Source organism: Hyperolius riggenbachi, chromosome 8 (genome assembly GCF_040937935.1).
Source record: "Hyperolius riggenbachi isolate aHypRig1 chromosome 8, aHypRig1.pri, whole genome shotgun sequence".
Classification (NCBI taxonomy): domain Eukaryota; kingdom Metazoa; phylum Chordata; class Amphibia; order Anura; family Hyperoliidae; genus Hyperolius; species Hyperolius riggenbachi.
Window position 1 is genome coordinate 49,778,500 of NC_090653.1, and position 288,358 is coordinate 50,066,857.

General features: G+C 45.4%; 1 protein-coding gene across 1 annotated transcript; it reads right to left on the bottom strand.

Annotated features, from left to right (window-relative positions):
- Positions 1–94,340: 94,340 nt before the first annotated feature.
- Positions 94,341–94,742, bottom strand: LOC137527295 (sialic acid-binding lectin-like). The gene has a single exon (XM_068247803.1). It carries the CDS (start codon positions 94,740–94,742, stop codon positions 94,341–94,343), a length of 402 nt encoding a protein of 133 aa, XP_068103904.1.
- Between the last annotated feature and the right edge of the window lie 193,616 nt (positions 94,743–288,358).

The window sequence follows — 288,358 nt, forward strand, 5'->3', positions numbered from 1 at the left end:
AAAAATTGCCTTCAACTGCATTTGACCCTTGCATGCCCGCAGGAGGTATCCATACTGCAGCAGGTGAAGCAGTCTGAGCAGGAACAGGCATTCTCTCTACCACCTGTTGCATACAATTTAACAGTACATTCATGCGACTAATCAAACCCTCCCCAAGATTCCCAAGGTTCTCACCCGGTCTGGGAGCAGGGATTCCTTGCATCGGTTCCTCCGCTTCCCCTCCGGATAAATCCGAGTCTGGATTCGCAGCGAAGGCCCCTGCAATCCTTGGATGTCCTTGGAGTGAAGGCTGGCTCGGAAGAGGAGGATGTCCCAGAGGTGGAGGCTGGCACAGAAGGGTAGGCAGGCCTGGCAGCGGAGGCAGGCTCGTGGAGGGCAGATGGGCAGGAGAGATGCTGCTCAGAGGAGAAGGTTCTTGGCAGGAAGGTCCAGAGGGGGACAAGGTGGAAGGTGAAGGGACATCTGGGACTGGAGGAGGGGACAAGAAAGAAGGCCCCGGAAAGTTCATGGCAGCCGGAGGGAGAAAGGGTGAAGCGGAGGTAGAGGGGGATGGAGCCGCACTAGCGGCAGCGGTGGCAGAAGAGTTCTGGGTGGCTGGACTGCTAGGCCGCCCTGGAATGCAGATAGGCCCCGAGGCTCCGGCAAGATGGCCGCCGGACCTACTTCCGGTCACGCAACCGTGACTACTTACGGCCAAGCGCCCGTCTGCCCTCACCTCGCCGCTTCCTGTGGGCTGAGAATGCTGTCCCCGGGAGTCAGGAGAATAGGGGCGCCTAGGTTTTTTGGTCCTCTTCGCAGGCGGTGCCATCGAACCATCCACCCCCGGTCCGGCAGACACAGCAGGGGGATCCGGGTACTTGACTTTCTTCGTGCGGCTCCTGGACCCCTGGTAGATTAGCTGGGACAGAAGAAGAGGGGGAGATAGAGTCCAGCATCCTCCAGGGAATGTCTTCTCCCCTTCAGTCCCAGCAATAGCTGAAAATCTAAGCCACATTTGGTCCATGAGAGAGAGAAAAGGAGATAAAAAAGGAAAGAAAGAAAGAAAATTTTAAAAGAAAGAAGAAATAAAGAAATACATAAAGAAATAAATAAGAAATACGTAAGACTGAAAAAGAAAGAAAAACAAATCAGAAAATTAATAAAATGAATGCAAAAGTCAGTCAGAACTGCTAGTGACAGGACACAGGTACAGCAGCTCCTGCTCCCAGCTCGCTTTACTGGAAACTGAGGAGTTGGGCAGAGTACCAGATATGTCTTGACAGGACCCCTTCTGTGATTGGCCGGACGAATCTTGGCTCCAAAAGACAGCTGCCAATCACAGAGAACTCCTTTGAACATCTGCACAGCAACTGTATCACTTCGCAGGCTTTCTAGAGACAGCCCATAACCTGAAAGAAAAGAAAGGCACAGCAGCATCAAGCAGAAAAAACAATTTAACCCTATGAGTACCCCAAGTCCTGAATAAGGTGTATACATAGCTATATCTGTATAACCATCTATTAGCTATATATTATTCCTACCAAACATAACCTAACTAACCCATCCTTTGAAAACCTACAGGGACCCTTAACTGTCTGCCCACCAAATTCCCAAGAGGCCTGCATTCTATACTGTCACTATGGCCTCCCATTTTGGCTGCATAGATTATTGGTGAAATTTGATGGAATGTATGACAACAAAATGAAAATTGCATTTTTTTATTGAGCTATGTCAGTTCTTCTGCTTTTTCACAGACATACATTGGAGTGTAGTAGAAATTCACCCCAGACATGATTCAGAAACGCCTTCCGAATAAAACGATATCAGATATGTGGGGCTACATTGTTTTTATAGTTAAAAGCAGTATCCAGAAAGCGTTGTCTATAATTGAGCTTTCAAGGAGCATAAATCACATGCTTGTATTTACCAGCATAAGCCGCTCACAATGAAATCTGAGGTAAAAAGTCTTTGAAATTCCCTCCAAAATGACTTCATTCAGTAAACTAAACCCCCTGAGGTATCATTCGATGGGTGCATTGAACATTTTGGCTGCATAGATTATTGGTGAAATTTGATGAAATGTATGACAACAAAATGAAAAATGCATTTTTTTAATTGAGATATGTCAGTTCTTCTGCGTTTTCACAGACATACTTTGGAGTGTAGTAGAAATTCACCCCAGAAATGATTCAGTAACTCCTTCCGAATAAAACGATATCAGATATGTGGGGCTACATTGTTTTTATAGTTAAAAGCAGTATCCAGAAAACGCTGTCTATAATTGAGCTTTCAGAGACCATAAATCACATGCTTGTATTTACCAGCATGGGAATGCATTCGGCATTATTAAACCATAACACCATTAATAACCACTTATTTCTAATAAATACGACACAATACCACCATTGGCGTTTAACAGGCCGCGGCCATTGTTTATTGGGGGATAGGGGTATAAACAAATAACTTTATTGGATAAAATCTCATAAACCTTGTAACTTTATTTCAACTTGAACACACACAATACTTAAGCAACCTCGATCGATGGTCTGTGGACCCAACACGATCGCCACCGCCAGTGAGTTTTCTTTGACTGTCCAAAAAACCATACCCCACCAGGCAGGCCTACAGCCTGGCACCCCCCAACCCCACGGCCTGTTCAATCATTTCTTGAAGATTTACATTAAAAATATCTAGACCAATTTCGGAAAGGTGTACTCCGTCAGCCCGATAAAGTCCTTCGATACCGCCTTCTAAATCATGGTGTCTGTAGGCAAAACCATAAATTGTTACCATAAATTTATGTATACGCCGGGCTCACTTTTTTCCAAGTGTGAAAGCTCTCGACTCCTAAGCCAGCACAACCTGGAAACAATTTCAGAAAAAAACAGAACCGTCTCTGGTAACAATTCCCGAAGCGCATCAAAATCACTTTTTATGTCATGAATCAGCTGTAAAGTATGAATCTTTCCCACATCGTTGACTCCTAAATGTACTACCAACACATCTGGAGGGGGCTCTGACCGGAGGGCTTCTTTAGCCATGGGCAATAAACCCTGCCATAGAAGGCCACGAACTCCTTTCCACAAAACTTGAACAGAATGTCTAGATAAGTCCAAATGCTCACCATAAGGTCTACTTAACGCTCTCCTCCCTGCCCAATAAATAAATGAGTGACCGCAAAGCCACACAGTCACCCCTTGCCTACCTGTAAGTAAAACAAGAAAATTTAGAACACACACAAACGAGGACGAACATATAACATGAAACGACTGGACTCCCACCTACCCAATTTTTTGATAACTTCTGCACTAAGCCCCATTCTAGCTGCTTCGGTGGCAGCCCCTATCCTGAAAGAATGAGTTGAAAAGCATTCCTGACCTAAGCCCAACATACCCAAACAACGTTTCAAAATTGCTGAAAATTGGTATTTAGTCAGAGGAGTCCCATCAGCATGACACAAAAAAGAAATTGCGGGAAATCGAAAAGATAAAAAAAGAACCAATAACACGGACCGGACACAATAACGACCCCGGTAACGCGAACAAGGATAGCCAAATACCACACGATGCTTGATCCGTTTTTGACGGACATACAAAAATTTCAACCTTATCCTCAAAAACCCGGACATGGTGCTCCTCCAACTGAGACTGTGTAGACTTAGAATGAGCAACAAGTTCCAATATCCTTAGCGCTGCGAAAAAGGCGAGACAAAACGCTGTCTGAAAGAGCTGAAACTCGTACTCGGAGACGCAAACATTCTTTAAAACTACCGATATGCCCACCAGTAAATTAAAACTGATCGGTTGTCGCTCATCCAAAATCTTAGAACTAGATTTGTAACCTTTTAAGAACTGCTTCACTGCAAAATAACTGTTAACTGCAGGCGCATTCATAAGTTTTCCAGCCTAGCTGTACGCCATAACATAAAAATCTCAACACTACATCACAATCGTCCTGTAAAGCAGAGACTGAGGTCTCCTGACAATACATACACCATTTACCCCACGCAGCTAAATAATCGTTCCAAGTCTTTTTTGACAGGGATTTTCTCACCACCGATGAAATAAATTCCAGATTACTGTCAACAAATGATCTGGACATTTATCTCCAGTCAATTCCACGTCCGGTACATGCTGTCGAAATTCCTGACATTTTTTTCGTGACAAACAGTCAGCCACAACATTTTGCTTCCTGGGTAGGTGACAAGCTTTTAACCATATATTATATTTTAAAGAATAAAACACAATCTGCCGTAAAACTTTTAAAACAAAGATGGATCTGGATGTTAAGCAATTCACCGCAAATAAAACTCCCTTATTATCTGTATGTCACAATATGCGCTTATTCCTAAAACTCTCACCCCATAGCACTAGGGATACTAGTACTGGAAACCACTCTAGTAGCGCCACACTCCACCCATGAGAGAGGCCAAGAATCAGCACACCATTTACCGGTCCAAAATGCACCGAAACCAATCAAGCCCGCAGCATCGGTAAACAATTGGAGTGCATCTGCCGATCGGAAATCATCTTGCCATAACGTCCTACCGTTGTATTCCTCCAAAAACGTATCCCATACCAAAAGATCGTGTTTCACCTCAGAAGTCAATCTCACATGAAGAGAGGGGGATTTCAAACCTTAAATAGATAAAGCCAGACGGCGGAAGAAAACCCTGCCCATAGGCATAACTCTCGTAGCGAATGCTAATAAACCTAAAACTGTTTGCACCTCTTTCACAACAGTCTTTTTCTTCTTAATCAACAAACGAATTCTAGCACTCAGCAAAGCTGCTTTCTCTTCAGGCAACCTATATTCTTGCCTAACAGTGTCAATGCAAATACCCAAAAAAACAGATTTCTGTGCATGGCATTACCGTTTTTTCTGGCGCCAGAGGGTCGCCAAAAAATCCCATAATCTCCATGAAACAAGCCAATAGGGACAAACATAAATCACTATCTTTAAAACCAACAAAAAGGAAATCGTCTAAATAATGAGTTATCCCCCCCCCCCCCCCCCCTTTAACATGCTCAAAAGAAACCACCCATTCCAAAAAAGATGAAAAACACTCAAAATACATGCATGACAGGGAGCATCCCATAGGCAAACACTGGTCAAAGAAATAACAGCCCCCAAACTGAAAACCTAAAGATGAAAAGCCAATTGGAGAAATAGGGAGCAACCCGAAGGCCGATTTAATGTCGGTCTTAGCCATAAGGGCTCCTGGACCAAAAGATCTAACCAATTCCACCGCCTGGTCAAACGTAGCATATTTCACTGATGACCATTCTTCCGGAATGCTTTCATTTATAGAACCCCCTTTTGGAAAAGACAAGTGATGAATAATACGAAATTCACCCGGATCTTTTTTAGGAACAACTCCGAGAGGGAACAACCTAAAATTAACAAAAGGGGGTTCTGAAAACGGACCAGCAATCCTGCCTGCCTCTAATTCTTTTTTTGAGCTTTGCACTGACCACCTCAGGAAACTGAATAACCGATTTGAGATTATCAACCCACTCACAACCAGAACCCTCAAAAGCAGGGATATAAAACCCATCACGGAAACCATAAAACAAAAACTTAGCTATCTCCTGTTCGGGATACCTCTCTAACCACAGAATTAGGGCCCGTTACCACTATCGCGAATTCGCATAGCCAATACAAGTGGATGGGACTGTTTCCACTTGTCAGGATTTATGAGTGTTTTCGTCCGCGTGAAAAATTCGCATGGCAGAGCCATCAGAATTCGCATATGCGGGTGTATGCGAATTTTCATGTGAATTTGCACGTGAAATTTGCATGGAATCAATGGAAAAGCACACAGGCACTGCCATGGTTAAATTTGCATACAGCGTCATGCATGCGAATTTGCATGAACATTTGCATACACCCGCGTGCGAAATTCGCATCCGCATGCGAATTTTTACTGCGCCGATTCGCACCGCACAAGTGGAAACGGGCCCTGAATCTTGGCAACTGAATTGGACTCGGACCCTTTAAGAAATGGCTCCGTTTGGGTACACATGTTGCGGGCCGGAAGATTTCTTTAAGCATTTGCTTAAGGAGTGAGATCCCGCACAAAATGAACATTCATGCTTGAACCTGCAATTAGGGAACTTACATTGTCCTTCATTGAAGGAGAAGCAAACACCTTTCCGTAAAGTAACACCCCCAGCCAAGGGTGCCTGTCGCGGAGACTGAGACCTCTGGGGTAACATCAGGCCAACATCCTTCTGACCCCACTTCAAGTTGTCATGAATTGTAATTTTTTGCCTATATGTCTCGTCATATAAAAACCAGCTCAAAGAACCACATTTTTGATATGCCTCCAAAATTATATCAACATGACGGAAAAGGTCCACACTCTGGGAAGGGAATTTTTCACATAAAATACTGGCATATATACAAAATGCCTGAAGCCAGTTTGAAAATGTGCGAGCAATAGGCCTTCTCCGCTCCCCTTCCAAATCCTTCTTATCCCCTTTTGGTACAAATTCCTTGTTGGCAGGCAAAAGAGACAACAAATCCACATATTCCAATTGCCATATCTTTTCCTTAACAGATAATGGAAGGTGAAACCCCAGGGGGGGGATCTTCACATGCCAACGCTTCTTTATAACAAGGTTCCGCAACCCCCGTGGCCCTAAATTCAGAGGCCCCTGATGCAGCGGAAGGAGTAACCTGGGCAACCTGACCAATCTGAGAGGAAGCATGAGGAAACAATACAGGCACATTATTAACTGGAGACACATTATTACCAGGAGGAACAGGAACCGGGCTAGGAGACATAACAGGCCCAGGTAACCCACACCACACATTAGCAGGAGACATAGTAGGTACTGGGGGAGAAGACAAAACCCACACCCCCAGAGAACCTAATGGTGAGGGGGCTGCATGTCCCTCTGTCTGCACATTCTGCTGCTGAGGCCCAAAAGCAGAACCCCCTTTCTGAAGAATAGACATTAAAGACTGCATCTAAATAAACATTTCATCCAGCCTATTAGGCTGGGATTGTTAAATGAAACCCAGGTACTCCCATCAGCTGGTCCCTTTGTGCTGCTCCATCAGCATGCTGAGGCTCAGCTGGAATCTCCTGCAGCATTGGATGTACGCTGACACACCCAGCAGGCATCGGAGGGTTGGCTCCTGCAGGCAGAGATGTCTTATTTGCAGCAGGCTGGGTTCCGAGTCCCTTGGCAGGCCGAGATCCTTTCCCCTTGGAAGGCTGCAATGATTTGGTAGAGCGGCGAGGGGGCGGAGTGTAAGGCCTGGTCTTCTTCTTGGTCCGACCCAGGGACCTCCCACTGCCAGGCTTCCCGTCAAGTACTGGCAAGCTGGAGCCGGAAGTAGCATCTAAGGGCAGATGACGCACTTCCGGTCCAGCAAAATCCATCCTGGAGGCTGCACCCGACGAGCCGCTGGGACCTGCGGCAACTTGCAGCTGGGCAGAGATGGGGGCCAAACCTCCTCCGCCCTGGACAATCCCTGATGGCTGAAGCTGCAGGCCGTTGTGGAAGGACAGATCCGGCGCCCGATGCGGTGGAACAGGGGAAGGAGCTGGAAACACTGCCGGCCATAAGTTAAAACCGCTCGGGCCAGGAACCTCAGACGCCCGGAGTGGAGGAATCCCATCCACAGAAGGCAGTGTCACTGGCATACCCGGCGGAGCAGCAGGACCAGACAATCCAGCAGGCTGAGCAGGTAAGACTGGGGCAGTGGCAGCAGGTTGAAAAGCCAATCCAGCATTAATCAGTCCAGCAGGATCTCTAGGCACCGGGGGAAAGGCAGCTAGCAACGCTCTGATAATCTGTTCTCCATCCGCTGCCTGAGCTCGTATCAAAAGTTCCCTTAACCACTTCACCACTGAGGGGTTTTACCCCCTGAGCACCAGAGCAATTTTCACCTTTCAGCGCTCCTTCCATTCATTCGTCTATAACTTTATCATTACTTATCGCAATGAAATGAACTATATCTTGTTTTTTCCGCCACCAATTAGGCTTTCTTTAAATGGGACATTATGCCAAGAATTATTTTTTTCTAAATGTGTTTTAATGGGAAAATAGGAAAAATGTGGGGAAAAAAATAATTATTTTTCAGTTTTCGGCCATTATAGTTTTTAAATAATGCATGCTACTGTAATTAAAACCCATGAAATGTATTTGCCCTTTTGTCCCGGTTATAAAACCATTTAAATTATGTCCCTATCACAATGTTTGGCGCCAATATTTTATTTGGAAATAAAGGTGCATTTTTTTCAGTTTTGCGTCCATCCCTAATTACAAGCCCATAGTTTATAAAGTAACAGTGTTATACCCTCTTGACATAAATATTTAAAAAGTTCAGTCCCTAAGGTAACTATTTATGTATTTTTGTTAATTGTACATTTTTGAATTTTTTTTTAATTACAAAAAAAAAAAAAATGGGGAGTGTGGGAGGTAATGGGTTAATTTTTTGTGTAAAAGTCATTTATTTGTATGTGAAAAAATGTGTAGGGTGTAGTTTACTATTTGGCCACAAGATGGCCACAGTAACTTTTTGTTTTAATGCAACCTCCAAGCGTCCTTCCGGAAGCTTGGAGGAAGAATAAGGAGGCTGGACACGTGAGTTTTTTCTCACAATGATCGCGCTGCCCATAGGAGAGCAGCGGATCATTGTGGGGCTTAGATCAACGAACGGGAATGGATTTTCCCGTTCATTGATCTCCGGGCGAGCGGGCGGCGGCGTGTTTACTAGTGGCGGGCGGCGTGTTTACGAGCGGGAGCGCGGACAGCGTCGGGAACGCGGAAAGTACGGATTTCTCCGTCCCTGGGGGTTAAAGGATGGAAAAAGGGACGGAGAAATCCGTACGGGCGGGGGTAAAGTGGTTAAAGGATGCTCCATAGTTAATTCAAAATAATAAAGACATAAACAAAACAAAAACTAAGGTAACTCCAAAAGAGGAGAAAGCCAGAAAACAGCAGCTATCAAGGCAGCACAGTTCTGTCTCCAGAGCTCGCCTCAAATGACAGTGACTGCTCTGACAAGACTGCTTTTGTTTCACCTTAGCCAATCCTCTGATTGGCTAAGGCCTTCTGGAGGGAAGAGTCTCTTGTCCAATCAACTTCAAGCTGCGCCTGATTAACTTGCTCATAACTTGCTTAAAGAGGAACTCCAGTAAAAACAATGTAATAAAAAAAGGGGTTCATTTTTTACAATAATTATGTATACATGATTTAGTCAGTGTTTGCCCATTGTGAAATATTTTAAATCCCTTATCTGTTAGCCGGGCGCATCCGGCAGGTGGCGCTGTTGTAGCTAATTTCATTCATACTTAGTTCACGTAGTACTGTGTGAATGGAACCGCCGCAGGTGGCGCTAATTACATTTATACGGAATGTAACAATACAGTGTTAATGGCAACTAATACATTGTATTTGAAATGGCCGGAACTGTCACTTAATGGAATTAAAATGAAGGCAGCGGCAATGTAACAGATGAAGCCGCCGCCTTCGTCTGTTGTTCTTCTTCTCCCCCTTTGCCCTCTCGCTTCTATACAATGCTGGCAGCCTGCGGGGACATGCGTGTCCCCCCAGAGTCGTTCGTCGCATCGGGGAATCCTTGCGACGAACGACTGTGAGGGGACACGCGTGTCCCCCCCAGCTGCCAGTGTTGTATAGTTGAGAGAGGGCAGAGAAGGGACAGTTGTAGGATGAGAAAAAAAATAAAAATAAATACATAAAAAAAACTCCACACATTAGTCTCATTGTAAGTAATGTAATTTAACGTAATAGGCACGTTGCAATGCACTACTCAGGGTTAGCCAGAAGCAACTAATAGGCAATTTAAAGACACAGTCACTGAAAAGGTTTATTATGGCTTATTCCACGATATGCTGATGTCGTGCAGTATTTGCGCAAATGGATCGTGCACTCCTCTTCTCCACATAAATTCTGCCAGGTACGATTCCAAATGTCGCACAGTTCCACGATGTTTTATATTTCGCCATTTGGCACTGCCCCAAAGGCGTTCTATTTTCTGCGTGTTGACACCACTCTCGGGATCCACAAAATTGTATCTGTGATTCACTTAAAAGTGGTGCAGACCACTTTCTTCAAGTGCAGTTGTGCAGTAGCCCTTCCAGGAATCTGAATAGATAGTAGACCCTTGCTCAATGTGATTGGTGATTTCGTGTAAGAGAACGGGCAGTGAACGGTTCGGCACTTGCACTAAAAAGCATTCATCCGTTTCACGGCAAAGGCCACCAAATATTCACTGCGGTGGAAGAACTCGCCCGGCATTGCTCTTGCGCTTAGTAAATAAGCTTTCGTCTATCTCGACGATTTTGTCAGGACCACCGATATTTTTCACATTACGGCGCAGTAACATTTCCACACAAACCTCTCGTAAGTAGTTATTCCAATCGACAATTGTATTGTGATTGAGATCGAGCTGCTTTTCACACCATTTGTGTGACATCATCTCTTCACTCCAGCCATAAATGAATCGTACCGCCGTTAGAAAAGGTAGTCATGACAGTTCAAACCAGGTAGCAGTACGAACACTTTTTTTCTTGCGACATGTAGAACGATTGCAACGCCAACGAACTCCATCACAAAATGACAGCTTCATGGGACTGCATTCAACATTTCATTAAATAACATAACTTAATATCAACATATAAATTAAATAATAACACGTACTCCAGTAGGCGTTTAACAGGCCGCAACCTCTTTATTTGTTAACGGGGAGGGATTTGTTTACTTTAAAACTTGGGAAGTTTATTTCCTTTATTAACAACCCAAACCAGACAACTTATTAAACCACCAATTACCAAAACACCAAAACATAAACCAGTAAAAACCGGGTTTGATGGTCTGTGGACCCAACTCAATCCCCCCACAAAGTCCTTTTAAAGTCCATAACCTCCCCCACCAGGCAGGCCTAAGGCCTGGCACCTCCCACCCCCACGGCCTGTTCAACCATCTCCTGCATATTCACATTAAATATGTCCATACCAATTTCAGAGAGATGCACCCCATCCGATCGGTATAATCCTCTGACACCACCCTCCAGCTCTCTATGGCGGTAAGCGAAACCTCCTATGGTAGGCATAAACTTGCTTATCCGCTGGTTGACTTTTTTCTTCATTTTCTCCAAGAAGATTGACCCAGGATCAGATACCCATACTAATCGAGACACGATTTCCGAGAAAACCAGGACCGTCCCTGGTAACATTACTCTCAAAGTCTGCAGATCTGTTTTGATGTCATGTATCAATTGCAGTGTCCGCAGCTTTCCTATGTCGTTTCCGCCCAGGTGTATCACCAAAACCGCAGGCGGTTGTTCAGCCCGGAGTGCCTCCGAAATGAGTGGAAGGAGACCCTTCCACTGCAGGCCCCTAATTCCCTTCCAGGAAACTGACATGCCAATGTGTTGCAAATCCAAATGCTCACCGTAAGGCCTGCAAACAGCTCTCCTACCAGCCCAAAAAACGTAGGAATGCCCGCAAAGCCGCACGGTTCGTCTATCCCTGCCTGAAACAGAACGAAAAATTAATACAAACGAGGACGAACGTATAACATAAAACGCCTGGAGTCCCATCTGCCTAAACGTTTGATCGACTCAGCACTCATACCCAACCTCGCAGCTTCAGTGGCTGCCCCAATCCTAAACGAGTGTGTAGAAAAACGCTCGTTCTGCAACCCCAGCACACACAGACAACGTTTTAAAATGGAGGAAAATTGAAATTTAGTAACCGGCAACCCGTCAGCATGACATAAAAAAGAAACAGAAGATGGACGACAAGACAGAAAGGACTGGACAACAGGAACCGGACATAACAGAGATCCTGGTAAGGCATATAGAGATAACCATACCCCCCTAGCTGCTCTATCCATCTTTGACCGGCACACAAACAGCTCAACACGGTCGGGGAAAACCCGAACATGCTGCCCTTCTAACTGAGACTGTTTAGATTTTGAAGGGGCGACAAATTCTGACACTCGCAGCGCAGCAAAAAAGGCTAAACAAAAGGCTGTTGTAAAAAGTGAAACTTCATACGGATCCGCGCAGACCAAGCGCAGGACTGTGGTAATGCCAACCAACAGATTAAAACTGATAGGGCGCCTGTCATCAATAGTCTTAGAATTGGACCCCTTCAAAAACTGACGTACTACAAAATAAGCATTCACTGGAGGAGCATTAAATATTTTCCTGAAAAAGGATATACCCGCTAACGTTTTGTACATATGACTGTACGACCAGCGTGCATGTAAACCTTCACACAAAAAGGCTAACACCACATCTGCATCATCTTGGAGAGCAGAGACAGAAATCTCTTGGCAAAACTGACACCATCCGGACCACGCTGATGAATATGCCTCCCATGTCTTCTGCGCTACAGACTGCGACACTAAGGAAGAGACTAATCCCAGATCACCTCCCATAAGTGCTCTGGACATATGTCCCCCTGCAGTGCTGCATCCGGCACTAAGTGCCTGAAGTCCTGCAAACGCTGCCGGGATAAGCAATCGGCGATTACATTTTCTCTCCCTGGCAAATACTCTGCTTTCAACCAAATATTGTAATGTAAAGAATAAACTAGTTTTCTGAGCACCTTCAAAACAAAAACGGACTTAGAGGTTAAGCAGTTTATGGCAGACATTACCCCTTTATTGTCTGTATGTAACAGAATTCTTTTGTTTCGGAAATGTTCACCCCACAGGACCAAAGCTACCAGCACTGGAAACAGCTCGAGGAGCACAATAGATCTCGTAACACCACCTGCCAAGGATCTCCAGGATACCGGCCAAGTAGCAGCACACCACCTTCCATTCCAAAATGCACCCAAACCTACGGATCAAAATGTGTTTGACAGAGTTGGTAACTGAACCCTAGAAAGCACACATGGGAGTCTGGTACCTTAAGTCTTGAGCCACTTTAAGACCACAAAAACGCTCAAAATATAAACAAGATAATGAACACCCCATAGGGAGACAACGATCAAAATAAAACAAATCTTTAAATTTAAAACCTAATGAGGAAAACCCGGTAGGACAGATGGGCAAAAGCCGTAAGGCAGATTTAATATCCGTTTTGGCCATAAGGGCCCCCGGACCAAAAGATTTTACCACCATATCAAGTGCCTGATCAAAAGTGGTATAACATACAGAAGACAAATCCTCCGGGATTGAGTAGTTCAAAGAACCCCCCTTTGGGAAAGACAGGTGGTGAATAATACGGAATTCCCCTGGGTCCTTTCTTGGCACCACACCCAGGGTAGAGAGACGAAAATTCACAAAGGGGGGGGGGGGGGGGGTCCCTGAAAGGACCGGCAATCCTGCCGGCCTCCAATTCTTTAACAATTTTTTCCTGCACTACCTCTGGGAACTGCTCAACAGATTTCAAGTTTTTTGCTTCCTCACAACCACTACCCTCAAAAGGCGGTATGAAAAAACCGTCCCGAAAACCACACCAAATAAAATTAGCCATCTCCTGGTCTGGGGTGAGCCTTTCCAGCCGCACCGGACTCGGTCCCTTTAAGAAAGGGCTCCTTTTGTGGGTAAACATTCTGAGTCCCGGATTGTTTTTTAACAAATTTAGCTAGAGAGTGACTCCCAGCGCAGAACGAGCATTCGTGCTTAAATTTGCAATTCGCAAACTTACACTGACCTTCATTAAACGCAAAGCAAACACCTTTGCGCAGTGTGACATTCCCTTGAACTGTCGGCTTCCCAGGCTGCCCTCTATGCGGAAGCATCAGAGAAAGCCACAGTTCGACATCCTTAGTCCCCCACTGCAGATCAGAATGTATTGCCATCTTTTGTCTAAAGATCTCATCATAGAGAAACCAGCTAAGGGGGCCATACTTTTTATACGCTTCCAGAATAGTGTCAATGTGCTGTACAATCCCCACTCCTTGTTCTGGATGGTTCTCCAAAAGGATACCTGCATAGATGCAGAAAGCCTGCAACCAATTGGAGAAAGTGCGTGCTACCGGACGCCTCCGATCAGCTTCAGCATCAGCATCTTTCCCTTAAGTCTGGATGAATTCCTTATGCAGCGGCAACAAAGATAACACATCTACATACTCCAGGCGCCAAATCTTTTCGCGTACAGCGATCGGCAAATGATAACCCAGAGGTGATTTTTTACAAGGGAGCGCTGTTCTGTAACAGGACTCCGCCACTCCCGGCACCAAAGCCGGTGTATGACTAACAGTAGGTGCCATCTCCAGAGATGACCCCTGGCTAACAGACGCCAGCGCAACCTGAGATAGACCTTGAACCTGAGGACCTAACCACACTGCGGAACTACTAATGGCCGAGGGAACCTGTGGAGGCAAAGCAGGGGTTAAAACATCAACAGCTGTTGTACCCTGAATCACTGCCCCCTCTCTACCCTGAGCCAATAAACCTAGCACAGACTGCAATATACCTAACATTGTGTCCAGCCTATCCGGCTGGGAGCTTTGAAAAAGCCCCAAACACTCACCCGGCTGCTGAGGAGCTGGTGCCTGGGCAGGTTGGGCCTGTCCTCCATGCTGACCCCCAGGGATGGCTGAAGCTGGATGTGGATGGAAATCCGCGTCTGGCGCCTGGTACTCCACTGCCGGTGCGCCCAAGGAGATGCCTGGAGGTGGGGGCGGAGGTGCAGGAGCCGGCGCCGCGAAGTTGCTGGCTGGAGAAGGAGCCGGGCGGGCCGCCACCACCGCCTGTGGCGCGGCACTCCGCTCGGAAGGTCCGCTTGCTGCTGTGCTGGATCCCCCTCGCTTGGAACGCGCAGGGGGAGGCGAGTAGGGCTGCTTCTGCTTCCTTTTGCGGCCCGCGGAAGTGCGGCCGCCATCTAGCCGGATGCCATCCGGGTGCGCAGGACCGGAAGACGCTCCGCGGAGCGCATGACGCACATCCGGTCCTGCGCAGAAGCTCGCAGGAACGTCCTCTTCCGCCCGGAGAAGGCCGCTGGGTCCGGGCCTACCTCCGACATCCGGGCTGGCTGCATTAAAGGGACACTTAAGTCAAACAAAAAAAATGAGTTTTACTCACCTAGGGCTTGCAATAGCCTCCTGCAGCTGTCCGGTGCCCTCGCCGTCTCCCCCCGATCCTCCTGGCCCCGCCGGCAGCCACTTCCTGTTTCGGTGACAGGAGCTGACAGGCTGGTGATTCGAGTGATTCTTCGCGTTCCCAGACACATTAGCACCCTCTATGCTGCTATATGGTATATGATATATGCTATAGCAGCATAGATGGCGCTATTGTGGCCAGGAACGCGAAGAATCACTCGCGTCCCCAGCCTGTCAGCTCCTGTCACCGAAACAGGAAGTGGCTGCCGGCGGGGCCAGGAGGATCGGAGGGAGACGGCGAGGGCACCGGAAAGCTGCAGGGGGCTATTGGAAGCCCCAGGTGAGTAAAACTCATTTTTTTTTTGACTTAAGTGTCCCTTTAACCGCTAACGAGCGGGTAGAGAGAGCGGGCGACGGTCCAGAGAGTCCGCTGGGGCCAGGGATCGCCAGGTCGGGGCAATCCGCCCCCCGCTGTGCCAAACCCAGGATCTGCAAATCCCTAGGCAATGGAGCTGCCATCTGGGCTGGTGGTGCTGCAACCATCAATTGCTGGGCCACTTAGGGTACGATCCGCTGGGCCATCTGGGGGGCGACCAAAACTTCAGCTGGGCCAGCTAAGGGCGGCAGCGCTGCAAGAAGGGCAGCCAGGATCCGATCACCATCTGGGGACTGAGCTCTTAGCAATAGCTCCCTCAGGGTATGCTCAGAAGCCATAGTAAATCCAAGAAAGCAGAAACACTGAGCTACACACACAGCTGCTCAGCTTGCTCCATGACTGTGACAGCTGTCTGACAGGAACGGTTTTTATTGACTGATATCCTTCTTCTGATTGGCTCCTTCATTCCTGGAGGGAAAGCGCTGCAACCAATCAACTTCCAGCTGCAGCTGATAGGCTCACAGCTCCACACCTGCTTGACGACAGCTCCCTAAGGTGAGGTAAGCTGACACTTGCATCTGTAAATAGAAAAAAGAGCTGCCAGTACACAATCCTTGTTAACCCTTTCACTCAGTCTCAGCATTCCCATGCTCACAGCAGCCTTATGCAGGCTGCTGTTCTTTCATGAGATGATTCCTGTTGCATGTCATGTTTGTTGGTAATAGACCTTTCATTTGAAAAAAAAATAAACTGCTTCTTCCTCAGTGCGTGGTAAATCCCACAATTTCATCATGTCATTCATTTACAGGACACTGTCATGTACAGAACACCGTGTCTTGACTGCTTGACAGGACAGCGTGTGGTCACTGATTGACAGGACAGCGTGTGGTGATTAATCTACATTACACTGTGTGGGGGCGTGTTTTACTACTGCTGACAGGACAGCGTGTGGTGAATTATGTACATAACACTGTGTGGGGGGAGTGTTTCACAACTGACTTGCCGGATTTTCCTGCCTATTTCCTACTACTTTCAGTTTTCTGCCCTCTCTCAACTATACAACACTGCCAGCTGGGGGGGACACGCGTGTACCCCCACAGTCGTTCGTCACAAGCAAACAAGCAGGATTCCCCGATGCGACGAACGACTCTGGGGGGACACGCATGTCCCCGCAGGCTGCCAGCATTGTATAGAAGCGAGAGGGCAAAGGGGGTGGCTTCATCTGTTACATTGCCGCCGCCTTCATTTTAATTCCATTAAGTGACAGCTGCGGCCACTTCAAATACAATGTATTAGTTGCCATTAACACTGTATTGTTACGTTCCGTATAAATGTAATTAGCGCCACCTGCGGCTGTTCCATTCACACAGTACTACGTGAACTAAGTATGAATGAAATTAGCTACAACAGCGCCACCTGCCGGATGCGCCAGGCTAACGGATAAGTACCCCTGATTTACTTACTGACATTTATTACATGGTGACAATTTTACTGTTGGCAGGTGATGTAGCTGCTGCATGTTTTTTTGGCAGTTGGAAACAGCTGTAAGCAGCTATTTCCCACAATGCAGCAAGGTTCCCAGACAGGAAACAGCCAGGAGTACGTACTCAAAAGTTTCTTGTGGGAGGGGTTTAACCACAATATCAGCCATACAGAGCCCCCTGATGATCCTTTTGTGAAAAGGAATAGATTTCTCATGTAAAAGGGGGCATCAGCTACTGATTGGGATAAAGTTCAATTCTTGGTCGGAATTTCTCTTTAACAACAGCAGCTCTTAACATTACCTCATGGTATCTGTAAGACAGAAAAGGCTGACAGTACCACATCTTATATATAATCACATACTAATACATTTGTTCAATAGTCTCAGCATACACATGTTCGCTGCATCACTATTTTGTAATGCAACTCATTCATAAGCCGCTCACAATGAAGTCTGAGGTAAAAAGTCTGTCAAATTCCCGCCAAAATGACTTTATTTAGTAAACTAAACCCCCTGAGGTATCATTTGATGGGCGCATTGATCATTTTGGCTGCAGAGATTATTGGTGAAATTTGATGGAATGTATAACAAAATGAAAAATGCATTTTTTTTATTGAGATATGTCAGTTCTTCTGCTTTTTCACAGACATACTTTGGAGTGTAGTAGAAATCCACCCAATAAATTATTCAGTAACTCCTTCCGAATAAAACGATATCAGATATGTGGGGCTACATTGTTTTCATAGTTAAAAGCAGTATCCAGAAAACGTTGTCTATAATTGAGCTTTCAGAGAGCATAAATCACATGCTTGTATTTTCCAGCATGGGAGGGCAAATGCACACAGAGGGAAAGATTAACCAACAGATAAAACGTTAAACCAAAATAATTAGACACTCACACCAAATGGAATTTTATTGGGCCGCAGGCACTTTTTATTGGTGAATAAATTACTTTATAGATAAACCTTTATCTTTATTCAAACTTTAATAACATAAATAACTTCATATCAAAACATATATCAAACTTGAATAAAAAAGTCCCAATATATGAGTCCATAACAAAATGAGCACCTTAGTGGGTGACTTTACCCATCAGCCGGGCGTAGCACGGCCCCACCCCCACCTGCGGCAAGTTTAACCAAATCCTGCAACACCATATTAAAAATATCTAACCCTATCTCTGATAAGTGGACTAAATCATTGCAGTAAAGAGATCTCAAACCCCTTTCAATTCAAAATGCCGATATGAGACACCACTAATTGCCGGCATAAATTTTGAAATTGCAAAATTTACTCTCTCCCTGATCCGCTCCAGAAAAAATAGCTCCTGGTGGGATAGCCACACCAAGCGTGGTACAATTTCCGAAAAGGCGAATATAGTAAACCACAGAGCCTTAACAGATTCTCTTTCATCTGCCATAACAGTAGTCTGGTGTTCGACTTCCCTAGGTCATTACCCCCTAACTGCAAAACCACTACATCCAAAACTGGCCATACTTTCAGCCATTGTGTGATGCTACTCATTAGACTCCTCCACCTCATACCCTGCTGACTGAACCATAAAACTAAAAAGTCTTCTTCACTTAAACCTAAATTCAACGAGTAAGGTCTGATGGACGCTCTCTTTTTTGCCCAGTAAATGAATGAATGGCCAACCAACCAGACAATCCTCTTCTGACCTAGAAAATTCAGAATACAAAATTAATAAACATGCAAGTCAGGACGGACATAGAGCTTAAAACGGCCCGACTCCCCGGTACGAGAATACTGGCCGCAGTTATAAATGGACGCGTGTGTTGCCGCAAAGCTCATGTCTAACGGCAACGTTCAATGGTTGATAGCCGGATACTAAATGTCTTTCATATTTTGTTACGCGTACCCACAAAGCCCCGGGCCCCCCTGCAAAAAAAATTACGCCCCCCCCCCCCCCAGGGCCCGCTCGGGGACTTTTTGGGGGCAGGAGGGGTCGCAGCATAAGAGGAGAGCTGTGGCCGCAGGTCGGTGGGGAGGGGGGAAATCCCCCCCCCTCCCTCACCTCGAGCTCTCCTCTTAACGCTCCCCTCCTGCAATCAATCATTGGTGGTGCTCGTGGCAGCCGAGGCGGCGGCAGGCAAGCTGAGCACATACCTCCTTCTGGCCAGAGGTCACCTATCACTAAGTGCTTTATGGAACTTCCTGTGTAAACAGGAAGTTCTATGAAGCTGTAACGATCCGCTCAGCTGCCTGCGCAGGCAGGCAGCCTTTTGATCATTATTCAGGTCTGCATGCTGCAGGACTCTGGAAAGAAGTCCTTCTGTCAGTTTTGCAGCTTGTGCTTGCTGAGGAATTTGCATACGTTGTCATGCAAATTGCCTGGCCACATTCATTGGAGGCATGTACTATAAGTACTATGTGTGTCCCACAATGCTTCGCTGCTCATAGAGGTTTGTTCCTGCTGGACTCACCTGGAGTGTCAGCCACTGCTATCTTAGTATAGTTAATTCTTGGGGAGTGCTCCTTGCATTCCTAGTTAGTGCAGTCAGTTTGTGTATAATTTGTACTGCCTATTCTGTCTTGTCTTGTCTGTCGCGATTGCGCTGTCACCAGCGGCGGTTGATAGCGAATCGCTCTGTCTTGTTTGGATCTCACTAGCCTCTAGCGGTAGCGGCTGTGGATCCTTCTGATCTGAGTTCCTGGAGTGTAAGCTGGAGCAGCGGTTGCTACCGGCTACCTCATCTGATCTGTCTTGTTTAGATCGCACTAGCCGCTAGCGTTAGCGGCTGTGGATCTTTCTGATCTGTGTTCCTGCTTGGATCACACTTGCTCTGGCGGAAGAGCGGTGGATCCTTTCTGCCTAGTTCCTGTTTCTCGTTTGTCTGTCTTGTCTGATACGGGCGCTTGCTGTAGGCTCGATGAGGTAACCGTTAAGCAAGCGTTCACGTTCTTTGTTTCGTGTTTGTCTGTTGATGGTTAGTTAGGCGTGCTTGTCTCTATTGTGCTTATCACGTGGAGACCGCGCATAACCGCGTGCACTGTTGCGAATGAGTGCGGTGTTCGCGGTTAGCTAGCGTTTATTATTTTCCGTATATTCTCATTGTATTATTTGCTGTGCCTTTGCTAACCTCGTATTCTGTTCTGATCTGCCTTGTGTCACGTCTGGCGATCGCACCTCTCGCGATCGCGTTCCTATTTCATATCTGCTGTTGTGTATGCGTGGTCGCGGGGTGGCGACTAGATTGGCGCACACACATACAATCTGTCCCTTTGCTCATTCTCATTCGCAATCGCCTCTCTTGCGATTGCGTTCTGCGCTTCGTACAAATTCCTGTCTGGCATTTGTGGAGGTACAGAGGATTGGTTCCTCTGCACTCCCCAGCGCCATCTGCCGACAGGAATTTTCCCTCTACTGGTGCTTGCACCAAAAGCTGGGTTCTAGTATCTTGACACGCTTGTGGAGGACCTCCGCAGTGTCAGCGCACATCTTTGTGCGCTGAACACGGAGATATCCCACAATCGTTACATTATGAGCAGCCCAACCCAAAACCCCAGTGTAGAGGGAATTTCTGATTTGTACGATTTTGCTGAGTATGGTTCCTGTGTCTTTAAGAGTTTCAAAATATTAAATTCAGAGACGAAAGAGGATTTTCTCTCCGAATGCGTAAAATTTTGTCTGAATCCTACTTTTCAAATTACTGATCCGTCCACGTCTGCTCTCCAATTAGCTTATGTGCTTTTGAAAGATGATCTGTTTGTATGGGCTCATGAAATCTTGCAAGACAATTCTTGGAATGATAATCTATATCAGTTTCTTACATTTACATTCTCCTACTGGTTTGAGTTGCCTTGCTTGCCACCTGCCCTGTATGAGTGTGTAGTTGCTAATGAGTCAGCTGCTCTACCTACTTCATGCAAAACCATTCAGTTTGAAAATGAATGCAGTAACTATTCCCCTGTGTCTAAACAGCAGCCACCTAAAACAGCAAGGACTAAAAGCAGGAAAAAAAGGAAGACTTCTCAGCTGAAAAATCCGTTGCCCATAGCAACTACAAATATAAAAATTGTTTCTGTAAAGTCTGAAATTTCTCAGTCTCAGGTTTCATTACCCCAAGAAAGGGCATTTGTGGATCCTTTGATAGGCAGAATTATTTTCTATATTAAAGGAGTGAGAAAGTCTTTGCATGTTCCTGACCCCAACCCTTATGAGGGTTTCTTGGAAACCGAGTTGTTTGAACCCCCATTTGCTCCATGGGATATTGGAGCATTAATTGAGGAGTTCGAGATTGATTGGAAGGCGTTTTGCGATTTTTACATCGCAAAAAGCGCAGAGATTCTTTATGCTTGTCTTGATTCGGTGTACGCTTTGATTGACTCTGATGAGTGTGACGAATGTTTTGTGAATCCGGTGACTTATGTGTGGCAGACGATTTTGGATGAATTGCACACACACCAATCAATTGACTTCAATAAAGAGACATCGTTATCGGATGATTGTTCCTGCCTTTCTGGGGTAAAGCATGTGAGTCTAGATATTGTGCGACCTGACATGAATGGGTGCACTACTGTGGTTGATTCTTGTGCGAATCTTGAAAGATTCTCTCCTGATTGCGTGAAGTTTGAATCTATGCGATGTAATGCCTGTTTCTCAGATGTTCCTGCAGATTGTGATCAACATGAATGTGCCAGTTTTCTCAAAGATATGTGGGATCCCTTGTCATCTAAGAACAGATCTTTAAGATCTTCCATCTATGATCCTGCTATGGGAAAAATTCCTAAACTATGCAGCATCAAAAGTGAAATTAATATGCCTAATAAAGTTTATTCTGTTGATGTCGCTATTTCTTCTGCAGATGAGTCTCTGTCTCACCCTGTTCACACCTGTAAGGGCCCGTTGCCTGGGGACAATTGCTCCAGTGTTTCGACCCTAGATGCCTTGCAGTCTGCTCCGCAGATCGCGGAGATTTGCGCTATGGAAGCGTCAGTTTCACAACCTAAAGCGATCTTGGATTCGCAGGTTTTGCGTTCTGGCTCCTCGGATTTGACATTGTTAGCCGAATCTAAGAGTGAGACAGCGCTTCGGTTTTGCGAATCTGACTCTGAAACATCTTTGCTGGGTCCAGAGAAAGTTTCTCTGAGCCTGCCCTGTACCATGAATAACAATATGATGTCCAATCCCACTGACATTTGTGAGTCCCTTTCTTGTTCTGAGGAAAGTGCTGATTCTGCACCCTGTACTCTGGATGAGTTAAGATGGCCTTGTTTAGAGTCTCCTGCAGTGTCCCTAGAGGCTCGTCTAGGTATTGCCACTATACTCACCTGTTTTTCTGCAGTTTTGGAGTTACAAGCTAGTTTGACTGCCACACAGAATTCTGGGTACAGTGAGAATGAAGTTAGGGAGTCAGTGTGTGTTCCAGTAAATATACCTGTACATTCCCCTCATGATGATGAGATCCAGTCTCAGGTTATGGTGGAACCATTCCTGGGACATCTGCCCTGTCCACAAAATAAACTTCCAGTTTTGCCCTGTAACATGGATAGTTCAGAATCCTTCCGAGAAAACTTGAAAAATGATGTTCCTGAGGTCTTGTTTGATGTTCTGGAGGTCTCAGAGTTCCTCCCAAAGGGTGCAGAACTTGTAGGAGATGTCTCCTGCCCCCCAAGTCCTTCTGAGGTGTTACCCTCTTCCGTAGGCATTGCTGCCTTGCTGGCTACCTTTTCAGCTCTGATGGAGCTTCACTCATATGTAGTCAATGATGATATTATTGTCACAGAAATTTCTGAATTTGTATCCGAGTCTTCTTGTGAAAGTACAGTGCCTGTGACCTCCACTCATGATGATTCTCTGTCCGGTACTGGTTTTGGTCTTGTCGTGCCGGACTCTGAGGTTGGCAGTTCCCCGACATGTACTGAGGTTTCTCCTGTGCTGGTGTACCCCAGTGTGCTCTGTGACCCAGAAAGCCCAAGTGTGCCTCGGTTACCAGCGTACTCAGATGCTTCCTCGGTGGAGACATGCTCTGATTTAGCCTGCCTGCTTGCATGCCCAGAAGTGGTCCCTGAAAGTCTTGATCTTGATGGGTGTCCTCGTAATTCTGAATCCGGAATTGTCATTGGTTCCATGGGGGTTCTTGGTAATTCTCCATGTGAGCCTGGTGATTGTTCTGCCCTCTTGGGATCTCTGTGGAGCTTCAAAAGGTTCTGGGAGATTCCGGGAGAGATTTTGCTTGGTCCCCTGGATAAGATCAACGGTGGCTTTTGTGTTGTAAGGGACACTTCGAACAGGTATTGTGGCAGGTTTGGTATTTTCGGACGCTCGTTGGAAGGTGGTGGGTATTGTCTGGAGGGTGTCGATGGCTTTTTCTCTGGTATCCACAGTCCTGATGGGTGTTACGCTAAGACTGGTAGTACTGATGGGCATGTTTCGGTGGCTTCTGTTTCCGATGAGGTCGGTTTCGGGTGGACTGACTCTGGAATTGGACCTTGTCGGGCTGCCCCGACCTTCATGAGTCTTCAGTTAGAGTTTTTTGGTAACGCCAGTTTTGAAAGACGTCTGGAATTCGTCCCTAGAGGGGGGGGTACTGTAACGATCCGCTCAGCTGCCTGCGCAGGCAGGCAGCCTTTTGATCATTATTCAGGTCTGCATGCTGCAGGACTCTGGAAAGAAGTCCTTCTGTCAGTTTTGCAGCTTGTGCTTGCTGAGGAATTTGCATACGTTGTCATGCAAATTGCCTGGCCACATTCATTGGAGGCATGTACTATAAGTACTATGTGTGTCCCACAATGCTTCGCTGCTCATAGAGGTTTGTTCCTGCTGGACTCACCTGGAGTGTCAGCCACTGCTATCTTAGTATAGTTAATTCTTGGGGAGTGCTCCTTGCATTCCTAGTTAGTGCAGTCAGTTTGTGTATAATTTGTACTGCCTATTCTGTCTTGTCTTGTCTGTCGCGATTGCGCTGTCACCAGCGGCGGTTGATAGCGAATCGCTCTGTCTTGTTTGGATCTCACTAGCCTCTAGCGGTAGCGGCTGTGGATCCTTCTGATCTGAGTTCCTGGAGTGTAAGCTGGAGCAGCGGTTGCTACCGGCTACCTCATCTGATCTGTCTTGTTTAGATCGCACTAGCCGCTAGCGTTAGCGGCTGTGGATCTTTCTGATCTGTGTTCCTGCTTGGATCACACTTGCTCTGGCGGAAGAGCGGTGGATCCTTTCTGCCTAGTTCCTGTTTCTCGTTTGTCTGTCTTGTCTGATACGGGCGCTTGCTGTAGGCTCGATGAGGTAACCGTTAAGCAAGCGTTCACGTTCTTTGTTTCGTGTTTGTCTGTTGATGGTTAGTTAGGCGTGCTTGTCTCTATTGTGCTTATCACGTGGAGACCGCGCATAACCGCGTGCACTGTTGCGAATGAGTGCGGTGTTCGCGGTTAGCTAGCATTTATTATTTTCCGTATATTCTCATTGTATTATTTGCTGTGCCTTTGCTAACCTCGTATTCTGTTCTGATCTGCCTTGTGTCACGTCTGGCGATCGCACCTCTCGCGATCGCGTTCCTATTTCATATCTGCTGTTGTGTATGCGTGGTCGCGGGGTGGCGACTAGATTGGCGCACACACATACAATCTGTCCCTTTGCTCATTCTCATTCGCAATTGCCTCTCTTGCGATTGCGTTCTGCGCTTCGTACAAATTCCTGTCTGGCATTTGTGGAGGTACAGAGGATTGGTTCCTCTGCACTCCCCAGCGCCATCTGCCGACAGGAATTTTCCCTCTACTGGTGCTTGCACCAAAAGCTGGGTTCTAGTATCTTGACACGCTTGTGGAGGACCTCCGCAGTGTCAGCGCACATCTTTGTGCGCTGAACACGGAGATATCCCACAATCGTTACAGAAGCTCTTAGTGATCGGAGGCCAGAAGGAGGTATGTGCTCAGCTTGCCTGCCGCCACCGCCGCGGCTGCTACGAGCACCACCAATGATTGCAGGAGGGGGAGCGCTAAGAGGAGAGCCCGAGGTGGCCACCGATCTGCAGCCACAGCTCTCCTCTTATGCTGCGACCCCTCCCGATACAACTTGAGCAGGTACATCAGCGGCTAAAACATTCATTTCATCTTTCGGCTTGGAAATTTACAAAACTGACTTTGCCGAATCATAGTTGTTATAAAAACCGATAAATTCAGGCACGGCGCCGATTTGGAAGGTTAATCATAACGGTAACCAAGCTACAATGGGATGAACCTGCGCGTCCATTTCATCTTGCGGCTAAATAGCCGTTTTCGCGACTTCCATCTCCCAATACGCTTGATAATATCCTGAGAAAGGCCTAAATGCGCTGCCTCCATCGCCGCACCAATTCTGTATGAGTGGGGAGTAATCTTGTGCCCAACCAAACCCAATTTACCTAGACACAGCTTCAAAACCGCCCTAAACTAGACCAGCTCCAAGAGGACTATGTTCTTTGTCAGACCATTAATTCTTCAAGACTCAGGCCACACACCGGCACACCACTGACCTTGAAAATATGTGCCAAAACCGATAAAACCTGCTGCATCAGTAAATAAATGAAGATCGTCCGATAAAATAAAATCCGACTGCCAAAGAGATCTGCCATTATAAATTTGTAAAAAACGATGCTAAACCAACAGGTCCTCCCGAACATCACGAGTGAGGCGCACATGCAAAAAAGGGGACTTGAGACTGGAAATTATCATGGCAATTCTCCTCAAAAAAATTCTCCCCATTGGCATGACTCTACCTGCAAATGCAAGGAGACCCAAGAGGAATTGAATCTCTTTGACCGTAGCCTTTGGCTTGCGTAAAAGACGGATCAATGATGCTCTTAATCGATCAATTTTGTCAGCAGGTAACCGAAACTCCATCGCCACGGAGTCGATCTCAATACCTAAAAAGGTCAGTGTTGTGCACGGATAGACTGTCTTCTCAACAGCCAGGGAAACTCCAAAATGCGACATCAGCTGAACAAAAGAATCCAAGGAAGTGCAACAATCGTTCGAATCTGATGGGCCCACAAATAAGAAATCATCTAAGTATGACCAATAAGCCCGGCGCTACATATTGACCGAACTGACCACTCCAAAAAAGATTAAAACGTTTCAAAATAATAGCAGGATAAGGCAAAGCCCATGGGCAAAGCCTTATCAAAGTAAAAGCAACCATTAAATTGAAAGCCTAAGGAGTTAAAACCAATAGGGTTAATCAGCAAGAGGCAAAAGGCAGATTTGATATCGGCCTTAGCCATCAGTGCCCCAGGGCCACATGCACGAACCATTCCCAAAGCCTGATCAAAAGTCAAGTACTTCACTGAACATAATTCAGCGTCTATGGCGTCGTTTAGTGAATCTCCTTTTGGGAATGATAAGTGATGTATGAGCCGGAATTCTCCCGGCTCCTTTTTGGGAACCACCCCCAGGGGTGACAAATGAAAATTGGTAAATGGCGGCTGCTGAAAAGGACCCTCAACCCTACCGGCTTGCACTTCTTTGAGAATGTTTTGCTCAGCTATAGCAGGATAAAGATCAACTGATTTTAGGTTGCGCACCCAAGTGCACCCTTTTCCAGAAAAAGGGGAACTAAAAATTACTCAGTAAAACCCTTAATTGGTAAGTCCCGGATCTCCGGGTTTGGCAGCAGCTCTAGCCAGGGGCACATGCTTTCCAACTTCATTGGCGTCAGTGCTTTTGTGAAAAACTTCCCTTGTGGCTGACTGTACAAGGGCGCCTGCCTTTTTAAAACATTTGCTCGCTGGGTGGGTTCCTGTACAAAAGGAACACTTGTGTCTATACTTGCAATTAGTAAGGAACCTGCAACTGGATTCATTATAACAAAAACAGACTCCCTTCTTAAAGGGCACAGATGCTGAGGAGGTAGCTGGTGCAGGCCTAGACTGGACCTTTTGTGGAAGCATAAGGGATAGCCAGAGCTCCACATCCTTACAACCCCATTTTAACGACGGGTAAATAGACATCTTCTGGCGAAACACATCGTCGTATAAAAACCACGAAAAACCACCATACTTGTGATGAGCCTCCAAAACAATATCCTGGTGGCGAAAAAGACCGGAACATAGTTCTGGATGTTTCTCCCCCATAACACTTGCAAATATGCAGTACGCTTGCAACCAATTATTGAGCGTCCTAGGTACTGGCCTGCGCCTCTCCTCCTCAGCATCTTTATCCTTTTTTTTCTTTAGCTAGATATTCTTTATTCACAGGCAACAGTGAGAGCAGATCAACATAATCACCTCACCAAATCTTTTCTTTTACCGCCGGCGCAAGGTGATAGCCTAGCGGTGAAACCTCACAAGGCATTGCTTCTTTGTATGAACTGCAGAGTATGGGAGGGGAAGCAACAGCTGCCGATAATGAAGATTCAACAGATGAGGCAGCTGTACTACACAAAACTGGGGCACTGATTCCCCTATCACCAGTAACAGAGACAGGAGGAGACCAAACAGCAGGTGATAAACAAACATCAGAAACAACACCCCTAACACTAACCGCATGTGCAGGGGGGGGGGGGGGGATACTACAGCAGCAGGAATGACAGGAGAAGGGGCAGCAGAAGGAACATCACATACATTAGATGCAGGTTACCTAACTGACGAACCCTGCATACAGTCAAAAAGCATAGACATTTTCTGCAGTAACAATTCATTCCCCCCCCTTCCCTGTTCTCACCCACTGGAACGCTGGCTGGATTCCTTGGCCCTTGACCCCTGGCTCCCTGGTCGCCTGGATTGGCATCACTGCCCCCCGGCAGCCATCCGAGCTCCTCTCCTGCACCTCCGGCTGGTTGAGAAGGACCCGCTGGGCTGAAATCACCGCCGCCGCTCCTACGGTCATCCTGGAAGATCCCTGGGACACTCCTGGCTTCCACTGCCGGGTCGGTTATATCCTGGAGGGGTGCGTCTACTTCAGCCCTAACTCCGGGCCTCCAATTGGGCGAAGCATCGATGGGCGGAGAGTAAGGCCTCTTCTGTTTCCGGAGCCTATTCGCCGGCAATCTTCCACCCAATCCGACATCTTCTGCTGCCCTCAGTGGCCGCTCCATGGAGGGATACCGGGGAGAACCAGCTCCGATCCGCCCGCTGGGGACCCGCGGCAAGAGGGGGGCTGCTCCACATCCAGCACTGGCCGGCAAGGTCACAGAGGGCTCAGACTTGCGAGCTCCTCACTCCTGAACGACGATCCTCCTTTTTTTTCTGGGAGGCCTGCTTCCCTGCGGTCTCGCGCGACCCCGCCACCATAGCCAGGCATTCAGCGATGAGTTCAGGGCCACCCTCAGTGGCAGCAAGGCCCATGATGTCCTGCACTAAAGTATCCATCATCAAGCCAGAGGAAAGAAGTAAGTTCAAGCCAAGGAGAAGAACAGCAGCTCGCTCAGAAGAAACAGTTCCAGCAGCTCCTCAGGCAGAATGACAGGCTCGTGGCAGGGGGGGGCTATATTTATCCTGGCAGTCATCCAGCATCTATTGGCCAGCTGACCTCCCGCACTTTCAGACAGCTGCCAATCACAGGTGAGATGATCTGTTGCTGGCCAGCAACACTCTTCCTGCTCTCTCTTTTTTCCTTCTTTTTTTTTACCTGAAAGAGAAAATGACAGCATCAGTCTCTGCACAATAAAAGCATTAACACCTCACATGCCAGATCTACCTCCACAGAAACTCCCTGCCTAAATTAACCTACCATTCGATGGGTGCATTCATCATTTTGGCTGCATAGATTATTGGTGAAATGTGATGGAATGTATGACAACAAAATGAAAAATGCATTTTTTTATTGAGATATGTCAGTTCTTCTGCTTTTTCACAGACATACTTTGGAGTGTAGTAGAAATTCACTCCAGAAATGATTCAGTAACTCCTTCCGAATAAAACGATATCAGATATGTGGGGCTACATTGTTTTTATAGTTAAAAGCAGGATCCAGAAACATTGTCTATATGAAAATTACTTATTAAGGATATGTGTGTAGAGGTGAGTAGTGAGAACCCCTGGGGGGGAGGGGGGGGTGGAGAATGGGAAATCCTTAATAAGTAATTTTCATTAATGACACAGCAGCTCATGCATTCCTATTTATATATGTCATTTGTACTGTCTTACTTAGTAATTGTTACTCTGTAGTAATTGTGTAGCCCTCTTCATTGTTGTCATTGTTGTTTTTGTTCACAGTTGTCCCCAATTTTTGCCTGATGAAGCGGGCTTGACCTGCGAAACGCGTTGCACTGTTGTTTGGGGTACTGTATAATAAATGTATTGATTTATATGAAGACAGGATCTCTTGTCTGCTTTTGGGAGGCAAGTCCACCACTTCCTCCAAACTCCAAGCACTTTTAAAGATTTTACCAACTTTTATCCTGCTGGTGCCTCTGTTCCACATCTAAACATACTGTGTCCACTCCTGGTGGAGGGGAGTGCTACCCCCTTTCTTGATTCTTTACTACAGAGAGTGACTTCTTAGTCCTGAGTAAAGACAGGCCTTATCTCCTCACCTGCCTTTATAGTGGTTGCCTGAATGGTAACCCATGTTTGTGAGTATAATTCTCTCACTTAACTATTTAACCAGCAATCTGTAACATATTACACCATATTGGGCTCTCGGTTTTCTCTTTTTTTATATCATTCTTTTATAGGGTCAGATTTGAATGGTTTTAATCATGATCTGCAACTACTACTATTTTGCTAGTGACCTGAGAACCACATTGTATTGTTTTGCATGAAACATCGCTTGTCACCATCTTAGACATAACCATTTGTTTAGTGCCTACTACATCTACTTCTGGATAACCTTCTTTCGATCCTGTAACTTCTGTTTTGTCATTCCCTTTTTTCCCAGGTACTTCGTTGTATTGATCTTCTTTGGTGGATTGACATGCGATTTCATCGGCTACTTCATCAGTTCTACCTGCAAAAAAAAAAAAAAATTATATATATATATATATATATATATATATTAATATATTGTGTACTATTTGTAAATCAATTGCAATGGTTTGAAAAGGAATAACTGTAAGTGCAGTCATAAATTGCTGCTGTGAATCAAAATAATTGTTAAAATGATAAATAGACTTTATAAAAAATGTTTCCTCTGTTTTCAAATGTTTACATTGAAGCAAAATTTGAATTTAACTGTTATTAAAGGTTCTGCCAGTGTAGTCTATTTTCTTTTTTACTATTGTAATTAATCTATTTATCTATCTATCTTTGTCTGTTTAAGGGAACCAGAGAGAAAGCACCCTTATGTACTTAACCATATATATATCAGCAGGAACATGACATTAAACACATACCATGCTTAATGTATTACTTTGTACAGTGCCACGGAATATGTTGGCGCTTTATAAATCAATAATAAATCAAACCTCTCATCTAAATCTGTAGTTTTTGACCCATGATAACGATCCCTGAATGAAAATTCAATCGACATTTTGCAGGAAAGATTGTTGCTGAATCAGTGTACTTAAATGTTTTTCCCAGAGCTTTTCTGCCCCCTTTTGGATTGCCTTCTCTTCGAAGATAAATACCATAAAATGACATCCACTAAGGGGGCTAACCCACTTTTGAAAGTACATTTCAGTACACATGCTAATGTATTGTCCTTTCAGGAATAGAAAGACAAAATGCTCAGTGTGGTAATCTTAAAATGGTTGATAAGCAGTAGATTCAAATGAGAAGAATGAAACAGAGATCAGGGTAGGTGTCATGTTCCTATTGACATATAGGATTAAATACATGACGGTGCTTCGTTTCTGGTTATCTGAAATGTATGTTTGCATTTGAAATAACGATAGTATTTACATCAATTTTACCCAATATGCAAATCCATGAACACAAATTACTATTGAAAGAAATACATTTTGGGCAGGAAATTTGATTCAACTCGCTTAGTTGGTAACTAGGGTGTTGATGGAAAAGCAAGATCAGCGTACTAAGGATTTCTAATCGGCGGTACAGTTATCGTCCGTAGTTAAGTTGAGGAGCATTTCACGTAGCTGTTGCTTTCCAATCAAATACCATTAATACAAAAATTGTATCAAACAGTCTTGGAAAATATCGGCTACATTGAAAGGCAACGTACATTTCTTACAGTTTCAGGATTAAAGACAACAATTTTTTTTTTAATGAATAATATTCGCACACAGGGCAGTATTATCAACTCATTACTTTAGTTACTCACATATATGACTTATACATGTTTCGCGGCTAGGTATATTAAGGCACTAATTAGTAGACATAAAACATGTATAATTTATAAGTATTAATAATTGAAGTGATGAGTTTGCAACGATAACACAGATGCTGGGTATGCTTACACAGGCCAGCATATGTTGCCATGCAGTGAACTTGCGGTGCTCTTCCCCCATTAACCTCATTGGCGGTAATGATGAGCTCAGCTCGTCCATTACCACCGGAGGGCGCACTTTGCTTGATGCATCTTTACACCGCTCGCTGCCGATGCGCCGCTACCCGCCGCGTTATAGACCCCCCCCTCGCCCCCCCCCCCCCCGAGACCCCGTGCGCAGTCTGGCCAATCAGTTTCCTCTTGTAAACTGTAATACAAAATTAATATACCATAAATGTTAATAAATTAGAAATATATGATATCTACACATTTTGTTAAACGTGCTACAGTGAAAAATTACATAGTTACATCGTTATTTTGGTTGAAAAAAGACATACGTCCATCGAGTTCAACCAGTATAAAGTACAACACCAGCCTGCTCCCTCACATATCCCTGTTGATCCAGAGGAAGGCGAAAAAACCCTTACAAGGCATGGTCCAATTAGCCCCTAAAGGGAAAAATTCCTTCCCGACTCCAGATGGCAATCAGATAAAATCCCTGGATCAACATCATTAGGCATTACCTAGTAATTGTAGCCATGGATGTCTTTCAACGCAAGGAAAGAATCTAAGCCCCTTTTAAATGCAGGTATAGAGTTTGCCATAACGACTTCCTGTGGCAATGCATTCCACATCTTAATCACTCTTACTGTAAAGAACCCTTTCCTAAATAAATGGCTAAAACGTTTTTCCTCCATGCGCAGATCATGTTCTCTAGTCCTTTGAGAAGGCCTAGGGACAAAAAGCTCATCCACCAAGCTATTATATTGCCCTCTGATGTATTTATACATGTTAATTAGATCCCCTCTAAGGCGTCTTTTCTCTAGACTAAATAAACCCAGTTTATCTAACCTTTCTTGATAAGTGAGACCTTCCATCCCACGTATCAATTTTGTTGCTCGTCTCTGCACCTGCTCTAAAACTGCAATATCTTTTTTGTAATGTGGTGCCCAGAACTGAATTCCATATTCCAGATGTGGCCTTACTAGAGAGTTAAACAGGGGCAATATTATGCTCGCATCTCGAGTTTTTATTTCCCTTTTAATGCATCCCAAAATTTTGTTAGCTTTAGCTGCAGCTGCTTGGCATTGAGTACGATTATTTAACTTGTCGTCAATGAGTACTCCTAAGTCCTTCTCCAAGTTTGAAGTCCCCAACTGTATCCCATTTATTTTGTATTGTGCTAGTCCATTAGTACGTACAAAATGCATGTCTTTACATTTGTCAATGTTGAATTTCATCTGCCATGTATGTGCCCATATAGCCATCCTATCCAGATCCTGTTGCAATATGACACTATCTTCCTGAGAGTTGATGATTCTGCACAATTTTGTATCATCTGCAAAAATAGCAACATTGCTCACTACTGCATCTACTAGGTCATTAATAAATAAATTGAAGAGCACTGGACCCAGAACAGACCCCTGTGGGACCCCACTGCCAACAGTCTCCCATTTTGAGTACGATCCATTGACCACAACTCTTTGTTTTCTGTCCATTAGCCAGTTCCCTATCCATGAACACAGACTCTTCCCCAGTCCTTGCATCCTCAACTTTTGCGCCAGACTTTTGTGGGGAACAGTGTCGAAGGCCTTTGCAAAGTCCAAGTACAGTGGTGTGAAAAACTATTTGCCCCCTTCCTGATTTCTTGTTCTTTTGCATGTTTGTCACACTTAAATGTTTTTGCTCATCAAAAACCGTTAACTATTAGTCAAAGATAACATAATTGAACACAAAATGCAGTTTTAAATGATGGTTTTTATTATTTAGTAAGAAAAAAAACTCCAAATCTACATGGCCCTGTGTGAAAAAGTGATTGCCCCCCTTGTTAAAAAATAATGTAACGGTGGTTTATCACACCTGAGTTCAATTTCTGTAGTCACCCCCAGGCCTGATTACTGCCACACCTGTTTCAATCAAGAAATCACTTAAATAGGAGCTATCTGACACAGAGAAGTAGACCAAAAGCACCTCAAAAGCTAGACATCATGCCAAGATCCTAAGAAATTCAGGAACAAATGAGAACAAAAGTACTGTAATTGAGATCTATCAGTCTGGTAAAGGTTCTAAAGCCATTTCTAAAGCTTTGGGACTCCAGCGAACCACAGTGAGAGCCATTATCCACAAATGGCAAAAACATGGAACAGTGATGAACCTTCCCAGGAGTGGCCGACCGACCAACATTACCCCAAGAGCGCAGAGAAAACTCATCCGAGAGGCCACAAAACACCCAAGGACAACATCTAAAAAACTGCAGGCCTTACTTGCCTCAATTAAGGTCAGTGTTCACGACTCCACCATAAGAAAGAGACTGGGCAAAAACGGTCTGCATGGCAGATATCCAAGGCGCAAACCACTTTTAAGCAAAAAGAACATTAAGGCTCGTCTCAATTTTGCTAAAAAAACATCTCAATGATTGCCTAGACTTTGGGGAAAATACCTTGTGGACCGACGAGACAAAAGTTGAACTTTTTGGAAGGTGCGTGTCCCGTTACATCTGCCGTAGAAGTAACACAGCATTTCAGCAAAAGAACATCATACCAACAGTAAAATATGGTGGTGGTAGTGTGATGGTCTGGGGTTGTTTTGCTGCTTCAAGACCTGGAAGGCTTGCTGTGATAGAGGGAACCATGAATTCTACTGTCTACCAAAAAATCCTGAAGGAGAATGTCTGGCCATCTGTTCGTCAACTCAAGCTGAAGCGATCTTGGGTGCTGCAGCAGGACAATGACCCAAAACACACCAGCAAATCCACCTCTGAATGGCTGAAGAAAAACACAATGAAGACTTTGGAGTGGCCTAGTCAAAGTCCTGACCTGAATCCTATTGAGATGTTGTGGCATGACCTTAAAAAGGCGGCTCATGCTAGAAAACCCTCAAATAAAGCTGAATTACAACAATTCTGCAAAGATGAGTGGGCCAAAATTCCTCCAGAGCGCTGTAAAAGACTCGTTGCAAGTTATCGCAAATGTTTGATTGCCGTTATTGCTGCTAAGGGTGGCCCAACCAGTTATTAGGTTCAGGGGGCAATTTCTTTTTCACACAGGGCTATGTAGGTTTTGAGGTTTTTTTTTCTTACTAAATAATACAAACCATCATTTAAAACTGCATTTTGTGTTCAATTATGTTATCTTTGACTAATAGTTAACGGTTTTTGATGAGCAGAAACATTTAAGTGTGACAAACATGCAAAAGAATAAGAAATCAGGAAGGGGGCAAATAGTTTTTCACACCACTGTATATCACATCTACAGCATTCCCAATATCCATATTAGCATTCACTACCTCATAAAAGCTGAGCATGTTAGTCAAACAGGACCTGTCTTTAGTAAACCCATGTTGATGCTGAGAAATAAGATTATTTTCTACTATGAAGTCATGTATAGTATCTCTTAGTAACCCCTCAAATAGTTTGCATACAACTGATGTTAAGCTTACAGGTCTATAATTTCCTGGATCTGATTTTTTGCCCTTCCTAAATAATGGGAAAACGTGGGCTGTACGCCAATCCACTGGGACTCTGCCAGTTGCAAGAGAGTCACAAAAGATAAGATAAAGGGGTTTAGCTATAACTGAACTTAATTCCCTTAGGACCCGAGGATGCATGCCATCCGGGCCAGGTGCCTTGTCTATTTTTAATTTATTTAGTCTTGCCTTCACTTCTTCCTGCGTTAAGTATTTAATATTACAGTTAGAAGATTAAGACTCTTCCGCCTCTGTAGTTTGCAACAGTGCTGTTTCTTTTGTGAAGACAGAAGCAAAGAAAGCATTTAATAACTCTGCCTTACCTTGGTCATCCACCATTGAGTTCCCCCCCTCATCCTTTAGGAGTCCTATACAGTCAACCTTTCTTTTTTTAGAGTTAATGTACTTGTAAAACTTTTTTGGGTTAGATTTGATATCCTTAGCGATTTGTTTTTCAGCTTCAATCTTTGCCTGCCTAATTTCTTTTTTACAATTTTTATTGCACTCCTTATAATTGCTTAGTGCAGCCTCGGTCGCCTCCTGTTTTAAGACCTTATGGGCATTCTTTTTCCTCTTCATTTTATCTTTAACCTTTCTATTCATCCATAGAGGCCTTTTTTTATTCCTAGATATTTTGTTTCCATATGGGATATACATACTACAATATTGATTGAGTATAAGTTTAAAAGCTTGTTATTTCCCTTCAGTGTCTTCCCCTTGTAGTACATTATCCCAGTTCACCAAACTTAGTGCCTGCCTAACTTGATTGAACTTTGCTTTTCTAAAATTCATAGTTTTAGTGGTCCCGCTGCCCCGTGGCCTTTCAGTCACCAGATCAAACGTTATCATGTTGTGATCACTATTTCCCAAATGTTCTTGAACCTGCACATTTGATACATTATCTGGTCCATTAGAAATGATCAGATCCAGTAATGCATTCCCCCTAGTTGGTTCAGTTACCATTTGAGTCAAGTAATTGTCCTGTAGTGCTGCCAGAAATCTGCTGCTTTTACCAGAATGGGTAGCCTCAATACTCCAGTCAATGTCTGGAAAGTTGAAGTCGCCCATAATTATGACCTCATTTTTACTTGCTGCTTTTTCAATCTGCTGTAGTAATCGCAGTTCTGCAGCTTCATTAATATGAGGTGGTCTGTAGCATACCCCAATAAGCAATTGGCAACTTTTATTTCCACCATGAATATTTACCCAAACGGACTCCACATCTTCGCAATCTTCCTCCATCTCATTGTTGAGGACAGCTGTAAGAGAATTCTTAACAAAGAGACAAACCCCTCCACCTTTTTTCCCTGTTCTATCCCTCCTAAACACATTGTATCCTTTTAAATTAGCTATCCAGTCATGGCTTTCATCCATCCATGTCTCGGTTATTCCCACAATGTCATAGCCTTTGTCATTCAGAATGAACTCTAGTTCGTCTATTTTATTTGCAAGGCTCCGAGCATTGGTTACCATGCACTTTATATTTTTACCGCCACATTTACCAATTTTGTTTACATGAAATGGGCTACTTGAATTTTTACCAACCTCCTTAATCTTTACACTGTCCCCACCCCCCTCTCCACCCTCCATAATGATAGGTTCCCACTGTCTTTTTACCTCATCTTGTCTACGTATTGAGACTTTATCCTCCCGCCTCCCCCCAGTGTGACGAACATTACGGAAGGTCGTGCGCGTAAACGCCAACGATTTTCGTATGGCCCCACACAGTTACTGTCAGCCCTGGGTAGAATAAAAAATGCCTTTCTTTGCTCTTCTTCTGAGAGCATGGCAGGAGTACAGCCCTCCCCCACATCCTGTTCAGGTCAGGAAAGAATTCACAAGTGGCCAGACCACCTGGGGAGCAGCCATTTGGTCACACAGCTCATGTTCCACCAAACCAGCTCAAACTGGTTGAACTTCAAATTTCCCTCCAAGCTTATAGCTTCACACAATGGGAACATTTACTTTATTAATAATTCAAGATGGGTTGGGCACAGAAAGACAACAAACACATTTCCTGATACCCAGAAATCAGTTCTATCACTCACATGATTTATAATTTTCTGGCTATCAGGAATCCATAGAGAGACCACTTTATCCGGCCTGCGTAGAGCAAATTCGACAGACTAGGCGTGTATAGTCTCATTTAATGCAGAGTCGCATGCTGCTTATGAATATGGTCTCGGATTTGCGATGCACCCATCTGGGGCGGAATTACACAAATTATTAATAATTGGTACATTCCTTGCTCCAAGTCTGTGGGTGGCAACCTGACTGCCAGGAGGTAACCCTGCCTCAAACACACCTACTTTCCAGGTAGTGACCGCCCCAAAACTCTGGTCAGTAAAAAGCGTTTGCAAGGAACTCCACCCAGTTCTCCAAATTCCATCGACTAAGGAACGTCTATGCAGGCGCTAAGGAGAGCCAGCGCCTGCAGTGTACAAAGGACTTTTAAACTGAATGCCTACTTTTAAACTGGACTATTTTCTTCATGCTTCAAATGGACTGCTCAGCTAACTAAGTAAGAACTTTCTGATTTTATTCCTTTTATTTTTAAGCTCTGTGTTTTATATGTTAATAGGTGTATATAACTGTATGTAATGCATTTGTGTTATTAAACGTTTAAAAATCGTTTAGCGGTTATGACCTGTTGCTGAACATACACAACCGTACCTATTCTCCTGAACTCGCTACCCTGTGTTTAATAGAAGTACACCTTTATAACCCGTATGCGAGAACCCGGCCCAGATATAACCATCTGACCCAGATTCTTGCATACTGCTAAGGGTTAATAGAACGTTCTCGAAGTCCTAGTAAAATTACATTAGCGGGCTGTGTAACTCGCTTGGAGGCAGATCTTTGAATTGTATATGTGTGTGGTGAGTCGGTGGGTATCAGAACGCTCCCTTCGCGAGTCAGTTCATCAAATTGCGAACGCGGGTTACCCTTCGTGATGAACAAATGACCGTGTAAGAGGATTCCTGACGCTGATCGACTGACCCACCCACAGACCGGCCTTGCGGTCTGTGACATTGTTTGGCAGCTTTTTGGGATTTGTGTATGTTCAGAACATCAACGGCAACGTTATTTGATTAACCTGCCAGAACAGATCAAAAATCTGTGGTCGATAACCGGTGCATTACCATTTATATAGACTAAACGTGTAGCACAGAGTTCCCCCCCAATCTCTTTTGCTATCCTATCTTTTATTTGGCAAAAATGGCTGCAGCAAGATACAAGAAAATGTCAGTGGCAGACCTAGCAAACTTGTGTGAGGAAAAAGGCATTATGACGTATAGAAAAAAGAAATCGCAATTGATTGAGGACTTGTTGCGACTGAATACCCAGCCGGAGCAGATGCTGAGGGAGCACACTCCTAGTTCAGACGGTGCTGTAACTGGGGCAGAGGAAAGTGAGCGGTTGGAGCAAAGCAACCCATTTCCAGACCCAGAGGAAAACGGGACCGCGTCTGAACCGGTCGCTGTAACTGCTGAGGAGCATGGTGGCCGGCAGGAGCCCGCCCATGCCAACCGTTCCTGTGTTCCTGATGCTGGAATGCAACATGGATTACAAAGGCTGTTGGAGACAAATCCTGAGCTGTACATGCAGATTGTCAGAGAAAACGCTGACAGAGCAGAACGAGACGCTGACCGCTTAGAACGCCAGGCTGAACGAGAATCTTCAGAACGCCGGTGGCGGGCTGAGCAAGTAGCAGAAAGAGAGGAGAGAGAAGCCGCACACAGACATGACCTTGAAATGGCCAAACTGCGAGCGCAAGGCCAAAATCCCTCGCAAAGTGCTCCGGAACCCCGGCCCACAGCAGGCCCGTTTGGGACTTCAAAGTTTAAGTTCCCAGAAATGGAGAAGGGAACCGACCCGGACACTTATTTACACTCCTTTGAAAAGACTTGTCGTCAGCATCATCTGCCCCAGGAGCAGTGGGCGAGATATCTGACACCCAACTTGCGGGACAAAGCGCTTGAGGCGTTTGTGGACTTACCCGCTGAGAAAGACAATGACTATGAGGCGATAAAAGCTGCAATTATCGCCAACTACCAGTTGACCCCAGAGGTCTATCGCAAAAAGTTTCGCTCCCTGCAGAAAGGCCACACCGACTCTTACACAGACCTGGAGAGTCGCCTGCTGACCGTGTTCAGGCAGTGGTCACAGGGCCTCAAAAAAGACTCTCACCAAGGTCTGGAGGACCTCATCGTACAGGAGCAGTTGCTGAACTGCTGCACTCCAGATGTCCGGCAGTTTGTCTTGGAGCGGAAGCCTGAATCCGCCAAAGCTGCCGCAGAACTTGCAGACACTTTTGTGGCCACCCGTGTGCCGGACAGCCGCAAACCTCCAGTCCCGAGCTGGAGAGGGGGGAGACCTATGCAACCCAGCTCCCCTCCCCCTGCGAACCGTGGGAATCGGGTCCCACAGCCACAGAGGCCGGGAGCTGCACCTGCTGCTCATTCGTCGGATGCGACATATGTTCCCAAGTGCTACCAGTGTGGCGATCGAGGACACCTCAAGTCCGCCTGTCCAAAGGCAAAGATGACAGCGCCAGGGCCCAGTCAGAGGCTGCCTAGCAACCCCTTTTCCTCCCCATCGGCTCTGGTTGTCGGCCAGGAGGGCACCCATCGCAGCTCCGATAACCATCAGCTTGTACGGGTGAACGACCAGATTGTCACTGGCCTCCGAGATTCCGGCGCCGACATCACCTTGATTCGTTCCCACCTTGTTGCGGAAAAGGACATTATCCCTGACAAGCACCTCACCCTCACAGGAGTGGGGGGCACCCTTTCCCACATTGCCCAGGCTCGTGTGGAGATCGACTGGGGTGTAGGCCCCCAAGAGAAAGTAGTCGGCATCTGGGATAATATCCCTGTTCCCGTGTTCCTGGGAACTGACCTGGGCAGGTTAGTGTCGTATTATGAGCCTGCCGCCAGCCAACGGGAAACCCCTGCCAACCCTCAGGTACTGTGCACCCTTGGGACTGAACAGGAGAGGGGAGGGGATGTGGTAGTACCTTCTACAGAGGTACTGGGTTTGAATGTACAGCCATCCAATCCTGGCTTTTCTGCTACAGAACGTGACAATGATGCTCTCAAAATATGTGTAACTAATGTAAATGATGACAATGATGGTGATGATGTTATACCTGTGTTAGCAGTGACTCGCAGCAGCACTGCTAAGCGCCTGAGCTCGGAGCAAGCAGGAGGCGCTGCCGCCCCCCCTCCTTGCTCCAACCCCAGGGATAGCACCCCTCCACAGCTGGTCACCTATACCACAGGCCAGCTGGCTGAGACTAACGGTTTTGTTCAGGCACTGAGGGACGATCCCAGTCTGGAGTCGCTCAGAAGGCAGGCCTCTGAGCCACTCGCAGACGGTGCCAGTTTTAAAGTGTACTGGGAAGGTGGGAAGCTGTATAGTGAACCGATACAGCCCACCACAGAGGAGACAGGCCTGGATGCCAAGTGGCTTGTGGTACCAAGGGCCTACCGAGGGCATGTGCTGAAAGCTGCACATGACATTCCCCTGGCAGGACACTTAGGGATCCACAAAACATTTGATCGCATTCAACGGCATTTCTACTGGCCTGGAGTTCGGTCAGATGTGACTAATTATTGCCGGTCATGTGCGGTGTGCCAGAAGGTTAAGAAGGGAAGAACCTGCAGGGCTCCTCTTTGTCCGCTGCCAGTCATTGGTGAACCATTCCAGAGGGTGGCAGTTGACATAATAGGACCCCTGCCCATTCCAAGCAGCTCTGGGAAAAAATACATCTTGACGGTGGTGGATTATGCCACCCGCTATCCAGAGGCTGCCGCACTCTCCTCCCTAAGGGCAGACAAAGTGGCAGATGCGCTACTTGGCATTTTTTCATGAGTAGGCTTCCCTGCTGAGATGCTCTCAGACCAGGGACCACAATTCATGTCTGACCCTATGGGGGCTCTCTGCACGAAAATCCAAATGACGCACATCGTCTCCAGCCCCTACCATCCGCAGACCAACGGCCTCTGCGAGCGATTCAACGGGACGCTGAAGCAGATGCTTTCAACGTTCGTCGAGTCGCAAGGGGGGGACTGGGAGCGATATTTGCCTCACCTGTTATTTGCGTACCGAGAGGTGCCACAGGAGTCCACAGGGTTCTCACCCTTTGAACTCCTGTATGGAAAGAATGTCAGAGGTCCCTTGAAACTGATCCGGGAGACGTGGGAAGGAAAAGGTGACCCCACCGACTCGTCCGTGATTGATTATGTCCTTAAATTCAGGGACAAAATGGAATCACTCATGGAGGTGGTAACGGAAAACATGGCGTGGGCACAGGCCAATCAAAAAATGTGGTATGACCGCAATGCCAGAGACCGAGCATATGAGGTAAATGACAAAGTGTATGCGTTACTCCCGGTAAAGCATATTAAGCTGCACGCCGCATGGGAGGGACCGTACACTGTAATGAAGCGGGTGACCCCTGTTACCTATCTAGTGAACATGGGAGGTAGAAGGCAAAAAAGCTTCCACGTGAACATGTTGAAGGCCCACAGAGACAGAACGCAGTATGCTTTGCCAGTGTGTAGCCAGCTGGAACCAGGAGAGACAGATCCCCTTTTAGATTTACTGGCCGACACACGGGGGTTCGAAGGTGGGGTCAATGTCAACCCCCAACTCACCCCCTCACAGAAAGCGCAGCTGCAAGAGGTGTTAGGAAGGCACGGCCAGACGTTCACCAGTACCCCCGGGCGAACCAATCTCGCTGTTCACAGAGTAGACACAGGAGCCCATCCGCCCCTCCGGCAATCTGCCTATCGCATCTCTCCTGAGGTAAAGGCAGATATGAAGAGAGAGATAGAGGAGATGTTAGAGTTAGGGGTGATTCAGAAATCCTGCAGTGCATGGGCTGCCCCAGTTGTCCTCGTCCCCAAAAAGGACAAGACAACTCGGTTCTGCGTGGATTACCGAAGGCTGAACGCCATCACCACCAATGACGCCTACCCCATGCCTCGCATCGATGAATTGTTGGATAAGCTGGCTGCTGCAAGCTATCTAACGATCATGGACTTGAGCCGGGGGTATTGGCAAATTCCTCTTGCACCCGACGCGCGGGAAAAATCTGCATTTGTCACGCCATTCAGCCTCTTCGAGTTCACGGTGATGCCGTTTGGCATGAAAAATGCGCCTGCCACGTTTCAGCGGGCTGTAAACGACCTGCTGGCAGGGATGCAAGACTTTGCCGTAGCCTACCTGGACGATATTGCCGTGTTCAGTACCACCTGGGATGAACATCTCAATCACTTGTCGCAGGTTCTAGAGAGGCTGTCCTCTGCCAATTTGACAGTTAAACCCAGTAAGTGCCAAGTTGGCATGACAGAGGTACAGTATTTAGGACACCGGGTGGGAGGCAACACCCTGAGACCTGACATTGGGAAGGTTGATGCCATCCTAGCATGGCCTCGGCCTATCACCAAGAAGCAGGTCCAGGCCTTTCTAGGCACAGCAGGCTACTATAGGAAGTTTGTCCCAGCCTATAGTACCCTGGCCAAGCCCCTGACCGATGCCACTAGTAAAAAGCACCCCAAGATAGTCAGTTGGACCCTAGGCCTTGAAGCAGGCGCTAGTCAGCGCTCCTGTGCTCCAAGCCCCGGACTTCAGACGTCGGTTCCTGGTGCAAACCGACGCCTCTGACTACGGACTCGGGGCAGTTCTCAGCCAGGTAGACGAGAAGGGCGGGGAACACCCTATCCTCTACCTGAGCAGGAAGCTGCTTCCCCGAGAGGTAGCATATTCAACCACCGAGAAAGAATGCTTGGCGATTGTATGGGCCCTTCAAAAACTGCAATCGTACCTGTACGGTCGCTCTTTCACGATCATCACGGATCACAACCCCCTTACCTGGCTGAATCGTGCTGCTGGAACCAATGGCAAACTCATGAGTTGGAGTCTGTCCCTGCAGCAGTATGACTTCACAATCCAGCATAAGGCGGGGAGTCGGCACCAGAATGCCGACGGTCTGTCGCGCTGCGGAGAACCCGTTCAGTAGCTACGCGGCGCGTAGAGCGGGTCTGGCAGACCCACTCTGTGCGTCCGTCTGGGAGGGGAGAGATGTGACGAACATTACGGAAGGTCGTGCGCGTAACCGCCAACGATTTTCGTATGGCCCCACACAGTTACTGTCAGCCCTGGGTAGAATAAAAAATGCCTTTCTTTGCTCTTCTTCTGAGAGCATGGCAGGAGTACAGTCCTCCCCCACATCCTGTTCAGGTCAGGAAAGAATTCACAAGTGGCCAGACCACCTGGGGAGCAGCCATTTGGTCACACAGCTCATGTTCCACCAAACCAGCTCAAACTGGTTGAACTTCAAATTTCCCTCCAAGCTTATAGCTTCACACAATGGGAACATTTACTTTATTAATAATTCAAGATGGGTTGGGCACAGAAAGACAACAAACACATTTCCTGATACCCAGAAATCAGTTCTATCACTCACATGATTTATAATTTTCTGGCTATCAGGAATCCATAGAGAGACCACTTTATCCGGCCTGCGTAGAGCAAATTCGACAGACTAGGCGTGTATAGTCTCATTTAATGCAGAGTCGCATGCTGCTTATGAATATGGTCTCGGATTTGCGATGCACCCATCTGGGGCGGAATTACACAAATTATTAATAATTGGTACATTCCTTGCTCCAAGTCTGTGGGTGGCAACCTGACTGCCAGGAGGTAACCCTGCCTCAAACACACCTACTTTCCAGGTAGTGACCGCCCCAAAACTCTGGTCAGTAAAAAGCGTTTGCAAGGAACTCCACCCAGTTCTCCAAATTCCATCGACTAAGGAACGTCTATGCAGGCGCTAAGGAGAGCCAGCGCCTGCAGTGTACAAAGGACTTTTAAACTGAATGCCTACTTTTAAACTGGACTATTTTCTTCATGCTTCAAATGGACTGCTCAGCTAACTAAGTAAGAACTTTCTGATTTTATTCCTTTTATTTTTAAGCTCTGTGTTTTATATGTTAATAGGTGTATATAACTGTATGTAATGCATTTGTGTTATTAAACGTTTAAAAATCGTTTAGCGGTTATGACCTGTTGCTGAACATACACAACCGTACCTATTCTCCTGAACTCGCTACCCTGTGTTTAATAGAAGTACACCTTTATAACCCGTATGCGAGAACCCGGCCCAGATATAACCATCTGACCCAGATTCTTGCATACTGCTAAGGGTTAATAGAACGTTCTCGAAGTCCTAGTAAAATTACAGTGGCGGGCTGTGTAACTCGCTTGGAGGCAGATCTTTGAATTGTATATGTGTGTGGTGAGTTGGTGGGTATCAGAACGCTCCCTTCGCGAGTCAGTTCATCAAATTGCGAACGCGGGTTACCCTTCGTGATGAACAAATGACCGTGTAAGAGGATTTCTGACGCTGATCGATTTACCCCATCCGCAGACCGGCCTAGCGGTCTGTGACACCCAGATCCTAGTTTAAAATCTCCTCCAACCGTTTATTTTGTAAAATAACAAATTACCCTTTCTTTCTGCATATTTAGGATTGCGTTTGATTGCTTTTCGAACTAACTTTTCCCAACCATGGTATTCAACCTCACATATTTTTCCAGGGCGATTTTTTTTCCCTGGATTTTTCTTTTACAGTCTTGAAAACGCCTTTTGCAGCTGTAGGTAGATCGAGTAATGTTCGAAATCGATGAGATCTGTGTGAAAACCAACCAATAGTAAACCACTTAGATAATAAAAATAACTTTGGAAAACTTATTGTTCTAACAGAATTACCTGAGATAGACCAAAATTACTTACGGTACTGTCTTTTCCAGGAGTCGGAAAGACAGCCACCCTGAGACTTGTCTCCCTTCTCTTATCACTGGACAGGAAGCTAGAATTAAACAATTGCGTATGCATGAGGCAGGCAGCCTATATATACACATAAAACACCAACCTCCTGAGTAATAAATAAGATTAGACCACACAAAATGATGCTGGCAAATACATTTTATTAATATACAAAGGGTGGGTATAATAGGGTGCTGTCCTTCCGACTCCTGGAAAAGACATTACCGTAAGTAATTTTGGTCTTTCCCAGGACGTCTTCAGGACAGCATCCCTGAGACGATAAACAAGATTTAAATTAGGGAGGGACAACTGCCTGCAATACTTTCCTTCCAAAAATTAAGTCAGAGTGTGAGAATCTGCTTAGTTTAGGTTTGCATGCTGCAGGACTCTGGAAAGGAGGCCTTCTGTCAGTTTTGCAGCTTGTGCTTGCTGAGGAATTTGCATACGTTGTAATACAAATTGCCTGGCCACATTCATTGGAGGCGTGTACTATAAATACTATGGGCTTGATTCACAAAGCGGTGCTAACCTACTTAGCACGTCTAAAGTCTTTAGACGCGCTAACCAGGGTGCTAAGTAGGTTAGCACCGGATTTCTCAATCAGATCGTGCGCTAACTTTGCGTCCCATAGGATTTAATGGGCACTTCACGCGGTGCGCCCTGCGCTCTGTGCAGTACGCGCATAAAGTTTTGTGCGCGTAAAGTTTTATGCGCGAAAAGCTTGTTTAGACGTGCTTAGGGGGTTTTCACAGGCGTGCTAACAGTTAGCACCGCTTTGTGAATCAAGCCCTATGTGTTTCCCACAATGCTTGGCTGGTCATAAGGAGTCTTCCTGTGAAACACTCCTGGAGGAGTGTCAGCCTTGCTCTTTGTTTGAAGATCAGCTTAGAGTAATTCCTGGAAACTGCGCTAGGCAGGTTTCTCTAGTGCAGTTAGGATTGCTTATCTGTTTTGTTTGTCTGTTGCGATTGTCCTGTCCTAGCGGTGGTCGACAGGAAATCATTCTGATCTCTGTTCTTGGAGTATAGCTGTAGCAGCGGTTGCTACCAGCTATCTCTTCTGTTCTACCTCCCTGGATCGTACTAGCATCCTGCGCTAGTGCTGTGGATCCTTCTGTTCTGCTACTCTGTACCTGGATCGCACTGGCATCCTGCGCTAGTGCTGTGGATCCTTCTGTTCTGTCTTCCTGGATCGCACTAGTCACTTTTCGCTAGTGCTGTGGATCCTATCTCTCGTTTGTTCATGTTTTCGTGTGTCTGTCTTGTCCGCTACGAACGCTTGCTGGAGGCTCGGTGAGGTAACCGTTAAGCAAGCGCTCGCGTCCTCTGTTTCATGTTTGTCTGTCGGTGGTTAGTTAGGCATGCTTGTCCCTGTTGTGCTTATCACATGGGGACCGCGCACGAACGCGTGCACTGTTGCGAATGAGTGCGGTGTTCGCGTTCAGTTAGCGTTTGTTATTTTCCTTGTCTTTCTCATTATATGATTTGCTGTGCCTTTGCTACTCTCGTGCTCTGCCTTGCTGTAGCCTTGTGTCACGTCTGGCGATCGCACCTCTCGCGATCGTGTTCCTATTTCTTATCTGCTGTTGTGTGTGCACTGTCGCGGGTTGGCAACTAGTTTGGTGCACACACATACAATCTGTCCCTGTGCTCATTCTCAATCGCCTCTCTTGCGATTGCGTTTCTGCCCTTCGTGCAATTCCTGTCTGGCGTCTGTGGTAGGGCAGAGGATCTGTTCCTCTGCACTCCACAGCTCCACCTGCCGACAGGAATTTCCCTCTACAGGTGCATTGCACCCTTTGCTGGGTTCCCGCAAATTATACGCTTGTGGAGGATTTCCGCAGTGTCAGCGCGCGTCTTGCGCGCTGATCACGGAGAGAATCCCACAATCGTTACACTGATCTAGCGAGAACATCTAGTCTGTAGTGCTTGACAAAGGTATTATGGCTAGACCAAGTGGCTGCTTTGCAAATTTGTTCTATGGAAGCTCTTTCTGCCCAAGACGTTGAAATGGCCCTAGTGGAGTGAGCTCTTATGGGACCCGAAACCTGTTTGCCCTGATGTAAATAGGCAAGAGCTATAGCCTGTCTGATCCACCTGGCTATGGTAGCTTTGGTAGCCTGTTTCCCTCTATTTGCTCCTGCAAAAAGAACAAGTAAGGCACCTTTTGCTGGGTTCCCGCAAATTATACGCTTGTGGAGGATTTCCGCAGTGTCAGCGCGCGTCTTGCGCGCTAATCACGGAGAGAATCCCACAATCGTTACAGTATGACCAGCCCAACCCAAAACCCCAGTGGAGACGGAATTTCCGATTTGTACGATTTTGTTGAGTATGCATTTGCTGATCAGTTTCCAGGTTTTTTGCCCCAATCCAAAGCTTATGTGGATCCTACTATAGGTAGGATCACACACTATATTAAAGCAGTTAAAAAATCTGTTCTTGTTCCTGAACTCCACCCATATGGAGATTATCTGGATACTGGCCTGTTTGAACCCCCATTTGCTTCCTGGGATGTTGGGGCCTTGCTGGAGGAATTTGATTTTGATTGGAAAGCCTTTTGCGATTTTTACATCGCAAAAAGCGAGGATGTCTTGAATGATTGACTCGATTCTATGTACCTTTTGATTGATTCCGATGAAAGTGACGAGGGTGATGTGGATCTGGTGATTTATGTGTGGCAGACGATTTTGGATGAGTTGCACACACACCAACCAATTGATTCCAATAAAGAGACATCGTTGTCGGATGATTGTTCCTGCCTTTCTGGGGTAAAGCATGTGAATCTTGACATTGTGCGATTTGAAATGAATGAGTGTGCCGCTGTGGTTGATTCCTGTGCGAATCCTGAAGGATTCTCTCCTGACAGTGTGCAGTTTGAATCTGTGCGATCTGATGCCTGTTTCTCGGATGTTCCTGCAGATTGTGATCGGCATGAGTCTGCCGGTTTCCTCAAGGATGTGTGGGATCCTTTGTCATTTAGAAACAGATCTTTGAGTTCTTCCGTCTGTGACCCTGCTATGGGGAAAATTTCTCGACTATGCAGCTTCAAAAGTAAAATTAATATGCCTAATAAAGTTTATCCTGTTGATGTCGCTATTTCTTCTGCAAATGAGTCTCTGTCTCACCCGGTTCCCACCTGTAGGGGCCCGTTGCCTGATGACAGTTGCTCCAGTGTTTCGGTCCTAGATGCCTTGCAGTCTGCTCCGCAGATCGCGGAGGTTTGCGCTATGGAAGCGTCAGTTTCACAACCTAAAGTGATTTTTGATTCGCAGGTTTTGCGTTCTGACTCCTCGGATTCGACATTGTTAGCCGCATCTAAGAGTGAGACAGCGCTTCGGTTTTACGAATCTGATGCTGAACCTTCTTTGCCTTGTTCAGAGACGCTTTCTCTGAACCTGCCCTGTACCATGAATGAAAACATGTTTTCCTTTCGCACTGACGTTTGTGAGCCCCTTTCTTGCTCTGAGGGAAGTGCTGATTCTGCACCCTGTACTCTGGATGAGTCAATGTGGCCTTGCTTAGAATCCCCTGCAGTGTCCCTAGAGGCTCGTCTAGGTATTGCCACTATACTCACCTGTTTTTCTGCAGTTTTGGAGTTACAAGCTAGTTTGACTGCCACACAGAATTCTGGGTACAGTGAGAATGAAGTTAGGGAGTCAGTGTGTGTTCCAGTAAATATTCCTGTACATCCCGCTAATTATGATGAAGTTCAGTCTCAGGTTATGGTGGAACCATTCCTGGGACATCTGCTCTGCCTGCAGGAGGTATTTAATGTTCAGCCCTGTAACATGGATAGTTCAGAATCCTTCTTAGAAAATTTGGAAAATGATGTTCCTGAGGTTCTGTCTGATCTCCTGGAGATCTCCGAGTTCCTCCCAAAGGGTGCAGAACTTGTAGACTACGTCTTCTGCCCTCCAAGTCCTTCTGAGGTGTTGCCCTCTTCCGTAGGCATTGCTGCCTTGCTGGCTACCTTTTCAGCTCTGGTGGAGCTTCAGTCATGTGTAGTCAATGATGAATTTCTGTCAGATACCATTGCAGTCATTGAGATTTCTAAGCCTGAGACCGAGTCTTCTTTTGAAAGACCAGTACCTGTGACCTCTACTCGTGATGATTTTCTGCCCGGTCCTGGTTTTGGTCTTGTCGTGCCGGACTCTGAGGTTGGCAGTTCCCCGACACGTCCTGAGGTTTCTCCTGTGCTGGTGTACCCCAGTGTGCTCTGTGACCCAGAAAGCCCAAGTGTGCCTCGGTTACCAGCGTACTCAGATACTTCCTCGGTGGAGACATGTTCTGATTTAGCCTACCTGCTTGCATGCCCAGAAGTGGTCCCTGAAAGTCCTGATCTTTATGGGTGTCCTGCTAATTCTGAATCTGGAACTGTCATAGGTTCCATGGGGGTGCTTGATAGCTCTCCATGTGAGCCTGGTGAGCGTTCTGGCTTCTTGGAATCTCTGCGGAGCTTCAAGGCGTTCTGGGAGATTCCGAGAGAAGTTTTGCTTGGTACCCTGAATACGATCAACAGCGGCTTTTGTTTTGAAAGAGACACTTCGAACAGGTTTTGTGGCAGATTTGGTATTTTCGGACGCTCCTTGGAAGGTGGTGGGTATTGTCTGGAGGGTGTCGATGGCTTCTTCTCTGGTATCCACAGTCCTGATGGGTGTTACACTGAGACTTGTAGTGCCGATGGGCATGTTTCTGTGGCTTCTGTTTCCGATGAGGTCGGTTTCGGGTGGACTGACTCTGGAATTGGACCTTGTCGGGCTGTCCCGACCTTCATGAGTCTTCTGTTAAAGTTGTTTGTAGATATCAGTTTTGAGGGTCGTCTGGAATTTGACCCTAGAAGGGGGGGGGGTACTGTGAGAATCTGCTTAGCTGCCTGCGCAGGCAGGCAGCCTTTTGACCATTGTTTAGGTTTGCATGCTGCAGGACTCTGGAAAGGAGGCCTTCTGTCAGTTTTGCAGCTTGTGCTTGCTGAGGAATTTGCATACGTTGTCATGCAAATTGCCTAGCCACATTCATTGGAGGCGTGTACTATAAGTACTATGTGTTTCCCACAATGCTTGGCTGGTCATAAGGAGTCTTCCTGTGAAACTCTCCTGGAGGAGTGTCAGCCTTGCTCTTTGTTTGAAGATCAGCTTAGAGTAATTCCTGGAAACTGCGCTAGGCAGGTTTCCCTAGTGCAGTTAGGATTGCTTATCTGTTTTGTTTGTCTGTTGCGATTGTCCTGTCCCAGCGGTGGTCGACAGGAAATCGTTCTGATCTCTGTTCTTGGAGTATAGCTGTAGCAGCGGTTGCTACCAGCTATCTCTTCTGTTCTATCTCCCTGGATCGTACTAGCATCCTGCGCTAGTGCTGTGGATCCTTCTGTTCTGCTACTCTGTACCTGGATCGCACTGGCATCCTGCGCTAGTGCTGTGGATCCTTCTGTTCTGTCTTCCTGGATCGCACTAGCCACTTTTCGCTAGTGCTGTGGATCCTATCTCTCGCTTGTTCATGTTTTCGTGTGTCTGTCTTGTCCGCTACGAACGCTTGCTGGAGGCTCGGTGAGGTAACCGTTAAGCAAGCGCTCGCGTCCTCTGTTTCATGTTTGTCTGTCGGTGGTTAGTTAGGCATGCTTGTCCCTGTTGTGCTTATCACATGGGGACCGCGCACGAACGCGTGCACTGTTGCGAATGAGTGCGGTGTTCGCGTTCAGTTAGCGTTTGTTATTTTCCTTGTCTTTCTCATTATATGATTTGCTGTGCCTTTGCTACTCTCGTGCTCTGCCTTGCTGTAGCCTTGTGTCACGTCTGGCGATCGCACCTCTCGCGATCGTGTTCCTATTTCTTATCTGCTGTTGTGTGTGCACTGTCGCGAGTTGGCAACTAGTTTGGTGCACACACATACAATCTGTCCCTGTGCTCATTCTCAATCGCCTCTCTTGCGATTGCGTTTCTGCCCTTCGTGCAATTCCTGTCTGGCGTCTGTGGTAGGGCAGAGGATCTGTTCCTCTGCACTCCACAGCTCCACCTGCCGACAGGAATTTCCCTCTACAGGTGCATTGCACCTTTTGCTGGGTTCCCGCAAATTATACGCTTGTGGAGGATTTCCGCAGTGTCAGCGCGCGTCTTGCGCGCTGATCACGGAGAGAATCCCACAATCGTTACACTGATCTAGCGAGAACATCTAGTCTGTAGTGCTTGACAAAGGTATTATGGCTAGACCAAGTGGCTGCTTTGCAAATTTGTTCTATGGAAGCTCTTTCTGCCCAAGACGTGGAAATGGCCCTAGTGGAGTGAGCTCTTATGGGACCCGAAACCTGTTTGCCCTGATGTAAATAGGCAAGAGCTATAGCCTGTCTGATCCACCTGGCTATGGTAGCTTTGGTAGCCTGTTTCCCTCTATTTGCTCCTGCAAAAAGAACAAGTAAGGCATTTGATTTTCTTCAGTCTTTAGTACAATCCAGATACTGAAGTAAACATCTTCTAACGTCTAGACAATGAAGTCGAGATTCCTTCTCATTGGCTGGGTTATTACAGAAGGAGGGCAATATGATTTCCTGAGATCAGTGGAAACTGGACACCACTTTAGGAAGAAAAGAAATGTCCAATTTGAGAGTAACCCTGTCATCATTGATTATGCAGTATGGCTCCCTACAGGAAAAAGCCTGAAGTTCACAAACTCATCTGGCTGATGTAATCGCTAGTAGAAAGGCAGTCTTTAAGTAAAGTAGTTTTTCAGAAATTTCCTGGATGGGCTCAAAGGGGGGATCACATAATGACTAAAGTGCAGTGTTAAGATCCCATGCTGGAATTTTTGATCGGATGACCGGTTTGAGTCTTTTAACCTCCCTGGCGGTAAGCCCGTGCTGAGCATGGGCTATGCCGCCGGGAGGCACCGCTCAGGCCCCGCTGGGCCGATTTGCATAATTTTTTTTTGCTACACGCAGCTAGCACTTTGCTAGCTGCGTGTAGCATCCGATCTCCGCCGCTACCCGCCGATCCGCCGCTATCCGTCGCGCCGCAGCTGCCCCTCCCCAGACCCCGTGCGCTGCCTGGCCAATCAGTGCCAGGCAGCGCCATGGGGTGGATCAGAGTCCCCTTTGACGTCACGATGTCGGTGACGTCATCCCGCCCGTCGCCATGGCGACGGGGGAAGCCCTCCAGGAGATCCCGTTCTTTGAACGGGATCTCCTATCGCCGGCGATCGGAGGGGCTGGGGGGATGCCGCTCAGCAGCGGCTATTCGCTACATGAAAAAAAAAAAAAAACAACCCACTACTTTGCTGCCCCCTGGCGGATTTTTTTAAACCGCCAGGAGGGTTAAGGGCCCTAAAGAACCTGATGAAATCTTCCTCTTCAGCCAACCTCTTTTACAGAAAAACGCTGAGAGCTGAAGTATGAACTTTAAGTGTACTAGTACTGAGACCCTTTTGGTAACCACTCTGAAGGAATTCAAGTACTGAAAGATAGCAGTATTTGTCACAGGAATTACTTGAACAACAGTCATTATAAATCTTCCAGATCTTGGAATACATTTGCCTAGTCACTTTCTTTCTACATTGTATGAGAGTTTCTGAAAGTCTATTTGAAAACCCCTTCCTTTTCAACAATCTCCACTCAGGTTCCAAGCTGAAAGTCGAAGGAGGCTCGGGTTTGGATGTAGCACTAGACCCTGGGTTAACAGATCCGGACGAGCTGGCAGCATAATTAGTTCTGATACCGCTAAATTCCGTAGAAGTGAAAACCACGGCCTCTTGGGCCAGAAAGGAACTATCAATATTCCCTGAGCCTTGTCCCTTCTGATCTTTGCTAGTACTCGGGGAATCAGATTCAGAGGAGGAAACAGATATATACGTAGAGTACCCCAGTCCATTGCAAATGCATCCACCATCAAGGGTTTCTCCTGAGGGCAAAGGGAACAGAATTGAAAACATTTTGCATTGTTCCTGCGAGCAAAAAGATCCACTTGGGGCGATCCCAGACTGATATGATCTGTTGAAAGACTGCTGTGTTTAGAGACCACTCGTCCTGTTGAATCTGAGTTCTGCTGAGATAATCGGCCAAATGGTTTAACTCTCCCTTCAGATGTACTGCCTTCAATGCCTTCAGATTTCTTTCCGACCAGGTCAGGATCTTCTCTGTCTGAGACCAAAGAGAAGCACTTTTTGTTCCTCCCTGTCTGTTTAAGTAAGCTACCACAGTGCTGTTGTCCGTGCGGATGAGAACGTTGCAATGAAGAATGTGAGGAGCAAAAAACTGAAGGGCTTTCCAAACTGCCTGTAATTCTCTGCTGTTTGACGATTTTTACTCCATCGCATGGACCACTGTCCCTGAGCAGGAGAATTGTCCAGATGTGCTCCCCAACCCCAAGAGCTTGCGTCCGTCGTGACTATCTTCTGAGGAGGATAGTCCCATAGCCGGCCTTTTGTGAGATGACTTTCGCTTAACCACCAATCTAGAGACTGTTTTCCGCTCCAAGGTATCAATAGTTTTTTGTCCAGGGAGGAAAAATTTCTGTCCCAACTTCTTAATATCCAGTTTTGAAGAATCATTGAGTGAAATTGTCCCCATAGAACTGCAGGAAATGCTGAAGTTAGGATTCCTAACAATTTCATTGCATCCCTTAGAGACACGGTCTTTAATTTCTGAAAGAAAAGGATAAATTTGGTTATTGATGCACATTTCCTTTCAGGAAGGTAGACAGCTTTAGACACCGTGCATATTTGAAACCCCAGAAATTCCATAGACTGAGCAGGGTGCAAAGAAGATTTTTCCCAATTGATCAGCCAACCCAGGGACTGAAGAAATTCTAAAGAAGCCTCCACCTGGTAAGAAACTGCAGAGAAAGAAGGACCCCAGATAAGCAGATCATACAGATATGCAAAAACCTGGACCGATCTTAGTCTCAACACTGATAATACTTCTGCTATAACCTTTCTGAACAACCATGGAGCAGAAGACAAACCAAATGGAAGAGCAGTAAATTGGTAATGTATTACTTCTCCTTGAATTTGTACAGCGAACCTTAGAAACTGTTGGGAGTCCAGGTGAATAGGCAGATGTAAGTAGGCATCCTTTAGGTCTAGTGATGCTAGGTAGCAGTTCATTTCCAGAAGGTTGATTACCGTGGGAATATTGTCCATTCTGAACTTTTGGTATGTCACAGATCTGTTTAGTCTTTTTAAGTTTAGTATGAACCTGAAATCTCCCTGAGGTTTCTAGACCAGAAACACTGGAGAATAATGTCCCAGACCTCTCTGGCATTTTGGCACTTGTCTTATTACTTTCTTTAGCAGATGGGATATGACTTCTTTAAAGCCAGAACTTGAACCTGACCTCTTGGGGGGGGGGGGGGGGGGGGGGGAGAAGAGACAAGAAACTGGACCGGAGGCTGATTTGAAAACTCTATTCTATAACCCTCCAGGATTATCTTTAACAACCACTTGTTTTGAAAAATGTCCTGCCAACTTTCGAAAAAATGGGACAGCCACTCTCCCACCGGAATGCTGGCGTCATTGCTTGGAGGACTGGGTTGCTGGAATCTGAAAGTTCTGCTTAGATCTTTGCTGTCGGTTGGGAACCCACCTTTAGCTTCTGTCTCGGCTTTACCTGAGTCACGAAAGGGCCGCTTGTATCTAAAGGTTTTTCTCTTTACTGGGAAATTCTTTTTATTATCAGAGGAGCGTTCTAATGTTTCCGTAAGTTTGTAACCAAAAAGAAACTCACCCTCACAGGGAACCCCACAGAGTTTAGACTTAGATGGAGTATCCCCCTGCCAAGTCTTTACCCAGATTCCCCTTCTGGCTGTATTCACTAAAGCTGTAGTCCTTGCCATCAGACGAACTGAATCGTCTGCTGCATCTGACAAATAGAGGCCTGAAATATTTTATGAAATGATTTTAGAATTTCTTCTAAACCCCTGTTTCAATTTGGGACTGGACCTCAGTTAACCACAGATTTAAAGACCTTGACACAGCTGTGGAGGCTACTGCCGGCTTAAAATTCAAAGAAGAAGCCTCCCTAGCTCTTCTTAGAATATTGTCCATCTTTTTGTCTAAAGGGACTTTAAGATTTCCGAAATCTTCAAACTGTAAATCTGATTTCCTGGAAACTTTAGAGATGGCAGGATCAATCTTTGGAGAGATACCCCAAAACTTTTGATCTTCTGGTTTAAAAGGGTAACGTTTGTTTAAAGATTTTGGCCAGAAAGCTCTCCTTTCTGGAAGGTCCCACTCTTTCCTAATCATACCCTTAAGGCTGTCGTGTACCGGAATAAAGGAATAGGAAGGCTCAGACAAACTTTCATACATTTGATCAAGAGGGGTTAAAGTCTTATTCTCTATTGTGATCCCCATCGATAAATGCATTTCCTGCAACAATTATTTCATTTGATCAGTGGAAAAAGCAAATCTCTGTGACTTGTCCTTCTTTACATCCGTCTTGGAAGGAGGAATTTCCTCAAGGGAAGAAATTTCCACCTCTCCTTCTGATAACTCAGAATCATCAGAATTCTCATCTCGTTTACGTTTTTGAATCCCTGATTGATTGGAGGGCAATACATCTGTATCATTCGGGCAAAGGCCTGATGGTCCCTGATCCCTGTCTTCAGAGCGAGACGGCCCACTGGGAGTCATTGCAATATCTTTAATAGCTTTAATTGCTGCTGACATATCCGATTGTACTTTTTCCATTAAAGGGACACCTAGCAGTGCAGAAACTATGGAAAGATACATATCATTTTAAAGCTCTCTTTCTCCTCTTTCCAATGATATATGAACCGCCGCCCTATGCCTTTTAGTTTTCGCTATTTTCGCAATTGAAATTGCCATGGCCGCGATTTCGATCGCAAAAATATAGAAAACTAAAAGGCCGCGTTAAAGGTGTCGCCAGAAAGAGGAGAAAGAGAGCTTTAAAATGATATCCATCTTTCCATAGTTACATTGTATTACACAGGGTGACTTTTTTTGCTGAATGGAGCTGCTGACTTTGAGAAATCGACATAGATAGACGCAATAAAGTTAATGATTAAGATGACCATTGACATATTAAATCCACAACTTAATCTCTTTCAATTTTCATCTGTCTGTAAACCGTTCTGTTCATTGTTTGGATTGTACACAATTCATTGAATTGATTAAAAAAATATTGTCTGATTGAGGATCGGAAAACTATATTTGTACAATACAGTAAATTGAAACTTTCAACAGATCTGTGCCAATTCATACATGATAATGAATATTTTCTTGGAAGGAATCATACACTGTACATGATGCATTTGATAAGTTAGATTGTCTAAAAACAAAAGAAAGAACAATACCTTTCAAATTTGTTACTTATTATCTCACACAAGATCTTTAAAAAAAGAAAAAAAATTGTTTCCCATATTTGGTCTTTTACCTTTAAGCACCATTCTGATTATGGTAAAAAATTATTAAATACCAGATCTATACTAAACCGTTTGAATCAACAATAGTTCACAGTCCGTGTGTAATTTTCACCTATTGCGATGTAGAGAAATTTGGTAAATGATTGGATGTAGCTACATTCAACAGTACATGGTCTCTCCTTCTGTATCAACGTTTCTATTATCTCAGGGGTGTCAAAGTCAAAGAGAAGGAGGTCCAACATCTAAAATAGTTAGCAGATTGCGTGTCAACAGTATAATTTATCACCACTCCGCCATTCTGAATGATCGTACCACACCTGAAAATTGGCTAAAAGCACTGTAGGCACTGTGGAGCTAAAATAATTGTATAGGAAGACAGATATACAGATTTATGTCACCTTTGCTTAGGAAGCCTAACATAGATGACCACAGTATACGTAGCAAGTCATAGCTGCACCAAGTTTAGGTTAGCTAGGAACGTTTTCCTGTGTAGGTGGACAGGTAAAGGTGAACACACAGTATAGGTTCGCCAGGTAAGTGCCACCGTTGTAGGTTAGCTAGGCATAGGTCCACCCAGTTTAGTTTGAGTAGCTAGGTGCCTACAGAATCGTTTACTCAGGCGAAAGGTGCAATCACTATTGGTAAGCCACAGAGAAACGTCCAGTATAGCTTGTCATTACTGTTGCCATCAGAATAGGTTACGAAAGTAGGTGCCCCCAATGTAGGTTATTCATGCATCGGTGTCACCAGCATTGTTTAGTTAGGTAACTGGCCACAATTTAGATTAGCTAGTTGGGTGCCCATATTATAGTTTAGATACGTTAGTGGTGCCAGTATAGGTTACCTAGGTAAGTGTTAACTGTTCATGTTAGTTGTACAGGTGGCCACAGTATAGTTTTGCTAGGTAGGTGGCCCCACTATAGTTTGGCTAGGTAAGTGCCCCTGTATAGGTTAGCTATGTAATTGCAAACAGTATATGTTAGATAGATAGGTGGCCCCATTATACTTTACTTACTTAGGTGCCCCTAGTACAGGTTAGATAGGTAGTTGGCCACAGTATTGATTAAATATGAAGGTAGCCCCTGTGTAGGTTAGGTAGGTGACCGTATTACAAGTTAGGTTGGTAGGTGGCCACAGTCCAGTAGAGCTAGGTAGGTGGCCACAGTCCAGTAGAGCTAGGTAGGTGGCCCCAGTGTAGTTATGCTCTAAAGGTGGCCCCAGTACAATTTGACTTGGTAAGCTGCACCAATTTAGGTAATCTAGGTAAGTAGGTTGCCCGCTTAGGTAGCTAGGCTTACCCTCCCCCTCCTTCCTGTGCCGTGGCTCATGTAACTCATGGAGTCTGCAGTCTATCCTGCACCGAAGTATCTCCCCTCATCCTCTTTGCTAAATGCCCGCCCCCCATTGCATGCAGCACATGAATCACCTGTGACTAGAAGACACCGGAGCGTCTCCCTCTGTAATTTTTCATTTACGGTGTATGCGACGTTAGCAGGGAAGACACTCGGGTGTATTTGCATCCCAGACGATTCCTGTGCTGAATGCTGGGGGCATGCAGTGAAGAGGATTAAGGAACCTGACTTCGGTGTTGGACATACCGCTGACTCCATGCGGTTAAGGAGCGGTGGGTGAAAAAGGAAGGGGACGGAAGAGCATGCCGAGGCAGAAAACACAAGCCTTCCTTACTTGGGACGCGGAGCAAGGGAGTCATAAAGCGTTGCCACGCTCTATCACTCATAGGAGGAGGGAGGGCAGAGACTGACACCAGAAGAGCAGTTGAGGGACGGGTTTGGGCGGAGCTGGGAATGTGACCGTGGGCCCAACTAAATGTATAGTAATGAAAGGCTTATGGAATACGTTTTTATGGTACAGAGTACCAAATTATTCCCACGTGAAAAAATATTACACATTCATATGAGCAATTATGCTAGTCCATCAATACCACTATGCCTTAAAAAAAGTCTGCATCCACTTCATTTATGAATAAAACTGCCTTTTGAATTTACAACATCATAAGTGGGCATAGTCAATGAAGGACGGGTGTCAGCAATTCAAGACTAATACTTTCAAGGCAGTAATGTGGCATGGTACACATTATTTGGAAAATTGCACCATACACATTCAATAAATTTACATAACAAATTGAATTATATTTATGCCAATGTACTCCGAAAAAAAAAAAAAACAACTTACAATGAAAAAAAAAAATAAGATTCAGCAATACTCTCCCACATTATCTGTTTGTTTGTTTTTTAACCTCTTCTGCATTTCGCTCCCGAGTAAAGACATAGTTAAAGAAAGGGCATAGAAAATCGCACAGCATTAAGTTTTCTTTATCTGTAAATTTCTGTGCTCTTTTTCTTTTTTTTTTTCTTCTTTTCATGTGTTTCAAAGTCATGGACTCATCTCTCTCTACGATTAGCACGCTAGACCCAGATTTTGAGATGCTGTCTTCCTTGTCTTGTACTTTAAAATAACCACTACATTTATCATTTTCTGAGCCGTATGTGCCAGTGCTGCTGTGATCGTCCTCCATATCACCCTCAGAAGAATACATCTCTCCCTCTCTGTAATCATTCTTGTTTTTTATTTCAATGGCCTCACAATCTATTGTTTTTGAACCCTGAGGCGCGTGAACCATAGCCACTGTTTCCCTTTTTGATTTTCCCGTGTTAGAATCATTTTCAGTGACAGCTGGTAGCTTCTTACTTGTGTTAAGAGCGCAAGATGGCTGCTCACCGGCACCTGCATCATCCGGAATCCTGTGTTCAGTTTCCTCCCCCGCGTTACTGTGCTTAACTGCAATAAATAGAGCTGGATGTGTTGCAATGCAGCCTTCTTTACCTTTGCGTCCATGTCGTCCTTTTGAACGCCACCTCATTGTGAAAAGCCTGCTTGAAGTCCTTCTTCTGTGCTCAGTTTGGTAATGCACCTGCCAGGGAGTGCCCACGCAGTTATTAATTTGAACTCATTTATATATATCTAAACTCTCGCGAGAACGTGAGTTCAGAGCGGCGCCAAAGCGTTAAAGCTGCACAGCCCTTGTAGTGACGAATCACACTAACTAAATGTTATATTCACAGTTATTCAAAAGAGTGTGTCTGCTACTCCCACATAGGCCTGCAGTGTGCTAGGGTTTAGACAACAATGCACAATAGAAGAAAAGAAAACCCTGTATAATAGCACCACTCAGGACAATTTTGGATAGTATCAAAGCATATATATCTTTATTATTAAATAATTGGAACACTGCACTTCACAAATTAACCATGATTTAAGAATAATGAAAATTGGGAAACAGACCCATCAAATACTCTGCCCAATTACAATATATCCGCAATGCATAGTAAATACCTACTAAATATAATAAAAAATGAATCAACTCCTCAAAGGGCTTAGTACATGAGCCCTAATCGGAATGAACCTGGGTTCAGTATTGAAAGACAGTGGTTAGATGAGAATACCTCAATATATCAAATGTGTTAATATAACAATAAATTATGCCACATGATTTGTACAAAACCTACAATACCAAAAATATATATAAGCTATAATAAATAGATCAGTGATAGAGAGTAGAGGCAGGACCAGTGAATGTGAATTGGCAGCCTGTAGTGAAAAAAGAATTAGATCAATACTTAGCCAGGTCAGTCATAGAGGAGGCATGCAGAGCGGAGGCAGAATGCGGCAAAGGATCCCCTCAAACGGACCCACTAGTTTTGCGGGAGTTACCCCGCTTTTTCAAGGTGGGAGGGAGACGCCGATGCTTTGATACTATCCAAAATTGTCCTGAGTGGTGCTATTATACAGGGTTTTCTTTTCTTCTATTGTATATTCACAATTATTGATAACATTTGAACATATATGCATACAGTGGGCCTGATGCTATTCCAGGTGATAAGTAGCTTGCAGATGCGAGCTACTTATCACCTTGCCATCGCACGAGGATTACCGGCAAATCCTATTGCCAGTTTCACTCGTGCGATGGCCGATCGTTAGGGAGCATTACTCAGGCGAAAGCCTGAGCGATGCTCCCTATTACCGGGCGATGGGGAGCGAGGTTTACCCTGTGGTGCTGTCCATCAGCACCACGGCCTCGCTCCCCACACATGCGCACAACCCGCCGAACATCTGCCGCCATCTTCTGCCGCTGCATCTGGGGGTCTCCTTTAATAAGGAGACCCCCCAGAGCTCCCCGCCGGCCGCCGCTCGTCTCCGCAACCCCCCACAAAGTTACAAAGCTACAAATTGCTTAAATTCCTTACTGCCGCTTTACACCCGTCGGCCGCCGCATCTCACCGCAAGTCCCTGCTGTGTAATTACAGTGTACGAGTTACTGTAATTACAGTCACTAATAACAGAGTCCCGGCAAAGCATCTTTGAATCAGCCGCCGGGGCTCCCTCCCCATTGGTTCACAGGCTGAGCCATTTTCATTGGTCCAGCCTGTGAACCAATTGGGAGCCCCGGCGGCTGATTCAAAGATGCTTTGCCGGGACTCTGTTATTAGTAAGTGTAATTACAGTAACTCGTACACTGTAATTACACAGCGGGGACTTGTGGCGGCCAACGGGTGTAAAGCGGCGGTAAGGAATTTAAGCAATTTGTAGCTTTGTAACTTTGTGGGGGGTTGCGGAGACGAGCGGCGGCCGGCGGGGAGCTCTGGGGGTCTCCTTATTAAAGGAGACCCCCAGATGCAGCGGCGATGTCGTGCGTTAGCATGTTTAGACCTGCTTTTTGCAGGTCTAAGCTAACGCTCATGTCTGCTGGGAAGCATCGCTTCCCGGAGGCATGCAAAGTGTAATAGGATAGGGTGTAAGGAACTTGCTGGGCGATAATATCGCCCAAGCGAGTTCTTTTAGCACCCTGCCTAGGGATAAATGCAATTGGATCAGGCGACTTTATAGTCGCCTGATTATCGGATTCACCAGCATTTAACACTGGCGAGTCTGACAATTGTATCAGGCCCAATGTGTATTAGCAGTAGTGATATTTTTGGAAAAGTTGCAAGATCGCATTATTTGTAACATTTGTAGATGGTGAAGGCCTTCATTGAATTCAATAATGTCCACATGTCACCCTGAGCGATGTGAATGTATAATACTCCATTCAGAATATCATTTAATACTATGACCTTTTTAAGGAAAATAGATTTTAAAACTTATATTTTAATGAATTCTGCAAAAAATGTTTAATGTTTTAGATAAACATCAGTTATATTTAGCTTGAAAGATGTTGACCAATCACACTGCTGTATTAAATAAAAAAAAGAATGTTTGACTGATATAAATAACCAATAGTGTTACTTGAAAATAATCATATACAGTGGTGTGAAAAACTATTTGCCCCCTTCCTGATTTCTTATTCTTTTGCATGTTTGTCACACTTAAATGTTTCTGCTCATCAAAAACCGTTAACTATTAGTCAAAGATAACATAATTGAACACAAAATGCAGTTTTAAATGATGGTTTTTATTATTTAGTGAGAAAAAAACCTCCAAATCTACATGGCCCTGTGTGAAAAAGTGACTGCCCCCCTTGTTAAAAAATAACTTAACTGTGGTTTATCACACCTGAGTTCAATTTCTGTAGTCACCCCCAGGCCTGATTACTGCCACACCTGTTTCAATCAAGAAATCACTTAAATAGGAGCTATCTGACACAGAGAAGTAGACCAAAAGCACCTCAAAAGCTAGACATCATGCCAAGATCCTAAGAAATTCAGGAACAAATGAGAACAAAAGTACTGTAATTGAGATCCATCAGTCTGGTAAAGGTTATAAAGCCATTTCTAAAGCTTTGGGACTCCAGCGAACCACAGTGAGAGACATTATCCACAAATGGCAAAAACATGGAACAGTGATGAAACTTCCCAGGAGTGGCCGGCCGACCAAAATTACCCCAAGAGCGCAGAGAAAACTCATCCGAGAGGCCACAAAAGACCCCAGGACAACATCTAAAGAACTGCAGGCCTCACTTGCCTCAATTAAGGTCAGTGTTCACGACTCCACCATAAGAAAGAGACTGGGCAAAAACGGCCTGCATGGCAAATATCCAAGGTGCAAGCCACTTTTAAGCAAAAAGAACATTAAGGCTCGTCTCAATTTTGCTAAAAAACATCTCAATGTTTGTCAAGACTTTTGGGAAAATACCTTATGGACCGACGAGACAAAAGTTGAACTTTTTGGAAGGTGCGTGTCCCGTTACATCTGGCGTAGAAGTAACACAGCATTTCAGCAAAAGAACATCATACCAACAGTAAAATATGGTGGTGGTGGTAGTGTGATGGTCTGGGGTTGTTTTGCTGCCTCAGTACCTGGAAGGCTTGCTGTGATAGATGGAACCATGAATTCTACTGTCTACCAAAAAATCCTGAAGGAGAATGTCCGGCCATCTGTTCGTCAACTCAAGCTAAAGCGATCTTGGATGCTGCAGCAGGACAATGACCCAAAACACACCAGCAAATGCACCTCTGAATGGTTGAAGAAAAACAAAATGAAGACTTTGGAGTGGCTTAGTCAAAGCCCTGACCTGAATCCTATTGAGATGTTGTGGCATGACCTTAAAAAGGTGGTTCATGCTAGCAAACCCTCAAATAAAGCTGAATTACAACAATTCTGCAAAGACGAGTGGGCCAAAATTTCTCCAGAGCGCTGTAAAAGACTTGTTGCAAGTTATCGCAAACGCTTGATTGCAGTTATTGCTGCTAAGGGTAGCCCAACCAGTTTTTAGGTTCAGGGGGCAATTTCTTTTTCACACAGGGCCATGTAGGTTTTGAGTTTTTTTTTCTCACTAAATAATAAAAACCATTATTTAAAACTGCATTTTGTGTTTAATTATGTTATCTTTGACTAATAGTTAACGGTTTTTGATGAACAGAAACATTTAAGTGTGACAAACATGCAAAAGAATAAGAAATCAGGAAGGGGGCAAATAGTTTTTCACACCACTGTATATAGGTTAATCTCCACCTTCTCAGTCCTTAGAACCCTCCAGACTAAATAAAGGTACTTCAAAATTGTGCCAAGTTTAAAAGGACCCTGTAGTGACCAGAAAAGTAGTAATCTACCATTGACCCCAGGTAAAAGAGGTAAGTTAGTTACAATTTATGAGATCCTACTCCCTTCCTCATTAGTATTACAGCAGTATCTCCTCGGGTAATCTATGCTCTATCTAACCATCTGGCACGTTGAAAGTAGATGATCTATAAAATAATAATCCGAACATTTGTATAGCACTTCTCTCCTGTTGGACTCAAGAACTGCAGCCACTGGGACGTGCTCAAGAGGCCACCCTGCAGTGTTAAGAAGTCTTGCCTTGAACTCCTTACTGAATAGGTACTGATACTAGCCAGGATTTGAATCCTGGTCTCCCATGTGAAAGGCGGGACCCATAACCAGTTCCCCAATCTGGATGCAGCATCATTCTCCGTCTACGTGGCATAAATCCCAAACACCTTTCCTCCCCTAATAATCTTTTGGGCCAGTTAGGGGAAAGTGGGCAGGATTTACGTTACTCAGGGGTCAGCTCTGTCCCAGAGTGCAATTTACCTGATTGGGATTCCACCACAATACTAATGGAGTGTAGAATTCATGGTCAACATCCTGTAAGTCAATACATACATACATACATTCACTATTTACAGCTTTGCTTGTGCACAAAATATTCCTTCACAAAACATAATCAGTATCTATGGCCCAGCCAGAATAAACCATCACTCTCCAAATTATGGCTGCTGATCCTGGTCATTTTCTCACCAAGTGCTTAACCAGATCACAGTAGACAATTACCAGTGGGCACTGCTGCCATCCTTACTCTTACCACATGGCAAAAAGATTGAAATTAAGCATAAATATCCCCTGCAAATTCCAACAATTCTTTTCTTCATTAGGGCTTATGTTATTCCATTTACCCAATGAGATATTATGCCTTTATGCAAAACCCACAAGAGTACAATCACCAAATGGTTTGGGATCGACGGGAATCCTTTGTGGAATGTATTCAGCAAAGTAGCATATCTCCTGCAATATCTGATACAAGGCAGGAGTGATTCATCTATAGGTGGCCATTGGCCACCATAGGAAAGCAGGAGGCTGTTCTGCATGTCTGTTGGTTTGCTGCTGTCGGCTCAGGAAAACGGCTCACAGCAAACCCAATCTGTGAGCCTATTGTGTAAAGAGGAAACCATTTACAAATATGATACAGAAAAACTGCTGCCTTCTCTAAGCCCAAACTGATGTAAGAAGAGATGAAGTGGAGCACCTTCCTATGGTCTGATGAAATAAAATTGGGAATTCTGTCTTAAGTCTAAAGAGAAGAAAGACCACACATCCTGTTATCAGCACACAGTTCTACACCCAACATCCATAATGGTACAGTGGCACAGTGATGCACATGGGTTTAGTAGTTTCTATTGCCAGTAGAGGAGCCTGTGCTACTTTCCCTGTGCATGCCCACTGGGCTCTCACTAGTCAGCACTGTATTGCCAGTAGAGCTCCTGGTGCCGCTGTCCCTGTGCATGCCCACAGAACTTATACTAGTGAGCACTGTATTGCCAGTAGAGCTCCTGGTGCCGCTGTCCCTGTGCATGCCCACAGAACTTATACTAGTGAGCATTATATTGCCAGTAGAGCTCCTGGAGCTGCTGTCCCTCTACATGCCCACTGGGCTCTCACTAGTCAGCACTGTATTGCCAGTAGAGCTCCTGGTGCCGCTGTCCCTGTGCATGCCCACAGAACTTATACTAGTGAGCATTATATTGCCAGTAGAGCTCCTGGAGCTGCTGTCCCTCTACATGCTCACTGAACTCACACTAGTCAGCACTGTATTGCCAGTAGAGCTCCCGGTGCTGCTGTCCCTCTACATGTCCACGGAACTCACACTAGTGAGCACTGTATTGCCAGTAGAGCTCCCGGTGCTGCTGTCCCTCTACATGTCCACGGAACTCACACTAGTGAGCACTGTATTGCCAGTAGAGCTCCCGGTGCTGCTGTCCCTCTACATGTCCACGGAACTCACACTAGTGAGCACTGTATTGCCAGTAGAGCTCCCGGTGCTGCTGTCCCTCTACATGTCCACTGAACTCACACTAGTGAGCACTGTATTGCCAGTAGAGCTCCCGGAGCTGCTGTCCCTCTGCATGTCCACTAAACTCACACTAGTGAGCACTGCATTGCCAGTAGAGCTCTATGGAGCTAATTTATAAAAGCAAGTGCAGAGAAAACACAAGTAAGTTCTTATATAGCAACTCCTTTGTTGAATTGGGGCCATTGCATTCTGGCCAGCATTCACTATCACAAAATGCCTGTTGTATTTGAGGTCTACTGTGTTATACATATAATACAGAGAAAAGCCACTTTTTGGAATATCTAATGCCCTCCTTTATGTGCCCTTCTACAAATGGATACATTTACGGTAGTTGTTGACAAATAGGGGATATTAATATTATGTCAAACTATGCACTATATGTGTAGTATGGACACAGAGTCGCCAAAAGGATAAAAGAATCTAAAAAGTTTAAAACTTGAGGAGACAGTGGTGGACTTAACTCCTCCAAGCAGACACAAAAATGCCAATGTATTTATCAAATACAACTGTAACGATTGCGGAAACGTCTCCGTGGTCAGCGCACCAGACGTGCGCTGACACAGCGGATTTCCTCCACAAGCGTATACATTTGCAGGAACCCAGCAGTGGGTGCAATGCACCTGCAGAGGGAAATTCCTGTCGGCAGGTGGAGCTGTGGAGTGCACAGGAACAGCTCCTCTGCCCTACCACACACACCAGACAGGAATTGTACGAAGGGAAGAACCGTAATCGCAAGAGAAGCGATTGAGAGTGAGCACAGAGACAGATTGTGTGTGTGTGCATAAAACTAGTCGCCAACCCGCGACTGTGCACACACCACAGCAGATACGAAGCAGGAACGCGATCGCGAGAGGTGCGATCGCCAGACGTGACACAAGGCTACGGCAAGGCGGAGCACGAGAGTAGCAAAGGCACAGCAAATCATACAATGAGCAGATACGGAAAATAACAAACGCTAGCTAACCGCGAACACCGCACTCATTCGCAACAGTGCACGCGGTTATGCGCGGTCTCCACGTGATAAGCACAATAGAGACAAGCACGCCTAACTAACCATCGACAGACAAACATGAAACAGAGGACGCGAACGCTTGCTTAACGGTTACCTCACCGAGCCTCCAGCAAGCGGTCGTAGCAGACAAGACAGACACACGAAAACAGGGACAAGCGAGAGATAGGATCCACAGCACTAGCGAAAGTGGCTAGCGCGATCCAGGTACAGAGTAGCAGAACTGAAGGATCCACAGCACTAGCGGAAAGTGACAAGCGCGATCCTAGGAGACAGAACAGAAGGATCCACAGCGCTAGCGAAAAGTGGCTAGCGCGATCCCAGGAGACAGAACAGAAGGATACACAGCGCTAGCGGAAAGTGGCTAGCGCGATCCCAGGAGACAGAACAGAAGGATCCACAGCGCTAGCGAAAAGTGGCTAGCGCGATCCCAGGAGACAGAATAGAAGGATCCACAGCGCTAGCGAAAAGTGGCTAGCGCGATCCCAGGAGACAGAACAGTAGAGATAGCTGGTAGCAACCGCTGCACCAGCTATACTCCAAGAACAGAGATCAGAACCATTTCCTGTCGACCACCGCTGGGACAGGACAACAGCAACAGAACAAACAAACAGATAAACAATCCGAACTGTACTTAGGGAATCTGCCTAGCACAGTTTCCAGGAATTACTCTAAGCTGATCTTCAAACCAAGAGCATGGCTGACACTCTCCAGAGTGTTTCACAGGAAGACTCCTTATGACCAGCGAAGCATTGTGGGAAAGAAATAGTACTTATAGTACACGCCTCCAATGAATGTGGCCAGGCAATTTGCATGACAACGTATGCAAATTCCTCTGCAAGCACAAGCTGCAAAACTGACAGAAGCTCTTCTTTCCAGAGTCCTGCAGCATGCAAACCTACACAATGGTCAGAAAGCTGCCTGCCTGCACAGGCAGCTGAGCAAATCATCACAGTACCCCCCCCCCCCCTCCAGGGTCGAATTCCAGACGACCCTCAAAACTGATATCTCCAAACCACTCTAACAGAAGACTCATGAAGGTCGGGGCAGCCCGACAAGGTCCAATTCCAGAGTCAGTCCACCCGAAACCGACCTCATCGGAAACAGAAGCCACCGAAACAGGCCCATCAGTACTACCAGTCTCAGTATAACACCCATCAGGACTGTAAACACCAGAGAAGAAGCCATCGACACCCTCCAGACAAAACCCACCACCTTCCAAGGAGCGTCCGAAAATACCAAACCTGCCACAATACCTGTTCGAAGTGTCCCTTACAACACAAAAGCCACCGTTGATCTTATCCAGGGTACCAAGCAAAATTTCTCCCGGAATCTCCCAGAACCTTTTAAAGCTCCACAGAGATCCCAAGAGGGCAGAACAATCACCAGGCTCACATGGAGAATTACCAAGAACCCCCATGGAACCAATGATAATTCCGGATTCAGAATTACAAGGACACCCATCAAGATCAAGATTTTCAGGGACCACTTCTGGGCATGCAAGCAGGCAGGCCATATCAGAGCATGTCACCACCGAGGAAGCATCTGAGTACGCTGGTAACCGAGGCACACTTGGGCTTTCTGGGTCACAGAGCTCACTGGGGTACACCAGCACAGGAGAAACCTCAGGACATGTCGGGGAACTGCTTACCTCAGAGTCCGGCACGACAAGACCAAAACCAGTACCGGGCAGAGAATCATCATGAGTAGAGGTCACAGGCACTGGACTTTCAAAAGAAGACTCGGATACAAATTCAGAAATTTCTGTGACAATAATATCATCATTGACTACATATGAGTGAAGCTCCATCAGAGCTGAGAAGGTAGCCAGCAAGGCAGCAATGCCTACGGAAGAGGGTAACACCTCAGAAGGACCTGGGGGGCAGGAGACATCTCCTACAAGTTCTGCACCCCTTGGGAGGAACTCGGAGACCTCCAGAACATCATTTTTCAAGTTTTCTAGGAAGGATTCTGAACTATCCATGTTACAGGGCAAAACTGGAACTTTATCTTGTGGACAGGGCAGATGTCCTAAGGAAGGTTCCGCCATAAACTGAGATTGAATTTCATAATCATGAGGGGAATGTACAGGCATATTCACTGGACCACACACTGACTCCCTAACTTTAATCTCACTGCACCCAGAATTCTGCGTAGCAGTCAAACTAGCTTGCAATTCCAAAACTGCAGAAAAACAGGTGAAAATAGCAGCAATACCTAGACGAGCCTCTAGGGACACTGCAGGAGATATTGTACAAGGCAATATTGACTCATCCAGAGTACAGGGTGGAGAGTCAGAACTTTCTTCAAAACAAGAAAGGGGTTCCCAAATGTCAGTGTGATTGGACATCATATTGTTATTCATGGTACAGGGCAGGCTCAGAGAAACCTTCTCTGGACCCAGCAAAAATGCTTCAGAGTCAGATTCGTAAAACCAAAGTGCTGTCTCACTCTTAGACTCGGCTAACGATGTTGAATCCGAGGAGACAGAACGCAAAATTTGCGGATCCAAGACCGCTTTAGGTTGCGAAACTGATGCTTCCATAGCGCAAACCTCCGCGATCTGTGTAGCAGACTGCAAGGCATCTAGGACAGAAACACTGGAGCAACTGTCATTAGGCAACAGGCCTTCACAGGTGTGAACAGAATAAGGCATAGATTCATTTGCAAAAGAAGTGGCGACAACAACAGAAGAAATTTTATTAGACACATCAATAATTTTCGTAAAGTTGCATAACTTAGGAATTTTCCCCATAGTAGGTTCATAAATGGACGATCTCAGAGAACCTGCGGGAAAATATCTGTCTTTCTTAGACAAAGGACCACACAGACCTTTTGCAGCCATACGTGCGGTAGCGACATCAGACCGCACTGGTTCAACTTCCACACAAGCAACTGCTCTGAACGACTTGCACTCAGGCTTCAAACACTCAGTAGCTTTGGGAAAGGAAATGCATTCAGAACTCACTTTCTTTAAATCCAGTGGATTGGAACAATCGTCCGTTGACAATGTGTTTTTACAAGAATTAGCAGATTGAAGCGCATGTAGTTCATCCAAAATCATTCTCCACACGTTAAACAGCGGAGTCACAAAGTCAGAGATACATTCACCAGTCTTGATTAAAGTGCACGCAGACTCAATGCACGCATACAAAACTGCTTCGTTTTTAGAAAGGTAATGATTGCAAAACGATCTCCAATCACCTTCCAATTCATAGACCAGGAGCTCGATCTCCCATTTCTCAAACGGGGGTTCCCATGCACACTTAACAAAGGATGAACAATCATAGTGCGCACAGTCTACAGATGGAACTGGAGCAGGAACAGAACGGGAATCTTTTACCTCTTTATTGGGATCAATTGATTGGTGTGTGTGTAATTCATCCAAAATCGTCTGCCATACAAACATCACCAGATCCACAACACACTCATCACATTCATCAGAATCAATCAAAAGGTACATAGAGTCAAGACAATCATTCAAGACATCTTCGCTTTTTGCGATGTAAAAATCGCAAAAGGCTTTCCAATCAAAATCAAATTCTTCCACCAAGGCCCCGATTTCCCATGAGGCGAATGGTGGTTCAAACAACCCGATATCTAAATAATCTCCATATGGGTGGGGATCAGGAACGAGTACAGATTTTTTAACTGCTTTAATATAGCGTGCGATCCTACCTATAATAGGATCCACATACGCTTTTGTCTCAGGCAATGACATCTGAAGCAAATCAAAGGTTCCCTCTGCCCTGGGAATTTTGGCTGGTCATACTGTAACGATTGCGGAATCGTCTCCGTGGTCAGCGCACCAGACGTGCGCTGACACGGCGGATTTCCTCCACAAGCGTATACATTTGCAGGAACCCAGCAGTGGGTGCAATGCACCTGCAGAGGGAAATTCCTGTCGGCAGGTGGAGCTGTGGAGTGCAGAGGAACAGCTCCTCTGCCCTACCACACACGCCAGACAGGAATTGTACGAAGGGAAGAACCGTAATCGCAAGAGAAGCGATTGAGAGTGAGCACAGAGACAGATTGTGTGTGTGTGCATAAAACTAGTCGCCAACCCGCGACTGTGCACACACCACAGCAGATACGAAGCAGGAACGCGATGGCGAGAGGTGCGATCGCCAGACGTGACACAAGGCTACGGCAAGGCGGAGCACGAGAGTAGCAAAGGCACAGCAAATCATACAATGAGGAGATACGGAAAATAACAAACGCTAGCTAACCGCGAACACCGCACTCATTCGCAGCAGTCCACGTGGTTATGCGCGGTCTCCACGTGATAAGCACAATAGAGACAAGCACGCCTAACTAACCATCGACAGACAAACATGAAACAGAGGATGCGAACGCTTGCTTAACGGTTACCTCGCCGAGCCTCCAGCAAGCGGTCGTAGCAGACAAGACAAACACACGAAAACAGGGACAAGCGAGAGATAGGATCCACAGCACTAGCGGAAAGTGACTAGCGCGATCCCAGGAGACGGAACAGAAGGATCCACAGCGCTAGCGAAAAGTGGCTAGCGCGATCCCAGGAGACAGAACAGAAGGATCCACAGCGCTAGCGGAAAGTGGCTAGCGCGATCCCAGGAGACAGAATAGAAGGATCCACAGCGCTAGCGAAAAGTGGCTAGCGCGATCCCAGGAGACAGAACAGAAGAGATAGCTGGTAGCAACCGCTGCACCAGCTATACTCCAAGAACAGAGATCAGAACCATTTCCTGTCGACCACCGCTGGGACAGGACAACAGCAACAGAACAAACAAACAGATAAACAATCCGAACTGTACTTAGGGAATCTGCCTAGCACAGTTTCCAGGAATTACTCTTAGCTGATCTTCAAACCAAGAGCATGGCTGACACTCTCCAGAGTGTTTCACAGGAAGACTCCTTATGACCAGCGAAGCATTGTGGGAAAGACATAGTACTTATAGTACACGCCTCCAATGAATGTGGCCAGGCAATTTGCATGACAACGTATGCAAATTCCTCTGCAAGCACAAGCTGCAAAACTGACAGAAGCTCTTCTTTCCAGAGTCCTGCAGCATGCAAACCTACACAATGGTCAGAAAGCTGCCTGCCTGCACAGGCAGCTGAGCAAATCATCACAACAACAAGTTTATTTACATACCCCGGGGGACAATGCAACGCGTTTCGCAGGTTTGATCCCGTTTCATCAGGCAATAACACAATCATTAATATAAAAATGTATAAATATAAATGAATATCAAACATTAGCAGTGAAATAGGTAATCATGTATTAAATAATGGGTATAATGACAGTGGAAAAAGTAATTGTGAGGAGTGATGGGCAAAACTGCTAATATTCTTTTGGCATTCGTTTTTGCAAAAATAATGTTAAATTCAATTGTCGAGCAAAAATTCTTGGGGGGAAAAAAAATACGTTATCTTGCATGGTTTTCGTGTATATTGCAAATTTCCACAATAAAAAATAAAATAATCTTTTGCACTAATATAGTAAAAATATTGTTAAAAGCATTTCCGCGCTCAAAATATCGTTTTACATGTTTTCACGATAAAAATATTGATCTCGTGCATTTTTGCGCTAAATGCAAAAAAACAAGAAATCACTCACTAAAAAGTATTCGATTTGAAATTGAATTTCTGATGAAGAAAAATTCAAAAGCGGCACTAAAGAGAAAATAATTTAAAAACATCTCTTGTAGAGAATGTTTCTAATATTTTGATGCTGGGCAATAAACCTAGTGATGAAGTAGGTGGGGGGGGGGGGGGGGTCATGGGATCATATTGGCTGGCAGAAAAAAGGACCATATTAGTAGAATTGGCATACTGGTTGAATTGGCAATGGCACTAGTCCGTTTCAGACTGAATATGCCCTTCGTCAGGCCAAATAAACGAATTTACAATTTCTGTGAGGCATCAGCCAGAGTAAGGAGCCAAAAGAGCAAAGCACGGAGAAAGGCACCTACACCTAGCAGGTACACAATGTGCAAATCCACTGGCACTACATAGAGGAGGCAGCTCTTCTACTGGAAGTGGGTCTGCGCAGTAGCCGCGGGAGCCCGTCCACATATACGCTGTAGCACTGAGCCCGCGGCTCCAGCTTATTGGGTCGCTATTGTGTGGCTATGCTGGAGCAGGAAGAGCTGCATGGCCCCGTTAGGATTAGCAACAATGCATTGTCGCTAATCTTCTGGGGGACCGTGCTCAGCAATGGGGGAGGGAGGGAGGGAAGCCTCAATCAGATCTTGAGGCTTCCCTGTGTTTAGGTAATAAATTTAACTCACACCAATCAGTTTGACTAGATGGAGGTATACAGCAAACTGGATTTCTACCTTAAAGAACAAGTGACACGCATGCTAGCCTAGAATTAAAAAACACATATATAACTAGATAAATACTAGTTCTACTTACATAAGAGATGTATTACGCTGTCCACATTATGATTCCTTTGATTTTTATAAAGGAAAAGCTGAGAATCCTATTCTAGACAGTTTTCATCTTGGTTACCTTTGAATGAGGCTAATCCTGACATCATTTCCTCCCTCGTTCTTTTTTTCCCCTCTTGCTAATTGTGTATTTGTTACCCGCCCTCCTCCCAGAGTCTTCAGACATTCCCACTGAGGTCTATATTAGGAAGTGCACTGTCTTATGTCATTAGAAGGAGGGGGAAATAAAGGGAAGAGGAGGAATATATTATAGATAAAAAGACCCCCCATTATGCAACTGTTTTGCCAGCCAATTGCAATGGCAATTAAAGGGCCAGTGCTCCTTAGGTATGTGATAACTCCAACCCATAACAGCAGAAAAACTTGAACGTTTTGAAAGCATTATTAGCATCTTAATACATCACCAATACACTCATTATTATTATTATTATTGATTTATAAAGTGCCAACATATTCCGTGGCGCTGTACAAAGTAAGAAACAAACATGGGGTACATAATACAGACAATGGTGTACACTAATATACAAGATACATAATTAGTGACAAAATACAAAAAATGATACAGCATACAGAATACAAAATACATAAGTGGTAATGACAGTGATAAAAATAACATGATGAATAAAATGTATAATGATTTCCAAGACACAAAAGGGGGAGAGAGCCCTGCCCTTGCAAGCTTACAATCTAAAGGGAATGGGGGGAAACAAAAGGAGGGGTAGTATTCGATAAAATATATAAAGGCAGTGTGTTTTAGGATACCTAGTAGGAGTGCAATTTGGTCTTAGGACAAAGGGAAGTGGCTTAAGGTAGCGCATATGCTTGTCGGAACAAATGAGTTTTTAGAGAGCGTTTAAAAGTAGCAAAGGTTGGCGAGTGATGGATGTGTTGTGGGAGGGGATTCCAGAGAAGGGGTGAAGCGCGTGCAAAATCTTGTAAGCGTGAATGTGAGGAGGTGATTCTAGAGGAGGACAACAGAAGATCATGTGCAGATCTGAGATTGCGATTGGGTTTGTATCTGGAAATTAGTGAGGATATGTACCAGGGAGAGAGATTGTGGAGAGCTTTGTAGATTAGGGTTTGGAGTTTTAACTGGATCCTCTGGTTAATTGGCAGCCAGTGAAGAGCTTGACAGAGAGGGTCAGCAGAGGAAGATCGAGAAGAAAGATGTATGAGACGAGCAGCTGAGTTCAGTACCGAATGGAGCGGGGCCAGTTTGTTAGAAGGTAGTCCACAAAGTAGTAAGTTGCAGTAGTCCAGACGAGAAATTATAAGAGCATGTATTAATACATCACTACATCACTACTACTCATACATCACTAATACACGCATCTTAACCACTTTACCCCCAGCCGTACGGATTTCTCCGTCCCTTTTTCCATCCTTTTACCACCAGGGACGGAGAAATCCCACCAGTCGGCCGAGGCTCCACATTCTGGCTATCCCAGCCTGCATGGGAGACAAGGAGTTACAGAGGCTTGGGAGGGGGGACCCCACGCCATTAAAAAAAAAAAAATTCCCACACTGAACAAAAAAAAAATAAAAAAATTGAATTTTTTTCTAAATATTGTTTCCCACTGTCATTTTAACATATCCTGCAAATTTCGTGTTGCTAGGATGTAAGGGGTCTTCGCTATTAACTGCTAAAGTTGGCGGGAATCGTTTCACTAAGAACTGTCATTTATGCATTTAAATGTAACTTTTTTCCTTTGAAACTTTAAAATCGATTTTCTCAAAAAGTATAAGGTCTTTTTGAAAAATGTGTTTTCCTCTTGTTCCCACTGTTCTTCTTAACATAACCTGAACATTTGGTGTTTCTAACTTTTAAGGGGGGGGGGGTTGGCTATTAAACGTTAAAGTCAGCGGACAGACATATTTTCAAACGGCAGCAAAGCAGGGCTTAAAACGATAAATAACGTTCAGGCAAGAAAAAAAAAAGCAGGATTTCAAACAATTAATTACATTTACAAGGTCTGTGCCATTGTAACCTTTAAAACGATAAATATAATTTTAAACAAATATCAGGCGGAAGCGTGCGCCATTATTTAACCGGCGCCATTTTTCACTGGACGCTGGCAAGGAGGGTCACATTCAGCCCGCGGGCCTCGTGTTTGGCACCTGTGCACTAGATTCATGTAGGACAAGGTCTCATGTTTTTTTAAATATTTTGTGGGCGGAATTTGTGAATCAGGCTGATATTATTGAATAAATTGAGACGGATTGACACGGCTTGCAGATAACAGAGAAAGTTTATTGCAGAGCATAAAGCAGAACAGATTTCAGATACAGAAAACATAAGCTCCATAAGATATGCTCAAAGTAAACCTGTGTCCTAGGATGGTGCAGCCAAGGTTCTATTCTGGATTGAGGATTGTGGCATAGTGTAGGGCATAGTGTAGGGCATAGTGTATGAAGATGTTTCCTAACCCTTTAGCAGCCAATTTATTTAGAAGCTTGAAAGTGCTCCAGGCCGATTTATTTTAGCACATTTTTTTTCTATTTCTTTATTTGTCTTGCTTCTAATTAGTACTACTGCAATGTGTATTTATGGCCACTTGTCACTAGGGGGCAGTGTGAGACAATAACAGAGGACTTCTGCTTTCAGTTTCTATATTTTCTGCTTGCAGAGAGAGAGAGAGATCAAAGCATTCCAAAAATTCACAGCACAACGAGTTCTGCGGACTGAAGTCAAAAACAGTGCACTCATCTCAAAGGAGATAACTCTGTTGAAGCTGCTAATGGGTTACATACAAAAGGAATGTTAGCACTTGCTGACTCCGACAAAATGTACAGCATCTCCATTCTCACATCTTATGCAGATCTTGTCATTTTTACTTTGGGAAGTATATACACATTTCCCAGGCGAGCCACTCTTGAAGTTGCAGTTGTTGAGTTTGAATTTATCCGTGGTCAGGACATCCCTTGTATTTGTGATGCTACGACAGACCGCCTGCACAGTACTAGGGTTTGAGATGATAAAAGTGTTCACCGACTTGCACTTCCCTCCAGTATAGTACAGGCTCTGATTCATCTCGGTGTCGCAGGTGACGGCTGCGGATCTAATGTGCTTATCCTTAAACTTGCTCCAGTTCTGGCATGATGATAGGTGAGGGAAACTCAGGACAATCCCAAATATCAGGAGAGCAGAGAATTTGGGGCTCATTCTGCCTGTCACAGCCTAAAAAGAGGCAAACAATACAAATTACCCACTTTATACTTTATGTGCCATGTGGGTTAATTCACAAAGCTTTTCTGTTAAATCATCCTTACTTATTAACTCACAATTTATCCTTCCTTAAAGAGAAACTCCGACCAAGATTTGAACTTTATCCCAATCAGTAGCTGATACCCCCTTTTACATGAGAAATCTTTTCCTTTTCACAAATGGATCATCGGGGGGCTCTGTATGGCTGATATTGTGATGAAACCCCTCCCACAAGAAACTCCGAGTACCGTGGTACTCCTGGCAGTTTCCTGCCTGTGAACCTTGTTGCATTGTGGGAAATAGCTGTTTACAGCTGTTTCCAACTGCCAAAAAAAGCATGCAGCAGCTACATCACCTGCCAACAGTAAAAATGTCACCATGTAATAAATATCAGAATGTAAATAAGGGATTTAAAAGATTTTACAATGGGCAAACACTGACTAAATCATTTATATATAATTATTGTAAAAATGAAGAACTTTTTTTATTACATTATTTTCACTGGAGTTCCTCTTTAAAAAGAGTCTGAAGTGAATTCCGAAATGCCCTTTGCAAAATCCCCCATTACTTCCTGGAGGAGGCAGAGGTTTGTGCTGTAGCTCTGCCTCCAGTCCATTCAATCACCGCCAATCGCCGCCTCTCCTCGCCCCTCTCAGTCTTCTTTCACTGAGAGGGGTGGGGAGAGGCGGAGATCGCCAAAGGCTTACAATCTAGAGGGAGAGGTAGGGAGTAGGGACACGAAAGGTAGGGGACCACAGTTCAGCTGCGGGTTTAGCGCACTAGTGAGGGAGGTAGGCCAGAGTAAAAAAGGTGAGTTTTGAGGGCCTTCTTGAAGATGTTGAAGGAGGTGGTGATTCCCGCTAATTGCTAAAGCGCTAGTGCTTTTTAAAGCTCTAGTGCTATTCTAACCTGTGACAGTGTTTAACGCTAAATTTCGTAATTGGGTGTTTTCTATAGAAACAGATATTTTAATTACGAAAATGAATGTAATTTTGTTTTTAATAGTAATTATGCAAATGTAATTAATGACTAAACTCAGGAAACTCCCTGTATGCAAAGGCCCCTGCACGTGCTTTCACTTTAAATGTATCAGGAGGCTCTACCTGCAGCCACTTCTAAGACAGGTGCTCTTTGCCAAGGTGTACTTAGTGGTCATGCATGCTGGTTTTGGGCCTTGCAATATCTGATATTGCAAAGGTCCCTGCAAGTGTTGTCACTTTATCAGGAGGCTCTGGACTGGAACACAATTTTGAGAACGGCCAAATTTCCGCGTTAAACACAAAATTCAGATTTTTTTCTGTTATGAAAACAATCGTAATTACTTAATTCTGCATATACGTGAAATGTTGCGTAATTTTACAAAATTACGATTTATTTTTTTTTTATTACGGCTATAATCGTAATTTTGCCAAATAAAACAATTGTCCATAGAAGTTCCTGAGAAGGGTAGCTTTAAAACTGATGTTTGAAGATAATGAGTCTACAGACGAAAATCAGGTTAAGGAGGATTGTCTTGGAAATGAATTGGAACATGTAGGTCAATGTTCGGTGGCAGATAGAGCATCCTTAAAGAGGAACTCCAGTGAAAATAATGTAATAAAAAAAGTGCTTCATTTTTACAATAATTATGTATAAATGATTTAGTCAGTGTTTGCTCATTGTAAAATCTTTCCTCTCCCAGATTCACATTCTGACATTTATTAGATGGTGACATTGTTACTGTGGGCAGGTTATTTAGCTGTTAGACAGCTGTAAACAGCCATTTCCTGTCTGTGAACATTGTTACATTGTGGCAGTTTGCCAGGAGTACCGCGGTATTCAGAGCCTCTTGTAGGAGGGGTTTCAGCACAAAATTAGTCACACAGCGCTCCCTGATGGTCTGTTTGTGAAAATCATTCTATTTCTCATGTAAAAGGGGGTATCAGCTACTGATTGGGATAAAGTTCAATTCTTGGTTGGAGTTTCTCTTTAAGGGATTTGGAGCAGTTGCATCTGAATCCAAATCCCTTGGGCGTGATAAATTGAATCATAAATTGAAGACCTTCCGAGACTTAGTCCAGAGAGATTTATGTAAAATCTCCTGGAGACCAAATAGGAGAAATGGGAATGACAACTTGACACCGGCAGAAAGGGAAGCCCTCCTATACTTTAAAAATAAGGAAGAAATAATCATGCGCCCTAGTGATAAGGGTGGTAACGTTGTTTTATTACCTGAGGCTTATTACAAATCGGAATGTTTAAAAGTTCTCAACAATACCGAAACTTATGTTCGACTTAGAGACAATCCATTTTTAACGCTAAAGAAAAAAATGAACTCATTGGTTGATAGTGGTAGAGAGATAGGGGTCCTGACTAAGGGAAAAGCTGACTTTTGCAGAGTGACCAGTTTCAGAACTCCTATTTTTTACATCATCCATCATCAAGATCCACAAGTGCAGGGATAGTCCTCCGGGGTGGCCAATTGTGTCAGGCATAGAGGGTGCCTTGGAGAGACTTGGAAAGTACCTGGACGGGAAGCTGAAACCAATGGTCGAAGGGTTGCCCTCTTATGTGAGAGACACAGGAGATGTATTGGCCATCCTGGAGAGCTTCCCTGTACTTGAAAAGGATATGTTAGTAAGTATAGATGTGGAGGGGCTTTATACCTCGATTCCACACGAGGTGAGACTGGCAGCTTCTTTCTTCAGGAACAATTCCCAGACTCGCCACTACACAACCAATTCTTGATTAAGGCACTACAGTTGGTACTAGAATTTAATTGTTTTGTATTTGATGGACGCTTTTACCGCCAGGCCAGGGGCACGTCAATGGGGGCATCCTGCGCTCCTGCCTATGCCTGTCTCCATCTGGGCTGGTGGGAGTGGCGGGATATATACCCCATGGACCTCTTCCAGAGATATGTTGGCCTTTGGCTGAGGTTCATTGATGACATTCTCCTGGTCTGGCAGGGGAGCAGGGAGGAACTGGGGGCCTTCATGGATGAATAAACAAAAAATGAGAGGAACCTACGGTTCACATATGAATACAGTTTAGTTCAACTGTCATTTTTGGATCTAAAGATCTGAAAAGAGGGTGACAGGTTGATTACGTCCACATTTAGGAAGCCCACAGCGGATAACACGTTGCTCCATTTTGATAGCCATCAACTGATTTCACAGAGACGTGCAGTACCAGGTGGGCAATTCCACAGGTTACGCAGAAACTGCGCTTTGGAGTCTAATTTTTTGAAAGAGGGGGTGAACGATTAAAGGATAGAGGTTGCCCCAAGGTGCTAGTTGAACAGGAATTTCAGAAAGCTTGAGGGAAAGAAAAGAAAGATGTGTTGTGGGGAAAAAGAAAACCAAAAAATAGTGGACTAATTCGCTTTACTACTACATATGGTACCCATTGGTATGAATTACAAAACACATTGCAGGAACATTGGAATGTATTGATGCTGGATCCAAGAATTGAAAAGCTGGTAGGAAGCCGGCCATACATGACAGCGAAACAGGCCCCCAATTTAAAAAATATTCTGGTTAGATCGGGATTTAATTCAAAGCCACAACAGACATGGCTGGACAACTTCTCTGTGAAATTGGGTATGTTCCAGTGTGGGGGATGTATTGTCTGTAAATATGTAGATAGAACCAAATATTTTGAGAATGCAAAGGGTGATAAACGTTATGAAATATGGGACAATATTAATTGTAACTCTGAGAGAGTGGTGTATTGCATCCGATGCCCATGCAATCTTATGTATGTGGGAAAAACAAAAAGAAGATTGGGGACCAGAATTGGTGAACACATAAATGTAATTGAAAATGCAACAAAAGATAGCCCATTTGGAACACATTTTGAAAAGTTCCATAACAGGAATCCTACCTACCTATACTGGGGTTGGCTACCTATACTGCTGGGACTTCTTGCTCCCTATACTGGGGTTGGCTACCTATACTGCTGGGATTTCTTGGCTACCTATACTGGGGTTGGCTACCTATACTGCTAGGACTTCTTGGCTACCTATGCTGGGGTTGGTTACCTGTACTGAATGGCCACCTTGGCCACCTATACTGGGGTTGGCTACCTATACTGCTGGGACTTTATGGCTACCTATACTGGGGTTGGCTACCTATACTGCAGGGACTTCTTGGCTACCTATACAGGGGGTAATGACCTATATTAAGTGGACACCTTGGCTACCTGTACTGGGTTGGCTACCTGTACTGAGGGGACACCTTGGCTACCTCTACTGGGTTAGCCACCTGTACTGAGGGGACACATTGGCTACCTATACTGGGAGTGGCTACCTGTACTGAGGGGACACCTTGGCTTCCTCTACTGGGTTGGCCACCTGTACTGAGGGGACACAATGGCTACCTATACTGGGAGTGGCTACCTATATTAAGGGGACACCTTGTCTACCTATACTGGGTTGGTGACCTGTACTAAGGGGACACCTTGGCTACCTATACTGGTGTTGCTTTCTATTCTGGGGGAACACCTTGGCTACCTATACTGGGGTTGGCTACCAATACTGGGGAAGTTGCACCTTTGGCCACCTACCTATCCTGGGGGGGGGCATCCAAAGTTTTACAGGGTGCCCAGTGATTTCTAGTCATTGTTTGCCACATAGGCATTATCTTACCTAAATACACCACAACAGGCATGTAAGACTTGTGACTGAGCCTTTAGAAAAGCACGAGTCCTTTCTATATGTCCACTTGTCCTCTAGGGTCTGCTGCGCTTAAGGACGGCAGCTGATCGGGCTTGATTCATTAAACCATGATAACTCGAATATCACACCTTATCAAATATATCACACCTCAACAAAGATATCACATGTCAAAGTTAACATGCCTTATCAGAGTAGCATAGCGAGCGTTACAAACTTATGCCTGCTAATTGGCAATGGCACTCGTCCTGCCCTGAGCCCCTACGGGTTCATAGCTCTGGTTTTGCTACTCTAATAAGGCGCATTCACTTTGATAATGTGTGATATCTTTGATAAGGTGTCATATCTTTAATAAGGTGTGATATTTGAGTTATCACGGTTTAGTGAATCCAGCCCCTAGAGTGATCTAAGACTTCAAGAGCCTATTCACTGAAAATGTCACATATTATGGATCCTCTTCTAATATAAAGTTACAATTACCTGCTGAATCTTTTTCTTCGGAATTACTCCCGGAGTCCCGTGTCTGCCGGCATCCGGCACTTAGCCCCACCCTCTTGCAGAAAAGGGCCATGGCGGTTTCGTGGCACTTACTCTATCTTGGATAGAAAATGTGCCATGGTGCTTTTCTGCAAGGGGTGGGGCTACATGCCAAAAGTGTACCACCCTCTAGTCCTCTTACCTGTAATGTAGATAAATTCTTGTAAGTTGATTCTGTATTGTCGTATTGTTGTGTACGCTCTCTTTTTATAGTATTTACAAACAAACAGAAGAGATGTTGGAATCCTCCCACCTCCAATCAGAAGTGTCTTTGTGTTCCCCGCCTACTTCTTCCAGTGATTGTGTTCTGAATATCGCAGCTTCTGCTATTTTGAGCATGCAAATATTTATTTTTCCACAAAACAAGATAAAACCAATGTTTGCTTGAAAAGCAAGTGTTACACTACCCAAGTCCGAATTTATACTTTTACTGCCCCCGGGCCAACTTTCTTGCAGATTCCCTTCCATATGCAGCACCCCCTCCTATTACTTGTGCAGCCCCCTTTTCCAAGTCTAACGTTCATGTACAGCAGCCTCCTTCAGTTCTATACATGTCCCTTGAGCAGCAGCTCTCTGTTTCCATGAGTTGCTCCTTATTTGCAACCTCCGTATTCCATTTGCAGCCTCCTCCTTCATATGCACCAACTTTCCGTGTCCAGCCGCTTCTTGATCAGCTGTTGTCCAAGGCCCGGGTCTTGGTGGCCTTTTAGAGAAATGACACTACCCAAAGCATGTTCTCCCTTGAAGTGAACCTGAAGCGATATATGAAACACACTGATATTTACCTTGGTAAAGCGAAGCCTCTGGATAGTTCTGAGGCTTTCTGTGTTCTTCTCAAGCCCACCATTGCCACACAAGGACCATCTGAACACATCTGACAAATACAGCCAAGCCTGCACAGTAAGCCATGAGAGTCTCCATTCTACTGCACAGGCATGGCCATACTTGGGCAGGCTCATTAAGGCTGTGGTCATAGTGCTAGTACTAGTGAACTTTCAGAGGGTCCTGGGCAACAATGGTGGTCTTGAGGAGGCTTCCCTCTTCTTATATAACTAACTCGTATTTTGCTTTACATACACCTCAGGTTCACTTTGACGTAAATCAAACAGTGAAAATAAACTTATGAGATAAGGAATTGTTTGTGTACTGTTGATGAGTAGAACATTTATAACTAAGCATAGAGACTAAAACTTTTATATTCAGCTTGATGGCTTCATTTTTAAGATTGCATCAGACTGTCACAGCTGCTATTAAGAATCCAAACTCCGCCTTGTCGAGTTGAAAAATAAATGGAAATAATGACCCTTTGAACTTTTTATCTGTTTTTTTCCCCTCTTTTGGCTTCTATTTGCTTTTCAGGAAACCAGACCAAACTTGACAAGCTTCTCCACAAGCTCATTTGAATAGATTACAACTCAACACTTTATTATAATGAATCTGTCACTAGGATAAAATGCCTGATGCATATCAGAGCATAATTAAATAGATATCATGTTCATTATTTTAGTATTTTGCTAGCGAGCTGCAAGTTTCCCATGATCTTATTTGGTATTATGCTGCTCTTTATGTGGATAGAACTGCCAGAGGAAGGAATAGATAAAACAGTTTGGCTCTTTCTGATTGACAATGGGGGTAGTCAAAAGTTTGTCTGACTGCTGTCTGGCTGCTTATTGTATGTTACCGTTTGGCACAGTTCTCCTTGTTGACTAGGTAGAGTACTTACAATAAAGGTTGTTTTCGATGGCCATATTTTATGGCTCATTTGGGTAGCAGCTAGCAGAGTTTGAGGGACCGTGCCAAGTGAGGTGACTTCCTCAGGTAGTCTGGGGGCAGCACCAGGCAGAAACAGGAAGTGAAGAGAGTGCCCGGCTAACCTATACTGGGGACAACTGTACCTGGCTAACCTATACTGGGGGCAACTGTACCTAGCTACCTGCACTGGGGCACCTATAACTGGCTACCTACCTATACTGAGGGTGTTTTCTGGGGGGCCCACCGCAGCTATAATGTGTGGTGCACATTTTTCAGGTGCTGTGCGATCATTCCATTCCAGAAGTCTAGAACCGGCCCTGCATGTAGCAAATGTCATTACATCCATTCCAAAGAGCCATCTCTGATAGCGGTCTTCTTAGTTATGACCTCATGCATCAAGAAGAAGACACAGGGATTTTGGATATGTGCAGCCATTTTAAGATCTGGTTCAACTAAAATGACAATCCGTGTTAGGTATTGGTGTACATCTAAAAAAAGGTGCATGGAAATTTTGGTGCCTAGTTATCTTAATAGCAATATATCAGTATTTAATATCAATATTTTACTATTAAATTGTAAGATATCGGTATTAATACAATATTTGAATATAGCTAAACTTCAACCTCCCCCCATGCCTAACCCAAATTACCCCTCTCTGCACAAGCTTTCTACCAGATGCCTAACTATAATCCCCCCTCCCCCACCCGCAGAAACTTCCCTCGACGCCCAACCCGTCCACTCCCTGCACAACCTGATGCCTTACCCTAGCACCCTAACCTTCCCACCACACAAACTTCCTACTTGACCCTAACCACCCCCATCCCCATGCGCCTAACTTTAACCTTCCCCCACTGCCAATCGCCACCCTCCCCTCCAAGAAAACAAAAATAACATAATTTCTCAGGCACCACCATAGGCACCAATTAAAATATTGTTGTACCTCTCAATGCCGATATTTGAATAGACGCCTATGGCAGTGCCCAAACTATGGCGGGTGCCCAAAATGTCTGCTTCAAATGTATTGGGCTCATTTACCATGGATTGTAGCACATAAGGAATTATCCTGTTCAATTAATCATCCATTGATTTAGAACTGTTTACAAGTAAATAGGTCTGTTGGTAGCTGTTAAGGTGTGTGCACTCACTCATGAGTACTGTGGGATCGGGACTCAATCCCTTGGGTAATAGTTTGAGGCTAAATGCTGTGCAGATGGGTTGTTAGGCTACAGTCTAGTGACACATTCTGTTGCTATGGAGCAGGGAGGAGGGACAAAGCACAGTCAGGGTCGGATTTATACTTTTTACCACCCAAGGTCCGCTTTCACTAGCTGCTCCTCCGGAGTCTAAATATAGCCTGCACTTGTGCAGTAGTATGATTGACTATATCAGTGGACATGAGCTGGCAATATGACAGACTGTAATTATATTTTTCTACTAACTCCATAAAACACACTTATAAGTTAATTGGTTCCACCCAAAAGTTGGTCTAAAGTTGGCCATACATCACTCACTGTATGACCAGATCAACTATTAGATGTGTTCTGTGTCACCAAGAGCACTGGTACCACATGACTCAGCATGTACAGTGATGTCCCACATGCGCCAGTGTCATGTGGAACAGATGCTTGGGGTGACGGCAGAAACATGAGGAGGCCAGGAGTCACACTGGCACAGAGGGGCAACTATACACTGCACACGGGCACTGGGCACAAAGAGGGGTCGGGACTTATACAGTTGGGGGGTAGCCTGTCTGGGAGTCCATCGGTGGTCACGATATTGAATGCTGTTACCACCACGCACACAATCGAGCCCTTGTGATTGAGATTTTTCTGCCATTCTTGATTGATCCACTTGAACGATTTCGGACGAGAATGGATCAAAAGATTGATCGGGCAGCCATGTTATGGCACTGATTGTCTTCCGATTCGATATCATGATTTAAATCTGAAGGTTGACTGGGCTGCAATATCGACTAATGTATGGGCACCTTAGACTATGATCTCAGTAGAGGTTTGCATGCTTACTTATTTCCTAGTGTGTATTCTGTAGTCGTGGTCATAATTAGAAAAAGTATAGATGTAGTTCGGTTGATGACTTATGTAAAGGTTTGCATTCTTGTAAGACTCGTGTATACATTTGTTTTCTTGTACTAAAGTAAATTTTAGAGCATATTGGCACCTGTGAGCAGAGACAGACTACATCTGGTTGCTTGTGTACTCAGTGTTGATTCCAGTCCAGTCCAAGGACATGTACTTCTGCAGCTGGGAAGCACATATGTTTCCACGTCCTTGGGACTCTCATTAATCTCAAATACAAGCCAAAAATCTGAGTATAAATATAGGCTCAAGAAAGCTCATAAGAGCCGAGATATGACTTGAGGCAGGTGGCATGCAGTGCCGGGCTGAGGCAGAGGAAGTACCTAATGCTGGGGGGACATCTGCCATCTATACTTGGGAGGGAGCTACCTAATATCTCATCTAATACTGGGGGCTCATTCTTTTATCTATACTGAGGTGTGGGGGCTACCTAATACTGAGGGAACATCCTGCTATCTATAGTGAGGAAGAGGGCTACCTAATGTTGGGGGTACATCTGGCTATGTAACCTGGGACGGGGGACTACCCAATACTGGGGGCTTGTCGCAAACACGAAAACACACACAAAACACCATGCAGCATCCAAAATTTTGTAGCACTGCTGTCCAGTTTTTTTATTGCATGCAAATTCTGTATACAGGGGAAAGAGGCCCATTAAAAATACATTGCTATGCGAATCTGTGTGCAGAAAATGCATGTAAATTTGCATCTAGTGGAAACAGGCCCTGAAAGAAATGGATTGGTCTAGCCTTCTTAGCTAAATATTCGTCTAGGCTTCTTAGCTAAATACGGAGGCTTTTTATAGCAGTCAAATGTTTCAAGGTGGCAGATGCGCTTCTCCACAACCACCTACACAAAAATAAATTGAATCCAGACCACAGGCTGGGGCGCTCTATAAAAGAAGGGATCACCTTCTAAACCAGTGTTCCCCAACCCTGTCCTCAAGGCCCACCAACTGTGCTTGTTTTGTGGAAATCCACAGAGCTAGTTAATTAGCTCTGCTGAGACACTAAAGACACTAATTACCTCACCTATGCATGTTTGTGGTTTTCTGCAAAACAAGTACTGTTGGTGGGCCTTGAGGACAAGGTTGGGGAACTCTGTCCTAAACCACATACAAAAATATATATATAAAGTGCTCAACAGGATAAAAGTACTGTATATACTCACGTATAAGGCTAATTTTTCAGCACAAAAAAATGTGCTAAAAAGTTACCCCCTCGGCTTATATGCAAGCCAGTAGAGCAGAACGGGTGGGAGAGCAGGTTTCGATCTCCTGCAACATGGTGTGCAGAGTGCACTGCTCAAGACTACCTGTGTCCCCTGGCTTGTGGAGCGGTGCGTGAAAGCAACATGTCAGCGGTGCAATGATCCAGTGTTCTTCCTTTGTGGCAAATGCTGTCTCTCATATCTATGACGCCATCTAGTGGCGTCTTAAGATATAGCTGTATCATCCTTGGAGCACATCTGGCTATGGGAAGAGGAGCTGACTTGCACTTGGGGCACATCAGGCTACCGTGGAGGGGGCTATGCTGAGTGGGGGGCTTATACGCAAGTCAATCACTTTTTCCTGGTTTCTGATGGGAAAGTGGCTACCTCGGCTTACACACGGGTCGGCTTATGTGTGATTATATACGGTACTTAAAATCAAAGATCGGTCCACTGAAGTGCTCCTGAGAAGACTGAATCACATCCGGTCCTTAATATATAGGCATCAGTAGGCGTATTGTACCTCAGAAAAAGGAAAATAGCAAACAATAGTGAAGTCCTGTTGTGACCCACACAAATGCATCAACAGTTCAAAATCTTGTGTTCGTGTCTAAAAACAGGGTGCACACTCCGCCACCAGATGAGTATAAGGTTACACTAACCAGAGCAGATGGCCGACTAATTACAGACAGCCTAAATTGCATGTGTATGGCATTCAAATCCTCTGTAGGTACGGGATACTCTAACTCTTGAATCCTCATAAGTCTTATGCATGTAAACAAGTCTGGATTTACATCACAGGAGCCTATAGGCACAGATGTCCTGTTACCCTAGACTTTATCCTCCATGAACCTACAAACCCCCGCCAAACTGCACCACAAGTGTGTTGGCTGTCCCAGCTGTCGCTTCTGCCTCACTTCCCTTGCCCCATCATAGGTAGCTACAGATTCCCCTCAGTATAAGTTAGCCAGAAGTAACCTCAGTAATAAGTAGCTAGAGGTGCCCCTAATTATTAGGTAGCTAGAGGAACTTCAGTATTAAGTATCTAGAGGTGCCGCTGACTGAAAGGAGATCTCGTCAGTGGAATGCCGAGACCCGGGTGAGTAATCTCATTTATGCTCTGCTCAGGACTCTGTATAGGGAAAGAGGGAGAGAGGCACTCAGGGAGAAGAGTGAGCTGCTTTCCATTATCAGGCGCCTGTAGGCATGTGCCTACAGTGCCTTATGGTAGAGGCGGCCCTTCATGTAAAGGAAATAAACTGTTTATAGTGTAAAATTATATGCTTTTACACCTATGGATGTCCATGGCACTGTAAGGGTTAGAAGTATGTGTAAAACCTTGTACACATATATAAGGACTGTCACCTGGGATGCATCAGGACTTAAGCCTGGTACACACCTCCAAGGCGGGGTTTATACTATTTCACCTCTAGGTCAAGTATATTGGGGCTCACCTTTCAAGTGCAGCAGCATGTGTTGCCCCCTCTTTCATGTGTATCATAACTGCACTGTAGCCCCTCTGTTTAACGCACATCTCTCTTGGACAATAGCTTCCCTTTTCATGTGTTGCTCCCCATTTGACAGAGGGATTTGATTCCCAAAGCGGGACTGTCCCTCCAAAAAAGGGGCAGTTGCAGGGGCGTAGCACTAAGGGTTGCAGAGGTTGTGACTGGATCGGGGCCCTTGGGCCAGAGGGGCCCCGAAGGGCCCTTCCTCAACTGCAGTAGTAGCTCTCTATTTGTCCTGTGCTCATAATAATCACTTCTATAGATACTTTGAATTGTGGTAATCATTAACCTCCCTGGCGGTAAGCCCATGCTGAGCACGGGCTATGCCGCCGGGAGGCACCGCTCAGGCCCCGCTGGGCCGATTTGCATAATTTTTTTTTTGCTGCACGCAGCTAGCACTTTGCTAGCTGCGTGCAGTGCCCAATCGCCGCAGCTACCCGCCGATCCGCCGCTATACGCGTCGCCGCAGCCGCCCCCCCCCCTAGACCCCGTGCGCTGCCTGGCCAATCAGTGCCAGGCAGCGCCGTGGGGTGGATCGGAGTCCCCTTTGACGTCGGTGACGTCATCCCGCCGCGTCGCCATGGCGACGGGGGAAGCCCTACAAGAGATCCCGTTCTTTGAACGGGATCTCTTGATCTCCGATCGGAGGGGCTGGGGGCATATCGTCTCGTCTCGCTACATGGCTACATGAGAAAAAAAAAATTAAAAAATAACGTATTTGCTGCTCCCTGGCGGATTTTGACAAACCGCCAGGAGGGTTAACAAACTGCTCCCCATCCCCCTCTTGCACCTCTGACACTGTAGTTGCCATTGGCAGGTTTTAGTGCGTCGTATCAATTGCTATGTATAGAGTGCATTGGGGGGGTGGGCATTGTAAAACTTGCATCGGGGCCCACAGCTCCTTAACTACGCCACTGGGCAGTTATGACAGTGACATAACTACAGAATTCCAAGTGCAAATTTTACATTGGCCCCCCCACTAGTACTGTCACTGTGTAATAAAGGAAACAAAATGGTTTGCTACGGGTTACCACTATTTAACGGTAATCCGAAGTGAGAATAAACTTATGATATAATGATTTGTATGTGTAGTACTGCTAATGCTACTAATGTTCTATTAATTATCCGTACTACACATATAATTCATTGTATCATGAGTTTTTTCGCTTCAATTCCACTTTAAAGCACTGTGATCATTTCCACTACAGGACCAGTAAAGAGCTAACGCAGTGACTGGAGAAGGGCTAAAGTGGGACCCTCGAAGTCCATGGGTCCCAGCGCAGTAACAACCTCTGCATCCAGGGCCGGTCCGCCCATGAGGCGGAGTGAGGCAGGTTCCTCAGGCGGCGGAAGTGGGGGGCGGCACCAGGCAGAAAGGGGAAGTGAGTCCACCTGGCTTTTACTGCTTCCCGCTTGCCGCCGCCCGCCTGGACTGAATTGTGAGTGATCCGGCCAGACTGCACCCCTGGCTGGGACCCCCTAGGCTGTGCACGCCAGCACACCACCCTTGATGCTCGGAACCGGCCTCTGTGTCCTTGCAAGCTGCACGCTGCCTTCATGATGACGGCGGGTGACTGCCAGGCAGGATGCGGAAGTGACTGGAGTCACGATATCTGCTGCCCGCCCTGAATATCACCGAGCACCGCTGTCGGTAATGATGACCCACCGCTGCCCCCTGCCTGCCAGCACGAAATGGATGCCCGCCGCCTTCCCTCCTGTACCTCAGCCAGAGCCCGCGCTGGAGTGCAGCACCTTCACTGGCATAGAGACCGAGGGGCCGCTGTGGAGTCCTGGAGACCAGGGATCCCCTTCGCAAGACTGCTGAAGAAAGATGTGCTGAGCCCCTTCCAGCTGTGCTTCTCACTCCACCAGGAGCCGTCTGGAACCCTCCTCGCCATCTCCACCCAGGAGAGGGGCTGCGTGCGGGAAGGGGTGACCTGGCAGCCGATCAGGGAGGGCAGAGTCCGGGCTATCCACTTTCTGCTGCCTGGTGAGTCTTCGCTGCTTACGGGGAAATATTAAAGGGAAACTCGTCATTGCCGCCATGTGATATATACAGTATCTGTGGTGTAACAGTTGACAGTGTATGTTTCTGTCACTTCTGTGGTATCTGAGGTGTGAAGCTGGCCACTAACGGTCCAATTTCTAGCGAAAAATGGTTCAGGCGATCAGAAATTCTGATCGGACGAAAAATCGTTCACTACACCATCAACTAACCAATCATTGCTTCCTATCTATCACGACCACCAAGAAAATCCAAATTTTCGTTCGACGAAAATTCATTCGGGCGACATTTTTTCCACTCGTTCATAATCGATTGTGTCCACCAATGGAGATTATTTACAACCAATCCGATCAGAATTTCTGATCGCTCGAACGATTTTTGCTAGAAATTGGACAGTTAGTGGCCAGCTTAACAGTTGGCAGTTTCTGGAGTGTAGTGACAGAAGAGACATAAAGGGAAACACACCACAGAGGGGGAGGCAGATAGACAGTTTGCAGGGGGATATGGGGAGGCTATACAGAAGATTGAGAATGTGAATAGGTGAAGGGAAGACATGGCTGTTGCATAGAGAGTGGATATTTTCTTGGGTTTTAGTGGACTATGACCACTGACATACAGTGCACTGTGTGAACTCTCTGCAATATACACTACCAGCTGTAAAGATGTCGCCACCTGTGAAAAAATTTGCAATGTAAATCTGGAGGGAGGGGGGGGGGGTGCTTCCTTACAAGTTTGCCTCAGGCAGCAAAAAGTCTAGGACCGGCCCTGTCTGCATCTCGTATAGCTGTGTCACTGTGCAATACACTATTAGATGGAGCAGAGTGTTCTGTACACGCAGATAGGCACCCAAGTTAGAACTCTTTACTGAAGAAAAACATGCAGAGATAAAACATACACCACCGTCAGGAAATACAGCTGACTTGGAACAGTGAGGAACAACAGAGGGCTTGATTCACTAACCGGCGCTAAGCTGGTTAGTGTGTCTTATCACTTAGTGGGCGCAAATCAGGACGATAAGAGGTTTGCGCCCATACATCGCGCACAGCACTGCGCATAGTGCGCACAGTGTGGTGCGTCCATAACAGTGCACGGTGCGACGATAACGTCGGACCCGCTATGCTGTACATGGTGCGCCGAACACGGCGCATTGGATGCGACCTAAGCGGCGCATTGATGCGTCATTTTTGTCACATCCGATGCGCCGTTATCATCGCATCATATATAGCATACGTTATTGTATTGCCATTATCGGTGCACTACGCTGCACGCACTATGCGATGTAGCTTTGTGCATCTATTAGTGTGCACAAAGCTACATAAGGGGCACTAAGTGGCTTTTCACTCCGGCGCTAACACTTAGCGCCGGTTAGTGAATCAAGCCCAGAGAATACAGGAAATAACAATCCCATAAAGACCCTAAAAGCACATTTTACACACAGTGACATCTTGTGGTTGTTTGACTATACTGCAGTTCAAGGTAATTATGTTGTTAAATCTCTAACACTATTTACCTTCCATGTCCTAATGCCCTCAACAAGACTATCCCTGATTTTTTTCAAACCCCACAAAAACAAAAACAAACAAGCAAGCTACTCACCCATTGAAGAAGTCCACTGCTAAAACCTTCATCATTGAGATCACCTGATGTCTGCTGTGACACTGCAGGGTGCTGGAATAAGCACGATCAAGATTAAAAGGCTGCCACCTCATTCTGACACCTGCTTCTTTGGCGGTAAGGTCCTTTCCACGCTGCTGTGTTTGGAGCTGTGTTAAATAAAATGAAGCCCCAAGGGTCAGCCCCGGGTCCTGCATGGAAATCACTAGAGATGGCCTGAACTGTTCGCCGGCGAGCAGTATGCTACAAACTTTCGCTGTACGTGTTCTCTGCGAACTGCGAACATATGGCATGTTCGACCCACCCCCATACATCATCTTGGAGCCAAACTTTGACCCCTTACCTTAAAGTCAGCATACACATGGCAGCCAATCAGCTAGCACCCCCTCCTGGCCCCAACCCCTATCAAAAGCAGTTTTGGTGGCCATATTGGATTCATTCTGCGCTGGCTGCTGAAAGTTAGTGAAAGCAGGGTCAGACTTGCTGCAGATAGGTAGGGAAAGCATTAGCAAGGCCTGTGTTCTTGTTCCTCACTTGCTGTGAAAGCACCCCAAACAGCCCTTTTGAGGGCTAGCACATCGGTCTCCTGTGTTTTTTTGTGTGTGTGTGACACTCCACAGCCCACTGACACCCAGAGCTGTGTGCACAATACTGCTATTGCTGTTGCCTCATTAAGTTGCATGCACAGAACCACTCCAGTGCATTATTATTTCACTGTATTCTGATAGTACTATTACATTTCTCTGTTTGTGGCACTCCACACACAGCCCAGTGACACCCAGAGATGTGCATAGTGTGATTTCTGCCCTTTAGGGGTTAAAACCCGACTTTGTGTCAACTCCATATTTTTTGGTGGGACTTTTGGCATGGATTCCCCTCTGGCATGCGACAGTAGGGATGGTCGGAATGCCAATTTCCGATTCCGTGGTAAATCCGCATTCCGTCATGTACCGATTACCGATTCCGCTTTCCGCTACCAATTTCCGCATGCCAATGCGGAATTTCCGCCGGAAATTGCGGAAATTCCGCCCGACTTTAGCATCGATTTTCTCAAAAACTATAATGTCTTTTTGAAAACTTTTTTTTGCATCTTGTTCAGAAGATTCTGTTTAGTAAAACCTGAAAATGTGGTGTTTCTAGGACTTACGGGGGCTTTGCTATTGACCGCTAAAGTCGGCGGATTTTTACTGTAATGTAAAATGCAGAAAATAGGCAGATGCAGATTTTCTGCATTTTACATTACAGTAAAAATCCGCCAAATTTAGCAGTTAATAGCAAAGCCCCTTTAAGTTCTAGAAACACCAAATTTTCAGGGTTTATTAACCGAATCTTGTGAACAAGATGCAAAAAAAAGTTTTCAAAAAGACTTTATAGTTTTTGAGAAAATTGATGTTAAAGTCGGGTGGAATTTCCACGATTTCCGGCGGAAATCCGCCTACCGCACTTGCATTACCGATTTCCGCATTCTGATGTGGAAATGCAATTTCCGATCGGAATTTCGGGAATTGCATTTCCGTGGAATCTGAATGAGCATCCCTATGCAACAGTCCAGGTGTTAGACCCCTTGAAACAATGTTTCTATCACTTTTGTGGCCAGAAACAGTCAATGTAGTTTTTAAAATTCGCCTGCCCATTGAAGTCTATACCAATTTGCCAGATTCGCCTGTTTGTGAACATTTGCGGAAGTTCGCGTTGGCTGTTCGGGAACCCAACAGTTGATGTTTGCGACATCTCTGCTCAGCGCCTGATTCGTTTGATTTTCTAGATCAATAAGGATATCTGAATATTGAATTATTTATTTTTCTTAATGTGTTTACAGACTTTATTTTTAAAAAGTTTCAAAGTAGCTGTAATCTGAAGAGAATCCGGAATGTCTAACTTTTTTTTGTTTTAAAAATACATACATACGCAGTTGTTCCTGACTGGCTTAGTCGGGTACTTTACTGGGGTGGACAGCAGAGGAACGGACATGACCAGATGGACAACGTTGGAGCCCACGTCTTACAGGGGGCTGGAGGAGGTCCCAGGTAAGTATAAAACCTAATGTTTACTTGATCTCAGGTTCTATTTACCCTCCCTGGCGGTATGATTATTTCTGGATTTTAGGGTCTAAAAGCAGTGCAACTTTTTCACACGCTTTTAGATCCTAAAACCAGGAAAAAAATTATACCGCATTGAGATCTGCAGCAGCCCTGCACTTACTCACCCCTCTGGAATCCAGTGCTGCAGTTCTCCCTCCATCCTCTGGTGGTGTTGTGCTCTTATAGTGGGATCAAGAGCCTCCAAGGACCGGAAGAAGTATGACTGCTAGCGTCTGGATCCCGGGGTGGAGGTGAGTTGAAATGCCGCTGCGCTGCAGGCTCTGCATAGACCTCCCGGGCAGCTACCCTGAGTCAGACTCGGGATTGCCACTCCTGGCTTCTTTTTTCCACCCCCGAGTCTGACTCGGGGTTACCGCCAAGGAGGTTAAGTGGTAGCACAGAAATGTACACATTACTTGCACCATAGTTCTATTGGTAGTAGGAAAAAAGGGCGCCAGCGGAGGGTGGATGAAAAGGGCGCCACAATAGACTCTAATGCAATTATCGTTAATACGGCGAAAAAAGCAGAAAAAAGGGCACCCGATAAATATTGTTAACAACATTAGAACATTACAGTTTTTGAAGTATGTTATAATTTTAGAAGCTTGCAACATTACAGTTTTTGTCATATTATTTCGTTTGTATGTACAGATTTTACGTTATAAAAGATTTCATCGCTTCTATTTGTAAAAGGGTGTTTCTGCAGGGGGAGTGGTTAGGGTTAGGCACTACCTGGGAGGCAGTTAGTTTTAGGCAACACCGGGGGGGTGGTTAGGGTTAGCCACCAGCAGGGGGGCGGTTAGGATTAGGCACGACCGGGGGGATTAGGGTTAGACACCACCCGGGGGTGTTTATGGTTAGGCGCCACCAGGGGAGTGGTTAGTTTTAGACACCACCAGGGGAGGGTTCTGTGTGAGAGTAGGGTTGTGTGTTAAGCTGTATTGTTGAATTGCGTAGTGATTTTTAACATTATAACTTTTTGTTATTATCTCCTGTCTGTTTTTAAAACATATTTATCGTTAACCAGGTTTGACAACAATGTTTATTAAGATTTCATTATTCACTGGTGCCATTTCGTTATCCAGTCTGGCCCTTTTTTCCTGGGGCCCTTTTTTCATGCATGCGTTCTATTACTATCTGGTCTAGTTCTGGAAATTATAATATTATTGTTCTGTTTTGGTCATTTTAGATTAAAAAAAATCAGTACTTAGCAGAGGTTTTTTCAGTACAGGAAGGTCTTTTATTAAAAAGAGATGCTTACTTGGCTATGGTATAAAGCCAGATAACACATTAGCAGACGGTGGATTTGGCAAAGTGTACAGGCAGCTTGTTTTCACACGTTATACATATCTTGCTAGTGAAGGACTGGAATCCATGGACACAACTTCCGGGGGAGCCACTCTGGTAGCGGCAATCGTTGAGTGTAAAGGTGGTGGGGCTTGTCACTAGCTGGTTACCCGTAGTACCGCTACAGATCGCCTGCACAGTGGAGGCACTTGCGAGGATAAAGGTGTTCACCGTCTTGCAGTTTCCACTAACGTAGAACAAGGACTGGTTCATCTCAGTCTTACAGCTGATGGAGCTGGGTCTGATGTGCTTCTGCTGGAAAGTACTCCAGTTCTGGCATGATGAGAGGTTAGGGAAGCCCAGGACAATCCCAAATATCAGGAGAATGGAGAGTTTGGGGCTCATTCTGCCTGTCGCAGCCTGAAAAGAGACAAACAATAAAAGTCGGGGAAGTTACAATAGCCCCTGCGACCCTGGCCTGCAACCCCTGGGGGCTGTGGGGCCCCACTCCTACTCCCTCTCTTTACCCACATGCAGAGTACCAAAGGTAGTGGAGAAATATTTACCTGCTCCAGCACTGTGGGTCTCCTCCATGCATCACAGCCGCACACTTTCTGCTGCTATTCACTGTCTCCCGATCATATGACCAATGTGAGTCACATGTTTGGGAGCCAGCGAATGGCAGCCAAGAGTGTGCAGCTGTGATGCATAAAGGAGACCAGCGGGACTGGATCAGGTTAATATTACTCCCTGCACTATTCTGCATGCGTGTCGGGGTTTTTTTTTCCACACCGTTGCTAATGCTGGGAATACGCCATACAATTTTATGTTAGATTTTCTGTTAGAGTTACCTGCCAGACAGATAAAGTCCAACATGTCGGAAATTAGCTATCTAACCATCTACCTGCCTAGCAATTAGGCATTGCTCTACTCAGCAGGAGATAACCAGAAGACAATGCACCAGAGATAATGACCAGTATCTACAGAAAATAATCTAATTACAGTAAATCTAACAGAAAATCTAACAGAAAAATCTAACAGAAAATTGTATGGTGTATTCCCAGCATAATAGTCCCCTACTTATAAACAACCATACGTGATCTGATTAATTTCGCCAGTTGAAGTAACCATGACCTTAGTGGATGTGAATAGGTTCAATGATGATGTTATGTTATGAAATAAATAAAGTCCCCCACATCCCAAAAAGATGCTAATCTTAATGAGGCTATAAGGGATTGTTTTAGGAATAAAAACGTTTGATGATAAAGTCAGCTCATCCAAATATCAGTAAATTAACATTTTATTAACACAAACATATTTATTTATTTTTATTTTTTTTTACTCCCCCCTTGCGGTCATAAAGGCGGGACCATCAAGTACGGGTTAGGGAGGAGGGACACTGGCGATTAGCCGAAATACCGAGACAAAATGGCATAAGGGTCCATTGTGACTGTGGCCTATGGGGTATGAATGTGAAGTATGGTTGGATTATGAATATTGGGTGTATGGGGTTGTATGGGGAGGGGGGTGGTGGTATAAGGGGAGGTGCGGGTGTAATGATCGCTGCTGCAGCAGCTATTACTGGAAGTATTAGTGCTGCAGCTCAGGCAGTTCTGATCTATTTCCATGCAAGTTGCATAGCTTTGTCTGTCTTTCCCTGCTGTCAGCTTGTGACTGATTATCATTCACCTGTGTGGGAATCTGCATGTCTGCTCCCATTGGATGACCTCAGTATAAAGATCTGCTTCCTGCAGGGTTTCCTTGGGTTTTCATACCTTCAGCTTAAGCCTGTCTTGCTGTCGCTTTAGCCCCCGATCGTGTTTCTTGTTAAAGATACTTTGCTGGTCTTTGCATCATATATTGGTTCATTGCCAATATATATGCATACCAGCACGTTTATTATTTTCCTTGTATTTGTGTTACGTGATACATCAGTGTCGCTGATGTATACGTACACGAACTGTTTATATCCTGTGTTCAGTTAGTCAGTTTTCCAGCACGTTTTGGTAGTTTGCGCGTACCGTGAACACCCGTGCTGAGCTAGTTATCCTGTTCCTGGTCCTGTTTGTGGATTGCGTTCATCTCTGCGAAGAGATAACGAATCCTTCTGAATCCTGTTCTGTTACCGTTTGTGGATTGCGTTCATCTCTGCGAAGAGATAGCGAATCCTTCTGAGTCCTGTTCCCTGTGTTACTCCATTCCTAGTCAGCGTTCCTGCTTATGTCATATATCGGTTCATTGCCGATATATACATATGTTAGTCAGACGTTACAAATAGTTTCATTGATAGCTGTAATTGTAATACGCTAGGAAATCATACTTATTGTATATTTATCTGTGTTACGTTCATCTATCTTAATCCTGCTATTTTCTGACTATCCTGTCCTGTCTTTGTGAGGCACGCCATCGCCGCATCGCATTGGCTGCCTCATTCCAGTCTGTCTGGTTTTGGACGCTTGCTGTCGCTAAGTAGCCGCTAGCTAGCAAGCGTTCATTCTGTCTACCTGTCCTGATCTCCTCAGTTCTGGTTTATGCGCTCAGCGCTACTTTGCGCTGAGACGTTATAACGAAAGCATTGTTTGTGGCTGTCAGATCTGCACCGGCTCTGTGCGCCACAATCTCCTATTGGAGTCAGTCCTCCCCTCCACTATACTAGGGATAGCCTGTTTCCTGGTGCTAGTGTGTGTACCTCCTCCACGCCAGCTCATGCGTTGCATGCTGACTGTGGAGAATACACCACCAAGCGTTACATTATGAAAACCCCATTACCAATCCCCATTGTGGGGGGGATTCCCAGAAAGTATGACACTGTTAATTATGGTTCCTGTTCCTTTAAGAAATTTGAAGAACTTAGCTCTGAAACAGAAAATGAGTTTTTCTCTGAATGTGCCAGGTTCCTGACCAATCCTGATCTCCAAGCGACTCCTGTTTCAACCTGGGCACTCCAACTAAGTTATATTTTGTTTAAAGGGGAATTATTCCAGTGGGCATTTGATGTTCTCAATCATTCCGATTTGAAAGATAGACCGCTGGAATTTCTAGCGTTTGTGATCCATAACTGGTTGCGCATAGATCCATTGCCTTTTCCTCTTAATGAACTCCTGGCAGCAGGCCAATCAGCTGCTCCTTCAATTGCTTGCAAGAATGAGCAGCAAGCAGAAAGTGTTACTGATAATTTTCCTGCAGCTTTGAATAAATCACCAAAAACCGCAAGGTCAAAGGCAAAACGCAAACGTTCTAAGAAACGTGTCCAAGCTGCAGAATCGTTATCCTTAGTGACTGAGACCTATAATGAGATTCTGCCATTAACAGATAATGAAATGCAATTGTCTTTCAGGGGAGTTAAATGGACTTATGAAACTACTAATGAACTTTCCTCCCTGGCTAGGGAAAATAAAGATTTTTGTTTAAAAGAATTATCTGAGTATGATTATGATGAGATATTACAGAGTATTGAACAAATCAACTTATTTGTGAACCAAGGGAAGTTTGCATACACTACAGTTCAACACTTGCTACAGGTATTGGAGATTCTTAAGAATAAGGAATCTGCCAATCACCTGCTAATTAACCCTATACATGTGCCTGCCACAATCATATCTGCAGACTGTGATCAGCCTAAATGTTTCGCTGTTAAGTATGCATGGGATCCTCCATTCGAGAGGGGAGAGATGGAAGCCCTGGTCTGTGAATGGAAGAATGATTCAAGTTCATTTTGTCAATTTTACAGTGCAAAAAGTGAAATGGTATTGAATGCATGCATTAAGTCTGCCTATAACCTAATAAAAACTGGTGTGTGTGGGTATGACTTTGTGGCTCCATTGATCGATGTGTGGAAAATGATTTTGGATGATTTTTTTGTGACTCCGAATTCGCAAATTTGGCGTTCTGACCCGCCTGCTTCAGCACCTTTGGCTGATTCAGCAGGTGATTCGGAGCTCTTTTTGTGTGAAATTGAAGTTCCTGCAATTCCACCCTGTACCATGGATAACTCAGTGTTACTTCCCAGTAAAACAGAAGCCACTGATACATTCTTAACCTTGCCCTGCGCAAATTTCTCAGCAGAGAATCCAGAGGTCCTGCTGACTTCCGAGTCCAGCCTAGCCAGTACTCATGACTCTTTGTTTAGTGAAACAGACACCAGAAAAATCTTGCCTGTCTCTGCAAACACTTCTGCAGAAATTACCTGTGTTAATAAAGTTCAACTCCTGTCTGATCCAGCAGATGCGCAAACATTGTGTCTTGATCTTCCTGTTTCTACACCTCGCTCTAGTTTCGTGAATAGCTCAGAGCATCTGCTATGTGAACCTGAAATCGCAGAATTATTACCTTGTTCAGAAAATTTTCCAATAAATTTGCCCTGTACCATGAATTGTGCAGTAGATCTCTCCAATGAAACTCAGGTCACAGAATCATTATGCTGTCCAGCAGGTGCTTCCATGGTTTTGCCCTGCAATATGGACTGTTCTGTGATCCTGTCCAGTGAAGCTGTGGTCGCAGAGTCTTATGCTTCACCCAGTACTTTGGATATTTCAAACCCTCTAGCAGAAGGGTCTGAGGCACTGCTTACCTCAGTTGGTGTTGCAGTAATATTCACTTGTCTAGCAGCTGTTTTGGAATTACAGTCTGCTCTAATAAAACTTGATGAATTTCTGCCCAGCAAAGCAGAAGCCATTGAAATATTGTCCTCGTCAGCAAGTGTGTTAGATACCTTGCCCTGTACACAGTCTGATTTAACCAATGTTGAGTCCCTCTCCAGTGTTGTAACAGCCGAGGAACTCCAGCCCTGTCCTCTGAATGTTTCAGAAGTCTTGCCCTGTAACATGGATAATTCTGATTCTCTGGTCAAAATAATAGAAATCTCAGAATTTCAGTCCGGTCTGATGAGTGTTTCTGAAACCCAGCCCTGTATCCTGAAAGATTCTAGTTCTCTGGCCGCTGTGGCAGAGGTTCCAGAGTCCCCTTCCTGTCCAGGGAATTCCTCAGTTTTGCCTAGTCCAGTGGGGGCTGCTGCAATACTGACTTGTTCTGCAGCGCCTCATGAGCTCCAATCCAGTGTATTAAATGAGTCTCTGTCCAGTCCAGAGGTAGTTGTGGAGTCCCTATCTGGTTCAGTGCATACATCAGAAGATTTGTCCTGTTTTGTTGGTGCCCCTGAATCTGATTTGTTACTGACTTTGCTGGAATCAGCGACATCTAAGTCTGATCCAGCATTCTCGTGTAAAAGTCCAGTGGTTGCGAAGTTTAGTCATGATGATTTTTTTTTGGCCAGTCCTGGTTTTGGTCCTGTCTTGGCTGACCCGGAGGCTCACAGTTCCTTGACATGCCCAGAGGTTTCTCTTGTGCCGGTGTGCCCAGATGTTCTTTGTGTGCCAGAATGCCCAAGTGTGTCTAAGGTGTTAGCGTGCTCTGATGCTTCCTTAGTGGGAACACGTTCTGATGTTGCCAGTCTGCCTGCATGCCCAGAGATGGTTCTGGTCCCTGAAAGCCCTGATATTGATGTTTGTCCTTGTGGCCCTGACTCGGGAATTGCCCTAGGTTCCATAGGGGTTCTTGATAGTTCTCCATGTGAGCCTAAGGGGCGTTCTGACCTATGGGGATCTCTTTGGAGCTTCAAGGTGTTCTGGGAGGTCTCTGAGAAAACTTGTCCTGGTACCTTGGACTGGTTCAACAGTGGGTTTTGTGTTGGTAAAGACAGTACCGGTGGGCATTGCAAAGGCTTTGGCGTTTCTGAACGGTTCCTGGAAGGCGGTGGGTATCGCTCAGGGAATTTCGGAGGGCTTTCTTCTGGAAATCATGGTTCTGATGGGTGTCACACTGGGGCTTGTGGTACTGATGGGCGTGGTTCTGTAGGTTCTGGTTCTGATGGGTCCAGTCTTGTGGGGACTGATTCTGGAATTCGGTCTTGCCGGGCTGTCCCGGTCATCATGAATTATCAGTCAGACTATTTTGTTGGAAATTTCGGTTTTGAAAAGCGTCTGGAATCCGCTTTTAAAGGCGGGGGTACTGTAATGATCGCTGCTGCAGCAGCTATTACTGGAAGTATTAGTGCTGCAGCTCAGGCAGTTCTGATCTATTTCCATGCAAGTTGCATAGCTTTGTCTGTCTTTCCCTGCTGTCAGCTTGTGACTGATTATCATTCACCTGTGTGGGAATCTGCATGTCTGCTCCCATTGGATGACCTCAGTATAAAGATCTGCTTCCTGCAGGGTTTCCTTGGGTTTTCATAGCTTCAGCTTAAGCCTGTCTTGCTGTCGCTTTAGCCCCCGATCGTGTTTCTTGTTAAAGATACTTTGCTGGTCTTTGCATCATATATTGGTTCATTGCCAATATATATGCATACCAGCACGTTTATTATTTTCCTTGTATTTGTGTTACGTGATACATCAGTGTCGCTGATGTATACGTACACGAACTGTTTATATCCTGTGTTCAGTTAGTCAGTTTTCCAGCACGTTTTGGTAGTTTGCGCGTACCGTGAACACCCGTGCTGAGCTAGTTATCCTGTTCCTGGTCCTGTTTGTGGATTGCGTTCATCTCTGCGAAGAGATAACGAATCCTTCTGAATCCTGTTCTGTTACCGTTTGTGGATTGCGTTCATCTCTGCGAAGAGATAGCGAATCCTAGCTAGTCCTGTTCCCTGTGTCCTGTTCCCTGTGTTACTCCATTCCTAGTCAGCGTTCCTGCTTATGTCATATATCGGTTCATTGCCGATATATACATATGTTAGTCAGACGTTACAAATAGTTTCATTGATAGCTGTAATTGTAATACGCTAGGAAATCATACTTATTGTATATTTATCTGTGTTACATTCATCTATCTTAATCCTGCTATTTTCTGACTATCCTGTCCTGTCTTTGTGAGGCACGCCATCGCCGCATCGCATTGGCTGCCTCATTCCAGTCTGTCTGGTTTTGGACGCTTGCTGTCGCTAAGTAGCCGCTAGCTAGCAAGCGTTCATTCTGTCTACCTGTCCTGATCTCCTCAGTTCTGGTTTATGCGCTCAGCGCTACTTTGCGCTGAGACGTTATAACGAAAGCATTGTTTGTGGCTGTCAGATCTGCACCGGCTCTGTGCGCCACAATCTCCTATTGGAGTCAGTCCTCCCCTCCACTATACTAGGGATAGCCTGTTTCCTGGTGCTAGTGTGTGTACCTCCTCCACGCCAGCTCATGCGTTGCATGCTGACTGTGGAGAATACACCGCCAAGCGTTACAGCGGGTTAATCATTCACTAATTTTTGTAATGGTACTGAGTTATATCCTTTTTTCTCAAACAATGATGCAAACAGTACCTGACATATAAGGCTTTTGCCTTAAGACAATCAGGATATAACCCGGTGGGGAAAGCTGAGTTTGAAAAAAAAAAAAAAAAAAAACCACAAACATATTTAACCACTTAAGGACTGCAGTCATAAAACCCCTTAAGGACCAGAGCCTTTTTTTCCATTCGGACCACTGCAGCTTTCACGGTTTATTGCTCAGTCATACAACCTACCACCTAAATGAATTCTACCTCCTTTTCTTGTCACTAATACAGCTTTCTTTCGGTGCTATTTGATTGCTGCTGCGAGTTTTAGTTTTTATTATATTCATCAAAAAAGACATGAATTTTGTCAAAAAAATGACTTTTTTAACTTTCTGTGCTGACAGTTTTCAAATAAAGTAAAATTTCCTATACATTTGAGCGCGAAAGTTATTCTGCTACATGTCTTTGATAAAAAAAAACCCATTCAGTGTATATTTATTGGATTGGGTAAAAGTTATAGCGTTTACAAACTATGGTGCAAAAAGTGAATTTTCCCATTTTCAAGCATCTCTGACTTTTCTGCGCACCTGTCAGGTTTCATGAGGGGCTAAAATTCCAGGATAGTACAAATACCCCCCAAATGACCCCATTTTGGAAAGAAGACATCCCAAAGTATTCAGTAAGAGGCATGGTGAGTTCATAGAAGATTTTATTTTTTGTCACAAGTTAGCGGAAAATGACACTTTGTAACAAAAAAAAAAAAAAAAGTTTCCATTTCTTCTAACTTGCGACAAAAAAAAATGAAATCTGCCACGGACTCACTATGCTCCTCTCTGAATACCTTGAAGTGTCTACTTTCCAAAATGGGGTCATTTGTGGGGTGTGTTCACTGTCCTGGCATTTTGGGGGGGTGCCTAATTGTAAGCACCCCTGTAAAGCCTAAAGATGCTCATTGGACTTTGGGCCCCTTAGCGCAGTTAGGCTGCAAAAAAGTGCCACACATGTGGTATTGCCGTACTCAGGAGAAGTAGTATAATGTGTTTTGGGGTGTATTTTTACACATACCCATGCTGGGTGGGAGAAATATCTCCGTAAATGACAATTGTTTTCTTTTTTTAACACACAATTGTCAATTTATAGAGATATTTCTCCCACTCAGCATGGGTATGTGGAAAAATACACCCCAAAACACATTATACTACTTCTCCTGAGTACGGCGATACCACATGTGTGGCACTTTTTTGCACCCTAACTGCGCTAAGGGGCCCAAAGTCCAATGAGTACCTTTAGGATTTCACAGGTCATTTTGAGAAATTTCGTTTCAAGACTGCTCCTCACGGTTTAGGGCCCCTAAAATGCCAGGACAGTATAGGAATCCCACAAATTACCCCATTTTAGAAGGAAGACACCCCAAGGTATTCCATTAGGAGGATGGTGAGTTCATAGAAGATTTTTTTTTTTTGTCACAAGTTAGCGGAAATTGATTTTAATTGTTTTTTTTCACAAAGTGTCATTTTCTGCTAACTTGTGACAAAAATAAAATCTTCTATGAACTCACCATACTCCTAACGGAATACCTTGGGGTGTCTTCTTTCTAAAATGGGGTCATTTGTGGGGTTCCTATACTGCCCTGGCATTTTAGGGGCCCTAAACCGTGAGGAGTAGTCTTGAAACCAAATGTCGCAAAATGACCTGTGAAATCCTAAAGGTACTCATTGGACTTTGGGCCCCTTAGCGCACTTAGGGTGCAAGAAAGTGCCACACATGTGGTACCGCCGTACTCAGGAGAAGTAGTATAATGTGTTTTGGGGTGTATTTTTACACATACAGATGCTAGGTGGGAGAAATATCTCTGTAAATGACAATTATTTGATTTTTTTTACACACAATTGTCCATTTACAGAGAGATTTCTCCCACCCAGCATGGGTATCTATAAAAATACACCCCAAAACACATTATACTACTTCTTCTGAGTACGGCGATACCACATGTGTGACACTTTTTTGCAACCTAGGTGCGCTAAGGGGCCTAACGTCCTATTCACAGGTCATTTTGAGGCATTTGGATTCTAGACTACTCCTCACGGTTTAGGGCCCCTAAAATGCCAGGGCAGTATAGGAACCCCACAAGTGACCCCATTTTAGAATGAAGACACCCCAAGGTATTCCGTTAGGGGTATGGTGAGTTCATAGAAGATTTTTTTTTTGTCACAAGTTAGCGGAAAATGACACTTTGTGAAAAAAAAAACAATACATATCAATTTCCGCTAACTTGTGACAAAAAATAAAATCTTCTATGAACTCACCATACTCCTAACGGAATACCTTGGGGTGTCTTCTTTCTAGAATGGGGTCATTTGTGGGGTTCCAATACTGCCCTGGCATTTTAGGGGCCCTAAACCGTGAGTAGTCGTCTTGAACCCAAATGTCTCAAAATGACCTGTGAAATCCTAAAGGTACTCATTGGACTTTGGGCCCCTTAGCACAGTTAGGCTGCAAAAAAGTGTCACACATGTGGTATCGCCGTACTCAGAAGAAGTAGTATAATGTGTTTTGTGGTGTATTTTTACATATAACCATGCTGGGTGGGAGAAATATCTCTGTAAATGACACATTTTTGATTTTTTTTACACACAATTGTCCATTTACAGAGAGATTTCTCCCACCCAGCATGGGTATGTGTAAAAATACACCACAAAACACATTATACTACTTCTCCTGAGTATGGCGATACTACATGTGTGACACTTTTTTGCAGCCTAGGTGCGCTAAGGGGCCCAACGTCCTATTCACAGGTCATTTTGAGGCATTTGTTTTCTAGACTACTCCCCATGGTTTAGGGCCCCTAAAATGCCAGGGCAGTATAGGAACCCCACAAGTGACCCCATTTTAGAAAGACGACACCCCAAGGTATTTCGTTAGGGGTATGGTGAGTTCATAGAAGATTTTATTTTTTGTCACAAGTTAGTGAAAAATGACACTTTGTGAAAAAAAACAATAAAAATCCAATTTCCGCTAACTTGTGACAAAAAATAAAATCTTCTATGAACTCATCATACACCTAACAGAATACCTTGGGGTGTCTTCTTTCTAAAATGGGGTCACTTGTGGGGTTCCTATACTGCCCTGGCATTTTACGGGCCCAAAACTGTGAGTAGTCTGGAAACCAAATTTCTCAAAATGACTGTTCAGGGGTATAAGCATCTGCAAATTTTGATGACAGGTGGTCTATGAGAGGGCAAATTTTGTGGAAACGGTCATAAGCAGGGTGGCCTCTTAGATGACAGGATGTATTGGGCCTGATCTGATGGATAGGAGTGCTAGGGGGGTGACAGGAGGTGATTGATGGGTGTCTCAGGGGGCGGTTAGAGGGGAAAATAGATGCAATCAATGCACTGGGGAGGTGATCGGAAGGGGGTCTGAGGGGGATCTGAGGGTTTGGCCGAGTGATCAGGAGCCCACACGGGGCAAATTAGGGCCTGATCTGATGGGTAGGTGTGCTAGGGGGTGACAGGAGGTGATTTATGGGTGTCTCAAGGTGTGATTAGAGGGGGGAAATAGATGCAAGCAATGCACTAGCGAGGTGATCAGGGCTGGGGTCTGAGGGCGTTCTGAGGTGTGGGCGGGTGATTGGGTGCCCGCAAGGGGCAGATTAGGGTCTAATCTGATGGGTAACAGTGACAGGTGGTGATAGGGGGTGATTGATGGGTAATTAGTGGGTGTTTAGAGGAGAGAAGAGATGTAAACACTGCACTTGGGAGGTGATCTGATGTCGGATCTGCGGGCGATCTATTGGTGTGGGTGGGTGATCAGATTGCCCGCAAGGGGCAGGTTAGGGGCTGATTGATGGGTGGCAGTGACAGGGGGTGATTGATGGGTGGCAGTGACAGGGGGTGATTGATGGGTGATTGACAGGTGATCAGTGGGTTATTACAGGGAATAACAGATGTAAATATTGCACTGGCGAATTGATAAGGGGGGGGTCTGAGGGCAATCTGAGCGTGTGGGCGGGTGATTGGGTGCCCGCAAGGGGCAGATTAGGGTCCAATCTGATGGGTAACAGTGACAGGTGGTGATAGGGGGTGATTGATGGGTAATTAGTGGGTGTTTAGAGGAGAGAATAGATGTAAACGATGGATTTGGGAGGTGATCTGATGTCGGATCTGCGGGCGATCTATTGGTGTGGGTGGGTGATCAGATTGCCCGCAAGGGGCAGGTTAGGGGCTGATTGATGGGTGGCAGTGACAGGGGGTGATTGATGGGTGGCAGTGACAGGGGGTGATTGACAGGTGATCAGTGGGTTATTACAGGGAAGAACGGATGTAAATAATGCACTGGCGAATCGATAAGGGGGGGGTTGAGGGCAATCTGAGTGTGTGGGCGGGCGATTGGGTGCCCGCAAGGGTCTAATCTGATGGGTAACAGTGACAGGTGGTGATAGGGGGTGATTGATGGGTAATTAGTGGGTGTTTAGAGGAGAGAATAGATGTAAACGATGGATTTGGGAGGTGATCTGATGTCGGATCTGCGGGCGATCTATTGGTGTGGGTGGGTGATCAGATTGCCCGCAAGGGGCAGGTTAGGGGCTGATTGATGGGTGGCAGTGACAGGGGGTGATTAATGGGTGGCAGTGACAGGGGGTGATTGACAGGTGATCAGTGGGTTATTACAGGGAAGAACGGATGTAAATAATGCACTGGCGAATCGATAAGGGGGGGGTTGAGGGCAATCTGAGTGTGTGGGCGGGCGATTGGGTGCCCGCAAGGGTCTAATCTGATGGGTAACAGTGATAGGGGGTGATTGATGGGTGATTGATGGGTAATTAGTGGGTGTTTAGAGGAGAGAATAGATGTAAACAATGGATTTGGGAGGTGATCTGATGTCGGATCTGCGGGAGATCTATTGGTGTGGGTGGGTGATCAGATTGCCCGCAAGGGGCAGGTTAGGGGCTGATTGATGGGTGGCAGTGACAGGGGGTGATTGACGGGTGATTGACAGGTGATTGACAGGTGATTGACAGGTGATTGACAGTTGATCAGGGGGGATAGATGCATACAGTATGCGGGGGGGGGAGGGTCTGGGGGGGTCTGGGGAGAATCTGAGGGGTGGGGGGGTGATCAGGAGGGAGCAGGGGGCAGTTTAGGGACTAAAAAAAAAAATAGCGTTGACAGATAGTGACAGGGAGTGATTGATGGGTGATTAGGGGGGTGATTGTGTGCAAATGGTGGTCTGGGGGGTGGGCAGGGGGGGGTCTGAGGGGTACTGTGGGCGATCAGGGGGCAGGGGGGGGCAGATCAGTGTGTTTGGGTGCAGACTAGGGTGGCTGCAGCCTGCCCTGGTGGTCCCTCGGACACTGGGTCCACCAGGGCAGGAGGCAGCCTGTATAATACACTTTGTATACATTACAAAGTGTATTATACACTTTGTAGCGGCGATCGCGGGGTTAACAACCCGCCGGCGCTTCCGATTGGCCGGCGGGTTGATGTCGCGGGTGGGCGGAGCCTATTGCCGGTGGATGCGCGCGCATCCCAGCGCGCGATCCCCGGCCAGAGAGTGCCCCAGGACCTGACGCCAATCTGCGTTACGTGGTCCTGGGGCTGCCACTTTGCCGCCGCCAATATGAAGTAGGCGGTCGGCAAGTGGTTAAAATTGTATAGACAATAGAGACATTAGCGTGTACAGCTTCGCAATCGCAAAGTAGACAAAAAACACACCATATTTTTTGGCACGTAAGACGCACTTTTTCTCCCCAAATGGGAAGAAGTGCCTGCGTCTTATATGCCGAATACTGGAAGTCCCCGATTTGCGAACCCCATCAGACCCACCGTGGTATCATCGGTATTGTCCTCCCGGTGTCTCCACCTGTGTCTCCATCCCCCTCCCTCGTGTGTCTCACACTCCCCACCCCCCTTCTCTTGTGTTTCTTGCTCCCTCATGTATAAATATCAGCATTGGCAGTTTGGTTCAATTAATCTACGGCTCCCGCTGCAATCCAAGATATCTCTCCTTTACTGCGCCTCTTGTGCCGGCTTCTACTGATAACGCAATCAGCAGAAACCAGCACTAAAGGCGAAGAGAAGGAGAGGAGAGGTCTGTGATTGCTGCAAGAGCCGTGGATTAGTTGAGCCAAGCTGCCGATTCTGATAGTTATATAGAGGGTCAGAGGAGGACACGCAGGGAAGGGGGGGAGATACATGGGGGAAACAGAAGACACATGGGGGACACAGAGGACACAATAATTGTCAGACAACATCTACAAGATGCCCCTGGACCATGGACGCACCAGGTTGACTTACTGGAGTTACAAACAAAATGGACTTACAGATAAGCTCTAAGAATGAAACTTGTGAATGATTGCACCAATTGTTGTCACTTTCTCACCAATAGTTTTGTAGCCCAGACCAGCCTTGAGCTGGTCTACAATCTTATTCCTGACATCCTTGGACAGCGCAATGGTCTTGGCCATGGTGGCTAGTTTGGAATCTGATTACTTGATTGCAGGAGTCTTTTATTCATCAGGTCATCTAAGAAGCTGGGATTAGGAGTGGGACAGCCCTTTCTATATGCCTGTTTGTCCTCTGCGGCCTGCTTAAATGCAGGGCAGCAGACCTAGCATTGGTTTAGGTGGTCAAATTTGGGATCCTGAATTTGGAAAACCCCCCTTCAGCATCCAAGCAGGTGGACAGGGTCACAGGGTTGCGGCCTACATTACCCTTTACGTGATTCTGATGGTTCCTCCTTCAAATCCAAAAGGAGAAAGCTTCAGGGTCACGCTACACCAACACTACCTAGCATTCAAACACCAACACTACCTAGCATGAACCAAGATCTAAAGTTCTTAAACTGATGCTGATCAATGTTCTAAAAAAGAAAAACTGAAGGGGTTATTGCATAACAAAGATAAACCTTCTGGGTCCTTATTCAATTCACTTTTTCGCCTAAGTTTTCTCCTAGGTGATAAGGTGTTTTCACACCTTATCAATAAAATACCTTTTTAAGCTACCAGCAAGCAATAAAATACTCTGAACAATTTTGACAATACAGTGGAACCTTGGTTTGCCAGCAAAATTATTTCCGGAAACATACTGGGTGCCCATTAGGTAGATCGCGATCTACCGCTAGGTCACGAAGGCCTTCATGGTAGATCCCGACCCCACTACATTTTCCATTCTGTATATACAATTGTGCACCTAAAATTGTACATAGGTAGATCATTTTGACTTGCTATTTTTTAAAAGTAGCTCACAAGGCGAAAAAGTGTGGGCACCTCTCTAAAGCATTCTTATATCAAAGCAAATTTCCCCATAAGAATTCATGGAAACCAAGTTGATTGTTTCCACGATCCAAAAACAGTTATAGTAAAATAGTATAAAATAAAAATGTAAACAAGACTTTCACTATAACTTATCAGAATCATTGCCATCTGTTGGCTCACCTTTTTTGTGTGTGTGGCTTTACCAAGGAACTTATCCATATTCATGAAAATGTGACTTTGCACAGTGTCTACACTCAGATTAAAGTGAATCTGACTTAAACTTTTACTCATTGCATAATTGTGTTCCTTTCATATAGTATATAGGGCATTCCTGAAGCCAAATACTTTTTTTGTTTTGTTTTAATACTGTAATTCCCTATAAAGTAAACACGCCTCGCCCACAGCTTTTCACAGTGCCTTGGCACCATAGCAAGGGCTTATGGGAGCTCAGTCTGGGCAGGAGGAGGGGTTACTAGCCACTGATTTCAGAGGCAGAAGGGAGGAGGGAGGAGGAGAGGGGACTGCATTTACACACAGGCAAGCTGATAGCATCTACAGCCCTCAGCCAGTGACAATGTGACAAACAGAACATGTCTGCCCTCATTGTATCACAGGAATAGATAATCATAAACTTTTGAAACTGTTTGCAGCTAGATTTGCTGTGTAAACTATTTAAACTTTAGATAAGATATATAGACAAGTTACTTGTTATAGTTAGTTTTTCATCTCGGATCCGCTTTAAGTAAAATAAAGTACAATCCTGCAGCGCCAAAGGGAGAAGAACTATCGGCTCAGTTGTGATGACGTGACGCATGAAAACATTTGCTTGTATATCAAGACGTTGCTTGTATATCAAGTCAAAATTTCACACAAATTTTTGCTTGTATTGCAAAGTGCTCCTAAATAGAGATGTGGCGAACGGTTCCCGAACTGTTCGCCGGCGAACATCTCTGAATCCCTGGGGGGTTTACTACTTCCGGGTCGCTCTGACCCAGAGTAGTACGCCTGCGCTGCCCGGCAGAACGTGTCCTAGATCACGCTCTTGTTGCTGGGCACTTTCTGCGCATGTGCGTGACGTCATGAACGACGTCACACACATGCGCAGAGAGTGCCCGGCAACAGGAGCGCGATCTAGGACCCGCTCCGCCGGGCAGCGCAGGCGTACTACTCCGGGTCAGAGCGACCCGGAAGTAGTAAACCCCCCAGAGATGTTCGCCCGGCGAACCATTCGCCACATCTCTACTCCTAAACCAAGTTACTCTCAATCAAAGGTGTACTATTTCAACTACTTTTTGGTTTGCTGAAAAATTATTTTAAACAGAAGATCAAAAATTGTCTTCTAGGAGAAAACGTAGGAGAAAAGGTGGATTACATATGGCTCATGGCTCAACGAGAAGACATATAATATAGCCAGAGCAGGATCAGCCACCAGGCAATCTAGGCTGGTGTCTGGGGCATAGTGGGTGTCAAAGGGCCCACCTGCCACCATCTTTGACCGATCTTTATTTCATCTTACCAAAAAGACTACAAGCGGGCCCTAAATCTACTACCTTGCCTACGGCCCCATTACATCCTAATCCATCTCTGAATATAGCACAATTACACTTGAGTGACTGGCACTAACTGGAAATAAGATTTGAAAGACAAAATTCCAGGTAGAAAAATAAGGGACACCAAGAGCCCAATATAGTGTAGTAAGTTGGGTGATGGGTAAATGGAAAAGTATATGATAGATCAAAAAATTATTGTGATAAAGTTCATTATTTTCTGTAATGTACTGATAAACATTAGACTTTCATATATTTTAGATTCAGATACACACAACTGAAGTAGTTCAAGCCTTTTATTGTTTTAATATTGATGATTTTGGCATACAGCTCATGAAAACCCACATTTCCTATCTCAAAAAAATAGCATATTTTATCCGACCAATAAAAGAAAAGTGTTTTTAAAACAAAAAAAGTCAACCTTCAAATAATTATGTTCAGTTATGCACTCAATACTTGGTCGGGAATCTTTTGCAGAAATGACTGCTTCAATGCGGCGTGGCATGGAGGCAATCAGCCTGTGGCACTGCTCATTTCTGCAAAAGGATTCCCGACCAAGTATTGAGTGCATAACTGAACATAATTATTTGAAGGTTGACATTTTTTGTTTTAAAAACACTTTTCTTTTATTGGTCGGATGAAATATGCTAATTTTTTGAGATAGGAAATTTGGGTTTTCATGAGCTGTATGCCAAAATCATCAATATTAAAACAATCAAAGGCTTGGACTACTTCAGTTGTGTGTATTTGAATCTAAAATATATGAAAGTCTAATGTTTATCAGTACATTACAGAAAATAATGAACTTTATCACAATATGCTAATTTTTTGAGAAGATCCTGTACTCACAAGTCAGGGTTACCAGTTAGGCATGTCTGCTTCGGGAAGATGAGTCCACCACCGCCTCCCGAGGAATTTTAACGTTTTTAGATATATTTTATTCTGTTGATGCCTCTGTTCTCCTTACAAAATTCCAGGTAGGGCTGGTCAATAAGATTCTAATAGTTGATGCAAACTGTATGCAAATTAATGCAGCTAGGAAATGAACCAATCAAATGCAGCGTAAACTTGCTGCAAGCTGTCATTCACACAAAACTAGCATTGAATTTACATCAACTCCTAATTATTAGCATTGCCCATCCCTAGTCAGAGCAATGCAAAGTCCACAGGTTGTCTATAGTCAGGCCTCTTACCTGTGGCTCTTACGGCTCTTACGAGTTGACTCCAGAGATTGTCGTAGGCTTTCCTTCTCACCCTCCTTTTATAGGTTTTTATAAACATACAGAAGAGATTGTGCAAAGCCCCCACCTCTGATAAGGACAACAGTGTTTTTCCCAGCCGATTGCCTTCAGATGTTGTGCTCTTACTATCGCAGCTTCTGCTATTTCCAGCATGCATTTATTTACTGTTCCACAAAACAAGATAACACCGACCTATACTTCGAAAACAAGTTATTACATTACCGTAAACAGATTCTCTACCAGATCAATCAATCATTACAATAAAGTAAACCTGCCACTTAGTGATGAGCGTAATGACCTAATTACGATTACGTGAACTTTCGTGTAATTCACGAAATTACGATTATGGCCGTAATAAAAATTTAGCAAGCGTCACGAAATTACACAAAATTTAGTGTTTATGGGAATTTCATAATTATGATAATTTACGTAGCACAAACAAATCAGAATTTTGTGTTTAACACGCAAATTCGTCCATTCTCGAAATTGTGTTCCAGTCCGGAGCTTCCTGATACATTTAAAGCAACAGTACTTGCAGGTACTTTTGCATGATCAGATATTGCAAGGCCCAAAACCAAGTGTGTCAGCATGCATGACCACTAAATGCCCCTTGACAAAGAGCACCTGTCTATGTCAAGAGGCAATGCATTTAAAGTGAAAGCACATGCAGGGACTTTTGCATTATCAGATATTGCAAAGCCCAAAACCAAGTGTCTCAACATGACCGCTAAGTGCACCATGGCAAAGAGCACCTGTCTTGGAAGTGGCTGCAGATAGAGCCTCCTGATACATTTAAAGCAACAGCATGTTCAGGTGCCTTTGAATTATCAGTCATTGCAATCAATGAGTGACTTTCCTGAGTTTTGTCATTACCTAAATGTGTATAATTACTATTAGAAACGAAATTACGTCCATTTTCGTAACTTGAAATTACAAAATTTCCCATTAAACACGAATTTGGGCAGAAACGTGAAATTACAAAACCGAAATTTTGCTTACACAATTCAAAATAACGGTTTGTATTGCAATTACAAAATTACAAATTTGTGTCATAGCGGCAAAATTCGCATCCGTAATTAAGGAAACACTAAATCATGAAAATGTCGGCTCCACACTACTGCCACTAGGGTAAGACGCCAGATGCAACAGTGCAAGTAGTGATGACATATTGGGCCCGATCACATTCAAGTTTTCTCCTAGGAGGTAGGGAGATTGTTTTCATCTTTTGTTTAACCACTTAAAGGGAACCTAAACTGAGAAGGATATGGATTTTTACTTTTAACATAATACCAGTTGCCTGACTCTCCTGCTGATCCTGTGTTGCCAATACTTTCAGCCACAGCCCCTGAACAAGCATGCAGATCAGGTGCTCTGACTGAAGTCAGACTGGATTACCTGCATGCTTGTTTCAGGTGTGTGATTCAGCCCTGCTTCAGCCAAAGGGATCAGGACTGCCAGGCAACTGGTATTGATTAAAAGGAAACATCCATATCCCTCTGTTTAGGTTCCCTTTAAGTCTATCTGGATGGATATATCTGTCCAGATAGACTGTGCAGCTCCTGCTGCCTGAGGCGCTCCTGCGCGCGCTCCCGCTGCCTGCCGTTAGCCCCCCGATCAATGAATGGGAATATACTTCCCATTCATCGATCTAAGTCCCCCGCAGAAAAACCGACGGTCTCTTATCAGAGGCTGCCGTCTTTCTGCAAAAAAAAAAGTTTCCCATCCTCTTTCTAAGTTCCTGGAAGCGAGATCATTCAGCCAAATAGTAAACTGCACCCACATACATTTGTTATTAAATAATTACATTATATTACATTTAAAATTGGCTGTTTACCTCCCACACCAAAAAATAAATAAAATTACAATAAAAAACAACAACATAAATAGTTACCTAAGGTTCTGAACCTTTTAAATATGTATGTCAGGAGAGTATATTATTATTATTATTATTTTAATTATAAGCTTGTAATTAGTGATGGTCTCAAATTGAAAAAATGTACCTTTATTTCTGAATAAAATATCGGCAAACAGAACATGGCTGTCCTCATTGTATCACAGGAATAAATAATCGTAAACTGTTGAAGCTGTTTGCAGATAGATATGCTGTGTAAAATCTAAACTTTAGATAACATATATAGACAAGTTACTTGTTATAGTTAGTTTGTCATCTCGGATCCGCTTTAAGATATTCACAGTTTTATTTTATATTTAAATCTACTTTTTAAGTTTTTTCTGTTTTATTGTTTTTGCTCAATGACACATGCATTGAAGTATGTCAGAGCTAAAATCTATGAACTTTTGACCCTTTTTTATCTCTTTCCTGCTCTCAGAAGCCATTTTCTGCTAGGAAAGTGTATTATAGTTGTCATTTCTTATCAGTGAGGGTCACAATGTAGTCTGACCCAGTCCTGACTCAGACAGGAACTGCCACTTACATACCTGATGTTTAACTCTTTCAGACAGAGAAAGAAAAAAAGGAACACAATGTAGATATTTGTTTGCTGGGCACTGTACGTACACATGTCTATCTCATCATGTCACATAACAATAACAATTCTTTAGCGCATTTCTCCCATAGGACTCAAAGCGCTCGGGCTATCTCAGATTCAGTAGTTGGTAGCAGGATGAAGTATTCACAACAAAAATTATATTTCTGCAAATGCCAAATTGAACAGGTGGATTTTCAGTCTGGATTGAAAGTGAACCAGAGATGAAGCACCCTCATGTATTTTACCATATATATCAATGGGAACATTAGAGAAAACACCTACCCTGCTCTGTTTTATCCTTCACTGCTCAGCCTGCTTGTTATCAGCCCTGATATAATCCCAGACTGAGCATGCAGTCTGACTTTGCTCAGGAATCATTATAGCTGAGTCATTATAGCAAAGCCAGAAGGGGGCAGGCTTGGGCTTGAAAAGACATCAGAGAAGACAGACTCAGCTATAGTGATTCCCGAGCAAAGCCAGACTGAATACTCAGTCGGGGATTTTATCAGGGCTTATAACAAGCAGACTGAGCAGTGAAGGATAAAACAGAGCAGGGTAGGTGTTTTCTCTAATGTTCCCACTGATATATATATAGTAAAATACATGATGGTGCTTCGTCTCTGGTTCACTTTAAATCCAGACTGAAAACCCACCTGTTCAGTTTGGCATTTGTAGAAACATAATTTTTGTTGTGAATACTTAATCCTGCTTTAAGGGTGCTTCGTCTCTGGTTCACTTTAACCTCCTTGCCGGTTATCCCGAGCTCAGCTTGGGGTAACCTGCGTAGGAGGATTTCTCAGGCCCCGCTGGGCCGATTTTCAAAACTGTTTTTTCCTGCACGCAGCTAGCACTTTGCTAGCTGCGTGCAGTTTCCGTTTCGCCGCTACCCGCCGCGCCGCCCCCCCCCCCTCTCCAGACCCCTTGCGCAGCTTGGCCAATCAGTGCCAGGCAGCGCTGAGGGGTGGATCGGGATTCCCTCTGACGTCCATGACGTCGGTGACGTCATCCTGCCCGGTCGCCATGGCGCCCTGGGCCCTGGGCTCGCTACATGATTTAAAAATTTTTTTTTTTAAAAAAGTGTTGTGCTGCCCCCTTGCCGCCAGAATTGTAACGGCAAGGCGGTTAAACATGCTCAGAGATGGAGTTGTCCTGATCTGCTAAGGTAAGGAGTTCCATAACGTAGGAACAGCATAACAGAAGGCTCTGGGACCAAAAGTTTCTCAGTGGACTATGGGTATGACAAGATAATTAAAACCTGTGGATCTGGGATTGCTACACAGCTGTAACATTTCTTTCATGTATCCTGAGCCCAGATTATGAAGTGATTTAAATGTCGCATGTCACCTTGGCTATCCTTTAAGTTTGTAACTGTGGTTAGCCACAATGTACCACAGCTGAATATGCAAACTATCTCTTTATGAACCTAAAGCCAGGCTTACATCCAGAACGTCTGGTGTATGGTAAGCCTATAGCTTTACATTTTAGAGAGCCACATCAACTCAACATGCAGACAGCCTGTTTCGGACTGTTGGTCCTCCTCAGTGCATGGCAGGGATTGATATGGCTCTATGGGATAGGGGCTTGGCACTCTGCAATTGAAAAAGTACCAAAAAAACAAAAAAGTAGTATTTTCTTGCGTACAATATACGGTACTATTTTAAGGCTAACTCCTATTCTTACACGGATCACACCATTCTGATGTACAGGATTTGTTAGATTCAAGATTCAAAAGATTCAAGAAAATGAAGAATCTTTTTGAATTCGGATTTGAGGAAATTTAGGATCCATCCCATTTCTACTTAAAAGGCATTTTATTGATAAGATGTGAAATATCAACTAGGAGCAAATTTAGGGAAAAAATGAATTGGATCGGGCCCACTGGCCCTTGCTCAATTAACTTCTTTCCCAGGAGTTAATTTTCCATCTTTGTTAAAAAATAAATTTTCAGAAGTTAGCAATTGAGAAAGTACTAAAAAAAAAGGTATAAATGCAATAGCAAACATATTTTGAGTATTTTCTTGTTAGTGGGAGCTTTAAAAAAAGGTATTTTATTGGTAGGGTTTGAAAACATCTCGTTGGAGTAACCTCAGGGGAAAATTAGCAATTTATGCCATGTGGCCCATGTCCCCCCCCCCCCTCCCATCAGCCCGGATATCAATGAATGGGAACATAGTTCCCATTCATTGATCTAACTCCCCGGTAGAGAGACCGACGGCTTCTGTCTTTTTGATAAAAAAAAAAAAGTTTTCCGTCCTCTTTATGCTTTCTGGAAGCGAGAGTGCTCGCTTCCAGGACAAAAAAGAAAATGTTTTTGACTGTGGCCATCATGTGGCCATATAGTGACACTACATCTACATACATTTGTTTATGAAATAAACACATTATTACATTTAAAATTAACTGTTTATCTCCCACACCAAAAATTACCCAAATAAAATTTTCAATGAAAAAAAAGATTACAATGAAAAAAAAGAAAAAAAAGAAATAAATAATTACCAAAGGGTCTGAACTTTTTTTTAATATGCATGTGAAGAGGGTATATTATGAACATTTTTTTAATTATAAGCTTGTAAATGGTGATGGACGCAAAACTGAAAAAATGCACCTTTATTTCCAAATAAAATATTGGCGGCTTTGGCGCCATACATTGTGATAGGGACATAATTTAAATGGTGGAATAAACGGGACAAATTGGCAAATAAAATACGTGGGTTTTAAATATGGTAGCATTGATTATTTTGAAGATATAATGGCTGAAAACTGGGAAATAATGAATTTTTTCCATTTTTTTTCCTAACCTCCTTAGCGATAACCTCGTGTTGGACACAGGGTAAGCCGCTGCGGAGGATTTATCAGGCCCTGCTGGGCCGATTTGCATAATTTTTTTATACACGCAGCTAGCACTTTGCTAGCTGCGTGTTACTTACGATCGCCGCCGCTCTGCGCCGATTCGCCGCTACCCGCTGCGTTAGAGGGTGCCCCCCGAGACCCCGTGCGCTGCCTGGCCAATCAGTGTCAGGCAGCACTGAGGGGTGGATTGGGACTCCCTCTGACGTCATGACGTCGGTGATGTCATTGCGCCCGTCGCCATGGCGATGGGGGAGCCCTAAAGGAAATTCCCTGATGGGCCTGATTGCCTGAGGCGATTGGAGGGGGTGGGGGGATGCCGCTGCTCAGCGGCTATCATGTAGCTAGCGCTAGGCTAGCTGCATGATTTACATTTTTTTTTAAATAGTACTGTGCTGCCTCCTGGTGGATTTAATTGACCGGCAGGGAAGTTAATATTCCTCTGAAAATGCATTTAGAAAAAAATAATTCTTAGCAAAATGTACCACCCAAAGAAAGCCTAATTGGTGGCAGAAAAACAAGATATAGATCAATTCTTAGTGATAATAAGTGATAAAGTTATTGGCAAATGAATGGGAGGTGAAAGTTGCTCTGATGCATAAGGTGAAAAATACCTGCGGGCTGAAATGGTTAATAGAATATGGCCCAATATGGGAGGGATGCATCATGCAGGGAAATGCTGGGAGCCTGTATTGGGCTGTATTGTGTGTTTTGGTATGTTACTAGTCCTTGGTGTTGGTGCTGCTCTGGATAGACCTATTGCAAATTAAGTGGTTTTTGTATACACATCCGTAAGTTTGCATACATTTTTTTTGTAATTTTCACATAATTTTGTGCCGATTTTAGCAGCGAATAGCAAAGCCCCATACATGCTATCATCACCAAAATCGCTAAATAAGTTAAGGAGAATACTGGGAACAAGTGAAAAAAAATATTCAAAAAGATCTTGTTGTTTTTGAGAAAATCGATTTTATAAATGCAAGGAAAAATAACAGTTTAAAAAGCATGTATTCCCCTTAAGAAGATATTTGGAAAAGAAGCAGGCGGTTTACTTCCGGCAAACAGAAGGAGCGATCAGTGTGGCAGGGTAGAAGAGGGGAAGGATAAAGGTGCTGCTCTTGGTATCCACCTCGGTGGCAAAAGTATCTGTGTTTGAGACAAGAAGAGACAGAGCGCACTCAGGGGAACAGTACAGCAGTAGATTGGGTGAATTCAGAATAATCTCACCTTTAGAAGTTGCTGGCGAGCCTGTACAGGAGTAGCCAGCGTGTAGGCTTTTATCCCTCTAGCCAGGGATCAGGCACAAAGGCAGCTGGATTCCTCCATCACTCGGATGGTTGTTGGCAGGCAGCGAGCGGCTCTGAGGTTGTACACCCTGTCTGTGTGCGAGTCCGCTATATGCGGTTGCACAAACAGATTGTGGTGGATTTCAAAGCATCAGCTCCAGGATTGAGGGATCTAAAAGCTCGCTGCTCCATGAGTCTTGCACAGGCAGTTCACGGGCAGTTGGAGTGGTAGTCTGATTGTAATGCAGCAATGCGTGTAGGAAAGAAGAAATGGCGGCTGCCGTATAGTGTTAAGATTTATTAAAATATATTGCAACGCGTTTCAGGAGACCAAGTCCTCCTTTCATCAGGCAAAGAGCCTGCCAACAACCATCCAAGTGATGGAGGAATCCAGCTGCCTTTGTGCCTGATCCCTGGCTAGAGGGATAGAAGCCTGCACGCTGGCTGCTCCTGTACAGGTTCGCCAGCAACTTCTAGAGGTGAGATTATTGTGAATTCACCCAATCTACTGCTGTACTGTTCCCCTGAGTGTGCTCTGTCTCTTCTTGTCTCAAACACAGATGTATTCCCCTTAAGATACGTAGCAATTTTGGTGGTGATAGTATGTATGGGAGCTTTGTTATTAACTGCCAAATTCGGTAAGAAATCAAGTAAAATTTCGCAAAATTATGGATGGATTATGTTTAAAAGTGAAACGTATTACGAATTTTCCCAAAATTTGACATTAAAATTTTGCATTGTAATTGTGAATGATGGTGCGACATTACGACTATGCAAAATTTACTCTCATCATCACTGTTATTGATGATCGTAATTAGCTAATTACAATTACACGAAATTTCATATAATTTTCGTAATTGGGCAATTATGGTTCGACATTACGACTATGCAAAATGTACTCTCATCATCACTGTTAATGATGATCGTAATTAGCTAATTACAATTACACGAAATTTCATATAATTTTCGTAATTGCACTGTACTTATAATTTGTACATTTAAGTGATTTCGTCTAGACATTTGTAATTTTGTGTAAATATTTGTGTAATTTTTTGCCAATTTTAGTAGTGAATAGCAAAGCCTCCATACATGCCATTGACACCAAAATTGCTGAATAAGTTAAGAAGAATACAGTACTGGGAACAAGTAAAAAAAAAGTATTAATTTTTCAAAAACACCTTATAGTTTTTGAGAAAATCGATTTTAAAAATGCAGGGAAAAATGTTTTTTAAAGAGAATCTGTACTCTAAAATTCTTTCAATAAAAAGCATATCATTCTATTCCTTATGTTCTCCTGAGCCCCTCTGTGCTGTTTCTGCCACTCCCTGCTGCAATCCTGGCTTGTAATTGCCATTTTTATGCAGCATTTACAAACAAAAAACATGACTTCTAACCAAAGTGAGAACAGCTCAGTGTGTGACTCATGCAGAGCTTAGAGAGGGTGTGTATAGCTTCTGCCAATGACAAGCAGTGCTGCACATTCCACACATTCCAGTCTGAGCCCGACAGACCCGGCAGAGGAGAGAAGATAAGATTTATTACAGAGACAGTGTAACTAGAAAAGGCTGCAGTAACACAGACCACATTAGAACAGGTATAGGAACTTATAGGATAGAAGAAATAAGGCTCAACATTTTGTTACAGAGTCTCTTTAAACTCAGAAAAATGATGTATTCCCCTTAAAATAGGTAGCAATTTTGTTGATGATAGTATGTATGGGGGCTTTGCTATTAACTGCCAAATTTGTTTACGAAATTACACAAAATTATGGATGGATGACATGTACATGCGAAATTTATTATGAATTTTCCTAAAAGTGTTGCATTCATTTTGCGTAATTGTGAATTACAATGCAAAATTACCACTATGCGAAATGTGTGCTCATCACTGTAGAACAGCTGTACGAGGTGGCCATATAAGTCTTGTGCCTCTAGGATATAATACATCAGTTTTCTTTTGCTCCAAACGTGATCTACTGTATGAAACAGGAGTTTGAACTGCTGATGGGCAGAGGCATAGCTAGGGTTTTCAGAGGCCGGGGACAAAGACCCCCTCTGGACAAAATGTGCATGGCCACACATCAGAATGTGGGTCATGGGTGAAGTCAAATGTGCAAATACTGTTTAGAATGTGCCCTCTCCCCCTGTTCAGATAGTCAGATGTGCCCCCCTTTAGATAACCAGGTGTGCCCCCCTATAGACAGCCAGATGTGCCCCCTTTAGATAGCCAGATCTGCCCCCCTTCCCCCATTTAAATAGTGAAGTGTGCCTCCCTATAAATAGCTAGATGTGCCCCCCCCCCCCTTTAGATAGCCAGATGTGCCCCACTTTTTCTGCTGCTGCTAACACTTCTGCACTCCTCTGCTGAGGCAGGGAGAGAAGCAGGGGCACTTTGGGCAGCCAGCGAGCCGCCTCTCATGCATGTGGAGGTGCAGCGGCTATGCTGAGCCCCCTTTCAGTGCTGTGCCCGAGGACATGTGTTCCCCGTTGCCCACCCATAGCTACTCCTCTGCTGATGGGAAATGTCCTCATTGCAAATCCAAAACATTGTGTGTTGCAGTGCAGTAACAAGTGGGTTCCTGGGCCTTAACTTCATCCTGGAAAAAAGGTTTCAGCGCTCACAGTATATGATAATCAGCCTAGATAGTATAAAACCACCTTTACAAATGTCCACAAAATACTCAAACACAAAGTCCAAGATAAATTCAATTGGAGGTGCTGCAAGATAAAACCAGGTTGTTCTGGTAACAGTCTTTATAGGAAAAAATCATGCGCTCCCCCTTCATCCACATTAAACACTCAATACAGTAAGGAGGTGCAGATCCCCTTGCGGGTACAGACTCACCAGATCCTCAGGTCACGAGTGACCAAGTCTCGCTTCCGGGGGTGTTGGCCCCCCCGTCGCCTCTCTGGCTTTCAGATGTCTCCCCGCGGCTGCTAGCACTGCTAGCACTGCTGGGCACTGCTGGGCACTGCTGGGCTTCTGCTGGGCTCTCCTTTCCAATCGTATGTGTTTATGGAGATAAAAAAATGAAAAAGAGGACCCGCCTCTAATGGTGCATTATCCTCTTTTATTTGTATAAAAAATGTTAAAAACAAACTTTGGTATCAATAGTTCAAAGTAGCGGGCTAGTGGATTACAATGTCTGTAAGCTGGGAGGAATTAGCTCCCGGGTGGCCGCCTCCCGCCGTCCAAACCGCTTACCATGCCGCAACTACAAAGAATGAAAAACGCCAAGCCGGGGATCATGCCAGTGACACCACTCAGCTGTTGTTAATGGCGTACGCGTCACACGTTACGCATGTACGCGTGGCTTGTGTGACGTCAACGCGTACATGCGTAACGTGTGACGCGTACGCCATTAACAACAGCTGAGTGGTGTCACTGGCATGATCCCCGGCTTGGCGTTTTTCATTCTTTGTAGTTGTGGCATGGTAAGCGGTTTGGACGGCGGGAGGCGGCCACCCGGGAGCTAATTCCTCCCAGCTTACAGACATTGTAATCCACTAGCCCGCTACTTTGAACTATTGATACCAAAGTTTGTTTTTAACATTTTTTATACAAATAAAAGAGGATAATGCACCATTAGAGGCGGGTCCTCTTTTTCATTTTTTTATCTCCATAAACACATACGATTAGAAAGGAGAGCCCAGCAGAAGCCCAGCAGTGCCCAGCAGTGCTAGCAGCCGCGGGGAGACATCTGAAAGCCAGAGAGGCGACGGGGGGGCCAACACCCCCGGAAGCGAGACTTGGTCACTCGTGACCTGAGGATCTGGTGAGTCTGTACCCGCAAGGGGATCTGCACCTCCTTACTGTATTGAGTGTTTAATGTGGATGAAGGGGGAGCGCATGATTTTTTCCTATACCTTAACTTCATCCTAACTGGATCCTTCTGTTAGCCTTAATCTTAAAGTATACCTAAGGGGACATGTGATATGATGAGATAAATGTGTATGTACAGTGCCAAACATACTACAGTAAAACCCCCATTATGCAGCACCAACAGGGATTGGCTGATGCCGGATAAATGTAGTATCTGGTTGCTTGAGATTCAATGTTAAAAATGGGCCTAGCTAAAAAACAGTACTATACCCCACTCTGTATACGTTAGCATTGAATAGCAAAGCCGCCGTACATGCTATTGACACAAACATTGCTACATAAGTTAAAGAGAATACTGGAAACAAGTCAACAACAAAAAAAATTCAAAAAGACCTTGTAGTTTTTGAGAAACTAGATTTTAAAAATGCAAGGAAAATGTTTTTTTTTTTTTAACAAGTTTCTTTTGCATGTTTAAAATCAATTTCTCAAAAACTGCAAGGTCTTTTTTAAAAATTATTTTTTGGTCTGGTTCCCACTATTCCCCTTAACATTCGTATGGGGGCTTTGCTATTAACCACCAAAATCAACACAAAATTACGCAAAATTTCACAAAATTACACAAAATTAGGGATGGATTACATTTACATGCAAAGTGTATTACGAATTTTCCCAAACTTTCGCATTAAAATTTTGCATCGTAATTGCATATTACGATGCAAAATTACGACTATGCGAAGTTTGTGCTCATCACTATTTGTATATTGCTTGTACATCATTAGGGATTGGGTTTGCTTGCTGTGTTTGCTTCATTTCATGTTTAACTGTTGCTGTTGGTCACTGTTCACTTGTATATATTTGCACAATTACATTGAAAATACCTTGGAGTTTCACCTGTTAGCATACACTACAAGAGTGGCCACACACTTCCTTGCCGATGAAGCTTGTAACAGAAACTCTGGTCACACACTGACCACTGCAGCAATACTTCAGACTAAGTATGAGATTGTGCTGTGTACACTTTCTTGGTTAGAGATCATGTATTTCAATCACGTCTAGCAGAGTGTATACGTTTGTGCAGAAAGGAATGTTTTCCATTATGATGGTTCAACATCTGTTTAAGGTCTGGGTTAAAGGTTTGGAGCAGGGGTCTCAAACTCGCGGCCCGCGGGCCATTTGCGGCCCTCGATACAATATTTTGTGGCCCTCGCCAGCAAAAGCTTCCTTATAGTTCGCTTCAGTGCTCCCAAGTAATCCGCCCTGTCCCCGCCGCTAAACGAGGGCTGCAGAGCCCTCAAATCACCCGGTGGGCAATCCGCCGGCATTTCCTGGAAGGGGCAGAGTTTTCAGCTTCAGCTCTGCCCCTCCTGACGTCGTCAATCGCCGCCTCTCCCCGCCCCTCTATGTGAAGGAAGAGTGAGAGGGGCGGGCAGAGGCGGCGATGCGCCATGATTGACTTCAGCTTTCAGCTTCAGCTCTGCCCCTTCCAGGAAATGCCGGCAGATTGCCCCCCCCCCCCGGCGATTTGGGGGCTCTGCAGCCCTCGTTTTGCGGCGGGGATGCGGCGGATTACTTGTAATGGCAGCACTGAAGCGAACTATAAGGTAAAATAGGCAAAATAGTTTGCTTCAGTGTGAATTTGATTTTGAAATAAAAATCAATGCAAGGGAAGGGGGGGGGGCTTGGGAGCTGCTGATTGTGAAATCCCTTATGCAGCCCAGCCTCATCCTGACTTTGGGTTGTCTGTCTTTCTGGTCATGAATGAACTAAGCCCTTCTTTCCAGCAAGACTAGACTTAATATTTAATACATCTATTAGAAGTAATAGAGGACAATGAGAAAATGCTTTTTTTGGGAAGGCCAGAGAGACAATATTACTATGTGTAGACTCAGCCCTATCTCTTGCTGATCAGTGAGGTTGCTCGTATGAGAAAGTGTCTCCTTTGATGTTGTCCTGAGGTGAGATTGCTCCCACCTGCTTCTCTGTCTATGAACTCTGTGCCTCCTTGTGCTCTTAAAGCTCAGAGTTCAGGCAGTTCACAGCTCTTAGTCCCCGTTTACACTTAAGCAGTTGGTATGCGTTAGTATGCGTTAGTGCGCATTAGTACGCGTTTTCTCCATAGCAGTGCATTGGGAAGAAGATTTCAGTTAAACCGCGTTAAATGCGAAAGGTTCCATAGGAAAACATGGGCATTACTTTGAAAATCAGTTTTCTTTCCGTTTTAACTGAGAGCAACTGATTAAGTGTAAAAGGGCCCTTAGTGTTTGGTCACCTACCAGTTTATGCTTCACCAGGCTGAAAATCCAGTAACTCCATCACTATAATAAACAATGTTCTTACAAAGCTACATTAAAGCAAACTTAAAGTGAAAATAAACTTATAATGAATTGTATGTGTAGTAGAGGCCTGTGCGGGTCCACTTTTTCATACCCGACCCGCTACCCGCACCAGACCCGCTACCCGCTTTTTAAAAAAATGTCTTCTAAAGTGCACATTTGCACTATAAAGTGCACAGTTGTCCCCCAGTGTAGCCAGCATAGTTGTCCCCCAGTGTAGCCAGCATAGTTGTCCCCCAGTGTAGCCAGCATAGTTGTCCCCCAGTGTAGCCAGCATAGTTGTCCCCAAGTGCAGCCAGCATAGTTGTCCCCAAGTGCAGCCAGCATATTTGTCCCCAAGTGCAGCCAGCATAGTTGTCCCCCAGTGCAGCCAGCATAGTTGTCCCCCAGTGCAGCCAGCATAGTTGTCCCCCAGTGCAGCCAGCATAGTTGTCCCCCAGTGCAGCCAGCATAGTTGTCCCCCAGTGTAGCTAGCATAGTTGTCCCCCAGTGTAGCTAGCATAGTTGTCCCCCAGTGCAGCCAGCATAGTTGTCCCCCAGTGCAGCCAGCATAGTTGTCCCCTAGTGCAGCCAGCATAGTTGTCCCCTAGTGCAGCCAGCATAGTTGTCCCCTAGTGCAGCCAGCATAGTTGTCCCCCAGTGCAGCCAGCATAGTTGTCCCCCAGTGCAGCCAGCATAGTTGTCCCCCAGTGCAGCCAGCATAGTTGTCCCCCAGTGCAGCCAGCATAGTTTTCCCCCAGTGCAGCCAGCATAGTTGTCCCCCAGTGTAGCCAGCATAGTTGTCCCCCAGTGTAGCCAGCATAGTTGTCCCCCAGTGCAGCCAGCATAGTTGTCCCCCAGTGCAGCCAGCATAGTTGTCCCCCAGTGTAGCTAGCATAGTTGTCCCCCAGTGCAGCCAGCATAGTTGTCCCCTAGTGCAGCCAGCATAGTTGTCCCCTAGTGCAGCCAGCATAGTTGTCCCCCAGTGCAGCCAGCATAGTTGTCCCCCAGTGCAGCCAGCATAGTTGTCCCCCAGTGCAGCCAGCATAGTTGTCCCCCAGTGCAGCCAGCATAGTTGTCCCCCAGTGCAGCCAGCATAGTTGTCCCCCAGTGCAGCCAGCATAGTTGTCCCCCAGTGCAGCCAGCATAGTTGTCCCCAGTGTAGCCAGCATAGTTGTCCCCCAGTGCAGCCAGCATAGTTGTCCCCAGTGCAGCCAGCATAGTTGTCCCCCAGTGCAGCCAGCATAGTTGTCCCCCAGTGCAGCCAGCATAGTTGTCCCCCAGTGTAGCCAGCATAGTTGTCCCCCAGTGCAGCCAGCATAGTTGTCCCCCAGTGCAGCCAGCATAGTTGTCCCCCAGTGTAGCCAACATAGTTGTCCCCCAGTCGCTGCCAGAGCCCCCCTCCTCTCTCACCTGGGTCCCCTCCTTCAAAATAGCGGCGGCGCTGCGGGCGGGCGGAGGATTACGCCCACTGTGCTTCCGCCAATCAGGAAGCACAGTGGGCGGCATTGAAGGCGGAGACCTGTGACGAGGGGACGCTGCCAGCGCTTGGAACGGAAGTTAGAAGGTGAGTAATCCTCCGCCCGCCCGCAGCGCCGCCGCTATTCTGGAGGGGGAGAGAGCTGAAGGAGGGGACCCAGGTGAGGGAGGGGGGTTCTGGCCCCCCTCCCCGCGCTGCCCCAACTGCCTCTCCTTCTAGCGACTCTTCCCCTCCTCGCTACCCGCACACCACTACCCACAACCCGACCTGCACCCGCACCTTGCTACCCGCACCCGACCCGCACCTGCACCCAACATCAATTCGGGTACCCGAACCCGACCCGCATTTCGAGTAACCCGTCGGTACCCGAACCCGCTGCAGGCCTCTAATAAGGGGGGGAGATAGTTGAACATAACAAGGGGTGTTATGCATGGAGGAAAAAACAACACAGCATTCCACGAAAAACACCTGCTACCTAAAGTAAAATATGGTGGTGGTTCCATCATGCTGTGGCGCTCTGTGGCCAGTGCAGGGACTGGGAATCTTGTCAAAGTTGAGGGACGCATGGACTCCACTTAGTATCAGCAGATTCTGGAGACCAATGTCCAGGAATCAGTGACAAAGCTGAAGCTGCGCAGCAGCTGGAACTTTCAACAAGACAACGACCCTAAACACTGCTCAAAATTCACTAAGGCATTCATGCAAAGGAACAAGTACAACGTTCTGGAATGGCCATCTCAGTCCCCAGACCTGAATATAATTGAAAATCTGTGGTGTGAGTTAAAGAGAGCTGTCTATGCTCGGAAGCCATAAAACCCGAATGAACTAGAGATGCTTTGTAAAGAGGAATGGTCCAAAATACCTTCAATCAGAATCCAGACTCTCATTGGAACCTACAGGAAACTTTTAGAGGCTGTAATTTCTGCAAAAGGAGGATCTTCTAAATATTGATTTCATTTCTCTTTTGTGGTGCCAAAATTTATGCACCTGCCTAATTTTGTTTAAACAATTATTGCGTACTTTCTGTAAATCCAATAAACTTAATTTCACTTCTCAAATATCACTGTGTGTGTCTCCTATATGATATATTTCACTGACATTTATTATCATACAACCAGGAAAATCATGACGATTAACAAGATTGCCCAAATTTTTGCATCCCACTTTATATTAAAAAAGTTGAGCCCCTAAGGTAACTATTAGATTTTTTTAATTTCACTTTTTTATATACAAGTATTTTATTTTGGTAACTATGGGACAGTGGGGAAGGTAAGGGGTAAATTAATAGGGGATTGTATATATTTTTATTTAATTTTATGAATGTAGGTGTATTTTACTATTTGGCCACTAGATGTAATCTTTATACAATCCTGTGAACTGTAAAGCGTGTGCGTTAACTTTCACTTTGTCAATGACCTCCAGAATCTCATTGATAGCGGTGGTCATTGATCACAGCGGGCACTTTGATCAGTGAATGGGAACTGTGTTACTTTTGCAAAAATTACAGACTCTAAACGTTTCCTGTAGGTTCCAATGAGAGTCTGGATTCTGGCTGAAGGTATTTTGGACCATTCCTCTTTACAAAACATCTCTAGTTCATTCAGGTTTGATGGCTTCTGAGCATGGACAGCTCTCTTAAACTCACACCACAGATTTTCAATTATATTCAGGTCTGGGTAATGAGATGGCCACTCCAGAACATTGTCTTTGTTCCTCTGCATGAATGCCTTAGTGAATTTTGAGCAGTGTTTAGGGTCGTTGTCTTGTTGAAAGTTCCAGCTGCAGCTGGTGACTGAGATGCCCATTGCAGAACATTTATTTGTTTATTGTATTTATAAAGCATCAACCCATCAACATATAACGCAGCGCTTTACATTAGTTTAGGTTACAGACAATATTTAGGGGTGACATACAGCAATATGACAATACAGGAATACAACAAAAACCAGATCACGTGGCACAGTAAGAGTACAAGGTAATGCTTAGTCAGTCACTGGATGGGAGCATGGAGATTAGGCTATTTGAGTTCACTCAATTGCATAGCATGGGTGCACAGTAATGGAGGTGCATGATCAGGTAGGGCACAAAAGGAGGAGGAGCCTGACCAAAGGTCTACAATCTAGAGGGAGAGGTAGGGACACGAAAGGTAGGGGACCAGAGTTCAGCTGTGGGTTTAGAGCACTTGTGAGGGTTGGTAGGCCAGAGTGAAAAGGTGAGTTTTGAGGGCCTTCTTGAAGATGTTGAAGGAAGGGGCTTCCCTAATGGGTGGAGGTAGGGAGTTCCATAGTGTTGGAGCAGCTCTTGAGAAGTCCTGGAGGCGTGCATGGGACTGGGTGATGCGGGGAGGGGGGGGCTCAGGCGCAGTTCACTGATGGAGCGGAGTGAGCGGCTAGGTGTGAACCTTTGAGTAAGATCGGAAATGTAGGTTGGACAGGTTTTGTGGACAGATTTGTAGGTCAGACACAGTATCTTGAAGCAGGGGTAGTACAGTGGCCTGCTTGAAGTCTGAGGGGAAGCTGCCTGTGGCTAGGGAGAGGTTAAACAGGGTAGTGAGGACTGGGGCCAAATCCGTGAAGTGAGGCTGGAATAAATCAGAAGGGATGTGGTCAAGGGGGAGGTAGTGGTATGGGAAGTCTGCAGTAGGTGGCTGACTTCCTCAGTGGTAGTAGACGTGAAGGAGGTGAGGGGAGGATAGGGTGGAGTAGGAGCTGGTTGGGAGCGGGTGGGAGGTGAAGATTGAATATTTCCTGACGGATGACGACAATTTTGTTGGTGAAGTGGGTGGCTAAATCTGTGGCGGAGAGGGAGGAAACGGAGGGTGGGGAGGTGAGTTTAAGCAGGGAGTTGAAAGTGGCAGCTTGTGCTCCGATGAGCTTGATAAAGTATTCCTGCTTTGCACGAGCAAGGGCAGTGTGGAACTGCAGCAGGTTAGTCTTGTACTGTAGGAAATCCTGGTTAAGTTGAGTTTTCCTCCATTTCCGTTCAGTGGCATGTGTTACCCTCTGGAGTTTGGGTAGTGTGCCAGGGCTGGGGGTTAGGGGGGCGGTTGTGGCGGAATATTGGGGGAGAAGCTTTCTCTGGGGCTGATGAGAGAGTTTGGCGAACATTTTACTTGTTCCTCTGCATGAATGCCTTAGTGGATTTTTTGCAGTGTTTAGGGTCGTTGTCTTGTTGAAAGTTCCAGTTGCAGCTGGTGACTGAGATGCCCATTGCAGAACATTTATTTGTTTATTGTATTTATAAAGCATCAACCCATCAACATATAACGCAGCGCTTTACATTAGTTTAGGTTACAGACAATATTTAGGGGTGACATACAGCAATATGACAATACAGGAATACAACAAAAACCAGATCACGTGGCACAGTAAGAGTACAAGGTAATGCTTAGTCAGTCACTGGATGGGAGCATGGAGATTAGGCTATTTGAGTTCACTCAATTGCATAGCATGGGTGCACAGTAATGGAGGTGCATGATCAGGTAGGGCACAAAAGGAGGAGGAGCCTGACCAAAGGTCTACAATCTAGAGGGAGAGGTAGGGACACGAAAGGTAGGGGACCAGAGTTCAGCTGTGGGTTTAGAGCACTTGTGAGGGTTGGTAGGCCAGAGTGAAAAGGTGAGTTTTGAGGGCCTTCTTGAAGATGTTGAAGGAAGGGGCTTCCCTAATGGGTGGAGGTAGGGAGTTCCATAGTGTTGGAGCAGCTCTTGAGAAGTCCTGGAGGCGTGCATGGGACTGGGTGATGCGGGGAGGGGGGGGCTCAGGCGCAGTTCACTGATGGAGCGGAGTGAGCGGCTAGGTGTGAACCTTTGAGTAAGATCGGAAATGTAGGTTGGACAGGTTTTGTGGACAGATTTGTAGGTCAGACACAGTATCTTGAAGCAGGGGTAGTACAGTGGCCTGCTTGAAGTCTGAGGGGAAGCTGCCTGTGGCTAGGGAGAGGTTAAACAGGGTAGTGAGGACTGGGGCCAAATCCGTGAAGTGAGGCTGGAATAAATCAGAAGGGATGTGGTCAAGGGGGAGGTAGTGGTATGGGAAGTCTGCAGTAGGTGGCTGACTTCCTCAGTGGTAGTAGACGTGAAGGAGGTGAGGGGAGGATAGGGTGGAGTAGGAGCTAGTTGGGAGCGGGTGGGAGGTGAAGATTGAATATTTCCTGACGGATGACGACAATTTTGTTGGTGAAGTGGGTGGCTAAATCTGTGGCGGAGAGGGAGGAAACGGAGGGTGGGGAGGTGAGTTTAAGCAGGGAGTTGAAAGTGGCAGCTTGTGCTCCGATGAGCTTGATAAAGTATTCCTGCTTTGCACGAGCAAGGGCAGTGTGGAACTGCAGCAGGTTAGTCTTGTACTGTAGGAAATCCTGGTTAAGTTGAGTTTTCCTCCATTTCCGTTCAGTGGCATGTGTTACCCTCTGGAGTTTGGGTAGTGTGCCAGGGCTGGGGGTTAGGGGGGCGGTTGTGGCGGAATATTGGGGGAGAAGCTTTCTCTGGGGCTGATGAGAGAGTTTGGCGAACATTTTACTTGTTCCTCTGCATGAATGCCTTAGTGGATTTTTTGCAGTGTTTAGGGTCGTTGTCTTGTTGAAAGAGCCAGCCCCGGCGCAGCTTCAGCTTTGTCACTGATTCCTGGACATTGGTCTCCAGAATCTGCTGATACTTTGGCAAGATTCCCAACCCCTGCACTGGCCACACAGCCCCACAGTATGATGGAACCACCACCATATTTTACTGTAGGTAGCAGGTGTTTTTCTTGGAATGCTGGGTTATTTTTCCTTCATGCATAATGCCCCTTGTTATGCCCAAATAACTCATTTTTAGTTTCATCAGTCCACAGCACCTTATTCCAAAATGAAGCTGGCTTGTCCAAATGTGCTTCAGCAGCATACATCAAGTGGCTCTGTTTGTGCTGTGGGCAGAGAAAAGTCTTCCTCTGCATCACTCTTGCATACAGCATCTCCTTGTGTAAAGTGCGCTGAATGGTTGAACGATGCACAGTGACTCCATCTGCGGCAAGATGATGTTGTAGGTCTTTGGTGCTAGTCTGTGGGTTGATTACTGAGAAATAACACATTTTTATTTTTTTCATATTATTCCCGTTAAAATGTAGTTGGAAAAAATAATGTGCCACCCAAAGAAAGCCCAATTGGTGGCGAAAATAAGAAGATATAGATCATTTCTTTGTGATCGGTAGTAATAAAGTTATTGGTAAATTAAAGGGAGGAGCGCTGAAATGTGAAAATTGTTATGGTCCATAAGGGGAAAAACCCCTTAGTGGTTAAGTGGTTAAACACTTTAGAAAAGTAGACTGTCAGAGAAGCTCTTTTGCATAGATAACAACTGAAGTTTTTTTTTAACTCTTCTTGTATTGGAAAACAATATGAGACTTTTCTTTGCTGCTAATGTTCTATTTCAATGACTGCGGCCTGCAGTGTCTGTCTCTCTCTCTCTCACACACACACAATTTTTTAACTATTCTTGTATTGGAAAACAACATGAGACTTTTCTTTGCTGCTAATGTTCTATTTTAATGACTGTGGCCTGCAGTGTCTGTCTCTCTCTCTCTCTCTCTCACACACATACACACACGTATAGTTTCCCCCAGTGTAGATAGTATAGTTGCCCCAGTATAGCTAGTATAGTTGCCCCCAGTGTAGGTAGTATAGTTGCCCCAGTATAGCTAGTATAGTTGCCCCCAGTGTAGGTAGTATAGTTGCCCCAGTATAGCTAGTATAGTTTCCCCCAGTATAGCTAGTATAGTTGCCCACAGTGTAGGTAGTATAGTTGCCCCAGTATAGCTAGTATAGTTGCCCCCAGTATAGCTAGTATAGTTGCCCCCAGTATAGCTAGTATAGTTGCCCCAGTGTAGGTAGTATAGTTGCCCCAGTATTGCTAATATAGTTGCCCCCAGTGTAGGTAGTATAGTTGCCCCCAGTGTAAGTAGCATAGTTGCCCCCAGTATGGGAAGCAGCGAAAGAAGGAGGGGCAGCGTGTACAGCGGCAGGGAGGAGGAGGGGCAGACCTCCCTCACCTGGGTCCCCTCACTGTGCTTCCTGATTAGCGGAAGTACAGCGAGCAACAATGAAGGTGGAGACCTGTGGCACGTGATGGTGACGCAACACTCCAGCGCCTGGAACACAGGAGTCAGGTGATGTATTCCCCGCCTGTCTGCCGCACCTGTCGCATATCTGAAGGAGGGAGAGCGTGGAAGGAGGGGACATAGAAGAGGGGGGGTCTGTTCCTGCCGCCTAGCTGCTGTCCCCGATGCCCCTCCCTCCTGCTCATGGCCTCTGTGGGAGGCCTTTGTGACACCCCCCTTCCCTGTCTATCACCTGGTGCACCACACCCCCTGGCACCCAATGGACGGAAGGCCCCTGACATTACCTGATCCTATTCCAGGGGATTGCGTTTCCTCCACTTCCTAGCTAGTTTGTAGCTGTCCTGCAGCCAGCCAATCAGCATGTGGCTTCAGTCTCTGCATGGTGATTGGCTGTCTTCAAGACTCCTGCAAACTAACCAGGAAGTGGATGAGATGTGATCTCTGGGAGCAGATAATGTAGATGTCAGTAATGGCATCTTGCTACTAAGTTTACTTAACGTTTTAGAACATTTCTAAAATGTTACACAACCTAAGTAGCAAGATGTCATTATCGGCATCACCCTGCGCTATTTTTTGCAGCGCTATTTTTAAATGTATGTGTATTGCACTGAGTTGGGGGGAGTGGTTTATGTTTCACACCTCTCACACACAGTGAGACACACCCAGATACTGTGTAAACCTGCAGAAGGACAGAGGGAGGTGTGTAGACACTAGACAGAGAAGGACATGGGAAAGAGGCACCTGTTCTGCTTGAACAGTCATCCAGTCATTGCACAACTAATGCTAACCTTGCTGCTATTGTGTGTAATGCATGTGTAAATGATGTAAACTCTAATACAGCAAGAAATAATGATGACGTATTGTCTGTGTTTATTTTCATCCACAGCTCTGCAAGGACTGCTTGAGCGAATCACTAACCTTGGAGCAAGATGAGAGTGTTTATAACTTCTTTCCTTGCTCTGGCGCAGTGGGTGCGTCCATCCTCCCCTGACCCTCATAGCTCCCAACTGGCCCTTTTACGGAGAGACAGTCCCTCTTTGGAAACTACATCTCTCTGTACCTCTTTCTTCCTCATTTGTCCCTTTTTCAGGACTGATGTACAGATCTATGTATATGTAAATGTGTTCTTTATTTCAAAAAGTTAGGAGGTTTTCTCCAGCTACTGACCTGCCCAACTGAGCTGCCGCTCAAATCCCTGGCGGAGTAAAATTCTATTACCTCTGGGTCTTTTGCGTATGCGCGGACGTCCCACGCATGCGCAGTAGACCCGAACTGACGCAACTGAGCCTATTACCGGGGCTGATCGCGGCTGAACGGCAGACCACGGGAGGAAAGCGAGGGACTCAGACATGTTTATGCTGCTGGAGGAAGCCTCAGGTGAGTATTAAATCTCCCATTTAGGACAGCTCTGGTTTACTTTAAGAATACACCTTTAGTCCCTCTCTTAATCTTAACATGGGAACTGCCTATATATGAAAATTTCAGATATGATAGCACAGCTCATGAATGACTTGAATACTGAATTTGCTCCATTAATCATAAAGTACAGGATTAAAACTCAGGAATTAGACCTCCGAGGAAGCAGCAAAGAGTTTGCAAAACTTATCATTCTGGAAATTTTTATGGACTGGATGCACACACACACGTCATGGTGCATTTTTGGCTGATTTGACAATGTTTATTTGCATGTAAATATTATTGTACAGCTGATACTACAAAATTTACACTGATGGTTTTATGACAACTAACCACAGGCAATACACCACAAGTAACCCCACTTTTACTGTTCATTTTACTGATATGGTTTGTTAGTCCAGCTGTGACATATGGTGCATCCTGGCTTTCTCATCCCCTCTTCCTTGCAGAGTCGCAGGCAGAAAAGACTTGACAGAAGGGCCATGTGACTAAATTATTCCAGTAAAAACAGATATTTGTAGCCATTTATTAGAGCTATTTTTTAGAGTAGTGTATGGGAAAAAATGGATCCTATGTATATGTTTGCCATGTTTGATCTCCATGTTCGATGGCCATACTTAAAGAGACACTGAAGCAAGAATAAATCTCGCTTCAGTGCTTATATATAGCAGGGGCATGTGTGCCCCTGCTAAAACGCCGCTATCCCGCAGCTAAACGGGGGTCCCCTCACCCCCAAACCCCCCCCTGCAAAATCAACGACCAAATTGGTCGTAGATTTTGCTGCTCTTGAGGCAGTGCTAACGGCTGCAGCCCTGCCTCTCAGCGTGTCTATCAGACGCGCATCGCCGCCTCTCCCCCGCCCCTCCCCCGCCCCTCTCAGTGAAGGAAGACTGAGAGGGGCGGGGGAGAGGCGGAGGTACGCGTCTGATAGACGCGCGGGAGGCAGGGCTGCGACGGCTAGCCCTGCCTCTACACGGGGGAGGCAGGGCTGCGACGGCTAGCCCTGCCTCTACACGGAAGAGGGGATGCGCTGCACGGAGGGGGATTTGGGGGTGAAGGGACCCCCATTAAGCCGCGGGTTAGCGGCGTTTTAGCAGGGGCACACATGCCCCTGCTATATATAAGAGCTGAAGCGAGATTTATTCTCGCTTCAGACTCTCTTTAAGTGTCCCCAGCCTCTGCTGACTCCTCTGCTAGGTCCTGAAGCTCTCAGATCGGAGGCCGACAGGAGCATGGGGGTCTCCACTGGATTACAATAAACCAATTCCCCCTAACAACAGAGAGACTTATCATTGGTCCCCCATGAACCAATGAAAATCCTCCCTGTTGCTGAAGATTCCCATATTAATCTTTTGCATTCCATGCTTCTGCCCGGCACCAATCTATTTACCAGCTTCGGAACCAAACAGATGGGTCAGCAGCAGAGGAACTGAGGAACACGTGAGTATCGGCAAGTGAAGTGGACAGAGGGGATGTGGCTACCAGCCTAGTGAAAATGAACAGTGTCTATTCTGATGGGATTTCACTGCATCTGTGCATCCAACATTTTTGGTCCGTTCCAGAAAAATGTAGATGGTCAGGAACATGTATTCTGTTTGCCACAACATTTTCTGCATGGGTACATTTTCTGCACAAGCAAAAAAAAAATCCTTAGGGCCCTTTTCCACTAGCAATCGCTAGCATTCACGCTGAACGCTAGCGATTGCTGAATCGCAAAATGCAAGTTCCGGCGATTGCGTTCACGATTTTGCTATGCTGTAGTGTGCATAGGAAAATCGTGGCAAATATCGCTCCGCAGCGCGATCGCGTTTGAGCCAAAAACGAATCGCGGTAGTGGAAATAACCTACCGCGATTCCTATGTTATTTAGCAAACCGTAGCGATTCAGCATCGCAAACGCCGCTAGTGGAAAAGGGCCCACAGTATTGTATAAACTGTAACAAGTAGTTTAACCGATTCCGGTCTGCATTAATTGAAGTCTACGCCCTGTGTATGGCTGCTTATTCCTGCCAGGGCGTAGATTCCAATTACCGCCGCTACTGCCAATTGCACCACTTTCACGCTCCTGCAGGCCACTCGCTCTGCCGTCACTATGAAAGCAGAGCTCTGTGAGCCGGTCAGGAGCCAATTTCATTGGCTCCTGACCCTGTGATCACTTTGAGCCAATCTCATTGGCTCACATTGATCGCAGGGTCAGGAACCAATGAAATCGGCTGCTGACCGGCTCACAGAGCTCTTCCTTCACAGTGACGGCAGAGCGAGTGGCCTGCGGGAACAGGTGAATGGCGAGAGTGCCGGGTCCATGCGGTGAGACATCGGGAGGCCTGGTTTTTGGTACCAGCAGTCTCTGGTCCTTAAAGGGCCAGAAACTGCTGGCATGCAACTGGTCAAACGCTTTACAAAGAACATTGAAAACAACCAAAAACATATTTTATGCTGAATGTCCAAATCAGAGTTGCCTGAAAGTAAATCATTAACCTACGTTTTACCAAGTGTAACACAGAACTCAACTTACAAACAATCTCCGGGAATGGAGCCTGTTTGTAAATAGGGGACTGCCTATACTGAGTTTTCAAAGCATTTCCAGACAAGTTATGTCTGCATTTTCAACCCCTCCATCTTTTTAGTTACACGAGCCCTTTTTACAGCTGCCTACGCCGACAAAATGCACAGGCTCGGAATTTTCACACGTGACGCAGACCGAGTTGTCATCTTGTTTTTGTTTGTAGAGACAATTCTTCTTATGAATGCAGTTGATGAGTGGGAATGTTCTGCTGCTCAGCACGTCACTCTTGCCTACGATATCTTTGCAGATTGCCTTCACTGCTTCCGGCCGGGCATAGATGAAGGTGTTGCACTCCTTGCAGTCAAATAAGCTCTTTTTCATCATACTGTCACAGTCGATAGTCGTTGAGCTGGTGACATGCTTGCTCTGAAACGCTGACCAGTTCTGACCGCAGGACAGGTAGCAAAAGCTCAGGATGATTCCAGATATCAGACAAAAAGAGGATTGTGGGAGCATCATTTGATCTGAAATGTGACATGTGACAAAGTATTAATTTAGCTTTTCCCTGGTAATATATTTACAAACAATGAACATTTGTGCATCATCGGAATGTTGGTGGTAACAACATTTTTAGTTAAACTGCAGTATAGTAAATTAACCACAAGTTGTCACTGTAAAATGTAAAGTGCTGCAATGATCTCTATGGTATTGTGATTTCCTGGATTCACTCTGTGCTAAGTAAGGGCTAGTACACTCCAAAAACAGCTAACAGATCCGCAAAAGCTAGCAGTTTTTGAAGAGGTTTTTCAGAGCAATTCTAGGCGTGTTTAGAGAAATTTTCTAAACATGTCTAGCGTATGTTGGAGCGGTTTTTGTGCAGCAGATTTGTTATTTTGTTACAGTAAAGCTGTAACTGAACAGCTTCTGTAACAAAAACGCCTGGCAAACCGCTCTGATCTAACGTTTTTCAGAGCGGTTTTCCACTTTCCTATACTTTAACATTTAGGCAGAAACACCTTCGAAAAACTCAAAAATGCTGCAGGACCCAAGTTTGCATTTGGGGGAAAAACGAGCCGCTACGGTGTCCACCAGCCCATTGACTAACATTAGCCAAGCGGTTTGCCCCCTGAAAGTGTTTTTAAAAATGCTCAGAACCGCTCTTGGTGGGCACCAGCCCTGAGCTGCATTACCTGATGGTTGTGTATGGTCTCTGGCTCTGCACATTTTCTTCAGTAAAGAGTTCTAACTTGTTATACTGGGTGCCTATCTGTGTGTACAGAGCACTCTGCTCCATCACGGAATCTGTCAGTTATGACCCAAGAGAGTGAAAAGTATAGTGTGAAACTTTCTACTAGTCTTAAAAGTCCACTATCACAAAAAAAAGTAACATTTCAAATACATACATATAAAGGTGGCTACTAATGATACAATTTGCTTAACGATCAATTACAATCTATTCTTCATATGAACGATCGGAAATTATCGTTTAGGACTACTAACAGACAACAATGCCCTAACCAATCCGATCAGATTAATGAAATTGATCCAATTTTTGGTTAGATCCCACCAATCTGATCTGATTGGTAAGGAGATTTTTGTTCATTAGTGGTCCCAAACGATCATTTCAGATCGTTCATTCGAAGAATCATGCGTAATTGATTGTTTGGCAAATTGTATTGTTAGTGGCCACCTTAAAGGATACCCGAAGTGACGTGACATGATGAGATAGACATGTGTTTTTACAGTGCCTAGCACACATAACCATGGTGTGTTCCTTTTTTTATTTTTCTGCCTGAAAGAGTTAAATATCAGGTATGCAAGTGGCTGACTCAGTCCTGACTCAGACAGGAAGTGACTACAGTGTGAACCTCACTGATAACAAATTCCAACTATAAAACACTTTCCTAGCAGAAAATGGCTTCTGAGAGCAAGAAAGAGGTAAAAGGGGGAATTTCTTATCAGTGAAGGTCACAATGTAGTCACTTCCTGTCTGAGTCAGGACTGAGTCAGCCACTTACATACCTGATATTTAACTCTTCCAGGCAGAGAAAGAAAAAAAGGAACACAGTATGGTTATATGTGTGCTAGGCACTGTACAAACACATGTCTATCTCATCATGTCACTTCGGGTATCCTTTAAGACGTACATATGTCCCAAAGTAATATGCACTATAAGGGCTGATTCACACTACACAGAGCCAGATTAAGGCCGAATGGGGCCCTAAGCAAAGTAGCAGGTTTGGGGCCCCCTCCCTTAGCTCCCTCTGCTCCCCACCCCTGCATACAATTATTATTATTTAGTATTTATATAGGACCGACATCTTCCACAGCGCTGTACAGAGTATATAGACTTGTCACTTAACTTTCTCTCAGAGGAGCTCACAATCTAATACCTGCCATAGTCATATATTTATGTATGTATTATGTAGTGTATCATAGTCTAGGGCCAATTTACGGGGAAGCCAATTAACTTATCTTTATGTTTTTGGGATGTGGGAGTAAACTGGAGTGCCCGGGGAAACCCACGCAGACACGGGAAGAACATACAAACTGCTTGCAGTTGTTTCCCTGGCTGTAATTCAAACCGGCAATCCAGCGCTACAAGACGATATAACACTGACATCTGCATCACTTTACAGAGTACATAGTCATGTCACTGACTGTCCTCAGAGGAGCTCACAAGCTAATCCTACCATAACACAGTGAAGATGAAATCCGCACACTCGCTGGTATAGTCCAAGGGTTTTTATTTGAATCCAACTTGCAAATACAGAAATTTGGCTGACATGTTTCGGATAAGATCCTTACTCATAGCCTAAAACACTGACATCTTGGTGGAGCATATATACTGTCAAGACCGCCCATAAGGGCGTATATTCCTCCACCCATGGGAGGAAAGGCCTGACTTAAATTTAAAGGCACAGATCAGGGTCTGCAAAAATATGTCCACCATAACACTATATATAAAATGACAATAATGACAAAAATACAATAGCAAGGTAAAAAAGTACAAAATTACAAAAATAGAAAAACAGTAAAACGACATCAGTATATAAAATTAATATCCCACCTGGCATTTAAGCCATCAGGTTCCCTAGTACCCATCTGTAGAATCCAAAAGGCTTCTCTTATTCGTAGTTTTTTGTAAGCATCTCCTCGTCTAAAAGAAACAGTAACCCTCTCAATCCCCTGAAAAATGAAGCCCCTCATATTACCCTCATGTTTCTCCCTGTAGTGTCTCGCCACATTGCTAATATTATCCGTTTTCCACGAGGCCCCATTAAAATGTTCAGAGATCCTTTGTCTTAAACAACGTGTAGTGCAGCCAACATATTGCAGGCTGCAGATTGTACATGTGACCACGTAAACAACGGATTTCGTGTTACAATTGATAAATTGGCGTAAAGGAAAATTTCTCTGATTAGCCATGGATGAGACAGTACGTGAAGAATGATGGTAAGTACAATAATTACAGGAAGAGAAACCACACCTGTACGATCCGGTAGTGGACAACCAAGTATGTCGCACCGGAACAGCAGAGGACTGAAAGAGGCTGGGAGAGAGGGCGGATCCCAGGGATGGGGCCTTCCTGTAGGCGAACCTACAACCTGGTTGGAGTACTTGTTGTAGCTTATCATCTGCATATAGCACAGGGATATATTTCTTGATGACCTGCACCACCCTGTCATACTGTTGGCTATATGTAGTTATGGGTCAAATAAGTATAGACGATGTGGTCCTTCCCACCCCACTCAACCGTGAATACTATCCAGTCTACTGTAGATCCTCATCAGTGGAAATTTTTCAAGATTTGGTAGAAAGAGATTTGAAATCCTTAGCAGAAAGTAGTAGGATTAGGTATAATCTAACCCCCTTAGAGCGACAGGCATTGGCCAGACTTAAGTCGAGATCCAACATTGTCATTAGAAATGCGGATAAGGGGGGAGCGGTGGTTGTTCTCAATGCAACTGATTACAGGGCAGAAGCCTTGCGACAGCTTCAGGACCCAAATACATATATCCGTCTCCCCACGGACCCCACTTTTGATTTTAAACTTGAATTTGATCAACTTGTTTCCATGGGGGAATCGATGGGGTTACTGAAAAAGAATATGGCAGATTTCCTTAGGGTCCGGAGTCCAGTCATTCCCATCTTCCACCATCTCCCCAAGATACATAAGCCTGTCTCTCCACCTGAGGGCAGGCCTATCGTGTCTGGCATTGGTTCCCTTGGGGAGAGGTTGGGGGAATGGCTGGACTCCCACCTACAGCCACTGGTTTTGAGGCTCCCCGGCCTTGTCAAAGACACCAAACATGTCCTTGCATCCCTTGATAATATACAGTGGAAATCACAATATAAATGGGTAACTCTCGATGTAAAAGCATTGTATTCTTCTATCCCCCACAATTTGGCTATTGTGGCCCTTGAGTTTCATCTCTCAAAGTACAGTTCGTTCTCGACTCCATTACAAGCATATATTCTATTGGTAACAGAGTTTCTCCTTTCACACAATTATTTTTCCTTTGATGGGGGGTTCTACCTCCAGAAGTGCGGAGCTTCTATGGGGGCAAAGTTTTCGCCCTCACTCGCGAACCTCTATATGGGGTGGTGGGAGGAGCTCCGCATTTTTGGAGAGACAAACCCCTTTTTGGACTCTATTGTTTGGTATGGTCGTTTCATTGACGACCTTCTTTTGATTTGGCAGGGGACAGATGAAGCTCTACAACAGCTTTGGTCATATCTTAATGATAATAACTTTAATCTGTCTTTTACTTATAAATCAGATGACATACAGATGGATTTCCTTGATATCACTCTCTGTGGATCGGGAGAATTTGGAACTATCAACACTAGAACCTATAGAAAGCCCTGTGCTGGGAACTCTCTGTTGCAGGCAACCAGCTGCCACCCGAAACATACTCTCAGGGGTGTCCCTGTAGGGGAATACATTAGAGCAAGGAGGAATTGCTCTACAGATGAGTTCACACTGCACGAGTTTTCTATCCTTAGGTCACGCTTTAAAGCGAGGGGTTACTCTGACCCAGATCTTGATAGGGCTCAGAGAATTGCTGCCTCTAGAGATAGAGAAACACTTTTGAGGGACAAATCCGATAGTACACGGGTCCAGAAGTCCAATGATGGCTCTATCAACTTCATAACTACATATAGCCAACAGTATGACAGGGTGGTGCAGGTCATCAAGAAATATATCCCTGTGCTATATGCAGATGATAAGCTACAACAAGTACTCCAACCAGGTTGTAGGTTCGCCTACAGGAAGGCCCCATCCCTGGGATCCGCCCTCTCTCCCAGCCTCTTTCAGTCCTCTGCTGTTCCGGTGCGACATACTTGGTTGTCCACTACCGGATCGTACAGGTGTGGTTTCTCTTCCTGTAATTATTGTACTTACCATCATTCTTCACGTACTGTCTCATCCATGGCTAATCAGAGACATTTTCCTTTACGCCAATTTATCAATTGTAACACGAAATCCGTTGTTTACGTGGTCACATGTACAATCTGCAGCCTGCAATATGTTGGCTGCACTACACGTTGTTTAAGACAAAGGATCTCTGAACATTTTAATGGGGCCTCGTGGAAAACGGATAATATTAGCAATGTGGCGAGACACTACAGGGAGAAACATGAGGGTAATATGAGGGGCTTCATTTTTCAGGGGATTGAGAGGGTTACTGTTTCTTTTAGACGAGGAGATGCTTACAAAAAACTACGAATAAGAGAAGCCTTTTGGATTCTACAGATGGGTACTAGGGAACCTGATGGCTTAAATGCCAGGTGGGATATTAATTTTATATACTGATGTCGTTTTACTGTTTTTCTATTTTTGTAATTTTGTACTTTTTTACCTTGCTATTGTATTTTTGTCATTATTGTCATTTTATATATAGTGTTATGGTGGACATATTTTTGCAGACCCTGATCTGTGCCTTTAAATTTAAGTCAGGCCTTTCCTCCCATGGGTGGAGGAATATACGCCCTTATGGGCGGTCTTGACAGTATATATGCTCCACCAAGATGTCAGTGTTTTAGGCTATGAGTAAGGATCTTATCCGAAACATGTCAGCCAAATTTCTGTATTTGCAAGTTGGATTCAAATAAAAACCCTTGGACTATACCAGCGAGTGTGCGGATTTCATCTTCACTGTGTTCCTGTCCTGCTGTCTGGCGTCCAGCACCTTGCTTAAAGGTATCAGAGGTAGAGCGGTCTGTCTCCATTTGTACTAATCCTACCATAGTCATAGTCTAATGTCCTACCATATTATTATTATGTATTTATATAGCACTGACATCTTCTGCAGTACTTTACAGAGTACATAGTCATGTCACTACTGTCTTCAGAGGAACTCACAATCTAATCCCTACTCTAGTCATATTCTAATGTCCTGCCATATTATTATTATGTATTTATATAGCACCGACATCTTCTACAGCTGTGGCTGGATAGTGTAATGGTTAAGGGCTCTGCCTCTGACACAGGAGACCTGGGTTTGAATCTCGGCTCTGCCTGTTCAGTAAGCCAGCACCTATTCAGTAGGAGACCTTGGGCAAGACTCCCCAACACTGCTACTGCCTATAGAGCGCATCCTAGTGGCTGCAGCTCTGGCGCTTTGAGTCCGCCAGGAGAAAAGCGCGATATAAATGTTCTGTGTTTGTTTGTTTGTTTGCAGCACTGTACAGAGTACAGAGTATTCACTGTTCTCAGTGGAATTCACAATCCAGCTGGTCCTGGCATGCATTGGCAATGAGGCCAGGAGCAAGCTTCAGAAGCAGCACTTCGAAGTGCGGCCAGGATGGTGAACCCCATAGGCAGTGGCGGCACCAGGGGGGTGCTTTGGGGTGCTGAAGCACCCCCTAACATTCTCCAAGCACCCCCAAAACACCCCCCAGCATGAACTGAGTTTCGGCGTCTAATAGACGCCGTGTCAGTTCACCGCAGCAGCAGCCGGCAGAGCAGGGCTACGGTAAAATGGCGTCCGAAGCCCTGCTCTGGAGACTTTGAGTCTGCAGTGCAGGGCTTCGGGTGCCATTTTCCCGTAGCCCTGCTCTCAGCACGGGAGTTTCAGTTGCTGGCTGCAGAGGATTGTGGGAGCTGCGCTCCGGACAGAGGCTGGGACCGGAGGCCTGCTTACTGCTGCAGGTGAGGTGAGTAATTTTTTTTTTGTTCTCGCTAGGTCTGCTACATGACTGAAGTGTTTTCTGGTCAAATCTTCCACATGATTGCACGTATTTTCTGGTCAAATCTGGCGACATGATTGCACGTGTTTTCTAGGCAAATCTGCCGACATGATTGCACGTATTTTCTGGTCAAATCTGCTACATGATTGCATGTATTTTCTAGGCAAATCTGCCGACATGATTTCACATATTTTCTGGGCAAATCTGCCGACATGATTGCATGTATTTTCTGGTCAAATCTGCTACATGATTGCATGTATTTTCTGGGCAAATCTGCCGACATGATTCCACATATTTTCTGGGCAAATCTGCCGACATGATTGCATGTATTTTCTGGTCAAATCTGCCGTCATGATTGCACGTATTTTCTGGCCAAATCTGCCAACATGATTGCATGTATTTTCTGGAGAAATCTGCCAACATGATTGCATGTATTTTCTGGCCAAATCTGCCAACATGATTGCACATATTTTCTGGTCATGCCGACATGATTGCACGTATTTTCTGGTCAAATCTGGCGACATGATTGCACGTGTTTTCTAGGCAAATCTGCCGACATGATTGCACGTATTTTCTGGTCAAATCTGCTACATGATTGCATGTATTTTCTGGGCAAATCTGCCGACATGATTTCACATATTTTCTGGGCAAATCTGCCGACATGATTGCATGTATTTGCTGGGCAAATCTGCCAACATGATTGCACGTATTTTCTGGGCAAATCTGCTGACATGATTGCATGTATTTTCTGGGCAAATCTGCCGACATGATTGCATGTATTTTCTGGGCAAATCTGCCGACATGATTGCACGTATTTTCTGGTCAAATCTGCTGACATGATTGCACGTATTTTCTGGGCAAATTTGCCGACATGATTGCACGTATTTTCTGGGCAAATTTGCCGACATGATTGCATGTATTTTCTGGACAAATCTGCCAACATGATTGCATGTATTTTCTGGGCAAATCTGCTGACATGATTGCATGTATTTTCTGGGCAAATCTGCCGACATTATTGGACGTATTTTCTGGTCAAATCTGCTGACATGATTGCACGTATTTTCTGGTCAAATCTGCCGACATAATAGCATGTATTTTCTGGGCAAATCTGCACACATTACGTGTATTTTCTTGAGAAAACCTGCACAATTATGTGAATTTTCTGGGGAAAGGGTCATCAAAACTTGGGCCCACTGTCTTTGCGTTGCACTTTTAAAGGGAACCCGAGGTGAGAATAATATTGAGGCTGCCATATTTATCTCCTTTTAAGCAATGCCAGTTGCCTGGCTGCCGTGCTGGTCCTCTGCCTCTAATTCTTTCACCCAAAGACCCTGAACAAGCATGCAGCAGGTCAGGGGTTTCTGACAATATTTTCAGAATTGACAAGATTAGCTGCATGCTTGTTTCTGGTGTAATTTAGTTCACTACTGCAGCCAAATAGATCAGCAGGACTGCCTATTGTTTAAAAGGAAATAAATATGGCAGCCTCCATATCACTCTCACCTCGGGTTCACTTTAAATTACAGTTAGCTCCGCCCTCATTCTGTCATGACCACGCCCATTTTTGCCACGGCGCGCTTTGTGCGCCGCATGTTGTAGCCACACCCATTTTTGCGCACTGCAGGTCATCAGCTTCCGCCGGTAATTGGTCCAGCACCTGCATAGCACCCCCCCAAAAAATAATCCTGGAGCCGCCACTGCCCATAGGTAACCAATTGCACTCCCTCTAACCCCCAGGCACCCCTTATGGCATGCAGTGTTCCAAACCTTCCTTATGGGGAGGTTCAATGCAAAAACATTTTTTTTTTAATGTGCACAGTTACCTTTAAGGTGCGTACACACGCACGACAGCAGCCAACGACTGGTCCGTCGGCACCTCCCACTGGGCGGGTTTTCAGCAGACTGTAGTGTGTGTTTACGCACTGTCGGCGGACTGATAAGGCTGTTCCTGAACGATCCGCCGGGCAGGGAGGGGGATCACTACACTGTCCTAGAATCAGATACAAGCAGCTGAACTCAATGACACCAACCTCAGCTTCTACACAGAGCTGTCTGATCCAATCCAGCTGGACAAGACACAGACACAGCAGGAGAGGTGATTTGGCTGGAGAGCTCTGCACTGCAGTGCACAGAATGTGTCTCACAGCCTGTCACTGAGCCTGCACCTCTTGTCTCTAGTCAGCTCTATAATGGAGTGCTGAGCTCTGCAGCCAAATCACCTCTCCTGCTGTGTCTCCCCCCAGCAGGATTAGGCAGGTTTTTCCCCTTCTATGGATTGTGTTAGGTGCCTGTGTTTGCCTGCTGTCTGGGGTGGAGATTGAACCGCTATGAGAAGAACAGACGACTCCCATGCTGCAGCCTGCACTCACTCAGTCTCTTGCAAGCTGCTGTGCAGTGTGCATGGTGGACGGGGATTTGGGGGCATGTCCAGCTCACTATGCTGGCTCTCTCTTTTTCATTAGCAGAGAGAGGCATGAAATGAAAAGGGACTTGCTGATTGGTGGACGGGAGGGGCAGAAATGGGCCTGTTAATTTTCTTTTTTATCTCAGCTGCCCAGGTACAAGCCTGCATATGCAGGGGCACTACTATCCTGGTAATAAGCTGTTTTTTAGGTGGACACCTGTCCCAAAAGGACAGACAGTATGGACACTAACTATTTAGTGTCAGTTGGACAGACTGCCTCTCCAAATATGGACAGTTGGCAACCCTGATGGGTCCCTTTAGATAGAGTGACCAGATTTTTGTGGGCTCAACCTGGGACTACTGGCCGCGCCGAAAAATAGGGGGTGCGGCGAAAAATGTGGTGCCTGCCGCGCCGAAAAATGGGCGTGGCCATAACATTCTATGGGCGGAGCTAACGTAATGATGCAACAGCGAGGCATAAGAAAGCAGTGTTTATGCCGTGTTATGTGGTCAAACGAGGATTCGCATCATGGGTGTGCAAAAACTGTGTGATGCTATTTAATAGTATACCATAACTCCAAAGCAGCAAACACAGCCAACTATGACAATTAAATAATAAACGCAGCAACAGTTACCCCAGACACCACAAAATAAACGCAATGGGCAACATGTCAGCACAAAATAAACGCAATGGGGGCAAACATGTCAGTACAAAATAAATGCAATGGGGGCAAACATGTCAGTACAACATAAACGCAATGGGGGCAAACATGTCAGTACAACATAAACGCAATGGGGGCAAACATGTCAGTACAACATAAACGCAATGGGGGCAAACATGTCAGTACAACATAAACGCACTGCGGGCAAACATGTCAGTACAAAATAAACGCAATGGAGGCAAACATGTCAGTACAAAATAAACGCACTGCGGGCAAACATGTCAGTACAAAATAAACGCAATGGAGGCAAACATGTCAGTACAAAATAAACGCACTGCGGGCAAACATGTCAGTAAAAAATGAACGCAATGGGGCAAGCATGTCAGTAAAAAATGAACGCAATGGGGCAAACATGTCAGCACAAAATGTACGCAATGGGGGCAAACATGTCAGCACAAAATGTACGCAATGGGGGCAAACATGTCAGCACAAAATGAACGCAATGGGGGCAAACATGTCAGCACAAAATGAACGCAATGAAGGCAAACATTTCACCTGGAAAAAAAAAAAGCATTTACTTACCTGACATGAGTCAGTCAGCCAGCCGGCCGGCCTCTCGTGTGTGCGCGCAGCTCCCCAGGCTCACAGGCACTCAGGCAGAGCAGGGCTACGGCAAGATGGCGTCCGGAGGCGGAGCCCTGTACTAGAGACACAAAGTCTCCAGTACAGGGCTCCGCCTCCGGACGCCATCTTCCCGTAGCCCTGCTCTGCCTGTGCCTGCCGGAGGAGGACAATGCAGGCTGGAGCGGGGCTGCGGGGAATGAACTAGCGCAGCGTCTAGGAGACGCTGCGGCTAGTTCATTGTACGGTGGCCAGAGTCCCGAGGCCGGGACGTCCCGCTGCTAAAAGCGGGACGTTTCCCGGGACCTCATGCAGCCTGGGACAGCGCCCCCTGAAGGCCGTACTTTAGAGCCTGAATGGGGCCCTAAGCAGCTGCTTGATTTGCCTCAAAAATGGTCCATGAATCGCCTCAAAAATGGCCCATGTACCGCTTTTCTGAGCGGATTGGAAATGAACCGCTCAGATGTAAACTCTCTCATAGAGAATCATTGCACAAGCATTTTAGGGCGGTTTTGAAAATCGCACGCGCTTAAAAAAAAAAGGGCAAAAACATCCTCAGTATGAACAAGCCCTAAATAAGTTTTTTTCCAATGTTGTTGTCACTTATAGTAGGTAGTGAAAATCTAACAACTCGGAGGCCTTGTTCACATTATAAATCGCCAGCGCAATCGTAGCCGCTGAGTGCTTTTGTGAGCGCTTTTTAGATCTATTTTTCCATTGATTTTAGGCATTCATCCTCTAAGCCTAAGTTACCACTTGCTACAGTCTGGCCTGTCACACGGCTATCTTTGTCTCCAACTGTACAGATGCTTAAAGGGAAGGTTCAAGCAAAATAAAAAAAATGAGTTTCACTTACCTGGAGCTTCTACCAGCCCCATGCAGCCATCCTGTGCCCTCCTAGTCACTCACTGCTGCTCCAGTCCCCTGCTGGCAGCTTTCTGACCTCGAAGGTCGGCGGGACGCATTGCGTACATTTTTACGCATTCCCGCTAGTGCAGGAACATTAACACATACATTTTTACGCGTTACTGGTTCAATGCGTAAAAATGTACGCATTAAACCAGCAACGCGTAAAATGTATGTGTTAATGTTCCTGCATTAGTGGGAATGCGTAAAAATGTACGCAATGCGTCCCGCCGACCTCCGAGGTCGGTAAGCTGCCAGCAGGGGACTGGAGCAGCAGTGAGTGACTACGAGGGCACAGGGTGGCTGCATGGGGCTGTGAGAAGTCCCAGGTAAGTGAAACTCATTTTTTTTATTTTGCTTGAACCTTCCCTTTAATAAAGTTCTACAGATATGATTTGAACATAATATAATAATGTAAACATACAGACTGGTGACAGCGCTCATGGATGCATCTGATTGCAAGCCTACAGGGGCAATGCAGAGCCCCTCTGGAACTAAATACACGCCCTGAATGCAAAGCAGATGCAAATTGTGTACTAATTCTAATCTAAAGCTCTTTAAAGTGATTGTGAAGCAGTGAATGCAGCTGGCCACTAGTATACTTACATTCAATTCATACAACAGGAGGAATGGCACCGCTTTCAAAACTCATACCTGAATGATTTTTTTGCATAGATGTGCAGAGCTCCAATAACTACTGGACTAAAGTACACACAACACTCATTGCAGGCACAAAGGGGGGACATAGCTTCAGTGTGGGGTGACCCTATACCTGAATGATTTATCTGCTATAATGTGCAGAGCTCCAATAACTTCTGGACTAAAATACGCACCTGGCTTTCACTAGAGGCAAAGGGGGGAGGGGGGTGTTAGCTTCAGTGATAATATGTGCACAAATTATAACCTAATAGACTTCCCCATAATGTGCTTACCTGATTTGTATTATCTTGTACTTTGCAACACAGTGGGAAGACCTCTAATATCACACAAGCGCCTCTGAGTGACACCAACTGGAAATATAAAGGACAAATTCACATCAATGCAAGTCCACCAGTTGTCTGCAGCGGCATGCAGCCTAATGCAATAAGGAAAATATAAGAGGCAGGCACTATAGCACAACAGCAATACTGTGTGCAATGTCCTTATTGAAGCAAACCTGAATAAAAAAACCAAACAAACAAAAAAGAAACATTATGATAGAATGAATTGTATGTGTAGGACGGATAAATGATAGAACATTAGTAGCAAAGAAAAATGTCTCATATTTCTATTTTCAGTTACATAGCTTTTTTTTTACATCATTCTGTCATAGTTGCAGTTTTAAAAACACACTCTGTCTTTTAAGCTATAAACCAAAGCAGACGTAATGACTCTTTCCTGCAGCAAAACCTTCTCAAGATCTCTCTCACTGTTTCCTGGCTGTTTAAGTGCTTTAGAAAACAGGACTGCAGTCGACCTAGTTGGTTGAATAGTTCAGAGAAGCTCTTTGGCATTGATAACAACTGAAGTTTTTAAGTATTCCTGGACTGGAAAACGTTATGAGACTTCTTTCTTTGCTACTAATGTTCTATTTCTTAGCTGTACTACTCATACAGTTCGTTATCTTCTATGTTCGCTTCTGGTGTGCTTTAAGGGCAGGTGTGCACAGGTCCGGTATGTGTGGGATAAGAAATGTCAACATAATCTGCAACATCAAAGGCAGATCAGATGCATGCTGTCTGTAGTCTGCTTCCCTCTGGTCCTCTTACCTGGGATGTAGAAAGGCTCTTGTTGTAAACTGATTTGTCATATGCTCTCTTTGTCCTCCTTGTATAGGATTTATAAACTTATAGAAGGCATGGTGTAATTCTCAAACCTCCAACCAGGAGAGGGGGCGTTTCCCCAGCCAATTCTTGAGGGTTGATTATAGCCCCTATGTGGTATTTTGGGAAACCAGTTATTTCCGCTTTCAATTTTTCCTGTAAGGCATCATTCCTTTATGGCCTACTGGTAAAACAAGTTTTCACATTGCTTGGTGCATGTTCTCTGTCAGCTAACCGCAATAAAGTTAATGTCACTAAATGAAAATGCTTCTCATTAAAGGCTTTGTTCAAAATATTAAAACAACATATATAACAAATAACAGCAAATCGTAGCCATCAGTTAAAGTGGATGGGTAAGATGGCGCCTGAGTAGGACGCCTCGGCACACAGGGCTCCGGCTCTTCTGGCTCTTTCTTCCCTTTCCTTTGGTGGCTCACCTGCGCCGGGAGGTCAGAGATGTCCCCCCTGCTCTCCTCATCCTGGGGAGTTTGGGCACGCTGTACTCCGGAACCTGGATCGCCAGGACCATCGATGCAGCCATTCCTCACTGGGCTGGCTGGATGGACAGCACATGGGGCCGCTCCATCGCCGGAGGTCAGACGCTAGTGCAGCCGCTCTGAGGAGGTCGGGAAGCCACAGGCGAGTGGTTGTCGCTGCTGGCTGCTGCCGGGGAACAGGCCACCTCGCCCCACTGCCAGCCGGGGCACGTTGCGGCTCTTCCTACACTCATGAGTCCACCATGTGGGTGGCCACACCGCCGCTGCCGGGGGAACCAAGAGACGCTGCCCGCTTTTTGAGGGGATGGGGACTGTGCTGCACCACCGCAGATCCTGTCCTGCTCCAGTCGGAGCCTGTGCGCTCTGCAACGGGGGGAGATGCTGCTGCGGATGGAGGGAGCTGGGACGTTCTCCATTTCTGCCTTGCTGCTTGCTGCGGGGCTTCTGCCAATCCTCACCGACGCTGGTCCGCTCTCCCGGGCCCAGGGGTGACCTCCGGGCACTGCTGGCCGCTCCAACACCCGCTGCACTGCCACATATCACTGCTCGGCCACCCACGTGGAGGAGATCCCCAGTGCGAGAGTGGCTCTGCTGGCCTTTTCAGAGGCAGTCTCCGCTGACTCCAGCCTGGTAGGCCACCCACGTGGAGGAGCTCCTCTCCTCTGAGCTCTCCCGCAGGCCAGACCTCCCTTGATGAGGCCACTGCCAAGAAGATCACCCCACATCCAGCCTTCAATTTGCGGCCACATCTGAACACTCCACCAGGTCCCCTCTGCCTGCAACCATCATCAAATGGACTCTGGACCTGACCAGCCCAGACCGGGCACCAAGCCAGAACTATGCTAAGCGTGGCCCCTCTCAGTGATCCCCTCAGTTCGGCTGGGAGCACTGATTATCGGACTGTACACAATCTGCAGTCCTAAAGGGGACTCTATGTCTCTGTCTCTCTCCTTTTTCTATCCACTCCTTTTACTTTACACACTGCAGGGCATCTGGAAATGCTGCAGAGCAGAGCGAGCGCTGCCGGTAGATGTGGCGCTCCCCTCACATAGCATTCCAGTCCGCCCCTCGCGTCCTCCACTAGTCATGTGCTGTATTATATATGTATTTCTTACTTATGTGCCACACTGTACCTGATTGTATGTGCTGAAGGATCGCATGTATGTGTTTATACTATCACCGACCCTGTATGAGCCAAAAACAATTCCCGGTACAACCCCCGTTGTACTTGGCAAAATAAATGATTCTGATTCTGATTAGCCATGCGGACTCGAAATCAGGAGCGCTACTCCTCGGGCAACCTGGTCCGAGTGAACTCTGCTGTCCGCCTCCATCATGATGCCCCTCAGCTTTCTCAGTTGCTTTCTCAGTTTCTTTCTCTCTACTTTCGTGGACAAATCGGTGCACCTGTCTTGTTGGGAGCGTGTCGCTGTGTAGCGTCCAGTGCCGAAAATGGCAGCGCTCATATCAGCTCTCAGGCTGCTCCTCCAGTCCCACTCTTTTCTGTTCCTGCTATCAATGTATGCTTTGCTATGTTTGTATTTACCGTATATACTCGCAAGCAAGCCGAATTTTTCACCCCCCAAAAGTGGCCCAAAAGTTGGGGGGTCGGCTTGCTTGCTAGTCATGGGTAGGTGGGTGGGTAGGTGCTGCCCCTCCCCGCTCCCCCCGCGGCCGCCGCTACTATTACCTTAGGCGGCGCCGCTTCCTCTATCTCCGTCCTGCTCCGATAACTAACTCATTCACAGCAGCGCGCCCCTCGCTGCTGTGATGACGGAGGAAACCATAGAGAGCGGTTCCCATAGTAACGGCATCGCCGCTCTCTATGGTTTCCTCCATCATCACAGCAGCGAGGGGCGCGCTGCTGTGAATGAGTTAGTTATCGGAGCAGGACGGGGATAGAGGAAGCGGCGCCGCCTAAGGTAATAGTAGCGGCGGCCGCGGGGGGAGCGGGGAGGGGCAGCACCTACCCACCCACCTACCTACCCATACTGGGGCACTATGCTAGCTATACTGGGGCACTATGCTAGCTATAATGGGGCACTATACTGGCTATACTGAGCACTATACTAGCTATACTGAGCACTATACTAGCTATACTGAGCACTATACTAGCTATACTGAGCACTATACTAGCTATACTGGACACTATACTGGCTATACTGGGCACTATACTAGCTATACTGGGGCACTATGCTAGCTATACTGAGCACTATACTAGCTATACTGAGCACTATACTAGCTATACTGGACACTATACTGGCTATACTGAGCACTATACTAGCTATACTGGGCACTATACTAGCTATACTGAGCACTATACTAGCTATACTGAGCACTATACTAGCTATACTGGACACTATACTAGCTATAATGGGGCACTATACTGGCTATACTGAGCACTATACTAGCTATACTGAGCACTATACTAGCTATACTGGGCACTATACTAGCTATACTGAGCACTATACTAGCTATACTGAGCACTATACTAGCTATACTGGACACTATACTGGCTATACTGGGCACTATACTAGCTATACTGGGGCACTATGCTAGCTATACTGAGCACTATACTAGCTATACTGAGCACTATACTAGCTATACTGGACACTATACTGGCTATACTGAGCACTATACTAGCTATACTGGGCACTATACTAGCTATACTGAGCACTATACTAGCTATACTGAGCACTATACTAGCTATACTGGACACTATACTGGCTATACTGGGCACTATACTAGCTATAATGGGGCACTATACTGGCTATACTGAGCACTATACTGGCTATACTGAGCACTATACTAGCTATACTGAGCACTATACTAGCTATACTGAGCACTATACTAGCTATACTGAGCACTATACTAGCTATACTGGACACTATACTGGCTATACTGGGCACTATACTAGCTATAATGGGGCACTATACTGGCTATACTGAGCACTATACTGGCTATACTGAGCACTATACTAGCTATACTGAGCACTATACTAGCTATACTGGGCACTATACTAGCTATACTGAGCACTATACTAGCTATACTGAGCACTATACTAGCTATACTGGACACTATACTGGCTATACTGGGCACTATACTAGCTATAATGGGGCACTATACTGGCTATACTGAGCACTATACTGGCTATACTGAGCACTATACTAGCTATACTGAGCACTATACTAGCTATACTGAGCACTATACTAGCTATACTGAGCACTATACTAGCTATACTGGACACTATACTGGCTATACTGGGCACTATACTAGCTATAATGGGGCACTATACTGGCTATACTGAGCACTATACTGGCTATACTGAGCACTATACTAGCTATACTGAGCACTATACTAGCTATACTGAGCACTATGCTAGCTATACTGGGGCACTATGCTAGCTATAATGGGGCACTATACTGGCTATACTGAGCACTATACTAGCTATACTGAGCACTATACTAGCTATACTGGGCACTATACTAGCTATACTGCGCACTATACTAGCTATACTGAGTACTATACTAGCTATACTGAGCACTATACTAGCTATACTGGGCACTATACTGGCTATACTGGGCACTATACTGGCTATACTGGGCACTATACTGGCTATACTGAGCACTATACTAGCTATACTGGGGCACTATGCTAGCTATAATGGGGCACTATACTGGCTATACTGAGCACTATACTAGCTATACTGAGCACTATACTAGCTATACTGAGCACTATACTGAGCACTATACTAGCTAAACTGGGGCACTATACTAGCTATACTGAGCACTATACTAGCTATACTGGGGCACAATGCTAGCTATAATGGGGCACTATACTAGCTATACTGAGCACTATACTAGCTATACTGAGCACTATACTAGCTATACTGAGCACTATACTAGCTATACTGAGCACTATACTGAGCACTATACTAGCTAAACTGGGGCACTATACTAGCTAAACTGGGGCACTTTACTAGCTATACTGAGCACTATACTAGCTAAACTGGGCACTATACTGACTATACTGGGGCACTTTACTAGCTATACTGAGCACTTCACTAGCTATACTGAGCACTATACTAGCTATACTGAGCACTATACTAGCTAAACTGGGGCACTATACTAGCTAAACTGGGGCACTATACTAGCTAAACTGGGGCACTATACTAGCTATACTGAGCACTATACTAGCTATACTGGGACACACTAGGGGAATAAGGCGGCCAGCATTTCCTACCCTCGGCTTATATGGGGGTCAATCATTTTTCCCTGTTTTTTCAGGTGAAAGTTGGGGGGTCGGCTTACATGCGGGTCGGCTTGCTTGCGAGTATATACGGTACGTTAAATGTACGTGTGTGCTGTAATGCTCTGTTTTGCTTTTTATTTTTGCTTTTATATTTTATACGTATGACCCATGCTTGACTGCATGTGATGCTGCACTCTGCTTAATTGTACGCACAAACTGTCAAAAAACAATAGTGAGAGGATCTTGCTCCTTTGCTAGCCTACTTTCTTAATGAATATGAGAGTGGGCTCCAATAGTTTTTCTCTTAAAGGATACCCGAGGTGGCATGTGACATGAGATAGACATGTGCCTAGCACACAAATAACTAGGCTGTGTTCCTTTTTTTCTTCCTCAGCCTGAAAGAGTTAAATATCAGGTATGTAAGTGGCTGACTCAGACAGGAAGTGACTGCAGTGTCACCCTCACTGATAAGAAATTCCAAATATAAAACACTTTCCTAGCAGAAATTGGCTTCTGAGAGCAGGAAAGAGATGAAAAGGTTCAATAGTTCATTCATTTTAGCTCTGGCATACTTCAATGAATGTGTCATTGAGCAAAAACAATAAAACAGTTAAAACTTAAAAAGTAGATTTAAACATAAAATAAAACTGTGAAATATTTTAAAAGTCATTTTTAGGAGAAGGAAGATAGATCCAATCGTTTATCTTCTTAGTTTATTTTTGCCTCGGTGTCCTTTAAACTAAAAGGGACAACCTCAGAACTGATGTTCCTTGAGGTGAAACTCTTATATTTATCTGATCTTGCAAAACCAGAAAAAAAATGAAACCTTTCATTTATCTTCTTTTTCTTTTCAAAATATTTTTAATGTTTATGGTATCAGTCAAGTCCAATGACACAACTTATTTATAGAGCATCTTATAAAAAAAACCTTCATCTGCTTCTTCAAAACCAGAGAGCATCGTTTCATCAACAGAAAGTTAACTGTCTACATTTCAGAGGGTCACCTCACCTTTTTCAGATGTTTCATGTTCCGTAGAAATCCAGAGAATGTACATTCCTCACAGGTGAAATATCAACACCATGAAGAAATGCATGCAGTCATATGCAAATCACAGTGCCTGTAACAGAAAGAGTCATATGCAAATGATCACGTTATCATGTGTATCGATTTATGTGACACCAAATTTTGGGTGAGATCCTATCCTAGAGCTGTGTGACCCCAGTTTTGTCAATGCATGCCAGGGCCGGGCTGCATGCCAGGGCCAGGGCCGGGCCGAGGCGAGAGAGGCTCCAGCCTCAGGGCGCAGTGGGGGGGGGGGGGGCGCACAACTCACTCAGCTATCATTCCCCTTTTATGTTTGAAGCAGAGAGAAGTAAGAAAAGGGGATAGATGGCAGTGATCGCCTCTTATTATTATTATTATTATTATTTACTATTTATATAGCGCTGACATATAACCCAGTGCTGTACAATGTATATATATGTATCTTGTCACTAACTGTCCCTCAAAGGAGCTCACAATCTAATCCCTACCATTGCCATATGTCTATGTTATGTAGTGTAAGTACTGTAGTCTAGGGCCAATTTTAGGGGGAGACAATTAACTTATCTGTAAGTTTTTGGAATGTGGGAGGAAACCGGAGTGCCCGGAGGAAACCCGCGCAGACACGGAGAGAACATACAAACTCTTTGCAGATAGTGCCCTAGCTCTTAGTCTAATAGCAATCAGTGAGTGACGGCTGGGGTGGGAGGGATGGAAGGGCGCAATTTGGTGTCCCAGCCTTGGGTGCTGGAGGACCTTGTCCCGGCTTTGATGCATGCAATAGCCACGTGTGTTGGTTATGACGTAAGTGCCATCCAGCAATGTGTGACACGATGGTCGCAAGAAGATCGCACAATGCCTCAAAGAGGGAGTTGATGCAACAAGGACGTACGTATCAGTACACCACCAGTGATCTGGGCGCAAGGTGACTCGAATGACGGCTCACACTGCTGCCCCTCAAATCCCCGGGGGTCTGGCAATCGAGATCCATTTGCAATGGCAAGTGCCATCATCAATGGCTGCCCCTTTGAGCAATCAAACCATCACGACAGGCTGCACACATGATGGCCAGCCACTAGGGTGCCATTAAGCCCTCAACACAGGATTGTCCATCTGGCATGGTGTGTCACTGTTATTGCAACTGGACCAATGAATGGCATTGGGTATTGTTTACAGATGAAAGTCTCTTCTGCCTGTGGAAGCATGACAGTCGTGAGCGTCACACACGCCCCACATGGAGCATCATGGTTTGGGGTGGATGGTATGGTTGTACACAGATGCAACCAAAGATAGTAGCAGACTATTTGGATGTCATTTATCATTGCAAACAGGTCCCGATTAGCCATTTGGCAACTCTTAGATGGTCATTTGAGACTGAGGAAGGAGATGTTCTTCTAAAAATGTCTAGATGTTATTGGTCCTGTTCAGGGGAACATCTGGGCAGCAGAGGAGGGGCAAAAACTAAACTGACTCGCTGCGGGGGCAGAGGATTAGTTTGTCCTGGGGTGGGCATGGGTGGTTGCAGGGGGCTGGTAGAAGCCCCAGGTAAGTGAAACTCTTTTTTTTTTTTGGGGGGGGGGGCAGTTTTAGTTCACTTTGAGGGTTAGAAATTAGAACTGCTCAAGTACTGTACATTCTCATTAGGCCTCTGCCATTAACAGTGTAAGAATGGCAGCAGTTTAAATATTCCCCTTGAAAATCAATAGATGAATTTTGATTGGCTAAGGTAGGCTCCACCCACTTTCCTGAATCTTAATCTCAGTCACCCAGTGACCAAGTGTGGCAAGTTTGAGAACCCTGCAATTAACAGTGTAAGAATGGCTGCAGTTTACATTTTCCCATAAAAATAAATGGCTGAAATTTGATTGGCTGTTTTATGCTCCGCCCACTTTTTCTGGATTTGTAACCTTGGCCACCAAGTGACCAACTGTGCCATGTGTGGGGACGGTGGCTTGATTACTGTGAGAATGGCAGCCTTTTCCATTTTTTCCATTGACATGAATGGGTGGAATCTGATTAGCTGTTAGTAGCACCGCCCAGGTGTGCAGGTGGGACACGAGACCCCCAGAACATATCATCCCAGGTAGTAAGGGATCTGTATACCAAGTTTCGTACAAATCGGTCAAGGCATTTTCTTTTCGAGTGACCGCGGCACATACACACATACATACACACATACATACACACATACATAAACACATACATACGATTTTATATATATATATACATACATACATATATATATATATATATATATATATATATATATACATATATATATATATATATATATATATATATATATATATATATATATATATATATCTAACCTATACTGGAGGCACCTATGGCTGGCTAACCTTACAGAGCCGGCTATACGCTGGGCACAAGGGGGCATCACCTCCTCAAATAAATACTTTGTCCCCTCAAACTTTGAGGCATTCAAAGGGAATCAGCCCGACCGCCTCCGCCTGTTTCTGGAACGCAGAGCCAGCGAGGCGAGGAGACAGCACGTTATCTAGACTAAAGTAGCGGTACACAGATCTCCTTCGCGCCGGGAATAGGAAGTATTCTGCCAGCTATATACCTGGCTACATATACTGGGGACAGCTATAGACCTGGCTATACTGTATATACTGGGGACAGCTATACACCTGGCTACATATACAGGGGACAGCTATAGACCTGGCTATACTGTATATACTGGGGAGAGCTATACACCTGGCTACATATACAGGGGACAGCTATACACCTGGCTACATATACTGGGGACACCTATAGACCTGGCTACATATACTGGGGGCAGCTATACACCTGCCTACATACACTGGGGACACCTATAGGCCTGACTACATATACTGGGGACAGCTATACACCTGGCTACATATACTGGGGGCAGTTATACACCTGGCTACATATACTGGGGACAGCTATACACCTGGCTACATATACTGGGGACAGCTATACACCTGGCTACATACACTGGGGACAGCTATAGACCTGGCTACATATACTGGGGACAGCTATACACCTGGGTACATATACTGGGGACACCTATAGACCTGACTACATATACTGGGGACAGCTATACACCTGGCTACATATACTGGGGACAGCTATACACCTGGCTACATATACTGGGGACAGCTATACACCTGGCTACATATACTGGGGACAGCTATACACCTGGGTACATATACTGGGGACACCTATAGACCTGACTACATATACTGGGGACAGCTATACACCTGGCTACATACAGTATACTGGGGACACCTATATACCTGGCTAAATATCCTGGGGGCACCGGCTGTCTGTCATTACTGGTGAAAGGCTGTCTCTCATTATGTGCATTTACTTCATATTTATTTTTATGTAACTACATTAGCTGGTATAACTACATAGCAGTTAGCCCCGTACACATGACGTCATGACCACGACAATTTTTCTGCCCATGTCTAGAAAAAATGTGCTCAAACATGATGCCACTTTCACATTTCTGACTGCTCCCTCATATGTGCCTGTCTAGAACTGGCTCTGCTAACCTATACTGGAGGCAACTATGGCTGCCTAACCTATACTGGAGGCACCTACGGCTGGCTTACCTTTACTGGCACCTATGGCAAGCTAACCTATACTGGAGATACCTATGGTTGGTTAACCTATACTGGGGGCACCTATGGCTGTCTAACCTACTCTGGGGCACCTATTTTAACAACCTCGCCCTGGGGGCAATTTAGCCTACAAACCCCTCCATACAACATAAGCAGGAAGAGTGTCCCCCTAAAAATAATTAAGCAGAATATCTCCCATAACACATTTAAGCAATGCAGCAGTGCCCTCTTGAAAAAAACAAAATATACCACTGCTGGGCAGTGTGTCTGAGACACTCTTGGCATGCTAATGAATCATATTCCTTGTGGCCTCCTGTATGACTTGCTGAAAATTAGAGATCTCAAAGTGGCACTCTAGTCCCGTGGCGGGATAGACGCATCACTGGGCGATATTCGGAGTATGAACCCAGAATCTCCAGTACCAAGGACACCACTGGTTCTGTTGTGGTGTCTGTCATTGTTGTTACTGTACAGCCTTGAACTCTTGTATTCTGTCTCTGTGTGATCTCTGTTCTCTTGTTTCATCTCAGGCAGAGAGAGGCTTTCCGGTTTCCTGGAAATCATCTGCAATAACAGAAGTCCAGGCATCTTGCCAGAACTTTCTGATGACTCACCCCGTGACAGTCACACCCTATTACAGGACACTTTCACTTTCACAGCTTATTTCTCTTACAAAGAAGTGTCAGACATGGTTCATTTGAAATGTTATGGTAAGGCCTAATGCTTCTTTGAATGCATGCTTAGCAATGATCAGCTCTTCATCCACTTTTAACTCAGGAATACAGGTCCTTCTCAAAAATTAGCATATTGTGATAAAGTTCATAATGTATTGATAAACATTAGACTTTCGTATCTTTTAGATTCATTACACACAACTGAAGTAGTTCAAGCCTTTTATTGTTTTAATATTGATGATTTTGGCATACAGCTCATGAAAACCCAAATTTCCTATCTCAAAAAATTAGCATATTTCATTTGACCAATAAAAGAAAAGTGTTTTAAAAAAAAATAAAAAGTCAACCTTCAAATAATTATGTTCAGTTATGCACTCAATACTTGGCCGGGAATCCTTTTGCAGAAATGACTGCTTCAATGTGGCGTGGCATGGAGGCAATCAGTCTATGGCACTGCTCAGTTGTTATGGAGGCCCAAGATGCTTCGATAGCGGCCTTAAAGAGAAACTCCAACCTAGAATTTAACTTTATCCCAATCAGTAGCTGATACCCCCTTTTACATGAGAAATACAATGATTTTCACAAACAGACCATCAGGGGGCGCTGTATGACTGATTTTGTGCTGAAACCCCTCCCACAAGAAGCTCTGATTACCGCGGTACTCTGGGCAAACTGCCACAATGTAACAATGTTCACAGACAGGAATTAGCTGTTTACAGCTGTCTCTAACAGCCAAAACAGCTAGGAGCAGCTACATGACCTGCCCACAGTAAAAATGTCACCATGTAATAAATGTCAGAATGTAAATCGGGGAGAGGAAAGATTTTACAATGAGCAAACACTGACTAAATCATTTATACATCATTATGGTAAAAAATGAAGCACTTTTTTTACTACATTATTTTCACTGGAGTTCAGGGCCGGGCCGAGGCATAGGCTGGAGAGGCTCCAGCCTCAGGGCGCAGTGTAGGAGGGGGCGCATAATTCATTCAGCTGTCATTCCTAATTGTGTATGAAGCAGAAATAAATAAGAAAAGGGGATACATGGCAGTGACTGCAAGCCAGATAACTAGATAATAAGGTGTTGGGGAGTTTGTGGGCCCCGTGGCGCCTCTTAGTCTAATAGCAATCAGTGTGTGACAGTTGGGGTGGGAGGGATGGAGGGGCGCACTTTGGTGTCTCAGCCTTGGGTGCTGGAGGACCTTGTCCCGGCTCTGCTGGAGTTCCTCTTTAAGCTCATCCAGAGTGTTGGGTCTTGCGTCTCTCAACTTTCTCTTCACAATATCCCACAGATTCTCTATGGGGTTCAGGTCAGGAGAGCTGGCAGGCCAATTGAGCACAGTAATACCATGGTCAGTAAACCATTTACCAGTGGTTTTGACACTGTGAGCAGGTGCCAGGTCGTGCTGAAAAATGAAATCTTCATCTCCATAAAGCTTTTCAGTAGATGGAAGAATGAAGAGCTCCAAAATCTCCTGATAGCTAGCTGCATTGACCCTGCCCTTGATAAAACACAGTGGACCAACACCAGCAGCTGACATGGCACCCCAGACCATCACTGACTGTGGGTACTTGACACTGGACTTCAGGCATTTTGGCATTTCCCTCTCCTCAGTCTTCCTCCAGACTCTGGCACCTTGATTTCCGAATGACATGCAAAAGTTGCTCTCATCTCAAAAAAGTACTTTGGACCACTGAGCAACAGTCCAGTGCTGCTTCTCTGTAGCCCAGGTCAGGCGCTTCTGCCGCTGTTTTTGGTTCAAAAGTGACTTGACCTGGGGAATGCGGCACCTGTAGCCCATTTCCTGCACACGCCTGTACACGGTGGCTCTGGATGTTTCTACTCCAGACTCAGTCCAGGGCTTCCGCAGGTCCCCCAAGGTCTGGAATCGGTACTTCTCCACAATCTTCCTCAGGGTCCAGTCACCTCTTCTCGTTGTGCAGCGTTTTCTGCCACACTTTTTCCTTCCCACAGACTTCCCACTGAGGTGCCTTGATACAGCACTCTGGGAACAGCCTATTCGTTCAGAAATTTCTTTCTGTGTCTTACCCTCTTGCTTGAGGGTGTCAATGATGGCCTTCTGGACAGCAGTCAGGTCGGCAGTCTTACCCATGATTGTGGTTTTGAGTAATGAACCAGGCTGGGGTTTTTTAAAAGCCTCAGGAATCTTTTGCAGGTGTTTAGAGTTAATTAGTTGATTCAGATGATTAGGTTAATAGCTTGTTTAGAGAACCTTTTCATGATACGCCAATTTTTTAAGATAGGAATTATGGGTTTTCATGAGCTGTATGCCCAAGTCATCAATATTAAAACAATAAAACGCTTGAACTACTTCAGTTGTGTGTAATGAATCTAAAATATATGAAAGTCTAATGTTTATCAGTACATTACAGAAAATAATGAACTTTATCACAATATGCAAATTTTTTTAGAAGGACCTGTACTTACAAGTGACTGGCCAATGGTTTCACTTTCACTTGCAGCAAAATGGGGATTCAAGCAAAATACAAACAAGGAAAACATCTCAGGATATTATTTGTATTTCCCCTTGACAAGCAGTGGCATAATTTAAGTAACCTTGTAAGGAAAAAAAGCATACGGCAAGAATATTTACATCTACGCAGGCACAGTACCAGCTTCCCTCAGCTCTGGTCGGAAATAGCTGAGCCCGATTGGGTCCGCTCTACTGAGCAGATGACTTGCGACTGTGCAGTAAAGCAAACCTGATTGGGCTCAGCTATTTTCGACCAGAGCCGAGGGAAAGCTGGTACTGCACCTGCGCAGATATAATTTTACAGGTACATTTTATAGAGCTACGAGCCACTGGTGGATGAAGACGCCCAAAATATACAATTAAAATGAAATTAAATGAAGAGGCAGTAGTTCGCTTACTTCTGAAGAAATAAGTCAGTTGTGGCCCAGTGGCAACGCACATCCTTGATTGCACTCCCGTATCACAGATTAAGCCTTTATAAACTGCACATGCGCAGAATACTCCCACCCACAAGAGTGTGTTTGAGAAGGTGCGTGACCGTGACAGGTCCACAAGTGCGCAACTTGCAGATCTTTCAGGGGGCAGCAGCAGCATGGTGTAAAGGAGGGACTTGATAGACTGCAAGGGGCTGGAAGAAGGCACAGGTAGGTTAAACTGCACTTCTGTCCCACTCCTTAGGTATCTTTTAAGGACTGACTTTCATCTCTGCCTGGTTCTTTTCTTTCACTTATGCAGCTGCCACTGGCCCTATAATGCATCTAGTGATATATTAAATATTAAACAATAACCCACTCACAGAATGGGTACCAGGGAAATGAAATATATAAACACAGAGGTCCAGAAGTACCAGCCCTATCGGTACTAAAACAAAAATAAACAACAAGTGTCAGTGGCAAGGCAGAAGGCGACCGCAGCCGAGAAGGACAATGTCCAAAAGTCCACACAAGCAATGAATATATAAAGTCAGTGCAGGTCTATAATAATACAAATTTCGTCATTTTCTGGTATACAGGATCTTCGAACAAAAAGGTAAAGAAGCAAGGCTTACCAGATTCCAACAACCCACATTATAAGGTTGTAAACAAGTTTGATAGATGGTCTGACGGACCGGTTTCGCAATCTTGCGTCATCAGGGGAGATGACGCAAGATTGCGAAACAGGTCGGGAAGGCAACAGGCGGCACCATTTTATTTGAGGTCTTCTATTGACCATTTTATGCGCGCTACTTTTTCGGGGTTCCCAGTGCACGGGCCCCGTATATGTGCCGTACATCTCTTTCATGTCACTATCCTACTGGACTCCCCTTTGGCGAGTCTCTGCGACCTCAGGATATCTAATATATTCCGGAGGAATTTGTGGTGTGCAACATCGCTGGTGAAACGACACCATTTGAAAGTTCTGCGGACCATCTATCAAACTCGTTTACAACCTTATAATGTGGGTTGTTGGAATCTGGTAAGCCTTGCTTCTTTACCTTTTTGTTCAAAGATCCTGTATACCAGAAAATGACGAAATTTGTATTATTATAGACCTGCGCTGACTTTATATATTCGGTACTAAAACAAAAAACAGTACTCTTTATTATAACATTAAAACAGAGGAGTGAATGTATAGTCACCACCTCTGGATACAACAAATGTAAGGCCCCGTTCACATTACAAACGCGGTCGGCCATGCGTGCGGAACGCAGCAACGCATGCGAACGCACGCCATCCGCATTTGTGTGCGTTGCGTGGATGATACCATCACTGAAAAGTGAATGGGATAGCCACGCGTTTTTGCAAAAAATGCGTGCAGCATGTGTTCCCGGACCGCACAGGTCCGGAACGCATGCAGTGTGAACATCAGACAGTGCACTCTATGCACTGTCTGATGTCGTGCGTGTCGGCCTCCCGCACGCGTTTCCAAAACGCGGCTGGAAACGCGTGCAGTGTGAACGGGGCCTAAAGCTGTGTTGGTTCACACTAGTGATGAGCGTAATGACCCAATTACGATTCTGCAAAATTTTGCGAAATGTCACGTAATTAGCGAAATTACGATTATGGCTGTAATCTAAATGTCGCGAATTTCACGAAATTACGTGGAATTTCGTGTTTATGGGGAATTTCGTAATTACAATCTTTTTAGTAATTACGATCGTTTACGTAACACAAACAAATCAGAATTTCGTGTTTAACATGCAAATTCGACCTTTCTCAAACTTGTGTTCCAGTCCAGAGGCTCCTGATACATTTAAAGCGATAGCACTTGCAGGTACCTTTGCATTATCAGATATTGCAAGGCCCAAAACCAAGTGTCTTAACATGACAGCTAAGTGCACCGTGGCAAAGTGCACCTGTCTTAGAAGTGGCTGCAGTTAGAGCCCCCTGATACATTTAAAGCGACAGCATGTGCAGGGGCCTTTGCATTATCAGTAATTGTAATCAATGAGTGGCTTTCCTGAGTTTAGTCATTACCTAAATGTGCATAATTATTATTAGAAACAAAATTACATTCATTTTTGTAACTAAAATAACATTGTTTCTATAGAAACCGTGAAATTACTAAATTTCACGTTAAACACGAATTTGCGAAGAAACGCAAAATTACGAAACAGAAATTTTGCTTATGGAATTCCAAGTCATGGTTTGTATGGCAATTACAAAATTACGAATTTGCGTCGTAGCGGCAAAATTCGCTTCCGTAATTAAGGAAACACTATATTTCGAAAATGTCGTCTCAACACTAGTTCACACCGTTGTTGCAATAAAGTAACCAAGCAGGGTGTCATTGCTGATCCCCCTCTACTCTCAATAGTCAGCCAGAGTGGGGTGTAGCTAGCCCTGGTACGCCCTGCAACAATGTAGTGACCTGAAAACAGTGGGTGGAAATGCTGATTGTGATGACAGCATCCCACTCTCTGCTATAGCAGTTATCAACACAGACATACAGAAAGGGAGGGGGAAGACCTCTATAAACAAATAAATGAGTGCTATACACATATACAGTGCTGCTATAGTTTGACCGGTTTCACCATAACGGCTTCTTCAGAAAGTGACAGTGCAAAGTGCTCTATACAACATACAGTATATTACATCCCCCCACCAGCTGTACAAAAGGACAGAGTGTCCCCCTGCAACCCTCCAAATAGCCCAAGTCAGAGCTAACCCACACTGCCAGAGCGTTGTTTAACCACTTGAGGACCCACCCTTTACCCGCTGTTTGTTGAGATCTGTGCTGGGTGGGCTCTGCAGCCCCCAGCACAGATCAGCAGGCACGCAGAGCGATCAGATCGCCCCCCTTTTTCCCCCCTATGGGGATGATGTGCAGGGGGGGTCTGATCGCTCCTGCCTGCAGGCATGTTGCGGGGGGGAGCACCTCAAAGCCCCCCTCCGCAGCGAAATTTCCCCCCTCCCTCTCCTACCTGTCATGCCCAGTGATCCGGGCTGCACAGGACGCTATCCGTCCTGTGCAGCCAGTGACAGGACGTCCCCTGTCACATGGCGGCGATCCCTGGCCGCTGATTGGCCGGGGATCGCCGATCTGCCTTACGGCGCTGCTGCGCAGCAGCGCCGTACAATGTAAACAAAGCGGATTATTTCCGCTTGTGTTTACATTTAGCCTGCGAGCCGCCATCGGCGGCCCGCAGGCTATTCACGGAGCCCCCCGCCGTGAATTGACAGGAAGCTGCCGCTCGCGCGAGCGGCTGCTTCCTGATTAATCAGCCTGCAGCTGGCGACGCAGTAATGCGTCGCTGGTCCTGCAGCTGCCACTTTGCCGACGCACGATATAAGCGTGCGGTCGGCAAGTGGTTAAATGAGGTAGCTGATTGTCATGTGCCCACTCCCTCAGGGAGGGGTTCGCCGTGATTTACCTTATGTTCATACATCTTACAGGTCCCATAGAAAAACCCCTTTGTTATGCCATACAAGTCAGAAGTCAGTGAGGCCCCGCCCCTGTATGTAGCAGCCGCAGCCACGTGTGTGCATTTCGCCGGGCGCTTATTAGTCACTACCTACTAGTTAATAAACCGTATATACTCGCATATAAGCCGACCCGCATATAAGCCGAGATACCGACTTTTTCTTTAACCACTTTACCACCACGCATCCGTATATCTACGCTCCTTTTAACACCCTTTCCCCACCAGGAGCGTAGATATACGCACCTACCGCCTCTGTCCACGCTCCCGTTTACTCATGCGCGCGCTCCCGCACTCGTGCACGCCGCCAGCCGCTCGCCCGGAGATCAATGAACGGGGAAAAACGCTCCCATTTGTTGATCTCAGCCCCCCAGCAATGATCGGCTGCCTCTATGAGAAGCAGCACGATCATTGTGAAAAAAAAAAAGTTTCCCAGCCTCATTGAACGACCTATAAGCGTACTTCCGATGCTTACAGGTCGCATGAACAAAAAATTACTGTGGCCATCTTGTGGCCAAATAGTAAAACTACATCCAAAACATTCTTCATATACAAATTGTAATGAACAGCGGAGATGCCGCCGCGTCGTCTAGTGACAGGGCGGCTATCTCCGCGTTCAGACTGGCGTTTCCGCGCAGCGACACGCGTCTGGCTTGGCTGGACCTTCTAGTTCACACAGATGGAGAGCTACGCGTGCGCACGCCAGGCAACAGGACATTTATACCAGCAGAAGGGGAATCAGCTGATCAGGCCGATCAGCTGACCCCAGCTGAATTCTGGATTGGCTGAGTGGCTCGTGTGGAGCTGCACAGCACTGCAAGTATATATAGATCTTGCTTGTCAGTTGCTGGTTGTCTGCCGTTGCGAATACTTACGTGTGAGCACTCAGACCTCAGTCAGATCCTACAGTGTGTTAGAACCAGGTGGACCTGGGAATTCACACTTAGCCAGATTACACTATTGTTATACTGGGTTATACTTTAGACCAGTTCCAGGGTGTTGTGACCACGGACCCAACGCCCAAGTTTAGGATTACTGTGTCATTACTGTGTTATACTTTAGACCAGTTCCAGGGTGTTGTGGCCACGGACCTCACACCCAAGCTTAGGATTACTGTGTCATTACTGTGTTATACTTTAGTCCAGTTCCAGGGTGTTGTGACCACGGACCTCACACCCAAGCTTAGGATTACTGTGTCATTGCTGTGTTATACTTTAGACCAGTTCCAGGGTGTTGTGACCACGGACCTCACACCCAAGCTTAGGATTACTGTGTCCATACTGTGTTGTACTTTAGACCAGTTCCAGGGTGTTGTGACCAAGGACCTCACACCCAAGCTTAGGGTTACTGTGTCATTACTGTGTTATACTTTAGACCAGTTCCAGGGTGTTGTGACCAAGGACCTCACACCCAAGCATAGGATACTGTGTTATTCTTTAGACTAGGTCCTGGGTGTCGAGACCAAGGTCCTCACACCCCAGACTAGGATTGTGATTTATATCTGTTATTACCATTTGCTCGGGTGTTGCCGACCTGGCCTGCCCGACCCTTCTGGCTGTCACTCATCCCTTGAGTGTTCAGTCTGTCTGTACTACCCGTGACACTATTCCACCACGTGTCAGTTAGCTGCAAGGACCTCTTGCTCATCAGAGAGTCCTTCCTACAGTACAGCCAGTGGCCTCTCTCCCATTGGAGCCCCCTGGCTGCAGTATAGTCTGATTCCCAGCATTACAGGGAATTACTGGCTCTCAGGTTATCTCCATTCCCTTTGCTAGGAGATAGTCCTCATACAGCCAAGGGCCACCTGCTCCTCAGGTGGTCCATGCTCATTGTTATCTGCGTCTCCCGCCCCACGGGAGACAGCCTACTGTTGCACCAAAACACTTACACTCTATCAGGTGTCCAGAGGTTAGTTATACTTGTATTATTGGTGATTCTGCAGATCATCAATAATCAGGTATATATCTGTATTGTTGGTGATACTGCAGATCACCAATAATCAGATTCTCTCTGTGTGCTGACACCGATCGTTACACAAATACATACTTTTACACTATAAATTAACTCATTACCTCCCACACTCCCCAATTTATTTATTTTTTGTAATAAAAAGAAAAAAAAATACAATAAAAAAAAACATAAATAGTTACCTTAGGGACTGAACTCTTTAAATATTTATGTCAAGAGGTTACAACACTGTTATTTTATAAACTATGGGCTTGTAATTAGGGATATACGCAAAACTGAAAAAAATGCACCTTTATTTCCAAATAAAATATTGGCGCCAAACATTGTGATAGGGACATAATTTGAACAGTGTAATAACTGGGACAAATGGGCAAATACATTTAATGGATTTTAATTACAGTAACATGCATAATTTAAAAACTATAATGGGCGAAAACTGAAAAATAATGATTTTTTTCCCACATTTTTTCCTATTTTCCCATTAAAACACATTTAGAATAAAATAATTCTTGGCATAATGTCCCACCTAAAGAAAGCCTAATTGGTGGCGAAAAAAACAAGATATAGTTAATTTCATTGCGATAAGTAATAATAAAGTTATAGAGGAATTAATGGAAGGCGCGCTGAAAGGTGAAAATTGCTCTGGTGCTCAAGGGATTGCTCTAGTGCCCCAGTATAGGTAGCCTGGTGTAGATGCCCCCAGTATAGGTAGCCTGGTTACAGCTGGTGCCCCAGTATAGGCCAGCAAGATACAGGTGCCCCAGTATAGGCCAGCAAGATACAGGTGCTCCAGTAGAGGTATTCAACTATAGGTGGTGCCCTGGTATAGGTAGCCTGGTATAGTTGCCCCCAGTATAGGTAACCAGGTATGGGTGGTGCACCAGTATAGGTTAGCCAGGTACAGGTGCCCCCAGTATAGGTAGAAAGCTATAGCCGCCCCAGTATAAGTAGCCAAGTATAGGTGGTGTCCCAGTATAGGTAGCCAGGTACAGGTGGTGCCCTCAGTAAAGGTAGCCAAGTATAGGTGGTGCCCCAGTATAGGTAGCTAGGTATAGGTGGTTCCCGCACCAGTTTAGGTAGCCAGGTATAGGTGATGGCCCAGTATAGGCATCCTGTAGCCAGATATAGGTGGTGCCCCAGTATAGAAAGTCCGCTGTAGCTGGCTCACTCATCTTCTCCCCACATGCTGGAACGCGGTGTGCTGGTTAGTGAACCACAGGCCCGCAGCCTGCACATGCGGCCCTTCCAAAAGCCCTGGGCCCCTCACTGCAGTGTCATTGCCCCCCCCCCCTCCCTGATGGCTGCCCTGTATCAGAGTCAGGTGCAGCTCTGGGAATTCCCTTGCCTCTCTATCCCGCTTGTTGTGTCTCATATGATGCCATCTAGTGGCACCTTGAGCAACAGCGAGCAGGGCCGAGAGACAAGGGATTCCCCAAGGTACACAAGGTATATGCCTGCACTGTTGTTTGCACTTTATCCTGTGAAGCACTGACTTCTATTTAAATCATCACAAGCACTTGGGGTCCTTTATTTATGTATGTTATTGTTTTGTATTTTTTTGTAGCTTGTGCTCCTGTTTGATTGCCTGAGGAAGCGGGATAATCCCGTGAAATGCGTAGCACCTGGGAGCACCAATAAATTGTTTATTTTTCTGACTGAACATTGAGTCTTATATTGGTTTTTGGTCTGTTTGATGGGCGGTGAGTATGTCTCCCCCCACTTTTTAACTTTAGTTGTGCTTTTACTCTTTTTGGCGCCTCTGGTCCTTATCTTTATCACAAAGGGATTCCCCAGAGCTGCACGTGACTCTGATACACGCACTACTTCTGAGCTACCATGGAAATGGACACAGCGGGTAGCCCTAGAGGAAGCAACAACTTTGTTTTAAACTGTGTGTCCATGAACCAGTGACGATGTCTCTCTTTCTGCTACAATTTATCAAAGGACACAGGTCAGTTGTAATGCTGGATTACACACTTCCCGCGGGTGTGCAGGGACGTAAAAGGCAGCTGGGGATGCAGTACATGAGTGTGGGATAATTGCACAATCCCGTACACTCCTCAGTGACTAGTCGGGAGGGCTCCCGGGGGACACTGACTCGCATATAAGCCGAGGGGGGGACTTTTCAGCACGTTTTTTGTGCTCAAACATTTGGCTTATATGCTAGTATATACGGTATATTAAATATTTTTGACAAATATTCACAAATAGGAAGAGGCCTCCTACATCTGTCCCACTTTGTTTCCAGCCATTACCTCCCTCTCCACTCACAATCGGCCCCACCCTGCATGCTTACATCTTTTGGCTCATAGTGCTGTGAGCGAGTTGGGACGCGTAGCTTCAGAACGTTATGCGCAGCCCCAGAAGCAGTTCCAAGGTCGGGGCCATTTTCAAAATGTTGGACCCATTATTCAAAAGCATCTAGAGGATGAACTTGACACTGGAGGGGCTAACGAAGATGCCACTTGGAATCTGCAGGAGGTATGTATTTCAATTATGTTAGTTTCTTATTAAAAATGGGAGAAATGTTTGCGGTGGGAGAAAGGGACATTTCATGCAGCTACATGGAAATAAAGCAAAACCTTGAAATACAGATTTGTAGGTTAACTAAATGGTGCCCTGTTTTGGAGGGAGGTGTTTATAGTACATCCGGCCTTTAGCTGTCACTGTTCTACTTGTGTACTGACTAAGATTATCTGTACTGTTGTGGGTCGTTGGTTCCTGTTTTGCCCTAACTAGGAACAGGAAGAGAGGACACTGCTTATGTAGAGAGTTGGTGGATCCTGTAACTGAACCTGGATTCAGTTATCTTTTCTCCGTGACTACTGTACACAACACATTGGTGATGAGGATGGCTCTTCTCGCCTGTACAGCCTGTACATTTTCTTCTACACTGGATTTGTGCCCCCAATCTCTGGACCCCCTGAGGCTGCATGGTTACTTGCTACCCTAGTAGTTTCACTGCTGGCATTAACCCTGTCCTTACAAAACACAGAGCTGAGCTGTTTGCAGTATGGCACAGGGCTAGGCTAACAGGGAACTGAAAAAATCCCCCTGCTGATGTTGTAAAAGTTTCACTTCTACACAGAAAAACACTGAGATGTTTCCAAACTGAATAGCATCTATTTTCACATTGGTGGAAATATGAATAGGTAACAAGTAGTCAACAGTTCAGTATCCGATTAGTATAGAGCATGCATGTCAAACCCTGGCCCGTGGGCCAAATCTGGCCCTCTGAGCCATTAAATTTGGCCCTCAAGTGATTTTCCCACTTTGCATTATGTTTAGCGCACGCTAGACGACCAGGGAAGCTGTATTAAAGGTGAAGCCCTAGAACACCAAGGAAGCCATATGGGGAGGTATAGGGAAGGCACTGAACACTAGAGAACTGTATAGGGGAGGGTGGGGGCCTCTAGACATCAGGGAACTCTATAGGGGAGGGAGGACAACTAGACACCAGGGAACTCTATAGGGGTTGGAGGGAGTCATTAAACACCTGAGAACTTTATAAGAGTAGAAGATGCCAAGTAGACATTGAGGTTGGCCCGCGACTAGGTCCCATTGTACAATTTCAGCCCACTTTGTATTTGAGTTTGACACCCCTGGTATAGAGGGTCCATAAGATGAGAAAAATTCCAGAATTCTTGCAGATTTAATGCAATCTACATACATTTTAGGATTAATCAATTAAATGCACTTCCTGCTGATTTTAACTATATTTAGAGTTTCACAGCAAAAACAATTTGCATTTAATAGGTGCATAAGAAATGTGCTGAGATGGATCCATCAGACATAAAATGAGAGCCTGATCACCTTCAAGGCAACCTAGTTATGTGCTTAGGGCCTGGAGAGAGTTTAAAGGGCTGTGAGATAATCTAAAGGGCTGGGTGATGCAAGCCCTCACCAAATGTTACCATGAAAAGCCAGGTGGCCATCAACCACTGTGGCGGTATCCCGGAGTCAGGCTTGGGGTGGAGAAAAAGAAGCCATGAGCAGTAATTCTGAGCCTGACTCGGGCTGGCAGGCTTGTGCAGAGCATAGCGTGCAGAGGGCATTTTAACCACTTGAGGACCACAGTGGTAAACCCCTCTAAAGACCAGGCACATTTTTAATAAATTGGCCACTGCAGCTTTAAGGCCAAGCTGCAGGGCCGCACAACACAGCACACAAGTGATTCCCCCCCCCTTTTTTTTTCTCCCACCAACAGAGCTCTCTGTTGGTGGGATCTGATTGCCCCCCAGTTGTTTATTTATTTTTAAATAAATATTTATTTGAGTGTTTTTGTTTGTATTTTTACTCTGTCTTTTTTTGTTTTTTTAACAAACCCCTCCCTCCCCCCAGCCAGCCAATCCTGGCAATCGGCTATCATAGGCTTCTGCCTATGAGAGCTGATCGCTCTCTTGTCCCCCAGGGGGACAGCCATGTCACACGGCTGTCCCCAGTACAGCGCTGCTGCAGGTCGCAGCGCTGTACTTAGTGAAAAGACAGCGGTTTTGCCGTCTAATAGTCACCCGAGTGGCAATCGCCGCTCGGAGCTTGAAGGCGGGGCGGAGCTCCGGCCCCCGAGCAGGAGATGCGCGCGCAACCTGCGCGCGATCTCCTGCACACCCCAGCCCCAGGACTTGATGCCCATCGGCGTTAGGCGGTCCTGGGGCTGCCGCCGTGGCCACGCCCATCGGCGTAAGGCGGTCCCAGGATAGTTAACTTACCTCCCCCAGGATCCAGACACTGGCAGCCATACTCCTTCCTGTTCTCAGAGGCTCTGGATCCCTCTGGTGAGGTCACTGTCCGACGGCCGGCAGTCTCACTACAATGTTACAGCACCACCCGGAGGACGGAGGGAGAACTGCAGTGATGTATCCCAGGGAGGTGACTAAGTGCAGGGGCTTCTGCAGGCTCTCTAGCAGGATGTTTTGGGTTTTTTTTTCCTGATTTTAGGGTCTATAAGCATGCAAAAAAATTTTAGACCCTAAAATCTGAAAATAATCCTATTGCCAGGGAGGTTAAGGGTGAGCCCAAAGTTGTTACTTGCCTAGGGTCCTATTTCTCTTTAATTTGTCCTACATACAATGTGTTACCGCATAACGTACGCTTAAAGGACAACTGTAACAAGAGAGATATGGAGGCTGCCATATTTATTTCCTTTTAAAGGATACCACAACTGACATGTGGCATAATGAGATAGACATGGGTATGTACAGTGCCTAGCACACAAATAACTATGCTGTGTTCCTTTTTTTTGTTTCTCTGCCTGAAAGAGGTAAATATCAGGTATGTTAGTGGCTGACTCAGTCCTGACTCAGACAGGAAGTGACTACAGCGTGACCTTCACTGATAAGAAATTTCAACTATAAAACACTGTCCTAGCAGAAAATGGCTTCTGAGAGCAAGAAAGAGATAAAAAAAAAGGGGGGATTTCTTATCAGTGAGGGTCACACTGTAGTCACTTCCTGTCTGAGTCAGGACTGAGTCAGCCACTTACATACCTGATATTTACCTCTTTCAGGCAGAGAAAGAAAAAAAGGAACACAGCATAGTTATCTGTGTGCTAGGCACTGTACATACCCATGTCTATCTCATTATGCCACATGTCAGTTGTGGTATCCTTTAAGCGATACCAGTTACCTGACCGCCCTGCTGATCCTCTGCCTCTAATTTCAGCCATAGACCGTGAACAAGCATGCAGACCAGGTGTTTGACATTGTCAGATCTGACAAGATCAGCTGCATGCTTGTTTCTGGTGTGATTTAGACACTGCTGCAGTCAAATAGATCAACAGGGCTGCCAGGAAACTGGTATTGTTTAAAATGAAATAAATATGACAGCCTCCATATTCTTCTCACTTCTAGTGGCCTTTAACAGTGGCATTGAAGCATCCTTTTCAGACTCTATGCTTCACGGTATGCAACAAAAGGCACCGCGTAGCAGGGGCGTAGCAATAGGGGTTGCAGAGGTTGTGAGCGCATCAGTATTAGCTCTCTATTGGTCCTGTGCTCATAATAATCACTTCTATAGGTATTTTGAATAGTGGTTATCATTAAAATACTACTCCCCATCGCCCTCTTGCACCTGACACTGTAGTTGCCATTGGCAGGTTTTGGTGCGCTGTATCAACTGTTATGTATAGAGTGCTTGGGGGGCCCCAATGTAAAACTTGCATCGGGGCCCACAACTCCTTAGCTACACCACTGCTGCGTAGATAGCGTGCAGTGCAACTTTGCGTCTCATTGTGTGCCTCTTTTTTACAGTGTAAGCAATGCAGCTCCCCCCTCTATCACAGGTTTTCTCTGGAAAGGATAAGAGAGGGTTAATGATACATTACCATTAGGTGTTTTCTGCCTGTGCATAGTTATCACAATAACAGAACAGATTGTGTTTGTTTTTGTGCACAGAGCTGGAATCTCCCTATAATTCTGAACTGAAAACCTTTCACTTTCTCTTTAACGCTATTTAAATCCATTGCAGCTTTCAGGAAGGCAGAATTTATCCAGCAAGCGACCGGAGATCATAACCAGCGAGGAGGCAGGAGCCAGACATGGACAAGCCAGGTATGATACGCTCACATTCTCCCAAACTTTCCCTTTGGGGATCATGATCTTTATTTAGCAAAGCTTTTGAGCATTTTATTAAAGGGGAACTGAAGAGAGAGGTATATGGAGGCTGCCATGTTTATTTCCTTTTAAGCAATACCAGTTGCCTGGCAGCCCTGATGATCCTCTGCCTCTAATACTATTAGCCATAGCCCCTGAACAAGCATGCAGCAAATCAGGTGTTTCAGACTTTAAAGTCAGATCTGACAAGACTAGCTGCATGCTTGTTTCTGGTGTTATTCAGATACTACTGCAGAGAAATAGACCAGCAGGGCTGCCAGGCAACTGGTTTTGCTTAAAATGAAATAAACATGGCAGCCTCCGTATACCTCTTACTTCAGTTCCCCTTTAACTCTTTGGTTTTTTTATCCTTGACAGGAACCGTGAATCCACAACCAGCCCTGGGACCAAAACCAAAACCGAAGCCAATGCCACGAATGCCGCCACGGCCTCAGCCATTTCCACTTAAGGTAAAAGAAATCAAATCTTAAAGAGAAACTACTGCTAGGGCCAGTTCACACTTGAGCGGATGCAGGATGGAAAACGGTAAGCACATCCGCGAGGCGGATGTGCTTTTCCGCATTCACACCCCTCCGTTCCTGCGTCGATCACGTTCACCCATACGCATCCCCGCTCACCTGTCCCGCCGCCACTCGGTCCCTTCTAAACAGCCCAGAGGCCAGCAGAAGCAAGCTAGTCTCCATAGGCTGCAGCAGGCCAATTCTCCCTAGCAACAGGGAGAATTCTCATTGGTCCAACATGCACCAATGAGAATTCTCCCTGTAGCTGAGAATACCCATTGGTCTTTTGCAGCCCGATGGAGCTCCCCATGCCACTGGGCTGTCTTGAATGGACCGAGCAGGGGCGATAGACGGCGAGACGCGCGAGTATGACATCACGGTGGCAACAGGATGCGGGCGAAAAAAGGCGACACGGATGTGGCGACTGACCTAGTAAGAACAGACAGTGTCCATTCTCATAGGCTTTCATTGGACACATTGGCTATCATTCATAAAGTGTTCCCGCATGCGGAAATGCTAAAAACAGCCGACTTTACCGAGCACTGAGCAAAATGTGTATTCATAAAGGCTGTTTCCGCATGCGAAGCGGACTTTCCCGAGCAGAGCGATAAATTACTGCATTCTGCAGTGATTCTATGCGGAAATGTAACAAAATGTAAATTCATAAAAATTAACGCAAGCGGTATGCGGACGGGGATTACCGCTCCCCTGGATGTAGCGATAAGCATGTGGAGTACATGTAAGTGAATGGGACAGACCTCCCAAGCAGCAGCAGAGAGAACACCTCTCGGAGGGACTCGGCCAGCTTCTCCTGTTTCTGCATGCCTACCGACAGCCTAATGCTAGCCTACAGCGGGATATCTCCACACTCCTATCGCAACTAAAAACTTTTTTATGAATGACCACCCAGAAGGCTGAAATACCGACAACGGTGTTTCCCCACACGGATTTACTTTAACGACAGCACTTTTATGAATGATAGCCAATGTCCCGTCCGGTTCGGGAAAATGTGCCAAGTTGGGACTTTGTGTTCCGCCTCGCATTCCGCGGCAAGCAGATCCATGTTTTGTGACAAGTGGAAGCGGATCCTATTTTTAACATAGGATCCGCTTCCTGCGTTTAAGCAGAGCTTTAACAACATGTCACACAGATACATTTTTAAAGCTAGTGTGAACCGGCCTTACATTAGATTATTATGCATGTTGTTAAACTATGTTAGTAGTAGACCTAACTTAGCTGCCAGAAGTGTTTATTGTATATCCTTATGACTTCTTTATGGTACAGGGCATGGCTAATGGCTTGTCAATCAAATAGGCATGTGCTCTCTGACTGCCATTAAGCCTGATGGAGGATTTCATAGGAATGCTGCTACAGAGATTTATGATATGCCCAGCTGTTGTGGATTGTAGTAGGGAAATCAATTCATGAATAGGGCTTTATTACACAAAACCATGCATGCAACCCTTAACAGAACAAACTAGGGTGCACAACAACACAAGAACTAGAAGAATTACTGATATCCAGTACAGTTTAGTTAATATAACAATGACACCTAAATGCTGGAGGCAGAAACACCACGCCAGTCACACCCTATCATATCACACTGATCTGAACTGCACACCATGAAAGAAGGTGCGATTTGGAAATGTGATTTTATAAGGAACTGTGACACTATAGAGAGACAATTGAAACAGATGTACAGGAAGGATAGATTGTATAATGTCTGTGTTCTGTTTGCAATTCAAGTTGGTAAAGGCTTCCTTTTATCAGGGGACATGTATATAGCAGTCAGTGGGCTATGCATCAGGGCCTATACTTCAATGGCATATCATGTGACATTTTATCAGGAAGCTCACAGGTCACTCATGTTATATAATTATTGGCAAATTTACTCCATACCAGATCTTTAAAAAAGGAAACAATCTGAATTGATTCTAAAGATCAATGAAAAGCAGTGCAAATTACAGGTTAAATTGCTCCCAGATCGAGGGTGTAAAAATTGCATGGCTTAGGTGCCCTCAGTCTAGGTAGCCATGTATAGGTGCCCCTACTCTAGGTATCCAGGTATAGTGCCCCCAGTCTACGTAGCCAAGGATAGATGCACCCAGTCTAGTTATCCACGTATAGGTGCCACCAGTATAGGTAACCAGGTATACGTGCCCCTACTCTAGGTATCCAGGTATAGTGCCCCCAGTCTACGTAGCCAAGGATAGATGCACCCAGTCTAGTTAGCCAGGTATAGGTGCCCCCAGTAAAGGTAGCCAGATATAAGTGCCCCCTGTATAGGTAGCCAGGTATAGGTGCTCCCAGTATAGGTAGCCTGGTACAGATGCCCACACTCTAGGTATCCAGGTATAGGTGGCCCCAGTCTACGTAGCCAGGGATAGATGCCCCCAGTCTAGTTAGCCAAGTATAGGTGCCCCCAGTAAAGATAGCCAGATGTAAGTGCCCCCAGTATAGGTAGCAAGGTATAGGTGCTCCCAGTATAGGTAGCCTGGTATAGATGCCCCTACTCTAGGTATCCAGGTATAGGTAGCCAGGGATAGATGCCCCCAGTCTAGTTAGCCAAGTATGGGTGCCCCCAGTAAAGATAGCCAGATGTAAGTGCCCCCAGTATAGGTAGCAAGGTATAGGTGCTCCCAGTATAGGTAGCCTGGTATAGATGCCCCTACTCTAGGTATACAGGTATAGGTGTCACCAGTATAGGTAACCAGGTATAAGTGCCCCCGGTACAGGTAGCCAGGTATAGGTAACCCCAGTATAGGTAGCCTGGTATAGATGCCCCCAGTATTGGTAGGCAAGTATAAGTGCCCCCTGTAAAGGTAGCCAGGTATAGGTGCTCCCAGTATACATAGCCTAGTATAGATGCCCTCACTCTAGGTATACAGGTATAGGTATCCCCAGTCTAGTTAGCCAGGTATAGATGCCCCCAGTCTAGTTAGCCAGGTATGGGTGCCCCCAGTGTAGGTAGCCAGGTTATAGTTTCTCCCAGTATAGATAGCCAGGTATAGGTACCCCCAATATAGGTAGCCTGGTATAGATGCCCTCAGTCTAGGTAGCCAACTATAGGTGCCCCCAGTTTAAGAAGTCAGGTATAGTTGCCCCCCAGCCTAGGTAGCCAGGTATAGGTGCCCCCAGTCTAGATAGTCAGGTATAAGGCGGTGTTAAGCATTAAAAGTGGAACTCCAAGAGTTAGACTTCAAACACCGCCCAAGTCCATATAACTTTTCAGAAGACTTCAATGCATAGAATGTTTAGTTAAGAGTTTATAGTCTCTTTAAAGCGGACCTTAACTCAGAACTGCTTCTCTGCTCAAATAGATAAGCAGCAGCATAATAACCTTTAAAGAAAAATATTTCTTTGTTACAGCCAATACAAATCCTGCAATAAATCTGCAGTTTGTTTACTTCCTGCTTTCATGGAAGCAGACATATTGTTAACATCCTGTGCTTTCAAATGAGCTTATCTGCTGTGGCAGTCAGCCGACTCAGGGGAGAGATCAAATAACAACTTGTGATTAGTCACAGATGAGGGGGAATTTGACAGGCTAAACTCTCTTAATACATACAGGGTGCATTTCTCTGTTTTCCTTCTGTCCTGTGCAAGAGTTCAGGTGCACTTTAAACAGGTACAGCAGATTGTCACTGCTAATCGTGTGACACTGGGCTGGACAAACAAAGAAACAAAAAGCCTATGTTATTTTTCACCAGTTTTCTTTCCTGTTTATTAATGGCATTTTGTTTTGCTTTACAGCAACAAACGTGCATCACTGTTGCCTGTTAGCCATCTCTTCCCTGGCTACATTTATAAGAAGACCAATGCACATAAAGAAGGTTATGATGAAACGGATCGCTCTCCTCATCTTGTCCTATAAGCTGTAGACAACATACTGAGAGAGCCTGATGATGATGCGTAACTACTTCTGTGCTTGAAAAGATGCTCTGACTTTGCCTGCTGCACCTGAAATCTCCAGATGTTTCATATATATTTTTTTACTACAAAATAAAAACTTTAAAAGAGTACAACTGTCTGGTTATTTTAAAGAGGAGCTGTTAGGTATAAGGTCTCAGAGAAAAAAACACATATATCAGTAGCTAAATATTGGCTGTACTTAAATTACATATGCATTTCACTGTCCACGTTTGGATTTCACAGAATTTTTATATAGTACTAGCTGATTGCCCGGCGTTACCCGGGTATGTATTTGGCTGGTGTTAGCTCCGTCTACTTTTTCTAACCCTAACACATAATTACTCACTGACCAAGTTTGTGAGCTTTGCGCAGTGGCGTAGCTAAGGAGCTGTGGGCCCCGATGCAAGTGTTACAATGGGGCCCCCCCCAAGCACTCTTTACATAACAATTGATACGGTGCACTAAAACCTGCCAATGGCAACTACAGTGTCAGAGGTGCAAGAAGGGGGTAGGGAACAGTTTGTTAATGATTACCACTATTCAAAGTATCTATAGAAGTGATTATTATGAGCGCAGGATCAATAGAGAGCTAATACTGTTGCTGAGGGAGGACCCTTCGGGGCCCCTCTGGCCCAAGGGCCCCGATGCGGTCGCTACCTCTGCACCCCCTATTGCTACGCCCCTGGCTTTGCGGTCTTTGGTATCAATAATCTGCATTGAAATGAAACAAATCTGATTGGCTGTGTGTGGCTCCACCCCTTTTCTGAATTTGAACCCCAGTCACACAATAACCAACTGTACCAGGTTTGAGGCCTGTGCCATTAACAGTTCAAGAATGGTAGCAATTAAATATTCCCCTTGAAAAGCAACAGGTGAAGTTTGATTCACTTTTGTAGGCTCCACCCACTTTTCTGAATATTAATCCCAGTAACCAACTGTGCAAAGTTTAAAAACCCTGGCATTAACAGTGTAAGAATGGCTGCAGTTTACATTTTCCCAGTGAAATGTGTATTTGACTCCACCCACTGATGACCCGGCGTTGCCCGGGTATGTATTTGACTGGTGTTGGCTCCGGCCACTTTCTAACCCTAACGCACAAACACTCAATGACCAAGTTTGTGAGCTTTGGGGTCCTTGTCATCAATAATTTGCATATTCCCATAGAAATGAAACAAATCAGATAGGCTGTTTGTGGCTCCGCCCCTCTCCAGCATTCAAACCACAGTCACCCAATGACCAACTGTAGCAGGTTTGAGGCATCTGCTATTAACAGTGTAAAAATGGCAGCAATTTAAATATTCCACTTGAAAATCAACAGGTGAATTTTGATTGGCTATTATAGGCTCCACCCACTTCCCTGAATATTAATCTCAGTCACCCAGTGACCATCTGGGCAAAGTTTGAGAACCCTGCCATTAACAGTGTAAGAATGGCTGCAGTTTATATTTTCCCAGTGAAATTTGGTTTTGGTTCCGCCCACTATTTGTAACCTAAACACACAGTCACTCAATGACCAATTTTGTGAGCTTTGGGGTCCTTGGCATCGATAATTTGTACTTTCCCATGAAATGAAACAAATCTGATTCACTGTTTGTGGCTGAATTTGAACCTCAGTGACCCAATGACTAACTGTACCAGGTTTGAGGCTTGTGCCATTAACAGTGCAAGAATTGCAGCAATTTTAATACTCTCCTTTAAAAGTGACATGTGATTTTTGATTGGCATTTTTAGGCTCCACCCACTTTTCTGAATATTAATCCCAGTCACCCAGTAACCAGCTATGCTAAGTTTGAGAACCCTGCCATTAACAGTGAAGAAGGGCTGCAGTTTACAATTTCCCAGAAAAATCTGTTTTTAACTCCACCCACTTTTTGTAACCTTGACACAGTCACTACTCAATGACCAAGTTTGTGAGCTTTTGGGTTCCTGGCATCAAAATTGTGCTAATGGAAGCAGTTTATCCAGCAAAGAAATCTGGTTCTTTTCGGCTCCGCCCCTTTACTGAATTTGAACCCCAAACACTTACCAACCGACTGTAGCAGGTTTGAGGCCTCTGCTATTAACAGTGTGAGAATGGCTGCAGTTTCAATATTCCCCTTGAAAATCAATAGGTGAATTTTGATTGGCTCTTGTAGGCTCCACCTACTTTTCCGAATATTAATCCTAGTCACCCAGTGACCAACTGTGTGAAGTTTGAGGACCCGGCCATTAACAGTGTAAGAAAAGCTGCAGTTTACATTTCCCCATGTAAAAAGTTAGTTGTTTTTGGCTCCGCCCACTATTTCTAATCTTGACATACAGTCACTTAATGACCAAGTTTATGAGCTTTGGGGTCTTTGGCATCAATAAGTTGCATTTTACCTTTGAAATTAAACAAATCTGATTGGCTGTTTTTGGCCCGCTCCCTTCAGAATTTAAACCCCAGTCTCCCAGTGACTGACTGTAGCAGATGTTAGGCCTCTGCTATTAAGAGTGTATGAATGGCAGCAATGTAAATATTCCCCTTGAAAATCAAAAGGTGAATTTTGATTGGCTGCTGTAGGCTCCACCCACTTTTCTGAACATTAGTCCCAGTCACCCAGTGGCCAACTGTGTCACGTTTGAGAACCCTGCCAATAACAGAATGGCTGAAATCAATCTAACAAATCTGATTGGCTGTTTGTGGCTCCACCCCTTTAGTGAATTTGGACCCCAGTCACCCAATGACTGACTGTATCAGGTTTGAGGCCTCTGCCACTAACAGTGTAAGAATGGTAGCAATGTGAATATTCCCCTTGAAAATCAATAGGTACATTCTGATTGGCTGTTGTAGGCTCCACCCACATTTCTGAATATTCATCCCAGTCACCCAGTGGCCAATTGTGTAAAGTATGAGAACCCTGCAATGTAAAAAATGAAGTTGTTGGCACCGCCCACTTTTTCTAACCTTGACATACAGTCACTCAATTATCAAGTTTATCAGCTTTGGGTTCCTTGGTATCAATACTTTGTATATTCCCATTGAAAAATAAACAAATCTGGCTGTTTGTGGCTCTGCCCCCTTCCTGAATTTGGGCCCCAGTCACCCAGTGACCAACTGTACCAGGTTTGAGGCATCTGCTATTAACAGTATAAGAGAATGGTAGCAGATGAAATATTCCCTTTGAAAATCAAATGGGGAATTTTTATTGGCTGTTGTAGGCTCCACCCACCTTCCAAAATCTTAATCTGTCACCCAATGACCAACTGTGCAAAGTTTGAGAACCCTGCCATTAACGGTGTAAGAATGGCTGCAGTTTATATTTTCCCAGTAAAAGTTGTTTTGGCTCCACCCACTTTTTGTAACCTCAACACACAGTCACTCAATGACCAATTTTGTGAGCTGTCAGGTTCCTGGCATCAAAAATGTGTGAATGGAAAAAGTTTATCCACCAAGGAAATCTGATTGGCTGTATGTGGCCCCGCCCCTTAAGTGAATTTGGACCCCAGTCACCCAATGACCGACTGTAGCAAGTTTGAAGACTCTGCCATTAAAAGTGTAAGAATAGCAGCAATTTAAATATTCCCCTTGAAAATCAATAGGTGATTTTTGATTGGCTGTTGTAGGCTCCACCCATTTTCTTGAATCTTAATCGCATTCACCCAGTGACCAAGTGTGGCAAGTTTGAGAACTCTGTGATTAACAGTCTAAGAATTGCTGCAGTTTACATTTTCCCATTTAAAATGAACGGCTGAAATTTGATTGGCTGTTTTATGCTCCACCCACTTTTCCTGGATTTGTAACCTCGGTCACCAAGTGACCAACTGTGCCATGTGTGGGGACTCTGGCTTGATTACTGTGAGAATGGCAGCCTTTTACATTTTTTCCATTGACTTGAATGGGTGGAATCTGATTTGCTGTTTGTAGCTCCGCCCAGGTGTGCAGGGGGGCCGCGAGAGCCCCAGAACATATCATCCTAGGTAGTAAGGGATCTGTGTACCAAGTTTTGTTCAAATCGGTCAAGCCGTTTTCGCGCGATCGCGGCACATACACACACACATACACACACACATACATACACACATCCGATTTTATATATATAGATTTGCAGAGAATGATGCTCCTGACAGCTCATAGCAGGTTCCATGATTGTCTGTCTTGTATGAAGCCAATTGTGACGTAATATCCTCCCTTACCCTGCTTCCTGATGATTCGACTCACAAAAAAGATGGTTCATGATCCGGACAACATTACTGTGCAGTGAATATTAATTAGCCATGTGGCTAGGAACAATAGCGGACTCTAAGGGAACATGTGCCCTGTGCACAGCACAATGATTTTTTCAGTATCTGTTATTCGTCCTGGCAGCCTCTTTAGGAGCTTGGGAATAACAAGCCTTGCTCTTCAGCAAGCATCAAAGTAAGAGAGATTTTTAACTTCAGTATTGCCTTTTTGGCTTCCTTCTAAACTGTTTAACACAGGAGAATAGAGGTTTAAATTAGCTTTTGCAGCCTGACAGTTACTCTTTAAGCAGAATCTAACCACATCCCAACCACATAGCGATTTCCCTATCACGCTCCTCCCATTCATTCACCAATAACTTTACTTATCACATCAAAGTGATCCATATATTGTTTAATTCTCCACATATTAGGCTTTCGTTGGCTGGTACTTTTTGCTAAGAATTATTTTATTTTATATTAATTTTAAAGGAAATAATAAGAATAAAAATCATTATTTCTCAGTTTTTAGCTATTATAGTTTTAAAATAAAATGTGCTACATTAGATAAAACCCACACAATTTATTAGCCCATTTGTCCCGGTTATCATTCACAATCTGTCCCTAGTACAATGTATGGCAATAATATTTTATTTGGTAATAAAAGTGTATTTTTTCCATTTAGTGTTTTTTTTATACGATATCAATAATTACAAGCCTTTATTTACTAAGAAAACACAGTAACACACCCTCATGCCATACATATTAAAATTCTCTGAGGTAACTATTTATGTATTTTTTTTTAAATAATGTCATTTTTTTTTACAAGTGTTTTATTTTGGTAACTATATTTTACAAGTGTTTTATTTTGGTAACTATAGCATAGGAGTGAAAGGGGTTCAACATTAATTGAAAAAGTATGTATCTTTCTTCATAATAGTGTCTGTAGGTGCATATTTAGTTTTTTTACCACAAGATGGCGCTATACTTAATGTTTGAGTTCTGTAAATAATACACAGAAGTACTGTTTACTTTCTCTTTTGTGAATAAAACGCCGGCGTCTCCCTGAGGCCAGCTGTCATTCATCACCATCACAGGCACTGTGGTCAGGTTTGGGAACAAGCTGTTCCCATTCACCAATCACGGCAGGATTGTAACGGAAACGAACGTCATCACTGCAGCGATCGGGAACGGCGAGGTAAACAAACGAGTACGCATATTAACGCCCCTGGTGCACAAGTGAGGTTTCCAGGGGCGTAATATGCTCACCAGCAGTCATGAAATGGTTAAGAGGCCACCAGGATATGTGAATGGAATAAATCTAATAAATATATAATTTATTTCTTCTATTCTTTTATCCTTCAAAAAGTTATAACTTTGAAATGTTTTAAACACTGAGCAATATGCAATTCACTTTTTCTACTAAATTTTCTCCTAGGAGATATGGAGTAGTGGTTAGCGCTCTCGCCTTGCAGCGCTGGGTCCCTGGTTTGAATCCCAGCCAGGGCAACATCTACAAGGAGTTTCTATGTTTTCCCGTGTCTGTGTGGGTTTCCTCCGGGCACTCAGGTTTCCTCCCACATCCCAAAAACATACAGATACGCAAATTGACTTTCCCCTAAATTGGCCCTAGACTATAATAAATACACTCATAAACATAAATAAAGATAATAGCTGTGCTTCTGTTTGTGCTTGTGTTTCTTCCAGTATAAAACAGTCAGCAGGTAAAACACCCCCTGTCAGGTAGGGACTCGCCGGATGGTGCGGCCTTCAGGGCCCGATGTCGCATTTGGGGTATTGGCCACCCCACAGCCTCTCTGGCACCTCCGGTCCTGTATTTCAGGGACTCAAGTTCATCACCAGCTGTATATAGTAAAAATGGAGACTCCTCGTCTCGTAAAAGTCTACTTATGGCATTATTTGTTTTAAAACTATGCATATATATGCAGAAATAATCAGCAAAACTTAAAAAGTTCCAGTAATAAGTGTTCCCATCATGGGATAGTAACTACTCAATATGAGCGATTAGGGATCACTTAAAGCAAAATGATGCACTTAGCTGGGGTGGGTAGAGCACCCAGGGACCACCTAACAGCCTGCCCGGTCTCCACGGATGTCACTCCCGATATCGGTGCTATTACTGCTCACTGGAAAGGATAAAACAGCTCCTGCGTGAATCCCGCCGGTCGCGTCCGACCGGACCTTAGCGCTGAAGTCACGCCACAACTCCGCCCAACGTTTAGTTGCTATGGCAACACCTCAGGGGCTACGGAGCCACAGCACGTGACACTTTAAATAGAGAAGCAGCCTCTGCGAATGCGCCCAGCTTGTAAGCCTGGGCTACAGGACCTCTGCAAAAATACACTAAAAGATACATACATAGACATATGACTATGGTGGGGACCAGGGCCGGGCCGAGGCAGAGGCTGGAGAGGCTCCAGCCTCAGGGCGCAGTGTAGGAGGGGGTGCACAATTCATTCAGCTGTCATTCCTAATTGTGTATAAAGCAGAAAGAAATAAGAAAAGGGGAAACATGGCAGTGACTGCAAGCCAGATAACTAGAGATTAAGGTGTTGGGGAGGTTGGGGGCCTTGGGGCACCTATTAGTCTAATAGCAATCAGTGAGTGACGGCTGTGGTGAGAGGGATGGGGGGGGGGCGCACTTTGGTGTCTCAGCCTTGGGTGCTGGAGGACCTTCTCCCGCCTCTGGTAGGGACTAGATTGTGAGCTTCTTTGAGGGACAGTTAAGTGACAAGACAATATACTCTGTACAGTGCTGCGGAAGATGATGGCGCTATATAAATACTAAATAACAATAAAAATAACCTTTCAGCACTTTGCAATTGAAAAAAGTACTAAAAAGTAGATAAAGTACTGTCAAAATTATTTGGGGTATTTTCTTGCTTGCTGATACTTTAGAAGGCATTTTATAACGAAGGTTAGAAAATGTCATCTAGAAGAGATCTCGGGGGGGCTTTATGAACCTCTCTCTCTAGCCAGATGTCTATCTTCTCTGTTTGAATGAGGCAGGGGATAGGCAGAGGAACAGATTGGGCCTAGTCCAATTCACTTTTTCTCCTAGGAGATCATTTGCAATCTTCTGTTTGAAAAATCTTTCAGCTCTCTGCAATTGGAAAATTGGAAAAGTACCACAATGTGGGGGAAAAAGTACTGTCAAAACTAATCTGAGTATTTTAGTGTTTTCTTGCTGGTGACTTAAAAGGCATTTTATTTATAACGTGTAAATACCACCTAGGAGTAAAAACTTAAACGAGTTGGTAGTTTAGTTGGTTTGGCTGTGTGGAAATACAGGTCGTGTGAGCACGTTGCTGTGCAGTTGGTCGTCATGTCGTCAGGTTGGTTGTGGGCTTTGTTGGATGTGTGTAGGTGCCTTATGACTTACCAGTGCATACAACAGCTTATACATGTATAGTTTCAACTGCATACATCAGCAAAAAAGCAAAGTTGGACAATTCCAAGAGTCCTGCCTTCATAAACGATAGCTCATGCATATGTGTGTGCTGTGCACACATGAACCTTAACAGGAGGCCAAAACCTATTTATCTATTAATCTAAGATAATTAACACTGAAGTATCTTAACTAAAACTATAATTTAAAGTGACCCTGAAAAAATTCCATACTGAACTTACCTGGGGCTTCCTCCAGCCCCCCCATAGTTCATTCTTTTGAGAACCACGCATGTGCAGAACACTGACGATGACGGACTTGCAGACGGGCCGCACATGCGCAGCTGCACACGATTTTCGGCCAAGTTACACATCTACCAGAGCCACCAGCAGGAGAACAAAGGGAGCCCAGAGAACGCTGAGTGACTTCATGGACTACAGGGGGCTGGAGGAGGCACCAGGTAAGTTCAGTATAGCATTATTTTGTTGTGTTCAGGGTCATTTTAAAGAACCATTTCCAGCTTTCAGGGTATTGAAAAGCAGTTTAAATTTTTAGGGTTTTGTTTCACAGTCTTTGTTCCGTTGTTGCGTTCTACAGGTACATCACCATTGCAACAAGATGAGGTACACAAAAAAAACTCCTTGGATTTCCAATTTGATGTTAATAGATATGTGCACTTTTCTAAGCGTCAGTGATGCTTTGACGCACTGCACATACTGTAGTGTGGGTTTTCCATGGTAACATGAAAGTCCATAGACTTCATGTTATCATTCACACTACACATGGGTGTAACAATCACCCCTGCGACCCCCGCCATTGCAGGGGGGCCTAGAGGCTTTGGTGGCCCCTCCTCCTCCCTCTCCCCAACTGCAAGTTCAGCCATTAAGCAAAAAAACCTCCCCATTCACTCACAAAAACCATCCATGCTCCCTCTTCCAGATGCTGCATCTCAGCAGAACATTCTGCTGCCAATCGCCAACTCCCGATATTGTGACACTCACAGAGTTCGGGGACCAGGGGGGCCCCATGCTATCATTTTTGCAGGGGGGGGGGCCCTATTATGTCTAGTTAGGTCCCAACACTACAACAGTGAGTTGCTGTGCAGAGCTAGTGCATTTCAACTCGTCTGGAGTTAAATCTCATAGAGATGCATGGAAATGCACAACTCACAAACCCATTCAAGTTTTTTGTTTTATTTTATTCATTTTAATGCATTTCAACTCACTAGATAGTGTGAATGAGCCTTAAAGAAACTCTGAAGCATTATTAAAAATCACTTTTTACCCTATATTCAACAGGGGCATGTTTGCCGGTGCTAAAACGCCGCTCTCCCGCGGCAGAATGAGGGGTCTTTACCCCCCAAATCCCCTCCGTAGTGCCCGGGGATCGCTTCCTGTTGAGGCAGGGCTAACGGCCGCAGCCCTGCCTCCATGCGCGTCTGTCAGCGCTGATCGCCGCCTCTCCCCGCCCCTCTCAGTCTTCCTTCACTGAGAGGGGCGGGGAGAGGCGGAGATCCGCCGCTGATAGACGCGCATGGAGGCAGAGCTACAGCCATTAGCCCTGCCTCCATGAGCAGCAAAATCTACGACCAAGTTGGTCGTGGATTTTGCAGGGAGGGATTTGGGGGGTAAAGACCCCTCGTTCTACCGCAGGATAGCTGCGTTTTAGCAGGGTCAAACATGCCCATGTTGAATATAGGGTACAAAGCAATTTTTAATAATGCTTCAGAGTCTCTTTAAGAAAAGTTCTCGTAGTGTGAATCAGCCGTAATGGTCAGCAACAATGATGTAGTCATGTAGGAGAGCTCTGTGTAGAGATTACATTGCAGATCACGTCATTTCAGAACAGACCACTGGGTGGCGTATGTGGTCTTCCTCTCTTCTTCGCAGGGACTTTTCTAGCTCATGCTGGAGATCAAAATCAGTCCCACATTATAATGAACTGAATACCAGTGCTTCGCTAGTTGTTTCAGAAAGTGAAAAATAAATGTTATTTGAGCAGTTGAAGTATTTTGGATTGTAAAATGTTTTTTTTTGTTTTTGTTTTGCTTTTTTAGAAAACTGAAGAGCAGCAAATGCTAAAATCCTAGAGCTCACGTGTGTCTGCAGACATCTAAAAATGTAAGCATAGTTTAAAGGGAACCTAAACTGAGAGGGATATGGATGTTTCATTTTAAACAATACCAGTTGCCTGGCAGTCCTGCTGATCTCTTTGGTTGCAGTAGTGTCTGAATCACACACCTGAAACAAGCATGCAGCTAATCCAGTCTGACTTCAGTCAGAGCACCTGATCTGCATGCTTGTTCAGGGGTTGTGGCTGAAAGCATTAGAGACACAGGATCAGCAGGAGAGTCAGGCAACTGGTATTATTTTAAAAGGAAAAATCCAGATCCTTCTCAGTTTAGGTTCCCTTTAAAGGAGTGTCTCTCTTCCTCGGTTTGCTCCCACTTCGATTTTCAGTCTTTTGGGCTCTATTTCTTTAGCTTATTTTCTACCTATGTGTTCTGTCTCTATTTTCACTCAGTTGCTGGCTCTTTTATTTCCAATTTGTATTGGATTTGTCTTTCTCTTTTTCCTATAAATGTCATCTGTTCAACCTTTGTTTTATCTCTCCTGACAACACTCTTCTGTCTGTCTCATGCTGCAACTGCTTCTGCTGGAGTTCCTCCTCTATTGACCCCCTCCTTCCCACTGCTGCATCTGTTTCACACTGCAACTGCTTCTGCTCCACCTCCTCCTCCCGTACTTTACTCTTTCCACTATTGTGTCTGTTTCACACTGCAACTGCTTCTGCGTATGCTCCTCCCCCGCCTTCCTTCTTACCCTTGTGTCTGTCCCACACTGTAACTGCTTCTGCTTGTGCTCCTTCTCTCCCCCCCCCCCCCCCCGCCCTCCTTCTTACCCTTGTGTCTGTTTCACACTGTAACTGCTTCTGCTCCACCTCCTCCTCCCGTACTTCAGCCTTTCCACCATTGTGTCTGTTTCACACTGTAACTGCTTCTGCCCCACCTCCTCCTCTCGTACTTCACTCTTTCCACCATTGTGTCTGTTTCACACTGTAACTGCTTCTGCTCCACCTCCTCCTCCCGTACTTCAGCCTTTCCACCATTGTGTCTGTTTCACACTGTAACTGCTCCTGCCCCACCTCCTCCTCCCGTACTTCACTCTTTCCACCATTGTGTCTGTTTCACACTGCAACTGCTTCTGCTCCACCTCCTCCTCCCGTACTTCACTCTTTCCACCATTGTGTCTGTTTCACACTGTAACTGCTTCTGCTCCACCTCCTCCTCCCGTATTTCACTCTTTCCACCATTGTGTTTGTTTCACACTGTAACTGCTTCTGCCCCACCTCCTCCTCCCGTACTTCACTCTTTCCACCATTGTGTCTGTTTCACACTGTAACTGCTTCTGCTCTACTTCCTCCTCTTGTGCTTTACTCCCCCCCCCCCCCCCCTCTGCACAGAATACACACACACACACACACGTCTATTTTGTAGAGCGCATGCACTACAGCTGCGTGCCCTTTCTATGAATTGCATTCTTAATGGTTATAGCACATGCCCAGTGTTTCCACGTAACTTGTTTGTATTTAAACGTTCATGCACACTTAATTTTTTAAGCACATTTTACTCTTACGTTACAATGACTGTGCAATGTCAACCTCTCCAAGTGTTATGATGTAAATGTGTTAAATTATTTTATTAATACATTGTGTTATATTTAAATCTATATTGACTTACATTTCACATGTCACTTCCTTTGTCGATAACGATAGTACCGTTGTAACCCTCTAAAAGAGGGTCCCAAAAGTTTTGCTAATGTATTTCTATGTGTGAGGTAACTTTAGCATCTAAGGCTAAGTTTCACCTTAAAGGGGAACTGAAGAGAGAGGTATATGGAGGCTGTCATGTTTATTTCCTTTTAATCAATACCAGTTGCCTGGCAGCCCTGCTGATCTATTTCTCTGCAGTAGTATCTGATTAAAACCAGAAACAAGCATGCAGCTAGTCTTGTCAGATCAGACTTATAAGTCTGAACCACTGAAACACCTGATCTGCTGCATGCTTGTTCAGGGGCTATGGCTAATAGTATTAGAGGCAGAGGATCAGCAGGGCTGCCAGGCAACTGGTATTGTCTAAAAGGAAATAAACATGACCGGCTCCATATACCTCTCTCTTCAGTTCCCCTTTAAATGTTCGCCTGTGGAACCAAACCGGCGCATGGGAGAGGAGTGGAGGCGCTGTAATGGTCGCATAGACTGTTGCTAGGTGACCAAAGCACACAGGGCAGTGGAACTTTCCAGAAGCCCCACGCGGCCTGTCGGAAGCTACAGCGCAGGCGCGGAGGGGCAGAGCTGGAAGGGTGTAGCTGAAGGGAACTGGCTAGAGCCAGCCAGAGCGCGCCACTCGGGCAGAGTGGAGAGAGGAACTTATAAGTCAGGAGGCGTCGAAGAAAGTGGGGAGGAGGCCACAAGGAGAATGGCCGCAGCGGTCACCCCAAGGGCTGAGAGGGGACCCGGCGGCAACCAGGCCAGACAGTGACCGGGGGCCGGATGCAGCGTACACAGAGCAAATCCGAGCTTGCCCAGACAGAAAAGAAATCCGGCAGACAGATGAGTACGGGTCCTAGAGCCAACTACAAGTTACAGTGTGTGTTCAGTTATTAGCCAGTGTTCAGCGGAGGCTTGCTGAAATGGTAATATAGCAACCCAGGACCTGAAGAGGCCAAGTCTGTTCAAAGTGCTGTTTCTAGAGACTGTCTGTGTGCAAAGGCCTTAAATATACAGAGACATTGGCCTCAATACACTAAGCTTACCTCCTATCTTTGTTACCATGGTGATGGTAGTCAGGAAACATTTTACCTCAGGCAAACCTAACGTTATCTCTTCTGCCTTTAAGTTAACTCTTTAATCCTTAAAATAACTCCAGAATTCTGCATAATAACTACAGAGGAGGTAGTTTAACTACAGAGGAGGTAACTTAATTACAGAGGAGGTAACTTAAGGCATGTAAAGATAAGATAACTCTCTTACTGTGTGGTGGTACGTTTTCTCTTGCCTTATCTCCAGCATGATCTTAGTGAATTGAGGCCATGGTGTTGATGATACAGTTGTTGCTGCCATCTAAAGTGAAGGAATCCGCTGCTGATTATGTGAAGTGTATTGAGTGTGAAGCCCTTCTGTTACAAGAGACTCTATCAGCCTCCATTAAGTACCCCGCTGAGCTGACACAGCCACCCGCTTGCTTTAGGCCTGATTCAGAGACAGTGTGCCTGTCAAGTCTGTTCAAGTCAAGAGTTGAAGTTCATGTGTTCTTCTGTGCTTTGTTCTGAAGTGTTACTAAGAGAGTGATACAAGAAGTGAACCAAAGTGTGATTTATGCATATTGCCTAAGTACATGGTTCTAAAGAAAGAAGAGATAACTAAAGCCCTGAGAGTAATGAGAACCCATCAGTATTAACCACTTAAGGACTGCAGTCATAAAACCCCTTAAAGCGGAATATAACCCTGCATTTCAACTTTGCTCTAAAACATTATTTACAGCATATTATATGCAACCAGCATTTTTTTTTTACTAGACCAGCATTGGAAGGGTTAAACACAGAGGTTTAAAGTTCCGTGGAGAGATATGCAGAAGTTCATTTAGATACATTTAACTAAATAGAATGTAACAAGTGATAAATGTTACACATTCTTTGGCTGTCCTCCAGCTCCTTCTCAGTCAGAGAGATGAGTCACATGCCACACTTAGATACATTTATGTAAACAAAATGTATCTATGTCAGCTTCGGATGCGTCTGCAGTTCTGTCCAGGAACTTGAAAGCTCTGTGTAACCCTTCCAATGCTGGTCTAGTAAAAAACAAAATGCTGGTTGCATATAATATACTGTAAATAATGTTTTAGAGCAAAGTTGAAATGCAGGGTTATATTCCGCTTTAAGGACCAGACACTTTTATTCCATTCAGACCACTGCAGCTTTAACGGTTTATTGGTCGGTCATACAACCTACTACCTAAATGAATTTTACATCCTTTTCTTGTCCCTAATACGGCTTTCTTTTGGTGCTATTTGATTGCTGCTGTGATTTTTAGTTTTTATTATATTTATCAAAAAAGACATGAATTTTGATTAAAAAAAATGTTTTTTTTTTAACTTTCTGTGCTGACATTTTTCAAATAAAGTAAAATTTCTATATACATTTTTGTCCAGATTTATTGTGCTACATGTCTTTGGTAAAAAAAAAAAATCCAATAAGTGTATATTTATTGGTTTGGGTAAAAGTTATAGCGTTTACAAACTATGGTGCAAAAAGTGAATTTTCCCATTTTGAAGCATCTCTGACTTTTCTGAACACCTGTCAGGTTTCATGAGGTGCTAGAATTCCAGGATAGTATAAATACCCCCCAAATTACCCCATTTTAGAAAGAAGACATCCCAAAGTATTTACTAAGAGGCATGGTGAGTTCATAGAAGATTTTATTTTTTGTCACAAGTTAGCGGAAAATGACACTTTGTGACAAAAAAAATGAATTAAAAAAAGTTTCCATTTCTGCTAACTTGTGACAAACATAAAAGAAATCTGCCACGGACTCACTATGCTACTCTCTGAATACCTTGAAGTGTCTACTTTCCAAAATGGGGTCATTTGTGGGGTATGTTTACTGTCCTGACATTTTGAGGGTGCTAAATTGTAAGCACCCCTGTAAAGCCTAAAGGTGCTCATAGGACTTTGGGCCCCTTAGCGCACCTAGGCTGAAAAAAGTGTCACACATGTGGTACCGCCGTACTCAGGAGAAGTAGTATAATGTGTTTTGGGGTGTATTTTTACACATACCCATGCTGGGTGGGAGAAATATCTCTGTAAATGAGATTTTTTTTTATTTTGTTTACACACAATTGTCCGTTTACAGAGTTATTTCTCCCACCCAGCATGGGCATGTGTAAAAATACACCCGAAAACACATTATACTAATTCTCCCGAGTACAGCGTTACCACATGTGTGGCACTTTTTTGCACCCTAACTGTGCTAAGGGGCCCAAAGTCCAATGAGTACCTTTAGGATTTCACAGGTCATTTTGAGACATTTGGTTTCAAGACTACTCCTCACGGTTTAGGGCCCCTAAAATGCCAGGACAGTATAGAAACCCCACAAATGACCCCATTTTAGAAAGAAGACACCCCAAGGTATTCAGTTAGGACTATGGTGAGTTCATAGAAGATTTTATTTTTTTGCCACAAGTTACTGGAAAATGACACTTTGTGAAAAAAAACTATACAAATCAATTTCCGCTAACTTGTGACAAAAAATGAAATCTTCTATGAACCCACCATACTCCTAATGGAATACCTTGGGGTGTCTTGCCGGCGGATGCGATCCCCGGCCAGCTGGAGACCCAGGACCCTACGCCAATTGGCGTTACGTGGTCCTGGGGATGCCACTTTGCCGCCGCACTTTGGCATGGTGCGGTCGGCAAGTGGTTAAAGAAGATAAGTGAAAAGGAGGAGTCGCATTGCATCTTGTGGTACTAGGAGTGTGCTACAGTGAGGAGTGAACTGACATCTGACTAAGATACAGAGTCCATTTACTTGGAGTACAAGTTTTGCAACAACTCTAAATTAGAGCTCATTTAGCCTAAAAGTCAAAGTGCACAAAAAGAGAGTTACATTGTGGGAGGGTGATTCTGATGGTATAGCTGGGTACATTGGTCACTTTTATATTTTATTTTGTTTACTTTTCTTTTCTTAACCCTTTTTGATTATTTGATTTATATTTTTATTTTGTTTGTTATTTTGGGAGGCCCTGTCCAGAGAGGTGTGTTAAGTTTTAAGTGGGTTTGTGGTAAATTATCAAGGGTAAAGAGTCTAAGAGATCTTTGAGCAAGGTGAACATCCTTTTGGGATCAACCAGCGAACTGTGCAACTATACAGTACCATCTTTAAGAGCTGTCACGAATTCCCCCAAGGTTTTTCTGAGCAATATAGCTTGGACTTGGTTGCAAGGGACTGAGAACTGTTTAGGAACTTAAATTGCTCAGTAGACCATCCCCTTTCCCAGCCCACGCCCCCAACAGAGGTACTGTGATGTAAACATGCTGTGAAGTGATTGATTGTTGTACAAGAAGACCTTTGTAGCTCAACTTTCATATATAATTTGTATTTAAAGCTAATGTGACCCCATATTTAAATTAAAAAAGTCAGATACTCACCTAAGGAGACGGAAGTCTCGGTCCTAATGAGCCGTCCCTCTCCTCTCCCCGGTGCCCTTGGTGCTGCGCTAGCTTCCCTGTAACACGCCATGCAAATTGTCGGGGTGCTGTGTGATCATTCCAAGTCGGTAAGGGGGGGTGCATCCTCACAAGTTTGCCTCAGGCAGCAAAAAAGTCTAGAACCGCCCCTGGGTTGCATAGGTGAGCCATACCATCCTGCATGTGAGCGAGCTTTAGTGAAATGAAAAAAAAAAGACTGATAGCTTGCAGGGGATTTAGAAACAATTGTTATATGGTGTTATTTGTTGCTTAACCACTTTGTCCACTGCTACAGTATATCTACGTCATCTGTGGCACCCTCCAAGCCACCATGACGTAGATATACTGACTTGCTTGCAGCCCTGCTGTGCACGATCAGGTGCGCTTCAGAGCGCACCCCCGGCACTGTCAGCTGCCTTACTAATTGGTGAAAGGGTAAATGTTCCCCTGTCGCCAATTAGTGACCCCCCTCCCTCCCCCCCGTGAACGATCACTGCTGTAGCAAACAGCGGTGATCCTTCATCTCTCCCTCTCCACGCCAGATCGATAGAAAAAAATGTCCTGCAAGGATAATATCTCACCTTACCTGGTTCCTGCGATCATCCTTCAGCCCCAGCTTGACGTCATCAAGCCTGGACCCGGTGTTCGGTATTACAAGGCTGAGTGCAGCGCGGTGAATGGAAGCTGGGGCTGAAGGATGATCGCAGGAACATTTGCTACAGCCACTGTGCAACTAGGAAAGGCTGCAGTAACACAGACCACATTAGAACAGTTATAGGAACTTATAGGATAGAACAAATAAGGCTGAACATTTTGTTACAGAGTCTCTTTAAAGAGAACCTGTAACAAAAAAAAGTTCCCCTGGGAGGTACTCACCTCGGTAGGGGGAAGCCTCAGGGTCCCAATGAGGCTTCCCCCTCCCCTGTAGCTGCAGGTAATCCAGCGCTGGCTCCCCCGAAGTGACCCGGAATCCTCCCTCGACAAGCCTGATAAGCGCTGATTTATTTACCTTTCCTGGCTCCAGCGGGGGCGCTGTTGCGGCTTTCCGCATGGAGATAGGCGAAAATAGACGATCTCTGTCTGGTCCGCTCTACTGCGCAGGCGCAGGAGACTTGCGCAGTAGAGCAGCCCAACAGCTATCGGCTATTTCCGCTTATCTCCGAGCGGAGAGCCGATACTGCGCCTGCGCTGGAGCAGGGAAGGCAAACATTTACATCCCCGCTGTTCAGGGAGCATTATCGTCACTGCCGTGGGACCGAGGATAGGATCCGGAGGCTTCCCCCACCCGAGGTGAGTACCCCCCAGGGGAGGTTTTTTTCGTTACCGGTTTTCTTTAAGTTTTATGAGAGCCTGACAATCTGGTCATGTTTACAAAGATATTGATATGACATTTTGCAAGACTTGTGGTTAGGATTTGCTAGAAAAGGGAAACTGGAAATTTTGCTTAAAGGAATTATGGGTTTGATGCAGAAAAGGCCAGTAAAATTACACACTGCTTGGCAATTTTCCAGGCCTGTAATGAACCTAGTAATGCTCATTGTGGCGATTGTGCAAGAACATTACCATAGCAATGCGTGTTAACGGTGGTAGCATGATGCACGCTACACTACTGCCATTCCACGTGTATACTGTTTACGAGCGTTGCAGTGGTAACGCTCTTGCGCTATTGGCGCCGGTAACATTGCCACACGTCACCGAGAAGATGCAGCCAGCGGTGGATGAAAACGTGAGTGTATGCGGCCAAAGACTATGCAGAGGCACCAGGGAGCAGCAGTTCCAGTGGAGGGGGGAGGAGACACCTTGGGCCCCCTAAGCCTCTATGGTAGTGCCGGCCCTGCAATTATAGATATCTTGATACCTTTGATGCAGTGGTAGATGCACAGTGAAGAGATACGCTCCATACCTGGCTTTGATACAACTCCGACACTTAATTTGGCCTCAGGAAGTGGGCGCAGACCCACGTAACGTGTTGCCGGTGCTTAAAGGGACACTTAAGTCAAACAAAAAAAATGAGTTTTACTCACCTGGGGCTTCCAATAGCCCCCTGCAGCTGTCCGGTGCCCTCGCTGTCTCCCTCCGATCCTCTTGGCCCCACCGGCAGCCACTTCCTGTTTCAGTGACAGGAGCTGACAGGCTGGGGACGCGAGTGATTCTTTGCGTTCCTGGCCACAATAGCGCCATCTATGCTGCTATAGCATATATCATATACCACATAGCAGCATAGAGGGTGCTAATGTGTCTGGGAACACGAAGAATCACTCGCATCCCAAGCCTGTCAGCTCCTGTCACCGAAACAAGAAGTGGCTGCCGGCGGGGCCAGGAGGATTGGAGGGAGACGACGAGGGCACTGGACAGCTGCAGGGGGCTATTGGAAGCCCTAGGTGAGTAAAACTCATTTTTTTTGTTTGACTTAAGTGTCCCTTTAATAAATACATATTTATAGGAACTCGTTGTTATTGAGTTAAGCCACCTCTATTTTTAGCTGTTTTGTAACTCAGTTTTATCTACTTCTGGGCGCCTCTTACCCCCTTTATGCTTTTCACACTCCTTTGGGAGAGGTATACGTTGGTACCTAGCGCCTTTGCCATCGATAGGACCATTGTTGTTTTTCCCAAGAGTGCGATCGCATCCAGCTCCAGTTGAGTACCCTAATCCTTTTTTGTTATCCACCACTCTTCTTGTGGCATGCTGCACCATTTGGGCTCCCGTAGTCGAACACGGTAAATCCAGCGCTGGACACTTGGGCGCAGCAGCGCAGGAGACTTGGGCGCAGCCGGCGCCACCATAGGCCGTAATAGGAACTACGGCTATCGCAGGCACAGGGAGTAACTTCAGCGCCATCAGAAGACGGATCTGAAGTTGCTTTTAAAACAATAATTCGGCTTCCAGCAATTGCTGGAAGCCAAATTATTTCATTCCCCCACTATCCATGTCGGCCTGGAGGGGGAATAGTAATTAACACGGCCCGGACTTGTGCGGCAGCAGGATCAGCCATATACTGGCTGTGTCCTGCGCCCAAGTCTCCGGCGCCGTTCTCTCTCGTACGCCCCGTTGTCTCTGTGGTCTTCTTTTTTAGAGTGTTTGGTTACCCTGCCTTGAATTATTTACTAAAGTTTCCTTGTTCTGGGCCCTCGAGAACATTGGAGAACATAAATCAGACCTAGACCAATTCAAATTCCCTCCAGTTAGGTGGCAAGCGTTTGCAAGCCTCACCCATGCCACATCGCAGAATAATGAAGATTCTGAAAAGGTAGTCAGCAGTCATTGTAATCAGTAGTCATTGTAATTAAGGTCATGAACATTCACCTGCAGTAAGAATTGTTTTTTCCAGGAGTACAACATGGCCTGAAGCAAGGAAACTAGCTACGGTTAGATACCTACAGTGCTGCTCATCCAATATTCGGGTATCCGAACTACCCAGATAATCCGAACTTTTTTCACTATCCGAACTTTGAATAGGAATTCGGATATTTTTTTAAATCTGAATAGCACTATCCGAGCAAACTCGTATTTCTGTGTTAAAATCCGAAATCCGGTCGGATATTTAATTTTGGTATCCGAGCAGAAGCAAATATCACCTTCAATGGCAAAAATACCTTTCGGAGGCATTCAGTCCGAGAGAGAGAGAGAGAGAGAGAGATTGAGATTTGGAAGCAATTTAAGCCATTTTCCGGCCACTTCCGGTTTTCTATCCGGATATCCGAATCCGACCGGATATTTAGGATATTGGGTACGGATATCCGATTTTACTCGGATACCAAAAAGTTTGGATTCAGAATATCTGATTCGGATCCGGATATCTGGGTATCCGGATCCGAATTCAATTCGGATTTTGAAAAGGGGTGTCTGAGCAGCACTGGATACCTACTCATGTATAGGAAGCTCACAAAGGGTAGAAACCTCCCAATACAGGGGTGTAACTAGACATCACTGGGCCCCCCTGCAAAACTTTGGATGGGGCCTTCCCACCCCACCTCCCTCGCTTTCTGCACAGGAAAACTGAGGACCAATGTGTTTTCCCCATGCAGATAAAAACACTCGTAGACTTAAAGGAAACATCAGGCAATCTATGCTACCCCCAGATCTACTTACCCAGGGCTTCCTCCAGCCCCCTGCAGCCGACAAATCCCTCGTCACAGCTCTGCTCCCAGTACATACATACACACACAGCCGTATTATTTTACTACATGAGAGCACATGCTATATGGAGGTACAACAACGACATGCTGAACATAAGATATAGTATTCACTGTAACTTTGGCAAAACATTCAGAATTTCACTGATTGATACTGTTATTACGGGATCTTATGAGACAACAAGCTCTTAATGAGGCAGTGACAGTCAGACATCAATCTTACCCACTCCACTGTGTCCCTAATCAGACACCATAAGGTCACTAGCCTGTGTGTGATAAGAATCTAGGAATCTCTTCTGAGGGATTGCTGAATTAAGGGCCAGTCTACAATTTTTTTTTTCAAACTGTGACTCCTTTGTTTGTAACGTTGTACATGAAGTCATCAGAACTTTGCTGCAGTGTGAGACAGATGTTTTTTTACGAACATTAGGGAGCAGGGACAGTGTACAAATTCCAAAGTGTTCCTTATCTGTGTGGTGGACACATGCAGTCAATATAACAACGGAACAGAATGTGTTTTCTCTCCATGCCCTTAGTTGTCAGTCTCTCAAACTTTCCCCCCCCATGGGGCCCCTGTGGCTTCTGGACCCCCTTACAGAGGCATCCCTTGCAGGGTCAATTGTTACGCCCCTGTCCCCATAAAGAAGCTCTGGATCCCATAAAGCTTCCTGGTTCTTTCTTTGTGCCCCTTTTTCCTCCACTTTTGTTGTTTGAATTTCTGTGCCTTCGGGACGTCTCAGCAGGCTTTGGAAGCATACATGTCCCTGAGTGCTTCAGAAGATAGCCGCATCTGTACTGCGCATGCATCAGCCCAAACTCGCACATGTGCAATACGGATCTGCTCGTCTTCAGAAGTACTCAGAGGTGCGAGAACTTCTGAAGACTACCTGAGGAGGACCAAAGATGTATTTGACCAAGCTGGTTGAAGAACTTTTATGCGTGTTCACATATAAAAGGTGTACAGTTCCAATCCTTTCAGGTAAAACAAATGCAAAACTAACAGGACTGGACTGGAAATGTACAGATCAGTTTATAACCCGGTACAGTGTGAACCGTGCATGCCGGCAACAAAAGGGAACTATTGTTTTCGCTGTGTGTGTGTTCTTTGCTTTTCTCAGAATTAATAGTCACCATTGTGCTCAGTGCAATTCTGTTCTTCATTAACAGAAGTATACGCTTTCAGTTCTGCTTTAGTACATGATAGCGTGTTGTTGTGGTGGTGAGGCCTGAATCTGTGTTTTAAAGTGACTGGAAACTCTCAGGGCATTTTTCTGGTCTTGATACAGTGCGGCATGCAATAAGAAACATTTCCATTAACTGCTATTTTCCTTTAAAGAGAATCTGTACTCTAATATTTTTACACTAAAAAGCATACCATTCTATTCCTTATTTTCTCCTGGGCCCCTCTGTGCTGTTTCTGCCACTCTCTGCTGCAATCCTGGCTTGTAATTGCCAGTTTTATGCAGTGTTTACAAACAAACTAACCAGCTTGTGATAGGCTCACATAAACAGAGTGTGTGAGTCATACAGAGTGTGCAGGGGGCCTGCAGAGGGTGTGTATCGCGTCTATCCAATCACAAGCAGCCCTGCACATTCCATACATTCCAGCCTTACCCCGACAGACACCAGAGGAAATGAGATAAGATTTATTACAGAGACAGTGCAATTAGGAAAGGCTGCAGTAAGCCAGAGCACATTAGAACAGGCAAAGGAACTTATAGGATAGAAGAACTAAGGCTGAAAAATGTGTTACAGAGTCTCTTTAAAATAGCATTAAACTGAACTTTTAAGAGAAGGGAGCACTTCACACAAACGTGTATATTTGCACATGCACAAACATTCACTCACATAGAGACATGCATATAGCAATATTACCATACTTATCTACATCAACCACATAGTTCCATACCTAAGCAATAAAAACACATTTTGCCATGTTGTGGTGTTTGCATTTAACTAGCACAAACTTCTTAAAGGGGAACTGTCGCAAAAATCTTAACATTTAAAACACATACAAATAAGAAGTACATTTCTCCCAGAGTAAAATGAGCCATACATTACTTTTCTCCTATGTTGCTGTTACTTACATTAAGTAGTAGAAATCTGACATTACCGAAAGATTTTGGATCAGCCCATCTTCTCATAGGGGGGTTCTTAGGGTTTTCTTTATTTTTAAAAGCACTTAGTGAATTGCATTTTCTCTGCCAAACTGCCAACATAGTGTGCAGTGAGTAGGGAGGCTGGTCAGCATGTTTGTATTAATTATTTTCAGGGAATGTCTTTATAAAGAATAAAGGCCATGCTGAGAATCCCCCATGAAGAGATGGACTAGCCCAAAACCTGTCGGTAATGTCAGATTTCTACTACCTCATGTAAGTGACAGCAACATAGGAGAAAAGTAATTTATGGCTCATTTTACTCTGGGAGAAATGTACTTCTTATTTGTATGGGTTTTAAATGTTAAGATTTTTGTGACAGTTCCTCTTTAACTTTTAGACTGAATAAAGTTTATGAAGAGGAAAAAAGGAACAGTTGGAGATGATGTCTGTCATGTAAAGATCTGTTGTGTTGTATCTTTAAGCAGTCTTGGGGCCACCTGTACTTACGCTCAATTCTTGACGAAGACAGGCCTGAACAGCTGCCTCAGCCAAGTTGCATCTAGCCTGTGTGCTTAACTTCAGTCCCATACCAAGTTTGTATTCACTAGTCATCAAGGCTCACTATAGAGGAAAAATTGTCTTAACGTGAACCCGAAGTGATATGGAGGCTGCCATATTTGTTTCTTTTTTAAACAATGCCAGTTGCCTGACAGCCCTGCTTATCTACTTGGCTGCAGTAGTGTCTGAATCAAACCCAAAACAGGCAGAGGATCAGCAGGACTGCCAGGCAACTGGTATTGCTTAAAAGGAAATAAATATGGTAGCCTTCATATCATTCTCATCTCTGGTTCACTTTGGCTCATACACATGTTGTAAGGCTTGGTGGTGTATTCTCCACAGTCAGCATGCAACGCATGAGCTGACATGAAGGAGGTACACACACTAGCACAAGGAAACAGGCTATCCCTAGTATAGTGGAGGGGAGGACTGACCCCAAAAGGAGATTGTGGCGCACAGAGCCGGTGCAGATCCGACAGCCACAAACAATACTTTTGCGATAACGTCTCAGCGCAAGGTAGCACTGAGCGCATAAACCAGAACTGAGGAGATCAGGACAGGTAGACAGAATGAACGCTTGCTAGCTAGCCGCTACTTAGTGACAGCAAGCGTCCACAACAAGACAGACTGGAATGAGGCAGCCAATGCGTTTGCAGCGATGGCGTGCCTCACAAAGACAGGACAGGATAGTCAGGAAATAGCAGGATCAAGATAGATGAACGTAACACAGACAAAAATACAATAAGTATGTTTTCCTAGCGTATTACAATTACAGCTATCAATGAAACTATTTGTAACGTCTGACTAACATATGTATATATCGGCAATGAACCGATATATGACATAAGCAGGAACACTGACTTAGACTGGAGCAATACAGGGAACAGGACTCAGAAGGATTCGCTATCTCTTCGCAGAGATGAACGCAATCCACAAATGGTAACAGAACAGGATTCAGAAGGATTCGTTATCTCTTCGCAGAGATGAACGCAATCCACAAACAGTAACAGAACAGGATTCAGAAGGATTCGTTATCTCTTCGCAGAGATGAACGCAATCCACAAACAGAACCAGGAGCAGGGTAACTAACTCAGCACGGGTGATCACGATACGCGCAACCTACCAAAACGTGCTGGAAAGCTGACTAACTGCACACAGGATATAAACAGTTCGTGTACGTATACATCAGCGACACTGATGTATCCACGTAACACGAATACAAGGAAAATAATAAACGTGCTAGTATGCATATATATTGGCAATGAACCAATATATGATGCAAAGACCAGCAAAGTATCTTTAGAACAAGAAACACGATCGGGGGCTGAAGCAACAGCAAGACAGGCTTAAACTGAAGCTATGAAAACCCGAGGAGTCCTGCAGGAAGCAGATCTTTATACTGAGGTCATCCAATGGGAGCAGACATGCAGATTCCCACACAGGTGAATGATAATCAGTCACAAGCTGACAGCAGGGAAAGGCAGACAAAGCTATGCAGCTTGCATGGAAAGAGATCAGAACTGCCTGAGCTGCAGCACTACTACCTCCAGCAATACCTGCTGCAGCAGCGATCATGACAGTACCCCCGCCCTTAAAGGTGGATACCAGACGCCTCTCAAAACTGACATTCCCAAGGAGACAACCTAACTGATAATTCATGATGACCGGGACAGCCCGGCAAGACCAAATTCCAGAATCAGTCATCACAAGACTGGGCCCATCAGAACCAGAACCTACAGAACCATGCCCATCAGTACTACAAGTCTCAGTGTGACACCCATCAGAACCATGATTTCCAGAAGAAAGCCCCCCGAAGCTCTCTGAGCGATACCCACTGCCTTCCAGGGACCGTCCAAAAATGCCAAAGCCTTTGCAATGCCCACCGGAACTGTCTTTACCAACACAAAACCCACTGTTGAACCAGTCCAAGGTACCAGGACAAGCTTCCTCAGAGATCTCCCAGAACACTTTAAAGCTCCAAAGAGATCACAAAAGGTCAGAACGCCCTTTAGGCTCACATGGAGAACTATCAAGAATCCCCATGGAACCTATGGCAATTCCCGAGTCAGGGCCACAAGGATAAACATCAAGATCAGGGCTTTCAGGGACCAGAACCATCTCTGGGCATGCAGGCAGACTGGCAACATCAGAACATGTCTCCCCTAAGGAAGCATCTGAGTACGCTAACACCTTAGACACACTTGGGCATTCTGGCACACAAAGCACATCTGGGCACACTGGTACAAGAGAAACTTCTGGGCATGTCAAGGAACTGTGAACCTCAGGGTCAGCCAAGATAGGACCAAAACCAGGACTGGCCAAAAAAAATCCATCATGACTAGACTTCGCAACTACTGGACTCTCACAAAAGAATGCAGCATCAGACTTAGATGTCACTGATTCCAGCAAGGTTATTAACAATTCAGGTTCAGGGGAACTAATAAGACAGGACAACTCTTCTGATGTACGCACTGAACTAGATAGGGACTCCACAACTTCCTCTGGACTAGACAGAGACTCATCTAATACACTGGATTGGAGCTCATGAGGGGCTGCAGAACAAGTCAATATTACAGCATCCCCCACTGAACTGGGCAAATCTGAGGAATTCCCTGGACAGGAAGGGAACTCCGTAATCTCTGCCACACCGGCCAGAGAATCAGAATTTTCCAAGATACCAGGCAGGTTTTCAGGAACACTTACTAAATCAGACTGAAATTCTGAGACTTCTGTTATTTTGACCAGAGAATCAGAATTATCCATGTTACAGGGCAAGACCTCTGAAACATTCAGAGGACAGGGCTGGAGTTCCTCGGCTGTTACAACACTGGAGAGGGACTCAACAACATTGGTTAAATCAGACTGTGTACAGGGCAAGGTATCTAAGACACTTGCTGACGAGGACAATATTTCAATGACTTCTGCTTCATCAGACAAAGATTCATCAAGTTTCTTTAGAGTGGACTTTAATTCTAAGACAGCTGCTAAACAAGTGAATATTGCTGCAACACCCACTGAGGTAAGCAGTGCCTCAGAGTCTTCTGCTAGAGGGTTTGAAGTATCCAAAGTACTGGGTGAAGCATAGGACTCTGCGACTCCAGCTTCACTGGACAGGATCACTGAACAGTCCATATTGCAGGGCAAAACCATGGAAGCACCTGCTGGACAGCATAAGGATTCTGTGACCTGAGCTTCATAGGAGAGATCTACTGCACAATTCATGGTACAGGGCAAATTTACTGGAACATTTTCTGAACAAGGTAATAATTCTGCGATTTCAGGTTCACATAGCAGATGCTCTGAGCTATTCACGATACAGGGCAAATTTACTGGAACATTTTATGAACAAGGTAATAATTCTGCGATTTCAGGTTCACATAGCAGATGCTCTGAGCTATTCACAAAACTAGAGCGAGGTGTAGAAACAGGAAGATCAAGACACAATGTTTGCACATCTGAATCACCATTCATTTGTAAAATTGGAAAATTCAGATGCTGGGGTTCTGAGGTTTCTAGACAGGATTGCTGGGACTCGGAAACTGATGTAGTGCATCTATTGGCATCTGCTGGATCAGACAGGAGTTGAACTTTATTAACACAGGTAATTTCTGCAGAAGTGTTTGCAGAGGCAGGCAAGATTTTTCTGGTGTCTGTTTCACTGAACAAAGACTCATGAGTACTGGCTAGACTGGACTCGGAAGTCAGCAGGACCTCTGGATTCTCTGCTGAGAAATTTGTGCAGGGCAAGGTTAAGAAAGTATCAGTGGCTTCTGTTTTACTGGGAAGTAACACTGAGTTATCCATGGTACAGGGTGGAATTGCAGGAACTTCAATTTCACACAAAAAGAGCTCCGAATCACCTGCTGAATCAGCCAAAGGTGCTGAAGCAGGCGGGTCAGAACGCCAAATTTGCGAATTCGGAGTCACATAAAAATCATCCAAAATCAGTTCCCACACATCAATCAAAGGAGCCACACAGTCATACCTACACACACCAGTCTCTATTAGGTTATAGGCTGACTTTTAATGCATGCATTCAATACCATTTCACTTTTTGCACTGTAAAATTGACAAAATGAACTTGAATCATTCTTCCATTCACAGACCAGGGCTTCCATCTCTCCCCTCTCGAATGGAGGATCCCATGCATACTTAACAGCGAAACATTCAGGCTGATCACAGTTTGCAGATATGATTGTGGCAGGCACATGTATAGGGTTAATTAGCAGGTGATTGGCAGATTCCTTATTCTTAAGAATCTCCAATACCTGTAGCAAGTGTTGAACTGTAGTGTATGCAAACTTCCCTTGCTTCACAAATAAGTTGATTTGTTCAATACTCTAATATCTCCTCATAATCATACTCAGATAATTCTTTTAAACAAAAATCTTTATTTTCCCTAGCCAGGGAGGAAAGTTCATTAGTAGTTTCATAAGTCTATTTAACTCCCCTGAAAGACAATTGCATTTCATTATCTGTTAATGGCAGAATCTCATTATAGGTCTCAGTCGCTAAGGATAACGACTCTGCAGATCGGACACGTTTCTTAGAACGTTTGCGTTTTGCCTTAGACCCTGCTGCCTTTGGTGATTTATTCAAAGCTGCAGGAAAATTATCAGGAACACTCTCTGCTTGCTGATCATTTTTGCAAACAATTGAAGGGGCAGCTGATTGGCCTGCTGCCAGGAGTTCATTTAGAGGAAAAGGCAATGGATCTATGCGCAACCAGTTATGGATCACAAACGATAGAAATTCCAGCGGTCTCTCTTTCAAATCGGAATGATTGAGAACATCAAATGCCCACTGGAACAATTCCCCTTTAAACAAAATATAAACCAGCTGGAGTGCCCAGGTTGAAACAGGAGTCGCTTGGAGATCGGGATTGGCCAGGAACCTGGCACATTCAGAGAAAAACTCATTTTCTGTTTCAGAGCTAAGTTCTTCAAATTTCTTAAAGGAACAGGAACCATAATAAACAGTGTCATACTTTCTGGGAATCCCCCCCACAATGGGGATTGGTAATGGGGTTTTCATAATGTAAGGCTTGGTGGTGTATTCTTCACAGTCAGCATGCAACGCATGAGCGGACGTGGAGGAGGTACACACACTAGCACAAGGAAACAGGCTATCCCTAGTATAGTGGAGGGGAGGACTGACCCCAAAAGGAGATTGTGGCGCACAGAGCCGGTGCAGATCCGACAGCCACAAACAATACTTTTGCGATAACTTCTCAGCGCATGGTAGCGCTGAGCGCATAAACCAGAACTGAGGAGATCAGGACAGGTAGACAGAGTGAACGCTTGCTAGCTAGCCGCTACTTAGTGACAGCAAGCGTCCACAACCAGACAGACTGGAAAGAGGCAGCCAATGCGTTTGCAGCGATGGCGTGCCTCACAAAGACAGGACAGGATAGTCAGGAAATAGCAGGATCAAGATAGATGAACGTAACACAGACAAAAATACAATAAGTATGTTTTCCTAGCGTATTACAATTACAGCTATCAATGAAACTATTTGTAACGTCTGACTAACATATGTATATATCGGCAATGAACCGATATATGACATAAGCAGGAACCCTGACTTAGACTGGAGCAATACAGGGAACAGGACTCAGAAGGATTCGCTATCTCTTCGCAGAGATGAACGCAATCCACAAATGGTAACAGAACAGGATTCAGAAGGATTCGTTATCTCTTCGCAGAGATGAACGCAATCCACAAACAGTAACAGAACAGGATTCAGAAGGATTCGTTATCTCTTCGCAGAGATGAACGCAATCCACAAACAGAACCAGGAGCAGGGTAACTAACTCAGCACGGGTGATCACGATACGCGCAACCTACCAAAACGTGCTGGAAAGCTGACTAACTGCACACAGGATATAAACAGTTCGTGTACGTATACATCAGCGACACTGATGTATCCACATAACACGAATACAAGGAAAATAATAAACGTGCTGGTATGCATATATATTGGCAATGAACCAATATATGATGCAAAGACCAGCAAAGTATCTTTAGAACAAGAAACACGATCGGGGGCTGAAGCAACAGCAAGACAGGCTTAAACTGAAGCTATGAAAACCCGAGGAGTCCTGCAGGAAGCAGATCTTTATACTGAGATCATCCAATGGGAGCAGACATGCAGATTCCCACACAGGTGAATGATAATCAGTCACAAGCTGGCAGCAGGGAAAGGCAGACAAAGCTATGCAGCTTGCATGGAAAGAGATCAGAACTGCCTGAGCTGCAGCACTACTACTTCCAGCAATACCTGCTGCAGCAGCGATCATGACACATGTCCAATAAATCTGCCTGATTGTTGTCTGATTTTGGTCTGTTAGACTACAATCAGGCGTGTGTGCTGGGCAAATGACTAGACGAGTGACTGATAACAGACAGTTTACCCAATCCATCTGGTGGATTAACTTGCATGACTGTTGGGCTAATATCGTGCAGTTGACCTCATGTGTACAAGTCATTTGGACAACGTGTGCTTTTTTTGAATGTGGTTATATCGCACAGTCCGTCATACCCCTTGCATGCGCAGTATGCAAATGAGTTGGTCATTTAGTTGGTTGGTGGGCAGAAAAAAAATAGTGTAAACAGTTTGATGTGGCATCGGTTATGTTGTGGTGTTGGTAGTGGACTTTGTTGGACATGTGTATTGGAACCAGATAACCCCAAAACATACAGATAAGTCACCCCACCCTCCTCAAATTACTCTTATACAATGACTATGTTTAAGGATTAGAGTGTGAATGTGAACTTCTCTGAGAACATTCAGTGACTGTGTACTTTGTAAGGCACCATTTAAGCATGAAACAGCAGAACATGGTGGGTTTCATTTAACTCAGATTCTTCCTCTTTCCAACCTGTAAGAGGAAGTATCAGTGTTAAATGGAATAAACTCTGTCCGTCCATAGAGCAAAACTGAAGCGAAAATGAAATTAAAAAAGAGATATTTTCCTAAGGAGAGGAAAGGCTCTGGGTCCTGTAGAGCCTTCCCGTTCCTCTCATGGTCCCCCTGTTCTAGCGATGTCACCCCTGTTTGAATTGCTCCTGAAGACGGGTGAATCTGTACTGTGCGTGCACTCAAGTATGTGCAGAACTGAGCAACCCGAGCCTGAGTGCTCCCTTACCCTTACAGAGCAGTATTCGACCCATTGACCCTGCTGGAATGAGGGGACCATGAGAGGAACTGAAAGGCTCTATAGGACCCAGAGCCTCCCCTGCCATAGGTAGGTATCTGTTATTTAATTTTCACTTGGGTTGAAAGACATCCATGGCTACAATTACGAGGTAATGCCCAATGATGTTGATCCAGGGATTTTATCTGATTGCTATCTGGAGTCGGGAAGGAATTTTTTTCCCTTTTGGGGCTAATTGGACCATGCCTTGTAAGGGTTTTTCGCCTTCCTCTGGATCAACAGTGATATATGAGGGAGCAGGCTGGTGTTGTACTTTTTTTTCTGGTTGAACTAGATGGACGTATGTCTTCTCTGAACCCAAATAACTATGTAACTTCAAGTAATCCTGTAAGGAAAAAAAGTGCCCCTGGGGGGTAATTACCTCAGGAGGGGGTAGCCTCTGGGTCCTAATGAAGATTCCCCATCCTCATCAGCCTTGGGGATCCAGTGCTGGCAGCCACCCAAACAGCGTGTAGCAATATTTAACAATCCGTGTTCCTGTAGAAGCTTCCCCTCAGCCTCTGGTGGACATAGCCAAGCCCTATCAGGTCCGCTCTCCTGTGTCTGCACAGTAAATTGGACCGGATCAGGCTTGGCTATTTTGGCTGGAGCCCAAGGGGAAGCTTGTACTGCGCTTGCGCAGGAGCACGGATTGGTAAATATCACTGTGCGCTGAAGCCCCTACTGCGCCTGTGCACCAGACAATTTTCAGGAGCCACCAGCGCTGGATCTCCAAGGCTGTAGAGGACTGGAGGAAGCCTCATTAGGATCCAGAGGCTTCCCCATTTCAAGGGACGTACCCCATGGGGGACGGGGCACTTTTTTCTTTACAGTTCCATCCACTTTCAGTATTGCAGCACTAGCATATATACATGCAGGTTAAAGGCATCCTACACTACCCTGACCAGACGTCCCGTTTTACCTGGGACACGTCCTAGGTTCAGGGTCCCCTGTCTCAGGCTGCAATGTGTCCCAGGTTATGTCCCACTTTTGGCCGCTGGGTGTCTCAGCCGTGGGACTCTGTGGCCGCATGAGGTAATGTTTGCCTCATTTACCGTTTGCGGAGTCAGAGTAATCGTTTTCTGCTGCATTTCATGTGTCAGAGGTAACGGTAGTTGCATTTCATTTGTTGGAGGTAACGGTTATTGCAATTCATGGGTCAGATGTAACGGTTACTGCAGTTATTATTTGATGAGACTGCATTTGAAACTTTGGGGTTATTGTTCCAGCATTTTGCATTTTGGGGGTTCATGATTATTAACTGATATGCTAATTCTATAGCATCAGCAGCTTTGCGTACAATCTAATCCCACCATAGTCATAGTCTAATGTCCTACGATATTATTATGTATTTATATAGCACTGGCATCTGAGGCAGCACTTTACAGAGAATGTAGCCATGTCCTTGGCAGAGTTCACAATCTAATCCCAGCTATAGTCAAAGTCTAATGTCCTGCCATATCATTGTTATGCATTTATGTAGCACTTGCATCTTCTACAGCACTTTACAGAGTACATAGTCATGTCATGGAGTTACATCCATGATGCAAATCTTCCATTTCACCATATCATTGTGGGAACACTGCTTTCTTATGCGTTTGGGGAACATTGCCTATAATTACCTTTAGGGTCACATTGCCTATCTGTTTTGGGAGGAAACTCTGACCCACTGCCTCAGAGTTACATTACAGTTTGCTCTGCCCACACCATGTCATGGACACATCCATTCTCCCACTGTGGTCATGGGCACGCCCATTTTTTGGCGCGGCACACTTCGTCCGCTGCACTAGCACCCCTCTCAGCCCCAGGTTGAGTCAAGAAAAATCTGGTCACTGTACCTAAGCTCCACAATGCAAATAAGGAGATCCACACACATATGATGTTTCAGGCAGGTTTATTACAAATCAACAAACATTTACAAAGAGTAAACTGCACCACTGCAGATTGTGTCATGGAATGAGAGGCATTGCAGGAATTGCCTTCTACATAATGCAGAACCACCCCCCAAGCCAAACCAGCCAACCCTGCCATTCAAGAGAGGAAGGGCGGTGCATAGAAAGATGTGTACAAATGAATGCCATATATGGGGAAAACCTACATCATCTGTGGCCCCTGTACTGCTGCACTTGCCTTACAGCTGAGATGAGGGCAGCAGAAATGCAAATACACAAGTGCCTCAGGAAACAAAACAAAAAAAAAAGAGGTAATACACAGTTATGGTGGTCACACTTTAGCATTTCCCAATTTTGACAAAGTGTACTGGCAACCTGTTCTCACATCTTACACATATCACGTTCATGTCAGGGCTGGATCTGTATGGACAAGGCGGTGTGTGACCAGAAACACGAATGCAGTTGACTAGTCGGAAGGTTGTAGTGCTCGATACATCACTTCGGCCCGCAACCCCGCTACAGATGGCCTGTACGTTGCTAGGGGATGAGATGATGAAGGTGTTGAACGCTTTGCAATGGCCTCTTATGTAGAACAAGGCCTGATTCATGACGGTACCACAGTCAATGGCTGGTGAGGTTCTGATGTGTCTTTTTTGAAAAGTTGGCCAGTTCTGACATAATGAGAGTTTGGGAAGGCCCAGACCAATCCCAAATATCAGAAGGAAGGAGAATTTGAGGAACATTCTGCTGATCTGAAACGAGACATGACAAAAAATGATGACACCAGATAGAAAATCCTCTTTCAGGCAACACAACAAGATACCTTGTGATAGGTGGTAGCGGAACCTTCAATTTTGATGACTGGTATTAACAGTTAGTCAGCATGAAAATATGTTTAAATTATGCAAACTTGCGAGATTGCAGTTCCCGATTACTTTTGCAAAACTAATTACAATCTTCCCTAAATTACACATAGTGATTTTAAATCATAATTGCAAATTACTATGCAAAAATACGATTATTTGACATTTTTGCTCATCACTAACCAGCAAGCAAGAAAATACTCAAAATAATTTTAATAGTACTTTTTCACCTACTTTTTATAAAGAAGTTGAAAATGTTTCTCCTAGGAAAAAACTTGCATATGGGCCCAGAACTTTAAATGACAGTTTTACTGCAGTCCGACAGTAGTTGACCTTTCACTGATTACTAATTACAACTTCAAAAAAAAAATTAGCAGACAGCTACCTTCTTACAACTGTCCTGTGACACAATGACAGCTGCAAGGCAGAGATCTGTAACTGAACATAAAAATAGTTGTGTGAAGACCAGTGGCGTAGCTAAGACACCGTGGGCCCCGGTGCAAGTTTAGTATTGTGGCCCTCCAAGCATGCTATAGATAACAATTAACACAACACACCAAAACCAATCAAGGACAACCACAGTATCAGAGATGCAAGAAAGGGATGGGAAACTGTGTGTTTAATGATCACTACTATTCAAATCAACTATAGAACTGAATTTTATCAGCACAGGACCAATAAATAGCTAATACTGTGTTTGAGGGGTCGGTCCCTCGGGGGCCCCTCTAGCCCAAGGGTCCCAATGCGGTCACTACCTCTGCACCCCCTATTGCTACGCCACTGGTGAAGACCAACTGGAAATGTAACAGGAAACACACTGGAGAAACATAGAACTGGACTGGATAGGAGATGTCCAAATAAAAATAAATGAAACCAAAAATAAATAAATTGCATACACAAAGATTATACAATGGAATGGCAATATACGACTGACTTACCTTACAATCTCTAATGTACCAGTATTAGACCAGTATTAGTTTTTGTATTAGACCAAAAAGTAGGTGAGAGGTATGTTGACACATTAAAGAGAAACGTGACCAAGAATTGAACTACATTCCAATCAGTAGCTGATACCCCCTTTCCCATGAGAAATCTTTTCCTTTTCTCAAACAGATCATCAGGGGGCGCTGTATGGCTGATATTGTGGTGAAACCCCTCCCACAGTGTGATGTCAGGACCATGGTGCTGACATCACACTGTGGGAGCCTTGTTGCATTGTGGGAAATAACAGCTGTTTCCAACTACTAAAAAAAGCAAGCAGCATCTCCTTCCACTGACACCACCTGCCAGCAGTAAAAATTTCACCATATGATAAATGTCAGAATGTAAATCAGGGAGAGGAAAGATTTTAGAACGGACAAACACTGACTAAATAATTTATACATAATCATTGTAAAAATGAAGTACTTTTGTTCATTACATTATTTTCACTAGAGTTCATCTTTAAAGGAAACCTGATATAGGTGTTGTGGGTGTATTTCTACTCACCTAGGGTTTCTTACTGCCCCATTTGGTGCGGGGGGTCTCTCGTCGTCCTCTCCACCCGCTTTCGTCTTAAGTACATCCCCCGGTAATCCATCCGGCCGCGATCTTCTGCGCATGCTCGGCTGGGCATGCACCTCCTGTCACACCTCTGTGATTGGGAGCGTTCTGCACATTACCGGGACTCACCAGAATACCAGGAGGATTTATTAGAAAATGGAGCGGCCGAAAAGGATGGCGAGGGACCCCCTGCACCTAATGGGGTAGGAGGAATCCCCTGGTAAGTATAAATACACCCATAATGCCCATCTTATGTACACTTTAAAGGGAACCTGAACCGAGTAAAATTATTTAAAATATACACATAATGTACCTGCAAGTGAATATTACGTACTTACTGCGCCATTAGTTCCTTTCAGGATCTCACCATTTTCTCTAACAATGATTCCTTCCAGTTCTGACAAGATTTTGTCAGAATTGAAAATATCAGTTGCTGTCAGTCAGGGGCGTTGCTAGGATCTTAAAAGATCTGGGGCACTTTTGGGCAGTACAGCTAAAACAATTGGTGAGGCCATGCACCAGAATGTGGGTGTGATCATGGGTGGAGCCAAATTTACATGAACTTAACAGCAGTCTAAGTAGGCCTTCCCAACAAAGTGTTGGTTGAAGCCCCCCCTCTCCATTAATATAAATAAATAAATGCAGCAAATTACATAAATAGGGAATGCCCCTTAAACATAACTAGGCAGAGTTACCTGGCTTCTGTGCTGGCTGGTCTGGCTTTCTGCTGGGTGGGCTGGCCTGATGCCAGGTTGTCTGGCAGTCCCGCCATAGCATCCCCTAATCTTTTAGTGGACCCCTTTCCATGTTCCTTCAGGTCTCAAATTGAGGCACCACAACTCTCAGCATGCTCCCTGCATGCCCTCGTAAAGGCACCACAGCACCTAGCATAGCACCACAGCACCCAGCATGCCCCCTTAGAAGCATTGCAGCACCCAGCATACCCCCATTGATGCACCACAGCTCCCAGCATTCTCATTGTTGAGGCACCACAGCTTCCACCATGCCCCCATAGAGGCTCCACAGCTCTGACTCTGCCTGAGGGACATCCAGGGCACCCCAGAATAGATCCGTGGCACGTGCCACTGACCTTTGGGGCTAGCAACGCCCCTGCTGTCAGTTATAACTGAAAGGACAACTGATCTGTAAGGTAATGTCCAGTTCTCCCTATTGCTCAAGTGGGTGATATTACAGTTTAACAGTGTGCTGACCCGGAAGCTGTTACAGGGTCATTGCCATTTTTAAAATGCATCGATCACAGTGGGCAAACAAGACGCAGGAGAGGAGAAAGAGATTGAGGAGTAGACTAACATGGGAGGTAAGTATGACCTGTGTATGTTTATTTTTACTTTAAATTTTGGGTTCAGGTTTGCTTTACATTCCGAAGAATACCAGCGAAACGCGTTGTAAAAAGTTTTAATAATAAAATAATAATAAAATGCGTCATCTCTACCTCCGTTGGAGTGCGACCTTCTATAGGGTGGTCATTCATATCATCCAGTCCCATTTTAAATGCTTTTAAAGTGAATGGGAACCGCATGATTAAAAAAATGAAGCAAATACTTACCTAAGGAGAGGGAAGGCTCTAGGTCGTATAGAGCCTTCTGTCTCCTCTCTTGGTGCTCCCTATCCTGTGCTGGCTCCCCATCAACCCCCCCCCCCCGTTTGAATCCCCCACCGAAAGGTTATTTGGAAGTCTTCAGGAGCCGTGTCCTCCCAAAGACATGCGGCTCCATACTGCACAGGCGTGAGCGTGCAAGAGAGCATGCTTGCGCAGGCGCAGTACAGGGCCGCCCTTCTTCAGGAGCACTCAGGCTCCCTGAAGACTTCTGAAGCCTCCTTCGGCCGGGTAAAGCAGTATTTGACTAATTTAGTCAAATACTGCTACCGGGCGGGCCAGCACCGGAACGAGGGGACCAGGAGAAGAGCGGGAAGGCTCTATAGGACCCAGAGCTTCCCTCTCCTTGTGTAAGTATCTGTCTCATTTTTTTAAATGCGGTTCCCATTCACTTTAAATATTCTAATCTTATTCAGGTGTGTCCAGTATAGCTCCCCGATTTATTAACATTTTTCTGAACCGAAAAAAAACAAACAAACAAACTACAGGACATACTGTAAGTCATCCAGCAAACTTGATTTGAATAGTTTTTAACAATTGCCTGGGCGATATCACAATATAGAGAGAATTACAGAAAGGTTAGTGGATAAGTGTTTCTGCTGTTGTAGCCATATACACGCACTAGGAGGAAGAATATATTTTTACTAAAGAGGAACTGTAGAGTCTGCAGGCAAAAAACATAATGAATAAAATTGCTTATTATTTTTACAATATTAGTTTATGCATTATTTAGTCAGCGTTTATGCATTATATAGTTACTGAAAAATCTTTCCTCTCCCTAATTTATCTTTTGAAATTGCAGGTGGCGGCATCTATAATCCTGACCGGTGCAGCTCTGCGGAACGTTCATTTACTGAGAGCTCTAAAGCCAGTAGAAAAAATATCTGGTCTCCCAGAATGCCCGGGGGGAAGGGGTTAGGGAATTCAACACAATAATCTAGGATAACTCTCAGTGTGAGTGAGAGTGTGCCTACATACTAATGTACACAGCAATCGATAGCTATAGGAAGTGTTTCTGATGCTGTCACCAGGCTATTTACCCTAAAAGTGGCTAGCCTGAATAATTTACTGCAGTCTACTATAGGTTGTTACAGATTCTCTTTAAAGAGAACCTGGGCTGTGACAAAACAAAGTTCCCCTGGGGGTACTCAGGTCGGGAGGAAAAAGCCTCAGGGTCCCAATGAGGCTTCCGCCTCCCCTGTAGCTGCAGGGAGTTCAGCGCTGGCTCCCCCGAAGTGTCCGGCAATGGTCCCTCGACAAGCCTGACAAGCGCTGATTTATTTACCTTCCCTGGCTCCAGCAGGGGCGCTGTTACAGCTCTCAGCACAGAGATAGGCGGAAATAGCCGATCTCTGTCTGGTCCGCTCTACTGCGCAGGCACAGGAGACTTGCACCTGTGCAGCAGAGCGGGCCGACACCGATTGGCTATCTCCGAGCGGAGAGCCAATACTGCGCCTGAGCTGGATCCGGGAAGGGAAATATTTAAATTCCTTGCTGTTCGGGGAGCTTTATCACCGCCGCCGTAGGACCGAGGAGGACAGGGGAAGCCTCAATAGGATGCAGAGTCTTCCCCCACCCCAGGTGAGTACCCCCCAGGGGAGGTTTTTTTTTGTTACAGGTTTTGTTTAAATAGTCTCAGTCAGTGCTAGCAAGGGCTGCACACTGCTGTAGCGCACCTGCAAGTTTGCTATATGCCTCACTATGTGCTGATATGTCGCAAGTGATGCAAACCTAATAGCACATTAGTAAAGCATGTTTGGATTTGCTGGCTCAATTAGGTTCTAAATAGTTCTCAGCTGTTTTCTAGGTTAGCAAATGCTCAGCAAAGCCATGTCAATGTCACTGCAGTAATTTGTCCTTGGGTTGTAGTCCGCATGCCTCCAGTCCTCTAGTCTTACCTGTGATGTTGCTAGATTCTCTTATACAGAGCTGGCTGCATACAGAGATGCCTTCACAAGCCTGCCTTCCTTCTTCTAGTAGTAGATATATGAAAGTACAGCAGAGAGGAAGTTCAGAAAGACGACCTCTAAAACGTGTTATCCCAGCCGCGTATGTCACATGCTCTGTGCGGATCAATGACTTCCTCTCCTTCACTGACTCGTAAAACTCCACAACTTTATAACTGAAAAACAAGTGCTCAGGATTCCTTACTGTACATTCCCTGCAATGTTATTACACTACTAGACAACCAGGCCAAACTGAAACTGGCTACATATGAGCCCAGAGGTGTTACTACATGTCATGGAACTTCACAGTCCCCACTAACAGCTCACCCAGCCACCTGTAGTAACACCTTACTGTATATACTCAAGTATAAGTCTAGAAATTTAGGTCTGATTTACTTCATAAAAGTATACGGGTCGACTTATACACGAGTCACAGGAAACACTGAGCCCACTGAGTAATGTGTGTACAAATAGTGACATTCCCATTTGCAGCAATGTACCCAGTGGTAAGTGATACTTTGAGGAAAAGGAAATGCCAAAAAAACACAGGTCTGAAAGTCCTGGCCACAACAATTAACAAGAAAAGGGGCAAGGGCGAATCCTGGACTGCATAAAAGGGAGTGAATAATTGCAGCACTTGGGGGCCAGGAGGAGGTATTGGCTTTCTCCAGCCCAGTGCTGGTCGGGAGGTCCCACTACGGCGTCCTGGCTCCTCTCATAGTCCCCGCTCCGGAATGGCTGACCGGCAGCAGCCCGGGCGACACTCGGCCGAGTGTCGGGCTTCTTCTTCCGCGTATGACGCGGCTGACGTCACACGCCGGCCGCCTCATGTCATCACGGCGGCCGGCGTGAAAGTACTGCGCATGTGCGATTAAAGCGCGCATGCGCCGTACTGCCACGCCGGCCGCCGTGATGACGCGAGGCGGCCAGCGTGTGACGTCAGCCGCGTCATACATACCCATTATTTTTTAAAGGGTAACACTAATTGATGAGGTGGGCACTTAAAATCCCCCTCCCCCCCCAAAAAAATGGCTGTCAATTAACATCAGACCTAGGTTCCAGACAGCGGTCGTGCAGCCCACATTGTGTCGAAAGTCCAACCGCACCACTGGGGCATTGCAATTTTCAGCCCAGACACCTCCAAAAAATTATGCAGCAATTGTGTTTTGGGTTAAATATAGGTGGTATCAGCACAGCAGCAGTGGCCTGTGGCACCCTGACGGTGTGAGCAGCACAGGCAGCAGGAGCAGGGCAATGCAGCAGCAGCAGGTGTAACATCTGCCAGGAGCATGCCGGACGTGGCACTTGGCAGCGGCACATGCACTTGGCATGTGGCACGTGCAAAGTGCCATGTACAAAGTGCCATGTGCAAACACGTGCAAAGTGCCATGTGCAAACACGTGCAAAGTGCCATGTGCAAACACGTGCAAAGTGCCACATGCAAACACATGCAAAGTGCCACGTGCAAAGTGCCATGTGCAAACACATGCAAAATGCCACCTGCAAAGTGCAACCTGCAAACACGTGCAAAGTGCCACGTGCAAAATGCCACATGCAAAGTGCCACCTGCAAACATGTGCAAAGTGCCACGTGCAAAATGCCACATGCAAAGTGCCACGTGCAAACACGTGCAAAGTGCCACGTGCAAAGTGGCAATTTGCACGTGGCACTTTGACCGTGTTTGCACATGGCACTTTGCATGTAGCACTTTGCACGTGTTTGCATGTGGCGCTTTTTACACGTGGAACTTTGCATGTGGCACTTTGTATGTGGCACTTGCCAATTTGCATGTGTTTGCACCTGGCACTTTGCACGTGGCACTTTGCACGTGTTTGCATGTGGCACTTTGCACATGGCACTTTGCACGTGTTTGCACGTGGCACTTTGCAAATGCCACGTGCAAAGTGCCAAGCGCCACGTGCCAAGGGCCATGTGCCGAGTGACAGTCAAACATGCGGGGGAGAGGACTCTGTCACACTGGCACTGCTCAGCAGCACAGCAGTTCTGTAGTAAGCTAACCCAGTAGTACTACTACTCTAACAACTACTGGCACTGACTGCAGTACTACAGTACTAACTACACAATTACACAGTAATGCTATTCCCTAATCCCTAACCTACTGTAGCTAGCTAAGGCTAATAGCTGGCCAGCAGGCAGCAGCTGGCCTGGTCTGTGCACAGCACACACACAGACACATAGCAGCTGTCTGCAGCACTAGAGCACACACTCTGACTGTCACACTATGAAATCAAGCTAATTAACAATATAACAATAGTGTAGTGATAGTGAAGGGGTTAATCACTGAACAGCTTATCACTCAGTGTGTACAGCCCTTGCTAGGCCAGCAGCACTGGAGCACACACTCTGACTGTCACACAATGAAATCAATCAAGCTAATTAACGATTTAACAATAGTGTAGTGATAGTGAAGGGGTTAATCACTGAACAGCTTTAGGTTTATTACTGTGTACAGCTCTTGCTAGGCCAGCAGCACTGGAGCATGTCTCTCAGTGAGCATTTACAAGCAAGGGACAATATGTCTCATCATGGCAGCGCTCCTTATTATACAAGGGGGCTGGCCAGTGTTCCTTTTTGTGATTGGGTGCCAGGGTTTAGGCTGGGAGCCCTCTGATTGGCTCAATGAGGTCAAGTGGGGCTGGCCAGGGTTCCCTTCAGTGATTGGTTGCTAGGACTTCTGCTGGGAGCCCTTTGATTGGCTCCAGGACATCATCTTCTTAGTTACAGTATTTTGGATCCAGATATCCGCGTATATCCGCGTTATGCGACTAAATATCCGCAGATAGCTATCCGTATTTCTACAGAAAAATGGTTGGATATCCGGGTTTCCCTGATATTCGGAATCCGGATGAGCAGCACTGGCCGGCAGGAAGGGGGTATTGGGCACAGCGTCAGGGAGGGGGGTCAAACCCCCCCCCCCCCACCCTCCCTCACCTGGGTCCCTAGCTTTTAAAGTGCAGCAGCAGCGTATTAATCAGAGGCAGCGGGCGGAGATGACTCACCTCTTCCGCGTTCCAGCGTGCGTTCCACTGTCATCACTTCCTGCAATGTCGCCCACTGTATTGTAAGTGGATAGCATTGCAGGAAGTGACGACAGTGGAACGCACGCTGGAATGCAGAAGAGGTGAGTTGTCCCCGCCCGCTGCCTGGGATTAATACACTGCTACTGCTGCACTTTAAAATCTAGAGGGGGAGGGCAGATCGGGGGACCCAGGGAAGGGGGACCCCCCTCCCCGCCACTGTGCCCAATACCCTCTTCCTGCCGGCTACCCCCTCCAGCTCGGTGCCTCCCGAGCATATGATTAAGAGGCAACGGGTGGGGGAATCACTCACCTTTTCCGCGTTCCATCGTGCGCTCCACTGACGTCACTTCCTGCAACGCCGTCCATTTACAATACAGTGGCCGGAAGTGACGTCAGTGGAGCACACGATGGAACGCGGAAGAGGTGAGTGATTCCCCCCTGACTCAGTCCTGACTCAGACAGGAAGTGACTACAGTGTGACCCTCACTAATAAGAAATTCCTCTTTTTATCTCTTTCTTGCTCTCAGAAGCAATTTTCTGCTAGGAAAGTGTTTTATAGTTGGAATTTCATATCAGGGAGGGTCACACTGTAGTCACTTCCTGTGTGAGTCAGGACTGAGTCAGCCACTTACATACCTGATATTTAACTCTTTCAGGCACAGAAAGAAAAAAAGGAACACAGCATAGTTATTTGTGTGCTAGGCACTGTACATACACATGTCTATCTCATCATGTCACATGTCAGCTGAGGTATCCTTTAAAGCATGTAAGTACCTCTAAAGCCTTCTGAGGAGTCCAGAAGAGGTATTTGACCCGCTGGTCAAATAACATGAATGGGGGTAATAGCATAGCACTGGAATGAGGGCATGGAGAGAGGAGGACTAGGAAGGCTCTATGGGATCCAGAGCCTTCCCTCTACTAGGTGAGTATCATACTATTTTTTTATAAACTGAACTGCAGCCTCGGCTTTTGCTAATTCATTTTTAATGATGGGCTTGACAGGGCGCCACGCTTGCTACGAGACAGTAATCAGCTGTTTATGCTTTTATTGCCTGAAGAAGTGGGCTGCGACCCACGAAACGCATTGCAACCTTTGGAGTGTTTATTAAACGTTTGTTTTGATGATAATATCTTACTGACTCTTCAGTGGGGAGGTAAGTGTTACTTCCCCTTGTTTTTATCTTTTTAAATATACATTTATGTTTTACCCTTTTTGGCGCCTCTGTTCCTGCGGTTTACATTATTGCTTGACAAGACTTGGTTGCTTTCCTTACCTTGAAGGTCATCCATAGTTAAAGAGGAAATGTACTAAAAATAGAGTAAATTTATAAATCATTTATTCAGTGATTGCCCGTTGTGAATTCTTTCCTCCCTCTGATGGTGCACACCAAGGGCTCGATTCACAAAGCGGTGCTAACCCAGTTAGAGACTTTAGGCATGATAACCATTGCACCACGCTCGTGAAAAGCCAGTTTAGGTGTGATAAGTTTAGGCATGATAAGTTTAGGTGTGATAAGTTTAGGCATGATAAGTTTAGATAGGTTTAGATCGCTTGCAAAGTCCCGCGCGCAAAGCAGCGCCATTAAACTTTATACGAAGTGCACCAGACTTTGCTAGCGTAAAACATTTGATCAGCTGTGCAATGTTGGCGCTTAAACTTATCATACCTAAACTTATCACACCTAAACTTATCATGCCTAAACTTATCACACCTAAACTTATCACACCTAAACTTATCATGCCTAAACTGAGTTTAGGCGTGATAAAGGGCTTTTCACCAGCGTGCTAACTGTTAGCACCGCTTTGTGAATCAGGCCCCAAGAGTGGTTCTGAGCATTTTTAAAAATGCTTGCGGTTTAAAAAGCGCTTAGCTAATGTATTTCAATGGGATGGTGCAGATCAGAGCGATTCGTTTTTTCCACAAATGCAAACTCGGGTCCTGCAGCATTTTTGCTGATTTCTGAGGCGATTCTGCCTCAATGTTAAGCATAGGAATTGGAAAATCACTCTGAAAAGCGCTAGATCGGAGCAATTTTCCAAACATTTTTGTTACAGACTCTGTTCAGTTACAGCTTTACTGTAACAAAATATAAAAAACACTCTGAAAAAGCGCTTCAAACAAAGCTAAGCATTTGCGGTTCCGCTAGAGGTTTTTGGTGTGCACTGGCCCTTACATTCTGAAATGTATCACTGGTGGCGACATTTTTAGTGCATCTCTGCGGAATGTTTGTTCACTAATAGTTTTGAAGTCAGTAGAAATAATACCTTTTCTCCCGGATTGATCTGGGAGAATTCCACATAGTTAATCATGTGGCATCACTGGTAGGGCGGGGCTGCATTCAATATGCAGCAATATATAGATATAAGAAGTGTTTCTCATTTTGAAACAAGGATAATTAATGTAAAAGTGGATATCCTGAATAATTTACTGCACTCTACTATATGTCACTACACTGCTTTTTTAAAGAGAACCTGAACTGAAAATAAAAAGTCAAAATAACCATACACAGGCCATACTTACCTCCCGTGTAGTGTACGCCCCAATTTCTTTCTCCTCTCCTGTGTCCCATTTGTCCACTGTGACCAGGGAATTCTCCATCCTCCATTTTAAAAATGGCCATTACCCCATAACAGCTTCCTGATCAGCACACTGTTAAACTGTAACATCGCCCACTTGAGCCATAGGGAAACATGGACATTACCTTGCACATTCGGTTGTAACTAACAGCTGCTGATATATAACTGACAGCAACTGGTATATTTCAGTTCTGACAAAATATTGTCAGAACTGGAAGGGATCACTATAAGAAGAAAATGATGAGCATCTGAGAGGAACTGATGGTGAGGTTAGTATGTAATATTCATCTGCAGCTACGTCATGTGTTTATTTTAAATAATTTTACTCACTTCAGGTTCCCTTTAAGGCCTTTTTTCTACAAATGGCTAAATTGCTTGTTGTCAAGCAGTTCATCTGCCTGGCTATGGGCCGCAAGCGCCATTCTGCTGCAATTACATGTAGCCGAATAGCGACGTTTTGATACAGTGGCGTAGCTACAATTTATGGCGCCCTCAACTAAACTTTGGTAGGGCCCCCCAATGTTCCCACCCCTTCCCTTGTCTCCCCTTGGTGCACCTAATGGCCTTGGGGCCCTTCTCACAAGGGTCATAAAACATGTGTGTCCATCATGAAGTATAGTCCCCTGTATCAGAGGAAGGGAATGTTAGTAGTTGCCCCCCCCCCTCCCAGCTCTTGGCCTCCCTGCGGCTGCCCCCTCTGATATCACACCTGGTTTGGTAACACAGCACATGTCACATTTGACATGTGGGTGTATTTCCTGGATCAGATGCTACTACATGGAGGGGCCGCGTGTCCACCACCTGTCCACCGCCTGTGCTGAGCCCTAGCAAGTGCCCCGCCCGTGGACAGGAGCAGCTGACAGGCGGTGAAGTCACCGTCTTCAGCTGCTTGTTGAAAAGAGGAGGCCTAAGATTACTAAGTGTGTGAAGATGGCAACTTGATCCAGTCAGGGAGATTTCTGCCCTTGTGGCTTTTCTTTCCTCTGAATTCATGGACAGTGAGGCTCCAAAAGGTTAAACTTGATGGATGTGTCTTTTTTTCAAACTAGGTGACTCTGTAAATATGTGAACTGTGGTCAGGGTGTCTCAGCACCCTGTAGGAAAGACACAGGAGACAAAAGAACGGGAGCCCAGTAGTGCAATATGTTATGATTCACAAATGGAAAAATAAATAGGAATGCTACTAACAAAGGAGGGTTGCATGGGGCAACCGACCACAGGAAGCAGGTGGGGACAATGAACCCGACTCCACTGGGGGTGGTCCTGGCCAGGACCTGAAGATGGTTGCACTCTTAGGAAAAAAAAAGGGGACAGACATCCACCGGGGTGTGGGCCACCGGTAGTCTGTCACCACCCCTCAGACGGAGAGAGTACCGGGGTGTACTAAGCACAATTGGGGGAAAGAGGCGCCCTGGTTGGACAAAAGCATCTAAAATCAGTTTAAAAACGACAAAGGTATGAGGTAGCTTACTTCAATGACGAAATGTCTGTAATTTATACAAAATATTTTTTATTTAGCACAGGCAACACGTTGTGCGGGTGTAAGCCCGCTTCCTCAGGCCAATAGCATTGTAGGCACTGCTATTGGCCTGAGGAAGCGGGCTTAGACCCTCGAAACGTGTTGCCTGTGCTAAATAAAAAATATTTTGTATAAATTACAGAGATTTCGTCATTGAGCTAAGCTACCTCATACCTTGTTTTTAAACTGATTTTAGATGCTTTTATCCAACCAGGGCGCCTCTTTCCCCCAATTGTGCTGTAAATATGTGACAAGTCTAGTATACCTCACAGCTTTATGAGATAAGAAAGAGGGTGACTTTAGGACACACCCATGCCACACCCCCTAATCACACCCCTGCCACACCCTTAGTCACTGATACCAGAAAGATATCAAGAGCAAAAGAGGAAGTTCATACCACGCTGGTCCTCTCTATCATTGTTAGTTCTCCTTCATTTTAACACTTAAAGTGGACCTGAACTTTCTCTCTGCTCTAAAAGATACGCAGCAGCATAATAACCTTTAAATAAAAAATTCTTTGTTACAGCTGATACAAATCCTACAATAAATCTCCAGTGTTTCAACTTCCTGCATTCATGGAAGCAAACATATTGTTAACATCCTGTGCTTTCAAATGAGCTTATCTGCCGTGGCAGCCAGCTGACACAGCTGAGTGATCAAATTACAATTTGTGATTAGTCACAGATGAGGGGGGATTAGACAGGCTAAACTCTCTAAATACATACAGAGTGCATTTCTCTATGTTTGCCTTCTGTCCTGTGCAAGAGTAGTTCAGGCTCACTTTAAAAATAAGAAATATATCAATGTAAAAGATAGAAATAAAATTTATAATATATTAAACACATTTTTCAGTTGAAAAATACATATATTTGCACAGCTCTGTACATAAGTCTTGAAATAGGGACAAATGAGGAAGAAACAGGGACGGAGGGATTAAGTTCCCAAAGGGGGGCTGTCCCTTTAAAAAAAGGACAGTTGGGAGCTATGAGTCTAGGCCCCCACATTTCTTGAATAGTAGCCTGGCATCAGTTGAGGTGTCACATGGTCACACCCGATCAACTCATCCACCAGTTAAATCCAGAGGGAGAGGATGAGAGCTGTAGTGGAGTTTGGCAAGCACATTTTGCCCATGAATTAGAAAGGAGAGAGGTCCATGAGTGGAGGAAAGAGACTGCAACCAGTTGTGTTAAAATGTGGGACCATTATTGCAACTTACCGTAGACTTTGCTGTGTGCTGGGCTCCTTTGTGTACTATGATTCCAAATAGCCCAGCAGCTATTGTGCGAGGCTTCAGGAAGTGATTAACTATAATCGTTTTCTGGTTTTGCACAGGCGTTGTTAGTTTTGGTGTGTTGCGTTATGATAACAGAGGCAGGAGGTACGTCATTAGTTCATATACAGACGTCAGTACTGTGTTTCTCTAAGACACAGATTTATACTGGGAGGAACTGTATAAAGTAGTATTATGGCAAGCAGGCCCGGGCCGAGGCAGAGGCGAGAGAGGCTTCAGCCTCAGGGCGCAGTGTAAAAGGGGACACACAACTCACTCAGCTATCATTTCCCCATTGTGTTTGGGGCAGAGTGAAATGAGAAAAGGGGATACATGGCAGTGACTGCAAGCCAGATAACTAGAGATTCAGGTGTTGGGGACCCTGGGGCGCCTCTTAAGCTCAACACACACTATACAATCTTGGTTGTACAGATTTACCAAATCTATGTAGTATTAGGGACAACAGATTGAAAATACCTTGAATGATTGATTGAATAAGCTCTTATACTACATGAAAGTGGTAAGATTGAACAATCAAGATTGTATGGTGTGTGTTGAGCCTTAAGGTCCGTACACACGCCGGGCGGATCGCTCAGAAACAGCCGTATCAGTCCCACGACAGAGCGTACACACGCCGGACTGTCGCTGGCACGCCCACCCAGCGGGAGGCAACGACGGACCCGTCGTTGCCTAAAGTCCGGCGTGTGTACGGACCTTTAGTCTAATAGCAATGGGTGGGATGGAGGGGCGCACTTTGGTGTCTCAGCCTTGGGTGCTGGAGGACCTTGTCCTGGCTCTGAGTGCAATGCAAATATGTCAAAAACAAAGCAGCGATGAACTTGGTTGACAAATGCATTAACAGAAGCCTAGTAGCCATATTCGCTTCCGATTTGATTATGATCAACAATCTGATTAACCCTTTCTAAACCAAATAGACCACCCCCCAGCACCTACCAGTACTTCTTTCCAGTGTTAGAGCAAGGAGGTTACCGGAAATCAATGGGGAGGGGCAGAGTTGTTTGGGGTGCAGTCAGAGCCAGCTCACGCGCTTTACCCATGTCCACCATTGTACACGTGCAGCGTAATAACAGTATTACAGGGCCCAGCATGGTATAGCGTGGTAGGGTGAAGCCGTGCCAAACTTGACCCAGCAACTTTGACCCTAGTGGCGAGCCCATTATCACCCACGTAATATTCTAATTATGTGGTGCAGCAGCGGAGAATGGGGCTGTTGGCGTTCAAAGTGTCAGACTCAGTCCGACACTTTGAGCTAAAGGGACTGACGCTTTGCAAGATTTTATCCAATAACATCGCCACTCAGGGGATGCCATTTTTCCTATATAAGACGATACCCAATATTAGGCCTATACTGTATCAGGACAGTATCAGACACAGTTCAACATGGGATTGCAAAGGGTACAAGTACAGCATATTCCATCAGACATTGAACAGCGTTGTTGCTTGTCTGCATAGTATAATCCTAAGGGCCTGTACACACTGCTGCGCTTTTAAAATCGCATGCATTTTTTCATCGCAAGGTCTTTTGAAAAATCATGAAAATCATGAAGACCTGTACACACTGATGCAATGTGATTTTTCTATTTTCATAAAGGCTTCGCAATTTAAAAATTGAATGCGATTTTAAAAATGCAGCACAAGCGCAGCAGTGTGTACAGGCCATAATTACTTTTAACTGTTAATCAGGTCCGGATTTACCTCACAGGAGCCTATAGGTACAGATATTCTGGCACTTTAGACTTCGCCCTCACTGAACCTACAAACCCCTGCCATACCGTACCACAGGTTTATTGGCTGCCCTGGCTGCCACTACTTCCTTTTCCCATCAAAGGTAGCTACACCTTCAATATTAAGTAGCTAGAGGTCCCCCCAAGAGTAACCTCAGTATTAGGTAGCTAGAGGAAGCTCAGTATTAGGTAGCAACAACAAGTGCCCTGACTGAAGGGAGATCTTGTCAGTGGAATGCGGAGAGCTTGGTGAGTAACCTCTCATTTACACTCTCATCAGGATTCTGCATAGGGAACGGGAAGGGAGGCGCTCAGGAAGGGGAGTGAGCCGCCTTTTCATTATCAGGCGCCTGTAGGCACGTGCCTACAGTGCCTTTTGGTAAATCCAGCCCTGCTGTTAATTGTCCTGTGGAACTTATTCTACTACGTTTACAACTTCCGGATATTAGATCAGATGTTGAGAAGCACTGCTGCATTTCTACACTGTATAGATCCCAAGTACTTTTAAATTTTCATCATCATTTATCTGTTCTAGTTTATTGAATTTTTATGATATTAGACCAGATACTTGGGCAGCATTGTTGTTTGTCTGCTTAATACACTAAACGTGTACATCAGAAAAGGGCACCAGGAAATGTGGGCTCCGGGTGATGCCACTAGTATAATATCGGCAATGATGCCAATACTCTATTATGTGGTGCTGGATAATTAGGATAATAGAATATCTGTAATTTTACCAATATTCTAGGAGCACTTTGCCTAACTTTTCTCTCACGATAAACTCTACTCTCTCCATGCTTCGGTTCTAGACTTTTTGCCGCCTGAGGCAATCTTGTAAGGATGCTGCCCCCGCTTCCCGATAGCCTGAAGGGAGTAGCAGCCAGGAAGGGGGAGCAATGGGCACAGCAGTGGGAACGGGGGTCAATCCCCCCCCCCCTCACCTGGGTCTTCCCTATCCGTGCTCCCCCCTCCAGCTATTTTCGCTAAATTTGCCAGAAGCGAGCGTGGAAGCAATTACTCATTTACTTCCTTACTTGCGTTCCACTGCTCGCAGGGTCATTTCCTGCTATACTGTCCACTGTACTTCTGCCGCCTGAGGAACCTGCCTCACCCCGCCTGCCGGGGCTGACTCTATCTACTCCCTACACTAACCTACCTCTATCTAGGACTAACACTAACCCCCCTTACCTATTTCTAATGCTAGCCTACCACTGTCTAAGCCGAACACTAACCCACCCTTACCTATTTCTAATGCTAACCTACCACTGTCTAAGCCTAAATATGCTAATCTACGCTTTCTAAGCCTAACACTAACCTACCCCTACCTATTATTAATTGTCCACTGGGGGCCACTACTATTCCAATAAATATTGTGGTCTATTCTGCACTCATGTTTCCTTTTGCCCACGGATGCTCAAATTTCCTGCATCTAAATTCACTACAGGTTTTTATCAGTTGCAGTATTGCTTTTGATATGGGGTTTATGCTACAAAATTTTCCAATCATTTTTGTGTTACTATTGTTAAAAATAAATAATTAAATAAACAGTTATACTGTACAGGAGTTCTGTCAAATTGTTAGCACTTCACTAAGTTAGTGTTACCAGGGTCCGATTTCTAGAAGGGCCATAATGGCCCGGGCCATGGGCGGCAGCTCTCCAAGGGGTGGCTGGACATGGAAGAGGGATTGCTGCATATGGAAGAAGAGGCTGCAAATGCAATACAGAGGTTGCAGATAAGGAGCAACACATGGAAATAGGGAGCTGCTGCCAAAGGGACCTGTATAGAACTGAAGGAGGCTGTGTCACACTCGGTGGTATATCCTCCACAGTCAGCACGTAATGCATATCCTGACGTGAAGGAGACACACACGCAAGCACAAGGAACCAGGATATCCCCAGTTATAGTGCGAACACACTTGTGGAGGAGAGGACTGACTCCAGTAGGAGATGTGGTGCACAGAGCAAGCGTAGATCCGAGCAACCACAAACAATACTTAACAATAGTGGCTCAGTGCAAGGTAGCGCTGAGCGTATTAACCAGAACTCAGAAAGATAAGGACAGGTAGACGGAATGAACGCTTGCTAAAACTAGTCACTGCCTCAGTGACAGCAAGCGCTCACAAACAGGGCAGATTGAATCAAGGTAGCCAATCGCGGATGCAGCGATGGCCTACTTCGCAATAACAGGACTGAGCTAACTAAGCACGGGTGATCACGATAAGCGCAACCTACCGAAACGTGCTAAAACTGATTGACTGAACACAGGATATAAACAGTTCGAGTACGTATATATCAGCAGCACTGATATATTAACGTAACACGAATACAAGGAAAATAACAAACGTGCTAGTATGCGTATATATCGGCAATGAACCAATATATGATTCAAGACTAGCAAAGTAACAAATACTGATAAACAGGAACAGGACTAGAAGGACTCACTGACTCCTATGCAGGAGATCAGTGCAGTCCACGTGAATTAACACTAGAACTAGAAACACGATCTGGGGCCAGAGTAACAGCGAGACAGGCTGATGCTGAAACTATGATAGCCCATGGAGCACTGCAGGAAGCAGCTCTTTATACTGAGGTCATCCAATGGGAGCAGACATGCAGATTCCTACACAGGTGAATGATAATCAGTCACAAGCTGACAGCAGGAAAAGGCGGACAAAGCTATGCAACCTGCATGAAAGGGATTGCAGCTCCACTGCAACAGACAATGTTTGATTTCACAAGAGCATCCCAAACTGTCATGAACTGCAGAGCAACTGCAGATGGAATCAACACTTGAATGCAAGCAAAACTATGCCAGCCAATGCATGTAAAGAAATCAAAAACTGCCTGTCTACAGTACAACTGCAGCCAGCAGTACATGCTGCAGAAGTGATCCTAACAGGCTGCTGTACACGAATGTTAGACATGGAAGAGGGGGCTGCATGAGGAATGGGAGGGGGTGCTGCACATGGAAGGGAAGCTGCAAGAAAGTTGGCTTAGTGGCGGAAAAAGTATAAATCCAGCCTTGAGTGTTACCATTGCAGAACATTAAACTACTTTGTAAATCTAATTATACATTCAGTATGTGGTATATATAGAATGCACAAATCAGTATATCAGTTTGTTTTCCTTTGTGTTTAAACAAAGTGAGCTTATCAAGCATGTCTATGTGATAAGATTTCCACTAAGCAGACAATATAAATACAAAAGACACAATCAGAAAGACTGACTTGAGCTGTTGGAGCTCATTGATTGCAGACATGACCGGTGGCCTGAAGACCTTCCTTCTCCTGACCCTGCTGTGGGGACTTGGTAAGATGTAGATCTGACTTACTTATGCTAGGCACACACAATGAGACTTTCTGGCAGATTTACTGTCAAATCGATTATTTCCAACATGTCTGATCTGATTTCCAATCGATTTTCCGTTCACTTCTATGGAAAATCCATTGGAAAATCGATCGCAATTCAGGATCGGACATGTTGGAAATAATCGATCTGACAGTAAATCTGCCAGAAAATCTCATTGTGTGTATCTAGCATTTGGCTGTCAATCATTGGAGAACAAAAGTAGTAGCAGGGCGTTGTACCGTGTCAGCCATCAGTAAAAGCAGGACGGTTTGAATCAGGATAATACAATTTATTGGCTAACTTAAAAGAAAAAGAATACACTTTCAACTAATAAGCCTTCTGTACTCTATAAAACTATTTTGCTTATACTGTTTTTTAGCTCAACAGATCTGCTGTAGATGTGCTGTAAACCTCTCACTGCCCTCACTGCTTTGGCTTATTTTACTAGATTTGCAAGTACAGCATATTCCATCAGACATTGGACAGCATTGCTGCTTGTCTGCATAGTATAAATAAAAAAAGACACAATCAGAAAGACTGACTTGAGCTGTTGGAGCTGGAGCACACTGATTGTAGACCCTGTTGTGTACAGTGTACTGTACACATTGTACTGTGTCAGCCATTAGTAAAAGCAGGAATTGTTGAATCAGGATGACACAATTCATTGTAAGCTTTCAGCTAATAAGCCTTCTTCAGACTCTTTTCCTGTACGCTGACAAGATTTTATACATGTGTGTTCTAACATCTCGTCAGCACACAGGTATAGAGTCGGTAGTAGGCTTATAAGCCAAAAGCGTACACTTTTTCTTTTAAGCTAGCCAATAAATGGAATCAACCAGATTCAATCCTTCTTATGCTGGGCATACACGGGTCGACTATGCGCCGGAATCGAGCCATGCGCCGGATTGATTCTCGCTCATCCCCGCGGGCACTTCCTTATCTGCGGGTCGTTTTTTGTCCTGCCCGCCGGTATCGAGCGTGGAATCGATCCGGCGGGTCATCAGACAAGTCAGGTATTATCAGTCGAGCCATCAGCGGCTCGATTGATAATGAAAAACGACCCGTGTATGCCCAGCATTAGAGAACAATAGCGATCCAGAAAACATCATTTGTAGTTATAAACCATTGTTTGTTTGTTTTTTTTATCAGGCGGCACCAGTTTCCATTGCTAAAGGTTCCCATACACAATACATTTTTCCCTAGCAGAATCAACCACTTTGATTGAATTTGCTAACGACTGATGCCCAAACATGGCTGCCTGATCGTTATTTTGAGTGATTTCTGGTCGAAATTGACTGACATATTTTAGACAGGTTGGGAGTTTTTTGCAGTCAAAAGGGAGCAGAGGGGGACCAGCTGTATGTATGTAATGGTGGCGTCGGTATGTATGTCATGGCGGTATACACATGCCCCCAAGGGATCCTTTAGCAACCCATGGCCCCTGCAGATTTTTAGCGCAGAAAAACGCACTCACCTCTCGCCTTGTCTTGGCAGCTCACTACCTCCAGTGTCCTTACATCATCTCCTATGCCTTAACTCAGCAACCTGGTGGTGTACATGTGCACATACATGCCATCAGGTCACATGGTATGCACCAGGAGATCACAGAAGGACACAGCAGGGAGCGCACCAGTGTGTCAGGTGTGCAGTAAATGTGCTCCACTGCACTAATATTCTGCATAGGCACCAGATAGCTGGAAGGAGTCCTAGGGGGCCTGTCATTGGTGGTAGTGCTGTTACCGAGTGCAGTGGTTTAGCCTCCTTAGCGGTAACCCCGTGTGTGACACGGGGTAAGCCGCCGGAGGGTGCCGCTCGGGCCCTGCTGGGCCGATTTAAATAATTTTTTTTTTGCTGGACGCAGCTAGCACTGTGCTAGCTGCGCCAGCACCCCGATCGCCGCCGCCGCGCGCCCGATCACCGCTATCCGGTGCGGCGTGCGGCCCCCCCCATTCCCCCCCAGACCCCGTGCGCTGCCTGGCCAATCAGTGCCAGGCAGCGCCGAGGGTTGGAGCTGGACTCCCAATGACGTCCCGACGTCGCTGACGTCATCCCGCCCCATCGCCATGGCGACGGGGGAAGCCCTCCAGGAAATCCCGTTCTTTGAACGGGATTTCCTGATCGGAGATCGCCGAAGGCGATCGAAGCGGGCGGGGGGATGCCGCTGAGCAGCGGCTATCATGTAGCGAGCCCCCTGGCGGTATTTTTCATACCGCCAAGGGGGTTAATAGGTTTTTAATAGCAAAAACGAGGGTATGGTCATGTCAGACAGCAGCAGAGATTGCTGAGTGGCATAGGGATCACCATAGCAGCTAAGTGGTTGGTGGTGTCGGGCTTCATGGAGGTCCCCTGAGGTGGAGAATAGTGCAAGTGGCGCTCAGGAGAGAACTGACTTCTCACAACACCACCTCTCATCTTCTGGCTACCTATACTGGGGTGGGGGCACTTTTGGTTACCTATACTGGGGGAATTCCTAGGGCTATCTAATACTGGGGGCACCTCTGGCTACTGATACTAGAGGGTTACTTAATACTGGAGGCACCTCTGGCTACCTTAATCAGGTGTTTGTGTTTGGTGAGGAGGCACAAAGACGCCTTATAACTTTTTGGGGGGCCTTAACCAAACTTGCTATAAGGCCTCATAATCTCTAGCTACGGCACTGTGAATTTGCAGTTGAGTGATTGTAGTCATGCCGTCCAAAACACAAACTTTGTTTACGCAATCTAATGTAGCAGGCTTAAAGGAAACCTGAAATGGGGCAGGAGAAAAAAATTATACATGCCTGGGGCTTTCTGCAGTCCCCTCCAGGCTGATTGCTCCCTTGCCGTCTTCCTGCACCACCTGGATCCTCCACAATTCGGTCTAGGGCGCACTGCGCATGTGCGGCCCAGCCGCATGCACACCCTCGCCGTACACCTGTTGCCGGGAGCGTTCTGCACCCGCACAGTACTACTGCACAGGCGCAGAAAGCTCCCAGTAACAAGAGCACCATGAGGGAGCGTGTGCAGCTAAACTGCGGCTGTGCCAACTGGCGGTCTTTCCATGACCAATTGTGGAGGATACAGGTCGCACAGGAGGGCGACAAGGGATCGATCAGCCTGGAGGGGGCTGGAGGAAGCCTTAAGTATGTATAAATCCCTGCCCCATCTCAGTTACACTTTCTAATTCACTGACCTTTCAATTGTCCTTGCTGTAGTGTGAGATAGTCCATACAAGGGGACAGACTTTTGACACTTACTTGGATTTTTTTCAGTGCTTTCAGGCCAGGTTTGCTTATGTCCTCCAATGTTCTAAAGCTTTATACAACCTTAGAAAATCAAACCCAGTGTAACACTATATTTTATCATTGCCTTATCATGATTTTGAATTAGACTACACTGAGACATTTTGTCATATAATAGTTGGTTCCTTAACATGAGAAGCTGTACATTTATTTTCTACCAAATATTACAGGAATAGGGTACTGAATGTGCATTTGTAATCATCTGAATTTGTACTGTTAAAGGGAACCTGTGAAGAAACAAAAAAGTTAAAAATTAGACACCTAAGTAGTGGGAACTGGAAGCCTATGGATGGAGTACATATGGTTCTGGCGACGGTCACCCGGGCATGGCAAAATTGGGAAATATAACACATATATTTCCCTACTGACTAACTATCTTCTCCCATGGTGGTGTAATTTGGGGTCCAACTATTACCGACACCTGAATTACGGTGTTTTTTTCCCCAGTGCCACTATAGCTGTAATAACCTTAGGCCTATGGTGGAGCCCAGGTCAGGCAAGCAATACATTGTGAGGACAACCCCTCCCCATTGAGGGGTGTGTAAAGCTGGAGAGAGAGGAGAGACACATGGGGCCGTGTATTGCAGGCACTGGCACTACGCTTACTACTTCCCTGAAAATGCCATTCAAAAATAATTTCTAAAAAAGGTTCACGATTTTTCACTTAAAGTGAACCTGAACCAAATAAAATTATTTAAAATAAACATATTATATACCTGCAAATGAATATTGCATTCTAACCTCGCCGTCAGTTACTCTCAGAAGCTCACCATTTGGTTCTAACAACAATTCCTTCCAGTTCTGGCAAGATCTTGTCAGACTTGTCTCTCTGGAAGCTGAAAGCCTTAGACCGTGTTCAACAATATATTATTGTTGATCGTTTGATAAAATATATCATCGTATGCTTACGCTATATACTTTAGTTTACTTCAGGATGACTCTAAAGTAAAATTCTGCTTTTGTTTAAAGAGAGTCTGCAGCCATATTAAAAATGGCTTTTAGGCTTATATTCAGCAGGGGCATGTGTGCTCCTGCTAAAACGTGGCATAACGAGGGTCCTTTACCCCCCAAATCCCCCCTGCTACCTCCGGGGAGCACTTCCGTGTCAGGCAGGGCTATGAGCTGCAGCCCTGCCTCACACGGGTCTATCAGCGGCGGATCTCCGCCTCTCCCCCGTCCCTCTCAGTCTGCCTTCGCTGAGAGGGGCGGGGGAGAGGCGGAGGTCCGCCGCTGATAGACGCGTGTGAGGCAGGGCTGCAGCTCATAGCCCTGCCTGACACGGAAGCGCACAGGGGCAGCAAAATCCACGACCAAGTTGGTCGTGGATTTTGCAGGGGGGATTTGTGGGGTAAAGACCCCTCGTTATGCCGCGGGATAGCAGCGTTTTAGCAGGGGCAAACATGCCCCTGCTAAATATAAGGTAAAAAGACATTTTTATTATGGCTTCAGACTCTCTTTAAAATCACTTTAAATCAATGTTATTAAAAATGAACTCAGTTTGCAGTTAGTTAAGAATTTCTAAAACTGACTATAAGCTCAAATTGTACATCTTTGTTAGCTTGGAGTCTGAACTCTCACTAAAGTATGGCTGCTATAAATTCCAACCACGCTGCATTAATAATGAGCTGCACATTGCAGGAGTTTTTGGCACTCTTTTTCACCACCTGAAAAAATCTTGACTTTGTTAGCTGACCTGGATACTCCCTTAAGCTACGTACAGACATGCGATAACGATCGTTCGTAAGCAACGACGAACGATCAATTAAGGAGAGAAATGAAAAGGTCGTTAGTAAAGAGGTGTTGAAAGTGGGAAACGATCAGATCGTTTCCGAACGAACGATGCGGAAGTGACGAAGGTATGATACAGCGCATCTAGTATGCTAAACGTTATTCAGATCAATGAACCCGGAACGAACGTCATTGTTAATGGCCAGTAGGAAAGAGGAAGTTGCGTACATATATATATATATATATATATATATATATATATATATATATATATATATATACACACACACAGGGAGAGAGAGATATAGATAGATATATCTCTATCTATGTCAACATATATCTATATATCTCTATACATCTATCTACATCTATATATATATATATATATATATATATCTATATACATCTCTCTGTCTCTCTCTCTCTGTCTGCGCATGTACGGTACTTAACGAACGATCGTTTTTGTAACGATCAGCATACACACGTACTTTTGCTAACGATCGTCGTTACAAAAAATCCGCCAGGACGGATTTCCAGTTTGCAACGACTTCAGTCGCTGATCGTTACCCTTAACGATCGTTAGCGGTTATTTTGTAACGATCGTCGTTATAAACGATCGTTAGTCGTTCGTTACCAACGACTTTAGTCGCATGTCTGTATGCCCCTTTAAACAGACTCTACGAGGAACTCTGTGAAATGGCCATTTTACAGATTATATTGTCACCTGACTGTCCCTCAGAGGGGCTCACAATCTAATCCCTACCATAGTCATATGTCTATATCATAGTCTGGGGCCAATTTAGGAGGAAGCTAATTAACTTATCTGTATTTTTTTGGGATGTGGGGGTTAAGCAGAGTGCCCGGAGGAAACCCACGCAGACACGGGGAGAACATACAAACTCCTTGCAGATGTTCACCTGGCTGGGATGCGAACCAGGGACCCAGCGCTGCAAGGCGAGAGCGCTAACCACTACGCCACTGTGCTGTCCGCTATGCCACTGTGTAATTCATTTAGTTTATAGCATTAAGATAACTGTTTGTCCACGATGGTGGAGCTCTACTTTAAACGGTCCCGTGTATTTTTTATCTTAAAGGGAACCTAAACTGAGAAGGATATGGATTTTTCCTTTTAAAATAATACCAGTTGCCTGACTCCCCTGCTGCTCCTGTGTCTCTAATACTTTCAGCCACAGCCCCTCAACAAGCATGCAGATCAGGTGCTCTGACTGAAGTCAGACTGGATTAGCTGCATGCTTGTTTCAGGTGCGTGATTCAGCCACTGCTGGAGCCAAAGAGATCAGCAGGGCAGCCAGGCAACTGGTATTGTTTAAAAGGAAACCTCCATATCCCTCTCAGTTTAGGTTCCCTTTAAGGAGAAACCAGAAAAGATTTAAAAGTGCTATCTGAGTCCCTGTTAGAAAACTATTTACATTTCATGTTGTGAGATCATCGATAAGCAGGTTCCTTTAGGAGGAACCCACCCATGTTATGGTCTTCAAAAATAACTATTATCTTTGGAGCCGATTGATTTTTTTTTCATTATCTTTCTGATCTATGTAAGTAGCATGAGTCAGACAGCTGGATAGATAGAGAGTCTGAGGCATAGGACAACTTTTGAAGTTCATATCTTTTAAAAATAAATAATTTTCTTAAAGGACAACTAAAAAAGCTACTCCCATTCAATGTCTGATCCGGTGGCTTTTCAGAGTTTTTCTTAAATACGAGCAAGATGTTTTGAATCTGGATGATACCATTTTTTGGCTAAGATATAGAGATAACTAAAAAGTAAGCTTTTGGCTAATAGTAAGCCTTCATCGGACTTGATTCCTGCATATACTGACAAAATGTAAAAAACACAGCTTATATATACTGACATACATGTTGGATTATTATGGCTCTGTACAAATTAACAAACTGACACATCATTGCATTCCAGCGGATCTGGAGGTGAGTTTAGCAATGGTTGATTTGCATATATTCAGCAGTGATGCATTGTGGGAGACATCTCAAGCTCACTCCAACCTGAATTAACGCAAATTCTTTCTGTTTTAAGAAAGCAAACTTTTGTATTCCATAGTATTTTAGTAAGAGCTTATTCACACCTAGGTAGTTTTTGCTATTTTTTCAGCACCGCGATTTTCAAAATTCCCTTAAAAACGCTTGTGCAATAAATCCTATGGGAACGTTCATATTTGCGCGTTTCGTCAGCTTTCCGCTGACCAAAGCGCTGCCTGTACCATTTTTAGGGCGATTTTGCTACAATGGAAAGTATAGAAAAATGCAAAACACTCACAAAATCGCTTTTGCGGTGATTGCGTTCAAGGTTTTTAAAAATAAATACATTGTATTATTTTCCGGGTCAAAGAGTTAACTTCCTGAAAAGCGATTTACACAAAATCTTAGTGCACAGGTAAGCACCAGGAGCAGGAAAAAAAAATCACCCAAAAAAATCGCAAACCGCGGCCGTCAGTGAATTTCGATTTTAGATGTGAACAAAGCCTTAAATGTTTTTTTGGACTATTGTAGCCCCTTACACACTCCAATGAGTTCTGGTTCACCATGCGCTTGCTGGTTAGTCTGTACCAAAACATAACATAAAACAGACTCTGGTGATGGGGAGACATCGTAAATCCCGGGTTCAAATGTGACTGGGCTGACTACATGCACCGTTAGTTCTGAGCTAAAGAGAATTGCGGCATTTAAAACCATCTTCCCAGCACATTAAATAAAATAAAATGAATAGTGACAGTAAACACCATCTTACCAGCATATGATGAAACAAAAAGTTTAAGCGATTTTTCTTGTCACTGTATTAGCCTCCTGGCGACTGCTCCACGCCGATTGGCGTGAGCAGTGCGGCAGTCCCAGGACCACTCCACGCCGATTGGCATGAATGGCTGGGAATGGGGTTTGCAGGAGATCGTGCGCGCTGATCTCCGCATGGATGACGGAGCTCCGCCCCACCATCAGTCTCTCCCAGTGGCGTTCACCGATCGGAGACTGCTAGACGGTGAATAACTGTGTACAGCTCTACGATCTAAGGCAGCGCTGTACTGAGGACAGTCGCGTGACACGGCTGACCCCTCTGTAGGCAGGAAAGTGATCGGCTGTCATAGGCTGTGTGCTGAGTTGTCAGTACCTAGGTGCTGACATCACATTGTGGGAGGTGTTTCACCCCAATATCAGCCATATAGAGCCCCCTGATGATCCATTTGAGAAAAGGTAAAGATTTCTAATGGGAAAGGGGGTATCAGCTACTGATTGGGATGACGTTCAAGCCTTGGTTACAGTTCCTCTTTAAAATATTTTACGGGCGAGCGGGTAAGTAATTTTAATTTGCAATGGCTAATTTTACCTCATATTTCATTAAGGTACACAGTAAATTCAGTAAAGAAACTCCAATGGGTGGATTCAATCCTGCCATGTATTAGAGGAATGTAACACAAAAGAAAAAAACTAGGGTTGGCACTAAATCATTAAGAAAAAACTGCAAGGACTTATAGACTATACAGACTATATGGACTATACAGGAATGTGCTCATCAGTAGTCCAATCAATAGTCCATAGAGAAGAGAGCCAGGCATTGATCTACTGCAAGCATATCAGACTTTCAGTCCTCAGGTCCATAATAACAAGCAGTAACAAGAGGGTGCATAAAAAGGCATTTTCTTGGGTTTAACCACTTTTTCAGGGGCCAAGCAATTAGTTTGAAGAGGAGGGAAAAAAAATAAATCTATACATTGCAAAGTGAGAAGTTAAAAAATACAAGAGAGACCGAGAAATGATAAATATTTACCATGTAATTTGTTCATATTGTATGATCCACAATCAGCCTGCATGTAATAATCTTTACTGCTGGTAGACATGAAAAAATCAGACTGAACCAACTGCCATTATTTATAACCACACTTCCTAAGGCCCCATTCACACTGCACAAGTTCCCATCTGCGTTTCGGCAACGCATGCAGGAGGCCGACACGCACGACATCAGACTGCACTGTCTGATGTTCACACTGCATGCGTTCCAGACCAGTGCGGGTCGGGAATGCATGCTGCACACATTTTTCCCAGAAACGCGCGGCTGACCCATTCACTTCAGTGAATAGGATCAGCCATGCAACGCATAAATACGCGGATGGTGTGCGTTCGTATGCGCTGCATTCCGAACGCACGGCTGTCCGCGTTTGATAATGTGAACAGGGCGTTACAATGCGACCACAGCCCCTAATGAGACTAAAAAGTAATTTTTTTTTATACATATACATATGCACAGATGGAGATACTGGTTGCCTGGCAGTTAGAAACAGCTGTACTTTCCCACAATGCACCAAGGCTCACAGACAGAAAACCTAGGTCATGACATCGCACTGTGGTAGGGGTTTTACTACCATATCAGCCATACAGACCCCCCTGATGATCTATTGGTGAAAAGGTAAAAATTTCTCATGGGAAAGGGGGTATCAGCTGATGAGGAGGAAGTTCCATCCTTGGTTACAATCCCTCTTCAAGTAAATAAAAAGTGAAGCTAGAATTGCCAGTGTCACCATACTGATAGAGTGCACAGTTTGGGTATAATTTGATCAACAGTGTCAAAAGAAGAGAAGGAGAAGAGAAATGCTGAATTTGTTCTGAAGAGGTTGCTGTCCACCATTTCAGTTGAGTGTGTCAGCCAAAAAACAGATTGAAGAAGATCCAGTAATGAGTTTGAGTTGAGAAATTCTTTCAGTCTTTCTTAAATAAGGTTCTCAAGTAGTTGGGAGGCTCATGGCGCAGTATTGAGAAAGTAGCAAAGGGTTAAAGGGACACGTAAGTCATCAAAAAAAATGAGTTTTACTTACCTGGGGCTTCTACCAGCCCCCTGCAGCCATCCTGTGCCCTCGTAGTCTCGATCAGATGCTCCTGTCCCACGCCGGCAGCCCCTTCCGTTTTCGGCAAATGAGTAAAACTCATTTTTTTTGTGATGACTTAAAGGACCACTACTTATTTTATTTTTCAGCCAACCCACAGTGGATATAATAAGTACATAGAAGCCTTTCTGTGTCGTGTGTGTGTGTGTGTGTGTGTGTGTGTGTGTGTGTGTGTGTGTGTGTGTGTGTGTGTGTGTGTGTGTGTGTGTGTGTGTGTGTGTGTGTGTGTGTGTGTGTGTGTGTGTGTGTGTGTGTGTGTGTGTGTGTGTGTGTGTGTGTGTGTGTGTGTGTGTGTGTGTGTGTGTGTGTGTGTGTGTGTGTGTGTGTGTGTGTGTGTGTGATGGCCCTTTAATTTTACATATATCACTGTATTCTGGGTCCTGACATAACGCTGACGGACTTTTGTAAATAGCAGTCACAGCAGGGGAGCCTTTTCATGTTTTGGAAAAAAAAAAAAACAGATGGTTTAGCCCCTGATTTTCCAACTGCCAAAAACTGTACTGCAGAGCTCACCTGCTGCCCGTGTTCCCCATCATGACCTGGCATTACTCCCTCAAAGCCTGATGAATTGCAGAGTGCGGGGGGGCACGTCCTTTGCTGTAACGGCAGGTCATGATGGGGAACACGGCCAGCAGGTGAGCTCTGCAGTACAGTTTTTGGCAGTTGGAAAATCAGGGGCTAAACCATCTGGTTTTTGTTTTTTTTTCCAAAACATGAAAAGGCTCCCCCTGCTTTGACTGCTATTTACAAAAGTCCAACAGCGTTATGTCAGGGTCTGACGGACCCAGAATACAGTGATATCTGTAAAATTAAAGGGCCATCACACAAAAAAAGACACAGGAAGGCTTTTATGTACTTATTATATCTACTGTGGGATGGCTGAAAAATAAATGATTCGCGGTAGTGGTCCTTTAAGTGTCCCTTTAAAGAAAGGTGTCTAAAGTGGACCTGACACACAGTGAGTCTGTGGCCTTACAGCCGTTTTGTGGGCTTCAGTTTCCTCAGCGACCAAATAGCACTCTGAGCTTCTCTGCTACTTGGTCTCTGAGGAAGCAGAGGTCTGCGAAACGGCTGTCCTATGGGATAAATAAAGCCTAAAGTTTTGTCACCTAGTGCCCAGCATTCTCTACATTGTTTACAAGATATCAGCCTCTGCCACGAGCACGGTGATTGGGCCGGTGTGTGCATTGCCGCATGCAGCATCTAGTGTCAGTAATCAATTTCTTCCATTGAACAACGTATAACTTTTTGTCTATGCTCATCTCAGGCGTACTTGAAGCTACCAGCAAGCAATAAAACACTCAGAATAATTTTGGCAGTACTTTTTCATCTACTTTTTTTGGTACTTTTTCAATTTCAAAGTGTTGAAAAGTTATTTTAAAGAGAAGAAAAAATTATCTCCTAGGAGAACGCTTAGGAGAAAAGTGAATTGAATAGAGGCCAAGGCTTCATGTGCGAGAAGCGCTTGTGCTTTTAGTCCATTGAAGCAGCTCATACGTCTTATTTAATTTTCTTGGTAAAATTACAGTTGTAAGGAAGGCAATGTTTCAGGGAGGGAACTAAGAACAATCTTCTCAAATACTGAGGGAGACATGAGAAGAATACTGATTGTACTTCTCTTTATCCATCAGATTCAAAATATGAAAAAGAAAATCTTCAAACCGCTATATGTAAGAAAACAGATAGCAGGCATGTCCTTATCACTCATTAGGTTCAGATAGCATCAAGGTGGTCTTTCTTCAGGCTTCTTTGGCTCTGCTACAAATAAAACTGGAATTTCAGTTTTAGTGAAATTGTATACATTTTTCAAAAGTCAAAACAAGTTATAGTAATAGAAAAAGAAGGGACACCGAGAGCCCAATATAGTGTAGTAAGTTGGGTGATGGGTAAATGGAAAAGTATATGATAGATATACTCACAAGTTAGGATTACCAATTAGGCAACCACTGTGTAGATGCAGGTGAGGAGATTAGGCCTGTCCTCACTCAGGATTAAGATGTCGCTCTCTGTAGATCGGAAGAAGAAAGGGAATTCAACCCCTCCACCAGGAGTGGATTCTGATATTGTAAGGAGAACAGAGGCGCCAACAGAATAAAATATATCTAAAAACTTTAAAATTCCTCGGGAGGCGGTGGTGGACTCCAACATACAGCGCAACGTGTTTCACGGGTATATTCCCGCTTCTTCAGGCAATAATTAACAGGAGTACACACAGTGCAGTCTTTAGGTTACAATAAACAGACAGAGGCGCTTATTGTTGGAGTATATAAATAAAAGTGTTTGTACTAAAACTGACAGTATCATGTCTGCTTCGGGGAGATGAGTCCACCGCCACCTCCCGAGGAATTTTAAAGTTTTTAGATATATTTTATTCTGTTGGCGCCTTTGTTCACCTTACAAAATTATAGTAATAGTTTTTATCATTATTTAATTTAAAAACTTCCACGAACAAGGATTCAATTTTTCCAAACTTAATATAAACAATCACAAAAAACATAACACAGGAGGGGACAGGGAGGCAGCCCATTAGGCTTACAACCAAGATTTCTTTTACCCTTGGACATTACCATTCTAGCTAAAACCTGCTACACACAAATGATTTTGATTGGCCAGTGATTGGCCAATTTTACCACTTTCATGTAGTATGAGAGTGTACCTTCAACCCACAATCTGTCCATAGTATTCAAAATCGGTTGACCCTCACACTACATAAAGATGGTAAAATTGGCCAATCATTGGACAATCAGAATTGGATGTGTGTAACAGGCTTAAAACAAAAGTGTAATGCGAAAGAAATTTATTTTTTGTAGTTGAACTTTAAAGCAGACCGACCTCTTGCACAGCACTTAATAAAAGCCTTTATTCAACAGATAGTTGCTTACGAAATTCAGTGCTGTGTGTTCTGTTTTTGGTTAGCCAGTTCAAAATGTCCAATTAGGTCCTATCAGCAGCTGTGAATCAGAGGTGTGAGCTTTGCAACAGCTGTCTGCTCATAAGTAAACACTGAGGAAGCTTAACCTTTTCTGTGCTCCCAGAATGTGAAACCACGTTAAAACTTCAGGCTTTTAGGATTTCCATAATGAAGATTTCCCCCCTAAAGGTTGTCATGCTGTGGCTAATCTTTTAGAGCAGAGAGGAAGTTCTGAGTTTAGTTCCACTTTAAGTAGTATAATGGGTGGGCCAGTGGGAGGGCCTGAAACTCAGACATTTTCGCAGCAAAATAAAAGGAAATCAAGTTACTATTATGCATGTAAAACTAAGACATACAGTAGTTTTTAGGTATCATAATTAATTAAGATCACCTTTGACTTTGTTAACTCAAGCAAATCAGTAACCATGCTATGTATGTTTTTCAGCCTATGAGACTGCTGCGCAAGACCTCTTTAGAATGCTGCCGAAGAAAAACATGGTGGAAGTCAGCCAAAACAGCGTCCAAGCTGCTGTTGATGAGACTCTGGGCATCGAAATGAATTTTGAAGTGTTTGTACCCGGCAATCAGCTTGGGAAAACCATCATTGTGTCATCGCCAATAGCACCTGGACGAGATCACTTTCAAATGACAGTTACTGCCAATCACAATGCGTCTGCTTGTAGTCACTCCTCCAGTTCCTGTCCCAGGCCAGAGTTAGTTGTTTGGGTGTTTGCTTCGATAAACTACAAGACCTACAGCTATTCCAAAACTGTCACCGGGCAAGCTCTGGGCCTGGACATAGATCTAGTTGGGGGCTTAAAGGTCTTTCCTCAAAACCCTGAATTCAGTGCTAGTGCAACAGACACAGTCTCTGTCAATGCAAATTTTATTTATAATCCCGATACTGGGTACCCTTATGTGTGGAGGACAGCCGACACAACTACCAAAGCTTTTCTCCATATCCAGTCTAGAACCATAGGTGTCCTTACTACACCATCGCCTTTTGCTGCAACAACTACTCCAACTCCCATTACTCTTGCTCCCGGTGCAACATCCTTCATTAATCTGAATGTCCAAGTGTTTATACCGAATGCTCAAACAGGAAAAACTGAGGTTATGCCAGCACCGATAATAGGTGGACAACATCAGTTCCAAATGAAAGTTACAGCCAAGAAGAACATGCCATTTTGTAGTAACCCCACCATTTCCTGTCCTGAGCCTGAACTGATTGTGTGGATGCTTGGAGCAGTAGGTTACAGAACCTTCTCCTACTCCACTAGTGTGACAGGGCGGACACTATGGCTGTACATAGATCTGGTTGATGGATTAAGGGTGTATCCTGGAGACCCAGAATTCACTGATAATGCAGAGGACACGGTGGCGGTCAATTTTAATGTTATTTATGATCCCGCCTTTTCATTTCCCAACCTTCGTGAGACTCGGGACACTTCAGAAGTTAACATAAATATTCAGACTCTTACCTCTGCCGTTACTGAGGCTCCCCCTACTACTACCACTACAACTCCTACTACCACTACTACTACTACAACTCCTCCTCCTACTACTACTACTACTACAACTCCTACTACTACTACAACTCCTCCTACTACTACTACCACTACTACAACTCCTACTACTACAACTCCCCCCACTACAACTCCTCCTACTACTACAACAACAACAACTCCTACTACTACTCCTACTACTACAACTCCCCCCACTACAACAACTCATCCTACACCTACCAATACTACTGAAGCACACCATTCACAATGTGGTGGATCTTCTACTCTATGTAAGTAAACTTTGTTTTTAATTAGATATAAAAATGTGTTTTTTTTTTTTCCTGTTGCAATGTTTTCCAAAGTCTAGCCATTCATGGATTCTATAACAACTTAGGCCACCCAATGAAATTGATTAAATGGAATACCAAGAGCTACCAATGGTGTAGTACGTTAGAATAATATACTGTATTTTAGTTCGTAGAATGATACTCAGAAGTAAGGGCTACCACCAAGGCAACCACTGGTTGCAGGTTGGGAGACTAGACCCGACCCCATCCAGGCCGAGAAGTCACTCTCCACAGATAAAAGATAGGGGATAACAGTCCTCCACCAAGGGCAGGCAGAAATATAACACTAGGTATTTGAACAGGCACCAACAAAAGGATAAAATATGCAAAAACAGTTCAAAAAGAGAGGCAGTGGTGGACATACTTCCCCAAAAGAGGACTCAAGTTTGCCGGTTTCAGAAATAAAATAGCTTTAGGCTTTGTTCACATTGGCAAACGCGGACGGCCTTGCGTTTGGAACGCAACGCGTACGAACGCACGCCATCCGCGTTCGTATGCATTGCGTGGCTGATCCCATTCACTGAAAGTGAATGGGACAGCCGCACATTTTGGGAAAAAATGCGTGCAGCATGAGTTCCCGGACCGCACAGGTCTGGAACGCATGCAGTGTGAACATCAGACAGTAAGGAAAGCATCTAAGCCCCCTTTAAATGCTAGTATAGAATTTGTCATAACTAGTGGTGCTCAGCAGAGCTCGAATATTCGAGTAGCTCGAATATTCGAGCTCTTTTCCAGCTATTCGAGCTCGGTATTCGAGCTCCGAATAGCTGTAGCTATTCGAATGGGCTATTCGAGTACACTCGAATAGCCCATTCACTATTCGAGCTATTCGAGCAAAACGGCGCTATTCGAGCTCGGTACCGAGCTCGAATAGCGTCATAGCCCAGATTGATGTCCTTAGAGCCAATCAGAGGGCTCCCAGGCCCTCTGACGGCAGCCAATCACAGAGGGGGACCCTGGCCAGCCCCTACCCTATAAATAGCGGCCGCCATGTTAGGTTTCTCCGTGCTTGCCTGAGACTTGTACAGAGAGAGAGTTGCTCCTTTGTGCTTTGGCTTAGCAAGAGCTCTATTGTGGTCATTTACCTAGCGTTTTTGATCACATACACCTCCTATACACACCTATATTGTTGTTAGTTAGTTAGACATTGTATTTTAGTTAGTAGCTTTTGTGTTACATAGAGACAGGCCAGCTGCTGCAGGCTTACAGCTTTAGGCCTCAGGGCCTTGCCTGTGTGGGCAGCTGTCCTCCTGTCCTCTGTTTATTTCTCTCTATTCTATACCAGTATTTCTGCTGTCCTTCACTACTGATTGTATTAGTATTGTAGTTATATACTGTAACTGTACTAGGACACTCACTGTCACTGTTCATAGGCTACTAGCTGCTCCTGCGTGTGTGCACTCACTTTCTGTGTACATACTACACACACTCTATTTCCTTCTGATAACTGATTGATTATTGTAATTGATTATTGTAATTAGTTAGTTGTACTTACTGTTACTACTTACTGTACTAGGAGTCTAGGACACTCAGTCACTGTTCATAGGCTACTAGCTCCTGCGTGTGTGCACTCACTGTCTGTGTACACACTACACACACTCTATTTCCTTCTGATAACTGATTGATTATTGTAATTAGTTAGTTGTACTTACTGTTACTACTTACTGTACTAGGAGTCTAGGACACTCAGTCACTGTTCATAGGCTACTAGCTCCTGCGTGTGTGCACTCACTGTCTGTGTACACACACTACACACACTCTATTTCCTTCTGATAACTGATTGATTATTGTAATTAGTTAGTTGTTTGTACTTACTGTTATTACTTACTCTTACTGTACTAGGAGTCTAGGACACTCAGTCACTGTTCATAGGCTACTAGCTCCTGCGTGTGTGCACTCACTGTCTGTGTACACACACTACACACACTCTATTTCCTTCTGATAACTGATTGATTATTGTAATTAGTTAGTTGTTTGTACTTACTGTTACTACTTACTCTTACTGTACTAGGAGTCTAGTACACTCAGTCACTGTTCATAGGCTACTAGCTCCTGCGTGTGTGCACTCACTGTCTGTGTACACACACTACACACACTCTATTTCCTTCTGATAACTGATTGCTTATTGTAATTAGTTAGTTGTACTTACTGTTACTACTTACTCTTACTGTACTAGGAGTCTAGGACACTCAGTCACTGTTCATAGGCTACTAGCTCCTGCGTGTGTGCACTCACTGTCTGTGTACACACACTACACACACTCTATTTCCTTCTGATAACTGATTGCTTATTGTAATTAGTTAGTTGTACTTACTGTTACTACTTACTCTTACTGTACTAGGAGTCTAGGACACTCAGTCACTGTTCATAGGCTACTAGCTCCTGCGTGTGTGCACTCACTGTCTGTGTACACACACTACACACACTCTATTTCCTTCTGATAACTGATTGCTTATTGTAATTAGTTAGTTGTACTTACTGTTACTACTTACTCTTACTGTACTAGGAGTCTAGGACACTCAGTCACTGTTCATAGGCTACTAGCTCCTGCGTGTGTGCACTCACTGTCTGTGTACACACACTACACACACTCTATTTCCTTCTGATAACTGATTGCTTATTGTAATTAGTTAGTTGTACTTACTGTTACTACTTACTCTTACTGTACTAGGAGTCTAGGACACTCAGTCACTGTTCATAGGCTACTAGCTCCTGCGTGTGTGCACTCACTGTCTGTGTACACACACTACACACACTCTATTTCCTTCTGATAACTGATTGCTTATTGTAATTAGTTAGTTGTACTTACTGTTACTACTTACTCTTACTGTACTAGGAGTCTAGGACACTCAGTCACTGTTCATAGGCTACTAGCTCCTGCGTGTGTGCACTCACTGTCTGTGTACACACACTACACACAGTCACACACTCTATTTCCTTCTGATAACTGATTGATTATTGTAATTAGTTAGTTGTACTTACTGTTACTACTTACTCTTACTGTACTAGGAGTCTAGGACACTCAGTCACTGTTCATAGGCTACTAGCTCCTGCGTGTGTGCACTCACTGTCTGTGTACACACACTACACACACTCTATTTCCTTCTGATTACTGATTGATTATTGTAATTAGTTAGTTGTACTTACTGACTGTTACTACTTACTTACTTTCTGTACTAGGGACACTCACTCAGTCACTGTTCATAGGCTAGCTCCTGCGCGTGTTTGCGCGTGCGTGCACTCACTGTCTGTAGTGTACACACACTAAATTTACTTGTGATTACTACTGATTATTGTAACTGCTAGTTGTACTTCCTGACTGTTACTACTTACTTACTGTACTAGGGACACTCACTCAGTCACCTCACCCACCAACCCACTCCATTAAAGTACCCCACTTTTCACCCGCCCTTTTAAAAAACTTTTGTCTATACGCCCAAAACATCGAAGATGTCTGGAAATGGCAGCCAGCGCGGTTTGGGCAAGGGGAAGGGTAGCAAGGGAATCAGGAGGAGAGGGAGCAGCATTGTGGCAGGCCGCGGCCGCGCCACCATGCACAGTTCGGCAGCAGCAGCAGCAGCGTCAGTGGCTAACATTCCTCCCATAGCCACTGGCCGTGGACGCCTTGGGCGCCGCCCAGCAGGAGCATCTGCAACTCACGCTGCAGAGACACAGCAGCAGCAGCGTGTAGCACCTGCTCCGATTTTCCTCCAGCCGGGTTGGAAACGTCCCATTGAGGAAAAGCATGCAGACACTGTGGTGCAACTCATGACGGAGGATGAGCAGCCCGCCATCAGCTCTGCATCCGAGGCCTCCACCCTCACCACCACCACCACCACCCCTGTTCGCAGCAGCCGCCCAGCAGGGTCTGGGGAGGAGGCCAGTTCACCGTCACTCGCCGACCTGTCATTCAGCAGTCTTTTGACCCCAGGCATCATGAGTAAATTGTCTGCTGTTGTTGGCGATCTTGAGGAGGAGATGCTGATGGGCACTTTGGGGGATGAGGGATTGGACAGCAAGACTGTGGCGACAGTCAAGCAGCCCATCCATGCATCAGGAGAGGAGTTTGGGGGGTCATCATCCCAGCAGGACATGTTTCAGGAGGGGGAGGATGATGATGACCCGGTGACAGAAAGAGACTGGGTGCCACCACCTCCAGGGGATGTCGTCCTCAGCAGCTCTGAGGAGGAGGAGGAGGATGCGCTTGTGGGCCTTGCAAGGAGGCGCATCATTGCAAACATTGGCAGCAGTAGGCAGGTCCCACAGCCTGCTGGTGTCTCAGGCTCAGCAGCAGCAGCATCTGCCAGTACCACCACCAGCCGCACCCAAGCCCCCCCCCCAACCACCACAGGGAGACAGGCAGCAGCGCTTCCATGCCGTAGGGGGATGTTTCTGTCACCAATCTGGCGATATTTCACCATGCCCACTGTGTACAGCAAGTACGCCACTTGCAACCACTGTCAGCGGAAGTTGAGCAGAGGTGCAGACCCCTTAAAGTTCAGCACCAGCTCGCTCATCAACCACCTTGCTGCGAAACATTTCCACCAGCATGAGGAGTTCCAGAGGCTGAAGGCATCTGGTGCTGGCAGTGGCACCACACCCATCACTGCACAGCCTTCAGCAGCAGCAGCAGCAGCAACAGCAGCCACCCGCCCTCCTGCTCCTCCAGCAGCACCAGCAGGAGTGCGGAAACGCACTGCTCCTCCCCCCTCTGCAACTCCTGCCGCCGACACTGAGGCCTGTTCTGGCAGCCAGTCCTCAGTGGCCTCCTCCACTGTGTCTGCTGATTCCCGTGCCAGCAAAAGGCCACGCCAGAGCCTTTTGAGCGAGTCCTTCCAGGGGGTGGTTAGGGCTCTGCCTCCCAGCAGCCGTCGCGTGCGGCAGCTGAACGGCTTGCTGGCACGGGCCATGTGCTCCCAACTCCTGCCGTACACGCTCGTGCAGGAGGGGAGCGACATTCGTGCGCTGCTTGCTTGCGCAGCCCCAGACTGGCAGCTCCCCAGCAGACACTTTTTCTCCCGCAAGGCCATTCCTGCACTGCACCACTTTGTGATGGCCAATGTGGAGCGAGGGCTGGAGCACGCGGTTGGTGAAAGGGTCCACGTCACCATGGACTCCTGGAGCAGCCGCTTCGGGACAGGCCGCTACCTGTCCTTCACTGTCCACTGGGTCAGCTTGGTGGAAGGGGGTGAGGATGGGAGAGCAGCAGCGGGCACAGCAGCAGCAGCAACACAGTGGGTGGTGCCACCCCGCAGGGTCAGGGAAACTGCAGCAGGTTCCTCCGATCCTCTGCCATCCTCCGGCACACCTGGCCAAACCCCCCGCCTCAGCAGCAGCGTGAAGGCCCGCCACTGCCAAGCGCTGCTGCACTTGGTCAGCCTTGGGAAGACCAAGCTGACGGCAACCCATGTGTTGGCCAAACTCCAGGAGCAGGAGAGGATTTGGCTGACCCCCAGAGGCCTTAGAGTCTGAGAGGTGGTGGCCGACAATGGGGCCAATCTGGTCGCCGCAATAGACAGGGGAAACCTGACCCACATCCCCTGTCTTGCCCACGTGCTGAACCTGGTGGTGCAGAAGTTCTTGCGCACCTACCAGGGGATGGGCGAACTGCTGGAAACGGCAAGGAACGTTGTGCGTCACTTCCGGCGCTCGGCTGCAGCCTGTGCGAGCCTGGAAGACGTGCAAAAGGAGCTGAATCTGCCACGCCATCGGCTGATCCTTGACGTTCCGACTCGCTGGAACTCCACCCTGGCGATGTTGGAGCGTCTGGTTGAACAGAAGCGCGCTGTCAAACAGTACCTTGCCCTGGCCACTGTTTCTGCCGCTCAGAGAAGGGACAAGACCAGCAACATCCCGTCCATCGTCCCCGATGATGACTGGAGGCACATGCAGCAGGTGTGCTTAGTGCTGGCTCCCTTTCTGCAGGCCACTAACATGGTGAGCAGGGACCATGCTATGGTCTGCGAGTGGGTGCCCCTGGTTTGTCTGCTGAACAGGGCCCTCGATGCTTTGCTGGAACAGGGAGCGGCAGCCTTGGACCAGCAGGAGCGGCAAGCAGCTGCACAGTCCACCTCTGAGGGGGAGGAGGAGGAGGACTTGGTGGAGGTCCCTGACCTTGCTGCTGATGAGGGGGAGCAGCACAGTGCAGCTGAGTTGGTGCGGGGGTGGAGAGAGGATGAGGCTGACGAGGCAGAGGAGGAGGATGAGGACAGCAGCACTGCCGTCGATGTGCCAGCAGACGTGGCCCGCCTCTTCCCAATGGCAGCGCACATGCTGACGTGCCTGCGCAGAGACCCCAGGGTGATCCAGATGAAGCAGAGGGAGGACATCTGGATCAGCATGATGTTGGACCCACGCCTCAAGGGGAAGTTGAGCCAGTTCCTGCCGCCTGCAGGAGGAGACCCAGCGCAACAAATAAGGAGCTTGCAGCAGGCCCTTGTTGAGCGCTTGGAGGAAGCCTTCCCCCAGCCTTCCACCCCCACTGTCCAGCAGCCAGCACAGAGGCAGCAGCAGGTGCCTGCATCCAGCAGCAAGCGCCCCACAGACCTGCTGTCTCTCAGCCACGAGCTCTACAGGACTGTAGAGGCTCCGGCAGCAGTGACTAGAGAGGAGGTGCATGCAGCAGCATCCTCCACCGGTCACAGCCAGCGCCTGACCCGCATGGTGGCTGACTACATGGGGTCCTACAGCGGGCTTGACAGCGATGCCCCTGTTGATCCCATGGAGTATTGGGTCAAGCGCCTGGAGATCTGGAGCGAGCTGGCGCAGTACGCCCTGGAAGTGCTGTCCTGCCCCCCTTCCAGCGTGCTGTCCGAGCGCTGCTTCAGTGCAGCTGGTGGTGTGGTCACCGAGAAACGCTCACGTCTGTCTCACAAGTCTATGGACAGACTGACGTTTCTCAAGATGAACCAGGCGTGGGTGGAAGGCGAGTTCCTGGCCCCTGTTGTCGGCGAGAGGGGGACATGAACTGGCTAAGAACCATCGTTAATGTGCCTTACCACCCTTTACCACCTCCTGGCTCCTGCTCACTAAGCCAGCCTGGTTCACTTTGACTATTACGTCGCCTGCAGCCACACATTTTACACCTACAGTGGGCTGCTGTGTACTGCCCTTCTGCTGTCTGTCTGTGTTTCCCACTGCCAGGGTACACAGATTTACCTTCTGCTGCCACTCTGCCACCAGCTATTACGTCAAACAATAGCTATATATCTGTGTAATTTGTTTTACAAACAAAACCAAAAAACCATTAAAAAAAAAAAAAAGGTTTAATTTTTCTGAGATGCTCGGGTTGAAAACTGTGTTGTCCCAGTTGTGTATTGGACACGATGTGGGCTGCACGACCGCTGTCTGGGACCTCCTGTTGTGTTCATTTACGGCCTGGTATCACCGCTAGGTACCAGGGCTATTATGTCACGCTGCCTGCCTGCTGCCACACTCACACTACTCCTCCATTCCTCCTGCTGCTGCTGTCTGTCTGTGTTTCCCACTGCCAGGGTACACAGAATTACCTTCTGCTGCCAGTCTGCCACCAGCTATTACGTCAAACAATAGCTGCACACATAATTACTCCTCCATTCCTCCTGCTGCTGCTGCTGTCTGTCTGTCTGTGTTTCCCAACGCCAGGGTACACAGATTTACCTTCTGCTGCCACTCTGCCACCAGCTATTACGTCAAAAAATAGCTATATCTGTGTAATTGGTTGTAAAACCAAAACTACAAAACCATTACAAAAAAAAAAGGTTTAATTTTTCTGAGGTGCCCGGGTTGAAAACTGTGTTGTCCCAGTTGTGTATTGGACACGATGTGGGCTGCACGACCGCTGTCTGGGACCTCCTGTTGTGTTCATTTACGGCCTGGTATCACCGCTAGGTACCAGGGCTATTATGTCACGCTGCCTACCTGCTGCCACACTCACACTACTCCTCCATTCCTCCTGCTGATGCTGCTGTCTGTCTGTGTTTCCCACTGCCAGGGTACACAGAATTAGCTTCTGCTGCCACTCTGCCACCAGCTATTACGTCAAACAATAGCTGCTCACATTACTCCTCCATTCCTCCTGCTGCTGCTGCTGTCTGTCTGTGTTTCCCACTGCCAGGGTACACAGATTTACCTTCTGCTGCCACTCTGCCACCAGCTATTACGTCAAACAATAGCTGCACACATAATTACTCCTCCATTCCTCCTGCTGCTGCTGCTGTCTGTCTGTGTTTCCCACTGCCAGGGTACACAGATTTACCTTCTGCTGCCACTCTGCCACCAGCTATTACGTCAAAAAATAGCTATATCTGTGTAATTTGTTGTAAAAACAAAACAAAAAAAACCAAAAAAAAAAAAGGTTTAATTTTTCTGAGGTGCCCGGGTTGAAAACTGTGTTGTCCCAGTTGTGTATTGGACACAATGTGGGCTGCACGACCGCTGTCTGGGACCTCCTGCCTGCTGTGTTTATTTACAGCCCTGGTATCACCGCTAGGTACCAGGGCTATTATGTCACGCTGCCTGCCTCATTGACTGTAGTGTTGGGCGAACATCTAGATGTTCGGGTTCGGGCCGAACAGGCCGAACATGGCCGCGATGTTCGGGTGTTCGACCCGAACTCCGAACATAATGGAAGTCAATGGGGACCCGAACTTTTGTGCTTTGTAAAGCCTCCTTATATGCTACATACCCCAAATTTACAGGGTATGTGCACCTTGGGAGTGGGTACAAGAGGAAAAAAAAATTTAGCAAAAAGAGCTTATAGTTTTTGAGAAAATCGATTTTAAAGTTTCAAAGGGAAAACTGTCTTTTAAATGCGGGAAATGTCTGTTTTCTTTGCACAGGTAACATGCTTTTTGTCGGCATGCAGTCATAAATGTAATACATATAAGAGGTTCCAGGAAAAGGGACCGGTAATGCTAACCCAGCAGCAGCACACGTGATGGAACAGGAGGAGGGTGGCGCAGGAGGAGAAGGCCACGCTTTGAGACACAACAACCCAGGCCTTGCATGAGGACAAGAAGCGTGCGGATAGCATGCTTTGTACCACCATGCAGTCATAAATGTAATAAAGATAAGTGGTTCAATAAACAGGGACCACGCGGCAACGCTAACCCAGCAGCAGCACACGTGATGGAACAGGAGGAGGCGCAGGAGGAGAAGGCCACGCTTTGTGAGACACAACAACCCAGGCCTTGCATGAGGACAAAAAGCGTGCGGATAGCATGCTTTGTACCGCCATGTAGTCATAAATGTAATAAAGATAAGAGGTTCAATAAACAGGGACCACGCGGCAACGCTAACCCAGCAGCAGCAGCAGCAGCAGCACACGTGATGGAACAGGAGGAGGCGCAGGAGGAGAAGGCCACGCTTTGTGAGACACAACAACCCAGGCCTTGCATGAGGACAAAAAGCGTGCGGATATAGCAGCAATGCTTTTTGCCGCCATGCAGTCATAAATGTAATACAGATGAGAGGTTCAATAAACAGGGACCGGAAACGCTAAACCATCCCAGATGTTCATCGGTCATGTTACTTGGTTGGGGTCCAGGAGTGTTGCGTAGTCGTTTCCAATCCAGGATTGATTCATTTTAATTTGAGTCAGACGGTCTGCATTTTCTGTGGAGAGGCGGATACGCCGATCTGTGATGATGCCTCCGGCAGCACTGAAACAGCGTTCCGACATAACGCTGGCTGCCGGGCAAGCCAGCACCTCTATTGCGTACATTGCCAGTTCGTGCCAGGTGTCTAGCTTCATGCCCGGTTTCAGGTCCAGCGGTGCCAGCCACAAATCCGTCTGTTCCTTTATTCCCCTCCAAATTTCCTCCCCTGTGTGCTGCTTATCCCCAAGGCAGATCAGCTTCAGCAACGCTTGCTGACGCATGCCAACAGCTGTGCTGCACTGCTTCCACGATCCTACTGCTGCTGGTGCTGGGTTAGCATTTCCGGATGAGGTACAGCTTTGAGATGCGTTGGAGGAGAAGGAGTCAGAGAGGTAGGTGCTGCTGTTGTTATCCAGCTGTTTGCGGCGTGGGCAACACCCGCGCCGTAGCAGGTGAGGAATCGCTGCCAGGCTCCACAAGGTTCACCCAGTGCGCGGTAAGGGAGATGTATCGACCCTGGCCGAACGCACTCGTCCAGGTGTCAGTGGTGAGGTGAACCTTGCAGGCAACGGCATTCTTCAAGCTTCGGGTTATTTAGCTGACCACGTGCTCATGCAACTCAGGCACTGCAGAGCGCGCAAAGTGGTAGCGGCTGGGAACCACGTAACGTGGGATGGCCACTGACATCATGCCCTTGAAGCTGTTTGTCTCCACCACTCGATATGGCAGCATTTCGCAGGCCAGAAGCTTGGCTATGCTGGCTGGCTGTTACTGCCACGGCCCGGGGGTCATTTGCTGGCAATTTCCTCTTGTGCTCAAACATCTCAGAAACAGACAACTCAACCGTAGCGCTGCACACCGAAGGGCTGTTGGTTGTTGTGTTTGATGAACACTGGGAGACCTCAAGAGCACTAGTCCGGAAAGTGACAGTGTCAGCATCGTCTGATGTTTGTGAATGTTGTGAACCACGCAATGGCTGGGCTACTGCTGCTGCTGAGGCGGGTCTGGTGGTGAGTCTGGTGAACCCAAGGGAGGCAGTGTTGCTGGTGGTACCCTGTCCTGCCGCGTTTGCCCACAGAGTGGGATGTTTGGATAGAATGTGGCGGCTCATGCTGGTGGTGGAGAGGTTGTTAATACTTTTCCCCCTGCTCAGGCGGGTCTTGCACACCTTGCAAATCGCCATGGTAACATCCTCAGTGCAGTCTTCAAAGAAAGCCCAGACTTTAACTGGCTGAGGACTCGGACCTCGAGCGTGATGTGCTGGTGCTGCTTAACCCACTGCTGGACGCTTGAGAGGTCATCCAAGTAATTATCTGGTCCTGTTCTTTTGGATCTGTGAGGGTTGTTGTCCTGGACAACATGGGCAGTATTGAGTGGGTTTTCTTGGGTGCTCCCCTGTGGCCTGTACGTGAACCGTCAGGGGAAACACCTCTTCCCTTGCCCCTCCCTCTTTCACCGGATTTCTTCCTCATTTCACTTATCCTTAAAGTACACGCTGACTGGCAGCAGTACAGTGGCAGTACAGAAATGCTATACAGTGGTGGGTGAGCGGTGTACCACTATTGTCAGCAGTGACACAGAGCACAATGCTATACAGTGGCGGGTGAGCGGTGTACTACTGTTCCCAGCAGACACAGAGTGGAAGTAAACACAATGCTATATAGTGTGGCTGAGCCGTGTACACAGAGTGGCATTAAACACAATGCTATATAGTCTGCTATATAGTCACCCCGAACAGGGTGATGTTCTGCAGAACCCGAACAGTGGCAAACACTGTTCGCCCAACACTACTGGGAGGGAACGCAGATTTTAGTACCTAAACACACGATACAACATGTTTTCCGGGGTCGGACTCTGAGGCACATACAGATGGTCCCGATCATCATCCTCATCATACAACTCTTCTCCTGAGTCTGACCCACCCACCACCTCTGCCACCCCAACATCCCCAGACACAGACCCCTCATCGTCCTCAACATTAACTTGGGATGCTGGCCTGAGCCAGACCTCCTCCTCCACATCAGGCCCCATCATCTCCTCAATGGCAGCCCTCATTAATCGCTCTGGCGACGGACTGATGGACACAACGTTCTCCTCCGGGGAGGGCTGCTGCTGACCACTGGCTGCTGGGGTGGATGTTATAGCTTGCGTGGGGCGTTGGCTGTTGCTGTTGTTGGGAGTGCTGCTCACAGCGGAGGTCTCTGGGGAACTCATGTTGAGCTCATATAGTGGTTGACGGTGAGTGGAGTATTACTGATCCCAGCAATATACACACTGACTGGCAGAGTACGCAATGCTATATAGTGTGGCTGAGCGAGGTACACAGAGTGGCAGTAAACAGAATGCTATATAGTGTGGCTGAGCGAGCGGTGTACCACTATTCCCAGCAGACACAGAACAGTGAACAGAATGCTATATAGTGTGGCTGAGCGAGCGGTGTACCACTATTCCCAGCAGACACAGAACAGTGAACAGAATGCTATATAGTGTGGATGAGCGAGCGGTGTACCACTATTCCCAGCAGACACAGAACAGTAAACAGAATGCTATATAGTGTGGCTGAGCGAGCGGTGTACCACTATTCCCAGCAGACACAGAACAGTGAACAGAATGCTATATAGTGTGGCTGAGCGAGCGGTGTACCACTATTCCCAGCAGACACAGAACAGTGAACAGAATGCTATATAGTGTGGCTGAGCGAGCGGTGTACTACTGTTCCCAGCAGACACAGAACAGTACACAGAATGCTATATAGTGTGGCTGAACGAGCGGTGTACTACTGTTCCCAGCAGACACAGAACAGTACACAGAATGCTATATAGTGTGGCTGAACGAGCGGTGTACCACTATTCCAAGCAGACACAGAACAGTGAACAGAATGCTATATAGTGTGGCTGAGCGAGCGGTGTACCACTATTCCCAGCAGACACAGAGTGGCAGTAAACAGAATGCTATATAGTGTGGCTGAGCGAGGTACACAGAGTGGCAGTAAACAGAATGCTATATAGTGTGGCTGTGCAAGCGGTGTACTACTATTCCCAGCAGACACAGAGTGGCAGTAAACAGAATGCTATATAGTGTGGCTGAGCGAGGTACACAGAGTGGCAGTAAACAGAATGCTGAGCGAGCGGTGTACTACTATTCCCAGCAGCGACACACAATGACTGGGGGGGACCCTGGCTAGCGTGGCTGGAGCGCGAACTACCCTGCCTGCCTACCCAAAGCTAAACCCACAGACAAATGGCGGAGATATGACGTGGTTCGGGTATTTATTTACCCGAACCACGTGACAGTTCGGCCAATCAGAGCGCGTTCGGGTCCGAACCACGTGACCCGTTCGGCCAATCACAGCGCTAGCCGAACGTTCGGGGAACGTTCGGCCATGCGCTCTTAGTTCGGCCATATGGCCGAACGGTTTGGCCGAGCACCGTCAGGTGTTCGGCCGAACTCGAACATCACCCGAACAGGGTGATGTTCTGCAGAACCCGAACAGTGGCGAACACTGTTCGCCCAACACTAATTGACTGCCTGCTGCCACACACTCATCCTCCTCCTCTTGCTGCTGAATTTACCTCCTGCTGTCTGTGTGTTTCCACTGCCAGGGAGCACATACAATGGCGCTTCCAACATGCGTGCGCCACCAGCTATTTGTTACGCTCAAAAATAGCTGCATTTCTTTAAAAAAAAAATTTGAAAAGAGAAATAAGTGAAGAAGAAGACGATATAGAAGAAGATGAAGAAGATGAAGAAGAAGAAGAAGAAGAAGAAGAAGAAGAAGAAGAAGAAGAAGAAGAAGAAGAAGGAGAAGGAGAAGATGAAGAAGAAGAAGAAGAAGAAGAAGAAGAAGAAGATGAAGAAGATGAAGAAGATGAAGAAGAAGAAGATGAAGAAGAAGAAGATGAAGAAGAAGAAGAAGATGAAGAAGATGAAGAAGAAGAAGATGATGAAGAAGAAGAAGATGAAGAAGAAGAAGATGAAGAAGAAGATGAAGAAGATGAAGAAGATGAAGAAGAAGATGAAGAAGATGAAGAAGATGAAGAAGAAGAAGATGAAGGAGAAGAAGAAGATGAAGAAGATGAAAAAGATGAAGAAGAAGATGAAGAAGATGAAGAAGATGAAGAAGATGAAGAAGAAGAAGATGAAGAAGAAGATGAAGAAGATGAAGAAGATGAAGAAAAAGAAGATGAAGAAGAAGAAGATGATGATGAAGAAGATGATGAAGAAGAAGAAGAAGACAATATAAAAGAAGAAGAAGATATAGAAGAAGATATAGAAGAAGAAGATATAGAAGAAGAAGAAGAAGAAGAAGATATAGAAGATAAAGAAGAAGAAGAAGAAGTATATACAGTACTGAACAAATTTCTGGACACAACTTCTCTTTTCAACTTTTTTTTTTTAAAGGAACATCCCCACATAATCACTTGCTGTTGTTACTTGGAAAAAAAGAGGTTTCTTGCATCATTCACCCTCAAAACAAGTGTTGGAAGCTATTTAAGGCCATTTCGAATAGTCAGCTCGAATAATGAGCTCGAATACCGACTCGAATAGTGAGCTCGAATTCCGAGGTCGAATCGAATAGTAAAAATTATTCGACTCGAATATTCGACTGACCTCGAATAATTTACTATTCAAATTCGACCTAACTCGAATTTTGAAAAGGGGTATTTGAGCACCACTAGTCATAACTACTTCCTGTGGCAATGCATTCCACACCTTAATGCATTCCACATCTTAATCACACTTAATTACTGTAAAGAACCCTTTCCTAAATAAATGGCTAAAACATTTTTCCTCCATGCGCAGATTATGTCCTCTAGTCCTTTGAGAAGGCCTAGGCCCAAAAAGCTCATCCGCCAAGCTTTTATATTGCCCTCTGATGTATTTATACATGTTCATTAGATCCCCTCTAAGGTGTCTTTTTTACGATATTGTACTTCTCAAAACTAATTTCAAAACGGCGCCCACATTTCTTCTTTGGCACCCAATTGCCTATATTTTGCATTAGCGCCTGTAACGATTGCGGAATCGTCTCCGTGGTCAGCGCACCAGACGTGCGCTGACGCGGCGGATTTCCTCCACAAGCGTATAATTGAGGACACCCAGGCTAGGTGCTATGCACCTGCAGAGGGAAATTCCTGTCGGCAGGTGGAGCTGTGGAGTGCAGAGGAACAGCTCCTCTGCCCTACCACACACGCCAGACAGGAATTGTACGAAGGGAAGAAACGCAATCGCAAGAGAAGCGATTGAGAGTGAGCACAGAGACAGATTGTGTGTGTGTGCATAAAATTAGTCGCCAACCCGCGACTGTGCACACACCACAGCAGATAAGAAGCAGGAACGCGATCGCGAGAGGTGCGATCGCCAGACTTGACACAAGGTTACAGCAAGGCGGAGCACGAGAGTAGCAAAGGCACAGCAAATAATACAATGAGGAGATATGGAAAACAACAAACGCTAGCTAACCGCGAACACCGCACTCATTCGCAACAGTGCACGCGGTTATGCGCGGTCTCCACGTGATAAGCACAATAGAGACAAGCACGCCTAACTAACCATCGACAGACAAACATGAAACAGAGGACGCGAACGCTTGCTTAACGGTTACCTCACCGAGCCTCCAGCAAGCGGTCGTAGCAGACAAGACAGACACACGAAAACAGGGACAAGCGAGAGATAAGATCCACAGCACTAGCGAGAAGCGAGTGCGATCCAGGTACAGAGTAGCAGAACAGAAGGATCCACAGCACTAGCGAAAAGTGGCTCGCGCGATCCCAGGAGACAGAACAGAAGGATCCCCAGCGCTAGCGAAAAGTGGCTAGCGCGATCCCAGAGACAGAACAGAAGGATCCCCAGCGCTAGCGAAAAGTGGCTAGCGCGATCCCAGGAGACAGAACAGAAGAGATAGCTGGTAGCAACCGCTGCACCAGCTATACTCCAAGAACAGAGATCAGAACCATTTCCTGTCGACCACCGCTGGGACAGGACAACAGCAACAGAACAAACAAACAGATAAACAATCCTAACTGCACTAAGGAAACCTGCCTAGCACAGTTTCCAGGAATTACTCTAAGATAACTTCAACAAGAAGTAGCATGGCTGACACTCTCTAGGAGTGTGTACTACAAACCCTGAAGGAATGACCAGCAAAGGACTGTGGGTAATCCCAACCATTATACTGCCAGTCATCGCAGGAGGCAGGTAACGGATTTGCATAACGAATGTATGCAAATTCCTCAGCAGCAAACTGCAATACTAACAAAATGTCTCTCTTAAAGAGACCTGCAGAATGCAGACGTGAACAGTGATCAAAACGCTGCCTGTCTGCACAGGCAGCTGAGCAGATTCTCACAGTACCCCCCCTTCTAGGGTCGAATTCCAGACGACCCTCAAAACTGATATCTCCAAACCACTCTAACAGAAGACTCATGAAGGTCGGGGCAGCCCGACAAGGTCCAATTCCAGAGTCAGTCCACCCGAAACCGACCTCATCAGAAACAGAAGCCACCGAAACATGCCCATCAGTACTACCAGTCTCAGTATAACACCCATCAGGACTGTGAACGCCAGAGAAGAAGCCATCGACACCCTCCAGACAATACCCACCACCTTCCAAGGAGCGTCCGAAAATACCAAATCTGCCACAAAACCTGTTCGAAGTGTCTCTTTCAAAACAAAAGCCGCTGTTGATCGTATTCAGGGTACCAAGCAAAACTTCTCTCGGAATCTCCCAGAACGCCTTGAAGCTCCGCAGAGATTCCAAGAAGCCAGAACGCTCACCAGGCTCACATGGAGAGCTACCAAGCACCCCCATGGAACCTATGACAGTTCCAGATTCAGAATTAGCAGGACACCCATCAAGATCAGGACTTTCAGGGACCACTTCTGGGCATGCAAGCAGGCAGGCTAAATCAGAACATGTCTCCACCGAGGAAGCATCTGAGTATGCTGGTAACCGAGGTACACTTGGGCTTTCTGGGTCACAGAGCACACTGGGGTACACCAGCACAGGAGAAACCTCAGGACATGTTGGGGAACTGCCAACCTCAGAGTCCAGCACGACAAGACCAAAACCAGTACCGGACAGAGAATCATCATGAGTGGAGGACACAGGCACTGGACTTTCAAAATAAGACTCGGATATAAATTCAGAAATTTCTGTGACAATAATATCATGATTGACTACATATGAGTGAAGCTCCATCAGAGCTGAAAAGGTAGCCAGCAAGGCAGCAATGCCTACGGAAGAGGGTAACACCTCAGAAGGACTTGGGGGGCAGGAGACATCTCCTACAAGTTCTGCACCCTTTGGGAGGAACTCGGAGACCTCCAGAACATCAAACAAGACCTCAGGAACATCATTTTTCAAGTTTTCTAGGAAGGATTCTGAACTATCCATGTTACAGGGCAACACTGGGACTTTATCTTGTGGACAGGGCAGATGTCCCAAGGAAGGTTCCACCATAAACTGAGAATGAATTTCAAAATCATGAGGGGAATGTACAGGCATATTCACTGGACCACACACTGACTCCCTAACTTTAATCTCACTGCACCCAGAATTCTGCGTAGCAGTCAAACTAGCTTGCAATTCCAAAACTGCAGAAAAACAGGTGAAAATAGCAGCAATACCTAAACGAGCCTCTAGGGACACTGCAGGAGATATTGTACAAGGCAATATTGACTCATCCAGAGTACTGGGTGGAGAGTCAATACTTTCTTCAGAATCAGACTCGCAAATGTCAATGCGAGTGGACATAATGACTTTATTCATGATACAGGGCAGGCTCAGAGACATCTTCTCTGGACAGAGCAAAGGTGCTTCAGTATCAGGTTCGCAAACCCAAGGCGCTGTCTCACTCTTGGACTCGGCTAACGATGTCGAATCCGAGGAGTCAGAACGCAAAATTTGCGAATCCAAGATCGCAGTCGATTGCGAAAGTGGACATTTCAAAGACAGGGATTCAGAGGTCTCCAGGCTGGATTGCTGGATCTCAGAAACGCCAGCTGACAATGTGCTTTTACAAAAATCAACTGAATGAAGTACACGTTGTTCATTCAGAATCATTTTCCACATACAAATCAGCAGACTCACAAAGTCTATATTCACACCCCTTTCCTTTTCTTAAGGCAGAAGCAGAACTTATACATGCTCTCAAGACAGACTCACTTCTGGCAATGTAGTAGTCACAAAACGACTTTGAATCGTTTTCCAATTCGTACACCAGCGATTCGAGCTGCTTTTTCTGGAACGGGGGCTCCCATTCACACCTGACTAGATCTGAGCATTCATACTGAACAATATTAGAAGAAGGAGTTGTGACAACAACATGAGAAACTTTATTAATCACATTACCCTTACTCTTGAAACTGCATAGTTTGGGAATTCCCCCATAGCAAGATCATAGATGGAGGATCTTAAAGTAGTACTTGGAGAAGAAGATCCGTTTTTACAAGACAAGGGATCCCACATATCATTGACAAAACTGACACACCCACGCCGATCACAATCGACAGGAACATCTGAGAAACAGGCATCAGATCGCACAGATTCAACCTCCAAACAAACAGAAGAAACTTCATCAGAATTCACACAGGTGTCCACAAACGAGGCACACTCATTCATCTCAGGTCGCACAGTGCTTAAACTCACTTGCTTTACCCCAGGAACACAGGAAGGATCATGTGACAATGGTGTCTCTTTATTGAAAGTAATTGGTTGGTGTGTGTGCAATTCGTCCAAAATGGTTTCCCACACATAAATCACCAGATCCACAATACATTCGTCACATTCACCAGAATCAATCAAAAGGTACATAGAGTCGAGACAATCATTCAGGATATCCTCGCTTTTTGCGATATCAAAATCGCAAAAGGCCTTCCAATCCAAATCAAATTCCTCCACCAAGGCCCCAATTTCCCATGAGGCAAATGGCGGTTCAAATACCCCGGTATCGAGATAATCCCCATATGGGTGGGAATCAGGGACGAGCACCGATTTTTTAACTGCTTTTATATAGTGTGCGATCCTACCTATAATAGGATCCACATACGCTTTTGTCTCAGGCAATGACATCTGAATCAAATCAAAGGTTCCCTCTGCCCTGGGAATTTTGGTTTGGCTGGTCATTCTGTAACGATTGCGGAATCGTCTCCGTGGTCAGCGCACCAGACGTGCGCTGACGCGGCGGATTACAAGCGTATAATTGAGGGCACCCAGGCTAGGTGCTATGCACCTGCAGAGGGAAATTCCTGTCGGCAGGTGGAGCTGTGGAGTGCAGAGGAACAGCTCCTCTGCCCTACCACACACGCCAGACAGGAATTGTACGAAGGGAAGAAACGCAATCGCAAGAGAAGCGATTGAGAGTGAGCACAGAGACAGATTGTGTGTGTGTGCATAAAATTAGTCGCCAACCCGCGACTGTGCACACACCACAGCAGATAAGAAGCAGGAACGCGATCGCGAGAGGTGCGATCGCCAGACATGGCACAAGGTTACAGCAAGGCGGAGCACGAGAGTAGCAAAGGCACAGCAAATAATACAATGAGGAGATATGGAAAACAACAAACGCTAGCTAACCGCGAACACCGCACTCATTCGCAACAGTGCACGCGGTTATGCGCAGTCTCCACGTGATAAGCACAATAGAGACAAGCACGCCTAATTAACCATCGACAGACTAACATGAAACAGAGGATGCGAACGCTTGCTTAATGGTTACCTCACCGAGCCTCCAGCAAGCGGTCGTAGCAGACAAGACAGACACACGAAAACAGGGACAAGCGAGAGATAAGATCCACAGCACTAGCGAGAAGCGAGTGCAATCCAGGTACAGAGTAGCAGAACAGAAGGATCCACAGCACTAGGGAAAAGTGGCTAGCGCGATCCCAGGAGACAGAACAGAAGGATCCCCAGCGCTAGCGAAAAGTGGCTCGCGCGATCCCAGGAGACAGAACAGAAGGATCCCCAGCGCTAGCGAAAAGTGGCTAGCGCGATCCCAGGAGACAGAACAGAAGAGATAGCTGGTAGCAACCGCTGCACCAGCTATACTCCAAGAACAGAGATCAGAACCATTTCCTGTCGACCACCGCTGGGACAGGACAACAGCAACAGAACAAACAAACAGATAAACAATCCTAACTGCACTAGGGAAATCTGCCTAGCACAGTTTCCAGGAATTACTCTAAGTTAACTTCAACAAGAAGTAGAATGGCTTACACTCTCTAGGAGTGTGTACTACAAACCCTGAAGGAATGACCAGCAAAGGACTGTGGGTAATCCCAACCTTTATACTGCCAGTCATCACAGGAGGCAGGTAGGGGATTTGCATAACGAATGTATGCAAATTCCTCAGCAGCAAACTGCAATACTAACAAAATGTCTCTCTTAAAGAGACCTGCAGAATGCAGACGTGAACAGTGATCAAAACGCTGCCTGTCTGCACAGGCAGCTGAGCAGATTCTCACAGCGCCTATGGGGCGCCCAAACAGTCCATTAACCCCAGGTGCCCATATTTCCTGATTCCCAAATGGTGGTCGTCCATTGCTAAATGGAAGTCAATATAACTATAGGAAAATCCAACGTGTCTAGTAAAATAGCACTTACCTGAAGAGACAAGAAAAGCCCACTAATATGATGTGAAGTTATATAAGCCTGGTACTTAAAGGACAACTGTAGCAAGAGAGCTATGGAGGCTGCCATATTTTTTCCTTTTAGGCAATACCAGTTGTCTGGCTGTCCTGCTGATCATCTGCCTCTAATACTTTTAGCCATAGACCCAGAACAAGCATGCAGCAGATCAGGTGTTTCTGACATTACTGTCAGATCTGACAAGACTAGCTGCATGCTTGTTTCTGGTGTTAAGCAAATACTGCTGCTGCTAAATACATTAGCATGGCTGCCATGCAACTGGTATTGTTTAAAAGGAAATAAACATGGCAGCCTCCATATCCCTCTAGGTCCAGTTGTCTTTTAAACTAACTACTGGATTCCTTTTATTTTTCTGTGTGGTGAGATGTCTATATCTGAGCTCTACCCCCTCCCACTGCTGCAGCCATTTGGGTCAATATTGCCCAGTTAAATATTTAGTAAGCCAAATGTCACCAGTATAATAGTAGGCTCTACGTGAACAAAAATGTGGGTATTGAAGCTTTGTTAGTAATGTAGAGTAGAGGATTGTGCCAGCACTTGCACAAACTTTATATTTTATGCAGCTGCCAGTCGATTCATAGAAATTCTCTGTAGCAGATTCAGTCATAGAACTGGCAGCAGAGTGTGCATTTCCCATCTAGAGAGTAGCTAACTCTTTGTGGTCATCACTGCAGCTTTTGAATGTGAATCAACTTGATTACTTGAAGAATTTGTCTTGTTTAGTTGAGCTTTAAAGCGGAATATAATCCAGCATTTCATCTTTGCTCTGAAACATTATTTACAGCATATTATACGCAACCAGCATTTTTTTTTACTAGACCAGCATTGGAAGGGTTACAAACAGAGCTTGAAAGTTCAGTGCAGTGAAATGTGGACGCATCCGAAGTTGTAGATTATGTTATCTTGTGTTTACTTAAATGTATCAAGTGAGGAATGTGGCACATTCTCTGACTGTGGAGAAGCTGCTCGACACAGACAAAGAGTCAAAGCATGTCCGCCTGAATGAATGAATGAATGAATAAAACCAGTTATTAATAAAATGCAGTCAGCTCACAAAGCAAAACACTGTACTTTTGGGAACCTATAATTTCTAAATGAATAATAATACTTATGCACAAATGCAAATATGATAACCGTTTGGCATATAAAAAATAGGAAAACATGTTTTTATTGTATATTATGTCAGGGTTTTAAACCGCTTTAAGGTCACATAGGAATTTGTTACTACTAACAACTCAATGACCGTGCTACATATGTTTTTTTTTTAGACTATGAAACTGGTGCTCGTGTTCTCCTTAAAAAGCTGCCAGAGACAAACTTGGCTAAAGTAATCCAGAAGAACCTCCAAGCTGAAGTTGATGAGACTCTGAGCATCGACATAAATTTTGAGGTGTTTGTACCCGGCAATCAGATTGGAAAAACTGTCATTGAGTCATCACCAGTAGTACCTGGACAAGACCACTTTCAAATGACAGTTTCTGCCATTCTGGATGCGTCGGCTTGTAGTGACACCACCAGTTCCTGTTCCACGCCAGAGTTGGTTGTTTGGGTTTATGCATCGATAAACTACAAGACCTACACGTACTCCACAACTGTCACCGGGCAAGTTCTGGGCTTGGACATAGATCTGGTTGGTGGCTTAAAAGTCTATCCTAAAAACCCTGAATTCACTCCTAGTGCAACAAACACAGTCACTGTCAATGCAAATTTTATTTATAATCCCAATACTGGGTACCCTTATGTGTGGAGGACAGCTGACACAACTTCCAGAGCTTCTCTGCATATCCAGTCTACGACAGTGGCTGTCCTTACGACTCCATCGCCTTTCGCTGCAACAACTACTCTAGCTCCTATCACACCTGCTCCCGATGGACATTCCTTCATCAATCTGAATGTCCAAGTCTTCGTACCGAAAGCTCAAGCTGGAAAAACTGTGGTTATGTCAGCACCAATAATAGGTGGACAAAATGAGTTCCAAATTAAAGTTACAGCCATAAAGGACATGACCATTTGTAATGACCCCACCATTTCCTGTCCTGATCCTGAACTGATTGTGTGGCTGCAAGGATCATTAGATTACAAAACTTTCTCCCACTCCTTTAGTGTGACAGGTCAGACACTATGGCTGTACATAGATCTGGTTGATGGATTAAAGGTTTATCCTGGAGACCCAGAATTCACTGATAGTGCAGAGGACACGGTCACCGTCAATCTTAATGTTATTTATGATCCGGCCTTCGCATTTCCCAACCTTCATGAGTCTCGTAAAACTTCAGAAGTTACCATAAATATGCAGACACTTACCTCTGCTGTTACTGAGGCTCCTCCTACTACTACTGGCATAACTGAAACGTCTACTGCAATTCCTCCCAGATCTACGACCGCTACAACTACGAGTCCCACCTCCACTACATCTCCTCCTACTACAACAACTCCTCCCACTACGACAACAACAATTACCAATACCACTGAAGCACACCATTCAAGGTGCAGCAGGTCTTCTGTTTTGTGTAAGTCAACTTTTTTTTTTTTTTCAAGAATATACAGAAATGAATTTTCATGCTGTTGCCATGTTTTTCAAAGTCTAGTTATTCATTGATTCTATAACCAGGTTATGAGTGCATTAAAGAAAATTGATAGCTGGGGTAATAAGGAGGTGGTGGCAGGGAAGTATTCAAATGGCCTGGACATACTCCAGCAAATGAAGAGGTAGATCAGTTTTTTTTACAACTCCAGCCTCAAGTAGCCTAAACTAATCCTATGTTTATGTTTTCCTTCATTTTCTGTCATGTTTTTGGTTGCCCTCCTGTGTCACCTCCTCTTATGCGGTTGCAGGGTGCCAAACCGTCCCTTTTAATATTGACACATCTAAGTTATGCTGGTTCTGGGCCTACTTAGACATGATCAGTGCGTAAACTGCATCTAACTTGCCCCAAGACCTCTATAATTCATATATGTCAATAATTAAAGGGATTAGTTGGCAACACTGTCTCAGGGATGAGCTTCTCTAAGTAAACTACCAGTACATATTTTTCTGCCTAAAATAGAGGTCTTGTGCTGCCGTCAACTGCACCCAGGGAGGTTTACTGGGTTTGACCCAGGGAGCAAACTCATTTGAGATCACTCTCAGGTCAAACCTATCCAAGAATGGGTGTGCTAATTGTTTGTGTAGGATGTGATAGCTTCCATTGTTAGCAGTGGTGTAGAAATGGGATGCAGAAGTTGCCTCCACATCAGGGCCCCTGTAACTAAGGGAATGACAAGGGGCTCTCCTCCTGTCATTGGGATAGTTCTTTATTGGTACTATTTTCTGCCCTTTTTTGTCAGAGTAACTCTTTGTGGCCAGCACTGCAGCTTTTAAATGTGATTTAATTTGTCCTCTGCCCCTCCATCATCGTCTGGTACTCCGGGGCAAAAGCAAAAGACAAGCACAAACTCCAGAGAGTAATCAGTGCAGCAGAGAGGATCATCGGGTCTCCCCTGCCCCCCCCCCCTGGACCTCCTCCATACATCTAGAATCACCTCCAGGGCTAACAGGAATATGCAAGACCCCTCCCACCCTGGCAGTCATTTCTTCGACCCCCTTCCCTTAGGCCGCCGCTTCAGGTCCATTCTCACCAAAACAACCAGGCATGGAAACACATTCTTCCCCCAAGCGGTCCTCCTACTCAACTCAAGCTCTCTCTAAACTGATACCCGCAAACTTCCAGTACGGTAGCACTGCTACACATGCTACCGTACCATGTCTGGCTTGATAAATGGTCTTGCCTAACCGCACTAAGAGTGTTATTTGTTGCATTACTGCTATTATTGTTTTTCATGTTTGTCATTATTGCACTATTGTACATTGCTATTGCCATGTGTCCACAAATAATTCCGGGTGCGGCGCCTGCCGTACTTGGCGAATAAAGTTGATTCTGATTCTTCTGATTCTTGTTTCATTAGGATTTAAAATCAAATAAGCATTTACCAGTACTAACAACTCAATGTCTATGCTTTATATGTTTTCAGACTATGCTGCTGCTCACAACCTCGTTAAAGGGCTGCCAGAGTCAAGCTTGGCTAAAGTAATCAAAGAGAAAGTCCAAGCTAGTGTTGACGAGACTCTGAACATCGAAATTAATTTTGAAGTGTTTGTACCTAACAGCCAGATTGGGAAAACCATCATTGTTTCATCACCAATAGCACCTGGACAAGACCACTTTCAAATGACAGTTTCTGCCATTCAGAATGCATCTGCTTGTAGTGACACCACCAGTTCCTGTCCCAGGCCAGAGTTGGTTGTTTGGGTGTTTGCTTCGATAAACTACAAAACCTACAGCTACTCCAAAACTGTCACCGGGCAAGCTCTGGGCCTGGACATAGATCTAGTTGGGGGCTTAAAGGTTTTTCCTCAAAACCCTGAATTTAGTGCTAGTGCAACAGACACAGTCTCTGTCAATGCAAATTTTATTTATAACCACGATACTGGGTACCCTTATGTGTGGAGGACAGCCGACACAACTTCTAAAGTTTTTCTGCATATCCAGTCTACAACCATTGCTGTCCTTACTTCTCCATCGCCTTTTGCTACGACAACTACTCCAGCTCCCATTACTTCTGCACCCAATGCACCATCCTTCATCAATCTGAATGTCCAGGTGTTTATACCGAATGCTCAAACAGGAAAAACTGTGGTTATGTCAGCACCGATAACAGGTGGACAAGATCAGTTCCAAATGACAGTTACAGCCACGAAGAATGTGACCTTTTGTAATGACCCCAACATTAAATGTCCTGAGCCTGAACTGATTGTGTGGGTACTTGGGGCAGTAAATTACACAACTTACACCTACTCCACTAGCGTGACAGGGCAAACACTATGGCTGTACATAGATCTGGTTGATGGATTAAAGGTGTATCCCCGTAACCCTGAATTCACTGCTAGTGCAAAAAACACGGTCGCTGTCAATTTTAATGTTCTTTATGATGCCACATCTACATTTCCCAACATTAAGGAGACTCACGATGCATCCGATGTCACCCTGAATATTCAGACTCTCACTTTTGCTGATAATACTTTTGCTCCTTCCTCTACCACAACCACCACTATGAGAATGCCTTCTACAACTACTATGACTCCTTCTATGACCACAACAAGTGCTACAAGTCCTACAAGTACTCCGAGTCCTATAGTGCCTGAGACTCCTGTTCATCCTCATGTACATGGTGTTCCTGATGTCTTTGACTGTGGACCTTCTACTTTGTGTAAGTAAACATCTTGTGAATGCTATACAAAAACAAAAAAAAATAATGCCGTGTTTGCCGAAGTCTAGACATTTTTGGACTATCCTATATAATAATTGTCAAGTGTCTCTGCACCCCTGCACTTCCTGTGTGTGTGTGTCCCGTGTTTTGCTCTACTGCGCATGTGCAGGGACGGACAGAGACACTGTGAAGAGCTAAGGGAGGTCAGGGCCGGAAGGGGCAGGCATGTGCGGCGGGCGTGCGTGATGTGGTGACAGACCTAGCCGGTTTTTAAACGGGCTAAGGGGTCTACATGAAAAGGGCGCCGGTAAAAAAGGGCGCCTGGTGGAGCCCATATATATTCCAACTTCGACTACAAAAAAGGCGCCTGGTGTAGCCCATATAAACTTCGGCTACAAAAAAGACGCTTGGTGTAGCCCATATAAAAACTTCGGCTACAAAAAAAACAAGGCGCCTGGTGTAGCCCATATAAAAACTTCGGCTAGAAAAAAACTCCGGGATGTGCTAATTACTATTCCCCTTCCAGGCCGCCATGGATAGTGGGGGAATGAAATAATTCGGCTTACAGCGCTTGTAGCCCATATACAAACTTCGGCTAGAAAAAAACTCCGGGATGTGTTAATTACTATTCCCCCTCCAGGCCGCCATGGATAGTGGGGGAATGAAATAATTCGGCTTACAGCGCTTGTGGCCCATATACAAACTTCGGCTAGAAAAAAAAAGTCAATAATATGGGCTACAGAGGGGCACCTTACTGTAGCCGAAAAAAATATGGGCTACAAAGGGGAGCCCGCTTGTAGCCGAAAACCTTGTAGCCGAAAAAATATGGGCTACAAAGGGGAGCCCACTTGTAGCCTATATCAAAACTCGGGCGCCCTTTTCTACACCTTGTAGCCCATATTTCCAGAAATAACATTGATGTCTATGGCGGCGCCCTTTTCATACAGGCAGCTCGGGCGCCCTTTTCAACCGATCCCGGGCTAAGGTCACTAGTATAAAAATATTCGGAATGGGCCAAATTTGACAGATACTAGATAGGAAATAGGGGGAGAAGTTTTTGTCCCTGCAATTGGGGTATAAAGAGGCATATTTAAGAAAAAGGCGCTCGGAAATTTGGGTGCCCAGTAATCCCGATAGTAAAATATCAGTATTTAATACTGATATTTTACTATAGCTAAACCTAAGCCTATTCTCCCACTACTTATGCCTAATCTTAACCATCCCCCCCACATCTAACCTTAACCATCCTTGCCACTGGAAACCAACCTCCCCCCATGCCCAAACTTAGCCCTTCCTACCCCATGCCTAATTTTAGTCATCCCCGTAGTAACAACACATTTTTGGGTGCCGCCAAAGGGGCCCAGGGAGGGAATGTGGCCCTGACTCTTGATATTTATCAGGCCAGCGGGCCCCCAAATTTTCCCCCTTACCGATAATTACAGTGGGTCCCTATCGCGCCGCCCAAACGTCCACCACTAGCAGGCGCTCACATTTCCTGCTTCCAAAAAGAGTAGGTGCCTATTTCCTGCTGGTAGTGGCCAGTGCTTCAGCAACAGATTCTACAGCCCACTGGTTTTCAAGTGCAGCTCTCAAGGATCCCATTTAAGTCATATTTTAAGATTTTGCGTCAATTTTTACTGGTGAACAATATTGCTGGCTTAGTAGTTTCCACAGAATATCTGAAAATAGAACTTGGTGGGCCAGCGGCATAACTCTTGCCTTGCAGTGCAAGGAGTAAAACTATTTCAAATCAGGGCTGGGGTGCTATCTGCATGGCGTTTGTATGTTCTCTCTGTCACTGTGGGCTTCCTCTTATATTCCCAAAAACATACTGGTAAGCTAATTGTCTCTCCCCACCCAACAATTAGACTATGACAGGGATTTTAGACTAGGGCCCACATGCACTTCACTTTTTATTCTGAGTTTTCTTCTAGGTGATATTTCCATACCTTGTCATGTACTGATGTACAGATCTATGTAAATATATGTATTTTCTACTGAAAAATGTGCTTATTTGACTTTAAACTTTATTCCCATCCTGTAAATATATTTCTTATTTTCAAATGTTAATATGAAGGATATCAGGCCAGGATAGAAAGGACTAGTGTAGTATTAATTATAAAACAATGTATTTTTTTATATGAAATCACTACAGTATGCGTGACTAGGGGTGTGTCGGGGGTGGTTAGGGGTGTGGCAGGGGCGTGGCTTTAAGTGTCCCTCTTTTTTATCTCAAACATGTGTTACATAAAGCTTTGTTTATCTTTATCTTTTCCCAGGTCACGGACCTTCAGGAATAATACTCATGCTGTTTGTTTTGCTGTTGCTTCTACTCAGCTAGTTCCCCAGCAGCCATTCTTTCTGTAAGTACCAGGACACACCGAAGACTAAATGTGCCCATTAATGGTGCAATTTGTATTAAACAATCATATGTTTGGTCAGATCAATCAACTCGAATTGTATAGAAACTGAGAAACTGATGGACACAATCAACGCTGAACAACCGCATTTCCTTAAAACAAGCAAGCGTTTCCTTAAAACACACCTGACCTGAGGCAAAGCCACCTCCCCAGTCCTACCCCAAACCCCACCAGGGGCATAATTACAATTCATGGAGTCCCCAACCAAAACTTTCATGGGGCCAACCAATGTTCACACCCTTTCCCTTGCCTACCCCTGATGTCCCTCAGATGTACCCCCCCAAAGCCGACCCATTATTTTCTGAAGGTAGGAGGATACAGGTGCTCAGTTGCCTTTAAGGTTTTAAATAGACCAAAATACAGTCTACAGTCTCTATGGCTGGCAGCCTATTGGCTGGCTATCCTCAGGGAGGCGGGGCTACAGTGGGATTACACTCAGCCCTGACCCCTGTAAAGGGGCCATGTCACTGCAGTTACCATGTGAAAGGAGGTGGGTTGGGTTCCAGCTTCTAGGGAGGAGCATCAGGGGCTCAATGAAATAAATACTGTATATACTCGCATATAAGCTGACACGCATATAAGACAAGGAACCCACCTTTCCCTCAGAAACCTGGAAAAAGTGATTGACTCGCTTATAAGCCCCCTCCCCAGTATAACCCCATTCTCAGTGGCCAGATGTGCCATGTAACTCTTCCTCCCCATAGCCAGATGTGCCCCAAGGAAGATACAACTGTGTCTCAAGACGCCACTAGATGACGTCATAGATGTTGATTGCTACACAGGAAGAATCCCTGATCATTGCACAGATGACATCATGTTGCTTGCACTCTCTGCTCCATAAGTCAGGGGACACAGGTAGTCTTGAGCAGCCCACTCTGCACACCATGTTGCAGGGGATGGGGGGGCATGGACACAGCAGGGAGCCAGCTGGCAAGAGCAGGATCACTAGTGCAAGATCCTTACGCTCCTCTGCCAGTAACACAACCTGCTCCACCATCTGTTCTGCTCCACTGACTCGCACATAAGCTGAGGGGTAACTTTTGAAATTAGGCTTATACGCGAGTTTATAAGGTAAATAAAGGGTCTGGGATGTTTGATATGCTTCAGGAGATACATCAATTATAAAAAAAAGTAATTTAAAGGGAATGTGTAGTATAATGATCTTAATTTTTGTTTTATTTATCAAGATTGGTGCTAAAAATGTATATTTTTAAAGCACACTTGAACTGATGGAGGCTGCCATATTTATTTCCTGTTAAACAATACCAGTTGCTTGGCAGCCCTGCTGATCTCTTTGGCTGCAGTAATGTTTGAATGGCACACCTGAAACAAGCATGCAGCTAATCCAGTCAGTGCACCTGATCTGTATGCTTTTTTACGGACTTTAGCTAAAAGTATTAGAGACAGAGGATCAGCAGGATAACCAGGCAATTTGTATTGTTTAAAATGAAATAAATATGGCAGCCTCCATATTCCTCTCACTTTAGATGTCCTTTAAAGCTAATGTAACCCCATCTTAAAAAAAAAAGTCAGATACTCACCTAAGGAGAGGGAGGACTCTGAGTCCTAATGAGCCTTCCCTCTCCTCTCCCGTGCCTGGTCAGTCCTCCGGTCAAATCCGCTGCTGCGGGGACTTTGGAAGTCTTTGGGAGCACTCGGGCTCCCGAAGGCAGGCGGCTCCATACTGCGCACGCGTGAGTACGTCATAGACATGTGCGAGCATGTCATAGAGGGCGCTCGCGCATGCGTAGTATGGAGCGGCCCGACTTCCGAAACCTCCCTTCGACGGCGGAAGTGGCAGTATTTGACCGAAACGGTTGAATACTGCTATGGGGGATCCTGAGCGGGATCGGGCACTGGGAGAGGAGAGGGGAGGCTCATTAGGACCGAGCCTTCCCTCTCCTTAGGTGAGTATCTGACTTTTCCTTTTTTTTAAGGTCGGTTCCCATTATCTTTAAAGAGAGACCTAGGTGGACTCATGAAATAAAAAAAAAAAACTAGGCTACCTGATCCGGGGGGCTGAGCGGATCAGGTAGCCGCAAAAACCGCAGCTCCCATGGGCCGCCCCCTTTCACCTTCGTGACCTCTGGGTCACAACGCTGGAAAGAAAGATTGATTCTCTCAACAGCGCACAGGGAGGCGTTGGAGCAGCTGGGGGCGCGGCCAGGGAATGGCAACTCTGTAGACCCTGCAGGAACACCCCTGGTGAGCGTTTTGACCAGGGAATGCCTCTCACAAATGTTTATCTTCCGAGATAACGACAATATCTCGGGGGGCTAGAGTGCAGCTGTGGGGGGGGGGGCAGGGAGCAGCTGTGGGGGGGACACAGAGGCATGTCATGAGGCAGAGAACATGCCTCTGTGTCCCATCTGCCCCCTGACGAACCACCTCTGGTTCTCTTTAAAAAAAAGTTCTTTCAATCTGAAAAAAATGGTTAAAAACCACAGATGCAAATAATTCAGAGTTGGTACAGAATTATGCAGTTGATTTATGCAAATGTACGTATGCAACTTGAAAATACACCAATGACATCAAACCTCTGCTTCATTCCTTTGAACTGTTTGTGTGGAAACAGTTGAAACTGGCTTTAAAGAGACTCTGTAACAAAATTTTCAGCCTTAGTTCTTCTATCCTATAAGTTCCTTTGCCTGTTCTAATGTGCTCTGCCTTACTGCAGCTTTTCCTAATTGCACAGTGGCTGTGTTATCTCTGTTATATGATCTAATCTGTTTCATTCTGTCAGCACAGTCGGGCTAAGGCTGGAATGTGTGGAATGTGCAGGGCTGCTTGTGATTGGATAGAAGCGATACACACCCTCTGCAGGCCCCCTGCAGGCTCTGTATGACTCACACACACACTCTGCTTATGTGAGCCTATCACAAGCTGGTTAGTTTGTTTGTAAACACTGCCTAAAACTGTTAATTACAAGCCAGGATTGCAGCAGAGAGTGGCAGAAGCAGCACAGAGGGGCCCAGAAGAACATAATGAATAGAATGGTATGCTTTTTGCTGTAAAAATTTTAGAGTACAGATTCTCTTTAATAATTTCTGTGATTTCCAAAGTGAAAAAAACTTGATTAGAGCTCCACCTGGTGGCCTAACTGGCAAACTATGTAAGTGCTAGAAAACAGTTCAGTGCTAAGCAGGAGAAATATGAATACAAGTCAAAGCAGTAAGCAAACAGTACAATAAAATAAACACACACATTCCCTTTACTATGATTAATCATTGGCCAAGAATTACAGCCAATAACCCCTATTTTTCAGTCAATAACCAGTACAATAGACATCAGTCAATAGACCTGTATTATCCCCGTCTGGAGAACGCTGGAGATCATAAGTGACCCAGAAAACCTGGCCTTGGTTCATTTAAAACATTTTGGTATTAAATACCTCTCCCTGTTCTCCCTGATGCTGGTAACTCATTTTTTTTTTTCAAAAGTGGATCCTCAGTTCTAAATATGGCATGGGCTCCAGAGTAGCTTTCCGGCTGGGCACATGGTGGACCTTCCCATGCACTCCTCTGCAATCTGCTCCTGCATCCACCGTGCATCCTGGACCATTCTCTACAATCTGAGCTGGGTTGGGAGTGCGTTTGGAAAGGTCAGGAAATGGGCGGCAAGAAGAATGGGCGGATGTGGGAGGGAAGTGAGAGTAACAGATACAGGAGGTCAGCCTCTGCCTGCTTCTCTGCTACTAGTGCAGTCTCACAGTGGTATCTCAGTAGAGGGTTTTTGGGTTCCTTTTGTATTATAGTATAATAGTGATGGTGGCATATTGAATTCAGATCACCCAAATATTCCCAAACAGAGCACTTCAGCACCATTTTAGTACCCAACAAGCGGACAGGGTTAGGGGGAGTTCACTCACTTGTGCTTCACGGCGCGTTCCACGAGACTCGGATGCTTCCTAATCCAAACCCGGAAGGAAGAAGTATCAGAGTCATGTAAAACACACTGTGAACTGACCCCATACGCTTGTTCAGTACTGAAATCAGAATCATTTATTTTGCCAAGTACAAAGGTGTTGTACCCGGAATTGGTTTTAGCTCATCAAGGTTCTGAAAGGAGCAGGGGTTGGATGGTGAGAGTAAGGGGGGAGAATGTCTGAAAGCCAAGAGCCGAGACTGCCATACTATGGCGCCAACAGTCGCACTTGGCAATCATATGTTATCCCTAAGGAGACATCTAAGGGGGATGGGGGGGGGGGGGTGGATCAGTGGAAGGTGAAGGCTCAGCAGTGATGGCCCAGTTCTTCATGAAAGAAACCTGGCTAATGCTGCTGAGGATCCTGATTGCTACTTGGCAATGCTGGGCAAGGGGTTCCATTTAAACAGGTGCATTTTTGTGGTGGATCCCGACTCCTGGGCAGCATTCAGCAGGGCTGGTCAAGATAATCTGGCTGTCACAGAAGTGTCCAGCTGCGGTGGCCCTTACTAATTAGCGGCTGGCATCATGGAGGGGCTGAACAAAAGGTGTCCCTGCTGCAGTGAAGCAGAAGCAGTAGATAAATGGATGGATCGAGCCAGCATGCAGCTAGGCCAAAAGTGTCCTGATTGGCACAGTGTCTACCGACTTCAGTGGAGCTCCGAACTCCTGGGTAGCAGCAATGGACTCCACAGGCCTGTATCTGCACAGACAATGAACTCCAGGTCCCGAACCACCACGACCCGCACCAGCATCCCAGGCTGCACCGGACCACACTGCACACGTTCAGGGGTGAGGTGGCGAACCAGGTGGTTTTGGCGCTCGGTGTTGAGTGCCAAAGCTGGGCACTGCTATAGCACTAATGCTATATGCATAAGGGGAATTTGGGGTTCTGACATTACAGACCCTAAATTACTTCTCCCTCTGAGCTGCAACGACTTGGAGGTGGAATAGTATTTAATGATGCTGGGTATTTGAGCAGCAGCAGGGTGAGCCGTCATTTGGCTCACCCTGCCCCCAGTTCACTGGCAACGTACCTATACATATGCCTGAAATGGTGCTGAAGAGTAGTGCTCGGAAGTATTTGGGCATTCCAAGTTTGATATACTGAATTCGAACAACGACATTACTTTGCCATGCTTTTTCACTAAAAGGGTAACTACTGTAGGTTATTTAGAGGACAGCCTGTCTAATTCTCCCTTCTCAGCTAGTAATGAGCTAGTGTAAATTGATCTCCCAGCTCTCTGCTGAATCTGCTGAGTTGAGTGCTAATATCTAAACACAGGAGGTTAACCCTTTTCGTGCTACCAGCAAACGATGAAGTAATTACACAGCAGCATCTCTGAAGGAGCTCTATAAGCTGTGACAAGGAAATGTTTTTCTGTAAAGGTTCATTTGTAGTTGCATATCTTTTGGAGAAAGTTCTGAGTTCAGGTCAACTTGAAGTTGTAATTCTGTGTCTCTTTTTCTTTTAGGTTTACATATCGCAGTGGCTCTGAAGAAGATCTATGTAACCAGCATTCTAGAAATTGGAAAATCAAGATAATCTTTAATCTAATCTTTTTGTTGAAATGTTACCTGACTTGAGCCAAAGCTAAGTTAAGCACAGATGTATGTTAATGCTGGATCCACACACCTCTGTGTGTTGTCTGTTCCTCTTCTTGTCCACATGGTCATAACAAATTTTACTTTTGGCTAAAGTCAAATGTTCAGACAGGAAGAGGCGGACTTGCCGTGATGTTCCCTCTTCTCATCCTTCTTTTCCCTCCTCCATACTGGTCCATTCTCTTCCCTGAAGAGGGCGGGGAACAGGATGTGGTGGGAGGGGGATAGGAGGGAATGTCAGCGCAAGCCTGCCTCTTCCTGCCTGAAGCTGGGGACCGGGGAGAATGAGAAGAGGAAAGGACAACGCACAGAGGTATGTGGATCCAGTATGAACATGAAGCAGGCAGCATTGGACGTTTTAGTGCTGCTATAGGTGCACATAAAAATAACAGCATTAACTGGTAATTTGGGCACCTGCGGTGCTGTACCAGCGCCCGCTATTTATTGGGAACATCGGACGCCCAAATTACCCGTCAATTCCAATATTTCTTTAGGCACCTATGGCAGCACCTGGAAATTCCGTTTTCTTTTTCTGTCTTGCAGCAGGGTTGGCAGCAAGTGGCAGCGATTGATGGGGGGAGGGGGTTAAGGCTAGGCATGGTGGGGGGAGGGCTTAGAGTTAGGTGCCATGTAGGAAGGTTAGGAGGGGGTTTGGCCTCAGGTAGGAAGTTTGTGGGGGAGTGGGTTATGGGTAAGTGTCAGGTAGGGGAGGTTAGGTGTCAGGTAAGAAGTTTGCGTGGGGGGGATTAGTTAGGTGCCGGGGGGAGGGTTTTGTGTGAGAGCAAGTTTAGCCATACTAAAATATTGGCAAGACACCGTGCGGGGCCCCCGGGCCGGCGGCTGAGAGAGGAGCTGCAACGTGGGACATGTTGGCTGCAAGGGGCTGGAGGAAGCCCCAGGTAAGCAGATCGGGAAGTAGGTTAATTCGCTTGATGACTCCTTTAAGGAAGGCCGTTACTAAAGTCATAGAAATGAGTAAAGACGCATTACCTAACTGTCTTATAGTTTTGGTAAAAAAACAGGTTGGAAGAACATGTTAGAAATGTATGGGGAGAATTGTCTAGTACCTTAAACCAGTGGTTCCCGACCTTTTCCGGGCCGGGGAACACTTTCTGACCATATTTTTCTCCGGGGAACGGCGGCAGCAGCGGCGGCGGGGGGGGGGGGGGGGGGGGGGTGTTTGCGCGACCTAGTGGACAGTGCCGTGCTATGGGGGGGGGGGGGCGGCTGCATAGCTAGCATAGTTGCCCCAGTATAGGGAGTTTAGTTGCCCCAGTATGGTTAGTATAGTTACCCCAGTATAGTGCCCTAGTATAGCTAGTATAGTGCCCCAGTATAGCTAGTATAGTCCCAGTATGGATAGGTAGTGCCCCAGTATAGCCAGTAAAGTGCCCAGTATAGCTAGTATAGTACCCAGATAGCTAATATAGTGCCCAGTATAGCTAGCATAGTGCCCAGTATAGGTAGGTAGTGCCCCAGTATAGTGCCCAGTATAGCTAGTATAGTTGCCCCCAGTATAGCTATTTTAGTTGCCCCCAGTGTAGGTAGTTTCATTGCCCCCAGTATAGCTAGTTTAGTTGCCCCCAGTATAGCTAGTTTAGTTGCCCCCAGCATAGCTAGTACAGTTCCCCCCAGTATAGATGCCCAGGAGGGGGGGAAGCAGCGCTAGAAGGAGGGGCAGTGGAGGCAGCGGTGGGGAGGGAGGAAATATCCCCCCCCTCCCTCACCTGGGACCCCTCCTTCTGCCTCTCTCCCCCTCCGTTTAGCGGTGGCAAGTGCGGCTCGGCGGCGGGGAGGCATACGGAGGATTACTCACCACTTCTGCATTCCAAGCGCCGGCAACGTCATGTCGTCACACATCTCCGCCTTCAATACCGCCCACTGTGCTTCCGCTAATCAGGAAGAACAGTGGGCGGCATTGAAGGCGGAGATGTGTGACGACTTGACGTTGCCGGCGCTTGGAACGCGGAAGTGGTGAGTAATTCTCCGTATGCCTCCCCGCCGCCGAGCCGCACTTGCCACCGCTAAACGGAGGGGGAGAGAGGCAGAAGGAGGGCTCCCAGGTGAGGGAGGGGGGGGGGATATTTCCCCCCTCCCCACCGCTGCCTCCACTGCCCCTCCTTCTAGCGCTACTTCCCCCCTCCTGCACCCTAAAGTAGGTACAGGTCTGGCGAGAGGCCAGACCTGTACGGCACACCGGGCAACATGCCGCGGCACACTAGTGTGCCGCGGCACACTGGTTGGGAAACACTGCCTTAAACCACACCCATATGTCACAGGCAGACCTACAAAGGGCTCAGTATAATAATAGGAATTTGTTCATGCTGATCTTTATTTGTGCAAACTACTGTACTGTATGAGCATTCTTTATGATGCAACAAAATGACTGCACTTTACTTGCACAAATATGGAAAATTGTGAGTGGTCTCTGGGCATAGGGCATAGAGCCGATAATGACTAGAAATGTCTTAAAACGTATAACCTGAGTAACAAGATGTCATTATGGGTATCTATCATACATTACCTGGTAGCGGCGATCGCATCTCCTCCACTTCCTTGTTAGTGTGCCTGAAGCATTCCAATCACCATGCGGGGGCTGAACCCACGTGGTGATTGGATGGCTGCAGGACAGCTGCAAACTAACCAGGAAGTGGAGAAGATGCGATCACCCATGACCAGGTGTCTAACTCTAACCACTCCACTACTGATGCCCAACACCACTCTACCCCTGCTGCGTAACTCTAGCCACCCCTGCTGTCTAACACTAACCACTCCACACCCGCTGCCTCAGCTCTTTTAAGGGGCCCATACACCTAACGATATTCCCGCCGATATACAGCAGATTCGATCACTGTGATCGGATCTGCTGTGAAATCGTTGCGCAAACGCTGCCAGAACGATCGAGTTCCGTCCGAAATCAATTCCCGTTCCCGTCGATCGATCCGTGCAGAAGATTTCGCTCGATCACCGGCGGGTTGGGAGCGCGTTGATAGCGGTGTTCGAATGCCCGACAACCGACGCTAGTGGCAATAAATTACCAGCTCCACCGATGCATATCCCCTCTGTCCCCGCTGCTCCTTCTCCTGCTGGGTTCCAGGCTCCAGCAGGCTTCACTTACTTCCTGTCCCGACAGGAAGTTTAAACGGTAGAGCGCCCTCTACTGTTTAAACTTCCCCGGACAGAAAGAAGTGAAGCCAGCCGGAACCCGTAGCCCAGCAGGAGAAGGAGCAGCGGGGACAGAGGGGGACTCGCGCCGGCCGGATCAGGTAATGTATAGCTGGCGGGGCCAGCGGCAGCTCCACAGATTGTGATCGGTTTCATGCTGAAATCGATTCACAATCTGTTTGCAGTAAAGCCAGCCATACAATCCCTCTCTGATCAGATTCGATCAGAGAGGGATCTATCTGTTGGTCGATCTGATGGCAAATCAACCAGTGTATGGCTACCTATAGACAGTTGGCTTATGCCCCTAAAGGAGGAGCTTTTGTTGACTCCGTTTCTTTTGGAATCCTCAGATATTCCTAGATCAGCCAATTGTGATGAAGGGAGGCAATTGCTACAAATTGATGACAAGTTCCTATGTTTGTACAACTGTTTTATCATACTGTATATCAAAACATGTGAAGTCTATATTTCCTTATGCAAATATCTATTACATGTTGCAATGCATTACTAGTTGTATGCCTTTAAGTTAAAAACAAAACAAAACTGAGAGCTGGCAGTGCTGGGTGCTTTATCTGTCGTGTGCCTGTTTTTAATTTACAAAGACAAAAGAGATCGAGAGCCCCAATCATGCAATACGTTGATTCAACTTTCATGGTAGAATACACACAAAGATGGGCCACCACCAGCAACCACCACGACAGCAGGAGGAGAGACCAGACCTGACCCCACCCGGGCCAAGAATGTCGCCCTCCACAGAAAAGAAAAATGGGGCGACTCCTCTCCCCCAGGGGTGGAAACATGAAATTAACAACTGGTAAAACAGAGGCGCCAGATAAGGATAAAAAGGTTAAAATGAGCGCCTCCATCAAGGTACTCATAGCTGGCTGGACTTGCTCCCTGTACTGCCTGAAGAAGCGGGATATTACCCGTGAAACGCGTTGCAATATTTTGGAGGTTTTTTTTTAATTAAACCAATTTTACAGTTAAAATGTACTTTCAAGTTCATCTGTGGGAGGTAAGTCTACCACTACCTCCCTTTTCACACAGTATTTAACCTTTTTATCCTTATCTGGTGCTTCTGTTTTACCAATTGTTTTTAATTTTCAGTAAGGAATTGCCTTGGTGGGATTCGTACTATTGATTACTTGATTACAGGACTATCTAACACTCATTTTATACATGCCTTATATTAAATCTTGATAAAGGGCTCACGGGGGCCTAAAATAAACTGAAGTTGCTTTTGGCATTTGTGACATTTGATAATTATATTTAACCATATACCATATGACTTGATTTGAAGTGATTTTACTTGTGGTTTTGCACTGGCTTGTCTAATAATAAAGGAAAATTGAGAATTTCTCTATTTGTTTTATTCTATATTTCTGTGTCCCAGTTCTTCTTAGTGACTGATTAGTGTGATGATCTCCATAAAGATCCACGAAAATTGTTTCTTTTGTCCTATTTTCTTTTTGCTCAATACAAATCCAGGCGCAGGAGTAGCCAAGGCAGACCCATGGTCAGACATTGTTCTGGACAGCTATCTTCGAGCCATCTTAGCTCACTAAGCTTAAAGAAAATCTGTACCAAAAAAAAAAAAACCCTTCTGGGGAATACTTACCTTGGTAGGAGGAAGTCTGTGGATCCTAACGAGGCTTCCGCATCCTCCTCCAGCAATGCAACCTAGCGATGTGACCCCCCAGAACAGCGGCGAGGTAAATATTTACTTACCGCGATCCTGCTTAGGCTCAGTAGCGGCTCTCCGTTTGGATTAAGGCGGAAAGAGCCGAGCCCGATTGTATCTGTTTTACTTTTCAAGCGCAAAGGACGCGCATCTGCGCATTAGAGCAGATATGATCAGGCTCATCTATTTCCGCCTTAGCCTAAACGAAGAGCTGCTACAGCGCCTGCGCAGGATCGCAATAGGTAAATATTGCGCCACTTGTCAAGCCTCATGAAAAGCTTGCCGAGGAGGTTTCGGGGGAGCCAGCGCTGGATTCTCCCAAGCTAAAGAGGACAGGGAAGCCTCATTGGGACTCTGAGGCTTCCCCCTCCCGAGACAAGTATCCCCCAGACGTTTTTTTTTTGTTACAGAGTCTCTTTAACCTCCCTGGCCGTAAGCCCTCAGGTCGGGCTATGCCACGCAGGAGGATTTCTCAGGCCCCGCTGGGCCGACCTGCATAATTTTTTTTTTGGTACACGCAGCTAGCACTTTGCTAGTTGCGTGTACTTCCCGATCTCCGCCGCTACGCGCCGATTCGCCTCTACCCGCTTCGCCAAACCCCCCCCCAGACCGACGTCGATAATGATCATCGCCACGACGATGGGGGAAGCCAAACAGAAAATCCCATTCTGAATAGGATTTAATGTTTGCGCTGATCGTCGGAGGTGATCGAAGGGGATGGGGGGATGCCGCTGCACATCGGCTATCATGTAGCTAGCGCTAGGCTAGCTACATGATTAAAAAAAATAAATAAATAAAGCGCTGCGCTGCCCCCGCCAGGGGCCAGGGAGGTTAAAGGACATACAAGCCGAAAAGGAAAAAGCTAAGTTTTACTTACCCGGGGCTTTCTTTTAGCCCCTAGCAGTTTATCTGCTCCCTTGCTGCCAGGGGCATAACTAGAAATCACTGGGCCCCCTGCAAAACTTTGGATAGGGCCCCCTCCTCTCGCTTTCTGCACAGGTAAACTGAGAACCAATGTTATTCAATTGGTTAGTGCACACTTGAATGTGTTTTCCCCATGCGGATAAAAACAGACAGCAGTGATGCACTACAGGGATTTTTTTCTATCAATTACATTAGATTCTGCGATAAAATGTGCACGTTTTCACACATACAGACATACAGTACATGGCATTCAGAAAATGCATACAGAAAACCAACAAATGAGTGTGCTCCCAGCCTCAGCTTATTACACTCACTCTGTCCATCTCTGATGGAGCAGAACTGGCTCTGCAGACTTTTCCAGCATCACTACAGTACAGAGCACTTGGGGAGGAGTAGAGAGGCTAAGGGCAGGGCGCTGTACACAAGAGCCTGCTGCACACTGAATAGGGACAGTCTACAGATCTTTATCTACACAACGTTGTATGATTCATTATCAGTGGCTGAGCAGATGCAGTCATTAGAAGAATTGTGCAGAGAGCAGAAAGTTTTTTCTCTCCGTGCCCTCAGTTGTCAGTCTCTCAGGACAGAGAAAAAAAAAAACTTCTCCTCCCACGGGGCCCCTGTGGCACCCAGGCTCCCCTGCAGCTGCATCCCTCGCAGGGTCTATTGTTACACCCCTGCAGCAGCCCCAGGTAAATAAATCTTAAAGGGGTTCTCTGGGGTAGATAAACAAACAAAAAGTGTCGCTTACCTGGGGCTTCTACCGGCCCCTTGCAGCTATTAAGCCCCACGCCGTCACTGAAGCCTCTGGCATTCACTGCCACCGATGACCTGCTGCTAATTATTCGTCTAACTAGACAAATAGTACTGCGGATGCGCGGCCGTGGCTGAGCGCATCCTCGCTCCCGCACACGTCATCAGGAGCTACCTGCGCAGGCACAGTACAAGAAAACGTTGTACTGCGACTGCGCAGTAAGCTCAGCCTCGCAACCGCAGGAATATTTGTCTAGTTAGACGAATAATTGGCAGGTCACCGCCGGAGGCTTCAGTGACAGCGTGGGACTTAATAGCTGCAGGGTGCCGGTAGAAGCCCCAGATAAGTGACACTTTTTGTTTGTTTAACTACCCCGGAGATCCCCTTTAACTTTTCCCCATCAGAACCTGTGCTAAGCCTAAATACGCAGAAAATCCCACCACAAGCCATCAGAGATCACTAAGCTAAATACAGAGTACTCCCCTTCAAGCTGGCATAGATCACCAATCTTAAATACTCAGCGAATCCTACCACAAGCCATCACAGATCAATATGTTTAAAGCAAAGCTGAAGCAAAAATAACCTTTTGAGATAATGGCCTTAATTCTGGTAGCTATGTGAGGTAAAGAGCATAATGATTTGCCTGCCTATTGCATGAATAGAGGGTAGTACTGGAGTCATGAGTGACCTATAGAACTGTTCCCTGAGGTATTTTGACCAGTTATCTTGATCAGCTACTGTGAAAATATAAAATAACAACATACAGATACAAGTTCCGATTGTGATATATTGCATAGAGCAAATGCTGTTCCCATCTGTTAGGACTTTAAGGGCTCGTTCAGACTATGCGCGCTGCCGTGCGCATTTTGGCAGCGCACAGAGTGGGCGACACGCAAGAACGGTAGAAGGGCAGCCTTTAGACAGCCCTTCCTCCGTTCCCATCATCTGCCCTGCGCAGCAACGTGATGCACTATCGCGCTGCTGCTGCTGCATTTTCGGGAATCGCAGCGCAGATCCCTTTCATTGTAATGAATGGGATATGCAGCGCAGCGCATAGTAGCGCAGATGGCGTGGGATCATACGCGTTGCGTTCTGATCGCACAGCCATCTGCACTAAATGATGTGAACGAGGCTTTACTGAAAAAGACACAAGCCACCTGCCACAAAACTTCACATTCCAGAAAATGGAAGTTTATGCTTATATATATATATATATATATATATATATATATATATATATATATATATATACTAGCTGGTCGCCCGGCGTTGCCCGGGTATGTAATTGGCTAGTGTTAGCTCTGTCCACTTTTTCTAATCCTAACACACAATTACCTAGTTTGTGAGCTTTGCGGTCTTTGGCATCAATAATTGGCTGTGGCTCCACTACTTTGAAAATCAATAGGTGAATTTTGATTAGCTTTTGTAGGCTCCACCTACTTTTCTGAATATTAATCCCAGTCACCCACTGTGCAAAGTTTAAGAACCCTGCCATTGACAGACAGTGTAAGAATGGCTGCAGTTTACATTCTGGCAGTTAAATTTTTATTTTTCTCCACCCACTGATGTCCTGATGTTTCCTGGGTATGTATTTGGCTGCTGTTGGCTGTGGCCACTTTTTCTAACCCTAACACACAATTGTCAATAGTCAATGAGTCAGTGAGATTTGTGGTCTTTGGCATGAATAATTTTCATTGAAATGAAACACATCTGATGTATGTTTGTAGCCCCACCCCTTTTCTAAATATTTAACCCCAGTCACCCAATGATCAACTGTACCAGGTTTGAGGCTTGTGCCATTAACAGTGCAAAAATGGCAGCAATTAAATATTTGCCTTGAAAATCAATAGGTGAATTGTGATTGGTTTTTGTAGGCTCCACCCACTTTTCTGATTATTAATCCCAGTCACCCAGTGACCAACAGTGCAAAGTTTTAGAACCCCACAATTAATAGTGTAAGAATGGCTGCAGTTTACATTTTCCCAGTGAAATTTGTGTTTGTCTCCACCCACTGAAGACTCGGCATTGCCCAGGTATGTATTTGGCTGGTGCTAGCTCCACCCACTTTTTCTAACCCAAACACAAAATTACTTAATGACCAAGTTTGTGAGCTTTGAGGTCTTTGGCATCAATAATTTGCATTGAAATAAAATAAATCTGATTGGCTGTGGCTCCACCCCTTTTCTGAATTTGAACCCCAATCACCCAATGACCAACTGTACCAGGTACAGGTGATTAACAGTGCAAGAGGCTTGTGCCATAACAGTGCAAGAATGGCATCAATAAATATTCCCCTTAAAGATTAATAGGTGGATTTTGATTGGCTTTTGTAGGCTCCACCCACTTTTCTGAATATTAATCTCAGTCACCCAGTGACCAACTGTGCAAAGTTTGAGAACCCTACCATTAATAGTGTAAGAATTGCTGCAGTTTACATTTTCTCAGTGAAATTTGTATTTGTCTCCGCCTACTGATGACCCAGCATTGCCCGATTATGTATTTGGCTGATGTTGGCTGCGCCCACTTTTCCTAACCCTAACACACAATTACTCAATTACTCAATGACCAAGTTTGTGAGCTTTGCGGTCTTTGGCATCAATAACCTGCATTAAATGAAACAAATCAGATTGGCTGTTTGGGGCTCCACCCCCTTATATAAATTTAAACCTCAGTCACGCAATGACCAACTGTACCAGGTTTGAGGCTTGTGCCATTAACAGTGCAAGAATGGCAGCAATTAAATATTCCCCTGAAAAATCAATAGGTAATTTTTGATTGTTTTTTGTAGGCTCCACCCACTTTTCTGAATATTAACCCCAGTCACCCAGTAACCAACTGTGCAAAGTTTGAGAGCCCTACCATTAACAGTGTAAGAATGGCTGCTGTTTACATTTTCCCAGTAAAATTTGTATTTGTCTCCGCCCACTTATGACCCGGCGTTGCCCGCTTATGTATTTGGCTGGTGTTGGCTGTGCCCACTTTCCTAACCCTAACACACAATTAATCAATTACTCAATTACCAAGTTTGTGAGCTTTGCGGTGTTTGGCAACAATAATTTGCATTGGAATGAAACAAATCTGATTGGCTATTTGTGGCTCCACCCCCTTTCTGAAATTGAACCCCAGTCACCCAATGATCAACTATACCAGGTTTGAGGCTTGTGCCATTAACAGTGTAAGAATGGCAGAAATGTAAATATTCCCCTTGAAAATCATTAGCTGAATTTTGATTGGCTTTTATAGGCTCCAACCACTTTTCTGAATAATAACCCTAGTCACCCAACGACCAACTGTGCAAAGTTTGAGAACCCTACCATTAACAGTGTAAGAAAAACAAAAGTTTGCTTTCTTAAAATAGAAAGAATTTGCGATAATTCAGGTTGGAGTGAGCTTGAGATGTCTCCCAGTGCATCACTGCTGAAAATCTGCTAATTAACCATTGTTACCCTTAGGGCCGGTTCACACGGACGGCAGGCGGCGTTGGGGCGGCCAGGAAGTCGTGTCGTCCTGTGACGTCCTGTTCGCTGGCGGCAGTACTGAGATCGTCGCGTTCAGCGTTTCTCCTCCCCGCAGGGGGACATGAAGCCGCGTCGGCTAGCCGTCCCTGGACGTCG

Coding starts and splice junctions, on each gene's coding strand:
- LOC137527295 (XM_068247803.1), bottom strand. CDS start 94,742: ATGAGCCCCAAACTCTCCATTCTCCTGATATTTGGGATTGTCCTGGGC.